Below are 273,540 nucleotides of genomic sequence, written 5' to 3'. Positions count from 1 at the left end.
GTGGAGGGACTTGCCTCCCTACAGTAGGGCAGCAACAACAATAGATGGGAAGTATTCCAGAAGAATCCACCAGGTGGCGCTGCTGCCCCGGCCTAGGAGCCCGGAGTTGTCCTGGTTACTGTAGGTTCCTCACCAGGCCTGTGGTCTCTCCTTCCAGTGGGAGCACTGGTGAAATGCAGATGCCAGGGCCTGGGAATTCTGACGCAGCCGTTCTGAGCCAGGGACAAGGAATTTGCATTAAAGCAGCCCTCGGAGGTGGTTACTAAATCACATTACTTTAGATTCTCAGGCCCTGATTAGATGTAGCCACAGATGTACCCCAAAGAGAGATGGAGTTGGGGGCCTAGGCCAAATAGCGTTGTCTTCAGTGAGGAGGTAGGCAGCACACCTTAGTGACAGCCTAACTCTTGATCTGACCCTAATTAATTTCTTGCAAGAAACTTTCTGTGGCTGAAATCAGGGCCAACTCACTTTCAGGCCTGTGGGAGGCACCAGGCACAGCCTTGGGGGCTGAGGGAGCCTTCAGCTCCATGGTGGCTGTTCTCTGCCACAATCAGGGACCCTCCCTGGAGCTCTTACCATGCAAAGAGGGCTGAGGGCTGCAAGTGACACCATCCGGCTTGTTTTATTTATCACCTGCCTCATTCCACAAAGGAAGTACATACAATCCTATATAATAAAACCCTAACACGCAAATCGACCGAACTGCGGAATGACCAGTTGCTATGATGTGCGCTGACCACCAGGGGGCAGACGCTCAAAGCAGGAGCTGCCCCCTGGTGGTCAGTGCGCTCCCACAGCGGAAGAACCACTCAGCCAGAAGCCGGGCTCACAGCTGGCAAGTGCAGTGGTGGTGGTAGGACAGGTGGTAAGGAGCAAGGGGTCCTGGACTGCAAGCGCTCCGGACTGTGAGAGGGATTTCTGTCTGCCAGCTTAGGCCCTATCCCAGGAGAAGTGGGCCTAAGCCGGCAGGCGGACATCCCCCAAGGGGTCCCAAACTGTGAGAGGGCACAGGCCGGGCTGAAGGATCCCGCCCCCCAGTGCACGATTTTTGTGCACCAGGCCTCTAGTAAAATATAAAACATAACAGAGAAAATGTAAATTTGTGAGGAAGTGTGGACTTGGATGAAATAAACACAGTTGAATTGCCAACTTGGTGATGGCATATGCATGCCTTGCACATAGTGTGCTCTCCACTCCTGTGCTCACAGCAGACATCACTAATTGATCACTGATCTCTTCTTAGTCCAGATGCTCGCAACCATTCTTATGGCTATCATTCGCTGCAGCCTCAGAATCCTTCTCAACTCAGCACTAGCAATCAATCAGGTTGGATTACAAAACGAAAGCAGCCATCATCCTTGAGCTCTAGTTGTTTACTTGAACTATACAGGGTTGGGCAAACCCCATATATAATTTTGCCTCTGAGCTTCCCAGTGGTCAAAGCAAAAAAAGGAACTATTGTCAGTTATACAGCTCTCCTTCCCCAAGGCTTCCTCATGCCTAGCTACTAGGAAGAATGTGGCTGGCTGGAATCTAGAATTCAAACCACCCTCCAACACACAAACCTCAATAGCCCTTCATGACCAAAGCAAAAAGAGCCTACTGTGTGACCTTGTGTTGGTTATTGTCAGTGAGGAAAGGAGTTGTGCCTCTGCCAAGGAGGAACCAGGAAGACCCAGTGGATGCACGAGAAACAGTCAGGTGACGATTTCACATACCCTGGTGCTCAGGTAGCACTCGCTCCATCCTAGTCCCACTGACACATGTTAACTGATTTGCTCACTACAGTCCTATGAGGTGCATGCTCATTGTTATCCCCATTTTAGAGATCAGACAACGAAGACAGGTTAAATAATTTCCTCAAGATCCCATCCTTGGTAGGAGGAGCTGGGAGCCACCCACTAGCCATTTGGTTGCAGACCAGGGGACTCTGGGGCTTCAGCTGGACTTGGGGCTGTGTGGGGTGGGGAGGGCGTTTGATTTCACTCAGGGGTCCCTCTGTGCGCATGCGGCAATTCCACATCACTAGATATTGGGAGGTGTGCAGCCGCCCATCCCTTTGCCCCAAGAAGGCCTGGCTCCTGGCTTGGGCAGACCTGAGTTCCAAGGGAGGCTCTGGTGTCTTGTAGCCACGTGGCCCCTGGCAGAACCCTCTCTTTCCTCATCTGTACTGGGATGTTGACGTGGTTGTGTGAAGCTCAGGTGACATGCAGGCACCTGGCCCCCAGGACCCCTGAACCAGAGTGATCTGACCCTAATTAATTAGGGTGCCTTGGCTTGGCCAACCCCATAGTGCCCCCAGCTGAGCAGGCATCTTTCCGGTCTCTGCCTGAGACCGTGGCTGTGGAGGGCAGTGGGAGCCATACAGAGGGCAAGGGTCTGCAGGAGCCGGGGACTGAGGAGCACAGGGCCCTCTGGGCAGGTGTCAGGAGAGTCTGGGCTGCCAGATGCTGGAGCTTAACTGCCCTTCAGGTGGGAGTCCCCAGCATGACACTGGGGAGAAGCAGGCATGAACCAGGCTTGGGGTTTGCAGACAGGGGGTCTGCCAGGCCATCTCTCAGGGTCCCATCAGGGCCTTTTCCCCCCCATGCTGATTTCACTTTCCGGCCTGGGCAATGGGAAGAAGGGGTGCTGGGATGGTCTGGGAAGCTGAGAGCCCCCTCCCCAAAGAACAGCAGAAGATGGTAGCTGGTCGAGAACGGAGCATGAAATCGGAGTGAGCCCGGGGCTCTGGGGCTTAGGCTGGGCACCTGGAGAAGGCGGGGGGGGGGGGGGGGGGGGGACAAGGGAGACCTGAGTTAATCCTGTCCTGGCCCCCTGCTGACCCCCAACTTAAACGGGACCAGCTGAGAGGGATCAACGGCAGGCCCCTCAGTGGCCTTGGCCACCGCCCTCTCAGGGCACGGAGGGGAGGAGAGAGGCCGGGCCGTGTCATCATGGTGGGGTCCTCCCCTTGCCCCCAGCTTCACCCTCAGGGAGGGCACAGGGGCCTTCTCAGGATGGCTTGTCATAAATGCCATGTCATCAGGAGCCAGGGGACCTGAGTTGCAATCTAGCTCCACCTCTGTCTTCCTGTGCAGCCCTGACTACATAGCGTGGGGTGGGCTCAAAACAATGTTTGCAAAAGACATCAGAGGGGACTGAGAAAAGGCAGCAGTTACTGAGGGGGCGGGCTCAGTCCCCCAGCTGGCCTCCTCTGGCGGGTCCACCCCTGATGGCAAGGCCCAGGCCTCTCCGCCGGCAAGTGCCAGCGCCAGGACCGGAACCACAGGGCCCTGACTCAAGGCACCCTCAGTCCTCCCACTGCCCAGGTGTCCTCGGTTGTGCTGTGCTGTCAGACCACGGCCCTGACTTTTGTGGAATCTGGTCACCAAACACCGACCTGTGGGGCCCCTTCCTCCTTTCTCCTGGGGAGAGCCCTGCGTAGCCTGAAGTTCCACACGGAAGGGACAGTCCAGCTTCCCTAACTCCTGGTGGGCCCTAGAGCCCGCCATCTATCTGGAGACCACCTCCCTCTCTGAGCTGCTGGGTGAGCTGAGCTGCTCTCAGGCCTTCTGTGGGGATAGAAGTCACCCCCAGGCTGCTCTCTCTCCCCCCAGCTGGACATTTCTTTCCAGGCATATGAGCCACACAGTGGCCTGGCTGTTGAACCAGTAGGCAAGGGACCCCTGGGCAGTGCCCACCCACAGCTCCCTGGAGCCAGGCAGGAAACAGATAGGTGCCAGCTTGCTCTCTGGTCCTTTGGGGAGCCAGTGTCGGTGCCCTTGAAGTATCTAGGAAGCTGGACTCAGAGGGTGAATTCTGGCATGGACACTGGCCAATGGGAATGAAAGCCACACTTAAGCTAGAATAGGGGCCTGCTCTGTGGACTGGGGGGAGGTGCAGGGCTGCCTAGGGGTTGGCCTGGGGGCACTGTCAGTCAATCAGTAAAGAAATACTATAATATTTTAGTAATTGGTGTGGCTCTGTGGGTACCACAGAACGTCAGCACACACACACACACACACACACACACACACACACACACACACATGCCCTGAGCCCCCTGAAAGCTCAGTCTATTTCCAGGTGTAAGAGATTAAACTGCAGTGGCCAGTGGTGGGTAGGAAAGGCCAAATGTCTGCCAGCCTAGAATGTTCCAGACCTGCGCTGGGAGAGCACCTGACCACCCATCCCAATCCTGCCTGTGTCCTAGCAGAGGCTCCACCAGCTTCTGCCACAGGGTCTCCAGGTGAACAGGTCCCCAGACTGAGGAGCAGCAGGGTGAAGGGGGACACTCATGACATGGGGGTGTTGGGCACCAGGGCATCTCGGGGGCCAGGATGACCACTGTCTCCTTCCCCTGAAGAGGGTAAGAAACCTAAGTGCCAAGCTGCCTCAGGGCCAATATCTGGCTGCCCCCTGGGGTCTTTGGAATCTGTGGGTTAAGGTTCATTCATTCATTCATCTCGTGGCTACTCAATGGACACCTCCCAGTTGGTGGGATGTGCAGTTAACTTGGCTCAGGGACTCCTCTGCTTGCCGAGCCCCAGGCTGTAGGATGACTTGGGGTACTCCAAAGCCCCACCCTTACCTCCCAGGACTTTCCCCTAATGAGCCCAGCCTGGGGCTCCCCTTCCTGAAGCACCTGGGTTGACAGGAGACAGCAAGTGGGTTTTCATGCCCAGATTCTAGATGCCAAAACTGAGGCTCAGAGAGGGGTAGCAGAGGTCCCTAGCCTTGGCCACCTCCCAGTCAACTCAGCCCAGCTGACAGGAGGCTCCACCAGCTGCCAAGGAGGTGGGGCCACATGATCAGGCAGAAGTAGGCACCTGAACAAGGGGATAGGGGCATGAGCAGCTGGAAGTGGGCACATGAACAGTGGGGTGGGGCTTGTGATCAGCAGGAAGTGGGCACAGTCTCGGGCATCTGAACAGGAGGGCGGGCTTGGGATCAGCTGGAAGTGGGCACAGCTGGAAGTAGGCACACGAACAGGGGGCAGAGGCATGTGATCAGCCGGAAATGGGCACCTGAACAGAGGGGTGAGGCTCCTGATCAGCTGGCAGTAGGCAGGTGACCTTGGGGGCAAGGGCATGTGATCTGCCGGAAGTGGTCACAGCCAAATGTGGGCACGTGAACAGGGGGGCAGGGCTTGTGATCAGCCAGAAGTGGGCACAGCTAGAAATGGGCACTTAAACAGGGGGGTGGGGGCATGTGATTATGCCAGAGATGTTCCGCGAGGATGGAGGAGGGCCCACAGGAAGATTGAAGGGATGTGGCCAGGAGCCCTCAGAAGCTGAAAGGTCAGGAAGGACCCTCCCCTGAAGCCCTTGAAGGGAGCACAGCCCCAGAACCCTGATTTCCGATTCTGGCCCCAGAACGGGGAGAGCATGTGTTCCTGTTTCTTTAAGCCGGTCTGTATTCATGGGAGCAGCAGTCTCAGGTAATATTCACCGACCTGCCCCTCCTTTTGGGGCTTGACCGGGTTCTGGGGATAGCAGGGGCTCACAGGGAGATTCATCCCTGTGTCCGTGTCTCGGTCCTTTCTCCCGCCCCGCCCCCTCCCCCCTCCCCCGTACCTGCCGGGGCTCTTTGGCAGTGACCGTGCAGTGGGCACAGCAGGGCGGGCTGCGCCAGTGTTGCAGACTTCGAGAGCAAAGTGGTGAAGACGCTGTATGGCTGTTGTGCTCTAGTGAATGCGGGGAGTCTTGCACACCCCTCTGGACATACCTGTGCCACCGACGCATGCACACACAGCACACGCATGCACACAGCTGCCAACTCCTGACAGCACGGGCCAAGCTGAGTGTTGCTGAGGGACCCCTGGGGCCCATCCCGGGCCTCTGGCATCCTGTGGAAGGAAGCTGAATAATGAACATTGAGTGGAACAAACAGGATAGAGGGTGGAAGCGCCCATCACTCAGCCGCACACCCCCAGCCACACTGCATACTCGGCCATTCTCACCGTTAACCGTTCCCAGCTGAAATGAAAAAAAATCAAAACGGCGGTTGGTAGAGCGGCATCACCTGTCTTCGTCTCACCTGTGAGATGGGGCTGTAGTTCCTACCTCCAGCGTTACTGTGGGAGCAAGTGAGGGGATGTGCTCCCGGAGCTACTTCCCCGTGCAGCCTGTTCCAGGACCCCTCCCCTGCTCCGTGGGATCCCTCGCTCAGTGCTGCCACCCCCTGGACAAGATGGGGCAGGACAGACAGGTGTGTCTGTGCCTCCAGGACAGGAGCTGCTGGTTGGTCCAGAGGCTGGGCAGGAAGCAATCAGTGCCCAGCCCCCTGCCCGGTGGGGTGAAGCCTCCTGGCTTGTGGGGAAGGTGCAGCCAGGTAGGATGGGCTGCTAGAGGACACTTGACCTGGGGAGCCCACTCCCATCTCCAGCTGACCCCCTGAAGTCATTTCCCCAGCATCTGCCGTCTGGGCTGGAGCAGTGTCAGGTCCAGAGCCAAGCCCGTCACCCCACCCCCCAATGTTACCTGAGATGCTTCTAGCAGCACCCTCTGCGGACAGAAATGGGCTTCCTGCAGGATGCGGGGGTGGCAGGAACAGCTGGACTGCAGAGGGGCCAGAGGGGAGGGCTGGGGAGGATGGGAGGTGGGAACAGCCTCCTAGGAAGCTGGGGGTGTGGGAATGGGAACTGGTGGCAGCTGACCGCGGTGAAGGGGTCTGCCCCTGCCTCACACACCTGGTGAGCCCGGCTTGCGGCATCCAGGGTGACAGCAACCCTGTGATCCCGGCAGCCAATCCTCTTGGTTCTCTTGGACGCACAGAATTGTGAGCTAAATCAATGGTGGTTGTTTAGGCCCCCAAATCTGGGGGTAGTCATTACACGGCAGTAACTAACTGATACAATGATGACCTTAGATCAGGGGTCCTCAAACTTTTTAAACAGGGGGCCAGTTCACTGTCCCTCAGACCGTTGGAGGGCCGGACTATAGTTAAAAAAAAAACTATGAACAAATTCCGATGCACACTGCACATATCTTATTTTGAAGTAAAAAAACAAAACGGGAACAAATACAATATTTGTATTTGCATGTGGCCCGCGGGCCGTAGTTTGAGGACCCCTGCCTTAGATAGTAATGATAGCATCACCTGCAGAGGGCATACTGTACACCAGGCCCAGGCCCACGCTCTCATACGACATAAAGGAACTCATTTCATCCTCCCAGGAGCTCTGAGAATTGGTAGGGGGACCCTCACTTTATAGACAAAAAAACGGAGGCTTGGAGGAGACATGAGCTGCCTGACAGTAAGAGGGAGAGCCAAGGTTAGAACCTAACGTCTGTCTTCTTGGACTCAGTTCCAAATCTCCTTCCCGACAAGCCTCAATGTCAGAGAGAGCTTGAGGGAGTGTAATGTATTCTGCACACAGGGGCTGACGTCATTGAGAATGTTCTCAGCCTTCCCTGCCCCGAGAATTATGCCGTAGCTCACCCTGCTCTTCTCTCGCCCCAGCCTGTGCCGCTAAAGAAAAAAAGACAAAGGCAGCGATGTTGGGACCATTTATTTCTTTTTTATGCTGCCTCCTATTTCATCAGCCAGTATTTATGGCAGGGGTGGGCAAACTTTTTGACTCGAGGGCCACAATGGGTTCTTAAACTGGACCGGAGGGCCAGAACAAAAGCATGGATGGAGTGTTTGTGTGAACTAATATAAATTCAAAGTAAACATCATTACATAAAAGGGTACGGTCTTTTTTTTTTTTTAGTTTTATTCATTTCAAACGGGCCGGATCCGGCCCGCGGGCCGTAGTTTGCCCACGGCTGATTTATGGGGAGGCTGTGCCCCTTTCCACAGTGGTCTTCCTTTTGTGACATTTCCTGGATCCCTGGCATGCCAGGCCCTCACTCAGTGCACGGAATCCTTACTGCCACCCCGAGGTAGTTAGAATTACCCCCTCTTTACAGATGGGGAAACCGAGGCCCCGGAGAGGTGAAGTGACCACTGAGGCCACCTAACTAGTAAGTGGTCGAGATAGAATTCATTCCAGGTTTGGATGAATTTAGGGAGGGCCTCTCCTTACCCTGTCACCACAGCTGTGGCTTTTTAAAAAGGGATTTTGACATTTCCCCCGGTGAAATTTCTCAGGCTGGGAGGCTGAGAGGAGGAAGAAAGGGGAGTGGGGGTGCTGGAAGGCGTCCCCAACTCTAAGAGCTGGTTTGCTCCCTGCTGTGATGATGCCCAGGCCCTGAGTCAGGCTGTGAGCGGCAGCAGGTGAAGGAGGAGGTGGCATGTGTGTGCTGAAGGGGCAGAGAGAGAAGCACAGGCTCCATCCTGCTCCCCAGCGTCCATAGCTGACAAGTCACAGCCATCCTTCATCCCCACCCATCTCCCCGCCCCTCTGCTTAGCTGCTGGACCACAGCCACCTTCCACCAGCAGCCACTGGGCACAGCTCCCTTCATCTCCTGGCTGCACTGTTTTCAAATGGGAATTCAGCGGCAGTCGGCTATCTCTTGCTCCCAGGGCGACCACACCCCTGGGGTGGCGGCATAGCCACAGGCCTCCCAAAAGTTCCCAGAGCCCAGCCCCTGCCAAGGTTGCTTCCTCCAGGCTGGCAGCAGGCCCGGGCCAGGTGCTCTGGCCGGTCAGAATCTAGCTGCCAGGAGCCTTTGTGTGGTCCGGGAGCCCAGCAGATGTTCTGTGAGAGCAGGAAGGTGTCCAGGTGGGAGGCTGGGAGGCCGCGCATCCCACACATGGCTGCCCTCCTCTGGGACAGCCTGCCAAAATCCCTGCCCTGGAGCTGAGAAATCTTACTCACTCTCCATCTCTGGCCCTCCGTCTCCTCATCTTTCAATCGGAGAGAATGCTCAGAGCCACGTACCAGCAGATACTGAAAATGAACTTTCCTGTCAGCACTTTGCACACATTATCTTAATTATTCCCCCAAACAACGCAAAGATCTAAGAATTCTTAGTGTCATCTTCATTCTCACCAATGCGGCTTAGCCTGCCCAGGGTCACACAGCTGGGGAGTGGGTGGCTACAGGGCATGTGAATCTAGCAACCCCCGATCCAACCCTGGGGCTCAGACTCATGGCTGCCGGCCTCCTTGGTGTGTGTGTGTGTGTGTGTGTGTGTGTGTGTGTGTGTGTGTGTGTGTTGGGGAGGGGGAGGAGGAGAGAGAAGATTTACAAATGCCTGGACCACACTTGCCAGACCCATCAGCTGCTGGCCAGGTGGGTCTCCCACACTTGTTTGCCTGGCACCTTAGAGTAAGTAGCCAGCCCCAAACTCCCCTAGTGCTCTGACCTTCTCTCAGAAAGGAGTCCTGCTCTCCGCGCGCCCCCCACCCCCCAATTCTCCCTCTGTTCTCCTGCCCAGCCTAGCTCCCCATTGGATCAACCTTCAGGCGGCTTCCCTGACCACGCCCCCAATGATATCAGGGTTTTGCTATGCCCTCCCATGGTTCCCTCCTTTAGCACTGCCTCCTGTCCACACACACGGGCCATGGGTTCAAATCCAAGCTCTGCCCTCCTGAGCTATGTGACCACCAGCAAGTGAGTTAACCTTTTAGCTCCTCCTCTCAAAAGTGGGCATACTGCTGGTCCCAGCCTCACACGGACTAAATGAGTTGGCAGCTGGGCAGGTTTGGAACTTCTGCCTGAGGGAGCAAGCTCTCCTACCTGGTTCCAGGCACCGTTCTCCCCAGGGGGCTCTCCTGGCAGAAAATTGTAATTTCTGGTTAGGGTTTGGGTCTTCTGGGCTGAACTCTAAGTTCTGGTTTGTTCCTTGCCCTGCCCCCCAGCTTGGAACACTATGCCTGACACACTAAAGCAGGGGTCCTCAAACTACCGCCCGCGGGCCACATGCAAATACAAATATTATATTTGTTCCCATTTTGTTTTTTTTACTTCAAAATAAGATATGTGCAGTGTGCATAGGAATTTGTTCATAGTTTTTTGTTTTTTTTTAACTATAGTCCGGCCCTCCAACGGTCTGAGGGACAGTGAACTGGCCCCCTGTTTAAAAAGTTTGAGGACCCCTGCACTAAAGGCATTTAATACATATTTTTTGGATGGATGGATGGATGGATGGATGGATGGATGGATGGATGAGTGGATGGATGGATGATTGGATGAATGGATGGATGGATGGATGGATGGATGAATGGATGGATGGATGGATGGATGGATGGATGGATGGATGGATGAATATGAAGGATCCCTTTCTTGGTGCCAGAATGAAATAAGGTGATGCAGAAAAGAACTTGGGCTACCGTCCTGCTAGCAGTGCCCCATGCTGGCTGTATGTAACAATCATTGGAGCCTCTTCTTAGAAATCTAGGTTCCTGGGCCCAACCTGGAGAATCTGGCTCCTTGAGGGTGAGGGTCTCTAGGAACCTGTGAAAAATCAACAACATTCCTACATACAGTCGGGAGCCCTACAGTGTAAAGAGCAGGATGAGGGCCGAGGGGCGAGAAGCAAGGACACATGCTGGGTGGAGGAAGGTCTCCCCACTCCGCTCACTGCCTGCAGAGGAGAGCCAGGGCAGGGTACTAACTCTAAGTCAAGTTCACAGTTGTGACTATCACCTGGGACCAGGGGCTTTTCATGGTGAACCGGACTCTGTGTTTGCAACTTAAAGTGACCTAAGCATTTCTGTCACCAAACAGAGGTCAGAACACTGTGGGGCTGCACAGTTCTCACCCAGGCACGGGAAGAGCTTCCTCCTGTGAAAGCGCCAGAAACAGATGTCGGGAGACAAGAATCAAGTTGCTTTCCTCTCCCAGCCCATGAGGCCAGCTCATCCAGGGCACCAGTGCCGGTCAGACACCACAGGTAGGAATCTAGTTCTGGGAGGCAGACCCTGTCCAACCCAGCTTTGTCCCTCCGGCCCCTGGCCCCTGGCCCCTGGAGATGTTCATTTCCTCCCTTGCTTCCACCTGAACCTGGTTGTTCAGAAGGGGCAGCACCAGGCACCTGTGAGAGGTTAGCGAAAGGTCTCACGGAAGTGGGCGGAGATCCGGCCATCCCTGCTGATATCTGCAAGTGTCAGTTATGTAAATCGGACAGTGCAGCAAGCAGTGAGGCAAACAAACGATCAGGCCATCAGACAGTCCGGCATCGATCAAGGGACAGCTGGCCACTAGCCTTGCTAGTTACACAGACAGAGAGACAGACAGACCACGGACAATCACCCACACTCCGTCTGATATGGACACAGCTTTCTAGAGTCCCCTCCCAGGACTCTGAAATTGTCTCCCCTCGACTGGAGGCCCCTCCCCAGGAGGCCGGGTCCCGGGTGCTCCTGGCACAGGGCCCGCTCCTGATCACCGACTTGGCAGCCTCCGAGCTGCCGGCTCCAGCACTGCCCCTCCTCCTCTCCCTCTCCCTCCCAAGGTGGGAGCTTCAGGCTCTGCCAAAGCATTACTAAGAGTGGGGGTGACGTCACCCTCCCTGGTCCCACCCTACCCCAGGCCCCGCTTACCCTTCACCCTTGGCTGCCCCTGAGAATATGACACATCCTGGGTGGGGGAGGGGCGGTCCCCGGGACAGACACTGAGGGTCCTGGGCCCCAGGCTTGCACACTCAGACGCCCCGCCTCCCCCGCCGCAGGCTGCTCTGCCTCACTGAAGCAGCTCTGCTCCCAGAGACCATGCTGGGCAGATCCAAAGGCACACACAGGCCCCTCCACTCCCCAGCTGGGAGGCCCTGGGCAAGGGCCTTCACCTGCCTGGCCTCCTCTCTACAATGAGGACAGGAATCAGGCCTGCCTCAGAGGGCCAGTGGGAGGCTTCAGTGAGGTCATGTCCATCAGCCCCTGCCCAGGGAAGGGCACTCGGGTCCACCTTGATTGCCTGTGGGATGTTCATTCCTGACATACACCTGTATACACCACGACCACCAGAAATAAAATAAGAGTAGGGAGGGTGCACGGTCCACTAAATTTGAGGAATAATGCCAAAAACCTTCCCAACATACTCCCCATCTACCCAACCCCACCTCCGCCTTTCACAATGAACGCTCCAAGTTTTCACTGGTGTTTTTATTATAAAAATAACACATGTCAAAAGCCACCGTGGAGACAAATAGAAAGCTGTAGAGGAAGCTCCTCAGTTCACTTAAAAATGTGAACAAGTAACAAAAGTCCAACAAACTAGATAGATTTGGAAATTGATCAAATACAGCTTCTGGAAAAGAAAAAATACAACCTTTGAAATTGCAGAATTCAAAGCCAAAGAGGAGATTATATAAAGCTGAAGACGTAATTAGTAAAATTTGAGCTAGAGCTGCAGAAATTATTCTGAATGCAGCTCAAAGAGAAAAGAGTTGGAGGATCTAGAGGACAAGTGAAAAGAGATAAGATCATCTATGTTTCATTAGAACACTGGACGGAAAGGAGAGGAAGTGTAGGGAAGAGGAAATGTTTGAGGAGATCATAATAACACTTTCAAGAGTTGTGGAAAGACAGCAAAGCTTACATGCAGAAAACCTGATAATTCTTAAGCGCTAAAAGTTAAAAGAAAGCAACACCTATACAAATTACAGTAAACCAGCAGAACTAGGTGAGAGAGAGAGAGAGAGAATGAAAGCAGTCAGAGACAAAAAGTCACCTCTAATGGAACACATTTAAGCAGATGGCTGACTTCTCAAGAGCAGTGATTCAATCCAGAAGACAGCATGATTCTTTAGTATACTTAAAATTTATATAGCTGAAATAAAATAGTTGTTAACCTAGAATTCTCTAATGAATCTATTTTTCAAGAACAAAAATGTAATAAAAAAGATCGGATTTACCACCAACAGACCTCACTAAAGGACATTACTCCTAAAGTCAAGAGCAAGCCATCTCCTCTCACCACTTCTGTTTAACATGGTGCCAGAAAAGGAAAATAAAGGCATGCAGATTGGAAAAGAAGAAGTACAACTATATATGCAGACGAGCATGTTCTTGCACATAGAAAGCCTAAGGAATCAACTAAAAAACTATTAGAACCAATAAGCAAATTCAGTAAGGGTGCAATACAAGATCAATATATGAAAAATAATTGTATTTCTATATATTAACACGAATAATCAAAAAATGGACCTAAGAAAGTTCCATTTACAATAACATCAAAAAGAATAAAATACCTCAAACTACCTTTAACAAAAGAAGGGCAAATTGTACTCTGAAATTTAAAAAATAAATAAATTAAGGAAGACCTAAATAGGCAGATATCTCCTATTCATTAATTTGAAAACTTAATATTGTTAAGATGGAAATGCACTCCAAATTGATTTACAAATTCAATGAAAACTCTATTAAAACTCTAGCTGGTTGTTTTACATAAATAGCCCTGATCTTAAAATTGAATTGGCCCTAAAATTCATATGGAAATTTAAGGGACCAAGAATAGCTAAGACAAACTTGAAGAACAAAATTGGAGGGCTCACACTTCCTCATTTTAAAACGTACTCCAAACTTACTAAAAGACGCTGTCATACTGGCATAAGGATAGACATACATCAATGGAACAGAATTGAGAACCAGAAATAAACTAGTACATGAATGCAAAAGGGTGCCAAGACAATTCAATGGGGGAAAATAGTCTTTTCAACAAATGGTGCTAGGACAACTGCAGATTCACATGCAAAATAAAGAAGTTGGAACCCCTTCTTTAAAGCACACGTGAAAATTAACTCAAAATGGATCCTAAACCTAGAGTTAGAGCTAAAACTATAAAAATCTTAGTGTTGGGGTCCATCCCCAGCAGGTCCAAGGGTTCCCAAAGGTGTGGACGGAGTCGGCAAAGAAGGAATGACACGGAGGCAGCGTTCAGTTGATCAGCATAGCAAGGTTCTCTAGCCAGGTTTTGTTCTTTATTCTCTTGTTACATCTGTATTTATACCAGTTGATTTTAATCCTATCCATTCTATTCCAAAGGTTAGGGCGTGTTAATCTGCAAATATAGTTGTACTTCTTCCTTTCCAATCTGCATGCCTTTATTTTCCCTTTCTTGCCTAACCGCTCTAGCACCATGTTAATCTAGTTCTGTTGAGTTTAATCCTGTCTAGGTTAATCTCTGTGTTCCATTATAAGGGCTATTCCAAGGTTATTGCTCTACTGATAAGCTACAAGGAAGTGACTGAAGAAGATTATCCTACCCAGTAAAGGTTATGTCCTCCCAGCCTCGCTGCTTGCCTTCCCTGGGACTGCCCTGTGTTGGTGGGTCTCCAGGGGTATAGGTTTTGGTGCTTTCCCTGGTGGGCAGACCCCTGGGGATGTGGGCCCAACAAGTCCCAAATTTATTGCCAACAGCCTTAGTCCTGTTAATCCCTAAGTCCAGGGAAAAATCCTCACCTGGGGAAACAACCTTTCTCGGGGAGGTGGTCCTGTTTAAAACACATAGCGCTAAGACGGGGAGCAAACATATGCCATATACGCCAGGTTCCTTGAAACATAAGCTGTGCAGATGTTTCTTCCCTGCAGTGACTATGTCAAGCAACAAGGGTGGACCGGCTTCTGGCAAATTCCCCCATTTTTATTTTTTAAATGACAGCGTGTGTAAATCAGCGGCCACCTCTTGGATTGGGTTGTTTAAGACTCAGAAGAAGACTTGTTTGTGATTTTGCTAACAGGTCAGTCCAAGGCTTAACCCTATACCGGCTCCCCACATCTTAGAAAGAAATATAGGTGTAAATCTTAGTGGCCTTGGGTTAGGCAGAGCCTTCTTAGATATAACACCAAAAGCACAGCAGCCCACGAAATAATTGGTAAGTTGGACTTCATCAACATTTAAAACTTGTGTGCTTCAAAGGACACCATCAAGACAGTGAACAAACCAATACCGAATGGGAGAATATATTTGAAATCATCTATCTGATAAGAGCTAGAATGTATAAAGAACTATTACAATTCCATATTAAAAAGACAAATAACTTAATTTAAAAATAGGCAAAGGATTTACACATACATTTGTCTAAAGGACATTTATAAATGGCAAATAAGTACAAGAACACATAAGTGTATGCCCTGCATATTTAGCTATCAAAAAAATAAAAATAAAAACTACAATAAGAACCCACTTCACACCCACTAGGGTGGTTATAATAAAAAAACTTTTTTTAAAAAAGGAAAGAATAAAGAAAGAAAATATCAAGTATTGGCAAGGACATGGGGAAGTTGGAACCCTCAGACATTGCTGATAGGAATGTAGTTTGGAAAACAGTTTGGCAGTTCCTCAAAATATTTAACATGGGGTTTCCATATGACCCAGCAATTCTGCTCCTGGATATATACCCAAGAGAAATAAAAGCATCCATCCATATAAAAAATTACATATACATGTTCATAGCTGCATTATTCCTTTAAAAAGTGAGAAAACACCAGATGTCCTTTGGCTGACGAATGGATAAATAAAATGTAGAATATTCATACAAGGGAACATTATTTGGCAAGAAAAAGGAATGAAGTACTAATACATGTACAATTGTGAGGAACCTTGATAGCATTAAGCTAAGTGAAAGAAACCAATCACAAAAAAACCCACATACTGCATGATTCAACTTAGGTGACATGTCTAGAATAGCAAATCTAAAAAGACAGAAAACAAAAGTTAGTGGGTGCCTAGGCCTGGGGGATTTCAGGGGAAATATGAAGTGACTACTAGTGATTACGAGATTTCTTATTGGGGCGATGAAAATGTTGGGAAGCCGATCATGGTGATGGCTGCATAACTCTGTGCCTATACTAAAAACCATCAAATTGTACCATTAAAATGATGAATTATGTGGCATACGAATTATAGCTCAATAAAGCTGCTTTAAAAAAAAGAAAGTACTCTAGGGAGAAGAAAAATACCTCAGAGTTGGAAGGTCTGAGATTCGAGAAAGAATGCTGAGCAAAGATGATGGTAAATGTGTGCTTAAATTCAAAACACAGTGACTGTAATGCATCGGTGATAATGTCTAATTCGGGGGAGTCTGCTACAACAAAAGAGAACTTACTTAGCTTTGCTATGCTAAGTAAGAATGTGAAAATATTAAGGGGAACAACCAGAAGAATAAAGAAAGAAAAGAAAACTGCTTAACTGGTAAAGGGGGAAATGAAACTCAATGCACATAGAAATCTGAACCGTGTCTTATTAGTGTTCACATGAGCTGGTCCCCGAGTAGAGTTCCATGGAGGAGGCAGCTCACCCCAGGCAGACAGCCCTTCCCAGAGCTGGATTTGGGACACGGGCGTTGACTTGTCGTTGGTTTGTTTGCTGCTCTTTTTAAATAGCAGCTCCATTCAGATGTGATTCACATCTCACACAATTTACCAATGTAAAGCGTACCGTGCCAGGTTTTTAGCATGGGCACAGAGTTGTGTAACTGTCAGCATGAGGACAGGTTCACCACTCCCAGAAGGTACTCCATGCCCATGAGCTCTCCCCATTTCCCTCAAACTTCCTCAGTCCTAGGTCCCCCTACTTTCTACATTGCCTCTAGAGTTTTCCCTACTCTGGACATGTCACTGAATGGAGTCACACATATGTGGTGCTTTGTGACTGGCTTCTTTCCCTTTGCAGAATTGTTCCGAGGTTGTAGCATGGCTCGATACTTCATTCTTTTTTTATTGCCAAACGATAGTCCACTGTAAGGAATATTATCTGTCCATTTTATTTGTCCATTCATCAGTGAAAGGACAGTTGGGCTATTTTTTACTTTTTGGCTTTTATGAATAATGCTGCTGTGAATATTCATGTACAGTCACTAGGCGATTTTGCCATTGTGCGAGCATCACAGAGCGCACTTCCACACACCTAGATGGTACAGCCTGCTGCACACCGAGGCTGTGTGGGACAGCTACGGGCCTCTGCAGCACGTTACTGTACAAAACAACTCGAGATTAAATCAAGAGCAAGAGAAAATGGTGCAATCCAGAGACGCAGTTACCACAAGATGTCTGAGGTTGTTGCAGGTACTTATCTCATAGCAAATGTATAAAGAAAGAGCACACTATAGAATAATGACTAAAAGCTTAGTATAGTAAATACATAACCCAGTGACATAGTCATTTATTATCATTATCAAGGCCCAAGTCCTGTCCATAATTTCACGTGTTTACTTTCACATGGCTGGCAGCGCAGTGGGTTTGTTTATACCAGCAGCACCACAAACACGTGAGGAATGCGTTACACTATGATGTTATGATGGTTTCGGCGTCTCAGCTCCATGATAATCTTATGAGATCATTGTCGTATATGCGGTCCATCATCGACTAAAGCGTTGTTAGGCAGTGCATGACTGGACAAGTTTTTGTGTGGGTGTGTTTTATTTTTCATATGTTTTGTGTGAATGTCTGTTTTCTAGGACTGGAATTGCTGAGTCATATGGTAACTCTATGTTTAACCTTTTGAAGAACCAGCAGAGTGGCTGTACCATTTTTTATATTCTCTTTAGCAGTATGTGAGGGTTCTAATTTCTCCACCTCCTCTCCAACACTTGTTATTATCTGACTTTTTATTATGCCATTAAGTTCATAATGCATCATGACCAAGTAGTATTTTATTACAGAACATAAGGGTGGCTTCACATTAAAAAAAAACCAATCACTATAATTCACATTTTAACAAACTAAAAAATAGAGGTCATTTGGTCACCTAATGGAAGCAATAAAAGCATTTGTCAAATTCAACATCCATTCCTGATTTAAAACAAAAACAAAAACAAAAATGCTCCCCGCAATAGAATAGAATAGAAGGGAACTTCCTCAATATGACAAATGGTAACTATAAAAAAACTAAAACTATCGTCATGCTTAACAATGAAAGACTGAATGTTTTCCCTCTGAAATTGGGAGCAAGACAAATATGTGCACTGTCACTCCTTCAGTTCATATTGTACTGGAGGTTTCTGGCCAGTGCATTTAGGCAAAAACAAAACAGACATCCTAATAAGAAAGAAAGAAGTAAAACTGTCTTTATTTTGCAGATGACATGATGATCTATGCAACAAATACTCTGGAATCTACAAAAATGCTATTATAACTAATTAGTGAGTTTAAGAAAGGTGACAAGATATAAGATCAATATACAAAATTTGATACTCCTCACAATAGGGAATTGAAACAAAAATTAGCATTTTCAATCATATCAGAAAATATGAAATACTTAAGGATACATCTGAGAAAAGATGGAAAGCCTGTATGCTAAAACTATAAAACATTGCTGGGAGAAGTTAAAGAGACCTACATAAGTGAAGAGATACACTGTGTTTGTGGACTGGGAGGCTCAATGTTGTTAAGATGTCAGTTCTCCCCAGATGGATCTGCAGATTCAACTCAGTCCCAATCAAAATGTTGGCGTGCTATTTTTTGTAGACATTGACAAGATAATTCCAAAATGTATTTGGGCATGCAGAGAACCTAGGACAGCTAAAACCATTTTGAAAAAGAAGAACGAAGTTGGAGGACTTTCACTACCTCGCTTAGTGTAAAGCTACAGTAATCATATCAGTGTGCTACTAGCATCAAAATAGATGAATAGCTTAATGAAAAAATATGAAGAGTTTACTAGACCCACACATACATGGTTAATTGATTTTGAACAAAGGTACAAAGGCAATTCAGTGGAGAAGGACAGTTCTCAAGAATTCAGCTAAGCTCTTCCATGGCATTGCTACTTTGATGTCCATTTTGTTTGGCCAAGTGTCTTCAAGGGCCTGACACTAGCCCCTCCTGCAAGAGCAGGTCCGAGAGAACAGCCTGTGGAGTCACAACTAAGTTTCGGATGTGACTTCCTCAACAGCCTTTGTGGCCAACAGTCTCCCCCACCTCCTAGGGCCTTCCCCTGCGTGACCCTTAGGTAAGACCCTCGGAGAGTTTACCGAAGTCCTGCTTTTTATATTTGAATTGGTAATCCGGCCTTAGCCCAGGAACTCCAAATCACTCCACCCATGGACCCTAACAAAGGCATGTGCCGCCCACCCCCTCCCCATTTCTATTGCTCTTTATCTACACTCTGCCTTGACCTCCACATGGGGCCCTCTAGGCATGTGGTGTACTTCCTCCAAGACCTGGGAATAATAAACTTCCCCATTTCCATTTCTCTTGTGGTCTGTTATTGAACCTTGACTCACCCTGTGCTCCACTTAACACATGTTAATAAACAAAGTCATAGCAACCGTCTTGTCAATACAAGGTGCTGAAACAATTGGATGTCTGTATTTAAAAAAACAACTTTGATCCATACCTCACACCATACACAAAAAATTAACTCAGGATGAACAATAGACCTAAACGTAAAACATAAAATTATAAAACTGTGGAAGAAAACATAACAGAAGATATGTGTGACACTGGACCACTAAAGAAAAAACTGGAAAACTGGACTTTATCAAAATTAAGAACTTTTGCTCTTTCAAAGACATTGTAAGAGAATAAAAAGACAAATCACAAGCTGGAAGAAGTATGTATGTTTGCCAATTACCTATCTGATGAGGAATTTCTATCCAAATTACATAAAGAACACTTAAAACTCAACAAATAAAAGTTAGAAAAGGGCAAAAAATTGTACAGACACTTCACCAAGAAAGATATACCACACAGATGTCAAATCACACATGAAAAGATACTCAACATCATTAGCCAGATAAGGAAATGCTAATGAAAACCACAAGGAGATACCGCTATCCACCGTTAGAATGTCTAATGTGAAAAAGCCAATCCTACCCAGTGTTGTGAGGATGTGTGAGAACGCTCAGACACAGCTGGGGGGAATGTAAAATGATACAACCACTTTGGAAAAGTTTGGCAGTCTCTTGAAAAGTCAAATATGCACCAATCACACAACCTAGCCATCCCACCTCTATTTACCCAGAAGAAGAAAAAGCATATGTTTCATTCAAAAGTTTGCACACTAATGTTCATGGCAGCTTTATTTATAGTAGTCCAGACTAAAAACAACCCAAATGGCCATGGAAAGGTGAAAAAATAAGCAAATGGTGGTATATCCATGTAATGGAATGTTACTCAGCAATGAAAAGGAATGAACTGTTGATAACACAACAACTTAAATGAGCTTCTAAATAGTTATACCAAGTGAAAGAAGCTAGACAAAGCAGTGTGTGCATTATATGGTCCATTTTTACAAAATTCTAGAAAATGCAAACAAATGTGTAGAGACATACAGCAGATCAGTAGTTACCTGGAGGGAAGGTGAAGGGTGGGGCATGAGGAAACTTTTGAAGGATGATAGATACATTCTGTCTGAAAGCAGTCAGGGTCTCACAGTGTATACATATGTCAAAGTCATCAAAATGTCTGCTTTGCATAAGTAAAGTTAGTTTATGTCAATTATACAGCAATTAAGCTGCTAGAATAATCAGAAGATATTATGAGCTTTCTCCAAATACATATTAAAAATTATGGGACACGCCCTAGCTGAGGCTTGTGGACTCAAGGGTCCCAGGTTCTGTTCTGGTCAAGGGCACATGCCCGGGTTGTGGGCTTGATCTCCAATAGGGGGCATGCAGGAGGCAGTCAATCAATGATTCTCTCTCATCATTGATGTTTCTATCACTCTCTCTCTCTCCCCCTTCCTCTCTGAAATGTATTTAGAAATTATGGGACATAAATAAATTCTTAGAAAAACAAAACTTGAAAATGGGCACCAGAAGAAATACGATGCAAAACAGTGTCCTCTAAAATAGTGCGTGTGGGGGGCCCCAGAATAGTCCCACAAAGGACACTGACTCCAAAGTTTCAGAGTTGAAACCACCAGCCTCAGACAACTTTCCAAACAAGTTCTACCAAACAGTCAGGTTTCAGATCATTCCAGTCGTGCACAAAATACTCCAGAGAGCAAAGCAGAGACGATAACCCCCAGCTCATTTTTATGAGACGAGTAAAACCTCGATGGCCAAGCCAGACTCAACACGATGGGGAAGGAAGCTGCTTCACTCGTGGACATGGAGGCAAAGCTCACGTTAGCAAACAGAATCTGCTCATGAATAAGAATGACCGCACATCATGACGTGTTCCGTTTAGCCCAGGAATGCAGTCAGTTTGACTTTGCAAAATGGATCGGAGTCCTTCACCACATCAGGCAAGTCAAAGGACAGAACGTATGTAATAATCTCAACTGATGCAGAAAGGAGTGCAATACATTTCAACATCCTTTCATGAAAAAAGTCTTAGAAACCTAGGGAGAGAAGAAATGGTGTTAGTCCAATAAGTGGTACCTTTTAGAGCATACACATTATAAAGCTGGAGAAATGATTGAAAACTTTAAAATCGGGCATAAGACAAAATGCCACTTCCAGTCAGCATTGTATTGGGGTCCCAGCCAGCACAGGAAGACAGAAAATAAGATAAAATAAAAATTTTTAAAAGCTTGAAGGATATAAATATTGGAAAGAAATAATAACTACTTGCCCATGATGGTGGGCAACCTAAAGGAACGCACTGATGTAATGTTAGGAATAACAGAAGAGTTTAGCAAAGTTGCTGGATAAAAAAACTGACATAGAAAAATCCATTATGTGTCTGTGCCCCAGTACAAACAATTCAAAAATGAAAACAATAAAAATGATAATGTTTACAATAGTTGCCTCATCTATAAAGTGTACCGGGCGGGGCCTTTCTCCCCGCATTTGTGTGAGGATTATGAGGCAGGTAAGTCCTAGCCAGGGCAAAGTTACTAACTCATTACAGATCAGTTCCTCTGGCTCCTCCCTGAGGCACTGAGTTGGATACCCTCTGGGGACCACATGGCAGGACTCAGCTCACATCCTGACCCCAAGAGCTGCAGGAAGGCAGCCGTGACCCCCACCCAAATGTCCATCATGTAAGGCAACAGAAGACCAGGTACCATGGGGCCAGAGGAGGGAGAGAGATGCTTTCTGTCTGGAAACACTTCGGTAGGGGCCTTGAAAGAGAAGACATAGAAAGGGAGGCCACTGTGGACAATGGCTAGAGGTAGGGATGTGGGGAGAGAGAGGGGGGGGGGTATTGGCTGCAGCCAACACCTGTGGTCCCTCTCCTCCTCCCATGCTCTTTCTTGTGCTTGCCTCTGAGCTCAGCAGGGTCCTCCATTCGATCCCCTGCTCCATGCAGCCCCGGTGGCTCCCGCAGAGCTGGTGGCCCTCTGGCCCCTGAGGTTTAGAGAGGAAATCTCTGCGTGGTGTTTACTGCAGGGCCCCAGGGTGGCCGAGAGCCAGGCCCGAGTGCTGAGCAGGGACTTTGGAAGGAAAAGGGAAGGGGGCCTGGATGTTTGAACAGCTGGGCTGGATCAGCAGCTGCCATCCCCGCTCACCTCTCCCCTCCCCTGCTTCCGGGCTCAGCTCCATGCCCCTTTCTACCTGGGGGTCTGCCTGTGGAACCCTCGTTGCTGAACTTTTGTGGCAGGAGGGCGTTTTCTGCCCTCAGATTGTTGAGGGAAGTGTTTTGTGTGTTCCCCCGAGTGTGTCTGTGGGTAGAAGGTGCAGGCACACAGGTAGAATTGTGCCATGGGTTCCATGGAGGCCTCAGCTGGAGACCCAGCCCTCACCAAACACAATGATACGGAGTCATCAGACGTTACAGCTAACTTCTGAGCAGACACGGGACATACCATGTTTCCTCCAGGAGATAGGCCAGGGAGGGAGGCGCTTGAGCCTGGAACTTGTGGGGAGCCCCCAGCCCCAACCTCCAATCAGATCCCCCAGAAACGCCAGCCTCAATCCCTTGCACAGCTGAACAGCCTTTGACCAGCCACGTCTCCTCAATCCAGCCTCCGCATCCTGGCACATTTCTCCCAGCAGTGCCAGCACCCCCTCGCTTGTCCTTCACAGAGTGTGTCCTGAGGACCAGGCATCCCATGGGTGGCCACTCTGCAGCCACCTGCCAGTGAGCATGCACCCCGAGTTCCCTCCCGTGTGACCAGGCCCAGGAGGCACTGACCCCAGGGCATTTTGTCCAGGCCGTCAGCATTGCCCACACAAACCCTCACTGGGAGGCTCTCCTGCAGGGGCCAGAGTGGCTTTCCGTGACCCACCCCAAATGACATGCTGGGTGGCTCTCCAGGAGCTTTTGGAGATGGTCCAGCAAATGACTCACCCAGACCCTCCTGGGCCAGGAGCAAGCCGCAGGGTCACTTAAGGGTCATGATAGAGAGTAACTTACACCCTCCCCCTCTGGATGGGCAGGTTCTGAAGGAACACACATTGAAGCTCAGACCCCAAGCACCCCACTCCCTAGCTGTATATTCTGACTGAGCCTCAGTTTTCCCATCTGTAAAAGGGAGGCAGTGCCTCCTGCCCACAGGGTTATCGTGAAGATCCACAAGACATGAAGGGCTGGTCACATAAGAGGTTTGCTGAATGTAACTTCCCTTTTGCGCCCCCATCCCGGCTTCCAGCTCAGTGGCGGGTGAGGGGCAGTTTTGGAAATCCCCATGGTGGGCTCTGGCCTGAGGGCTGGGCTTCCCTGCCCCCCAGCGGATGGCATCCCTCACACTATTTTCCCAGGGCTTTCCAGCTCCATAGCGGTGTGCAGCCCCTGGGTGTGTGTGTGTGTGTTGGGGTGGGGGGCTCGGGGGTTGCTGCTGCAGGGCTGGGGGTGGGGGTGGGGGTGGGAGGGAGGATTATGCTGACCTCGCCTTTCTCCTCCCCTGAACCAAAGTGGGAGGAGCCCCATAGGAAGGAAGCCAGCCTCCTCTCCAGCCGGCCCTGCTTTCTCTTTGCACCAGAGACTGAAGAGCCACAGGGTGGAAAACTGCTTGGAGTCTGTGAAATAAGAGAAGCAGGATGGCATTTCCTGTCCAGGTCAAGTTCCTGGGTCCCCAGAAGAAACATAAAGCCGGGTGTCTTCATCCTTCTCCTCCCACCCTCACTCATGCAGACAGCCTGGGGTGGCAATACTCCCGGTGCCCACACTGGGCAGGTCCTGGGCACACGAAGTTGGTTAAGCCTGGGGTTCCTGACTCCACACTGCCCTCTCTGGGAAGGAGGCCACAAAAGCCTGTCACTCTCCTCAAGGAATTCAGAGCTAAAGCCTGTGAGATGATGCCTCCTGCTGGGCACTGGTAGGGGGGAGGGGGGAAGTGCCTTGCTGCACCTTGCCTGGGGGCCTGTGAGGCTCTGGGCTCTCATTTCTCCTGCTTCCTTGGAGCTTCCTTGGAGTGCCCTCCTGGCCAGTGCCCTGGTGCTCAGACCTCGCCCTGTGACTGCCAACCTGTGCTTGTGTGGTGCTGGGCACAGCCATCCACACATCAACACCAGACAGCAAGGGGCCAGGGCGAGGCCACAGCACGGGAGCTGGGCCTCAGCTGGGCCACCATCCGGCTCTACAACTTGGGACAAGTTAGTTAGCGTCTCTGAACCTCAGTTGTCTCATCAGCCAAATAGCCATGAAAATCCTCAGCTGGTGAACTGGGAGCTAAGGGATGGAGTGAGCCTGACCCAGCACAGCACTGAGGGAGCAGGCCCCACTGTCCTTGTCCCAGCGCTCATCCTGGGTGCCCAGGGCCCTCAAGTGCCCGAGAAGTGACGCATTGCGGTTGCCGAGGGCAAGTCTCCTGAGCTGGCTGTGCTGTGGCCCAGGAGACACCAGGCAGACCGCTGTTCACGTGGCTCATCTTCCAGCCAGCGAGGGCCCTTGCAGGTTCCCTCTCACTTGGCCCAGGTGCCTGCCCTGTTGGGCCAGCTCGGTGGAAGAGGAGACCTCAGAAGCCCACCTACTCTCCCACCAACTCCATGCCCAGCCTGGTTCCCCAGGTGTAGTGCAGGGGACAGAGGGACAAGGGGACTGATGTTACTGCATGCCTTCTAAGGACCAGACCAGCACCTTACCACATGCCCTCCCATTAAGCCTGTGATGCAAATATTATCAGATATTTTACAGATAAGAACTGGGGCTCAGAGAGTTAAGTAATGCCTCCTGGTTTCACAGATTGTCTTGCCATGTTGGTGCAAAGCTGGGCTCTCAGCAGAGCTGGCACAGAAGGCCCTGCAGGCACACGGGGGCCTCTTTTCCAAATGGCGTGTACAGGTTCAGCTCCCATCAGTAGGAACAAGCTGGTGCATGAGCATGGAGCCTCAGCTCCAACCTTTCTCCTGTCCTGAAAGGGCCCCACCTACTGCCTATGTGCAGGTTCCCTCTTGGCACCTCCAAAGCCAGGGCACGAGTGTGGGCTGCCTTGACAGCGCTAGGTCCTGGGGGTCTCGCTGCTTGAATTCCAACCCTGGCCATATGCCTACTCTATTCGCTGGGAAGTTTTGGGAAATTGTCTCATCCTCCTGAGCCTCATTTTTCTGCCTGAAAAATAGAGATAACAGTGGTGCTCACCCCTGAGGTTGATTTGGATTAAATGAAATGGTGCATGTCAAGCTCAGCCCCTAGAGCAGGTGTAGCACTTGTTACACATTTGCTCTTATTAATTAACTAGAGGCCTAGTGCACGGATCCATGCACTGGTGGGGTCCCTCGGCCTGGCCTGCGGGGATCAGGCTGAAACTGGCATTCCAACATCCCCCAAGGGGTCCCGGATTGGGAGAGAGCACAGGCCAGGCCAAGGGACCCCACCAGTGCACAAATCTGTGCACCAGGCCTCTAATATGCATATGAGATCTTTGGTTAATCTCTTCCTGCCGTCTCCTCTTCTCCCTTCCCTCTGAGATTCATCAGTCTGTTCCATGTTTCCATGCCTGTGGTTTCCGTTCCTGCGTTGAGCGTCTGCTCCCTCATGGTCAGTGCGCATCATAGCTACCTGCTAGTTGGCTGCTTAGGCTTTTATATATATAGATTGAGTCCCAGGTTCTCCCCCTCCTTCCCAGACTCCTCTGAGGCCTGGTTGGGGCTAGTCTAGGACAGGGAAGGCAAGGGAAGGAGGTGTTGAGTGTGGTCTAATCAAACCTGGGCTCCCCAAGTTCAGTCAGTACCTACCTCACACCAACCTCCCCAGAGACTACACACCTTTTAGTTTCTTTCCCAGGTGGAGGGAGAGAGGGGTTCAGGAGGGGCTGGGCAAATGGTTGAAGCTCTTTGGAAATTATAGAAATTATATCCTATTGGTCCTCAACTTTCCAACAGTAGATGTCCATGCTCTGCTGGTTGACAAATATTTTTTATTTCACCTGGCTTATAAAGCTGGTTGAACTACATTTATTGCTTGTCCACTGTGCATGTGCTGGTGTTAGGTTTTGTGTGTGTGTGTGTGTGTGTGTGTGTGTGTGTGTGTGTGTGTGTGTTGTGGTTGGGGGGGGGGGTGGGCAAGATGGCTCAGATAGCAGGTCCCTAACCTACTTAAGGAGCTCAGAGGGGGGGAGACAGACACACAACTCTTTCACTCAGCATATCTTCAGACAAGGCAGAGAATGTGATATGTGTGAAGGAGGTGTAACAATAGGTTCGTGGGAACAAGGGAAATGATTAACTTGTGGAAGTTCATAGAGGGTGGCAGACTCCTGAGGGAGGCATGTTGGAGATGAGTATTGGCGAGTGGGTAGGATTTCTCCTGGTGGAGAAGGTTGGGGGATTCTGGGCTGAGGGCAGAAGTGGGAGCAAACAAATCAGCCTTGAAGTGTGGCCTGAGATTGGTGGAGTATAGGACTGGCTGGAGGAGGGATATACAGTGAAACCAGAAAAGGCATGACACATTTGATCTCCCAAGTGGAACTGATGGTAAGCCGCGGTGCACTCAGATTTCCCTCCTGGGCCAGGGCCTCTGGGCCCAGCTCCTCAGTCATGAGATGGGGATAAATCCCATCTTCTCAGAGGAAAGAGGAGAGAGGCTCCTGGCTCCCTGTCAGTGCTCATGAAAGTGGGGTCCTGCTAATGCTTCTTTTCTGTTCACCTGCTTCCCAAGTACAGACTCAGTTTCAACTGCAGACTCAGCAGAATTAGTTTGTGGGGGACGTAGCACTCACAGTAGTGTAAGCTCTGGAACTTGGGTGCCATTAGGCCCATTCAACAAACATTTATTGAACCCTAACCGGTTTGGCTCAGTGGATAGAGTGTCAGCCTGTGGACTGAAGGGTCCCAGGTTCGATTCTGGTCAAGGGCATGTACCTTGGTTGTGGGCACATCCCCAGTAGGGGGTGTGCAGGAGGCAGCTGATTGATGTTTCTCTCTCATTGATGTTTCTAACTCTCTGCCGCTCTCCCTTCCTCTCTGTAAAAAATCAATAAAATATATTTAAAAAATCAATGGAAAGATATCCTCGGGTGTGGATTAACAACAACAACAACAAAAACCCACACAACAACAACGAAAAAAACCCCCAAAACATTTATTGAGATATCACAGTGTGCAGCATACTGCCCCCTTGAGGAGACACACTGGTAGTGCCTGGTTCATTGAGAGCTCTCAATAAGAGGATGGAGGGGTGGAGAGATGGATGGATGGATGGATGGATGGATGGATGGATGGATGGATGGAAAGAGGGATGGAGGGGGATGGAGAGAGATGGAGGGAGAGATGGAGAGAGGACTGGTTGACTAGATGAAGGGTGAAGGGGTGGAGGGATGGGAGGAAGGATAAAGAAAGGATGGAAGGATGGAGGAAGAGATAAAGAGATGGGCAGAGAAATGGAGAGATAAATGGATGGATGATGGGATGGATGGAGAGAGGAAAAGGTGAGTGAGTGGCTGGATGAAGGGGTAAAGGAGTGGAGGTTTGGGTGAAGAGAAGGAGAGGAGGATAGGGGAATGAAGACATGGATGGATGAAAATATGGAAGGGTAGAGAGGGCATGGAGGAATGAGGAGATGGAGAGTGAGGGAGGGATAGAGAGGTGGAAAGATGAATGGAGGGAAGGGAAGAGGGAGGGAGGGAAGGGAGAGGGGGAAATGGAAAGGTGGATGTATGGGTGAATAATGGGTGGAGACATGGATGAAAAGATGTAGGTCTGGTGATCCTCTGAGGAGCTCACCTTTACCTGTCCCTGCAGATTCTGGCACGGCATATGCGTCTGATTTCTGTTTGACTTCAGGGTATGCGTATTTGTTTAACTGAAACCAATGCATGTGGACATTCTTTGGAAAGTTCAGGGGCCCAGCAAATGCTAAAACATCCCATTTTAATTCCTCTTTGGTCAGGAGTGGGAGGTCCTTTGAGGAAGACAAAGAGGAGAGAGGCAGGGGGGTCTGCTGGGGGAAGAGGAGGAGGAGCGGCCGGTTCAGCTGTTGGGTATAAACTCCTCATCCTGGTGGCATATGGGGAACATGTGGCCCCCTCGCTCCTGGCACCAGAGAATCCCGATGCCAGGAATGCTGGCAGCCAAGGGCACGGAGCGTTCCCAGAGGGAGCTGCTGGTGATTGGGCAGGAGGCCTGGAGCCTGGCTCTGGGGCGGGCCCCCAGGGACTGTGGAAAGCTGAGAGCAGGTGGGTGCTGTGCTCCTGTCCCCAGGGCTCAGGGAACAGTCACTCCCCCAAGTCCCCAGCAGGAACCCAAGGGACCAGACTCCCAACTGTCCAGGCCCTCAGAGCCCATCTAGCTCCGAGAAGTCAGGGTCGTGGAAGGAGCCCTGGACTCAGAGATCCTTCTGCCACTTATTTACCAAGGGACCTCAAACACGTGACTCCATTCTGGGCCTCAGTTTCCACATTGTTCCAAAAACCATCCTGCCCACTAGAGCTAGTTAGGTGAGGAGATGTTATCACCAAGTAAGAAAAACAAGCATTACCCCCCCCCCCCAACACACACACACACACACACACACACACACACACACACACACACACGGTGCTAATTGTCCGGGTCTTGAAACTTTCAAAAGAAACATCATGGTCAGCCCCAGCCCCAGCGAGACCCGCCAGCCAGCTCAGCAGTTCCGCCCGCCCCGTTCCCCAGCTCCCAGGTCTCTCCCTCCCAGCAGACAGACTGCAGGCAGCTCGGGAGACAGGGGGAGCTGCAGACAGGCAGGGCCCAGCCCGGCTCTCTGGTTTCCTGGATCTGAGAGTTTGCGCTCATTTATTATTTAGCAAATATGTCTTAATCACTGACTAAGGAATGTGTAAAGCACCCCAGAGGGTGGGGTGCGAGCATGTGTGTCTGTCTGTCTGTGTGGGTGGGGAGGGGGTTCTGAGGTGAATCCAGCAGGGCCTCTGTGCTCCGCCCTGGCTCCAGCAGGTGTGTCTGTGGGGGAGGCAGGTGCATTCGCTTCGCAGGAGGGCACGTGGAGGGTGCTGGTAGAAGCTCCTGCTAAGCGTCAGGCTGAGACGTGGCCGCCCTGGCCTTGTTTTTCTCCACAGCACTTGTCAGTATCCGGCGCTCTGTAATTTTTCTTATTTCTATGATCTTCATCCATTAGATGTTCCAGGAGGACAGGGGTTTTTAATTGTTTGGGTTCACGGCAAGTCCCCAGCACCCAGGACGGTGCCTGGCACAGGGGCGATGCTCCATGAAGGTTTGTTGAATGAATGGATAAAGAATGAATGAAAGGATGAATGAGCAAATAAATGAAAATTTCAGCTTTGAACTTGACTACCCCATAGAATCTCTGCCAAGAGCCGTGTCCTGAATGAGGGGGTGAGTGGGAGGGACGGAAGCCAGCCTTGTCCTGGAGAAGGTCAGGGTATGTCTGGTCATGAGGAAGGCCTTCGGCTCCATCAGGGATGGCAGGGACCCACCTGGGCAGAGAAGCTGGGGGAGAGGCTCCCAGACACTCAGGATGTGGCTGCCCTCCAGGCCACTGCCTGGGGGTGAGGATGCCCCGGGTACCCCCTGCCCAGAAGGCTGGGCCCTAAAAAGTGGGACGACCTGGGAAGGTTCTGCCCTGTGTCCGTGGACCTCCTCGTGCTCCCACAGCCCCTGTGAACCTGGCTGCCCAGTGCTTGCCCCAATGCATTACCACAGACTGCCTAGCTGTGGGTCTCCCCATGTTTTTTTTTCTTCCCATGTTTTGAGGGAGGGGCCGGGGCTGATTGGTCTTCACTGGCCCAGCCCCTAGCATGCAGTCCTGTCACAGGGGCGCAGGGCAGGCGGTGGTGGAGGTGTGAGTGAAGAAGACGCAGCCTCCACACCAGCCACCAGCATCTTGGCTACTTACTCACTGGATGGGCAGCCCCCAGGAAGCTCACAAAGTGCGAGCACAGACCCTGCATCTTCTCCCCCTCCCCTTTGCCTCTCCATCCCCAGAATAGCTTCCCTCCCCTCTCCCTTTACCTCCCATTAAAATTAACATGCATTTACAGGAATTTCCTCAGGTTGCCTCCCCCTCCCAGGGCAGCCTCAACCCTGGCTTCCTGCCTCTGGGTTTCCTTTTAATTGTCCTTTTCCTTTTCCTTACTGGGGGGTGGGAGGGGGTGTAGGGGGGTAGGGGGATGGTGGAATACAGCTGGGCTAGTCCAGCTGTTTCCCCAACAGCCTGGAGCTGCTTCAGAAAGGAGGTGACAGCCAGCTCCCCCCAGCTGGGTGAGGATTAAGTTAACAGGCTGCCAAATGTGCCAGGGCAGCCACCCCTGGCGCTGGGCCAGCTTGCTCCCTGCAGCCCGTGGAGCGGGGAGGATGGGAGAAGAGGGCAGTCTGCCCCTGTCAGCGAGGGGCTGACACATTGCAGAGCTGAGATCTTTGGGTTTCCTTTCAGCTGTCCCTCCCCTGTCTCCCCTCTCCCCCCCCCCGCCCCCGACCCCCACTCTTCCCAGCCCTTGATCTTGTTTCTGCTGCAGCTCCGGTCATCAGCACTGCTCTGCTGTGTGACCTGGGCAGACCGTCTAACCTCTCTGGTCTCCCATTGTACCTTCTGCAAGTGGTGAGAAAAAAGGAGGCTGAGCGGTGTTGGACTTCCACCACTGGCAAGGTCCCTTTGGACTCTGGGACCCATCCGTCAGTCCCTGCTTCCAAATTGGTTCATTTAGCAAATGTTTTCTGGGCCACAGAATGTGCCAGGCCAGGTGCTGAGAACACAGGGATGAGCAAAGCACAGGAAGGCACACAGGGAAGAGACAAAGCGAATTCAGTGTGATGGGGCTCCTGACAGAGGGAGGCACAGAGAAGGGAATCTGCTCCTGGTGCTGGGAGGTCAGGGAAGACTGGAATTGGAAAGACACCCTGCAGTAGCCAGTAGGAGAAAGTCCTTCTCAGACCTAAAACTGCCCTACCCCGAGGGCAGAGCTGCTCAGGTGGCTTCTCCCTGGAGGCCGGGCTTTCTCATCCTCATCTTGCCTGATGCTCCCCTGCGACAGCCACTCACCAGCTTCAGGGGTCCAGTGCCCTGGTCCCTTGTAGTAGTCAGGGTTCTCCAGAGAAATAGAACCAATAGGAGATATCTCTGTAAACATAATACCTATGCTTATTAAAAAAATTAATTACAGAATATGGATCTGTATAATGTTAAAAACATCACCTCAAGTCCCATTACCCAGAAGCAACTGTTATTACCATTTGAGTAATACAATTACAGGTGTCACTTTATGTATACACAGAGATAGAAGGATGGATAGACAGAAAAAAATAGAGACGTACTGTAATAATATGGATAATAGGATAACAAGCACCCTATTTTAGAATAAAAAGTACTGCATTTAATTTTACCTGACTTTAACAGTAAAAAAAAAAAAAAAATTCAGTGGGGAAAAAGGAGCTGACCTAAGTGACTTTAAAAAACAGTTTTTGACTGGCTACCTGAAACTAATGAGAAAACACTGCACACAGACACGGTGGTCTCATTTGTTTGTTTCTCAGGGGCTCCAGGTTAGCCACCCTGAAAGCACTTCGTGTATCCAAAGCAGAACAAATAAAGATATATATTCTAGACTATGAGAGCCAGGTTTCTCACTATCTGGGAAAGAAGTTACAAAGATGTAAGGGAGGAGCTAGAATGAATGCTGTGATGCTGAATAAGAGTCACGAGGCCAGTATGAACTCATATTTATTAGAATACTAGAGGCCCGGTGCACAAAATTTGTGCATAGGACGGGGGGGGGGGGGCGTGTGGCTCAGCCCGGCCTGCACCCTCTCACAATCTGGGACCCTTCGGGGGATGTCCAACTGCCGGTTTAGGCCCAATCCATGAGGAATTGGGTCTAAACTGGCAATCGGACATCCCTCTCAAAATTCAGGACTGCTGGCTCCTAACTGCTTGCCTGCCTAATCGCCCCTAACCACTCACCTGACTGCCTGATCGCCTCTAACTGCTCGCCTGCCTGCCTGATTGCCCCTAACTGCCTCTGCCTCGGCCCCTGCCACCGTGGCTTCGTCCGGAAGGACATCCGGAAGGTCATTCGGCTGTCCAGTCTTATTAGCATATTACGCTTTTATTATTATAGATGTACACAGGCAGATACAGAGATGTATAGAGTTCTGTGTGTATGCATGTATTTCTTAGTTCTGTCCACTGAGAAGACCTGGAAACAGTGACACCCCAGTAAGAACAAGCACACCCGGCACCCAGATTTTGGTCTCTAAATACCATCCTCCAATCAAAAAGAAACAGGAGTCCTGGAGAAATGGCTGACTCAAGGGCTGAAACAGAGAAAATGTGAGTCTGGAGCATCTGGTCCCAGGAAGTAAGAAAGTGCTGACAAAAAAAAAAAGATGTGGAAGGAAACAGGATATACAATAGCATAAGCCATTAGGGAACTGAAATTAAAACAATGAGATATCACCACACACCTATTAAAATGGCTAAAAGCTAAAGCACTTACAACACCAAAAGGGGAGGATGTGGGGCCGCAGGAACTCCCATTCATTGCTGGTGGGAATGTGAAGCATCATAACCACTTAGGCAGACAATTTGGCAGTTTCTTACCAAGTTAAACAGTTTTCCAAAACGATCCAGCAGTTATGCTCTTAGGCATTTCCCCAATTTATTTGAAAATTACGTCCACACAGAAAACTGCACACAAGTGTTTAGAGCAGCTTTATTTGTAATTGCCAAAATGTGGAAACAACCAAGGTGTTCCAATAGGTGAAGAGATCAGTGAGTGGATAAACCAACAGTGGCACATCCTTGCAAAGGAATATTGTTCAGCAGTAAGAAGAAATGAACTATCAAGCCTGAAGGGGACATTCAGAAGCTTTACATGCATATTGCTTGGTCAAAGAGGCCGATCGGAAAAGGCTACATGCGATATGATTCCAATGATATGAGCTCCTGGGAAAGGGAAGCAATGTGGACAGGAAAAGCTTCAGTGGTTGCCAGGGCTTAGGGGGAGAAAGGGATGAATAGGTGGAACAGAGGGGACTTTTAGGGCAGTGAAACTATTCTGTATGAAGCGTATATGGACACATGTCATTATACATTTGTCAAAGCCCATGAAATATACAACACAAAGAGTGAACCCTAATGTAAACCATTGCCTTTAGTTCATAATACTGCATCAATATTGACTCATCAGTTGAGACAAATGTACCACACTAATGCAAGATATTAATAATAGAAGAAACTGTGCGAGGGCGTGGGAGGGGTGACAGAGTATATGGGAACCCTCTGTACTCAATTTTTCTGTAAACCTGAAACTGCTTTAAAACGTGAAGTTTATTAAGTTAAAAAGAGAGAGAGAGAGATAGAGATGATAAAGCTGCTCCCAATGGCCAAGGCTAGAATAATTTGAGCAATAAAGTAGATAATGATAGTGTTGATTGTAACCCCCCAAAAATAAAATAAATATTCATGAGTCCATACTGAAATAAAAAAATAATTGACTAAACAAATAAATGGAGGAGGAGGGACAGATCTTCCTTCTAGAGAATTCCAAATAAGAGATGTAAAAGGAATGAGGCCAATACAAAATCACCATGAGAACACAAGAGTGATAATTGTTGCGGCAAGATCCACTGGTGAATGTCCCCAGAGTATCTCTCCTAAAATATTTATTAATTAATTACTGTGGTAGGTTTAATATATGTGCACAAATTCTTTCATACTCTTCCTTCTAGGAGGGGGGATGCGTTCCTCTCCCCTTGAGTAGGGGCTGGACTTAGGGACTTGGTTCTTTCAAATAGAGCAGTGGTTCTCAACCTTCTGGCCCTTTAAATACAGTTCTTCATGTTGTGGCTCAACCATAAAATTATTTTCGTTGCTACTTCATAACTGTAATGTTGCTACTGTTATGAATCATAATGTAAAAATCTGATATGCAGAATGGTCTTAGGCAACCCCTGTGAAAGGGTCACTCGACCGCCAAAGGGGTCTCGACTCACAGGTTGAGAACCGCTGAAATAGAGGATGGAAAGGGGAAATGGTTTCTTTTCACAGAGAAACCTGGCTGACCTCACCTCCACCAAGTGATCAAGGTTAATATCTCCAGTAATAAGTCATGCTGCTATCATATACGTCCTGATATATGAGAATGGCGTTTTTACTCTTTTTATATTTTTCTCCCAAATCTATATGTAGTCTCAGTCTAGTCACGAGAATACATCAGACAAACCCAGATTGAGGGGCAGTCTACAAAATACCTGACCAGGACTCTTTGAAAGTGTCAAGGTCACAAAAGATGAGAAAAGACTGAGAAAGTGTCACCCATCGGAGTGGACTGAGGACACACGACAACTACATGCCATGTGCTGTCCAGGATCGTTCCTGGAACAGAAAACAGAGATTCGTGGGGAAATGTGAAATCCTAATCAAGTTAACAGTATTATGCCAATGTCAGTGTCCTAGTTTAGATCAATGTGGCATGGTTATGTAAGACGTTAACCTTAAAAGACATGAGGGAAAGAGTTTATGGGGAACATTCTGCAACTTTTTTGTAAATCTAAAATTATTTCAACATAAAGAGCTTAAAAAAATAAACTGGTAACTTGAAACAGAAGAAATTTGCTAAATTTTAGATGAAACGTTTTATTTTTACCACATACTTGTCCCTTAAAGTTAAGAAACATAATTTTGTAAAATATTAATTATAAGATTGGAATAATTATTTTTAAAGTGACACTTTTTCAAATGTACCCAAATATCTATTAATATTTTCTGTGAAAAAATGAGAAAATTAATACATTTACACTTCTTGCCACCTTCTTGACTCCATCTCCCAATTCTTATTAGTCTTATTAATATCATTACCTTATTGTTGGTGTTTACAACACTATGCTTCAAATTTGCAGAGATGTCTAGAGAGGTGTCTGCCGCCAGCCTGGTTTCCCCATTCATGCGACTGGAGACTTTTGTCTCGATGCACATGTGATTCTGTCTTTTTCTTTTTTTAAAACTTAAATTCTTTATTGTTCAAAGTATTACATATGTTTCCTTTTCCCCCCATTGACCTCTCCTGGGCTGCTCCAGTGCATGCCCTCAGCCCCCTACTGTCTGTGATTCTGTCTTTATCCTTAAAGTTTTGCCACTGTATTAGAAGGCCACACTTGATGCTGATGGTCCTGAATCTATTTTGTATCTCCACACTCAAGTTTTCATTTTGGGAAGGCCTTTTCCCATTATGTCTAAATGCTTTTCGTCATTGTTCCATTTGTTTTACTTGTCTTTTCAGGAACGCTAAATGGGAAGCTGTTGTATCTCTTTGGTCTGTCCGCCATATCATTTAGTCTTCCCTATAACTATTTGTAATGGGCCCAGAAAGATATAAAAGTCCATACCTCAGAATGTGACCTTATTGGGAAGTAGAGTTGTTGCAGGTGTAATCAGTTACGGTGAGGTCATACGGGTTAGAATGGGCCCTTTATCCTCATAAGAAGAGGAGAGACACAGAAACACAGAGAGAAGAATGGCATGCGAGGCTGAAGACAGAGATTGGAGTGTCACAGCTGCAGGCCAGGGCTGCCCGTCATCATCAGAAGCCAAGAGTGAGCCTGGGGCAGCTTCCCCGCCCCCAGCCCTCAGAAGGAGCCTGTACTGCTAACACCTGGATTTCAGACTTCTAGTCTCCAGAACTGAAAGAGAATAAAATTCTGTTGTGTTAAACCACCCGTTCATGGGACTTGTTACAGCAGTAACAAATACACCATTGTTTATATGTGTGTTTTATGAAAAGAAGGGAAATTTCAACTAAAATTGGAGTTGGTAAGGCCTGTAGAAGGCGCTCTCATGCTCTACCACTGCATGTCAATTACACACACAGGAAGACATTAATACTGACCCCAAAAGGAAGAGGCTCAATAAAAGATCGCCAAAGGAAGAGATGTACATGCCTTGTGCTCCCAAACGGGAAGTGTAGCTATTTACTAGTCTAGCCGAGCGAAGAAAGATTTTTCTCTTGCCCAGCAACAAGCCCAGCCAATGGAAACGCCGCAGCTCAGCCAATGAGAAGCCATGATCATCTGAACACTTACTTTCCTCCAATGAACGCATTTTTCTCTTGCCGATTACTTCCTCGTCCCACGTTTCTTTCTATAACAGCTTTCCATCTTGTATAACTCCTGAGTGGCTCTCTGCTTGCTAGATGGGGTGCTGCCCAATCTGTGAGTGATCTAACAAAGCCAATCAGATCTTCAAATTCACTCAGATAAATTTTATTAAGTTTGTTTCTTTCCATTTATTTTTGTGTGCTTTTCTCCAGGTGTTTGCTATGTACCTTTCTCTGTTTTGTGCCGCGTTTATCCTGAGTTTTTCTTCTTTTCCGTGTGTCTTTCTAATTCCTAAATGGATTTGTTGCTTTCACTTCTTTCCTGAGTGCCGCCAATTCTCTTTCTGTCTGTCCCTTCACAGTCTCTTTAAGGAACCCTTGACATCTCTTAGCTCATTCAGAGAGGTCAGAGCCCTGCAGTCTCTGAGTCCATGGAGAGCTATGTGCTTGAACTCTCCCTCTGTTTTTGTTTTTCAGTAATTCCTCTTGTGATGTAAGCTCTTTTGGCTTTTGCTTATGTTTCTTAGCTTCATTTCCTTTTTTTTCCTGTTCACCCCCCCCCCCCCCCCCCAGTTCCATGATGTTCCTTTGTGATTCATTCATCTTGGAAAAGGCCAGCCATTTCTTGAAAGCTGATGTTGAAAGGAGCAGGTAATGGGGGGGCGAGGGTGTGTGTGTGTGATTAGGTTTGTGCTCACTAAAACAATCTTACTAAATCCTTCATTTTCTTTCCCTGGAGCTCATGGCCTCTGACTCCACACCCCCACCCCACCCCTACCTCCCAACCCTCACAGATTCAGCCCTAAGGCTTTTGAAACTCTCAGCAAAGACCTCTAGGCTGCCAGTCTCCAGAGTTGGATTTTGCAACTTCTTCATCTAGCAGTCTGCCCGCGTTTGGAGGTGTTGGGTGCTGGGCAGGGAGACACAGCATGTCAGCAAGCTCCCTCCCTCCCCCACACTGCCCTGTGACATTGAACTGGGTCTGGATGGGGAAGTGCCCCATGCCTCCGTGGCCTAAACTCAGCCCAGACTCCGTCATCCACCAGGCAGGCCTCTCAGCTGTGCCTTCGGCAGGGATACCCTCTTCCTCCTCAGGTCTCGTGTCTTATTTGAGATCATATTTTAGAGCAATTAGCAGGTATACTTTCTAGTTTAATAAAAGATGGAGGTCTTGCTCTTTTTTTTCCCCTCTCTCTTCCAAATTCATTGTTCTTTTTGGTGGGCTTTGGGTAAATAGGACTTTAAACTGCCATTTTAAACTCCTGCTTTCTTGGCCCCAGCCGGTTTGGCTCAGTGGATAGTGTCGGCCTGCGGACCAAAGGGTCCCGGGTTTGATTCAGGTCACAGGCACATACATTGGTTGCAGGCTTCTCCCCAGCCCGGGCCCTAGTCAGGGCTCATGCAGGAGGCAACCAATCAATGCGGTTCTCTCACATCTGTTTCTCTCTGTCCTTCCCTCTCTCCCACTCTCCCTAAAAATCAGTGGAAAAATACCCTTGGGTGAGGATTAACAACAATAAAAAATAATAAACAAAAAATAAATAAATTCCTGCTTTCTTGGAAAACCTGAAGTAATGCCTTGTTTTCCTCTTTTCTTACAGGTGATCCTGTGGCATCGCTTGCTCCATCTTTCTCTATCAGGCCATACAGTGCAGACAGAATGGAGGTGACTGCCGAAGGCCACACAGACGGTAAGGAGAGGAGCCAGGATTCCAGCCCCAGGCACTGTGGCTCCACCCCTAAGAATGGGAGCTTTGGGGCGCAAGTTAATTTCCACTGGGCACTGCCTCCCCTACAGCTCCCAAGGAACCACTAGGCCAGTGGTGGGCAAACTCATTAGTCAACAGAGCCAAATATCAGCAGTACAACGATTGAAATTTCTTTTCAGAGCCAAATTTTTTAAACTTAAACTATAAAGGTAGGTACATTGTTATTAAATTAATTAGGGTACTCCTAAGGCTTAGGAAGAGCCACACTCAAGGGGCCAAAGAGCCGCATGTGGCTCGAGAGCCGCAGTTTGCCGACCACGGCACTAGGCCATCCTTGCTCACTTCTCAGGTCAGAGTCCCAGGAATAATCGCCAAGGGCTGCGTGTGGAGAGGGGTTTGTCCAGGGGTGGGCAAACTTTTTGACTCGAGGGCCACAATGGGTTCTTAAACTGGACCGGAGGGCCGGAACAAAAGCATGGATGCAGTGTTTGTGTGAACTAATATAAATTCAAAGTAAACATCATTACATAAAAGGGTACGGTCTTTTTTTTCAATAGTTTTATTCATTTCAAACTGGCCGGATCCGGCCCGCGGGCCGTAGTTTGCCCACGGCTGGGCTTGTCCCACTTCCTTCCATCAGCTTCCAGGCCTGGGGGAGGAGGGGTCCGTCAGCTCCCAGGATCCTGGATATTGACTCACCTGGAGTATTACAGGAGTTGCTATGAAAGATATACTGTTTCCCAATGTAAATAAGCCCTTGGCACAGTGTCCCAGCCAGGACCCCACATAGGAGCATTAGGGGGTCCTGACCTTCCTACCTGGTGCCAGTACGCAGCCAAGGAATAGAAAACGGCCTGCGGCATGGCGGGTGGGGACAAACCCCAGAGCCTCGGGTATTAAGCCCGACTCTGCCAGTGATGGCCCGTGGGATGGCCAGACGGATCCCTAAGCCTGTGGGGTCATTAGAATGACATGGTGTCAGAAACAAATGCCCCAGTACTGCCTGGCTGGCATGCTATATTTAGGTGGGGGAATACCAGGTCGTGAAGGTTTATTCATTATTATCCTATTTTATGCTATTGAGTGCATATACAATATGTTTATAGAAAAAATACTGGAGATGATTCTAGACTCTTAGCCATGGAGATTTCTGGGTGTGGAATTTGGGTGGGGGTTTATTTTCCTCTCTGTACTTTCTTTATAATGAGCCTGGTGGGGGAACCTGGGCTGGGAGTCAGCACACCTGGGTTCTGGTCTCCTTTTGGCCCCTGACTTGCTAGGAGACCTTGGGCCAGTCCCTTCCGCCTGTGGCTCTCTGTTCCTCTTACGTAGAATGAGCATTGGCCCAGTGCACTCCAGGATCCCATCTGGACTGGCTGCTCGCAGACTGGGGACTAGAAGTGTGTTCTTGGGGCTCTTTGCATCCTATGAAAATTTTCAAAAAATATCTGCATGCTTTTGTTTTGATGATAAGCTCTCAGAAATGAGCTTATACACATAAAACACTAAGAATTACATCTGGTACATGGTAAACCCCTCCTTCTATGCGAGCTATTTTTATTAAGAAAAAAAATGCTGTTGCCATTTTTCAAGACAATGCCTCTCTCGCTGTGATCATTTATAATGAAAAGACATTTTCCTAGACCAACACTGTGGTTCTTGGGCCAGTGTTTCTCAAGTCAGGGCCTGCGTGCGGACCTCAGAGTTCCCCACGACACACTTTCTCTCATAAAAGGGGGTTACATACAAATCAAGTTGGAATAAAAAAACGTGGGTTTGGGGCCCCTGAAGAGCAGGAAATGTGGGCTCTGGATACCCCTTGTCTCTGCTTTTATGGCTTCCCTTCGGCCGGGGTGACTTGCTTTTTCCCGAGGTTGGCAGAGCCTTTGGAAACACACGTACCTTTCCCAGGAAAATGAGTCCCCGGGGAGGCCTCCGGCCCCAGGCTCACTCCAGCACCTGTGTTCTGTAACGTGGCCCTAATTGAAATCACATTAACATTATGATTCCATTACGGGGAACAAGAGGCTGGCTGCAGGAACGCGCCCCGGGAGCCTAATCAGCTGGACTGGAGCATTTATAAAGGGCTGTGCATCTGCTTGGAGCTCAGTGTTAAGTAAGGCAGACAGGGGCCTATTCATTATTAACAAGGCTTTATGCGTTCGGCCAGGCAGGAGTACAACGCTGGCCGCAAGGGGAGTCTGACAGAGGAGACCCATGAAGGCAAAACTGCAACCCCCCGCCTGCCTCACCCGCTGGTGGACCTTGAGATTCCTTCACCAAAGTCTTGCCTGTGGCAGCCCCTCCTACTGATGGGAGAGTAACTTGCCTGAGGTCCCATAACTAATATGTGATAGAGTCAGAATTTGAACCCAGGCAAGTTGGGTCCAGAGCCTCCATGTTTAGCCAAACTGCTATCCACAGTCCACCCCTTGGCACTTCCTACCTCTGCTGGTCTGTGCCCTTGACCACTCATGATTTCAGCAACTTCAGATCCTTAAGGTTGTGGTGTAAAGGAAACAGCTCTGGAAATCAGAAAAACAAACAGAAAATATGGTTGGAGGTTCAGGTTTTTCCATTCATTTATTTTATTCACTGCTCTAAGTACCAGTCCTGTGCCAGGCACTGTGCTAGGTGCCACATCTACAAAGGTAAATGAGACCCGGTCCTCGCTCCAGAGGAGCTCAGAATTACTTGGGCATTTCCTGGTCTCTGTAGGGACCTTGTGCACTCAGCATGGTGCATACGTGATCTTATTGACTCCTCACCTACAACAAATGAATCCTTAATTATAGTGGAACTAGAGGCCTGGTGCATGAGATTCGTGCACTGCAGGGGGAAGGTCCCTCAGCCTGGCCTGTGCCCTCTCGCAGTCGGAGAGCCCTCGGGGGATGTCCAACTGATGGCTTAGGCCCGGTCCTGCCACTGCCACTGCACTCGCCAGCCATGAGCCCAGCTTCTGGCTGAGCAGGGCACTGACCACCAGGGGGTAGTTCATCTGTGGGCAAACTACAGCCCGTGGGCCAGATCTGGCCCGTTTGAAATGAATAAAACTATTGAAAAAAAAGACCGTACCCTTTTATGTAATGATGTTTACTTTGAATTTATATTAGTTCACACAAACACTCCATCCATGCTTTTGTTCCGGCCCTCCGGTCCAGTTTAAGAACCCATTGTGGCCCTCGAGTCAAAAAGTTTGCCCACCCCTGGGGTAGTTCCTCCATTGAGCGTCCGCCCCCTGGTGGTCAGTGAGTGTCATAGCAATCAGTCGTTCTGCTGTTAGGTCAATTTGCATATTAGTCTTTTATTATATCGGATGTGTAAGAACCATAAATGGGAGATTAATAAACTATAAGTATTCCACTATATGGTATAAATATAAGACTACTAAATTAATGAAATATGATTGGAGGCAATATTATATACTATTTAAGAATGCAGGCTCTGGAATCTGACAAACCTCATTCTAATCCTGGCTTTGCTGCTTAACTGTTATGTTGACCCCTAGGGTGTAATTTCTCTCTCTGCGTCCACCCCTGCCTATTCCTTCTGCTTTGCCCTGTCCTGGGTATGGGGGTGAGGTGAGAGACAAGCAATATGGACATCTTGTATGAGTGGGTGTTGTGGAGTTGGCAAACAGGGCTTGGAGTTGGAAAGAAAGTGCTGGTCAGTAGAGGGTAGTGGTTGAGAGGATGGGCTCTGAAGAATAGCTCTGGTTCCAAGTCACAGTTCTGTTCCAGTGACTATGTAACCCCGGGCCAGTAACTCTATATCAGGACCCTCAGTTTCTACACCTGTAAAATGGGGACACTGGTAGCACTTCCCTTACAACGCTGTTATGAGGATTAAATGAGATGATGGATGTAAAGCACACAGCACATGATCTGAGACACAATAAAGGTTAAAAGCAAAATAAAACACTTCAGCCGCCATTTTAGAGACTATTCAAGGGTGATGGGAGCATACTTAGATCTCTAGCAGCTGTGTGACCTTAGATCAGTCTTCCGGTCCATCCAAGCTGGTAAAATGGAGGTAGTAAAGCCAATCCTATAGAATTGAGAGGTCATAACACATGTGGCTATGTTTTGTAAATGGTGCCACCACACACCATTGTGCAATTCTCCTTACTGAGCACTGATTGTATACCAGTCCAGAACTCAGATATGGGATGGGGGGAGGGAGACGTGGTCTCCGTTCTCCAGGGGTACCCAGTTAGCTGGGGGAGGCATTGTAGCCACTTAGACTGCCCCGCTTGTGTGTGGTATCAACTAGGAAATGCAGGCCTTGGAGCGGAGACAGGGAGCCAACTCCGCCTGCCCACGGCATTTTGGGGACAATGTATTCACTGGGCATGAGCACAACCTCTCGTGTGTCTTTTTTTATCCCACATTTTACTGTGTGTGTGTGTGTGTGTGTGTGTGTGTGTGTGTGTGTGAACATTTAAGTTCTACTCTCAGCAAATTTCGATTATACAATACAGTTTTATCAATTATAGTCATCATGTTTTACATGAGATCCTCTCCCCTTATTCATCTTATAACTGAAAGTTAATAGCCTTTTACCAATCTCTCTATCCTTCTCTCCAAGCCCTGGCAACCACCTTTCTACTCTGTTTCTATGAGTTTTCGATTCTAAATGTAAGTGACACCATGCAGCATTTATTTTTGTCTGGCCCATTTCACCTAGCATAATACCCTCCGGATTTATCCATATTGTCACAAATGACAGGATTTCCTTCCCTTTTATGGCCGAATAATATACCATTGTGTATGTAACATTTTCTTGATCCATTCATCCGTCAGTGGGGCACTTGGATTGTTTCTGTATCTTGGCTGTTGTGAATAATGCTGCAATGAACACGAGAGTCAGGTATCTCTTTGAGATAATGGTTTCATTTCCTTTGCTTGTATACCCTGAAGGGGAATTGCTCGATCTAGTCTTAGTTGCTTGAGAGACCTCCATACTGTTTTCCATAGCGGCTGCACCGATTTACAGCCCCACCAACAGTGCACAAGTGTTCCCTTTCCTTCACATTCTCGCCCGTATCTGTTATGTCTTGTCTTTTGCAGAAAGGGCATCCTAACAGCTGTGAGGTGATAGCTCGTTATGGGTTTGATTTGCATTTCCCTGATGATTAGTGATGTCAAACACGGTTCTTCTCTCCACGTTCAAGTAGGGCAATCTGTTCCCCTTCCCTCTAAGATCCTGCGGACTCTGGTCTTGTCCAAGGAATGTTTTTTTTCTAAAAACCGCCCTTTATTCTGAGCCTGTTCTAATGTAAGGCCCGAAATCCTAACAAGCAACCATAACTGCTATGCTGGGAGGAACCTTAGAGGTGGAAAAACGGAGGCTCAGAGAGGCGAAAGGACTCGTTCCATGGTCCGTAGCTGGAGGCTCCAGCTCTCACTCACCAGGTTGAACTGACCAGCACCCCCTCCCTATCCCAAGGAAACATTTCCTGACCATAAGAGGCATCTCCCCGCGCCTCCCCCACCCCCTCCCGGCATTTCTTACTCCGGTAATCAGAGATGAAGGACCGGGATGGGTAGGGATACAGCCTACAACCTCCGTCCCTGGCTCAGACCTCACCCTGCAGTAGTGACTTTGGGTTATCTAATATTTCTTCCCAATCTTTTCATGAAACAACAACACAACTACCCTCTATCTAGAGCAGTGGTTCTCAACCTTGGCTGCACATGAGAATCGCCTGGGAATCTTTTTAAAATCCTGATTTCTGGGCCTCAATCTCCGAAATTCTGTTTCTTTGTTACTAATGTTGTGGCCTCACCCCATCACACAGAAACAGAATTTCTGGAGGATGAGGCCCAGAAATCAAGATTTTAAAAAGATTCCCAGGCGATTCTCATGTGCAGCCAAGGTTGAGAACCACTGGTCTAGTGCTTACTGTAGGTCTGACACCAGGCGTGTGTCATCTCTCCTCATCTTCATGCTAACCGCCACGGAGGAGGACAGTCAGTGCGCACATCTGACAGGTCAGGAGCCGAGCTCGGAGAGGCTGAGGAGAGCTAGGCTGTGAATCCCGGCAGCCTGCCCCTAGAACAGCGGTTCTCAACCTGTGGGTCACGACCCCTTTGGGGGTCGAACGACCCTTTCACAGGGGTCGCCTAAGACCATCGGAAAACACATATATAATTACATATTGTTTTTGTGATTAATCACTATGCTTTAATTATGTTCAATTTGTACCAATGAAATTGGGGGTCACCACAACACGAGGAACTGTATTAAAGGGTTGCGGCATTAGGAAGGTTGAGAACCACTGGCCTAGAATGTCAGCTCAGCTTCCCTTAACGTTCGCGGAGCACTTCCTCAGCAGGGACTGTGTGTGCTAAGCACTGCACATACACGGGCCCAGCAAATCCTCCAAATGTCCCTGCAAGGGAGGTACTACCGATGAGATTCTGCGAGAGTAAATGATCTGCCCAGAAATGCATCCTTGAAGCGGCAGAGCCGGAGCTTGCACACACCCTTTCTGAGGTCCAAGCCATGCTGTCCACCTCTCCTGCCTGCCTAGGCGGGGCTCCCAGCGACCTTTCTCATGCTGGGGCTGGAGCGGATGAGCAAAAGCTGCTCCGTGGGGAAGACAGAGGCAGAACCTCCTTTCAAAGCAACCCAAAGAGCCAGCGGTCCCCACCGAACTGCCCCTAATTAAAAATAGAGCCGGTGAGCCTGCCTGGCTGCCCAGCAGCTGATCTGAGATCAGAAACCATTTCCAGCAAGCCTGGGTCTTTTAAGTTATTTATCCATCTGCATTTTTCATCATTTGCCATTGATTTGCAAAGGCCCTTCCTGAGAGCCCCCCTGGTGCCCGCCTGGCAGGGTAGCTGGCTCTCTGCCTCCCTCACCCCTGGGGTTCTCCCCTTTTCCTGTAAGGCAGCCCCGCACCAGCTGCCCGCTCAGCGGCTTCCCAACCTGCAGCCTCCGTTACCAGAACTGCCTGGGCCCAGGGACCTTTGTCCCCTTGCTTTCTGATGTAGTGAACCAAGGTGGGGCTAGGGATCTGCATGTACCAGCGCCTCAGACTCACTGAAGTTGGAGACCTACGTAGCCATTGAGATTAAGGGGTGGGTTATGGATCCCTTCAGACCCGGTTTAGATGCTGTGTGACCTCGGGCAGATGGTTTGCCCTCTCTGGTGCCATCTGAGACACAATGGGGACAACAGAGTGTCTCCCTCAGAGGGTCACTGTGAAGCATGAGACCAAGCAGGGAGAGCTGGTGGCCTGATGAGTGTTGGCAGATTTCCTTATTTATTCTCTTTGTTGTTATTAGTAGTATCATAGCTAAGCCCCGCCTGCACTAGGACACTGGGTCGCTTAAGTGAGGCGGGCAGGGGTACCCAGGGCACCTGTACCAACTTTTGGTCCCACATTTTGTCCCCTCCCAGGGCCCCAGATGAGAACTCAGCCCTGTCAGCCTTAGGGCCTGTTAATGTCATTAGCTCTCGGGCCACAACCCCCTCCTGCCACACTCAACACCTCCCCTCCCCAGAGCCCTATTAGGCAGCCTGTCTGCTTCTCCCATCAGTGCTGCCCCACATGCTGCCCCCTTTGGGGTGGGGAGTGGTCAGGCCCACTTGGGGTGATGAGTGGAGAGCTGCCCCAGGCCCCAGGCTCCAGGCTGGGGAGGGGGCCAAGGGAGGGGGCAGGGAGTAGGTGAGTGAGTGGGGGCTCCTGCTTTTGGTGTTGGACCAGCCACTGAGTCCCAGACTCTCATGTGGGTTGTTTGGAGGAAGTTGCCTGAGTGGAGAACAAGGTGGGGGACAAGTCCCCCATAAGCCTCCTCCCTCCTTCCCTTGGCCTGAGGGTGTGGGGTCCCCAATCCAGAAAGCAGATGTCTTGGAGGCTCCACAGCGCAGGCTGAGCCTGCAGAGAGTCACCGCTGTTCTCCCACCTCTGATAGGATTTCCATGGGGAGAAGGATGGCTGAGTTAGTGGTGGCCTGCGGGCCTGCTGCCGGGGCCTGTTCAGCCCCCCTTGGCCTCGGCGTCCTCATCTGTAAAATGGGGCCACACAGCCCCCTTGGCAAATTCCTGTGAAGATGAGTTACAACCCTGGACACTGGCAGACAATAGGCGCTCCATCGTGTGGCACCTCTTCTTCATACCTGCACCGTGCAAGCCATGTTAGCGGAAAACAAAACCTAAATGCATTCGCAGCCCCACTAATGCCCTCCTCTTCCCTGACCCCCCAGTCCTTGTACCCACTCAGATGTAATGCTTACAGACTTGCCATTTAGTTTAGAGCTAGTGTTGCAGTCTGGCTGTTTTTCCCTACTTAACCCCGTAACATAAAATGCGTTCTATCCAACCACAGTATTTAATATATTTCATTCAATTCAGTGAAAACTGAATGCCCCTTGTGCATGAGGCCCTGGCTTAGCATCTTCAAGGATTGTCACTTGTTAAACTTGATAACTTCTTCGGAGGTGAGCACCTTTATTATTCCCATTGTAAGATGAGAAAACCGGGGAGCAAAGGGGTTAAAGGGATTGCCCAAGACTCCCATGGTGGACAGTGGAGGCGGAACTCGAACCCAGATCCTGGGACTGGCTGAAGCCAAAGCCTTGCTCTCAGCCTCCCATTCTGCCTTCCTCAGAGCAGGCGTGGTCCCCCCCCTCATCCCTTAAAGCTTCCTGAGAGCTTTAAAGAGCTCTAAGACTTGGATTTTGAAAAGCTACGTGAATGTTTTCCAGATAGTTTTGACCTCACTATGGCTCTAAGGTAGGTCACAGCTGGTTGACGTTTTTTGCTACCATCATGATTTTAATGATTCTGAACTGCCCCCATGGTCTGGATCTCTTCTCTATCTGGGACAGGCCCTTGGGTTCAGAGTTTCCCCGGCAGGTGAAAGATCAGAGTGAGATGTCGTCTTTGCTCTCACCCTGGCCCAGTCCTATCCCACAAGCCCACTCCTGGGACAGCAGCAAGGAGGGGAGTCAGAACTCTCATGAGTCCACAAGCCACTGTTCCTGCCATGTTGTGAGGAGGAAGACGAGGCAGAGGGCAGGGCTGCTGTTTGGCCCATCTGAGTCTCAGACTCCCAGCCTCCTCCAGGGCAGGGGCAACAACCTGGGCGGAGCCAGACTGTCTGCGTCCAAATCCCAGCTTGGCCACGTGTTAGCTGTGCGACCTTAGGCAAGTCATTTAGCCTGGCCGTGCCATCTGTAGAATAAAGATAACAGCAGGACTTCCCTCGTAAAATTACAGTGAGGGTTGAGGTCATGGCCAGGGAGCCATAGTGCTGTGTGTTTGCCATGATTCATGGCCTGGCCCAGGGACACGGCCAGCTTCTCTCTTCCTCGGACAGAGGCTCTGCAGGTGCAACCGAGAAGAGCGGGTGCGTGTCCCTGTGCTTGGCCTTCTGGAGACCCCGAGCCATCTGGAGGCTGCTCTGGCTTCAGCGACATCTCACCAACAACACGGTTTCTGATTCTGAATCAGACCTTGACCAGAGCCCATGGAGTCCGGCCTCCCACTCTCCCTCCTCAGGGCTCCGGTTTAGTTTCCTGTCATCACCAGCACAGTGTAAAAAGACGCCTGATTTGGACGCAAGTTGTGGCCTCAGAGCAGACTTCCTGTTGGTTCCCTTTCCTCTCCATGGGCTGAGTCTATGCATCCACGACAGAAAGCTTCTCCCAGTCCTGACCCCGTGGGCCTCACTCTCACCCAGTCACAGCCCTCCTCCCACTGCCCTCTCTAGAAAGACCAGACTTCCGCATCTTGCTGTTTCCTGCCTCCATACCCCTCCTCATTCTTGAACTTCCTTCCATTTTCGTGCATTTGAGCAGTGCCTACTTATCCTACCAGACTTGCTTAGCTTAGGCATCACCTCTTTCTGCAAACCTTTCCTCAACCGCACTGTTGGTGGCCAAGTGACAGAAAAATGCAAACCAAACTGGGTGAAGCAATAAAGAGAATCTTTGCTCATGAAAACGGCAGCATGTAGGAAGTGTCAACAGGTAGGGCTTCAGGCACGGTTGGATCCAGGGGTCATAATTATGTTCTTTGCACTCAGATCTGGCCATCTCTCAGTTCTGTTTTCCTATGAGTTGGGGATTCTCACCCCAAAGCCAGAACACAAATCAGTGTAACTGGTTCAGAACACAGACCGGACACCATTGGGTTCCAGTCCCCACTCTGCCACGTACTAGCTGAGTCATCCTGGGACGACAACGCAGCTTTCTCTGCCTCAGTTTCCTCACCTGTAAAATGGGCGTAATGTCAGTTGCTACTTCCTAGGGTTGTTGTGAGGATTAAACAAGTTAACTTCCCTGTGAAGTGCTTTGAACAATACCAGGATATGGTTAAGGGTTTCATAAGTGTTAGCTGTGACCAAAACTGCTGGATATTAACTTTCGCTTTTTACAATCAATCCTAGTTACACTTCTGGGACTGAAATAGAATGTAAGTGCCAATGGACCTTGGCAACATAAAAATAAAATCACCCAGACTGCAAACCTTAGGGAAGGGTCCCTCATTCCCTCACTTTCCATGGAGGGGCACCGGCCGACGTTGCCTAAAACAGACACATGAAGAAACTGGAGTGTATTTTTTAAAAGTTTAGTCCAGTGCTCTAACCAGTTTGGCTCAGTGGATAGAGCATCGGCTGAGGGGTCCCGGGTTCGATTCCAGTCAAGGGCATGTACCTTGGTTGCGGGTACATCCCCAGTAGGGAGTGTGCAGGAGGCAGCTGATTGCTGTTTCTCTCTCATCGATGTTCTAACTCTCTATCCCTCTCCCTTCCTCTCTGTAAAAAAATCGATAAAAAATATATATATTTTTAAAAAAGTTTAGTCCAGAAAAACAAAAAGCAAACTTGGAAACTTTGGGGAAATAGAGGATTATTTTTCTTTTAAAATCATTGTCAACCATATGAATGTATTCCTTCCATGAGGAAAAAAAAGTTTAACAACAAAATCTAAGGCCAAATAAATAAACATAGAGCTACAAAATGAATAGCAGTTGCTCTGTAGGCGCTGCCCTGGAAAGGAGCTCTCAACACATGACTTAGTATAAAACAAATTGCAGAATAATAGGTCCAGTGTGATCTGGGTTTGTAAAGAACAAAGAGTGTGTTGGGTATGCACATGTGGAGAAGGCACATGCTAAGTTATTGACGGTGCCAGCCCACCTCTGGTTAGTGAGAAAGAATAGACAAAGCAGAGAATCCACACTCCTGTACCGGTTGGAGCTCTTTTAACAGTGAGCATGTATGTCCTGTAAAGAGAAAATGCATAAGTAAATAAAGGAACAAATTTGAGGCTAACGCGAGGATATTTATTCCCAGCAGGAAGGAGCGTGACACCCAGAACCACGGGCCCCACCTTTTCCCTCCCTTCTGCCCGGGTCTGGGTGGGAATTCCCTCTCTCACCCTGGGACTGGGGCAAAGGCCCCAGAGGGTGGGACAGTGGCCCCGATCCAGCTCCAGCTGGGCCTTCACATCCAGGTGGCCTCTGCCCAGGGGCTCCAAAAGCAAGGTTACTAGTAAAGTTATCCCGAGCAATTTCCTGGAGCAGCAATGAGCTGGCTGCCAGGATCAAGGAAGCCTTGTGCTTAGCCGGCCCCACAGAAGGTTCTGGAACCGGAAGCAGACAGGGCCAGGCTGGCCCAAACAAGGGGTCTCCTGTGTGTGGTAATATGAAGGGCATATGAGGGTGGTAGTATGAGGGTAACATGAGAGCCTCCTTCCGCAACGGGTCTCCAGTCATTCATTCGTTCACCCGTCCAATGTGTACTGCGCCCCTAACAGTAATGCCTGAACTCCTACAACTCCATCAGTGCTCTGCAGCAGCGGTCCCCCGCCCTCTCACACCTTTTATATTAAACACATGTAATACCCTCTTTAATGCTCTGGAATGAACCCCATGAATGCTGTAACTTGCCCACACACATAACTTTTAAAAATATCCATATAGAATGCCCCAACTGTAATGTAAAGGAGGAATAAAAAGAACCTCGTGTTAAATAAAATCTGTTTGAACCTGTAAGTGCTCAGGCCCAGCTGCTCCCGAAGACACAGTGGAGTCGTCAGGAGCCGTGGCCCCCGCAGAGCCACCGTGAAGGTGGCAGCCACAGACGTGCAAAGACGTGGGGTGCTGAGCGGAGACCAACAGGGTCACCGTCCCAAACTGTGAGCAGCTCTTGACCTGTTCTGAATAAACTAAATATGGGCTTCTCTCGCTTTTGTCTCCAGCGCCACCCCTGGAAAATTCAGTGTACATTCAAACTGTGCAAAAACACTTTATATTTATGTGTAAAGCAGAGCGAAGGTGTAGACCCCTGTAATGATAAACATCTCTTTTTTTTCAAATATATTTTATTGATTTTTCTACAGCGAGGAGGGGAGAGGGATAAAGAGTTAGAAACATTGATGAGAGAGAAACCTCCATCAGCTGCCTCTTGCACGCCCCCCACTGGGGATGTGCCTGCAACCAAGGTACATGCCCTTGACCAGAATCGAACCCGGGACCCTTGAGTCCTCAGGCCGATGCTCTATCCGCTGAGCCAAACCGGTTAGGGCTGATAAACATCTCTTCTTCCCTATGTGATGTCCAGCAGGACACAGGAGAGTCACATGGGTCATGGGACACTTCTCACTGGTCAGGACCGTCCCACCCTCTGCTCATCACCTGCCTTCCCCATCCCACCGTCTCCTACATATAGTGGCACTCCCCACCTGCCCCCAGCTTTGTGACCATCCAAAAGGCCCCCATCCATTTCCAGGACATCCCTGGGGGCAGTGCCACCCAATTAGATGCGTCATCTAATCATCAACAAGTTGTTGTAACAGGTACTCATATGATCCCCATTTTACAGATGAGGAAACTGAAGCGCCCAGGTAGGAGTGGCTGGGCCAGGACCTTCACCTGAGGTTAAGTCCATCCAGTTGGCTGCACTGCCTTCCTCCTGTCCGTCAGTCCTGGGCTGGTACCGAGGACCCAAGTATGAAAAAGGCATCCCTCCTGGGGACAGCAACACCTGGACCCCTCCCTACCCGGCATGGTGAGGAAGTGGACAGAGGAACGTGTGGAGTGCGGTGGACATGCAGCAGAGGACTGCTCACAGACGAAGAGCTCCACGGGTAAGGAGGTGGAGGAACCATGAGGAACGGCATTCTGGGCAGGGGGTGGGGTGGGGAACGGCATGGGTAAAGGCTCAGAGGGCAGGGGAGCGTGAATGCTCCTTGCGAGAGGCTTAGGGTGGTGACGGGGACATAGGCCTGGGCCAGCGACCTGTGATGTCTTTGGGAAGCATCCGGGAGGCCCAGGGAAACGGTGTGGTTGTAATTGAGTAGGCAATGGGGAGCCACGGGAGGCCTTAGAGCAGGGCAGCTACATGACAGTATTGGCTTTAGAACACTCCCAGGGAGCAGGGAAGAGGTTGAACTAGAGGGTGGGACCAGTGAGGAGATGTCTCAACAGCCCAGACCAGGGTTGGAGGTGGGAACGTGATGACAGAACCATTTCAGAGGCGGGATTCTCAGCCCCATGACCGATGGGCTGTGGGGCCCGGTGAGGAGGAGCCTCAAGTGCCCTGGGGAAGCAGGTGATGAATGGCTGGAGGAGAAACAAGTTCGAGCCCAACTGTGGTCTGAATCGGGACACTTTGTTTTTGAACTCGTTCTCCCCACGCGCCTCTCCACCTGCTGCTCCCTCACCTGGAATGGTCTCCGGGATTTCACCGTGGCCTCGGCTGTTAAATGTCTCCTCCCGAGAAAGGCCACTCGGCCACCGTGTCTGGAGCAGCCGCCCTCTGCTTTCCTGTCCTCGCGCTCTGCTGGTTCCCCTGTAACACGCATCCCAGCTGGTAATTGGTACTGCTGTTGACCTGCTTGTCCTCTGTTACCCATAGAGAGCCAGGATCCTCCCTATCTGGGGTCACTTCTGTGTCTCCGGGGCCTAGCAATGCGCCTGGCACATAGCACAGCCTTGACAATGTTTGTTGAATGAATACATGAGAGACCAGAGCAGAGGGCCATCATGGGAGAAATGCCCAGGAACACTCATGCCCCCGCTGCTGCTGGAAAGCCACCATTTGGGCTCTTTGCTTTGATGTCAGCCCTGCCCCCTCCTCATCTTAAGATCCTCTTTAAAGTCACAGAGCGGGAGGGGGATATTGGCTCTTAGCTCTGAGCCACCAGCTAGGAAGGGATGTGTCAGGCTCTTATGGAAGCCTGGGTAGGGGTCTCTGTGGACCTTTCCCCATTTGCTGCAAGAGGGCAGTGGGAGGAGCTCCCTCCATCCCTGCTGTGTGTGTGTGTGTGTGTGTGTGTGTGTGTGTGTGTGTGTGTGTGTGAGAGAGAGGGAGAGGCTGGAGTCAGGAGCCGGGTCTTTCCTGGAAGCCAGAGGCAGGAAGCCAGAGGCAGGCTTTGTTTCCCAAGCAATTCCCAGGCCCAGGGGAGTGAGCCTCAGACCTGAGCTCAGTAGGTCTGAGATGCACCTGCTGTCCAGCCCTGTGCTGCTCACGGTCCTGCTGGCCCAGCCCGAACCCCCCTTTTCCTCGCCACAGAGCTCATGAAGGGGTTGTCTGCCTTGATAATAAAAGTCATGCCGTGCCTTCCTTTGTGCCCCTTAATTCTCACGCTGATGGGCACCGCCACCAGCTCTGTTCCACAGATGGGGACTGTGACATGCATGGGAGGCTGTGACCCCACCAAGGATGAGAGTAGGCAGAGGCAACTCACGTGCTCTTATTCATCAGCAGCATGCCTCGTCATCACCATCCCAGCCCCACGTTCGGGCATCCCCTGCCTAGGCGCGCCATCACTCTGCCAGAGGGAGCTGGTCCAGTGGGGGCCCTTTGTCCCTGCACGGTGCACCCTACCCTGGAGCCCCTGAGAGCTTTGCTCCCATATTACAAGCACTCACAGGAGGGTCTGCCTCTTTCTCCCTATCTCCTTGGGCAGGAAACTCAGCCAGGAGAGAGATAAGGAGAAAAGAAAGGAGGGGGGAGGCCTCTGTGGAGCCAGGGCTACTACCTCCCACACATAAGGCAGAAGAATAGAAGGAAATGGCCAGAGAGAGGCAAATGTCTGTGGTGGAGGGGGCAGGGGGTTATCGGCTATAAATAACCCATCTCCAGGATCCCAGGAGAGGGACAGAAGGGCTTGAGGCCAGAGGTCTGGTCTCTGTGGCTGGGGGTGGGGGCAGTTGTCATTAGGGTTGGCCTGGGTTTCAGATCAAAGGGCCAACAGAGGGTAATGGCATGACGCAGGACCCTCCCCCTGGCCTCCTGCTCGAGGTAGCTGCTCGGGCCTTATAGTTGGCCAAGCAGGTTGTGCATTCTTGCCTCTTCCATGCATTCTTGAAGCCATCCATCTACCCACCCATTCAATCAGTCATCCCTCCAACCGTTCGTTCACTGCCTCCCATCTATCCATCTACCCAGCCTGCCTCCCCCTGCCTTTGAGCTTTTCCATTTGCTGTTCCTTCTCTCCACAATGCTCTTCCTTTCCAATTCTCCTTGCTAACTAGTCCTTTAGGAGCTGATAGCCTCTCTGATTCTCTGGATATTTTCCTTATGGTGGCAAGATAGCTGTCATACTTCCAACCTTACATGGTTGAAAGCAGAAAGGAAGGTGGGGGTTGGGCTTGATTTGGTGAGCCAATCAACAGCGTCTGCCACAAGAGATTAGAAAAATCTGGAATGTCTTCTATTTTTACCCCCCCCCCTTTAAATCATCTACAAGCCACCAAGTCCTGTTCATTTTAATTCCATAAAATCCTTTCAGTTGTTCCTTGCTTGTCATCCCTTTTGTGTGGCCTTTGTCAGGAACAAGCCACGAAATAGCCTCCTAAATGGTCTTTCAGGTGCCTGTCAATCCCCCTTCATCCAGCAAAATCCGCTAAATCCTTGTGCTGTGGCAGGCACTGATCTAGGCACTTGGGATATTTGATGAACAAAACAACAAGTCTTGCTCTCATGGAGCTTATGTTCTCACAGGAGGAGAGCAGTGGTAAACAATAACTGTAACAAATAAGGATGTTTCTAGATGTGGGTGGTGATTATACTATAGATCAGGATCAGGGAGATCAGAGGGGATGGTATGATTTTAAATTTGGTGGCTGTTATGGGTTGAATGGTGTCACCCCCAAAATTTCATTCATTGAAGTCAATATGCCCACCCCCATACCTGAGGATGTGGCCTCATTGTAGTTCCTTTAGTTAAAATAAGGTCATACTGACTAGGGTGGGCCCATACTGGGTCATTATGAATAAAAGGACAATTTGGACATATGTATAGGGAGAATGTCATGTGAAGAAGATGGCAGGAATCTATCAAAGATGCCAGCAAAGCACCAGGAGCTAGCGGGGAGCATGGAACAGACCCTCCTCCCCACAGCCCTCAGAAGGAACCAGCCCTGGCCTCCGGCCTCTAGAACTGAGACCATCACGTTTTGTTGGGTAAGCCATCCGGTTTGCATCACTTTCTTATCGCAGCCTAGGAAACTGGTACAAGAATCAGGTCGGCCTCATCGAGAAGATGGCTCTGAATGAAGGTGTGAAGTGAGGGTATCTGGGGGAAGAGCACACCAGGCAGAGGGAACGCCAGTGTAAAGGCCTTGAGGCAAGCTCTTGCCTGAAGTGTTTGAATTAGAGCCAGGAGGCCAGAGTGTAGTAAGTGTAAGGCACAGAGTTCTAGGAGAGGAAATGAGAGAGGTGATTGGCTGACGGGTAGATCAGGTAGGGACTCAGGCCATTGAAAATAGATTTGGTGGTAGTTTTTTTTTGTTTTGTTTTGTTTTTGTAAATCAGATATGTTCATTTATTTTTATTTTCATTGAGAGAGAGAGAGAGAGAGAGAGAGAGAGAGAGAGAGAGAGAGAGACATCAATGTGATAGAGAAACATTGATCTGTTGCCTCCCATATGTGCCTTGACCAGGGATCCAACCCAAAACCTAGGTATGTGCCCTAACCAGGAATTGAACCCACAGTCTTTTGGTGCATGGGACTCTACTCCCACCAACTGAGCCACCCGGCCAAGGCAAATAGACTTGGGCTTTTACTCAGCATGAGGTGGAGCCATCAGAGAGTTTTGAGCTGGAAAGTGGAATGATCTGGCTTATGGGTTGCTGCACAAGAGACTTGGGGTGGGGGAGGTAATGGGCGAGGAAGCAGAAAGTTAGGGGCTATTACAACAGCCCAGGCAAAAGATGACAATGTCTTGGATGAAGGTGGTGGTGATGGAGATGGGGAGAAGCAGTTGGATCCCAGGCACATTTTGAAAGTTCAGCTAACAGGATTTCCTGACAGATCAGAGTTAGGGGGTGAAAGAGATGAGTCAAGCATGACATCAGGGTTTTTGGCCTGAGCAACTGGAAGGATGGAGTTGCCATCAACCGGAGAGAGGAGGCCACGGCTCTTCCTCCTTCTTGCTGGTTTGGGGGAAGGTGGGGAAGATCAAGAGTTCAGTTCTGGACCTTTACAACAGGGGTGGAGAACGTAAGCGCCAGGCCATAAAGCCCACAGAATCATTTGGTTTGGCCCTGCCAAGGCATTAGGGGTGCTTTAATTAAATGTTGGCCAAATATAGCAGCTAATTTTTAAGTTGATAATTTTGTATGGCCCTTGAATGATGTTATAAATATCCAAATGGCCCTTGGCAGAAAAAGGTTCCCCACCCCTGCTTTACAAGTTCCAACTCCTGTTCATCTTCAAAACAGCTGCCAGAGTGATGATTCTTTAAAAAGCAAACAAACAAATGAATGAAAAAATAAACAAACAGAAACCCTAGCTGGCTAAGGCATGAAGTCCCAACTCTTCAGCAGGGGTGGAGGCGTCTTTAATAAAACCGGCCCAAACACATCTCCGCAACACTTTCCCCTCAACCCCCTCCATTCTTCTTATGCCTCCAGCCCCCCAGTGAGCCCCTTGCAATTCATTTGCTCACTCATTCATTCAATCAATCAGCATTTGTTAAGCATTTACTCTGCCAGACACTGAGTTAGACATCAAGGCTACAGCTCTCCTGGAGCTCACTATTACCTACACTCTCACATTCTCCCATACCCCAGTACCTTTGCACAAGCTGTCATTTGCCTCAAATCACAGTCACTCTCTTTCTCCTACTCCTATTCACCTTCTAAGTCCCAGTCCTCTCCTCTGGGGCACCTTTCTGATGCCCCAGACTCAGGGAGGTTGGCGTTTCAAGCTCCATTACAAATAGACTTTGGCTTTTACTCAGCATGAAATGGAGCCATCATCTGTGGGGGCTTCTCAAAGGCAGGGATCTGTCTTTATTCAGCCCTCTTTCTCCAAATGTTTGAATGAATGAGTACTTGAGTGATTGGATGGATGTCGATAAGGATTCAGCAGCTTCGGTCTAAGTCTGACTCATACTTGGCTAATGGTGTCCTCGTCATGAACGCAGCCGAGATGAGCTGGCCATGGTTCCACTTCTCTTTTCAAAGGAACTACCAGCAATGCCATTTTGATAACTATATGGCCTCTTAGAGAATTGTGGTGGGTTCTCCAGGCTGACCTCCCCTGGAGAGGAGCACAGAGAACTGTTGAGGAGGAGCACAGGGGCCAGAGAGGTGTTCTGGTCCCAGTTAGTCCAAGCCACCAGCGTCAGCCATCCCCTGTGGCCTCTGAGAGTGAGGAAACCATGGCAACCACACACTAGAGCCAGGAGTGGAATGGAGGCAGGCCCACCGAGAGGCCTGCAGGCCAGGCTGGGCTCCAGGGCCACTCTGAGTGGGTCAGGGTAGGGGAAAGGGGGAGGTGAGGGGTAGCCCAGAGACCAGAGGGGACCTGGCTGTGGGAAACGGCATCTGTACGGCATAGATAGATTCCAGGTCCCGAGCTGGTGAGCTGTCCTTGTGCTTCATACAGCAGAGGGTTCTCTGGGCGGGGCCCCTTCTCTGAGAATCAGGAAAGAAAGACAGAGTAAGAGTAAGGAGAAACACACTGATAAAAGAGAGGAGGGATGGGGATCGGGGGGATTCAGATATCTATATAAAGTGCTGACAGAAAGAAAAACAGTGGTGGGTGGAGAGACAAAGGGAAAGAGCTAATAAGAGATGTAGAATGAAAGAAAAAGACAGTAAAAGCGATAGAGGGAGAAATAGATACAAGAAGCAGGGAGGCGGGGATAAACAGGGGCAGAGGTCAGAACCGATGAGAGGGGAGGGAACACAGAGAGCGTATAGGTGAGAGACAGAAGGGAAGGGAAGGGAAGGGAAGGGAAGGGAAGGGAAGGGAAGGGAAGGGAAGGGAAGGGAAGGGAAGGGAAGGGAAGGGAGAAACAAGAATGAGAGAGAGAGAGAGAGAGAGAGAGAGAGAGAGAGAGAGAGAGAGAGAGAAAGAAACAGGAATGGCCAAAAGAAAGATAAAGAAAAAGGAGAAAATGTCAGAAATAGAGATTGTCAGGAAAGCGGGAAGGAGGAAATGATCAGATTGGCGGAGAGGCAGGCCAAGACACAGTGGCGAACCCCAGTCCTGCCTCACGAAGGGCTTTAGACCCCTGCCCTGTGATGGACCCGGAGACAGCCCTGGTCTGCTCCAGGGAAGGTCACCAGGACTCGGTCCCTTTCCTTCCCAGGAGAGCAGCCAGGCAGGGTGTCCCAGGCCCAGCTGTCTCAGCAGCTGCAGGGGCTGCAGTAGCAGAAGCAGGTTGGCTGCTGGGAGGTTTCCTGGTGGTGGCTGCACCCCCAGGGTCCTCCATATGTTAGCAACCTGCCTCCAAACGCAGCTCTGTGTTTACACCCAGGGCGGATGGCATCTATTGTTGGGGAAAGGAAGCTGGCAATGTTTTACATTTCAAGGTGGCGTGGCCATATTTGCAGGTTGGAATTCCCAGGCACCCTGCAGTTCCTGCTCAGTGGAAAAATAAAAGCTACTGTTTTGCCTCCCAGAGATAAATTCTTCACAAGCAGAAATAATGTACTTTATTTCTCCTGAAGACAAATGAGGACCATAGAACCCAATATCTCTTTTTGCTTTGACTGCTGGGAAACTCAGAGCTGAATTTCAATGATTAATGCATTTATAACCAGCTTCTAAAAGGGGTTACTTAACTTGAAGTCCATAGATTCCATAGGCTTTCTAAAGCCCCTGAAATTGTATGCAAATTATTGTCTTAGTCAGCTAGGGCTGCTATAACACGATACCATAGGCATTATTCCTCACAGTTCCGAGGGCTGGAAAGTCCTAGATCAAGGTGCCAGCAGATTCAGTGTCTGGTGAGGGTCCTCTTTCTAGTTTGTAAAAGGCTGCTTTCTTGCTATAGCCTCACATGAGGAAGAGAAGATCTGGAGTCTCTTTCTCTTCTTATAAGGGCACTAATATCATCATGGGGGCTCCACCCTCATGACCTAATCTAAACCTAATCACCCCCCAAAGGCCCCATCTCCTAATCCCATCACCCTGGAAGTTAGGGCTTTACATATGAATTTTGGGGGAACAAAAACATTCAATCCACAACAATTACGTGTATATTTTTCTGGGGAGGGGTGTCTTCAGCTTCCTGAAGGTTCTCAACGATGTTTGTTACATTTATTTATTTATTTATTTATTTACTTATTTATTTATTTATTTAAAATATATGTTTATTGATTTCAGAGAGGAAGGGAGAGGGAGGGAGAGATAGAAACATTAATGATGAGAATCATTGGTCAGCTGCCTCCTGCACACCCCATACTGGGGATCGAGCCCACAACCCCTTGACTGGAATTGAACCCGGGACCCTTTGGTCTGCAGGCCGATGCTCTAACCATTGAGAAAAACTGGCTAGGTTAAAAAAATGGGGGGCAGTCTGGATTAAGCTGACAGTGTTTTGCCTGTTGGGTCAAGCCGCATTCAGTAACCCCCTTTTGCAGAGGCTGTTGGTAGCCCCTCTCCCTCTATAGTAACACAGCTGTAGGCTTGCACACGGCTGCCCAGGTGGACTGTATTTTCCGTCCATCTCTGCACCTAGACATGGCCACTGAGCTGACCAAAAGGCAATGAGTGCAAGGTATGAGGCTCATCCCAGGCCTTGCCTTCAGACCCTGGGTGAACTGGAGTTGGCACCATCTGCTGCACATGACTCAGCCAGTGGTTCCCTAGGAACCTTTCTCTTAAGAGTGAGAGCACATTACTAAGAATTACACAGGATAATCCAGGCAGAAGCAGGTTCCTAAGTGGGGGTGGGGGTGGAATACAGGCCAAGGGGAAGAGAAGACAGAGAAGAGAGGAGTACTAGAAGGGCTGAGCTAAGGGGGGGACGCATGGCTCATGTCATCCAACCCAGAGCACTCAGAAAGGGCAGAGCCAGGCCATCAGCACGTCACCAGCAAAGTTGAAACAAACATTTTGATCTGCTGTCCAGTGTCTCTGAGCTCCGTGGAGTCCTCTGAGGAATTCTTGTTAGTTTGTTTTGGGGGGCAGTGGTTCCAGGGACCAGGCTATGGAAAGTGGGGTACAGATTGTTCAGTGGATTTTTATCCCAATAAAGTGTTGTTGCTCTCCTTGGCTGGGCCCCTTAGGAAGGGTGAGGCGGATCCCACTATTCTTGTAGATGGGCCCTGAGACTAATGCCCTATTTTGGAACATGAGGAGGGGCCGGGTCACCTTTGCATCCACAGGGCTGCCTTCCCTGTGACCTGTAAGTGCCAGGAAAGCAGGGGCCGCATCTGCTGGAGTCACTATTCTTTGCCCAGCGCTCCCCTAGCAGAGCCGCTGGCACACAGGCGCTGCTCTAAAACACTGGCTAGATGAGCGGAACCTCTGGTTTGAGGGATTATGTCCCAGAATGCACACTGTTTCTCTGATAACAGGTGCTCCATGGTGTGGATAATCAGAATAAGATCTTTTTGGCCGGAGAAGATATGCTATTCGATATTTTTCCCTTTAGAGGATTTACTCTCCTAATTCTGTTTTTGCTAAAAGTAATATTTTATTGATCATTCAATTCATTTCTTCATTCACTAGATATTTATTGAGCCCCTACCAGTTGCTAGGTGCTGTGAATTCAACACTGGACAAGGCCGTCCTGCAGTGCCTGGCTCATGTGCACTCAGTCGTGGGCTACTGTGACCTTTTATGTTGCAATCCTCTGAGCGGACCCAAGGTCTCGTAGCAAAGGTCAGCTTCTTAAAAAATGGAGCCACTTAGCTTTGTGGAGCTAAGCTGTTTATGCTGGGGAAGCATTTCTAGAAACTGCACATGGGGCCTTCCGCCCACCTCAGAATCAGCTCTGGCTCCTGTGTAACAGGGGAATAAATCAGGCATAAGCCTGCCTCTAGGTTGATTAGAGGTTTTCGTATTTGGAATACAAAGCCCGGAATCAGGCAGGCAGTCGTAGCGAAGAAAAGCCCGGGAAAAAGAATCGCTGGAAGGAGGGAAGCGGACAGCTGGACTAATGGGCCTTGGCCCGGGTTCCACTGCGGAGCAGCGGGTGAACTTGGCCGCCTCGTCCCCGCTGTGATCTGTAGGCTCCGCACCTGCGAGGAAAGTCGGCTGGGAAAAGCGCTTTTGATAAGTGAACTACGGCCCTCTCCCTCTCTCCTGGGAGGCCTTATTCCCCGTCGTCCTTCGCACATCCTCTTTTGTCAGCATGCCAGACGGAGGTCAGCAGGCGTCTCCATGAAAAACAAGAACCAGTCACGGGAAAGCTGATCGCTGCCCAAGGCTTGTTAACGCAGGAACAAGACACAGTCCATAGTTTTTTGGTGGAAGGCTCTTGAGGGTCAGTTCACATATTGGCACACGAACTGGCTGTTCCCATTAAATGAGTCAGTTGAAATGTGAACATTAATTTGATTAAGTGAATCAGCCTCACTCTGAAAAATAAAAAGATGCCATTAGTCAGTGTGGATGTATAACGCCCCCCCCAAAACACACACAGAGATACACACCACTCACACACACACACACACACACACACGCACAGGCATGTATGCACACAAGTATAGACACACATATATACACATAAACACACACACATACAAGCACTGACATGTACCCTTTCTCACACACACACACAAAAGCATGGGCGTGTACACACACAAGCACAGACACATACACACTCAAGTAGAGGGTTAGCCAATCATCACAGTTCCTTCCGTCTCCAAGGCTTGTGAGCTCCACGATGGGAACTAGGATCCCAGTGCACGTAACAGGGTGTGCGATCGCTAGTTGCTCCCATTTAACAGGTGGGGAAGCGGACACAGTGGGATAGCGCTATGAGAGGCAGCAAGATAAAGTGGTTAAGAGCTCAGGTCCAGGAGCTGATTGCCCGAGTTTGAATCCCAGCTCTGCCACTTAGCTGTGCATTTGTCAAATTACCCAGCCATTCTGTGCCTCAATTTTCCCATCTGTGAAATGGGGATAATGATAGTAGTAAATATTCAGAAAGTTCTTAGCAAAGCACCTGGGACATGGTGAATGCTCTGTAATGTTAATGAAGCAGGAACCCCTTTTCTAAGGAGCAGGAGAGCCCCTGGAGTCCACTGTCTTGTGCACCTGTCCCAGGGACAGCAGGCACAGAGTACACTTGTTGGTGAGAACTTGAGGCAAGTCCTTTCTTTTGAGCCTGGTCACCTTGATGTGCATGTTTGATGTGGAGGCCAAGTCGGGGAGCAAAGAGAGAGAGGGGGTCCTAGGGTCCTAGAGCTGCCATAATAAAGTACCACAGACCAGACGGCTTAAAAGAACAGAACGCGCTGGTCTCACATTTCTGATGCTGGCCGTCTGAAGTTAAGGCAGTGGCAGGGCCACGCTCCTTCTGGGATTCTGGATAGCACCTCCCCTTGCCTCTTGCTAGCTTCTGATGGTGGCCAGCAACCCTCGGCATTCTTGGCCTTGCAGCCGCACGAGTCCAACCTCTGCCTCCATCATCACATGACTTTCTCTTTGTGTGTCTCCACACTGTCTTCCCCTCGGGTCTGTCTGTGTACAGGCTTCCTTTTTTTTTTTTTTTTAAGTAAGGACACCAGTCGTATTGGATTAGAGCCCACCCTAATGATCTCATCTTAACTATATCATCTACAGAGACACTATTTCCAAATAAGGTCACATTCACATTTACTGGGGGTTAGGACTTCAGCAGCCTTTGGGGGAACACAATTCAATCCATAACAGAGGGAGAGGGAAGGGCGGTGGCAGGAGGGAGGAGGAAGAGGTTGAAGAGAGCCAGGGAGTAGAAGCCAGCCTTGCTGCCTCTGTGACAGGAGCAGGGCCTGTTGACTCATGGCCCTGTCATGTCACAGCAGGTGGAGGTCTGCCTTGGAGCCCGGAGATGGCCCAGTGTGGATCCAGGTTCCTTAGTCCCGCTCTCTGCAGCTGACTGGCACCGTAAGACAGACATCAAATTGAATGATCAGGAGGAGGACGAGTCTCCTTGTAACCACGCCCCAAGCGCCCCGGTGGCCTGAGAGCCCTGCTTGACTCCTTGAGGGTGACTTAGTAAGCAGCCCTTCCTGGCTGGAGGGAACCCCAAAGGCCAGTCACCTTTCCTTTGTCTCAAAAGTCATGGGACTGAAGTCAAAACATCTGGAGTTCTTTCTAGCTCTGACCCTGAAGTCACTCCACCTCTCTGAACCTCGCTTTACTCACCCGTAAAATGAGGACAATGGTAAAAACCACGGGGCTATTGGGAAGAATTCACCAAACCGCATGAGTCAAAATAGAGAACCTGGGCTGGAACACAACTGCCTGGGTTTCAATTTCAGCTCTGCCACTCACCAGCCAAGTGATCAAGGACAGGTAACAGTCTGACCCTCAGTTTTCCTTTTTGTAAAATGGGTACAATAATAGAATCTTCCTACTAGCATTCTTGGGAGGAATAAATAGAGGTACAGTATTTAGTGAAATGCTGGAGTTCGGTAAGAGTTCAATAAAGTTCTTGGTTATGGCCTTTGTAGCTTTGCCTCCCTCTAAGCACATAGTAGACTGTCAATGTTTCGTCTATCAATGAGACTTGGTCTGCAAGGGAAGTAGATACCACTGTCCTGAAGGTTTACTGTGTGCCTTCTGTAGGCGCTTTACATGTGTTGTTTCAATTCACCATCTCAAACCCCAAGAGGTAGTTACTACCTCCATTTTGCAGAGGAGGAAACTGGGCTCCAGGAAGATCAAGTGACGCTCAGGGTCCCAATGGGCTGAGGTTTCAACTCACGTCTAATCTGCCCCAGACAAAAGCAACATCCTGCTGTTGCCTGGAAATGGATCTTCATCACCGTTCCCCCCATAGCAACTCAGATGAGAGGTGTCCTCTGCTCCTGGGCAGGAGAGCCCTTGGCCATGACCCCACCCCTGGGGCTTTCTGGAGCAACTCCTGGATGTTGCCCGAGGCCCCTGCTTGACCAGTAATGTGTAATTGCCTTCCCATTTCTTTCTCTTTGGGAGGTGTTTGCAGCAGAGAACAGAGGACATAAGAGGCTCTGGGAGCAGAGGTGTGGGGACTAATAGTTAGCAGAGGAGAGACGTTATCCGGGAGCAACTGAGGATCACAGAGCAGAAAATAAGGCAGAAGGATTGATCAAAAGAACACTTAGGTGGGACGCAGGACCCAATCTCCCCTAAACTCTGAAGGCAACTTGCTGGTGGATCTTCATTAAGTTACCCCTGCCCACTCCCAGCTTAACCTCACTGTTTTCATCTGTAAAATGGGAGAGCTGTGGTACAAGATGAGTCTTAAATTTAAAATTAACTGATGATGTTGATGGTTCAGTTATTCAAATAAAGGCCAGGACCATGCACATTTTTTTTGTCCTTACTCTGGTGTGGGTGTCCAGGTAAGAAGCCGGTTCCTGGCCCACAGTGGTGGCTTCATAAATATTTGTGGCATGACTGAGTTGCACGGGGAACCCCTGGATTCCAAACTTGTAGCTCTACATGGGTGATAAAGGCTATTTAAACAAAGACTTACAGCTGTTACACCCTTTCTGGTTTTCAAAGCCGCTTTGCAGACTTCATCTCTCTCAAAGTTTACAACAGCCCGTGGGGTAGGTGTTAGCATCTCCTTTTACAAAAGAGGAGGGAGGCTCAGAGAAGTTAGGCCACTCCGCCAAGGCCACACAGCCAGAATGTTCAATGCCAGGATGGCCCCAGGACTCCTGACCTCTTCCCTGCTCACCCTTCTCTCCCTTTCTCATGAACATATTGTCCTGGTAGAAGTGAAAATAGAAATGTTTGAATCTCAGTTCTTTATCTGCTGGGTGGCATTAGGCAGGTCTCTCTGAGTTTCTCTCTCTGTGAATAATAGAGTTGTTTGGAGGTTTAAGTGAGCTGTTGCTCTAAAGACCTTATGACGGTGCCTGGCATACAATATCCCTTTCTCACCTTAAGATTAGGAGTCTAAAGCCCAGAGAGGCAAAGTGACTTGCCCAAAGCCACACAGCTGGTGAACAAAGAAGCTAGGCATCTCCTCCCTGGGTTCTGCTTTCTGGAAAGTTAGGCTACAAGTGCCAGCAGAAGCTGGACACTGGGCTCCTCCCAGCACAGCCACCCAGAACCTATCTCTGTTCCTACAGAGGGTTGGGAGGAAGCGAGCACCATCCTTTTTTCCAGCAGCCAGCCAGCAGCATTCCTGGGGGTGGAGGAGGACCTTGGCAGGCGGGCCCTTGGGCCTCATACTGAAAACACTCAGAGAGGCTGGCCATGGCCTGTGGGTATCTTGTTGGGAGAAAAAGAGAGAAGGGGAGGGGGATGCCTGAAACTAGTCCAGGCCTTGAAGGGTCAAGACCGCATGCTTCAACCCCCCAAGGACAGTCTTAGGATTTGCAAATTTATTTCTATGAAAATCACTGCGAAGATAAATAAATTCAATCACTCTCAGTTGTACTTTTAATGAACTGTCATGTTGGGGAAATGATTGCAAATTGCATATAAAAAGAGATTATTCAGAAAAAAAATCAGGGAGGCAATGATTAAATGTTGAAAATGCAGACTGCTTGGAAAAGCTGGGTTATAAGGTCAAGATGCCTGCTGGAGAAAAGGTTGGCCCATTTAGTATCATCCAGCCATCCATTTGTGCATCAGGTTCACCTTGATTGAGCATCTGTTATGTGCCAGGACTGTGCTGAGAGCTCTCTGTGAGACTCTCCCAGCCACCCAGTGCCAGAGGTGTGGTTATGATCCCCACTTTAGAAATGCATCAGCTGAGGCTAGAGTGTTTAAGTGGCTGGATTGAGGTAGCAGCACATTTAGGGAGTAGCCTCCAACTTCCCCTTAAGCCCTGATTTTGTGCCAAGCTCTGGAGACTCAGAGATGAATAAGGCAGGGTCCCACCCTTGAGAAGCTCGAAGTGTAATCAGCCATGTATACAAATAAAAGGGTAATGTGCTAATTAGACCGGATAGACCTGATGTCTTCCTGACATCATTCCGGACAAAGGCACGGTGGCAGGGGCCGAGGCAGAGGCGGTTAGGGGTAATCAGGCAGGCAGGCAGAGTGGTTAGGGGTAATCAGGCAGGCAGGCAGAGGCGGTTAGGGGTGATCAGGCAGGCAGGCAGAGTGGTTAGGGGTAATCAGGCAGGCAGGCAGAGGGGTTAGGGGTGATCAGGCAGGCAGGCAGAGTGGTTAGGGGTAATCAGGCAGGCAGGCAGAGGGGTTAGGGGTGATCAGGCAGGCAGGCAGAGGGGTTAGGGGTAATCAGGCAGGCAGGCAGAGGGGTTAGGGGTAATCAGGCAGGCAGGCAGAGGGGTTAGGGGTGATCAGGCAGGCAGGCAGAGTGGTTAGGGGTGATCAGGCAGGCAGGCAGAGGGGTTAGGGGTAATCAGGCAGGCAGGCAGAGTGGTTAGGGGTAATCAGGCAGGCAGGCAGAGGGGTTAGGGGTAATCAGGCAGGCAGGCAGAGTGGTTAGGGGTAATCAGGCAGGCAGGCAGAGGCGGTTAGGGGTAATCAGGCAGGCAGGCAGAGTGGTTAGGGGTAATCAGGCAGGCAGGCAGAGGGGTTAGGGGTGATCAGGCAGGCAGGCAGAGTGGTTAGGGGTAATCAGGCAGGCAGGCAGAGGGGTTAGGGGTGATCAGGCAGGCAGGCAGAGGGGTTAGGGGTGATCAGGCAGGCAGGCAGAGGGGTTAGGGGTAATCAGGCAGGCAGGCAGAGGGGTTAGGGGTGATCAGGCAGGCAGGCAGAGTGGTTAGGGGTGATCAGGCAGGCAGGCAGAGGGGTTAGGGGTGATCAGGCAGGCAGGCAGAGTGGTTAGGGGTAATCAGGCAGGCAGGCAGAGGGGTTAGGGGTGATCAGGCAGGCAGGCAGAGTGGTTAGGGGTAATCAGGCAGGCAGGCAGAGGGGTTAGGGGTGATCAGGCAGGCAGGCAGAGTGGTTAGGGGTAATCAGGCAGGCAGGCAGAGGGGTTAGGGGTGATCAGGCAGGCAGGCAGAGTGGTTAGGGGTAATCAGGCAGGCAGGCAGAGGGGTTAGGGGTGATCAGGCAGGCAGGCAGAGGGGTTAGGGGTGATCAGGCAGGCAGGCAGAGGGGTTAGGGGTAATCAGGCAGGCAGGCAGAGGGGTTAGGGGTAATCAGGCAGGCAGGCAGAGGGGTTAGGGGTGATCAGGCAGGCAGGCAGAGTGGTTAGGGGTAATCAGGCAGGCAGGCAGAGGGGTTAGGGGTGATCAGGCAGGCAGGCAGAGTGGTTAGGGGCTATCAGGCAGGCAGGCAGGTGAGCGGTTAGGAGCCAGCACTCCCGGATTTCGAGAGGGATGTCCCAGATTAGAGAGGGTGTAGGCCAGGCTGAGGGACCCCACCCCCACCCCTTGTGCGCAAATTTTGTGCACCGGGTCTCTAGTCTATAATAATAAAAGGGTAATATGGTAATTAGACCAGACATCCTTCCGGATGTCATTCCGGATGTCCTTCCTAACAAAGCCAGGGCCAGAGGGAAGCCAGCCCAGGTCCCGGCTGCCTGCCAGTGGCTGGAGGAGGGAAGCAGCCTGGGTCCTGGGTGCTGGAGGGAAGCCAGTGCTGGCAGCTGGGGGAAGGAAGGCCTACTCTTGCACGAATTTTTGTGCATCAGGCCTCTAGTGAATTTATAAATTAGGAGCAAGAGATCATCCCTTCTAGTGATTTTACATTCTTTTTTAAGCCAAGGACACTTTCTCCTTAAAATCACAAGTGAGGCACCATCATACAAAACAGATAAAAAGGTAACCTGCTTCTGGCTAAAGCTGGAAGAGGGATTTCCCTCCTCTCCTGTGGCTGCCAGTGGATACCCTGGAGCAGGAACTGCCAGCCCAACTTGAAACCAACTGTCTCATTTATAGATGGGACCACAGAGGTCCAGAGAGGAAAGGGAATTGTCAAGATCACCAGGACTGGAATTCTGGCTGTGGACTCCTGGTTTGGGGCTCTTTGCTCTGCATTAGTGCCCCTAGGATGTATGTCAGTGTGTGGGTGCTCACTCCAATGACTGGACATAGCTCCTGGGCTGCCCAGCACTGGCCACACCCTGGTGAATTTGGGGCTTTCAGGCCAATTCTTCCAGGTGCCAGAGAAAACAGAGCCTAAGAGGCCCTTGGAGGAAAGGTGAGAATTTTCCAAAGAACCATTTCTACTAGACCCCCAAACACCAGGGGTGCGAGCAGAAAGGGCCATGGCCTGGGAGTCACCAGACCTCAGTCGGATGCCCAGCTCTCTGACCAGGACTAGGATCTAGTCTGTGTTCCTTCCTCAGTTTCCCCATCTGTAAAATGAGGTGGTTGGATTATAATGAACTGTCCAGAATGGGCAAATGGGGAGTCTAGAACATTCTGGGCCATGCCACTCCTGGGTCTGTGACAACCTAGACTCCAATCAGTCGACAGTGGCTGTAACACCACCCCTGTCCCTCCTGAGACTTGCTGACCCTGTTCGTGGCCCCCTCCCATCCTCTCCCTTTCCCAGTCCCTCCCCTCCTCATCCCCTCTTCTCTCAGTTTCCTTTCTTGCTTTTATCAATGAATAGCAAAAGGGATCAGAGAGGCCATTTGTCCAAGCTCCTCGTTGTACAGGTGGAGACACAGGCCAGAGAAGGAAGTGACTTCCCCAAGGTCACCTGTGAGAGAGAGGCCCGCTCTCTGCAGCAGGGATCACTTCTCCCGCCCAGGACTGAACTCTTGTGGCTGGTAACTTCTGACAAATAGGACGTTTGCCTAATACACTTAGAGTCATGTTTCCCAATTGTGGGATAGAAGAGTTCTTCAAGGGGATTTAGCACCAGGCAGCCAGAGATCTTCAGAACCCCACTGACCTCCCCAGGAGTTGGAGGTGGGGAGCCCCTTGCCAGTTCTCTTTCCATCCTTTTGATCACAATGTGGGAGTCCTGGTTTGTTGCTAATATATCTCTAACACCCTTCTAGCCCTCGCTAATCTCCCTTTTCAATAGAGAGTGGGCTCCAGCTCAGCACCTTTCTTAAGCAGTATTATCTTGTGGGAATTTTTTTTTTTTAAATTGTGGTTAAATATACATTGTTAGAATTTAATAACACTTTTATTTTCATTGTATTTATTTTATGGGTGCCTTCTATTTATAGTAATGCGATTCTGGTTTTCCATTTATGGTATCGATATAGCGTTTCTTTGTAAAAACAAGCACATTGAAGTAAAACAATAACAAAGCAAGAGGTGATTTAAAGAAAGCTGTTAAGCAAACAGTTCTAGCTGGTGTGCAGATATGGCCGGAATCTCCTGGTGGCAGGGGAATGGCTGGGGTCTGGGGGACTTGGACTTGGAACTGGAGCTAAATCTTCCCAGCTGGATGTCCGAGTGGTCCAGTGGGCCTGCTGGGTCCTCATCTCCTGCATTCTCTCCCCCCACCTTCCTCCTGCCTGCTTTTGACCAATCCCCCAGACCCTCAGAAACTCACTTCCTCCCTCCCTCCCTCCTTCCCTCCCTCCCTCCCCCCCCTCCCTCCCTCCGACTTTATCTGGGCTCCACCTCCCAGGTCCCAGCACCCTCACCGTAGGCTCATGCTTTTTTCCTCTTTAAATTTATGTGCGCCTTGAGTCCAGAGAGGCCCACACAGATAGCCTCTTCCAACAGCATTCCATAAACGCAGGGCCTGTGGGGTTTCTCAGCTCAAAGGGTCAGCCTCTCTCTCAACCCTGTTTTGGCAGCTGAAAGCCTGAGTGTGGAGCCTGAGACCCTTTAGTGTTTCCCTGTCCTTGTGTTACAGAACTTGAACTATTAGAGATTCCCGCCCCCACTTGGGGAAGCGTAGCTCATTAGGTCCCTTTAAAAATTGCGGATCCCATGTGTTCCCCCCCCTCCCCCCGCCTTTTTTCTCCCAGCCACATCTCTACTCTATTAGCCCCTCCTCAGTTTATCCCGTGACTCCGTGAAATGGCTGAAAGGACCAGACATCCTTGAAGTCCTTAGAGCAGTGGTTTTCAACCTTCTGGCCCTTTAAATACAGTTCCTCAAGTTGTGACCCAACCATAAAATTATTTTCGTTGCTACTTCATAACTGTAATGTTGCTACTGTTATGAATCGTAATGTAAATATCTGATAAGCAGGGTGGTCTTAGGTGACCCCTGTGAAAGGGTTGTTTGACTGCCAAAGGGGTCGCGACCCACAGGTTGAGAACCGCTGCCTTATGAGGGATGTATCCTTTTCCTGGAATGTGGACAAGCAAAGGCAGCAACTTCCTGCCCCTTGAAACTCTGCCCTGTGGCCTGATAGCACCAACATTCATATCCAAGACTGGAGTAGTTGACTCCTATCAGTCACTCACTCTTTAGTGAGAATCAGTTGACCACAGGGCCTCCTACAGAGCTTGTGTGCTTGAATGTTCAGGGCCAGCAAATATGGGTATGGGTGCTTCAGGGAGGGGATTAAAAAAAAAAAAAGCTGCCCAGGGAAGAGGAGTAGAGGAGTGGACAACCTGAACCCTTCTCCTGTGGGGTTTAGCAAACACTTTCACTTGCGCTGTCAGCTTTGATCTGCTTGCTTACCCATTTCATCTGGGGCAAGTGGGTGGGTAGCCGCTTTACAGAGGAGGTTCAGAGGTTCCATGTCTCGGTGAAGTCATGTGTCAGGGGCTGAGGAGGGGGTGTGAGGCCGTGGCAGCAGCACAGAGATGAAAAGACAAGTCCTGAGATTGGAGACACAGATCTGGCCTCTTACAATCAAGTCTTTGCATCTGGTCTAGGGTCAGCCCCTCCCTGCTGCAACCCCTCCAGGGGCCTCTATTATCTGCCACAGCCTAATAGCAACCCAGGAGGGGGACCCCCTGGCTTTCAGCAGGTACTCCCCGGGCATCAGAAGCCTAGGAGCAGGCCCGGATGGAGGGGTCACTCCCCCCAACCCTGCAACTGGATCTCGGTGGGGCAACGTAAAGTTCTCTGGAATAAATACTCCAGGTCTGGCGTGCCACTCTGCCCACTTCCACAACGGAAGTGGGTCCATAAGCAGAGGGGGGGGGGGGGGGCGCGCAGGGGGCGAAGGAAGAAGAGAAGGGCAGAAGTTGGCCCCAGAGTCCCCAGCAAGGCCTGGATGCTGGACTGAAGGCGGAGACCAAGGGAGGGTGGTGGCGAGGGGCAGCCTGCGAAGGAGACGCGTGCTCCTGGCGGCCGCGGAGGCAGCAGTGGCGGCGGCGACTGGAGACTGAAAGGGAGGAGGTTTGGGGAGGGGAGGGAGCGCGGGAGAGAGGGAGGGACGGAGCGGTGGTTGGGAGGTGGGGCCGGCGGGCGGGCGCGCGAGTGTCTGCAGCTGCCGCCGGCATCTCGGGGGCTCCAGGCTGCGGGGCGGACGCAGCGTGGGGCGATCCACAGCGGAGCCACGCGAGGCCGCCCGAGCCCGGCCTCAAGCCCCGCGCCCCCAGCGCCGAGCCCCGAGCCCCGAGTGAGCGAGCGCAGCCTCCGCGGTCGCCGCCGCCTCGCGCCAGCGGGTCCCGGGACTCGCCGCGCCTGGAAGGCAGCCGGCGCCCAGCAAGTTGAGAGCGCGCCTATCCGCCCCGGCAAAGTTTCCCCCGCGGCCGCCGGCGGGAGTTGGCGCGGGGTCCGGCCGCTGCAGCTGGAAGGTAGGGGGCTCCACACCTTCCTTTACTCAGTGCGCCCTGCCGCTGCGCCCTAGGACTTGGAGACTCCCCGCGCGCTCCCCGCGGGAGACTGTTGGGCATGGTGGGTGGGGTAGGGGTGCCATCAGGGGTATCCCAGGACGGTCCGGGGACGCTCTGGAACCAAGTTTTACTTAAACCAGCATGCGGAGGAGGAAAGGGAGACGTGTTCGCCTCTAATTCCTGCTCCGAATCCGCCGAGGGCTGGGGCTTCCCCGCGGACAGGTGCAGCGCCAGTCGGCTCTGGGAGCTCTGGGTGGGTGAGTGGGGGTGCCGGGAGAATGGCGGAGGGTGGCAGGTGTGGTTACAAGGTTGGGGTCTCGGCGAGGGCTGCACCCCGAGGGAGGGTGCGCGCGCCACCCGACTCTGTGGCAGGATAAGGTCTAGGGAAGGGATGAGAAGCGAAGATCCCGGCTAGCAGATCACTGGGCCCAGCAGGGGCACTGAGAGCCTGCCGCCTTCGGGGTCCCTGGCGGCGGGGCGAGGCCGGGGCGCCACCCTTTCCTTCAGGGGCCCCTGGATCCCCTACACGGTGTGTGCGGTTTGGGGAAGCAGAGATTCTGTGTGGTTCTCGGTGGGTCCGAAGCCCAGGTGTGTGCCGATTTAGGGGGTGTAGCTGGAGTCCGCTTGGAGGGCTGGCGGGCTCTGGTGGGTTCACGCCGGCTTTGGGACCTGGCTGGATGGAGGTGAGTTGGCTCCCGCCAGGGGGCGCACTTCCCCGGCCCTTTCACCCATAGGAAGGCCAGTAGGGCTGGTTCCTTCCAGACAAATGTACTGAAATCTAGGACAGACAACCAGAGACCCTCCAACACACCCGGGGCCCCGCCGGGAGGAGCACCCCTCCGCACAGCCGGACTGAGGGAGAGGGTCGAGTGTGAGGCTGGGGTGCTTCATTTGTAACTGCACCGTGTGCTGGGAAGCTGGGCAGTCAGGGTGTATTAGTGAATAAAAAAGTCACCGCCAGGAAAACAAAAAAAAGGAGAGAAACTGTACAGTAACAGCAAATCCGTGTGGAGAAAATGACTGGGAGAATTAACTTTTTGAGGTTTCTCTGGAGTCTGACCCCCCCAATCGCTGAATGCACCCCCCTTTCTGTGAAAGTTGTACCTTTGTTCCCTGGATCTGGCCAGGTCCCTACCTGCTGTGCCTGGGTGAGGTCTCCTGGCATGTCACATCCCCTCCTATCCACACTCTCTCTGGGCACAAATAAGCTGGGAGGCAAGGGTGGGGGTGATGGGGGACCCTTGTCATTTTCTCAGCAGTCAACAAGAGCCCCCGCCCCTCCCATCTGTGGTCCACGGGCCACAGTCATCTGGCCATTTCACACTGATGGGTGGAGACCTGCCCTGTGTGCCCTGTCTGACCTCAGGGACCGTGTGTGTTGAGTCTCTGTCCCTGCAGACGCCTTGGGAAGTAAGGCAGCTGCCGGCATCGGTGAAGAGTGCCTACTCTGTCATGTGTGGGGCTGTTCGACATTGAAGGGACACTGAAGGGACTGCCTCCTCATCGTTCTCTCTAATCCCCTCTCTCCTGCCTCCTCCCTGCACCCGAAGTGAGTACAAATAAGCACATCAAAGACGGTGTGGTGGCCTCACAGTGGAAGTTTTCATCTTTCTCTTGGCTAGAAACTGTGCACACGGGGCGGCCCCCCTCCTGTGTGTCCCCCGAGTCTCCTGCAGAGACGATGGAAGCGGGGAGGGTCCAGAAAGAGAGTTGAGGCTCTTGCTTGCCTCGCAGCCCACCCGTTGTTTTTGCTGGATGCTACCAACCTGCTCTAGGACAGAGCTGCCACAAGGAAAGATCAGCATGATTTTTATTGTGAGTAGAAGAGGAGGAGCAGAGACAGAGGAAAGGGTGGAGGAGCCGCTGTCCCTGGATGCGGCTTCAAGACATTCCATGGGGCCAGAAAACAAAAGGGTTGTTTGGTTTTGTTTTCAGTGACTTGTTTTTCTGAGGAGGGAAGCCTGCCCTGTCCTGTTCCACCCATTCTCCCCGCACTGCCCCCCAGCCCCCACGTGCCCTGAAGAGAAGAGGGAACTGAGACCCCGGGCTGCTGACTCGGAGATCTCTGATTCCGCCCCTTTTCACGTCTTGGTCAGTCTGTGTCCTTGTCACCCCGTCGCCAAATACATTCAAATGCCTGACCCTTGGCGGTATCTTTATGCAGCCCGTGGCTGAAATGCCAGTGCACCCGTGGAAGTTCCAGGGCACCTTCTAGAACAGTGGTTCTCAACCTTCTGGCCCTTTAAATACAGTTCCTCATGTTGTGATCCCACCATAAAATTATTTTCGTTGCTACTTCATAACTGTAATGTTGCTACTGTTATGAATCGTCATGTAAATATCTGATATGCAGGATGGTCTTAGGCGACCCCTGTGAAAGGGTCGTTCGACCGCCAAAGGGGTCGCGACCCACAGGTTGAGAACCGCTGTTCTAGAAGCAGAATTTCATCTGGAGTTGGAGTTAGGGCACCTTGGATTGGTCCAAAAAGTACCCCCTCCCCAATAAAAAAATTCCACGTGAGCTTGGAAATAGCTCCTTGAGTTGCCGAATAAGGTTTTGATGGTGTGAGGGGTGGGCTGGAGGACAGGGTGCTGGGCAGGGGCAGGTGTGCCCGGCAGTATCAAAGCAAGAGCTTGTGGCAGGGATTTGTGGGAGGGGTCGGGAATGGAGCCCAGTCTTCTGGGTCATCAGTGTGGCTTTGGGTGAGTCACTTCCCCTCTTGGACATGCTTTCTCAGCCTGTGACCCAAGGGTGCTGGCCTAGGAGATCTGAGCGGCTTTGCAACGTAAAATCAGAAGAGCCTAACCTCTCAGGGTGCTAGGCAGCCCTGCTCTCTCTGCCTTCGGTCCAGTGGCGGACACCTCCCCCGGCTGTCTTATCCCGCCGTGCCCCACCCTACACAGCACAGTGAGCCAGGCTCCTGGCCTCCCCCAGTTTTCGGGAGGGGGGTAATGTCAGTGCCTGCTGGGAACCCATATCTGTCCGCAGGCTGCTTTTCTCCCGAGGCCTGTCCAGCGTTCACTCTCTCCCCTTCCCTGGGAGGAGCAAATGGTGGTGGCTGGGCCGCCCCTTGTAAGGACCCCTCTTTCCAGAGAGCTGCTCACTGGCCTATTTCATCAGCCGTTGAAAAGAAAATCAGGAACATTTGTTCAGACTCAGCTGGGACACTGCAAAGGGAGGGGCCTTGGAAACCAGCACTTTGCCACCCCCCGGCCCCCCTGCTCCCCGGGAGCAGATGATGGGTTGAGCGGGTAGTTCTGCAACCTGATGCCATTGAGCAAACCTGCCAGCTTGGGCTCCTCCTGCCACACAGGCTGGCACCTTGGACCCGCATCAGCGCTCTGATCGAGGGAGGGGGAGCAGATAATGAAACGCTTATTAAAATAAGAGAGAGGGAGATGGTGAGTCCCGGTGTTCGCAATGGGCCAAGCAGGCCTTTCATCTGGGCACTTCTCATAAGGTGCAACCCTTAGCCCTTGTCTGCACCCCTGACTGCTGCTGTAATTAGTGACTTAAACAACTTGGAGATGAGCAGAAGCATGTTCACTGCTGTGTGCCTGCGTGTACTAGTAAGGACTAAGAGGCAACAGGAGGGAGTGGAATGGTCACTGAACCAGGAGTTAAGGAGATTTGTGTCCTCACCCTGATTCTGTTACAGATGGAGCTGTGTGACCTGGAGTGAGTCACCGCCCCTCTCTGTGCTCCTTTCTCTGCTTCTTTATAGGTAGCATTGCGTGGTGGTTAGGCTGCCTGGGTGGTTTGAATGTTGGCTTTCTCCTAGTTATTAGCTCTGCAACCCTAGGCTGTTCAATCTCTGATGCCTCAGCTTTTTTATGTGTAAAATGGGACTAATAATATCTTATCAGATTGTGGTGAACAGCCAATGAGATGAGGCATATAAAACACTTAGCACAGTGGCCGGAAGTGGCACATGCTCAGTGTCATTGTTATCTTTATACAGTTACTGTGAAGTAGGAAGATCAACTTTGGTCCTTTCCAGCTCTGATCTTCTGGGGCACAGCATGTGTGTGTGTGTGTGAGAGTGAGCGAGTGCGAGTTTTGGGGATAGAAGACAAAAGTACATAAAATAAGCTGCCTTTTTTGTTTTCTTTCTTCCCTTGCTTCATTGAGAGCTCCTAAGTTAAAGTCTTGTGAGTATTCTCACGATAGCCCTATCCCCGTGGCAGGAAGCCCAATGTGACGTCACTGAAAATATCCCGGTCTCTGGCACTTGAGGGATGATATTTCATCAGCTCCTATTGGCCCATCCTTTCTCTTCCACCCTTTGTTTCCCACCCTGAACCGGAGTACGAAGACCATGTGTGCAGATAATGAGTTTAAGCTGATACACAGCCCCCAGATTCACCCAAATAAAAGGACGTCCTCTGGAAGACACTTTCCACTTTAAAGTAAATAATCTGGCTCCTCTGCTGTGTTGCAGTATGTCTGGCTGGCCCTGCTTCTCTCCGCGTCCTGCCCCTGGGTCTGTTGCAGGGATGGGGGCCGGGCCAGGTTTACAGGCTGAGATTCTGGGCTCTATCAACCCTGCTGGCTGGGGCGGTCTCCCCGGGCTATCCCTCTGCTTGGTCCCCTCCAGTAAGGCTGGTGCTCTGAGCCTCCCAGTGATGATCTTATGGTGGCCGACACTTGGAGAGTGCTCACCATCAGCCAGGAGCGAGAACATGCTTTCTCTCACCTCAATGTTGCTTCAGATATTGTTCCCATTTTACAGAGTAGAAAGTAAGGCTCAGAAAGATCAAGAGAGTAAGTAGTGGGACTGGGATGTGCTCCTAGGTTGATCTGATGCCCCCATTCTGTGCTCTAAGCCACTATGTGATCTTTCCTCTTATATTAAAACCTCCTGTGAGCCCCTAAACCCCAGGAAAGATATCCCTGAAATTCATCTAGGGCTCTAGGCTCTCTCTTCCTGCTTTTGATCATCTTCCGGGCTCAGAATGCCTTACAAGAGTCCCTCTTTTCATCCTGCATTGATTGCTGCTCAGCCATTCTGGAGACAATGAGGGGTTGGAGGCGTTATTTTTTTGTTTGTTTCTTTTTGAAAGTCTGTTTCAGAGGGGAATGATCTTATTAAGCAACAAAAGGTTGTCATTTAAAGAGGATGTGTGTTGGAGTCACAGATCTGCATTTGAATCTGGTTTCTGCCACTAAGTGGCTATATGGCTCTGGTTTCCTTATCTGTGAAAATCAGAATAATAGCAGCAATGATACTGTTAAGCCAAGAAACACTAGCTGCCACAACACATGACCCAAAACTAGCAGTGGCTTACACTGCAGGCTTGATTCTCCCTCCCATTGTCTGTCTAACATGGATCTCTGCTCCACATGGTTACTCAGGGACCCAGGCTGACGGCCATCTTTGTAATTGCACCTTCTAGATTCCGTGGCACCTACAGTTACTGCAGAAGGGGAGGAGAGACATGGAAAAGGCATACTTAATTCTCAACTGCTTAGCCAGGAGGCGACACACATCACTTCAGCCCCAGTACATTGGTTAGAACTGTCACCTGGCCCCCAACCAGCTGCAAGGGAGGCTGAGAATGGAAGGATAGTGGCTATTTGCTGAGCACAAACTCCCTGCATTTACATTTCCTGAACAGAGGATTAATTGAGATGATGTGACACACTGAAACCTTCTAGCATACACAGTCCTTAAAACATGGAAGCTTTGCCTGGGGCTAATGTGGCTCAGTGGCTGAGTACCAACCTGTGAACCAGCAGGTCACAGTCAGGGCACATGCCTGGATTGTGGGCTCAGTCCCCAGTGGGGGGCATGCAGGAAGCAGCATTGATGATTCTCATCATTGATGTTTCTATCTCTCTCTCCCTCTCCCTTCCTCTCTCTTAAATCAATAATATATATATATATATATATATATATATATATATATATATATATATTTTTTTTTTTTTTAAGAAAACATGGAAGCTTCCTTTCCCTAATAATCTCTGATGTATATTGCTCTTTATAGATTACAGACTGCGACATGTGAATGATCTTTATGTACATGGGCAGATTATATAGTATTATGATACACTGGTGGGAAGGGCTGCTCAGAGAGAGCAAGAGATGGCAAGTGAATGAATACACAGCAAGGGTCCTTGACCTTCAGCCCATTGTTACCATGGCCTCCTTTGGCTTCCTGAAACTTACTGCTCAGAGGACTTCTTCCAGAATCCTCCAGAACCTTCTTTTGCTCCCATCTTCACCGCCCCTACCCTGATGGTGTGGAGAAAGGCCGGGGAGGGAAGGCTGCAGGAACTGTGCCTGGAAGATGGGATAGAAGTGTGTGTCATGAGGTGAGAGGAATCATAGATTTAATATGCATAGTGAGAGCCACAGGAATTCGGGCCTCACATATACTGCTTTGGGAACTGTTGTGCTTTCAAGCCTTGGGGGGGGGGGTCCCCTCAAATGACACACAAGGTCACCTGTGTTACCTGTCTACCCATGCAGCCCCATGGGACTGGGCAGGGAAGAGAGGGGTCCTGATAAGGCTCTCCAGCCCTGTTTTTCTGTGGACAGTAAGATGGCCAGACCTAGGTTTGAATCTGACTCTTCTACTTAGCACTTGTTCATCCCTCCGAGCCTCAGTGTTCTTCTCTGCAAAATGGGAAGAATATGGGAAAGCTGTAAAGCTAGTCAAGTGCCTGGCACATAGTAGGTGACAACATGTTTGCTTATTTCTCCTCTCCCTCCTGAGTAAGAAGGAAGACACACTTTGGCAAGGACCAGTGCTGAGGGGAGGCTAGAAGCGGCCCAGCACACCCACCCATGATATTGGACAAAGAGGCTCTGGGCTCCCATCCCACATGGCCTCGGGCTGAGCTCTCATGTTGAACTAATAAGGCTCCTATTTGAAATGGGAGAAGAATTTGGAGCTCTGGCCCTTGGATTTAGGCCCATCTTTTCATGTCTAATTACCACTGTGGGCACAGGGCCTCGGGGGGCTTCTGGGAGGCCCCCTCCCGTACTGCAGCTTCCCTGGCTGGGACCGATTGCAGTGTGCTCGCTGGCCAAGTGCACCTCAGCCTCTTGGGGTGCAGCCCCTGCCACCTGGTGCCTGACAGGTAGGGCTCCCTCCAGCAGGGTAGGCCCCAGGAGCTTATCTGCTGCGGGGTCTTAGCCCCCACGAGCATGAGGTGAATGGAGAGGTCTTTGGGAGGTGATGGTTCGAAGGTGACCCATTGCCCCCTGGATATGGTGGACACTTGTCCCTGGAGACACTGCAGAAGGTGACCTTCTGCTGCAGCTGCCAAGACGCTGGGGAGGCACTGCTGACCCTGGCTGCTCTGAGAATCCCTGGCAGGCACGCAGGCCAGCGGGCCTGTGAGTCGGCCACTACGGGGTCCCTGAAACCTCAGTGTCTGCAGTCCTCCCACCTGGAACTCCTGGGGCAGAGCTTAGAACAAGCCAGGAGCCCTTTGGACGAGGCGATGTATTGGTTTCGTAGAGCTACTGTAACGAAGTGCCACACACTGGGGGCTTCGCACAGCAGACATTTATTCTCTCACAGTCTGGAGGCTGGAAGTCCAAAATGAGGTGTTGGCAGGGCTCCAGGGGAGGGTCCTTCCTGCTCCTTCCCAGCTCCGGTGGCTGCTGGCAGCCCTTGGTGTTCCTTGGCTTGTGGGCACACCAGTCTGTTCCTCTGGCATCACATGGCGTTCCCCGTTTCTGTCTTCCCTCCTACGGGGACACCGGTCATATTGGATTAGGACCTAATGACATCATCTTAACTTGAGTCCATCTGCAAAGACCCTGTTTCAAATAAGGTCACATTCACAGGTACCAGGGGTTAGAACATCAACATATCTTTTTGGGGTTCACAACCCAATTCATTACAGGTGAGTGCTATTATTGCCCCATCTTACCACCAAGAAAGCCACCTCAAAGAGGTTAAGTAATTTGCCCAAGTTAACCTGATGATGGGTATATTAATCTCTGTTCATTTCCGCTTTCTTATCCATAACGTAGGGATTTATACCCACCTCGTGGCTTAGTTATCAGCATCAAAGGAGGTAAGTGTCTGCATCCACGTGTCTTGCCCACAGCTGAGCATTTGTCTGATGCTGCTATCTGCTCTCCACCGCCTGGAAAGGTGCTGGGTGTTCAGTCTGGGCTCAGGAAACAGCAACGGATCTGAATTGTAACCAGTTGCAGGCAGAATGTTTTCTAGAAATAATGATTTGTAAGGACTGCCTGACAGGCACCATTTGCATTCTTCCCACATGTCTTTCTGAGTCGCCTGCCATCGCCATCTCCTCTCAAGTTGAGAATTTCTGATTGAGACGAATCGCTCTGGCTTGCCATTTGTCCTGGCTCACCTTTAGCACTGAAATCGCCGGGACGTGTGCAAGTTGGGCTTCTCTCTCCAGGGGCGGCATTTGGGCAGCTCTGCCTAAGGCGGGGGCTGAGGAGGGAAACAGAGAGCTCCCGGCTCCAGAGTCCAGCCCAGGGGGCCCAGGGGGGCTGGGGGGCTCAGAGGTGAGGCTGAGGGCTCAGACATGCAGCCTCGGCCCCACGCCTGACAGTAGAGGAGACACCGTGCCATTGAGGAGGAGGAGGAGTGTGGCTTCTGAACAGAACAGCCTGGGTTCAAATCTCGGGTCAGCCCCGTATCTTGAACTCTGACAAGGTACTTCTCTGTGCCACCATTTGACCTCATCGGGTTTTATGAAGGTAAAATAAGCGTAAAATGCAGAAATGTTTCTCTCAGGATTGAATGTGGCACTTCAAAACTAGTCAACGAATGTTAGAATTATTCTAATTGTTTTATTAGATGGGATGAGGGCAGAGGCCTGTCTGTTTTGTTTCCATGGACCCTGCAGGATGTAGCTCCGTGCCGGGGTGGAACAGATGCTCAGTTCATGTGTGCTGAATGAATGAGTGAATGAATGATTGAATTCTTAGTAATAGCTTCTCTGGGATCACATCCTTCCTTGCAGTTCGGCTCACACACTGCATCAGGGAAAACATCTGTTGTGTAACGTCTCTTCCTCTTGTCTGGCGATACCACCGGAACCAACCCAGTGGGGAGTCCCAGGGCACCGTAGACACTCAGGGAAAGCATTAGGTCTGGGGGTGGGGGCAGCGCAGGCCTCCCCATGGAGTGAAGTACAAGGTGAAGCGTGGAGGGTGAGGAGAAGCTGGGGAAGGGGAGCCTGGAAGGTTGTCACCACAGGAAGTGGCTATGTGGAGGCCCAGTGGGAAGAGCCACACTCACAGTGTGGGGCTTTCCCACGACTTATGGGGGGACAGAAGGACACGGCCAGCAGAAACAGTGCCCCCCACTCTGGCACATGGAAGGGAGGCCGGCCCTTCCCCAGGGTTACTACCTAACAGGTGGATCTCGCTCGAGGCAGCCAGAGCTATAAAATGCCAGCTGGATCAGAGGGTCCTCATTCAATTTGCAGATGGATGAACTCTCAGATTCCCATTGACCCCCACCGCCTTAAAAATAAAATTCGATTTACCGGAGTTCGACTCATGCTGTCAGGGAAAACATCTGTTGTGTAATGTGAGCATGTTAGCCTCCTGGCTGGAAACCCTTACGTGGATTCTCATTTGTGTTCAAAAGGCTTTCCTGAGGCCTCTGCCCCCACCCCATCCAAGCCTGCCCCCCTCAACTCCAGCCCACTTTGCTTCCTTCTCTTGCCCCCACCCGCTCAGGGCCACTCTGTATGCTCTCCCCAACATTCCCTGCAGTGCTTTTGCCTCCCTCTTGAGCTACCTGACTCCTCCTCATCCTTTTGATCCCAGCCCCTTGTATCACCTCCTCTGGGAAGTCCTCCTTGACTCCATAATCCCCTCCTTAATGGGCGGTTGTTGAATATGTGTGTGATTATTTCATGTCCGTCTCCCCCACTCTAGTGTAAGTCCCAGAGGCAGGGACCCTGTCTGTCCTTGCTCGTCCATGGACCCCAGGGACCTGGCAGGTGCTCAGGAGGTGCCCCCTCTGCAGCCCAGTCTCCTCCAGGTTGTTTTGGGTAATGGGCATGGCTAACATGTACTGGTCACTTGCAGTGTGCCAGGCGCTTACAAGTCTGATCTTAACCAGTAGAATGGCTTACAGTCCCAGCTCTCTACCACTCATCAGCTCCACAGCCTCGGGCAAGTCACGCAGCCTCTCTGTGCCTCATGTTCTCATCCATAAAATGGGACTAAAACTAATATCTAATTTATTGAGTTGTGAGGATTAAATAACTTAATTCATGTCAAGTTTATTTTCTCACAGTGTTGGGGGCTGGAAGTGCATGATCAAGGTGCTAGCAGGTGTGGTTTCTTCTGAGGTCTCTCTCCTTGGCTTGCAGAGGGCCGCCTTCTCGTGGTGCCCTCACATGGTCTTTGTTCTGTTCGTGTTCACCCCTGCTGCCTCCTGGGTGTCTAGGTCATCTCTTCTTATAAGGACACTGGTCAGATTCAATCAGGGCCCTTCCTAAAGCCTTATTTTAACTGAATTACCTCTTTAAAGACCCTACCTCTAAATAGTTCTATTTTGGAGGTATTAGGATGAGGGCTTTAATGTATGAATTTTGGGGGAAACACAATTCAGCCTGTAATGCCCTCTAATTTGGTACTAAGACTATCCCCGTTTTATGGTTGAGGAAACTGAGGCACAGAGAGGTTAAGTCACTTGCCTAAGGCCACACAGCTGGTTACCAGAGTTGTAGCAACGCAAACCCAGGTGGTCCGAACCCCGGAGCCCAGTGTCAAGCCCAGTCTGTTCCTTGGGTTGTGCCCGTGGGACACCAGGATCTTCCCATTGGGGCCAGTTTGTGTCTTAACAGCGCGAGTGGCGGGGAAGTCAGCATCCAGAGGTCTCAGAGGCCTCTCGCCGGGCCCTTTTCTCCCTTCCAGCCCTGAATCCCTTGTTCATCGGCAGCTACCAAGCCTTTGAGGGAATGGGGACCGCTTCCTGCATCCGGGCTGAGAGGGAGGCCTCGATGGTGAGGGAAGGAAGTGAGAGGGTCCCAGGGAGTGCGGGAGATGACTGGCTTCAGGGTTTTCTCCCTCTGCAGCGGTCATTTATTTTATTTTCCAGGTCTCAGGAGCTCATGGGAAAGAATCGTGCTTTAGTGGTGAAAGGCTTAGGGAGAAAATAATCAGAAAATATGGACATAGAACAGAAGCATATACAATGGAAACTAACTCTCAGTCTTAACGCAGTCTCCTCGCCCAGAGACAGCCAGCTTCCTGTCTCTCGAATTGTCCTCTGGGTCAACGGGCACATCTGTGTGTGCAGCACCTTCATCTTACAGCTGTTGAGGCTCCACCCTCTGCTCTGCCTCCCGCACGTTTTCCCTTGTTCTACGTTCTACGTTCGCACATCCACGTCTGCCTTGTTTTCGTTGGTTATCTCCAAGAGCAGACTGTGAGCAAGGATTTGGATGCAAATAGTAAATATGAGGTTGGTCCCAGAGAGCTGAGAGGGCAGGGAGGGGAGGAAAGCCAATCAACGGTGCACTAATGATCTGCCTATCTCTGTGGGCAACTGGGGTTCCTTCCCTCCCACGGGGGACCCTCCCAGTGATTGTGTGGAGCTCACCTGAGAGCCGCCCCAGTGGGTGGTCACCAGCGTCCATCTCCCATGAGCCGAGGGCTGCTCCTGGGACATTGGCACCCGGATACTTCCAGCCTGACTTCAGGCCAGTAGACGGAAGGGGGCTTGAATGTGGCTCCCAGAGTGAACGCATGTTTCCTGAGGCTGTGGGGGGCCCCCAGGGTGGACCGTGGGGTGTGGGAGAGCCACAGTTCACGTATCTTGAACGCTGCGCATCCTTTTGTGAGGGGTGCCTGGTGTTCCTGCGTGGAGAACTATGATGCTTTGCCGGATTCCCTAGTGATGGACCGGAAGGCCTTTCTCGCACACACCTGTTTCCTGATGCTCCACAATCTGGGGAGACCACCTGTGTGGACTGGCTTCCTGGGTCAATGGCCATCTCCTCTCTCCCAGTTGCTTGGCCCTGTCCAGCCCCTTTCTGCTCCTGTTCATCCCTGCTTGGTGCTCACAGATGTCACTTTGACCCTTTCACCTCGTGGGACCCAGGTGCCTGGGCCAGGTGGGGTGTGCGAAAGGACCCTGGGACCCTTTGCGGAGAACTTGGGGGCAGGAGGCCAGAGGTCACAACAGAGGGTGATTCCCACCTTCCTCCTGGCCGTCTGTTGGCAGATCAAAGGGTTTTCTGTTGTTGTTTTATTTTCCTTTGCAGTGGCTTCTTGCTGAGGAAGCAGGCTGCGGAGCCAAGGCAAACAGAGACCTCTGAGGCTGCTGCCTGCTTGTTGTGCAAGGCTGAGCGAGCTGGAGGATGGGGCCGTGGTGCTGGAGGGGCTAGAGCTGGGGCCACAGGTGGGAACTTCCCTCCTCTGAGCCCAGAGACCCGATGGGGACCCTGGAGGCCAACCTCAGAGCCTGGTGGGACTCCATGAGGCCTGGGAATGTGGTAAAACCATGAAATTGGGAGGCTGGGGCTGGGGGGTGCCAAGACAGTTGGATCACAGCCTAGATCCATCATCCCATGAATTGCTGTCCCCATTGTTCCTCAACTGGTGAGATTGGGAGAGCACTGGACTGGGAGTCCAGAAAGTCAGAGTTTAGAGCCTAGTTCTTCTTTGGCTCGAACTAGCTCTTGTTTCTGCTGTGGACTTTTGACACCTCGTCTGCCCACTGGGGAGTGGAGGCTGCTTGCTCTCCGGGTCTCCGTCCGCCTCTAGAGTTGCCCCTAGGAATCCTGACCGGGGAGTGTGACCTGAAAGCTCTGAATTCTCAGGAGAAAAGAGCTTAGGACGCTTAGGAAGCCCAGGCAGGGCCGTTGAGGGAAGTGGGGGTGTTGTTTAAATAAATGAAGAGCCAAGGAGGAAAATCCATCAGCATTATTTTCAATAGCTGGGATGATATGCATAACATTTCCTCCCTTTCATTTGATAATGTTTCCTTCTCCAAGTAGTTTGAAGAAAGAAAGTGTCTGAGGATTTGCCACACAATGAGCTCAAATAAAAATATCCTCTTTAAAAAGTGGTTGCTATGTAATTGAATTTAAATAACGGGCAATTTTTGTTTCTAAGTAGCCCAACCAGTATTCGAGCACGATTCTAACTATTGAGAGGTTCGTGTTTGTTGTGTGAGAGTGTAAAGAAAAAAACGGTCTCACTGATAGTCTTTTTGGCAAAACAACGATAATAGTGTATTGAGTAAAGTTCATGTGTGCCTGCTGGTGAGAAATGTCTGGGATTGAAATTAAATGCTCCTCTGGAAGAAAGCCATTTCAAGGCATTTGTGGAGTCCAGTGGCATTTGAACTGAATGTGAGAATTCTGGGGTCTGAGTCCCACAGATCTGAGTTCAGAGTCTGATTCTGTCCCATACTAGCTGCGTGACATTCGGCAGTTTTTAAAATCCTAACTGAGCCTCAGTTTCCCCATCTGGAAAAAAGGAACAGCAAAGGCTGGCTCAGCTATTTAGCCTGGTGCCGGGTGTGGAGTGACCTACCTCGTTGGCTCTCTTCCCTTCCCTTTCTTTCCAGAAGCACAGAGAGTTTTTTCATGGTTGTGCTAGACCCATGGACACTACCTCATCTGATGCCCAACAATCCGACTGGGGTGAGATTTTTTAAAACAAATTTATATTATTATTATTGTTATTGATTTTAGGGAGAGGAGAGGAGATGAGAGAGGGAGAGAGAGAGAGAGAGAGAGAGAGAGAGAGAGAGAGAGAGAGGTGAGAGAAACATTGATCGGTTGCCTCCCACATGTGCTCCAACCAGGGACTGAACCTGGAACCTGGGTATGTGCCTTGACCGGGAATCAAGCCTACTACCTTGTAGCATATGGGATGATACTCCAATCAACTGAGCCACCCGGCCAGGGCTGGGGTGAGATTTTTGGTCCCCATTCTATGGAGGCAAGGGCTTTGCGGATGAGTGATGCGTGAGTTAGCAGCAGCAAGGGTCTCCTGGTCATGCTGGGCTTCAGCCCCGGCTCTGCCTAAACTTACTAACTTGGTGACTTTGGATGAGCTATTCAGTCTCCCTGAGCCTCAGTTTACCCATCTGTAAGATGGGAAGAGTAGCACCCACCTCAAAGGACTGTGTTGGGGTTAGGACAGGACTATTAGAAAGTGCACAGCATGCCTGGTGCTGTCCCCGCATGCCCATTGGGAGGGGAGACTCGGCGGTTACTGCGATGTAGCTCCCTTTGCTGATGTCGGGGTGGGAGACGGGAGTTCTCTGGGGCCCTGGCATTCCTCTGGCCAATCGAGGCCAGGCTCCAGGTGGGGTGGTGACTGCTGGTCATGGCACCAGGCACTCCCGCACAGGTGGGCATCTGCCTTGCCTTGTGGGGCAGCTGACAAGGAACCGGCAGGGGACATGCTGTCTTCACTCCCCACTCCCGGGTCCCTTCCTTCTCCCTTCTGCTCACAGTCAGGTCAGCCCTGTCCCCAGGGCTGGTTCTCAGGCACGTGGTGCTTCCACGGAAGCTTGCTGGCTGGACCTTTGCTGCCTACCAGGCTTCCTTATCCAAGAAACCACGTGGGTGTGGGGACCGAGCACCTTCCCCTGTGCAGCCTCAGTAGCTTCTCTGGAAAGTGGGCATTAATCACACCTGGCCCATCACTGCTGCTCAAGAATCCTAAATATGACTGTGAATATTCCTGTTGCTCTTGTCCTTGGTTCTGAGGAAGCATCTAGGGGGCCGTTTGGGGTTGACTTTGGTGTAAAGGATGTGGTTTGAAATGGCCTCTTTGTCTTCAGAACAAGCTGTTTTGATTTATTCAACTGTGGGAATTTGAAAATGGCCCAATTGTGTTTCCTCCTCTTGTTTTCTCTCTCTTTAGCCTTTGGATTCCCTCTCACTTGCTCCCACTCAAATCCCTCTTGCTCACTCGTCCACCCTCACACTTGTTCACACCCATCTTCTCACTCAGATAAGTGCAGGTGGAACGTCAAATGACTCAAATGCTTCTCTTCAACCTCAGAGGTTCATGATCTCATACGTACACGCGCTCAGACGTGCTTGCAAACTCACACTCAAACTCTCCTCCCTCTTTCCACGCCTCCTCCCCCGCCCCCCTCCTCACACCCTACCCCACCCCAGCAGAGCCTGAGGTCAGGAGACCTGGTTCTCACTCTGTCTCTTTCACCGACCATGGCTGTGTGACACGGGCCAAATCACTCAGCCTCTCTGGGCCTCAGTTTCCTCCCTCCCAACAGAGGCGAAGCTATCCGTTTACATTTAGAGAGATGATGACTTTCTTCCGCAGGATCTCAGGTCCTCAAGCTCAGGTCCCTCCTGCATCGTAAATTCCCTGACTCTGCAAATAGGTGGGTTCAACCTCATTAGGCAGACGGTGTGCCGACCTGAAATTACTTTTCTAGCCTTTTCCTGGTATGAAGAGACATCATTGTATTTTGAGCTAGAAATTAACATGAGGTCAGGAGAAAACAGAAAGCTCAAGAGGACGATTCACCCTTGACTTGAGACAGGATGTCGGTCTCAGTTGGTCTCATTCGTCTGTCCTCCCCACCGAGGTCTGAGGTCCGGGCGGAGGCGGCTAGGGAAACAGGGGCGGTGGTCCATTTGCCGTGGCCAGGTGGGGGAGGGGGGCGGTTCCGCCAGCAGGATCCGTTTCATTTTGTGTCCCTCTCACGCTGCCCCAGGACAGAGAGAGTAGATGTTAATGGGGACACTACAGGTAAGTGCAGCTGCCCTTCCCATTTTAGGGCCGGGGAACTGGAACACCATGGGGCTAGTGTGTCACACAGCATATCGGTGGCAGAGCTGGGGCCGCTGCTGGGTGGTGGCCTGCACGTGAGCTCAGCTTCTGACCTCCAACTCATGCTGCCCGTCCTGAGGGGCATGTCCTGAGGGGCGCAGTGATGCCGAGGTGGAGTGGAAAGAAACAGATTTCAAGATGGGATCTGAGTTTTACCCTGCTCTGCGACAAACTCAAGATGAACCCTGGGCACATCTATTACCCTCTCTGGGCCTCAGTTACTCACTGTAAGATGGAGGCGAGGGACCAGCGATCCCCAAGTCCCTTCCAGCGTGGTCTTCTGGGGTCTTCTGGGTGTTGGATTTTAGGCAGTGATTGAATCAGGCTGCGGGATTAAATCCTGGCTGAGGAGCTGCGTGGCCTTGGGCAGGTTACCCCAGTTCTGTGGTGCTGAGGTTCTCCATCTGCAAAGTGAAGTGGAGATGGACACCTATTGCCCAGAGGACTGAGAGGTAAGAAGCCCGGGACAATGTACGTGCTCCCGGGCCTGCCAGCTCTTCCTGTGGCTTTGTGATCTGTCTGGGAAGACCCTTTCGCTAGGGAGGGGCGCTCGCGACCTGGCATGGAATGCCCTGCTCCAGAGTTAGTGACCTTGTACATAAGTCACCATGAGGCCTTTGGATAAAAACCATTCGGCCGCCAGAATGCCTTGGGTTTCTTAACCAAGGTACCACCGTGGGCATTCCAAAGACTAACGTGAAAAGGACCTGGGATGATTTAGTTCAGTGGCATTCAACTTACTTGCAGCCATAGAAGTCAAAGAAAGTTCAACCTGCAGCAGCCAATAGGAAACACAATGGAGCTGCTGTGTTGAAGCAGGATGGGGGCTGCTCCTCCCACCTCCCCTCCACTTTGGTATCTCCCAGGGAACCCACAGGGAACCCATTCTGAGCATCCCACGAGGTGCCAGTTATAAAACTGAGATTCCTAAAGGGACAGTAACTCACTCAGGAATCAGAAGCAGGCCCGTTTGCTAGAATCATTGTCACTAGAAGGATCATTTTCCGTTTTTATAAGAGGGCCCTCCTGTGCTGCTTTTGGCCATTGGTCTTAATTAATCACCTAGAGACGTGGCTCTCAATATTGACACTCAGCGGCTGACATTTCTGAGTTTTCTCTCCTGCCTCCTCACAGCCATAGACAAAGGCTGGCTGGATATTTATTGTTCAATCAAGGAAAATGGGGCTTTTTATTTAGAAGCTTTTGAAACACAACATTTACCCAAGTAATCCTACCTGAGTCTGAAGGTGTTTGGAGACCTAGGAAAATGTATTTGACCAAAAGAAATCAATACATTTGTGCCCAGGATGAACCCACCGATGGGGTGGTTTGTAGGGGCTCTCAAGAGCCCGATGTAAATGAAGCCTCTCTCCCCACTCCCCACACTCCCCCTCTTGCAGCTACCCCCCCCCCAATTTGGTTTTCTAGATCACATGGTATTCCTCCCTCAAAACCCAATTTCCGCACAGATTTAGCCCGCAGTGACCTGCCACATGAAGAGCTTTAGTGAGAATCAATAGGCGTGGGTCCCTGGTGAGGGCTCCACGCCTGGTGCATATAAAATACGCTCGCTGCATGTAAAAAGCGAGACTGATGCTGGCAAAACATCTGGGGCACCTAGCACCGTGGGTCCTCCTGCCCCCTTTAAAGGCACGGTGCCCCGTCCCAGAGCAACTTGCTGACTTGCCCAAGGTCACACGGTGATTTAGAGGCAGAGCCCTTGGCCTCTAGGGTTCCTAGGCTGCGGCCCTTTCCAACATACAGAACCCGTCTTTGCTGAAGCCAGTCTGCCCTTTGCTTTCTGATCGAGGTGTGAACCCACTCCGTCTGTAGTGCCTGGGCGGGCAAAGGGAGAGATGGAGGGAACTATGGAGTCGAAGCTGGCTTTAGAGTGCATGAAGGTTTAGCTCCCAGAGCAGGTGGAGAGGTGTCCTGAGACATGTGCGCAGCACCTGTTGTGCCTCCATCCAGTGTGATGGGAGCTTTAAGAATGGAGAAGACCTGGTCCCCACCTGCACGTGTGGGAGAGACACATGCGAATTCAGTTCAAGGCCGGCGAGGCCTGTGCCTGGCTTCCCGGCACGCTGTGTGCTCCGGGGGCGTGTGGGAACACAGCCTTCTCCGAGCCTGACCCTGGCAGACCCGCGGATGTGTTTATTTCTTGCTTTTCCACGTGGGAGGCGGGTGTCTGGCCGTGTGGTTAAGCAGGCAGCCTCTGGGCAGTGCTGCTGGGATTCAGATCCCTTCTGACCGCTCAGACCTATGATCTGAGGCCAACGCTTTGTGCTCCTGTTTCTGCATCTGGAGAATGGGGAGAGTGATAGTACCTTTCACATGGGGTGGGGGCGAGACCTTAAACGGGATCATCCACACAAAGCGCTTAGCTCCCCGTCCACGGATGGGATTTGCAGGCAGTTTGCATTAGCTATTAATTTGGGGAGTTTTAGATGGGGGTGTCTCTCTATTTAAAAAATAATATTTATCACTTTTTCCCCTGATTGTAAAAGTCACATATGTATATATGCTGACTACCTAAAGATTCCCATTGGTAACATTTTGCTGTATTTCTTTCCCCCTGTGCAGTGTGTGTGTGTGGGGGGGGGGGGGGGGAGATTGGGCATATGTTGCCAAAGTATAATTTTCAAAAAATTGTAAATTCTATAAAATCTCATATAAATGTAAAATGAACAAGGGTCGGAGATTGAGCTCATTAATGTGGGAGCCAGCAGGATGGCAAAGCTGGTTCTCCGGAGAATTAGAGACGCTGGTTACATAGGCACTGGAGAAAGAATGCTGGAATAGGCGGCTGGATGGGATACAAAGCTGGTTACTGCCCTACAGGGCAATGCAATCTTAACCTTTGGGGTTATCTGTTCTACGAGACCTACAAATTCACGTGGAACTTCACCAGAGCTAAAGTTACATCCCTCCAGAATCCCCTGGATAATTCAGCAGTCCTTGGAGGCCTGCTACTCAGTGTTCCAACATGATGTTGCAAAGACAGTGCTCTCCCGGCCTTATTTCCAGGTTTGGATCACTTTCCTCAACACCATCTATATGCTCTCGCTGAGCATGCGCTACGAAGCACTGTGCGCCTCCCCTTCGACACTTAATATTGCATCACGTACATTTTTCAAAAGCAAGTTTGGAAGCAGGACCAGAATTCCCCAAAGGGTGTAAACCCAGCTTGATCGAGGTCCTCCTCTTCCCTGGGGGTCCCCCGGCAGCCACACTTGCTTCTGTCACCACCATGTTTTGTTTTATTTTTGTAACCGTCAGTTTCCCTGTCTCTCTGTCTAGACTGAGTTTCTTGAAATCAGGGATTTGTTGAGCTGAACTGTCCTCAGATCCTTCTCTCTCAAGCACCTAACACCCAGCCCAGAGCAATTCATTTTGGAGATGCTTGCTGAGCGAGTGACCATGGGTGTTAGGAAGAATGGCCGTTGCCAGTTACTATAGGTGAACCTTGCTGATAGGAGCCAGCAGGCTCCTCTCTGGGCCCAACAGAAGGCTGAGTCAAAGACACTCCCAACCCCCACACGGTGTCACAACCTTTTCACGCCCCTGTCTCCGGTTCTGCCCTTTCATTGTGTTTGGAGAGCTCTACATGTACGCTCAACACAGGAGACCCATCTGTCTCTTCTCTGGAGGACTCTTAAGACTGAGCTCTCCGAGCTCCTGACTTTCTTTCTTAATCAAGGTCTTAAAGGGGTAAAAACGTCTTGGCCTTCAAGCTGGGAAGGGAGAAGTGTAGCTGGGAGGATTAATCTCTTCACTATGAATTTTAAAGCTGTCTTGTTCCACGTGTTGGGAAAACCCATCAAAATGCTAATGCTGCTGCGGTCCAACCTCCTGCAGACCCCTTTCTGCATTAGAATATATTTAAGGGAGCCAGGAAGAATTACTAAGAATTGGGGTGTGGTTTTCCCCAGCCCACCACCTTCCTGTGGGTTGTAAAGTCTGAGTTAATAGCCCCAGGTTGAGGAGGAGGAAGGCTGCGGTAGGCCATGGGGTTGGCCGCTTCCCTCAGCTCAGGTTATGAGTTCTCAGCTTTCGGCTTCCCTGCGAGCTGCAGGGTGGCCAGTTTGGAAACATCTCTATTACTGTCATGTGGCTTTTTCATACAGTCGTGTGTCACTTAACGACAGGGATATGTTCTGAGAAACGCGTTGGTAGGTGATTTTGTCATTGTGTGAACATCATAGAGCGCACTGACACACACCTCGGTGGCCTAGCCTGCTTCACACCCAGGCTACCAGCCTGTTCAGCATGGTCCGGCACTGAATATTGTAGCCACTTATAGCACCATGGTAAGTATTTGTGTATCTAAACATAGACAAGGGACAGTCAAAATACAATATAAAAGGTAGATGCTGCACCTGTATAGGACACTTTGACTGAAGCTTGCGGGACTGAATTGCTCGGGGTGAGTGAGTGGTGAGTGAATGTGAAGGCCAGGACATTCCTGTACACGGCTGTAGACATTGCCAGCACAGTACCCTGAGGCAGCAGTACATTTATAAAACGACACGAGATTAAATCAAGCACAAGAGAAAACGATGCAGCCAAGAGATGTGGTAAATTAACACGGGAGGAACGAGGCTGCTGCCAGCGTGACAAGGCATCGTGTTTCACAGCAAACGCTTTGTTCTTAATAAGCAGGAAGAGGACACTCTAAAATGACAACACAAAGTATAGCAAACACGTAAACCAGTAACGTAGTCGGCGGTTACCGTTATCAAGTGTTATGTCCTGTACATAAGTGTGTGCGTGATACTTGCGTACGACTGGCAGCGCAGTAGGCTAGTTACACCAGCAGCACCACGAACACCTGAGGAATGAGTTACGCTGCGACTTTAGGACAACATGCAGCACCTGGGACGTGACTAGTGGACGGTATGATGGCTGCTACGACCTCACTGGGCGATAGGAGTTTTTCGGCTTCATTATAATCGTATGGGACCAATACTGTATATATAAGGCCTGTTGTTGACTGATAATCGTTAGGCGGTGCGTAACTATACTGCTGCTCTCAGAGGTGGAGGGTCCTGGGGAACGCGTCCCTGTACATTAAGACTGCACAGTGGATCCACGTTGAGCTCAAGAGCTGGAACGTGTGGAGGCAGCATTAGGACCAAAGCCAAGTTCAGCACTAAGACCACCTCGCCTTTCCTGAACCAAGCACTAGAAACAGCGGTTATTCTCGTGCCTTTGAACCCCCGGGTATCTTTGTGCAGACAGCCCAGTGGCCTGAGAACCTCTCAGATGTGTCCTTGGGAGGAGGGACCTATGGGTTGGCCTCGTGCAGGCGGACACAGGTGAGGTGGCTCTGGGGACTTTGGCTGAAAACAAAGTTGTGGGTTCTGGCCCTCAGCCTGATTCAGCTCTGTGATGGCAGGAGCGCTGCTTGGCCTCTTTGAGCCTCAGGTCCCTCCTTCGCTGGAGGGGAGGACACAGTCCACGTGGTAGAAGAGTTATGTCTTCGTGTTTTTCGTGTGGTTTCTCATCCAGATGACACTGTGGAGTAGGGGCGGGCAGGCCAGGTTCCACCTTCAGGGACAGGTCCCTTAACATCAGGCTTCTAGGCCTGCTGGGCACCCCCTCTTTGCGAGAGCGAGGGAGCCTTACTTGGCAGACATGGTGGATAGAATCATATGTGTTTTCTGTTTTCCCTTTTCCACCAACAGTGCACCCATGTTTAGCTACATAAAAATGCTGCTGCTCACTTTCCTCACCTGCAGAATGGGAAGAGCAATGATACCCTCCTGGCAGATGAGTGTTAGCTACAAGTGTGGGAGGCAGAAGATCAAGTGTAAAATGAACTCCAGCAGATGGATGCAATGGGTAGCCGGTGTTCTCACCTCCTGCTAACAGGAAAGCACTTCCAGACAGGGCAGGACAAGAGCAAGTGCAGGGCAGTGCCCTCAGGGGACAGGGGGTCCCAGGCTCCACATTGGCTCCACATTGCCCTTCCTGTTCCGCTGAGCATCCTGGTGAGGTCTGCTCACTACTGGGGAGAGCAGGAGAGACCCTGATTGGCATGTGCTGCCTGCAGCGAAGCCCAGACCTGATGGGAGGTGGGGTAGAGGGGAGATGATTATTAATGACAGTTACATTAAGAATAAACAGTTTCACTTGTTAACTTACGTTGGTACTTCCACCCTCCCCAGGCCAAGAGCTAATGGACTCAGGTTGGGAGTTCCTTACCCACTGGGACCCTTGCTAGCAGTGCCAACGCCCACTGTGCGCTGCCCAATTAAATGAAGGAAGTGGCTCTCCCTTTATGGAGCAAAAATAAATCCCAATCTTTCTGAGAATGTCATGGCTCCCCCTCAGCCCCACAGTGACCCAGGGGCACAATTAGCAGGCCAGTTCGGGGACTCATTATGGGAACAGGGTGAGCGGGCTGAGTGAGTGGGCGGGGCAGGCACTCTCCCAGGGAGACAAGTGCAGGTGGAGAGAAGATGCAGAGGCCGGATGCGGCTTCATTAGGGGCTGCTCTGGGAATAGCTGAGATGCAGGACCCAGCAGGAACTCCTCCTGAACTCGCCTTGGCTCCTCTCCCTCTCCCCCATCCCACACCAACCCCCTGCGTTGCTAATTTAAAACAAAGCAATATAGAACCCCTGCTTCGGCTTCGCTCCGGAGCCTTAAACTGCAGAGATTTTATCTGTCAATAAGCCCTGCATCAGCTGGCAGTGGCTCAGCCTGGATCCTGGGGCTTGGCGCTGGTGTGGGGACAAAGGACCCAGAGCTGAGCCACCTCCAGGCTCTCGCTGAGGACACTACCCCTTGTTGGGACACAGGAACAAGAGTCCTTGCGGTCACAGGGCTCAGAAGGATAGCAGTTCCACCTAGGAGCCAGGAAGAGATATAGAGTGGCTGAAGGAGAGAGAGAGAGAGAGAGAGAGAGAGAGAGAGAGAGAGAGAGAGAGAGAGAGAAGAGAGAGAGAGAGAGAGAGAGAGAGAGAGAGAGAGAGACTGTAGAGGAGCTAGCTGGGAAAAGCCTCATCACTGGGCTCATCACCTCCCTTCATCCTTTCCTTGCTGCCTCTTCCAGGAAGCCTTCCCAGCTCTCCTCTGAAATCCTACTGACTTGGAATCTAGGGTATCAGAAGATTATAAAATAGTGGTTTTCAATGTTATCTGGAAACTTAATAAATAAAATATCAGAAAGTCCAGTTGCTGTGAATTAAGTGTTAGCATATGTCTGGGTGTAGACCCCATCTGTTTTTTGTGTCGACCACTGAGGGATGGAAGCGGGGGAGGGAAGGATCCGAGAAGTATAGCTTGGAACCACTGGTCATGGCTACTACCATTTTTACAGTAAGTAGCAAGCAGATCCTATTTTACACAATCCCTGCCTCCTCTGTTTATGGACTGCTTATTTTTGTGCCAGGTACCTAGGGAACCACTTACAATCTGTTAGCTCATCCAATCCCCAGCTCAGGCCCGCCAGGTGGGACTGTGACTGTCCACATTCTGCAGAGGAGTTCGGTTTGACTGTGGGGTCTGTGTGTATTGTGAGGCCCTGAAGGTGGGCCTGGAAAGATGGGAAACCAGGGGTAAGATGATAAAAGTCCCCGTGTGCAGGCAACGGGAGACCAGGGGACCCACTGAAGCAGGAGGGAGATGCGGTGCTCCACATTGATGGGCCTAGTCCTACAGCAAAAGAGAAGGGAGCCTGTTTGCAGCAAGCAGACAGGCAGTGGTGAGGCTGATCCAGGCAGAAGGGGCAGGGGCGGTGGGGGTGGAGAGTCAGGGATGATCTGAGAGACATGGATGGAAGAGGAGCAAATATTGGGGAAAATTGAGAAGAGTCTTCAATGTGGGTGTCAGTTATGCAGGGGCCTCTGTTCTTGAAAATTCATAGAGTTTGCACTGCTGGGTGTGTGTTCTATTTTAATTTAAAAATAGAGTAGGAACCATCAGAGTGAAAGTAGAGTAGGAAACATCATTAAAGTCTCTCCTCTGGGCGTCATCCAGGACACCAACGTGGCTCTCAGAATTTGCCTTATAACCCGAGAGCTGCTTTTCCGCACACAGTGCACGTTTGCTTTGTTTGGAAGAAGAGGAGGAAAAGGATCTGAGCTTTGAGTGGAACTTTGCAAAATGGGGGGACTTGGCCAATAGTCCTCACATTTACTGCCATTGATTAGGTTCTGGCAATATTTCATGGAGTCTAAGGCACGCTTTGTTTTTTTAATATTTTAATGTCTCTGAAACCAGGATGCATCATATAAAAACTGACATGTCATCATTAATTAGCTGACCGTGTTTTCTTTCTTAGAAACCCATAGAATATAATCCGGAGTCTTGTATTCAAGGAATAGGATAGTGTCTGGCAGGCCCTCTGCTGAGTCTTGTGTACACATTCCTCATGCAATCCTCACAACATCTTATGAGTTATCGGATGTTGTGAGCCCTTTTTCCCAGATAAGGAGTGGAGGTGTGGAGTCAGAAAGTCCTTGCTCGAGGTCACAGAACTGGTTAGGGCTGGACTGGGCATTTCAGCCCATGCCACCTCATATCCGTGGGATCTTAGTACAAAGCAAGACCAAGTCTGTGACCTGGAGGGTGGTGGCCCTTCTTTCCCACAGCCCAGGACAGCCAGGGCGACAGCGAACGCCATCACCCGGCTCACCGTCATGCGATGCTGCCTCTTGTCACCCAGCACCGGTCTCCCCTCTTGGCCTTAAACCCTGGGATTCTTTTCTCCCTCCCAGGAGGGCTCCGGGTCCAACATCTGCAGTGACCTCCCTCCTCCACGGAGAGGAGGGGGCTGAAATGAGATCTCAGGGAAAAGGGGGAAGAAATTCCGAGCCCAGCTGGTTTCCCTCACACAATGAAGATCTGCTTAAATGGGAATTAGGATTAGTGCTGGGATTTGCCTCTCCGGGCAGAATGGTAATAAACTAATCTCCTCTCAGGCTGCAAGAAAGCAGAATTCCTGTGAAGACGGGAGACAGCTTCAGGCTCGGGAGTGCAAAAGCTGGGAAGTAATGTGGTTATTGACAGGCCTACGCGCACTGCCGACATGCAGCCCCCAGCTCCTTCCCCGTGTGGCTGCGGCCTGTAATTTCGTTAATGTGTGACATTCACCCAGGCTGCGTGGCTGACAGGCATGCTTGACATTAATACGTGTTCCTCTGGTCCCCAGAGATCATAAAAGCTCATTATCAGTTCTGAGCCAGTAAATGTAGTTCCCGGCTCAGGTGGGCCCCAGTCTTCAGAAATGCCCCCCGGGCAGTGAAGCAGCGGCCATCTGCGTGAGCCAAGAAATCTCCTCCTCCCTTTGTCCTGGGGACTGAGTCCCAGGCCACTGGGAGGTCACAGGAACAGCCCTTCTGCCCACAGAACCCTGGCTTCCAATTTGCACCCAAGAAAAAGGGCTCCTCTGCCCTGCGATGGGAGGGTGCCCACCCAGAATTATGGGAAGGCTGTTTGTGTGCATCTAGTCAGAGCCTCTGCCCAGCCAACCCGCTTCTAGGCTTTGGAAGTGCACGGACATTTCCACGCAGAGATGTGGGGGTCACTGCAAGGTTGCAATGGCCGGAAACAGAAATACCCCACATATCCATGGGGAGGAGGACACTGTATTGTGGAGCACATGCACTCTGGGGCACTGTGCAGCTGTGAAAACGACTCCGAAGGTCTGTATAGTGTCATAGTCATGGGTAGACATGATATCCCTGATAAGCGGCCTTGTATGTAGAACATCTGTGGCAGGATCCCATTTGTATAAAGTCACACTGTCTGCATGTGGGCTCACATAGAGTGAGGTTTAGAAGGGCACTCAGTACAGAGTCTTTGCAGAGATTCTATCTGTTAATTAGGATGCATGGGGAAGGAAGAACTTTCAGTGTGTAGTTAGAGAATTGTAGTTAGAAAATATATGTCCATGCATGTGTATATGTATCATGAATTCCTCTGATTGTAGCCTTAGTCTGGCCCCTATGCATGAGGTCCCCAGGCTGACAATGTCTGGATGAATGAGGTAGAGGTAGAGGTGGAGGTAATATCCTCCGGCCAAGCCCTGTTCCCCATCAGTTAGCAGGGAGCCCCGAGAATGCCCTCTGTGAGGACGGTGCACTGCAGAGCAGACCTTGCACTCACAGCTCTCCTGCTTGCACCTCTCACTGTGGAGGTGGCACTTGCACCAGGCTTGTCTTCCCAGGGACCCGAGTTCTAGTCCTAGTTCTGCCCCAGTTCAGAGCTATGACTCTGGGCAAGTTATTTAATGCCTCGGAATCCCTGGTCCTCATCCCTGAAGTGCTAATACTTTCTCATAGACTTGGAGAGGGTGTCGGGCTGATTGTCATAATCGTTTGAGGTAGCCTGAAACTCGATCAGGGCTTCCACTGTGCAGCCTGGCCATTGAGGGCAGCCGGAGCGGGGAGGGGGAGAGGGGAGGTCAGGGAACTTGGCTCTGCCCTGTCTGCTATAAGTTTTGCTTTTGTTCCTCAGCTGTGCACATGAATAACCTGGTCCCCTGGGACTGGCCTAAGCCCTGGCAGGCAGGTGTGTGGCCTGGGCACAGTGAATTTGATCCTTCTCCTGTGACCTGGGACTCAGTCATATGGACAGAGGAAGTGGGAGGGGCGGGACTTTGGCCCCTGCACTCTGGGGCTGAGCTGTTTTTTCACCACCAACAGCCCCTCCTCTTATGACTTATCTCTTCATGGATTCCAGACCTTGAAAGGTTTGTTCTGCCCCCAAAGCCTGCTTTCATTAGGCAATGATTAATTCCCTTTCACATTTCCAAAATTACTCAGAGCGCCGTTTTTCCGCCTAAGGAAAATGGAGTTCCCACACCAAGTTGATAAAATTCTAGCTAGAAGCAAAGAAACATGATGCGATGTTGTAATTAGCATCTCTCAAAGTCATCACATGGACGTTGCACAGGCTCTGGGGCTGATGTTAGAAGACGGAAAATATGTCCCAATCCGTAGGCCCTTGGGGACGCCATCCTGGGAACCTGGGTGGGGCTGGGTGCTGAGTTCTGTCTTTCTGGCCAGGGGAACCTGTCTGGCTGCTGCACCTGCAGAGGTGCAAGGAGGGAGCATGCACTCAGAGAGTGGGTGTGTATCTGGACTGAGCTGGCCCCCTGAAGCCCCATGCCCTGCTAACCCACACCTTCTTAAAGCTTACTTCTCTCTCTCCTCCCTCCAGAGTGTCTTCTGAAGCCACCATCAGAGAGAGACGTCAAGAGAATCCTGCCACCCCTGAAAGAAAAGACCAGTTGAAAGAGGTATGATTTTGGCATCATGGTGGAGCGGCATCTCAACTCAGTCACATAAGCGGGTGTAATCTCCTCTCCTCTCCCTGCCCTCCAAGCCCGCCCTCCCTGAGTGAGAGGGCTCTCGACTCCTGCTGGGGAATGCAGGGCAGGTGAAGAGTCGCTTTACTCTTGTCGCCACCCCAAATGTTTGTTCAGGAATGGGGAGCAAGTGTGATGTGTGAGGAGAGAGGCTGATGCTCAAGTGGGGTCTCATGAGGCTGGTTGCGCTGTTGAGGGGACTGCAGGTCAGGGTTGCTCCTGAGTCCACCCAGGAAGTGAGGGCCGAGGGATTGGAGGGAGGGAGCCCTTGGAGGGGGGCTGCACCAGCCGCCTGATGGCATTTGCAGTTTTGGTTGCCTCTGGTGCCCGTGGTAGGGAAGCACTGGGTTACTGTCCTCATCACTCATCTGAGAGTTCCCTGCTCTCCCAGTTCATCCTCTCACTTTCAGACTGTGCTGGCTGGCCAGGATTTTCCCAGCTGCAATCCAAGGCAGGTTGGCCAGCTCCCCGAGGCGGGTAAAGCGGGGCCAGGCTGAGGCCCGAGTGGACAGGCTCAGAGGAATGGTGAGGCCTGGCACCTGTGTGGGCTCTCTCTCCCCCTCAATAGCGCCTGTGCCCTGCAGCACCCCAGCCTGGCCAGCTGTCGGGCCACAATCTTAATTATAAGCCTCCTGCAGCAGATGCCCTATCCTCACAGGAAGCTATTGCCTTATCATAGCGCCTGGATCTTGCATGGCTTTCTTACTCAGGAGAAGGCTCTGAAGTGAGTTGGAAAAGGCTTAACTTCCCCAGGACCTTTCTGCTACGGGTGTTTCTCTAATCAGAGGAAGCTGAGGGCCTGGGTGAACGAAGGGAAAGAATCTCCTTTTTTAAAGTATACTTTTACTGATTCAGAAAGGAAGGGAGAGCGAGAAAGAGATAGAATCATCAATGATGCCCCACACTGAGTATGGAGTCCGAAACCCAGGCATGTACCCTGACAGGAAATCGAATCGTGACCTCCTGGTTCATAGGTCGACGCTCAACCACTGAGCCATGCTAGCCAAGAATTTCTTTAAGTACACGAAAAAGAACCAAGCATGTTATTGTTCCTGGGTTATCTTCAGGGGAGCTGTGCAGGAAGCGGAGTGATTCAGCCTTACCCCTGTTGTTAGCCAGGAAACAGATCAATGTTAGAGTCACAGGAAAAATACAAAGATGACCATATGGCCACAGGCAGACAGGCATGTGCTGTTGTGGGAAATGTTTGCTGGGGTTTGGGAGTCAGACTGGTGGAGGCCGAGTCCCAGCTCCGCCTTCTCAGTAGCTATTTGACTTCAGGCGAGTGATTTGCTCTCCCAGAGCCTCAGTTTTTGGCAAACCACTGAGTGGTTGTGAGGGCGAGGAAACTGCCAGCAAGACATACCTGTTTGCTTTGAGCGATGGCAGTCCCCTGGAGTAATGAGGCCTCCCAAGGTGACCTCTTTGAAGAGGCTCAGGCTCTTGAGATGTGAGAGCTGGGTGTTATGACCAAACAGTGGGGTTACCCTGGAGACACATACCTCTTTCCATGCCTGGTCTAAAAAAGGTCTGAGTATGGGACCTGGGTTGTGTCAGCTCTCCGTTCTGAGAGCTGGGGCCACCTTGGGTATGAACTGTTCTTCCTGAGCCTTTATCCCGTAGTTTACACTTGGCCCTGATGATCTTCACTGGACCCTTTCTGTAGATAATAGCTGATCCCCCCCCACAACCCAAGAAGCAGGTATTAATACAATTTTTATAGGTGAGGACAACTGGTGTTCATAGAAGTAAATTACTCTAGGTTTCACCTCTAAAAAGCAGCAAGTTTATTAGGATCCAAACACAGGGCTCTTGCCCCAATGGTAGCGTGCTTGCTATATCACCCCATAGCACCCACCGTGGCCATGTGGCACCCCTGCACACCTACGGAGCACCCTGTGTGTGCCCAGAGCTGTACCCCACAGCACCACAGTGGCTTCCCATGGTGGCAATGACAGCACCTGCACTGTGGCTCCCCACAGGGCCCATAGAGGCCAGGAAGCACCCACAGGACTCAGCCATCACCCCATAGCACTCATGGTGGTGCCCCTGTGTCCATAAAGCATCCTGCATGCCCACAGTGACACCCCAGGGTGCCCATGGTAGCACTCTTCCCATGTTCTCTACTTGGCTTTGCATGGACTTTGCAAAAAGGGGAGTCCCTGGTGTCTTTATCTCCCAGCCTGACCGCTGCAACGGGCCGAGCTGGCGAGCCAAGGCAATTTCTAGGAGGCATTGGGACCTTCCTCCTGCTGAGATCTGAAAGCAGGATCTTATATTTCGGGCCCTGATTCATTTCGAGTTAACTTTTGTGGTATATGGTGTGAGGTAGGGGTCCAACTTCATTCTTTTGCATGTGGTTATCCAGTTGGCCAGCACCACGTATAGAAGGGGCTATTCTTTCCCCCATTGAATAGTCTTTGCCCCCTCATTGAAAATCAGTTGGCCATAGATGTAGGTGTGTTTGTGGATTTGCAATTCCATTCCATTGGTCAATGTGTAGATACTCATGCCAGCACCAGGCTGTGCTGAGTACTATTGCTTCATGTGTAACTTTGGAGGAGTGTTAGTATATTTTAAAGCTCCCCAGCTGATTCCACAGTTGAGCACTACCGGTTTTCAGAGGAGGATGGGGCACTGTTACGGTGCCCAGTCGGGAGGCTGCTGGGATGACCCAGGGCAGTGCAGGGGGAGAGGATGCAGCCCTGAAGCCAAGCCACAATCATGACAGTGAAGAGGCCACTATCGAGTTGAGAGAGGGGAATGAGGGAGACATCCTGATCCTCCCTGACTCTGGGGCGGCCTCATGGATGACAAAGGTGAGAACAGAGGCCAGTATTTCAGGTGAGCTTGATTAAACTCCAACCCACACCTAATATGGTTTGGAGGAAGACCTGGGTCCCAGTCACAGCTCTGCTCCACTGTGTGACCTTGGGCTAGTTGCTCCACCTCTCTGCGCATCCTCATGGTCTCTGTAGGACCAATATTCTCTGCTATTCATGCAGAGGGTTGGGGGAGGGTCAAATGGGTCACTCTATGAAGGGCTTGCAGTGGTTCTCAACCTTCCTAATGCCGCGACCCTTTAATACAGTTCCTCATGTTGTGGTGACCCCTAATTTCATTGTTACAAATTGAACATAATTAAAGCATAGTGATTAATCACAAAAACAATACGTAATTATATATGTGTTTTCCAGTGGTCTTAGGCGACCCCTGTGAAAGGGTCGCAACTCACAGGTTGAGAACCGCTGGCTTACAGACAACTGAATGCGAGGTAGAATCTCCGCCCCAAAGTTCTTGCCAGGTGGTTGTCAATATCAGCCTCACCGCTTCCAGGGTTTGGGGCTCATGGCCTCCATTGTGGCTTGTGCTGCCTGGGGCTGTCTTGGGCTGTCTCTGATGGTCAGAGTGTCTCCTTGTGCTGAGCTGACATCTATTTACTTATACCCTCCGTCTACTTGCCCCAAATCTGCCTTGTGGGCTGCATCACCCCTTTTCCTCCAGGCTGTTCTCCAGCATCTCTACTTCCCCCTTCTCATCTGCTGGCTGGAAGGTCCTAGTCACCTCTGCCTCCCTCTGAGGATGTCAGAGGGCGAGCATAGCTTTGGCATTAGATGAAGCTCAGAACTATTTTTTTTAGCTAGTTATTAGGTTGGGCAAATGAACTCAGTTTATTCTCCTGTTAGACGAAGAGAGTCATGACAATTGCAGACTCATGATCAAGATTAAATGAGATGAGGGATGTCACACATGTCCACCGCCTAGGAAGGAATCCACATTCCAGAAAACGGTGGCTATAATTGCGGTGGCTGAACACCACCCCTCAGTTTTCCCTAATTCTGACTGGTGGGGTACAAGCCCTGAGTTTAAGCACAGGAAGGGCCGCAGCCCCCAGGCCTCATCTGCCTTCCTGGCTTCCCCCTCATTCTCTGTCTGGGACACGTATGCGAGGGGACAGGATGACAGGTTCTCACCACCCATTTCCTGCTCACTCAGCCCAACATCTGCCAGAGCTTCTGGCCTCAGGCCAGCCTCACGTCCACATGTGACGCGTGGCAGCTCCCGGGTCCTTTTCTCCCTTCTTGGCCCTTTTCCATCCCAAACCTTTCCCTTCTTTTCTTTTTCAAGTTGTTTTACATTTACTCAGGAAGGTTCATCCCAGGGCCACATACCTGTTGGTCCTTCTAGGAGGCCAAGTCATTGGAGTGTCCCCTCGGGGATGCCCCGTCTCCCTGGCATGGGTGGCTGGGAGAGCAAGGCCAGGCAGACCCATCACCATGTGGGGTGACCTCCTTGACATCATGGAGAGATAAGAAGAAGTCTTCCTTTCCGCCATCTGAAGAATGAGCAAATGATTGCTTTTCTGTTTATGCAGCAAAACTTAGCAGAAAGCCCGCCTAAGAGGCTTTTCTTTGTTGTTTTAAAATAATGACTTATATCCACAGTGTGAATCACAGCTGAATTTTCAAACACCCACCAGGTAGGGCAAAGAGGGAGGGAGGGAGGCCCCAGGTACAGATGCCATGTCAGCCTTGGAGGGGCCACACAGCTGTGAATGGCAGGGGAGGGCCTAGTCTGCCAGTCTTCCGACTGGTGGTCACTTGGCCCCTCCCAGCTGCTTCTCTTATTAGTTAAAAGTGTAAAATAATACTTTGATTAATAGTCCTGGAATTCAGGAGCGAGTCCAGATCTGCTGGCAGTGTTGTTAGCCGTGGTAGTTTGTTACCTGCCCAGAGCTGCTGATGGGAGAAGAATGACCCATGCCATTCCCTGGGCTTGGGGACTTGCCAAGGTGTCCCGCTTTCTGGGGCATTCACAATAGCTAAACCGTGAAGCAAGTGTCCGTTGATGATGAATGGATAAGCATCTACCGGTTTGCAGAGGAGGATGGGGCACTGTTACGGTGCCCAGTCGGGAGGCTGCTGGGCAGGGCCGTGTTAGAAAAGGAAGGCACTGTGGGACCGAGGAAGGAGACTGGGCTCTGGACTCAGGCCTTTTTTAAAATAATCAACTTATGCCCTAACCATTTTTGGCTCAGTGGATAGAGCGTCAGCCTGTGGACTGAAAGATCCCAGGTTCGATCCCGGTCAAGGGCATGTACCTTGGTGGCGAGCACATCCCCAGTAGGAGGTGTGCAGGAGGCAGCTGATAGATGTTTCTCTCTCATCGATGTTTCTAACTCTCTATCCCTCTCCCTTCCTCTCTGTAAAAAATCAATAAAATATATATTTTTAAAAATCAACTTATTTTCAAGAGCAATTTTAGGTTCACAGCAACACTGAGGGGAAAGTGCAGAGTCACCATCGTCTTCCCCCCGTACACACACCTAGGGCCTCCCCACTCCTGACATCGCACCACAGTGGGACATATATTGCAATCGGTGAACCTACAGTGACACATCATTACGGCCCAAAGCCCATCCCAGGTTCACTGTTGGTGTTGTGCCTTCAATGGGCTTTGATAAACGTATAATGACATGTACCCACGAACAGAGTGTCATGCAGAATAGTTTCACTGCCCTAAAAACCCTCTGTGCTCCGCCAATCCTTTCTTCCCTCCCTCCTAAGCCCTGGCAATCACTGGTCTTTTTACTGTCTTCATAATTTTGCCTTTTCCAGAATGTCATAGAGTTGGAATAATATAATATGCTGCCTTTTACGATCGGCTTCTTTCACTTAGTAATATATATTTGTTTCCTCCACATCTTTTCATGACCTGATAGCTCTTTTCTTTTTCCATTTTTCTTTATTGTGGTGAAATATATATCACATAAAATTTACTGTCTTAGCCACTTTTAAGAGTACAGTTCAGTAGTATCAAGTGCATTCACATTGTTGTACAACTATCACCACTATTCATCTCTAGAACTCTTTTTATCTTGCAAAACTAACCCTACACCCATTAAATAATAACTCCCTGTCCCCCTCTTTCCCCAGCTCCTGGTAACCACCAATATATTTTCTGTGCCCATGATTTTTGTTACTCTGAGTACCTTATATAGGTGGAACCATATAGTATTTGTTTTGTGTGTGACTGGTTTATTTCACTTAGCATAATGTCCTCAAGTTTCATTCATGTTGTAGCATAGGTCAGAATTTCCTTCCTTTTTTTGTATGTGCTTAACTACATTTTGCTTATCCATTCATCATCAGTGGACACTTTTGCTTCACGGTTTAGCTATTGTGAATCATGCCGCTAAGCTCATTTCTTTTTAAAGCTGAATAATATTCCATTGTCTGGGTGTGCTATGGTTTATTTATCAATTCATGTCCTGAAGGACATCTGGGCTGCTTCCAAGTTTTGGCAATTATGAATAAAGCTGCTATAAATATCTGTGCACAGGTTTTTTGGGGGACATACGTTTTCAACTCATTTGGGTAAATACCAAGAAGCGCGATTGCTGGGTCATATGGTAAAAGTATGTTTAATTTTGAGGGAAACTGCCAATCTATCTTCCCAAGTGGCTGTACCATTTGCATTCTCACCAGCAGTGTATGAGCGTTCCTGCTGCTCCACATCCTCCCAGCATGTAGTGTTGTCAGTGCTTTGGATTTTGGCCATCCTAATCGCTTGTAGTGGTATCGCGTTATTGTTTTAATTTGCAATTTCCTAATGACACATGATGTTGAGCATCTTCTTTCTTACGTGCTCGTTTTCCATCTGTATACCTTTGGTGACTTGTCCGTTCAGGTCTTTTGTCATTTCTTAATCTGTTGTTCATTTACTGATTGCTCAGTTTGAAGAGTTCTTTGCTATTTTGGATAACAGTCCTTTACCTATGTATCTTTTGCAAGTATTTTCTCCAACTCTTTGTCTCCTCTTAACAGTGTCTTTCAAAGAGCATCATTTTAAAAATTTTAATGAAGTTCAGCTTATCGTTTTTTTTTAAATAGATAATACCTTTGGTGTTGTATTTTAAAAAAGTTATTGCCATCCAAAAAGTCATCTAGATTTTTCTTCTGTGTTGTCTTTTAGGAATTTTAGAGTTTTGAGTTTTACATTTAGGTTTGTGATCCATTTTGAGTGCATTTTTGCAAGGATTGTAAGATCGGTGTCTAAATTCACTCTTTTGTATATGGAGGTCTAGTTGTTCCAGCACCATTTGTTGAAAAGACTACTTCTTCTCCTTTGCATTACCTTTGTTCCTTTGTCAAAGATCAGGTGACTATATTTATGTGGGTCTATTTCTGGGCTCTCTGTTCTGGCTCACTGATTTATTTACTATTTCACTACTACCACACTGTCTTGATTAGTGTAGCTTTATAGCAAGTCTTGAAGCCAGGTAGTGTCAATCCTTCAGCTTTGTTCTTCTTCAATATTGTGTTGACTATTCTGGGTCTTTTGCCTCTCCACATAAATTTTAGAATCAGTTTGTCAATATTTACAAACAACTTGCTGAGATTTTGTTTGAGCTTGCATTGAATCTGTAGATCACATTGGAAGAAACTGATATATTGATAATATCGAGTCTTCCTATCCATGACTATGGAATGTCTATCCAATTATTTACTTCTCCTTCAATGTCTTTCATCATAGTTTTGTAGCTTTTCTCATATAGATCTTGTGAATATTTTGTTACATTTATACCTAAATATTTTATTCCTTTTGGTGCTAATGGAAATGGTATTGTGTTTTAAATTCAGATTCTACTTGCTCATTGCTGGTATATAGGAAGCAATTGATTTTTGTATATTAACCTTGTATTCTGCAACCTTGCTTTGCTATAAACGCTTATTAGTTCTAAGAGTTTATTATCACATTTTAAAAAGATTTTCTACACAATCAGGGCATCTGTGAACAAAGACAGTTTTATTTCTTCCTTTCCAATTTGTAAAAAAAAAGACACAAACCTGTTAAAAAAAAAAAAAAGCTTCCTTCTCAATAATCAAAAGAAAACGTTGTCGTATTGTATTAGCCAGGGCTCCCAGTACAATGTTGAAAAGCAGTGGTGAGAGGGGACATCCTTGCCTTGTTCCTGCTCTTAGTGGGAGAGCTCTTGGTTTCTCACCACAAGTATGGTGTTATCGGTATGTTCTTTGCAGATGTTCTTTATCAAGTGGAGGAAATCCCCCTCTATTCTTAGATTGCCAAGTTTTTCAAAAATCATGAATGGATGTTGGATTTTGTCAAATGCTTTTTCTGCATCTACTAATATAATCATGTGATTTTTTCTTCTTTAGCCTGTTGATGTGATGGGTTACTTTAATTGACTTTTGAATGCTAAACCAGCCTTGGATACCTCGGATAAATTCCCTGGCTCTGGTCTATAATTCTCTTTATATATTGCTGGATTTGATTTGCTATTACTTTCTTGAGGATTTTTGTATCCATGTTAATGAGAGATATTGGCCTATAGTTTTCTTTGTCTGGTTTTGGTATTAGGGTAATGCTGGCCTCCTAGAATGAGCTATTAAATACTCTTTCTGTTCATATCTTCTAGAAGAGATTATGGAGAGTTAGTATAATTTCTTACCTAGGTGTTTGGTAGAATTCACCAGTGAACCTAAATGGGCCTGATGCTTTCTGTTTTAAAAGGTTATTAATCATTGATTCAATTTATTTAATAGACACAGGCCTGTTCAGATTGCCTATTTCGTCTTGTGTGAGTTTTGGCAGATTGTGTCTTTCAAGGAATTAATCTATTTTATCTAGGTTAGTAATTTATGGGCATAGAATTAGTCGTAGTATTCTTTTATTATCCTTTTTTATAATTTAAATTCTTTATTGTTTAAAGTATTACATAAGTCTCCTTTTCCCCCCATTGACCGCTCCCCAGCCACTCCCACCCCTCAGCATATACCCTCACCCTCTACTGTCTGTATCCATTGGTTATGCTCATATGTATGCATACAAGTCCTTTGGTTGATCTCTTACCCCCTCCTCCGCCGCCTTCTCTCATAGGTTGGACAGTCTGTTTAATGCTTCTATGTCTGGTTCTATTTTTGTTCATCAGTTTATGTTGTTCATTTTATTTCACAAATGTGTGAGATAATGTGATATTTATCTTTCTCTGACTGGCTTATTTCGCTTAGCCTGATGCTCTCCAGTTCCATCCATGCTGTTGCAAATGGTACGAATTCCTTCTTTTTTACAGCAGCGTAGTATTCCATTGTGTAGATGTACCACAGTTTTCTAATCCACTCATCTGCTGATGGGCACTTTGGCTGTTTCCAAATCTTAGCTATGGTAAATTGTGCAAGGACAGTAATCCAGTTTCTGTTTCCTGTCCTCATAACCACTGTGTATCATGGCTTAGTGCAGATCTACTGTGTAAGTGGGGGAATATCAAGTGGCTTTGGGGCTGGAGATGGGAACTGGCTACAGAGAACTCCAGGGATCCTGTATCCTTATTCTCCACACGGAGATGAATGTGTGTAACAGGATCAGCTCGTGTTGTGTCTGGCTGGATAAGAGGATGTTCTCTGAACTAACTGCCATGTAAGCACCATGTTTATTAAAGATTAAGGTATAACAGTGCTTTCATTTGAAGCTTACATACATATTAAAACTCATCAGCGACTATAGCAATTGTTAAGAACTTAGAGCGACAAAATATATATTTTTTAAGGCAGAGTGTTTTACCACTGACATTGTTTAGAGTTGTCAGCTTCTCATGTTTTGTTTGCTTTTTAATTATCTACAGACAATTCACCCCCTGTGGCCTACAGATTGCTCCCACTGCCCCACCCTTGGCACGCCAATACGGAGGTGTTTACAAGTGGGTTGTTGCTGGGGGTAGGGGAGGGGTGGAAGGTACACAGAAGATCCTGAAAAGGAGACCTGTGGCTGGTCCTGCAGTGTGACCAGGTGGCTTCCAGTGGGAGAGGTATAGAAGGGCTTTGTAGGGGTCTAGTCTAGGCTGAGGTGAAGGCAGCACAGAGCGTGGTGTCCAGGGGACCCTCAGTTGGTAGGTATTTGGCTCCAGTTCCTGATGGCTCCAGTTATGAATGCCGTCTGGGTACAGTGCCTAGCATTACAGAGAGCTGGGCACTGAAAGCTTCACCTTCAGGGTGACAGTGTGCCCTCCTGGGGACACGTCCAGCCTTGCTCAGTGGGATGCCTGCCTCACCTTCTCTCTCCTTCCCTTTCCCTTTCGGCCATGCAGTCCTTGGAGACAGCCATTCTATAAAAACCCTCATAAATACCAGGAGATAAGGATCCAGGGCTTTTGGTTTTTATTTCTGCCCTGACTCCCTGCAGAGCCTTTTCGGTAGGAAATGTCCCTCTGGAGCTGAGATTTGCTCCCAGACCTCAGAGACAAGGCTTCTTGGGAACACGCATCTGTTTAAACTGAACTTGCACCAAGAGGCAGGCATGTCCACAGGAGCGGGCCGGGCAGAGCAGGAGGGTGCAGAATCTGCTCTCTGGCTCGGGGAGCTCCCAGGCCTGTCCCCGCATCCTGCAGTGCGTCCCCTTGCTGGGTGGTGGCTCTCAGTAAGTGCAGAGGACTGGGGAGCAGGGGACCTCAGGACAGAGGCTGGGCTTTGAGCTGCCTGCTGTCCACATACCACCCCGGCCATGACCGCAGGGGCTGCCCCAGCCAGGAGTAGCGAGGAGACTCAGGGTGACAGCAGTTCCTCCAGCCGGGAGGGCCCGTGACCCTCAGAAGTCACTTTCCAGCTGGGATTTCCCAACTCTTGGCATTTGTACCGACTGGTCCTTCTTTACTCTCTTTCTTCACCTCTTCTTTCCCTCTCTCTTCTTTCTTCCTCCCTCCCTCATTTCCTGAGCATCCTTTGGGATACCAAGATTAAACATTCCCAGTCCCCGGCTTCAGCGAGCTCAAGATCTGATAGGAAACCTAATTCACTCAAAGATAAGAAAAGTTGGCGGTGTCCTAACCGGTTTGGCTCAGTGGATAGAGCGTCGGCCTGCGGACTGAAGGGTCCCGGGTTCGGTTCTGGTCAAGGGCATGTACCTTGGTTGCGGGCATATCCCCAGTAGGGGGTGTGCAGGAGGCGGCTGATCGATGTTTCTCTCTCATCGATGTTTCTAACTCTCTATCCCTCTCCCTTCCTCTCTGTGGAAAGTCAATAAAATACATATTAAAAAAAAAAAGTTGGCGGTTTTGTGTGCGTGTGTACGTTGTGACTGTGAAGACAATAGAACAACGTTACAGACAGAGAGCCTGGAACTAGAGGAAGAAGAAGTCATTTGGTCCCTCTCTCCGGACAGGAGGCCCACTCGTTTCCTGCTATTGTTCCCGCTCAGGCGCACATTCAGCAGAGCTGCCCCCAGAAGGTCCGTGCAGTTTGGCTTCCTGCTTTTCTCTGCTCACCGTCCTGCATCGCAGCTGTGCGGGACCTTCCTGGGCAGCGCGGGCCAGGGGACGTGCAGCTTGTCTCCTCTGCTAGATGCGTGCCTCTGGGAGGAGGAGCCAGCTCTAGTCAATTAAACCACAGACACCCCGGTGAAACTTGAACTTCATGTAGACTTTGAGTAATTTTTTAGTTGAAGTCCCATGCAATGTGACTCCCACCCTCGGCACGCCAATACAAATCAAAAATTATTTGTTGTTTATCTGAACTTTAAACTTAACTGAGCATCCTGGACGGCATTTCATCCAACAATTCCATGTCCGGAGAGGGTCTCTTTGCAGGTGTGTACCAATGCTGCTTTGTTTAAGGACAGAGAACGCTATCTGGTTGATGTGTCTTCTTTCTCATTTTGTGGGGAACACCCTCCCTAACTTGAATCTCTCTCCCTTCTCTTGATCATGCCTCTCTGACCACTCCGATTTCCCCTGCTCTGTGGCAGGTCTCGGAGTCTAGCCCCGATGGTCCCCCTAAGCACATCCCTTCCCCGGCCTCTTTCTGCGAGCTTCCAATGACGACAGATGTTGGGCTTGCTCCCTGTGGGAGGTGGATTAGCACTCCCTCTTGGGCCCCTCAGGCTGCTTTCTCCAAAGCAACTTTGGCAGTGATGGATCTAAGCAGATAGTCCTTGGAGTAGAGCGAGCAAAGGTTCGAGGGTGTTGGTCCAGGGGCTGCAAACCCACAGAGGCTTCCCTCCCCCCCACATCTTTATCTTCATCAATGAACTTATTTTTCATTCTAAGGCAGCTTCAGGGTGATAAAAACATGACTCTAACTGGAAGACAGTAAAAAAAAAAAAAAAAGTGATTGGAGACAAGGAAGACAGTGTTGCCTTGTGGTTAAATGGATTTTCTGCTTAACTGAGGGTTAAGTAGCAGACTCGTTTTGATCCAACCTCTGTTGCTGCAAATCTTTCTAAAATGTATTAGCCTGCTCCCTGGTTTTCCTGAGTGCACCATAATGACCATAATTGAATCTCTTTGCTGGCGAGGCGTCCTGTGGGGCGTCGGGCGCACGGTTGGAAATGTCAGTCCTCTGGGTACAGCCGGTTCTCACGCTTGAGAGCCTGTGGCGTAGGCTGTGTGCTTTGCCATGGTCCTTGTTCACTGCCACCTCCTGTCTTCCCAGTTACCCTGGGGTGGGGCTCAAGAAGGGACCACGTTACAGATGTGGAAACTGAGGTCCAGCTAGTGAAGGACCTGCCCCAAGTCACTCTCTGACTGGTGGAGGAGCTTGACCTGAAGCCAGCAGAGGTGGCCCACGGTGGTGAGTTGGCCCAGACTCCGATCCTGGCTCTCACTTGCGAGCTGGAAGAAGACCATGAAGCTATGTGAGCCTCAGCTTCTTCACCCATGAATTGGGCATAATAACCTTTCCTTGACATGCTTTGCTGAGATTAAGTGAGGTAATGATGTGAGTGGGCTGCACATCAGGGTCTTCGTATATTGAAAAGAAAAATGGCGCACACATACTCTCTCCCCTGACAAAATCAAATGTGCCGTGGTCTGGGTCCCTGCATCCATCTTCTTCCCACATTCCTGCCTCCCCTCCTCCGTACACTAGTGGTTTTGCATACAGACCCAGAGCCAGAATGTCTGGGTTTAATCCTGACTCTGTTCTATACTCCCTGTGCAACTACATTCCTGGATCTCGGTTTTCCCCTCTATATGATGGGGATAATAATAGTAACATGCCTCCTAGGGATTCCATGATGATTCAGAGCAAGAGAGCTTGTCTTGGGGCAAGTGTTTTACACTTTTACACTTTTATTTGCCGTTGTCATCCTAGGACAGTGATGGCGAACCTATGACACGCGAACTCATTTTTTTGGTTGATTTTTCTTTGTTAAATGGCATTTAAATATATAAAACAAATATCAAAAATATAAATCTTTGTTTTACGATGGTTGCAAATATCAAAAAATTTCTACATGTGACACGGCACCAGAGTTAAGTTAGGGTTTTTCAAAATGCTGACACGCCGAGCTCAAAAGGTTCGCCATCACTGCCCTAGGACTTGGTTGAGTCCAGGTTAACAAGCTTTCCTGGATGTGTTCCTATCCCCAGCATGTTAGCGGGATTGGGCTCAGGGCCCGAGCTCCCTGTTGGTGCCCCCAGAGTTTGCACGGTCAGTCTGGAGAGGGAGATAGAGACCCCCCTCTCTTGAGTCTGCTTCCTGCCCCTGTCTGGCTGATGTTTGCCCTTCCTGGGGTGCTCAGGGAAGGACACCAAGAGAATCCTGGGTAACTTCTGAGGGGCCCTGGTCACTGAGTGGAAGACCTGCCCTGACAGAGACCCTGCCCAGGGGATGCTGGCTTCACATAGCCCTCTGTACATCATGCGTTTCTAGCGTCTAAGAAGGCATTTGTTTTTCTCCTTATCAAGGGCTCCACTTGGAGCACAGAGGCCTATCTGTGTGTGACCTCTGGACCCTCCAACGGAAAGTTGTGCTGGGGGCAGGGGGGACAGTTTCCAAGCCAAACCCTGGCCAGCGAGGCCACCTGTTCTGGCCTCTGGGATGCTGGGTCAGCTACTCCTGGGGCCTTGCAGGCAAAGCTACTTCAGCTCCTGGGTGACCGGCACTGGCTTCTGCCAAGCCACCCCCTAGCTCTGTAGGTGAGCCACTTCCGGACACCCTCTGGGACTCTTTGGGGGTAGAGGGGCGGTTACAGCTAAATAAATGTAGTCACCCTGGTATTTTAGGACAGAAACAGCGGTCTGTGTGCAAAGCCCCTGGGTAGGCTGGTTTATTTATGCGTTTCTTTTTAATGGGAAGGCTGAGAGAAATTACGTGGTTTGTGAATATTTACAGGCAAATTACTTCAGGGAGGAAATGAATTCATTCTCTCTCCTCTCCCACTGTTAACAGATCACACTGTGGTTCCTGCCGCCTGCCTCCCACATCCCGCTTTTCTTCTTGCAACTCCTTCAAGATGTGTCGGTGTAGGGCTCCGTGCGTTTATTGGGCACCTGCGGTATCCGCGGCCTGGCTCAGGTGCCGGGGATACTGAGGGGAACACCGCGTCTGCTCTCGCGGGTCTCCCGTTGAGGGGTGTGTGCACGAAGAAGAGCATCGCTCTGTGGGAGGAGCCAGCTGCTCTGTCTGAGGCCCCAGGTCCTGCCAAGCCGAGGGAGGAACTGGCCCGGCCACCGTGGGCCTTGTGAGGGCCGCGGGCAGGGGGGCCTGTCCTGGGAACCTGCCCCAGCATTGACCCTGAGCCCTGCTCAGTGGGAGAAGCTTCCATTGTGCTCTCTTTCCTTCTAGCTTTGTGTGTTCCTCCTCTGTTCTCTCCCCTCCCCCAGGGTCCCTGTGGGCTGTGTCCTCAGTTTAAACCCAGGTCATGTGAAGGGAGACCAGCCCTCTGCCCTCGGGATTCTGAAACGGGGCCAGGGAGAGAGTAGACATTTCAAACTGTCTAGACTCGAGCCTCCCCAGGCCTGGCTGCCCTCAGATGCTAATACAAAGCACTGGGCCCTTTCTGTATTCAGTGAGGGCCCCTCTTTGACTTGCTACAGGAAGGACGGAGTGAGGCAGGCCAGCTGGGCAGATCCTGGGGAGGTTTAATGGGGGCGGGGGAACCTTCCTAGGCTGGGAACCTTCGGGGTCAGGGCTATGATTGACAGTTGTCCCCCTGGGAGCAAATGGAGCATGTCACCGTGGCCTTTTTTAGATAGAGCCTGCCTTCAATTGCTCCTAATGAGCACACACACACTTGTTGCACACCAAGCCTTCACATTCTCCCTGCACATGCCTACCCATATGCTTAAGCATACCTGTGCACATGCCTGCACATACCTACTCACACTCCTGCACACTCAACCTGCACCCACTTACCACCCACACATCATTCCCTTTGCAGATTTCCTTTCTCCAAACACACGTCCTGCCTACTCCTCTCCACCCTTCATGTGCCCTCTCCCTCTCTCTCTTTCTCTCTCTCTCTCTCCCCTCTCTCTCGTGCTGCAACCCAACTTTTGGATGATCTTGATTGTTCTGAAGCTCATGGTCTACAGAACTCTGGATTACCTAGGACCCTGTATCCAGATGCTGAGCCCATCAGGGGCTCTGGGGAGAATGGGGAGACTGAGTCAGGGAGTAATCCTGGACCTACTGCAATACCGTCTGAGGCTGGGTGCATTTCCTGACCCCTTTTGTTTCACACGTCTATTCATCCATTCGCTCATTCGTTCCAGCTCATAGCGGTAGCAATGACCCAGCAAAAGCATGGCCTGTACCTTTATGGGGCTTACCTTCTTGCTACAATCTTCATGGTTTGTGGTATGTTAAGGAGAAAATGGCATCGGACCTTATCCTTGTTTTTAGAATCAGAAGCTCTGGAATCCAGTTTCTGCCACTTGCTAGCTATGTGACCTTGCACATGCCATATCATTCCACGGGCCTCAGTTTCCTCATCTGTAAAATGGGGATCGGGGTGCCTCTCCTCCAGGAAGAGCTCTGGGCCCTGGGGACAGCAGCCATGAGCACCAGTTTGGGGACTTCTGCCTATCAACCAAACCCTTCTTAAAGGGGGGATGGGGTGCAGTAAACTGCCTGCAGCTGCCACCTTTCTGGGGCTGGAGTGAGAGGTGGGGACGTTGGCGAATGATGTGTTTCTGAGTACTGCTGTGTCTTTGAGCCTGTCTGTGGAATACCTACTTTTCAGCAGTGGTTTCTTTTTTCTGTCCCTTTAAGAGAAAGCAATTGAGAGAGGACTAGCTTATCACACACATTAAGGAAATATGATGCTCTAGAGGTTTCTGCAAAGGGCAAGAGGAGTAGCCAGAGACGGTGGCTTAGTCATCAAGTGGCTGCACTGGAGGGCACCCGGCCAGTCCTGTCGTCTGCAGAGTAGAGATAGCGAAGCCTGTTGAAGGCTTGGAAAACCTCCCTGGCGTCTGCACGCTGGGCTCTGCTGGAGGGCGTCCCGCAGTCTCCAGATTCCACTGAGAGGCCCCTGTGCTTCTCACCTGGTCCCCAACCCCCGGGGTGGGGGGTGCTGCTTGGGGCAGATCCAGTTGTTGGGGCTGCCAAGGGCCTGGGGACCAAGAGGTGGCTGAGTGTTTTTTGTTTTTTATTTTTTTTAAAATATTATACCAACTTTAATTGGTCATTGGAAAATGTGATGGTTAACTTCTAGAGACGTGACACCCAAACACACAAACGCATACACCCCCCCCCACATACATGAACGCGCGCGCACGCACACACACACACACACACACACACACACATACACACACCCACAACGAGACGACTGTTAAGCTGCTCCTTGATGGATGGGACACTATTTTATTGCTCTAGCAGCGGTTCTCAAACTGTGGGTTGCGAACAATGAAAATACATCCTGCATATCAGATATTTACATTACGATTTATAACAATAGTAAAATTACAGTTATGAAGTAGCAACGAAAATAATTTTATGGTTGGGGGTCACCACAGCATGAGGAACTATATTAAAGGGTCATGGCATTAGGAAGGTTGAGAACCACTAGGCTGTAATAGCACACAGTAGGGTCAACAGATATTTGCTGGATGATGAATGAATGGAACCTTCCAACAGTATGTTCGTGCCTCTGTCCTGCCACGACTCTGGTCATGTTTGGTACATAGGACTGTAGCACCTTTAAAAATATTGAGGTACAAAATACATACAGAGCTCAAGCACATTTTGACTTGTATACACCCATGTAATCCACACTCCCAGCAAGACAGAGAACTTTCCACCAGCCCAGAAAGTTCCCCTGTGCCCCTCCCAGTCAGTCCTTCCTCACTCCCCAGGGCCAACCCCTCATCTGCTTTCTATCACTGTGGGTTAGCTCTGCCTCTTCTAGACCTGCCTGGAGATGGAACCCTATAGTTGCACTCCTGTATCTGATGTCCTTTAATCAGTTTCATGTTTCTGAGATTCAACCATGTCGTTGCCTGTATGGGTAGCTCATCATTTTTCTTTGCTGCATAGCATTCCATCATGTTTATAAAAAACTAGGGGCCCGGTGCACGAAATTCGTGCACTGGGTGTGTGTGTGTGTGGGGGGGAGTGTCCCTCAGCCCAGCCTGCCCCCTCTCACATACTGGGAGCCCTCAGGCGTTGACCCCCATCACCCTCCAATCGCAGGATCGGCCCCTTGCCCAGGCCTGACACCTCTGGCCTAGGCATCCGGCCCGGGCAGCGGGGACCTGCAGTGGCAGCGGGGGGCGCTGCGATCGTGCGGGCCCCGCCCCTGCCCCTGCAGGAAGCCTCTGGCTGAGGCGTCCGGCCTGGGCAGCGGGGACCCACAGCTGCAGCGCCCCGCGATCGTGGGCTTCGCTTTAGGCCCAGGCAAGGGACCCCTAGCTCCCGGGACTGCCAGCTTCGACCGTGCCCAGCTCCCATCGCTGGCTCCACCCCTACTTCCTGCTATCACTGGCCAGGGCGGAAAAGGCACCTGATTCTCCGATCATGGCTGGGGGGCAGGGCAAAGGCAGCCCTGGGGCCGCCTTTGCCCTGCCCCCCAGCTCTTAGCTCCCCCCTGGGTTTCCGATCACTGTCAGTGGCAGGGGGCTTCTTCCTGTTTTCCCTTTCGCCTCCCTGCATTGTGCCTACATATGCAAATTAACCGCCATCTTGTTGGCAGTTAACTGCCAATCTTAGTTGGCAGTTAATTTGCATATAGCCCTGATTAGCCAATGAAAAGGGTAGCTCGTACGCCAATTACCATTTTTCTCTTTTATTAGTGTTGATAATTTGACCATCCATTCACCCTTTGATGGACATTTGGTTGTTTCTAATTTGGGGCTACTATGTGAACATTTGAGTACAGGTATTTGGGTGGACGCACACTATCTCTTCTCTCGGGAAAATACCTAGGGGTAGAATGGATGCCTCAGAGGTTAGGTGTATGTTGACTTTATAAGAAACTGCCAAACTGTTTTCTAAGGTGGTTGTACCACTTCATACCTCCACCTGCTGTGCATGAGGGTTCCAGTTCTTCCACGACCTGGTTAACACTTGGTGTGGTCAGCTTTTTAATTGTACACATTCGATCATTGTGTAATGTTAACTCATTGTGGTTTTAATTTGCACTTGGCTAGTGAAGCAGAGCATGTTTTCTTGGGCTTATTGTCATTTTGAATATCGTCACTTGTGAAATATCCACTCAAGTCTTTTGTCCCCCCTTTTTTTTTAATTGGATTGATTGTCCTTTTAGTATCGAGTTAAAGGATTTTTTAATTTCTGGAAGAAAACCTAGGAGCATATCGTCACAACCGTGTGGGAGGCAAATGTTCTTAGACAGGACATCAAAAATAATAACCATAAAAGGAAAACGTGGAGAATTGGACTTCATCAAAATGTAAAACTTCTGCTCATCAAAGACACTGTTACGAAAATGAGTAGGAAGCCACGGACTGGAATAAGATGATCACAACACATGTATCCAGACGATTCCACAGCTATTTCTGAAGACTTGCCCACTCCAGGCACTTGCCCGACCCTATGAGGCCCTACAGCCAGCAGGCTCTTTACGCAACACCATCTGACACGCTGGCCCCGCTCAGCTCCAGCTCCAGGGTAAACCCTCTTCCATGTGGCTTGGCCCTGACCCCTTGCTGTCTGCCAGCGTGTGGAGCTGCCTTCACCATCCCTCAAGGCTCTGAACTCTTTCCCCTGGAGCTTCCTTCACACAGGCTGTGCCTCTAGAACTTTCTTCTTGGCTGTCATCCACGATCTCTCCTGGCCTTTTAGTGTGCCGCATGAGGCCCAGGCACGAGGGAAACTTCCTTGCATTCCAGAAGCTTCCTCGGATCCCAGAGGCTCTGTGGTGGGAGGAAGAGGCCAGGGCGCAGCCTGCACTGTTGGCTTATGGCAGTGGTTCTCAACCTTCTGGCCCTTTCAATACAGTTCCTCATGTTGTGACCCAACCATAAAATTATTTTCATTGCTACTTCATAACTGTAATGTTGCCACTGTTATGAATCGTAATGTAAATATCTGATATGCAGGATGGTCTTAGGCGACCCCTGTGAAAGGGTCATTCGACCGCCAAAGGGGTCGCGACCCACAGGTTGAGAACCGCTGGCTTAGGGGGAGAGATTGAAGTGCCATTTAGAACCCCACTTTGCTCAAGGGCAAAGTGCAAACTATTGAGGGACACGTCGGTGCTGGTGCTGACCAGCCGGAGTGGACAATGGTCAGAGTGCTGGATCCCAGAGGCCCCTCCTGGGCTAGATGTCCCCCCTTTAGCTCCTGGGTGTGAGGGGGGACGGGCTGGGAGGTGTTGGGAAGACTCTGGAGCCCAGAACAACAGCTAATTACCAACCAGTGCCAACCAGCATCGGGCAGGATCTGTTCTGGTGTGTGTGGTGCGCTCTTGGCCCGATGTCAGCCTTCTGCTCCTGGCTCACGGTCCTGCTTTCCCCCATTTTCTCTAAAGCCTCTTTATTCTCGTCTTTACGACAGTCATGTCAGCCCATTACCTTTCCAACAAGACCACAGAGGATGAGAATGAATCCAGGCATTAATGGCCCAGCTCTGCCCTCAGACCTGTTGAACCCTTGCCATTAGCTCTCTGGGGACCCTGTGCCATCACTTCTCATATGTATCTCCATGTAATGAGGTACTCTTCTATTCTCTGTCCACGATCTGTCTCCGTCCCTGGTCAGCAGACGCTGTGAAGGCCGCTACCACTCCTGCCGTGTCTACTGTCGTGTCCCTGACACCCAGGGCTGTGCCTGACCCCCAGAACTTGCTCAATGAAGACTTGACCAATTGGTGAGGGTTAACGAACAGCCACCCGGCAAGACAGACAGCCCAAGCACATGCTCCCATTTTCCCAATTGGGAGACCGAGGCATCCTGAACATCAATGGCTTTGTTTAGGGTCTCACGGCTGAAAAGGGGCAGAGTCGGGAATGAGCAGCAGATCTTCTGGTTTCTAGCATGTTCTGCTCTGGGACGGCTGCCCTCCTTACTCCTAAGTTTAAACCCAGTAATGTGAGTGGTGAACGCTATAAAAATGCGGAGTGCTATATAAATAAACGGTACCATTAAAAATATCTATGGGGATTTTAATCATCCCTAGCCACGGTAATAAGACAAAGCATTATTCTTAATACGGGCAAGGCTAGTGCTCAAATCCAGATGTTTCCTAAGGGCTTGATGAATTTCACGTGCGAATGCTTCTGTTATACATGGATGAGATGCAAAATATCTTTGTAAAATAAACGTAGGGAGTGAATGATAACAATACATTGAGCACCTGCGTGCCCACCACCTAAACCCAGAAATACCTAACGTCCCGTGTGCCCTGCCTTAGCCTGTCTCTTCCCATCCTAGGTTTACCGTGTATCCTCCTCCTGCTTCTTTTTTTATGGTTTCCCACATCCGTTACTTTAGTATTTCCTCCTCACGCAGATTCATTCAGCAAATGCTTATAGAGCTTTACTGCCACGGGCAGCGTTTCAGAGCTCCCAGCCAGCCCTGTGCCCTTCCCCCGTTCCAAGGGAAGGCAGACCGGTGAGTTTGCTTTCCTCCGCCAAAAATGTTCTCCTGGTGGTACGTGTGCCCCGCCCCCCGCCCCCCGCCGGCCCCCGAAGCCAATCTCCCTCCTCATATTCCTCGTTGGCGTTTTGGCCCCCGCTGCAGCCCACTGTGAGTTTTCTCCGCAGAATATTTGTGGCTTTGGCAGCGTGGCCGATGCCATTAATAGAGTTCCCTTTGTCTGGAGGTTTCCTCCCCTCTGTGCTCTGCTCCGTGTGCATCGTGGCGTTGAGACCTGGCCAAGCGGAACTTTGCTCCAGGGGCCTCTTCCTCTTGCCGCCTGCTGAGCAGGGGTGCCCGGGCAGCTGCGGCCCTTGGATGGCCGTGGTCACAGGGCAGGGGTGGCAGTCGAGGACATGTGGCGGAGGGTGATGAACACTGGCTATTTATTTATTTATTTATTTATTAATATATTTTTATTGATTTCAGAGAGGAAGGGAGAGGGAGAGAGTGAGAGATAGAAATATCAATGATGAGAGAGAATCATCGATCGGCTGCCTCAGCACGCCCGCCACTGGGGATCGAGCCTGCAACCCAGGCATGTGGCCTTGACTGGAATCAAACCTGGAACCCTTCAGTCCTTAGGCCAATGCTTTTATCCATTGAGCCAAACCAGCTAAGGCGAACACTGGCTCTTTAATATCTGCATGACTTGGGCAAGTCACTGTGAACTCCTCCCATTCCCTGTCTGCAAGGCGGGTTCAACAACAGTGCCCACCACTGGCTGCCTGGAGGTTTAGGAGGGGAAGCCCGTGAGGTCCTCAGCACGGTGGGGGGCCCTGTCTCCTTAGCTGCTTTGATCAGGTGAGACCAGAGCACTCAGGGATGCCACCCACAGGCCTTCACAGTGTGTGCCAGTTTGGGGTCTGCAGAGCTTTGCATACCCACCATCCTTTCGTGTTATGTCCCCAGATGACGGATGAGCAGACTGAGGCTCAGGGAGGATGGGCTTTGTTTGTGGTCCCCCACTGGTGAATGGCAGAGTGGATTGGAGCCTCCTTTCTGCTCCATGGGATGCTCACCCCAGCCCTCTTCACGGGGAGGGGCTAGGTGAGCCCCGGGGGCAGGGGCGGTGGGATACGCTGGCAGGGAAAGAGGTTCTTGGTTCTGTGCCTTGAGACCTGGCATTGGGTGGGTTCAGAGTGAATTCCAGTGACATCCTCTAGTCTCTTCCTGCCAGTTCTGTGCCATCTGTTACTCCTGGGGACAATGGTTAGGGGCCTCCTCCCCCAGGTCCCCTGGAGGTAGAAGGTGTGTAGGGATCTGGGATGGTGTCAGGGCTGTGGTCACTTCCCCATTACCTGCACATGGTTTGTCCACTTATATTTTTAACTCTTGCCCTGTTTCCCTCCATCACTGTTCAGGGCAGTCTTAGGAATGCAAACCAGTTTTGCTATTAGCCAGAGTTGGACCTATTTAGGAAGGAGTATCTGCTGCTTAGGAGGGTGGGTTAAGATGGGGAGTACAGCAAAGATAGAATGGGTTCTAAAGCTAAACAAATTGGGGCAAAATTTTCAACTCTTGAAAAGTAATGACATAAGCAACCATTTTTTTAGTGCTTTCTATGTGTTGAGCTAATATTATCTGCACTGACTCACTTAATTCTCACATCAACCTTATGATGTATGTACTTTTAGGATTCCCATTTTATAGATAAGGAAACTGAGGCTCAGAAAGTGGAATTAGCTCTCAGGCAGTTAGTGAGGAACACAGTTGGGATTCAAAGCCATCCCTGTTGGATTCTAGAACCTGGAATGATATTTCCTTTCCTACCTGCAGTTTGGATCTTTCCACAGCCATGGTTGGTGCAGAACTGAAAAAAATCTACCCAGTGGGACCCCTGTGACAATTCTATGTGTCATTTGCTGGCCCCTGGAGGTTGATTCTCATCTTCTTAGCACGGGAAGGCAGCACGAGGGAGGCAGTGTCTTAGAGGGTAGAAGCCAGACTGTCTGGCTTTCTTAGCTTCCCTGTGCCTCAGTTTCCTCATCTGTAAAATGGAAATAATAAGCTGACTTCTTATGAGAGTTAGAGGATGTAAAACATTTAGCACCTGGACAGGTCCTAAGCAAGCACTGACTAGATATTGGCAGGTGTGAATATGACTCTGTACAGACAAAGCCCAGAGCTCAGGCAGACCCACCCTCCAGCTGGTTTGGGATGCTTTTGAGCTGATCACTCATTGCCTATTCTTTGCTTGAGGCTACTCTCTGGAGCTCTCAGAAGTCTTCCAGATTCACCTGACTCATGGTTACCACCGTGTGTCTGCCTTAAAGCCCCTAATTGTAGCACAAGGCAGGCAGTCACACTGAGAGTGTGGACCTACTAGGATCCTGGCCAAGGCCAGCGTCCGTCCATTTCACCTACTCTCTCTGGCTGAGAAGTTCTCTTTAATTATCCTCATTTTTCAGATGAAGAAAAGGGTGAGAAGCCAATGTGCAAACAGGAGCTGGCTGGGTATACCTTTCACACCTCTTCTTTTCTTTACACAGCCGGCAGGTAGACACTCTCAGAGAGCTGGGAGCCGGGGAGCAGCCGCACCCCAGGACGCCTGCTCCCCAGACAGCTGTGGTTGTCAGCATGTCTGTACAAGCTCAGCAGCTCCTGTACCCGTGCCGACCCGGGGAACTTTCTGTGAGGACCCGGCTGCATGCGCTGTCCAGGATGAGAACTGCTTGCCACACTGAACACCTGAAGCATGACTAGTGCGACCGAGGGACTGCCATGTAGTTTTATTTACTCTTTATTGATTTCAGTAGCCACAAGTGACCAGTGGCTGCCCTATTAGAAAGTGTAGGTTGGAGGATGTGTTTTACAAGAGCTGGTGGCACCTCGCTGGTGGGTTTGTTTCTCTTGTATCCAGAGAAGCTGGCCAGGATTCAGGAGGCCACGTGTCTGAGTTGACTTGACACTGATTCCCTGCCCATCGCTACTAGGAGAGGAGAGAGCAAGGGAAAGGAGAAATCCACGCATCTGGCTACCATTGCCTCCCCCAAACAAGGCTGTGCGGGCGCCTGGGCACGGGTGGGGGGCAAACCATGAGGAGCTCCGCAGTCACGCCTGGTGGAGGGTTTTCCTGTTAAAGCCACGCGTGGCCTCCAGAGAGGGAAGAAAGCAAAGGGAGAGAGACGTGCCGATTTCCCCTGTGCGACAACCTTGCAAACCACCCTCATGCCAGTCGCTGGATTTCATTCACCGGGGGAGGAGAGCGTTGCATGACTTCATTAGTGAAGTCTTTTCACAGTTTACGAATGTTTACACAAGCCAGAGCTGGGATCACAGAGAAGCTGAGGTTCTCACTTCTCAGCAGAAATGAGTCACGGGCGGGGACTTAACCAACCAACCAATGCCAAGCCCTGGAGGGCTCTTCCCACCTTTAGCCAAGAGCAGGATTACTGGTAAATTGCCCAATTTGGAGCCTTTGGGAGGAAAGTTGCTCTGGTGGCTTTTATTGCTGCCAAAAGAAAAGCTTTCCATGATTTGTCAGTTCCTTTGTGAACTGCTATGTGGCCCAAGACAAGTTACTTAACCTCTCTGAGCCTCAGCTCCTCATCTGACAATGGTGGGGGTGGGCAGTGATGCCTTGCGGGGGGCTTGTAGGAATTTGGTGAGACAAAATGTGGGACTGGCCTTGGCAAACAGCGAAGCTCCCCTGCCCTTGAGAGTGGCTGTGATATGGCTGAGGGAGGCGTCTCCCCAGAAGGCTTCAAGTTCATGATGCTGATCCAGGAGCAAGCCAGGGGTGGACTGAGTGCCCGAAACCCAGAATTACGGTATTTGTGGGACGGAAAGGAAAGAATACCCCAGACCAGTAGGAAATGAGTCTTTATTTTCATAGTCTGTCAGCAAGACACAGCAAGCATTGGAAAAGGAAAAATAATAATAGTTCACGTTCAAAACTGTAGTCCCGCCTACCTTCTCCCAGCCCTTGTCTGTATGGGACTGTGCAGGGTGCATAGAGCTGAAAGACCCTTCCAGAACCCTTGGCCCACCCCAGCCTCTTGATGAGTGCTTTGAAGACTTGGTTGGGTGGTTGGGGGTGGGAGGACGCGGGGGGGGGGGGTGCTGCTAGGAGGCTAGTACACTGGAGAGCAGCATCTCTCAGTGTTTCCTGGGCTGTCAGAAGGACACCGATCATGTGGGTGTCCTCATTCTGTCGCTAAATCCAAGACTTTAGACATCATGGACTCGTTGGTATCCCTTGGTTGGTGATGCAGGCAGCATCTTTACTACTGGGCTCTCCTGGGCCAGGAAGGAGTCTGGCTGTTGTGTGTGCATATGTTCATGTGCACATTTGCTCTGAGCTGTTGAACAAAAGGGTGATGGGATGCCATATGTCTGAGGAAACCTAGAACCTGGTCAAGCGGAGCTCAGTACCCGAGAAGGGGACATCACGAGGTTTAGAATCCTGTATCTCCCTCTGAGCCTCTACTTCCTCATCTGTACAATGGGACTGCTAATCGCTGACTCACAGGGGAGAGACCAGGCTAGTGAAGACCCAGGCGCACAGTGGATGCCAAAGAAACGGCAGTCAGGACAGGATGACCCCAGGATGGTCCTGAAGTCAGCTTCTGATCGTGGCCCCTTTAGGAAATGGCGTTTTGTGTCTGAGGCAGGAATTTTCATTCTGTCTGGGTCCCCACATTGTTGGGGAGCTTCTAGGCAAAGTCTGTCTCTCATGAGGCCCTGCTCCAGGCCCTCAGAAAATAAGGCTACCCCGGTCTCCATCGAGAGTCCTCGTGCCTCTGTAGTCCCACGCCTGGTGTGAGGGAGCTTTCTCCCTTCCCTGGGTCCCCACTCACTGCTGAACCGTTCAGAAAGGATGGCAGTCAGGGCCTGGCACTCTGCCCATGGGTCTGGGGTGCGAGCAGTGGGACCCATCACATTTGGCCCCTGCTCCTCCCACCTTTGTGGGGATAAAGGAAGTCTGCCTGAAATCCATCTGTAATAATTTCTATTCAAACCTCTGAGCTAATTGGCTTCTATGTTTAATTAATAGTGGACACGTTGGGTCCCCTGAAGAGGTTGGAGTGCTGCCATCTGAACCCCCAGTGTGGGGAGGCTGGAAGCCTTGGCAGTAATTAAGGAGCTGGTGGGGGCATCTTTCTGGTCTGAAAAGTTACTGCCCGTGCTGCCACCAGCCCCTCCTCCTCATGGGCACTGAGAGGTGCTCAGAGGCAGCCCTGTCCCCTCTTCTGTGGACCATCTCCCCTTCTGGTCCCTACTGCATCCCCAGCACAGGAGAGCCAGTCACCAAGGCCCAGGCGTCTGCTCTGGAAAGAGGGGACAGGCTCTGGGAGCAAAGTGCAGGGCATGGTGCTGCTGGATGGGTTCATTGTCATGGCCATCCCTCAGTCCCCGTGGCACAGGGCACCCCTGGTTCTCAGCTGTGCAGCCCTGGGCAAGCCATTTAACCCAGGGAGCTTCATTCCGTCTGTAACAGCACCTAGATCAATGGACTGTTTCCCAGCTGTCAGTGAGGGACAGGCATTTTAGTCACTCATTCGAACATATTTATTGAGCACCTACAATGTGCTGCAGACACTGTTCTGGGTACTGGGGTCATGGTAGTGGACAGAGGATTTCCCCCTGTGGACCTTACACTCAGGGACCAAGGGTTTCCTGGGGTGTGGGACTTTGAGGGCTAAACCCAGGGTGACAGGTCGCCTGGAGCACCCACGGTGTTCACCGCAAGGACCCTACCTCCCTGGGCCTTCGTCCCCTGTTCTGTAAAATGGGGGTAGAAATAGTGCTTGACTATGTGGGGACATAGGTGGGTTCATCACAAATAACGCAAGCAGAGCCCTTGCCTGGCCTTGAAGCCACGTGAAGAATGTTTGTTCTCTAAGCTTCCCCATCACTTGCTGGGCACAAAGGATGAGAGCTGACATTTCTAAAACCAGAGGTTTTCCCGGCTCTTCCTCTCCCACCACACTTCCCTTCCACCCCCTCCCCAGCCATTTGACAACGGCCCGTGGACTGAGGCCCCGAAGAGGAGGGAGCTGTGGCTTTAAGTGTTCCGAACAGCGCTGAAATGTTATGACAGTGCATCTCACAAGGGATGCAGTTTCCACGGCAACCCCACACTCAGATAAGCAAGCCGCCCGTATTTTTTTCTGAAAGGTTCAGGAAGAGGGGCGGGAATTAGGCGACCTGTCAGCGGGTGGGACTTGAAAGCAAGAGCCACGTCCATTAATCCTGGGCTCTGATTGTGTTACCCGGGAATGAACGGGAATGAACGTGCCCCATGAGGGGAGGGAGAAGCAGGGCCTCTTCCCCCTGCACCCCATCTTCTGGACTCATGGCAAGAGGAAGAGAGAGAAAGCGCCATGGTCAAGTTTTGTGTGAGAAATTACAGCCCTCTGGACTCTACCAGTTCCACCTGCATCGAGTGTTTCCTAGTGCCTGGGGAGTTAAAGCCCAAGCAGCCAGGGACACATGCATGTGTGAGTGTATATGTGTGCGTGTGTGTGTGTGTGTGGGGGGGGTGTATGTGTAGCGTGTAGAGCTCAGGACTTGCATTTTGGACTCAGGCTTTACAGTCAGACACTGGTTCCAATCTGGCTCTTCAAATGGCGGGGATATTGGACAAGCTGTTAACCTGTTGGAGCCCCAGTTTCTTCATCTGTAAAATGGGCATAATGGTAGTTCTGCCTCTCTTCATTCATCCAAAATGCTAAGCAGTAGGGTAGTGGCACAGCAGGGGACTGGGTAGAGGCCACTGCAGTAATCCCAGTGGGCAATGGTGGTGGGCTCCTGTGGCACACAGGTGTGAAGGTCAGACATGTACTGAACTTCCAGTAGGTCTACACTGAGTAACGGCCACCCCTCACTCTGCCAGTTTTGGTTGCCTAGGTTCCTGCAGCCCGAGACCCCATTTTCTGCTATAGGAGCAGGGAGAGGGGAGAATTTCTCTCACCAGACTCCCTGGAGGAATCAGGCTTTACCTCTTGGGATCTGATTAGTTCCCAGGCGGTGCGGGGCCTTCGGGTGAATCGCTGTGGGATGCACCTATGTTTTTAGTGGAGACCCATGGGGGCAACTCCATGCCCTGAGCCCACTGCAGACTGGCTCCAGGGCCGGCCTTCTGTGACTCTGGAGGGACATGGCACCTGTCAGAGGCCCTGCTCTCAGGCCTGCTGAGTGTAGAGTCGTCATCCGCAGACACGGCCTGTCCCCTGCATTACCCACCCCAGACCGCAGGCTGTGCCACGGCTGCACATGCACCAGATGTCCTTTGTGTACCCCCTCACTCCCTCAGGCACCCCTCTTGCCCTTTCCGCATCACATCTGCATCTCACTCATCCCTTTGTCTCAGCATCCAGGAGCTCCTTTGCCCATGATCATCAGCTTTTACAGAACAGCGACTGAGAGCTCCCAGGATGTCCAGGAGGAGCAGCAAATAGAGGCTCCTGGTTCTTTGCTAATTTATTTTGACAACTGTAATATCATTTTAATGATTTATGCTCATAATTCAGAGGTCACTGGCAAATGACCCGAGGTGTGATTTTCGTGCCGTGGAGGAAGCATGGAGTAAGAGAGTTGTTTTCAGCTTTTACGGTTGTTTGGCTGATTTGTGGGAAATGAATGTCAGGGTCCTCTGCCCCCACCCCCGCCCCGTGGGTTCCTCCACCATCACCGCAGAAGTGTCCTATTTTCACACACCACTGCGACAGAAAGCAAAGACCCAGCTCAGGGTCATGTGGGCGGACCCAGCCACTGTCCCTGTCTCAGGCTGGGCCTCTCCTCTCTGAATTTTACGGCCAGCCCCTCTGGTGTGTGTTCTGCTTACAGTGCCCACAGAGGAATCCGGAATGCCAGGGAAGGCAGAATGCTGGCCGATCACTCGCCCCCTCCCTGCCTGTGAGCACAAGCGAAATCATGACCAGAGAAGGACAGGGATAGCCTGTCACACAGCAACAAGCAAACCCCAGGCCTGCTGACCCAGGCCCCTGTGCGCCCACCCACCCTCCCCTGTCTGCCCCCTGAGCTCTTGCCCCGGCTGGCAGAGCAAAGCAACAGCCGGGCATTTGTTAACATGCCTATTTCTGGGTCTGTCAGGGCTTTCTCAAGCCAACAGACACTCTTGAGACACTGGCTTGGAGGGTGTGGTCAGGACTGGGCAGGGCTATGGCTGGTGGGCTTCTTAGGTTATTGGCTTAGCATCCTCATCTCATTGCAGGTGTCACTGGACCTGACATTCTACGGCTGCAGGGTCTTTCTTTAGGCATGAGCATTGCCCTCAGCCATCTTTGCAAGCGGGTGTTCCTGGGAGGAGTTGCTCATTCAGGCCACGAGGAAGTGCCTAATAATGACTCCTCATGTCTGTTGAGCACACTGTGCTATCCACTCATCTGATTTCTCACAACCACCCAGGAAAGCAGACAGAGCAAGGCTCACTCGGCCCATTTCACAGATAAGAGCTAGAGGCTCCAAGAAGTTGACTCTTGTGAAGGCACATGGCCAGTACGTTCATAAATCAGACTCTGGAATTTGAGCCTGCGCTATACCCTGAGGAGGGGGGAAGGTGAGGAATAGGAGAGGGAGGGCATGAGGGGCCAGATGAGGGGTGAGAGAGGAAAGGCTCTGGGGGGCCCCAATGGTCACCATTGTTTCCCTCCCCATTTTGGCAGCTTAGAAGATCCAGCCATTCATTCATTGATTCATTCCTCACAGCCTACACTGGTGGGCTGGTTTGGGAGGGAAAGACTTGGTGATCTGCTGTTATGGACTGTGTGACCTGAGCTAAAGTTAGGGGGGTGAAACCAACCTCTCGGGGTTGACATGAGGGTTTTAAAAAGTGCCTCCTGTGTGGAAAAGTGCCGAGCACAGCACTCGGCACAACACCTGGTCTCAGCTACAACTTTCCGAGTGCGGCAGACTCCTGGCTGTTTGCTCCGCCCCTGGAGCCTGGGTCCTTGTCGTTGAGCCCAGGAGTGGTGATGGACAGGAGTATTTTCTCAGTTGGACCAGGACCAGGGGCCATCCTCGGTGGTGTTACAACCCAGTAACTGTCCCCACCACTCTCTACTGAGCATCCTCCTTCACTCATCTGCCCAGCAGATACTCCTGGAATACCTAGTATGGATAGACATTATCCTCGGTACTGAGACGAGAACGATGCATAAGAAACCCCCTGCCCTCATGGAGCTTTTTACCTACTGGCAAGGGCAGAGAAAAGGAATGAGGAAACAAACGAAGCATACAACTTTCAAATGGATGTAGTGCTGTGAAGGAGGCAGGCAGGGAAATGTGGTGGGAGCTGGTTGGGATGGGAGGAGCGACTTTGAATGGGGGGTCAGGGAAGGCCTCGCTGAAGAGGTGGAAGATCGGGCAGTTCCTGATATCTGTGTGAAGCTCCCGGGGAAGAGCATTGCAGGCAGAGGGACCAGCAAGTGCAAAGGCCCAGGGGTGAGATCTGCAAGGGATCCAGCGTGGCTGGAGGATAGCGCGTGGTGAACTGTGGTGCCAGGGGTGGGTGAGGTAGGAATGAGGCGGGAGGGGGCTTTACAAGAAGGATCAAAGTGTTTGTTTTTTATTTGGTGTGAGAAGAAGCAGTTAGTTTTAAGCAAGGGATGGGAATGATCTAATTGTATTTAACTCTGTAGAGAAAACTGGTGGGGCAGGAGTGGAAGCAGGAGATCAGTGAGGAAGGAACTGCAGCATGGAGGCCAGAGACGATGGAGACTGGACCAGTGCAGTAGTAGTTAGAAACGATGAGCAGCAATTGGATTTGGGACATATTTTAGGGATAATGGACAGGAGGGATCGAGAGTGACTAATAGATTTTGGACCTGAATATCCGGGAGAAAAGTCCTCCCATTAACAGAAATGGGTGAGGGGTAGACACACCTGCAATGTTTCCGTGATGAGACTCGAGATTGGTGAGGACTGTTTCTGTGCCAGATTCATCATTTTATTGCCCTGTGCTTCATGCAGGGCCTGAGAGGATGAGGTTCTCAGGAATGGTTTGTGGCGTCGGTAAGCTCATTAGGGGAAAGGGCTCAGGAAGAGATGAAAAGTGTGAATAAATGAAAGGAGGAATTAATAGCACTCCCATGCTTAAGGTGGAATAGCACTCAGCCTTTCCCTAAGTGGGTGACGCACAACACCAATCCTTGGCTCTAAATGACTGTACAGCAGAGAGTTTGGGAACCAAGGTGTATTCTTGCCTCCCTTTCTGGAGACTCAAGATGCACATTGGGTCCCAAAAAGGCTCTCACAAAAGATCTTATGTAGCCCTGGCTGGTGTCGCTCAGTTGGTTAGAGCGTTGGCCCATGCACCAAAAGGTTGTGGGTTCAGTTCCCAGTCAGAGCACACACATAGGTTGAAGGTTTGATCCCTGGTTGGGTTATATACGGAGGCAACCGATCTCTCTCTCTCTCTCTCTCTCTCTCTCTCTCTCTCTTTCTCTCGTCTCTCATAAGTAAAAATATATCCTTGGGTGAGGGTGTTTGTTTTTTTGTAAGATTCTATTTAACTTGGGTTAAGCCAGGATTTCTCAGACTTCACTGGTCACAGACCTTTTTTTTTTTTCTCTGGTGCTCTTATTAACATCTAAACACACTTCAAGAAAGGCTCTTCAGGCCGGCCCTGCTCATATCTGCTCAGTTGCTGGCTGCCTCTGCAGAGGGTCAGAGGGCCAGAGTGCCCTCCCACCCTAGCTCCTGGGAACTCTTCCTCTGTGGTTGAGGATTATGCTGAAGACAGTGCCATAATTAGCATCATAATAATGGCTATCCCTTACTCAGGCCTCACCCTGGGCCAGGCGCGGTTGTGAGCAGTTTCCACGAAGCGTTCATTGAAAGCTCATCGCTGCCCTGTGACATGGGCACTGTCATCGCCATCCTCATTTTACAGATAAGGGAAGCAAGCCTTGGAAGGATTAGGTGGCTTGCCAGCTGGGAAGTAGCAGAACCAGGATGTAGTCACATGAAGGTTACAGAGAACCCCCTCTCCCCACCAGCCTAACCACTACCCTATCCTGCTAGGGGCTGGGGACCCTCCCCCATCTATCCGGGACCCTGGTCCAGCCCCACTGGGGCCCCCAATTTGGTGTCTGCATTGCTAGCTTGAGTGTGGCCTCCCCCAGCACTCCCTCCCCCTGCCCCCAGCCATCCTGGAGCCAGTGCTGAGCATCTCAGAAGCCCCTGGAGTTGGAGACTTTTAAACAGGAAACTGGTATAATTTTGGTCAGAAGCTCAGGCAAGAGGGGGAAGTTCTGCCAGGCACAGCCACATCCAAAAGAAACAGAGAAGGAGGGTTTAGGGTTTCAAGTTTGTGCATTTAAGGGGTATTAAGGCAAATAAAGGACTTTTATTCGGCCCTGTCCAGGCCCAGCCATGTCCTGCTTTTCTAGTCTACCATGACCACCCCCCCCCCCACCTTATTGAATTGAATGGAACTGGGGTCGAGCAGGGGATCCCAGCACAGGGCAGCCCCACCCCCCACCCTCGCCTTTATGCCTTGGTGTACGAGCCCCCTCCACCCCCTCTCCCAGGCTCTGTCCCAGCCAGTGTGTCCCCCTTCTCAGCCTTCCCCTCCCTCGTTTTTTGTTCTCGTTGGGAGCTCCCCAGAGATTGGGCCACTGTCGGGGCAGCCGGTGCAGAGAAGACACAATGGAACCCTTGTGAGGCTGTAGGCCCCCCCTGCCCCCTCCCCAGGGGCCCCGTGGAACATTCCTCATCCTTGCCCAAGACCTCCCTGAACCTTGTCCCCTGGAAAACCAGACTAAACCGGTCTGGTAGGGAGAGGAATTTTCTGGATCCGGGAGCCTGTCCCCACCCCCACCCTACTGCTCCTGCACCCCAACACCCATGGTCCATCCAAGCCACACTGTGCCAGCCCCGGATGATTTAGCGGTTTTATTAGATACCAGTTCATTCTTCCCTCAGGTTCCCCCAACCCGTATTCAATTGCATTTTAATTCCACAAGCATCTATTAGGGTGAGGGGATGAATAAGCAGTGGCTTCTGGGTCGGGAGGGGCACTGTGGTCGGGGAGGCAGAGAGTGGCCACATTGCCAGGCACATCATCAGGAGTAGCATTTATTGAGCGTGGACTATGTGCTGGCTACGATCTATGTGGTCACAACAACCCCATGTGGTAGCTGCTGCTATTCTTGCAGGAGAGGAAACTGAGGCAGGAGGAGTGATGCTCCTTGTTGATGGTTAGAGTCTGCAAGTGGCAGAGTCGGGATTCGAACCCAGGCCGGCTGCTTTTCAGGTCTGCTTTTAGCCATCCACTGCATCGATCAGAATGCTTCATTACCAAGTGTCCGTGAGCCAGGCCCTGTCACCACCACCACAACAGCCTCTCCCCAGGACACATGCCTTAAGATGCACGATGCATGTTTCGATCATGGTTCAGGATGACCACGCAGGTACTGGAAAAACGGAAAGGAATTGCAGGAGGCCCAGAGTTCCTGGGTCCTGCAGAGCTGAGATTGGACCCTCTTCTGGCTCAGCTGAATTTCACGTAAGCCCACAGCTCAGCATCGACAAAATGATGCTGTGAATGAAGGCCAGTTACTGCAGGAGACCAGGATCCGGGGCCAGACAAGCCGCTGTGTCTCTGAGAGCTGGCCACGTGGTCCAGGGATTTTCCTGATGGACCGATGGCTTTGTGTTTGTGCAGCGTTGGGAAGCTTTGCTGGGAGTGCATTTGGGACTGAGCTGCCCGGGATGCCTCTTCCTGGGCTGTCCCGCGGGACGCTGCATGACACCTGTCGGCAGAAGTTTCTGGTCTCCCCACCTGGGCCAGACATATCCAGGCCCCTTGTGACCCCCTCTCTGAGAGGCGGGCTGCCCAGGGTTGGGTGGAGGTGGGCAGGGACTTCTCGGGCAGTTTGTCAGATCATAAATCAGGGCTAATTGCAGAGCTTCCCCCGACGGATGCGCGGTGTCTGCCCGGAAGGCTGTCTCCTGGGAAGGAGACTTCGGGAAGGCCACCGTGGCTGTCTGCCATGCGGGGACCCCTCCCTGGCTACGGGCTGCAGGGCCTGACCTCCAGGCCCAGGCCACACAGCCAGTCTAGGGCGGCGCCAGGACCAAACCTCAGGTCTCCTGACCCCCAGTCTGCCGCTTTTTAAACTCCATGTGCTTATCTCCTGGCATGTGTTTTTAAGCAGCATCAGAGATTGCTGAGGCTCGCGGATGGGTACCTGAGGCTTCACTGTGGAACCCTTGCTGTTTGTGCGCATGTTTGAAGATTTCTGAAATCAACAGTGAAAGCCATACACGAAATGCTACCCTCCCTGAACGAAAAGATTGCGTTCATTCTCCCCTACAGCCCCTTTTGCTTCCTCCACAGGACGGAGGCTAATACGCAAATTTTTTTAAATATATTTTATTGTTTTTTTACAGAGAGGAAGAGAGAGGGATAGAGAGTTAGAAACATCGATCAGCTGCCTCCTGCACACCCCCTACTGGGGATATGCCCCCAACCAAGGTACATGCCCTTGACTGGAATCGAACCTGGGGCCCTTCAGTCCGCAGGCCGACGCTCTATCCACTGAGCCAGACCAGTTAGGGCAAACACGCAATTGTTTTATGAATCTTCTGTTTCTGTCTGTCTCAGTGGAGTGAGCTCTTGCACTGGTGCTGTTGGCTCAGCTCTGTTGCCCGGTGTATCTGTGTCTGCCAGCACAGAGCCACACATACATAAGTACCTGCGGGAGGAATAACATAGTGCGCATGTGGCTTCTGGAGAAACCTCATCAGCTTTGGGGAGTTGCGGGGCATAGTGGGAGAAAATGAAAAATATCTACCGGAGTCAGGGCACCTCAGGGCGTGGTTAAGAGTGGGAGACAGTTGGAAGCCCACCTCCCTGCTTTCCCCCCATCACTTCACCTGTAGAATGGTGACCACGATGGTTCTGGCGTCAGAGCCCACGTCACCCACGCAGGCACGCCTGGCAAAAGCCGACTGCTGTTTCCACGCAGGTGGGCGGTCTTGTTGCTTCATCCAGGTCCCCTAGCTACCCACCCAGCAGCATGGTGGCATCAGTTAACCTCCCTGGACCTTCTCGGCTGCCTCCATGAAGCAGGGCTGTTGGTGCCGTATTTATCTGAAGGAAGGCACTGGCTACCTCCTTGGGTCCTGGGCTTTGGAAAAGCGCTGCTTACTTCTGCACAGAAGGTATTTTTTTTAAAAAAATGTATTTATTGATTTTAGAGGAAGGGAGAGGGAGAGAGAAACATTGATGTGAAAGAGAAATATCCACTGGCTGCCTCCTGCACACCCCATACTGGGGGTTGAGCCTGCAACCCAGGCATGTGCCCTGACCGGGAATTGAACTGGGGACCTTCTGGTGCAGTGGAACAAAACTCAACCAACTGAGCCACACCGGCCAGGCCGCACAGAAGGTTTTTATCTCTGGCTTGGATCTGGCTGCAAAGGGCTCCACTCTGTTTCCCAAAGCCCTGTGTTCTTACCCCCACACCCCTCCATCCCGTCTGCACGAATAAAGGAGACGCTCAGCTGAAGTAGTCCCTGGCCAGGACAGGAAAGAGGTCTGCAGGATGCTGCGTGAGCCTGGGTTCTGAGCAGGGAATGCCTCTCGAAGATGCACTCCAGGGGCCACCAGTGCTGGGGACATCTGCTTGTCCACCACCCCAGGCGCCAGAGTCTAGACTGGGGGCTGGCGAGGTGTCCTACTGCCACGTGACTTGGGGCCACCCCTGTACACCCTGGGAGCTGCTTGTCCCTCTGCAGACCTGATGCGATGTTTCATGGGTGAGAGGGCCAGCTCTGTGCTGGGGGAAGGGGTCTGGGGGTGCCTTTGGACCCGTGCTCTTTCTAAGCTAGAGGGCATGGCCGCTGCAGGCCTGGTCTGGGGACCTTCTCCAGTGGCAGCAGGACTTGCTGAGTGTGCACAGGCTCTTCCTGGGCAGCGTCTCCTTTATGAGGTCATCTTAATGCTCATCAGAGATGAGCTCCCATCTTCATTCCTATTTGCTTTTCTCTTTCCTTCTAGTTGTAGAATTTCCACTCAGCCAGCCTTCCTATGGTTCTGGATGATGTCCGTTTTGTCTTTTAGTTGTATTTTTGAATTTGTTGTGGGAGGCAGCAATATCCGGTGTTAACCTATGCCGCCATCTTGGTTTCTCTCCATTCCTATTTCATACGTGAGGAAACTGAGGCATAGGAAGATGGGGTGACTGCCCAGGTTACATAGCTATGAAGCGGGGAAAGGCATTCGGACTCAGGCCAGGTGGCCGGCTCTAGACTTGAAACGCTTAATGATAATTCATTCTTAGCGCCCAGTCAAGTGGACGAAGGCAGATACCCACCCTCCCTTTTCTACTTCAACTCCCTCAGCGGGTGCCAGAGGCAGTGGAGGGGTGTTTGGGAGCACTGGTGTTGGGGAGATCCCCGGGGTCTTTCCGGGAGAGGGAACAGCAAACACAAAGTCTCAGGTGTGTTCAGGGACCCAGAGAAGCAAAGTTGGCTGTGGCTGGTGGGTAGGGAGAGCCCCGGGGGGCAGTAAGGGGGGAGGGGGGGCTGCAGGCCTTTGAAGAGGTTGGATTTTGTTCTGAGAGCAATGAGAAGCCTTCCAAGGGTTTTAAGCAGAGGAGCTCCGGGTTCTAATTTACATTTTAAGTAAACCTCCAGCTGCTGCATGGAGAATGGATTACAGGAGCCAAAGTAGGAGCCCAGAGAGACCAGAGGGTAGAAATGGAAGTTAGGACTGCCCCCCAGGGAGGGCCTATGGGGGTTAGGACTGCCCCCCAGGGGGGGCCTGTGGGGGTTAGGACTGCCCCTCAGAAGGGCCTGTGGGGTTCGGGCATCACACACACACACACACACACACACACACACACACACACACCTGTCAGAGCTCAAGAACCCAGGGGAGAGAGGTAGCTGGTGTCTGCAGGTGGGGGCTACAGATGATGGGGATCCAGCATGTAGCTGAGCGGTAGGGAACTTCAGTTCATCCAGACTGTCCCCAAAATAGTGGGAGAGAAGAGGAAATGGTGAAAGAAAATGATACCGAAGGCTTTGCCAGAGAAGCCCTCTGAGTCTGCTCAAACTCAGTGATTTTATTATTGTTCATATTATTCTTAATGTTATTATTTAAACATTAATCAAGAATAAGTAAACATTAGTTTAAATGTTATTACTTTAACATTGAGCTGCTATGGTAAACGGTACACCTGCCCCTTGATGGAAGGGGACAGTGGTGGAGACGGGGTGTGGAGCTAATTCTATTGACCGCCCGTCAATGGGATACTTGATGTTTTCCAGGCCCCACCAGGTCTAAGAAAATAAAGGGCGTAAACACAGACTGTAACGCGAAGTAGGGCACAAATGGTGCCAGAAGCAAAATCCACAAGGATAGTGAAGGCTTTTTAGAGGACAAACGCGAGAGACTGGTGGAGAAAGCCTTTACCGAGGGAGCCTTAAAGCACTGGGGTTAGGAGGAAGGCATTCCACGTGGCGGGGCAGACTTTGCCAATGCTTGACGTGGGAAAACATGGGGTATACATTTTCATCAAAGAAAGAATGACAGCCTTTGGTGGTAATTCTGGGAACATGTGGAGGAGTAGTGAAATATTAAATTTGAAGGTAGGTTGGAGCCAGATTCTAGAAGTCCTTGAATGCGGAATTTGAGCTTAATTATTCAGCCTTGGAGAGTCCTTTAAGGTTTTGGGTCAGGCCAGACCACTGGGGTCTTGCTCTGACACCTGTGTAGAGGATGGGCTGAAGCAGTGAGAGACTGGAACAGTTTGTCTACTGCAGAGGTCCGAGCCATAGAAGATGCAGGCCTGATGTGAGCAGGGACATGGGTGGAGATGGGGGCCAAAGGCAAGAGGCAATGGGGAGACTCTCTAGGACTTTGGGACGAATGGATGAGGCAAGAGCAGAAATGATGATGTCTGAGTTTTTGAGCTGAGGTGCCTAAGAGATTATTGGGGCGGCTAAGAAAAAGGATGGGAATTCAGAGGATTTGGAAAGAGCCCGAGGAGGGGCCAGGGTGATGAACCCAGCGTTGGGCGAAGAGGTTATGATTCTTTCTCCCTCGCCCTTTTGTTCATCAGAGTCCCATTCCAGCAGCGTTGCCTCAGCACTGAGGGAGGTCTGACTCGCGTTTATTAAATCTTGAAAATAAGAATAGAATGTTGCCAGCCCAGAGCCTGTCCGCCTGCTCTCTATCAGATTACATGGTTACTCATCTTTACTCTGCTTCCTTGACCCTTTCTGCTTTTAGTTGAATTCACTTAGGGCCACAGGCAGGGGCCATATCAGTTCGTTTTTTTGCTTCTGTGGACCCCAAGTACATTGCAGTGCCTGGCAATAGAAGAGCTCAATACGTTTTGTGTACAGAAGGGAGGAAGCAAGGGAGTGAAGGAGGGAGGGAGCGAGGGAGGGAGCGGAGGCCTTATTCCTCTCAGCTCAGCGCTGAGCCCAGCCCTCGGAAGTCCCTTGACTAATATTTGTGGGCCGGTTTGCGGTGGATGAGTGATTCTTTGCAGACTGAGGTTCCAAAGCTCCCTCTGGTAACTGTCATGCTTGCAGTGGTATGTTTATCTTTAAGGGTTGGATCCGAATGTTTCTTTCAAGTCCAAAGGCATGTACTAACCCCAGCCTAAAATAACAAGTAGATTGCATTTCTAAGGGGGACTGGCGGGCCAGGGAGAAGATAGAGGAGAAGGCAAGCGAACCTCTCCACTCTCACCCCCCGCCCCCCCCTGCCCCGGCCCCCATGATGGAGGTGAGAGCTACTAAAACAGCGTGGGGTGAGCCACAAGCCCAGCTCCAGGGGCGCCTGGGGAAGACTCAGGGGGAGAAATCAGCTTATGGAGAAAGAATAGACCTTCTCCTGCTCGGCTGCGTTTACTAGTAGCAGTGAAACCGCGGCCATCCTGGGGGGTGTGGGGAGTACTCGTCTGATGTCCTAGAAGTGGGAGCGGGTCCGGCTGATGGCAGGCTGAAGCAGCCCGGAGATGCCCACCCGGAAGAAACCATGCTGGTCGCCACTTTTCATAAAGGTTGGTCTTACCGACGCCCAGCTGGGGGCCATGGACGGGTGCCTCTGCCCAGAATGCCAGTGAGAACACAGAGACCTCGCCAATGACAGGTGGCATTTCTGGCCACTTTCACAGCTCTCTGGGAGCAAACATGGCGGGAAAGCTGCTTCCACGGAGGCAAACATCACCGCGGGCTGTTCCTCAGTGTCCAGGTGAAATTAGAGAGGGATGGGGGCTAGGGTCTGGCTGCCCACCTGGTGTTCTGGCTGCTGGTTTCTAGAAAGTGCCTGTTTCTCAGGGTGAGATCAAGACCCAGGCTGGGAGGCCCGAGTTCTAGTCCTGGTTCTGAGAGTCACTGGTGGCGGGACCTCACCTTCGTTGCCTGGTCTCTCCGAGCCTCTGGTATCTGTCTTCTGTATTAGATTCCGAGAGCTGCTGTGACAAATGACCATACACCGAGGTCCTCAAAACACAAGCAATGTAATCACTCACATTTCTGGAAGCTGAAAGTATGAAATCAAGGTGCAGCCAGGGCCGGGCTTACTCTAGGTTTCCAGGCGAGCACCCTACCTGCCTCCTCCAGCTTCTCGGGGTGCTGGCAGGCCTGGCGCCCCCTGCTTCACAGCGGTGTCACCGCCATCTCCGCCTCCGTCCTCACACAGCTGGCTTCCTTCCCCGTGTCTGTCTTTTCATGTGTTCCTTCCTTCTGTGTGTATTTCTTATTTTGTTTTATTTTGTTAATCCTCACCTGAGGATATTGTTTCCATTGCTTTTCAGGGAGAGTGGAAGGGAGGGGGGAGGGGGAAAGAGCGAGACACATCAATGCAAGAGAGACACATAGACTGGCTGCTCCCGCATGCACCCCGATTGGGGTGGGAGCGAACCTGCAACCCAGGTGCGTGCCCTGGACTGGGAATCAAACCCTTGACCCTTCGATCAACGGGCTGATGCTCTAACCACTGAGCAAAGCCAGCTAGGGCCTGTGCGTCTAGCTTTCTGTGTGTCCTATCCTCTTGTAAAGAAACAATCATTTCATTTAGTGTCTTCTCTAAACCAGTATGACCTCATCCTAACTATATCTGCAAATACCCTTTTTCCAAATAAGGCCACATTCTGAAGTTCCGATGAGCATGAACTGGGGGGTGGAGGGGCGCTATGCAATCCATTACACCTTTCTCCTTCCGAGTGAGGTTGTACGTTATGAAGTTCACCATCTGTAGTTCCTAGACAACGATTAAGTGCCTGTTGAGTGCAGCATGTCGGGGAAGGGGGCCCCAAAGGTCAGGAAGACACAGGTTTGGATTTTCCGGCCTCAGTCATCACAAGCCCCCGTCAGCTGCACAGGTGCTAGGCCTGTTCCGGGTGGGGGTCCCAGAAGCCAGGGTTTTCCCCAAGAAATGGAGCTGCCTGACCACCACTCCTGCAGTGTCTGCACTGACTGCGTGGACATCTAAAGGCCATTGTCAGAGGCAGCCCTTTTATGTCACTTGCTCCACTATAAAAGTCTGACTCATCGGGGCTGGGAGACCACTCTGATTCCACAAACGCTCCATCCAACGATGTTTGGAACACTGGCTGAATAATCACAGAAGTCTTTGGCAGATCTAAATCAAACGTGACTTCGGGAGGCCGGTTCCTTTGACACTTCCCGAGCGGGGAGGGAGTGCACCCGAGGTCAGCGGTCAGCGGTCAGCGGTCAGCAGCATGCGGCTGTCTGATGAGTTTTGGTGGAGCTCACGGGAACCAGAACACTTCTCGTTTTAATGGTTATATAGTTATCTGAGTGAATATTTGATAAAAGGTATTTAACAATCAAACACATGGCTTCCTAGATGGTATAACCTAATTCAAGGTTAAGTTTAAAAATTGAGTAGGTTAGAAGCCATTCGAGAGAACAAGATTCAGTGAAGACCAGTATAGGGGGAGAGGGGTCAGGGAATGAGTAGCTGTGGATATTGCAAACAGGGTGAGGGGTTATGGTTTGGGGACATGGTGGCGTGGATGAGAGACTTCGGCTTTTATATCTGGGTTTGAACCTCAGCTGCATCGCCTCCTGGCCTGGGAACCACAGCCAAGTCGGTCAGTGCCTTGGAGCATCAGCTTCCCCATCCGGGAACTGGGTGGGGGAGCCCCTGTGGCACTGAGCGGACCATTCCTATGGGGTGTGGAGCACTGGGCACGGGGGGAGAGTCATATAGGCTGAATGTGGCTGTCAGATTAGAGGCGCCTCCCATGGGGTCTGGAAGACAGACCCAGACTCCAGTTGCCCCAGAGAGGGGGCCACGGGGGCTGGCTGGGTTTCAGGGCTCTGAGCTGGGGAGTCTCCTAGAACATTTCAACTTGGGGAGTGTCCTGGGAAGCAGCGTTCTGCAAATTTGAGGCTGGAACGGGCCTAGGAGGAGATCCGATTTTAGTCATTGAGGAGGCTTTGGTGTTTCAGTTTGTTTGTTTGTTTGTTTGTTTGTTTGTTTTTAGCTCTTACTATGTGCCAGGTGCTTCCCTTGAGTTTTTCTTGCTCCTGCAGCAACCCCATGAAAAAAGTGGTATCATTCCTATTTTACAGATGAGTGCACTAAGGCTCAGAGAAGTAAAGTAACTTGACCAAGGTCTTATAGCTAGAAGAGGTGGATGGAGGACTGGAAGCTCCATCCAGCACCTTGCTGCTACCGCCCGAGGGACTGGTGTCTCTGAACCTGGATCCAGAGAACAGCTGTAATGATAGACAGACCCGATGCAGGAGAGGAGACAGGAAATTGACCAGAAAATCCTGCATCTCTTTATATACAAGGAAGGATCCCCTAGGTAAAGGCATCCCACAGGCTTTTGCTCTTCATTTCACCGGACTTCCTAGAAAGGAGCCACCAGGGCTTACCTCCTGATCTCTGACTTTTACGTTTCTCTGCAGCGTAGGAGCCAGTAATATTGTCCAAAGGCATCGTCCAGAGACCACAGGGGTGGGGGGTGGGAGATGCAATCTCATGGGATTAAAAAGCAATTTGAACATGAAATGACTCCCTGGGGCCTGGCAGCTACACAGGGAGAGGGATGTAATTTGACATTTCTTGGAAATTGGTATTCGCATTTCCCGGTGGACCTGGGTTGTGGACAGTCTCCTGGTTGTGTTTCCCTCACCATGGTAGTGCTGACTGCTGATTGCCCTTATTCATACAGGGCTGGCATTTCCATTTCCACCTGGACTTTCACTTGACAACAGGCCTGAGTTTGTTTAGCATTTGAATCTATTGTGGTTCACTGTGTGTCTTTCTTGAACTTTGTGCCTTAACTTGTTCCCATGCCTGCACACTACACAGACAGAGACCATGCTCCATATAAGAGCTAGTGGTAATCATATAGTGATGACCATGTGTCAGGCCATGTTCTCAGCCCTTCACATGTCCTCAAGTATTTAATCCTCAGCACAGCCCTCATTTTATAAATGAGGAACAGAGAGGTTAGGTGACTTGCACAAGGTCACACAGCTCAGCTAGGACAGAACAGGATTAGAACCAGAGTATGCCTTCCTAACAAGCACTGTGCCACACTGAGTTGCCTGGGAGTTCCTGTGACACACAACCCAGCATACCCTGAACAGACGTCTATCGCTGAGTTTATAATAGTTGAGAGTACTCACTTATTTTCCTATTTATCTCCACTGCGAGTTCTTTGAAGCTGGGGTGTGGGCTTATTTTGTTCTGCTTCCCCAGGACCCAGCATGGCACTTGGCACATGGAGAGTGTTTGATAATGTTGTTTTTGTAACAAAATGATTTGAAGTTCACTTTCAGGGAAATTTACATCAGTGGGTGCCAAGAAACCAGAAGGAAGCCATTTGAGAAGCAAAGAGCCGCTGGTCGGTGAGATGTGGGGCAGAATGACCAGCTCCTTGCTCGATGCTGAACTAATGCAGAGGTGGGTTCGTGAATCCGGATGGGGTTGGTGCTTGGTGTTGATCTAGAGATGTGCTGAGCACAGCTGAGCCAGCTCTCCCGGACCATGGTAACCAGTGTGGCAGTGTGGCCTTCCGGTCAGAGCAGCCTGGGCTTGAAACCGGGCTCTGCCTCTGATTTTCTTTAAACCACAGCTTCCTCTCCTGTAAAGTGGGTTCGTTATGAGGATTAAATGAGATAGACAGTGAAAAGTGCTCAGTGCAGAAACTCGACTCCTAAGCCCTCCATACATGTTAGCTTAATTCAGCTCACATTTTCAGAATCACTTTCCCAAATAGCAGCTGCTGGGCCCCCACAGCTTGGCGAGGCCCCATTCCGTAGAGGAGGAACCCGAAGCAGGGAGAGCACAAGAGTGATTGTGTGCAGGTCCCAGAGTGAGAAAGAGAGAGAGCGAGAGTAGGGCCAGGCTGACTCGGACATCAGTGCTTTACCCACATCACCCCACTGCCTGTGTGCCATTGGAAAAGCTGGGGCTTTCCACCCTTTGTGAACGGTGCTGTTATGAGCATGGGTGCACATTTACTTGTTGGAGGACCTATTTTCCAATTTTGGGGATATGCACCGTTTTCCTTATTTTTTTTTATTTAAAAAAATGTTTTTATTGAAAGAGAGGAAGGGAAAGGGACAGGCGAGATAGAGACTTGAGAGGAACAATGGCTGCCTCCTGCACGCCCCCTCCTGCCTTCGATCTCTTGGTTCCTGGGTCGGTCCTCAACCCCTGAGCCACACCAGCCAGGCACTTTTCTTAAAATTTAAAGGAATAGTCAGATGCGTCATTTCTTAATATTACTAAACCAGCAGGTATTTATAGTTCAAGAATTTGGTTACTATCTGTCTCATCCCCCCAAATAACAGACTTCTGGTTCTACAAATGTAGTTTAAATATCTCCATTTCCCTGGTCAATAATTGGAGATTTAAGTGCACACACACTCACTCTGGCTTGCACACACGTCTGTGCCTTCTCACACTGTAGCCACCGCTTTCCCACTGGTTGCTGTCCAACTAGGAGATTGTGTCTCTGTTTATGTTTATTGACATAATCTGATGTTCCGGCTTTATAACTGCCTCCATTAGGCATTCAGCGCCATTCGAGGGATGTGAGAAAAGAGAGAGAGAGAGAAAGGCTCACTCTACAATTAGCCTTGGGAATAGAATCAGAAATACAAGCACTATTAGTCTTCCAGTGATAAACTCCTAGATGACATGTGCCTTGTTTTATGCCTTTAATTAAACATTTTCTTTAGCTCCAAGTGTAAAATGTGGGGCTCTGCAAATATTTGTCCACTGAGTTCATCGTAGGCCTTTTTTGATGTGCTGACAGCCCCTTACTGAACACGGCTGTTGTGGGTGAAATAAGGAACCCCCAGAAGAAGAATAGAAGGGTTAACTCACTTCCCAGGTTCACAACTGTCACCGTGAACCCCATGAATGAGCAGGGCTGGCAACACCATGTCTTGCATTGGCCTGTTTCTTCGTGCTGCATCTGGTGGAAATCCACTCTCAGTGATTAAGCAAAACAAGCTTCCCGATCTTTGCCAATTGGGCCTTTGGGCTGTGTCATCTTCTGTCATCCCACGGCGGGGCAGGCAGGCCTACCCAGGGCAAAGAGCATATACTGTGCAGATCCACAGGCCTCGGTTCAAGTTCCGACCTGGCCACTTCCTGGCTGTGTGACCTCGGACAAATGATGTAACCTCTCTGGGCTTCGGTTCCTTCATGAGGTTTCAGTAATCATGAAATGAGCTGGAGCTTGTCAGGAGTTTAGCGCGGTGCCTGGCATGCATTAGGGGCTCAGTTCTGTGATTGTTGTTACTGTGTCCTTCCTGTCTTTCTTCCTTCCATCCATCCATCCTCCAGAAGACAGACACTTTCTGTTTCTGATGTAGGATAGAGTGGTGTCTAAACTACAGGGCTTTCATGGAGGGCAGTCCAAGGGGGAGATGATAAACATGAAAATAATCAGAATCCCAGAGGGCGTGCAGACACAGACTGGGAGCACAGTCTGCTGGGGGTGTGGGCCCTTCTGCACAGAGTGACTTCCTAAGCTGCTTCCTAAAGGAGGAAGAGTCATTTGCCTGGCGGAGAAGGTGGGGCTGGCATTCCCAGGGAGGGTCCAGCGTGGGCAAAGGCAGGGAGGCGTTTCAGACAAAGTGAGCAGTGTAGCCTGAGGTTAGGCCGCTCGAGGTCTCCAGGGGTATGTGTGTGTGCGCACAGTTAAGGTGAAATCTGAAAATGCCTCATTACATACTAGAGGCTCTGGAGTCCCTTAGCCTGGCATGCACCCTCTCGCAATCCAGGACCCCTTGGGGGATGTCAGACTGCTGGTTTCGGCCCGATCCCCGCAGGCTAGGGCACAAAGCGGCAGGGCACCGCACAGCTCCAGCTCACCCTGGCCCCACTGCGCCTGCCGCGTGCACACAGGGGAGTGCCCGCGGAGAGACTCGGGAGAGACTCATGCCCTCCCAGCTGTGCTAGCCAATTGTCAGGAGCACACTGACCACCAGGGGGCAGCTCCTGCATTGAGTGTCTGCCCCCTGGTGGTCAATACGCATCATAGCTACTGGCTGGTCGTCTGGTCCCCTAGGCTTTTATATATATAGAAAGCCTAAGGTGAGTTATGGGTTAAGGGAGTAGCGGTTACTTTGACCCTTGTACCCTGTAGAACCAGCCAATTTCAGCTCAAAGAGGGAACTCAAAGAAGGGAGCCCGCAAGAAATGGGCAGCTCAGTGGATGATAGGATGGCTTCTCTAGCTGCCAGGCCATCAACCCCACACCCAAAGGAGGTTGGGCATTGTTATCAAGGCACATGCCAGGTTCATGCAATAGCTTCATTGGCTAGAGGAGGGGCTGGTGGGTTCTCAGCCAGAGGGGTATCTGAGGGAGGGAGAGGGGATGCCAAGGGCAGCCCCCAGGCCAGGGCTGCTGCTGCTGTCAGCACCAGAGGGCCCTGGGGTTCCTGGGAATGTCAGGACCTGGCAGTGCTTCCTTGTGCCTGGTGCGTCCTTCTTCTGCAAGACAGGAGCTCAGCCGAGCTGATTTTAGAGAGATGACCCCAAGCAGAGAAAGGCCAGCTGAAGGGCTGTGGGCCGGGACTTGGGGCCATGACTTGGGGACTGACACAAAGGGAGAAGGTGCACTTACAGCAGATACAGCCCTGATCTCTGTTTGGCCACTTATGACTCCTATGGGATCGTGGGCAACTCACAGAATGTCTCTGAGCCTCAGTTTCCACAGGGGGAAGTGGGGATTATAGCACAAGCTTGCTTTTGTGGGTTGAGATAATGGACTAAAGTGCCTGGCACAGCCCCAGTGCTCAACACCCGGCATTAGTGGGCACAGTGTGAGTAAGTTGGAGACAGGCTGAGTTTCTCAGGTTCGGGACAGGTTGCCAAAAGGCTCTTGAAATGTCCACTTAGCTGCTGGGAGAAAGGCCTCTAAGAACTGGCTTTGCACCTTTCTTTTCGCAAAGAAAAGACACCAAATACGACACTGGGTCTCTCGGAACAAGGCTGAAATGGAGGTGCTACAACCACTCCCACCGGCAGGGTCTCAGATGCATGCATGGCAAATACACGCCAATGGCTATTTTGCTATTTGTGTGTGTGCACAAAACCTGGCTCTGAGAGGCCTGGGAAGGAGTGTGTTTGGTCAGAGGACCGTGGTTACTGGCAGACCATCATGCAGGGTTGGACTGGGCTGGGCAGAGCCCTCCGGGGTCCTCCAGATCCATCAGCCCAGCTCTGAACACCTGGGGGGAAAGCACACCTGGACCTGGAGAAAAGTCTGAGCAACTTGCTGGAGACGGGAAAAGAGACCCTGGGAACGGGCCCTTGGAGATGGAGTCTTCAGAGATCTCAAACTTTATAAAGCTACAAAACCACATTCTCAAAGGAAGCCCCAAATAGGAAACAGACAAAAGCAAAGAAGGAGTCCTCAGGGCATTTTAATTCTTCATTGTGTGGTGGAAAATGCCTCATTGTTTGTGGCATGTCAGCCGCGCTCCAGGGTGGAGGGTCCCAGACTTCATTTCCTTTTCCAATAAAATTAAAAAAAAAAAAAAAGTTAGGACTGACATCTGCTTCTGGTTGTCAACCTCTTCCTGTTGCAGAAGAAGGATGTTAAAATAATAATAATAAAAAAAGACAGCTCCCATCTCCCAGCACCATTACTGCCACGAGGAAAGATTTGTCCCCACCTCGCCCGAATAGAAAGGACGGACCTTCACCAGGCGGATGCTCGGCTTCATGAAAACTTGTGTTTGCTCATTTGCTTATTTGAAACCTGCAGCAACACAGCAGCGGTGGGAACCCCCGCCAGGGGTTTCCGGGCACAGTTTGAAGAGTGTTGACTTCCTCCAGTGCCTCATTTTACAGATGTGGAAACTGAGAGCCTGGAAAGCAGAAGCCCATTCATTGAACAGACACTTCAAAAGTGTCTGTCTGTTCCCGGGCCATGCACCATGCCCATGTTAGTACTGGGGCTTCAGAGAGAAATGCCATTCGGGAGGACTGGATCCCACAGGGAGTCAGCAGTAGAATCATTCATATTCATTCATTCATTCATTCATTCATCAATAGCTTACTGGGCCACTGTAGTAGACCAGCTGGATAGAAACACAAACTATGAACAGGGCCTACAAGATATAGCCTAATGGGGTTCAAATTCTGGCGGGGCAGACAGATAAAAGGAAAACTGAAGAAAGCAAGTACAGTGGGACCTTGACTTACGAGTGTCCCGACTAACGAGTTTTTTGAGATACCAGCTGTCTCTCAGCCAATTTTTTGCATTGAGTTGATAGAGTAATTTGAGTTAATGAGCTCCTTAACGAGCTCGGTCTCAGAAAGAATTAAACTCGTAAGTCAAGGCCCCACTGTAGATAAAATAATTTAGGGAGTGGAAGCGATACAAAGATATGAACCAGGAGGATAACATGAGAGACAATGTCTCTCTGAAGAAGTGATGTTTGTGTGAAGATCTGAACCCTCGGAAGAATCTGGCCATGCAAAGAACCGGCAGCAAAACATTCCAGCCAGAGCAAATGGCCAGAGCCAAGGTCTTGAGGTGGAAATGGGTGTAGTGGGGGAGCTGCAGCAGGAAGGTTCCGGAGTGATTATGGGCCAAGGGGTGAGCCACTTCAGATCGAGTGATCAGGGAAGACTTCCTTCGAAGAGGAGCAGTTGAGAGTCGGGCTTGAGAGCCCACCAGCCCTGGGACATTAGGAGGCAAAGGGGCTAGCAAAGGCACCAAGGTGGGGACAAGACTGCATGTTCCAGGGACATAAGGAAGGCTGGGTGGCTGGAGCAGAGAAGGCTGGGGAGCGGGAAGTGCAGCAGAAGACGGAGGGTCTTACTGAACTGCGTGAGTCAGAGACTAAGGAGACAGGGAGGACCAGCAGTCTGTTCCTTTCCCCAAGTGTATCCAGAAAACAAAATCCACATCAGTGTGAGAAAAGCTGATGAGGCAAAGAAAGCACCAGAATCTAGGGACCTGAGTGACCGCCAGGCCTTCCTGTGTGCGAGTCTACTGCCCGCTCCGGGCCTCTCTGTAAAACAAGACTGTTCGTCTAGACAGGGAGATAAAGAGGCTTTCCCGTTAGTGCCGCTTCAGACCTGGGATAGTGGCTGCCAGTGCCCTGGGCTGGCAGGAGGCCAAGGTCCCTTCTGGGTTGATCAGCAAAGAGTGCTGAGACCGATTAGTGATGTCTGCCACAGTTGCACATATGCCACCCATGTGCCAGCCTTGGATCACTTACGACTAAAATCGGTAGGAGACCACATTGGATATGCGTGTGCTTTACCTAACTTCAGCATCTGTGTATTTTCATCAGAAATGAGTGCAGTGTGTGCCTCTGGCACTGACTAACATAACAGTAGTTACCATGTTACACTGCCTTAGAGTTTATACCAGGCCTTGGTGCTCATAACCCATGAAGTCCTCATGGCCACCATGGGAGTGGGTGTTTAAGTCTTTTCTCCGCACACCAGGTATTGAGGCCCAAGATCTTCTTTCTGGCCATGCAGCCAGCGAGAGGCAGAGCCAGAATTGGAACCCATCTCTGTGAACACCACATTCTCTGCTCTAACAGCTGCCTTCTCAGAGGAGGCGAGGACACTGTCCCTGACAGAGAATCACTTGGGGAATGAGTCAGTGAGAATCGATGCTGACTGCCTGCTTCGCCTGTCCCTCCCTGCTCCCGGGAGCCTGCTGTCTCCAGTGAATGCCGCCTGCGAATCCGAGTGCATGTAGGTTTACTGGAATCATCTGGATCCCAAGCCGCCCACTGTCTGGTGCAGGAGGCAGGCTGGCCCAGCAAGAGCCTGGCAGCCCTCCCTTCCGATTGCTATTTGCTTATCCTCTTCCCGCGTTTCACCTCCGTCTGTCCCTACAAGGAAGCGTGACGCGATAAAGCAGGGTGCCCAGGCCCAGGTGAGGGAGACCTTCAGGGCAGGGGATCCTGTGGCCAGCTGGGCTCTGCTGCCAGCGCTGTGGTTAGTGGCCCGGGCAGTCTGATGGGGCTACCCTAGTGAAGGCCCCAAGTGTGGACCTGAGGCAGGTGTTAGCCTGTTTAGCTCCTGGTGAGCATCGCCCACATTGGCATGCTGGAGAGGGGGCTGAGGGCATGCTCAAGGGGGCTGTCTTGGGTTCCAGCCCTGACTTTGCTGCCTGCCAGCATCATGAGCTTGAGCAGGTCACTTAGCCTCTCTTTCTCATAGTAAAATGGTATTGTCACCAAAATAATGCCACGTAACAAAAGACCCCAAACCTCTGTGGCTTAAAGCAACATTTATCTTCATCTTCAAGGGTGTGGGGTGGACTGCAACTTGGCTGGTCTGCCCTGGACTCCAGGCTGTGGGCTCCAGGTTCCAGCTGCAGGTCGGGGTTGAGTCTGCTCCCTGGGTCTCTCCTCCTTCTTGAACCAGCAGCTGCTGGGGCCTGTGGTCAGCTCTCTGCGTTTATTCTGGGACAGTGGCTATTCTGATTTTCTCTCAGCAGTTGACCAGAGCATGAGGGGGCCCTCATAAGGACATGTAGGGACATCCATGCCTCTGCTCTGATGTCCCATTGGTTAAAGCCAGCTTCATGGTCAGGCCCAAGGTCAAGGGGTGGGCAGTCACTGCCCACATGAGGTTGAAGCAAGAGTATGGATGAGCAGTTCTATTAGGGGGAGGGAAGACTTGGGATCTAACTCAAGTTACCACTGAGATGCAGAAGGACTCATATACCAATCACTGCTCATACTCACGGAGCAATTGCCATGTGCCAGCTGCAATGCAAAGTGCCTCAGGTGTAACACCTGTGAGGTGGCCATTCTACTTCTCCAATGGGGAAGTGAGGCCCCGGAAGCTGAAGTCTTACCAGGCCGGCCTGGGTCTGAACGCTTAGCCACTGTGGTCCAGGCACTTCCCCTAGTGTTTAGCTTACATACAGCCTGAGTATTCCCCAGAGGTACCTGCACTTATTCCTACTTTGTAGATGGGATGTTTGAGGCCAGAGCGGAGAGTACTGTAGCTGAGCTCACCATTCAGGAAGCTGGCAGGTCTGTCCACAGACCTCTGATCCCTTCCGTGCTGAGTACTAAGATCTGTTCCTTTGGCCTTACACGTTTATTAGGCTAGTAGGGCAGGGGGCATCAGCCTGGAAGTCAGGATGTCCACATTTTGCCTCTGTTAGGTGTGTGATGTGGGCAAAACTTCGTTGTTTAACTTGGCCCCTGCAGAACTGACGGTGAATGACAGGAAGGCCCATTTCCTCCGCGAGCCCTGCCAGTGCGGCCCTGCCCTTGCAGGGGACGCTATTTCTATACATCCTCCCTCCTGGGCCCTGACCCTGACCTTCCTCTGCCCCCAGTTCTGAGGCTCGAGAGAGCCTGGGGCTCTGAGGCGAGAGGATTTCCTAGCTCAGCCAACACGCTGGTCAGAGAGGATGCAGCAGGGCCCACCCTCCACTCCTCGCCTGGGTTCTCTGTTTCCAGCGGATCAAGGCGAGCGGGGAGGGTGGCACAGGCTTTGTTGAAGAGTGGCTGGCCCAATGTCCTGTGTTTGTCTCCCTGCTCTCTCCCAAAAAACAAGAGTAGAGGCCAGGGCCCGCTTCACTCCTGGCCCAGCTGAAGCACCCTCATCCCTTTTGCCCTCCCCACTGCCTCATCCCTGCCCCCCACCAGTCCCCTAGGGCTCCAAACATAGCAGCCAATGCCTGCCTTTTATCCTTGCAGGGGAGGGGAGAAGGAAGTGAATTGGTATTTATTGACCTTCTTTCATGTGTCAGACACTATTTGGCAATAATTAATATATTGACATTATATGTATGCAAAATCAAATATATAAGTAAAATCATATATATATGTGTGTATATATATAATATCATATATATTTTATAATATGTCCAAGAATGGCCTATAATATCAATTTCTAGCTCCCTGGCTGGGGCTCAGAGGCCTCAGCCTGAGTCTTGGCCCTGTTACTAAAAGCACATGTCCTGGCTTCCCTGAGCCTCAGTTTCCCCTTTTGCTAAGTGATCTCTTACACCACTCCCAAGCCCGATATTCCAGAGTCCGGCCTCAGAGGCCCCTCTTGAGCAAACACTGTGGGCCTTTGCCTGTCTGAACAGGGAAAATCATCGTAGAGGTTTTATGGATGGTTTAGAATATTCACTGGTATCTAAGCCATTGATGTTTCTGGTTTCTAGATATGAATCTGGTTCTGAGGACGGAGTCAACTTGTTCTGAACCTCCTTCCTCCTACGTCCCCTAAAGACAGGCTCTTGAGTAGTTTGGGCTGGTCTTGCCCGTGGCAGGGTCTGGACAAGATAACCCTCTGCTTCCTTCAGGCTCCTGTTTTGTGCTTTTGTGCAGGAATTTGCACCCGGCAAGCTTCTCAATGCTAATTAGAGACCTGAGAGGAGCAGGTAATTATAAGGATGGCGTTGGGGTATCTTGACTTCTGGGGGTTGGTGGTGGTGGGGACTGCAGAAACTTGCATTTCATGCCGATCACAGGGACCCCAGGGAACCTGACCTTGTGTGTGTGGATGTGTCTTTAAAATTGCTAATTGTCAGGGTGAAAATATTTTCACACACTTGCTCTCCAGGAGAACGTTATTACTGAGCCCACTGGCAGCCTCCTTGAAGTCAACCGGCCACAGTCAACATGGAAATCCTAATTAATAGACGTTCATGCTGCTCTTGGGCACAACAGCGGAAGTAATTATCATGATTTAATTGACTTTTCTCCCCTCTGTTATGCACTCCGCTTTTTCCATTTTCTTGATCTGGGAAGTGGTTTTTTTTTTTTCTTTTTATTAACCTCTTTTCTCTTTTTTTACTGTTTATACAAACTGTCTCTCACACCAGTGCTCTACTTATCAAATCCTATTACGGTAAATATTGTGACAGCACAGAGCTCTATATTACAGAAACATCCAGAGCCTGAGCCAATGGCTTACTTATTGGGAGCATATTGGTTTGTAAAGGTGCAGTCAGACCCAGTGAAGTGTCTGGCAAGGAGGCAGGGAATCGATTTGCTTAGAGGTTCTGGTTTCGGCAAGCTCCTTTGGGGTATAGGGGACAGAGGGCCACTTTCCCTAGTGCCACCGAAAGGCTGGTGCTGTCAAGATACACTCGGGGCTCAAGGACATCCAAGGAACAAAAATGGGGGCGATCTCTGAGCCCCTGGAGCCAGAAGGCCATCAGAAGAAATCTCTCTCTCTGGTCAGGCTCTCTCAGGATGGCTTATTGCTCTCTCTCTGTTGACTAGCATGGTGTGCTCATTTATCTTGACCTTGACCATCATCTGGTGAGTGGACACTGAGCCCTCATAGGTTTCAGTTCAGTTCCCCACAGCCAATTGGCCATGCCCTCTAAGCCTCCCTGTGCAAGCCTGAATGCCTTTTACACTCTAAAGGTCAAGGGGTTGGCTACCCTGGACATAGATGTCCTCCCTGGACCAGTCAGCTGTTGCAAGTAGGTGGGGTCATATGGTCCACTGCCCACTCCCCAGGAGCTATGGGCAAAGCCTTTTGCAAAATATATGAGACTGTGGGAGGTACCAACATAGCACTTCTTGGGTTCAAATCCTGGTTCCACCTACTTGGTGTGCATCCTTGGGCAAATGACTGAAACTTCTGCCTCTTGGTATTCTTATCTATATAATGATAGCACCTACTTCATGGGGCTGTTATGAAAGATAAATGACTTCAATTTTGTGACATACCAGATAAGCACTCAATAAAATGTTAACTTATTAGTAGGGTTAGGTGAACATGCGAGGCCATCTCTGATGTCTGATTAGCAAGTGAGAATATCCTAGAGTTATAAATGTTGAGAACTGCAAGGAGCCCGAGTAGGCATCTAGCTTAACCCTCTCATTGTACACAGGGGAAAGTGAAGCACAGAGAGGAGATGTAACCTTTTTTAAGCTCAAACAGTTTTGATTAAAATGATATTGAACCACTGGGCATGCAGCTAAAGTTAAGACCAAGGCTTTCCTTAGGTCTCATTGGGGATTATTCAGAGCTATTGGCTTTGAATTAGAGCATCACAGATAGTAAAACAAGGTAGAAGAGAAGATGAACACAGGGTTCTCCTCTTTCTTTCTCTCTCTCTCTCTCTCTCTCTCTCTCTCTCTCTCTCTCTCTCTTTCTTTCTTTCTTTTCCTTTTAAAGTACATTGGTTATCTTTTTCAGATGACTCCTGTGTGTTGGGTCAGTGGACAAGATGTCACCAATCAGCTGTTTCCTTCTCAAGGGCAGGGATTGTTTCTTCTTTGCCTCCTCTTCCTCTTCTAGAACGTTGTCTAGCACACTGTAGATGTCCACAGAAATTTCTAGAAATGAGCTGAATGATTCCCTTGAGGTAAAAGTGAGGGTCAGAAGGAGTCAGTTGTATAGATAGTCTGTGGTTGGCTTTGCTTCTGAAAAGTGAGGCTATTAGATACAGGAACTGAGGTTCCAAGAATTTAAGATACTCCAAACTGTGACTGGAATGGAGAAAGGATAACCTTTGCTGGGTCTGTTTCTTAGGATGTTGGGGATGGAGGCCAGGCTGGAGGGGTTGAGAAGTGAATGGAAGCTGTAGAAATGACAACCAGAGGTGTAGACAGCTCCTTTGAGAAGTCTGGATGAGGAAGGCAGGAAAGTGAGAGGGTCACCGCTGTGCTTGCGGGTGACAGTGAAGGGCTGAAGACAGCAGAGAACTTTTCCATGTTGCTGAGATGGGCCAGGGAGAGGAGGTACGCAGTAAATGTTTTCTGAATTAAACGAAATTCTCTCTGAGTCCTCAGGGTTGCCAGGTTCTTTCCTCTCATTCTCAGGAATAGTTGTGGATGAGGTAGTTGGGAATCATTGAGAGCCCAAGACTAGTATATTGGTTAAGGCAGTGCCTGGTGCCATAAGAGGTAAATTCTGGAGCTCAGTGACTAAACATTTATTTCTTAGCAGCAGTTCAATGAAAGTGAGCAGCAGCTTTCCATACCCCTAGTTCCTTCCCTCTTCGATATGTGGCTTCTAAGGTTACCATGGAAGGAGAAAGAAATGGCGGAGAGGGCTCATCTTCTTCCTCCTCATATTGTCCTGGAAAAACTCACATCACTCCCATTCCCATTGGTGAAAACATATCACATGGCCACAAATGTGCAAAGGAGGCTGGGAAATGTAGTTTCTATCTGGATAGCGCCTTCCCATCCACAACTCTTCATTCTGAAAGGGGAGGAAGCATGAGTGCCTGGGGGCAGCCAACATTCTCTGCCCTGGAATGACAGCCCCTTTCAGTTATCTGAGGAGCACTTCCCAGCAGCCTGAGGAGACACAGTCTAACTCTGAAAACACATCCGGCCCCACCTGAAGATGAAGACCCTGCTCCTGGGGACAAAGGAGAGAGAAGTCACTCACCTTGGCCTCAGTTTCCCCAATTGTATAATATTCGGTATTGCCGGACGAGTTTGGGAGATTAAAAGAACAGGGTTGGTACAAGCAGGTGGAGCTGAGTCTGAGGACCTGCTCTGTCACCCACTAGCTGTATGGCATCGGCAGCGTTGTGATCTTTGTGAGTCTTTGTGAAACCCTCCCTGAGTTGCTATGAGGATTAGCAGGACACTCTGGGCATATAGTCGACACTGAGTAAACGCAAGGTGTTGCTAGTAGCATCCAGGGCACCTCTCCCTTCATTACATCATCAGAAATGACTTAGGTTTCAGACCAAGATGAATAGAATTGATATTGCTGGGAGATACTTTTTGTCTTCAGCATTTTACATCACTCTCTGAGACAATTAGACAAGCTCATTTGAGTCAAGTAGCTGGAGGAGGGAGAGGAAGAAGAGAGGGAGAGAGAAGTCGTCCACTTGGGGTTGGGTTTCTCTGTGGCTGTAAATCACTTAAAACACATGGCTTGGTATTGGTCACCCATCCTGACCTCCTGCTTTCTAGGGTCGTCCCTCATTGTTTAGACCTGCCTCACATCACAGTTGGGGGTCTGGAGTTAAGGCCTTTGAGTTTGAGTTCAGCTGAGTTCTAAGAAATCACTTTTGCAGTCTCTCCTTGGTATTTCCTCTCCGCCAGGGCGGGGTGGATCAGCACCTCTCAATCCAGGCTCCTCCTAACTGTCATTATTTAGCTTCTAAGTTACTGGTCCTGGTTACTTATTCAGTGTGGTGATTGTTGCCTTCCCCCACTTTAGCTAATCTGTTGGCCTTTTGGGGGGCCTCTGATCACCAGTCAGCTGGGTTGGGGGCAGGGAAAGAGGATGTGGTGGCCTCGAGTCTCTAAGGAAACCAAGCTGTGAGGGGGAGGGTACCTGGGAAAGATCTGAAAGGAAGGTTTCCCCAGGAGGGGCATGGCCATTCTGCCCTACTTCACATCTCGGGGGCAGTCAGGCTACCCTGTGACCTGCAAACAAAGCTGGACCCTTGGCCTGCGGCTGTGGGAAGCCAGGCAGGACAATGGGAGGAAGGAGAAAGCATGGAGATAAAACCCAGGGCCCAGGCGTCTGGGCCCAGGATTCCTGAGGCCGGCTCCTCAAACCCCAGCGAGCGCGAGGAGGCTTCATGTAAACATGGGCTGGGTTTCCTGCGCGCACAGGGCCCGTGCCGGGGGTTTTATTGTGCTGTTATTGTTGAGATGATTATTCCATTTCAGGAGAAGCCTGAGCAAGGACAGGCATGCCTGATGCCTCCACAGGGACACTGCTATCACTCATTCATTCACGCCACCGACATTTATTGGCTTGGCTTTGCTTGGTGCTGGGAATGTAAAAAACCATCTGCCCAGCCCTCTTCTCAGCCAGCTCTTCTCTGAGCCCGGGTGCAGACACCACACAGATTCTCACAATTCAGTGCGGCCTTGAGAGTGTTCCCAAGGTTCAGGAGTGGAGGTGAGGGTGGAGACATCGACTGCCTTTTGGCGGATGGGCATCAGTCAGGGCCCAGGGCTGGGAGGCCAGGCGTGTTCTAGATGCCCCTGATTATCTAAGGTGGGCAAAGAGTTCCGTGTGTGTGTGTGTGTGTGTGTGTGTGTGTGTGTGAGTGTGTGTGTGTGTGTTTTAAATCTCTACTGAATCTAAAGCAAAGGACTCTTAGGTGCTATCAGGTAGGGGGCTGACATTTATCCAGCACCTTCATGTGCTAGAAGCTGTTGTGGGAGCTTTTACAAATGACCCCGGTGACCCTTTAATCCTCAGGACACCTGTGAGGTAGGGCTGACTTTCGTCCCCATTTTACAGATGAGGGCGGTGAGGCCCATCCCGGTTAAGTAACTGGTCCAGGTCACATCACTAGGAAGTGGGCAGCTGGGAGGGAGCCCACAGGGGGCAGATTCCTGAATTTCTAGAAAACTCCAGGCCCACATCCCCAGTGTCTGGATTTCCCACAGGCTCCTTACTGACTTCACAGCTTCCCTCCCCCATCCACCCAGTTTCCCCTTCTGCAGTCAGATTAGTGAATGGAGCCTCAGTTCACTCACTATTCAAAGCCATTACCAGGGAGTCCTCCTGGACTCTCTCCTTCTTCCCCCAAGAGCCAGCCCATCACCAGGTCCTGTTCATCCTACCTCCTAAATAACTCTTGAATCCACCTCCTTCTCTCCATCACTGCCTCCATAGAAGCCACCCTGATCTCCCACCTGGACAACTGGTCTCCCCATCTCTCAGGCCTCTCCCACTAATCCAGTCTCTCTCTGACAGCCCTGTCATTTTTTAAAGGTATGTTTATGTTTTAATTTATAAACTTTACTTTTTTTGGAGCAGTTTTATGTTTACGATAAATTTGATCAGAAAGCACAGCGGTCCCAATTACTCCAACCCCCCCCCCCCAATTCACACAGTATCCCCTATTACTTACATCTTGTATTATTTGGATATTTGTTATAATTGATGAGCCAATATCGATACATTATTGCTAATTAAAGCCCATAGTTTACATTAGGGTTCACTCTTTGTGTCATACATTCTGTGAGTTTTGACAAATGTATATGCATACTATGTCCATTAATGCTATTTAATACAGAATAGTTCCACTGGCCTAAAATCCCCTGTGCTCTGCTTATTCATGCTTCCCTCACCCTTGGACCCCTGGTAACCATTGCTCTTTTCATGTCTCCATCATTTTGCCTTTTCCAGAATGTTGTATAGTTGGAGTCATACAGTATGTAGCCTTTTCTGACTGGCTTCTTTGACTAAGCAATATGCACTTAGCTTGAGAATTCATTTTTATTTATTTTTTTGCTGACTAATATTCCCTTATATGAATGGAATATTCATTTGTTTATTCTGTTTGTCCTGTTGAAGGGCATCTTGGTTGATTCCAGTTTGGGGTAAGAATGACCAGGAATAAACCGCTGTAAACATTCATGTGCAGGTTTTGGTGAAGACACAAGTTTCTGACTCATTCAGATTAACACCAAGGAGCATGACTGCTGGATCCTCCAGTCAGAGTGTGTTTAGTTTTGTGAGAACTGACCAACTATTTTCCAAAGTGACTGTACCAGTTTGCACTTCTGCCAGCAACGAATGAGAGCCCCCATTGCTCCACATTCTTGCCAGCATTGGGTGTTCCCAGTTTTGGGGGTTTTGAGATGTTTGGATTTTAGTAGATTTGCAGCAGTATCTTGTTGTTTTATAGCACAGACATTTTGAAAAAGGCAGTTTGAATCAACCATAGCTCTCCCAGCGTTCTGTGTTCCCACTGCTCTTAGAAAAAAGTGCCCCCTCCTCTGATGGTCTGTCTCTGCCCCCCTCACCAGGTCACATCCCCCCCTTCCCCTTGCCCACCCACACCGTTCAGTTCCTAGAACAGTGTGAGCCCTTTCTTGCCTTGGAGCTACGCATAGGCTGTTCCCTCTGGTTAGAGTGCTTTTCCAGCCCTCTCTGCACCTGGCAGGTCCCTCTCATTCTTCATTGTTCAGCTCAGATACATCTCCTTGGGGAGCCCTTGCTCTACGCTCTCATTGTACTCTATTGCCTTCATGGCAGATATTTCAAACTGGATTTATAGATTTATTTGCTGGATTATTTATTTAATAACGGGGCAGGGACCATGTTGGTTTGCTCACCATTGCATCCCAGTGTATTGCACTGCCCTTGGCATTGAGGTGTTACTCAATATTTATTTGCCAATTGGAGAATGAATGGTTGTGTTAGTTCAGCCGGACAGGAAAGGGAAGGGGAAATATTTACTGACCATCCATTGGGTACCAGCCATAGTCTGGCCACATTCATGTTCATTATCTCCTTCAATGTTAGGAGGGAAGATCATCTGTGCAGGTGAGAAAACCAAGGCAGGGGGGCTTAGGCCAGAGATCTCTGGCCCTGCAGTGTCTGCAGCCTGTCTCCTTGTTTAGCTGACAGCTCCCACCGGCTGCGGAGACACACTTAGTACAGGAAACCTCCATGGCTTCCCTGTCAGTCTTCACTGCCATTTCTGTGCCTTCTGCCGAGAGGGGCGTGAACAGCCTAAACATGCTTGGGACTTCATTTCCTGACAGTGCCTCTTGGATATCTTCCAAATGGGGCTGCTCACTGACACCACTCTGCACACTCTGTGCCTTCGCCCACACCGTCACCTCCACCTCCTCCCGGAGGCCTGCCTTCCCTGCTCCAACAGAAATACCCTCTCCCAACTTCGAGCTCCTTACTATTCACTTGTGCCTGACTGTCCATGACTCAGGGTCAGGGCAGGGTCCTGGCTGGACATGTGGACCTGGGTTCAAAGCCCAGCTTTCTTTCCTATTGGCTCAGTGAACTTGGGAAAGTAGCTTAAGCTCTCTGAGCCTCTGTCTTTCCTCTATAATGCAGAATAACAAGAAGACCTTGCTCGATTTGTTTGATGTTTAGAGACTAAATACAACCTCCAGCTCCATGCTGGCCCAAGGCAAATGGTGACTGTTAGATAACTACTCTCATTTGACAGTAGATGTCTCAATGCCACGGGTGTTACCTTCCACCTCCTCCAGGAAGCCCTCCCTGACCTTCAGCCTTAGTCCTTCCTTTCTGTTATCACCCACAGCACCTCATTCGTGACCACTTTTCATGCCTTCCAACAGTTATTTGAATGATTTTTTTCTTCTATGCTGGACTAGGCTGAGCTCACCTGCAGTGGCTAAATTCACTGCAGATTATTGTAAACGCAGAAGGGTGGCCAGCCGGGAAGCATAATCGGGGGCAGATAGGCCAACCTGTGGAGCAGAGAAGGTGCTGGCACTTCCGGCCTAAGTGCAGACACTGGGTTAAATACACACCTCACCTGGGCCTTGACTTTTTCCTTTTGAAATTACTGTCTGGTCTTCGGGACCTGGGGACTTGCAGGGGAATAGTTGTACACCGCCCCCCCCCCCATTCCTGATCATCCTCAATTAAGTGCTCACTCCCATGTAGCAGAGGAGGGAGGCCGCTTTGCCCCTAACCCACCCAGAGAGCGCCTCCTGGGCAGGTAAATAACAGGCTGGTGGGCGTGGCTTCCCTTTGCACAGGAATTTATGAAGGCAGCCAGATCATTAATCACTGCTGCCCACCTCTGCCCGGGGATCAGCTCTGTGCCCAAGGCTTACACTCTGAGATTGCCAGGAGCAAAGAGGGGACTTTTCACCATTCTTTTTCTCTCTTTCCCAAGGACACATGGGGAGACAGGGTAACTGGGACACCATCATTTGCTCTTCTCCAGCTCATGCCTCGGGCCCCACTCCTTGGGTTTCTTCTCCGGGAAGGGAAGGAAGGGAAGCAGCAGCCCCAGGGAGACGCCCCACCGTTGGGTTTCAGATCACACTGTGTGTGTCTGAATTGGCAAATGATGAGTCCGTGTTTTGTGTTTTGTCTTGCTTTGATGAAACCCAAGGCCCCACAAGGAGTTTTCACCCATGTCCTTGACTAAATGCATCTCCCCAGCATGCCTCCCTCCATGTTCTTATGTCTCCAAGGGGTTGGGGAGTCACACAGAGAGGGGTCAGGCTTGCAGGCTTGGTGTCAGGCTGACGAGGGCTCAAATCCCACTCAGTTGCTTACTCATCCTATAACTCGGGCATACTGCTAAACGTCTGGCCTCAGTTTTCTCATCTGAAAAATGGGAATGGTCACAGCACTCGCCTCCATCTCTTTCCCTCTCCTGTGTGGCCTTGCGTCTCTCTCTGTCCCCCTGCACATCTGCTCCCCACTCCAAGCCCCTCTGCTCTTCCCCTGTCATCTAGCCTGCTTCCCTCTCTCCACCACCCTCCTCAGTGCCAAGGATCTCTGTTTTTCAGGTGTCAAATCTTCATCACTGCCACCACCCACCTTCTCTCTGCCTCCCTTCATCTTGTCTAATTGCTTCCTGGAGCAAGACTGGCACCACCAGAACTAAGCATGAGGCGTGGGGGGTGACAGAGTGATGGGAGGGGGCAGATGCTCTGGGCCATTTAGGGCTCGGGAGCACTGTGGCCAGCGGGGAGCAGCCGGAGGGCAGAGTGAGCCAGTGGCTGTCTATCTAGCCTAGATGAGCCGCTTTGTTGATTTGGGGGGCTCTCTAGGCAGCATGGTTCCCCTGGAGCCTGGAGCTGCGGCCTGTACCTCCTAGAACACTCCCTGTTCTGTGTGCACACTCCCAGGGGCCAACTCGAGTGGGCGGCTATCCTCAGTGCCTGCAGAGCAGTGACCGGAGCCCACGGCCAGGACTTCTCCGGAGAGCACAGCTGCCTCAGGTCCACCTGGGCTTGGCGCTACAGGAAACAGAGGTGCTATCTTGTCCAAGTCCTCCACAGGGAGAAAGCTTCACCCCCATAGCCAGGGAGCCTGCAGCAAGGTTACTTGAGGCTCAGTTTGCCCATCTATAAAATGGGGCCGATAACGATGCAGAAGTCGCTGCTGAGAGCTTGAGGAGACTGCGTGGAGAGGCATTCCCGCAGTGCCTGGCACACGCGAGGGCTCCGTAAAAGCTCCAGTGTTGTCACCTGGAAGTGAGGGTGGGGAGGCAGACTTGAGTGTCCTTGCCGGGTTCAGCAGGGAGGTGTCTCCCGCTTTAGGGAAAGTTGGTATTGTAATAGCTGGATGTCATAAGACATCAAAAGATGAAACATTTGCACAGTGCTTGGAGGGAATTAATCCCTTTTTGTAGGTGATCTGGCTCAGTGCTCCTATCAGCCCCGGGAGTGAGGGAATGGTTCTTCTCATTTTGCAGAGAAGAAAACTGAAGTTCAAAGGAGTGAAATAACTCACGCACCCGAGGGCACCCAGCTCTGAGCTGGGAGGGAGCAGGATTCCGGCCAGGGCAGGCTGGCTCCAGAGAGCTCTTTCCACTCCTTGGCCGCTTCCCAGGGGGGCAGGCAGTCTCTGCTGGGCAGAGCAACCTCAGGCTCTGTTCCTGTTTCAACATCTTGCCTCTCGGTGGTGTGCAGAGGCACCGCGTTAATTACCCGCTAGATCACGACACAGCTTGCAGTTCGGGCAGGAACCTCAGCCCCACTTCACACATGAGAGCCGCAGAGCCAGAGAGGGAGTCAGGCTGCATGAGCCTCTTTTCACAGGTTGGGTGATGAGACCAGGAGTGGCGGATAGATCAACACCAAATCGGAGAGGGAGATGAGCGGGAGCAGGGGCCTCTCTAGACAAGCCAGATGCCGTGAAAGCGAAGAACACGGCTAAACTGAGCGGAGTCCCCGAATTTCAGCGCTAGAGCCTGAGAATCACTCTCCAGGCTCCGAGAATCATAAGATGGTAGGGCTGGGAGACCTTGGAGATGGTCTGATCGAATCCATGCTCTACTCTAGTAAGTTTTTACAAATCCTGTTTAGGAATAACATATACAGGGCTCCATCTCCAGTGTATAGCTCAGTGATTTTTTTTTTTTTTTTTTAGATACTGAGTAGCCACCATCCAGATCAAAATCTAGACCATTCCCGTCCATCAGCCCAGTCAGTACTCTCCTTTCCCCACCCCCTCCAGCCAGCTGCTGTTCTGGCTTCTGTCAGCATCAAGCCATTGTTCTTGTAGCTTGAGCTCTGTGTAAATGGAATCATGCAGCATGAATTCCTCTAGGTCTGGCTTCTTTAGCTCAACATGATTTTATGAGCCATGCATATTGTTGCATACAGAAGTAGTTTGTTCTTTTTTATTGCTGTGTAATATTCCACAAAATATATAGAGTTTATCCACTCTTCCCTGGCTGGGCATTGAGTTGTTTCCACTTTGGGTGCTTATGCATAAGGCTGCAGCACACATTCTGGGCCACGTCTTTCTGGGGGCATGTGCAGGCATTTCTCTTGGGACTGTTACTGTGAGTGGAAATGCTGAATTGTCACAGGGGCGGCAAAGGGTTAGCTTTAACACACGCTGCCCAATAGAACGGTGTGCCATTGGTCCGTCCTGACAGCCTGTATGAAAGTTCTAGTTGCTCCCAGTCTGTAGTTTACTGTTTCAGTCTTAATTGTGTCCAAGGATAGTTTGTGAGGAAAAGAGAACAAATGTTTATTGAGAGCTTCCTCGTGCCAGGCCTGGTGCTTCTCACATCTGACTACCTCATTGCCTAATGCTCACCACCACCCAGTGAGGGGCGCACCATCCCCTCCACCTCTCCACACGCCCTCACCACCTGACAGTAGACTCACCCAAAATCTCAAAGTTGGCAAGCGGCTGGACTGGATTTCTCTGGTCCCAAAGCTCTCTCTTTCTGCTTTGGGTGTCAGTGGGAGAGGAGGTTCCCAGGCCCTACCTCCTGCCCCTTAGCATGTCTCATCATCAGTAGCCAAACAGAGAGGCCGATCAGGGAAGTCCCTGTCTCTCTGCCTTCCCTGGAGGGAGGGCTCCCTAATTACCCGCCTTGTTTTGTTTGAAGTGGATTTCTTGGCATCGTCAGCTACATTCCACTGCAGATGCAAAAGCTCTTCCAAAAGTCTATTGAAAACGTTGGCAGTATCTGGTGTTTGGGATTTTTCTTAATGCCAATACCTTACATGTATATAATTCCTTTGATTTATAAAGTGCTTCCCTGATGGTTATCTTATTGCATATTCATTAGCTTAAGGCAGTGAAGTAAGCAGGGCAACAGTTATTAGAGAGATCATGTCCTGTCGATTTTTACCAAGGATGGACCCAGTCCTGGGAGGGGGCTGCTGTTGGATGAGTCCTGTGCTTGGGCATTCCAAGTCCAGTGAGTAAGATGTATGCCTGTGGTCAGTGTCCAACGCCAGAGTGCAGTAACAGAGACATTCATCATTCAGGGAGTTTTTACTACATGGCAGGCATGATGCTCGGTGGACATTGCAAAGAACAAACCAGAAAACCAGACACAGTCCTCATGGAACTTGCAGAGATGAAGAAATTGTGATGGGAGCATAGCAGAATAGTGGCCGCCTTTCCCTGGCAGAGGGGAAGCTTCACAAAGGAAGCGACATGTGAATTGGGTCTTGAAGGGTGAGTAGGAGTTCATTCGATGGGGAAAGAAAGGTATGGCGTTCCAAACCAAGAGAACCGCACGGACAGCAGCCCGGATCTGTGACTCACCCAAGGCCACCTGGCCAGGAAGCGGGGGAGTCTTCTGCTTCTCAGCCCTCTGGCCTCCCACCCTCCATGCTGTCTCCTTGACGCTCCCCAGGGCACGCAGTCCACACAGAAGTGAGGACGTGCAGCCTGTGGCATTTCCAAGCCCAGTGGCTAAGATGCCAGACCCAGGGGTAGTTTGCCAGGCAGCACTGGCTGTGTCTTGTCTAAAACCTGGACTTGCTGAGAGGAGTACATTATCAGCTTAGGGATCCTGGCTCTCTCCTAGTGGCCTTCCTGGGCCTCAGTTATTGCATCTGTAAAATAAGAACATTAACAACAACTATAATAGCTGCATGGCTGGAACCTTTACTTTATGCCAGGCACCGTGCTGAGCGCTTTACACACACTATCTCCTTTAATCTCCACAATGGCCCTGTGGTGTATGGGGGCTCTTGTTATCCCATTTTCCAGATGAAGAAACTGAGGCTCAGAGGAGTTACATGACGTGTCCAACATTTCACAGAAAGTAGCAGAATCCAAATCACTCTGAGTGACTCCAGCTCGAAGCGAATAGGCCTTTTGATTCACACCTCTGCCCCCACCCCCAACATACAGCTCAGGTGTTTAACGGTATGTTTCCTGAATGGCAGCTGGGATTTGGGGTAGGTCTGTGGTTTGATGGGGGAAAGCACTTGGCAGGGGCCCATCTCCGAAGAGGCCAGAACTCCTGATTCTTCCTGACCTGGGGAATCTGGCAGTGGAGGTGCCTCGGACAGTAAAACACCAAGACTCAGTTGGGCTGGTCCACGGAGCCTCAGACACTTCACAGACACGGCCGGCTTTGGGGGGGTGTACCGGGAGGAAATGGAGTTGCATTTATTATAAACTGTGAACCAAGACAGGCTTCCTGCCCCGCAGGAAAACAGGTAGAAAAGTGCCCTTCGTCGGGGGAGGTGATCTCCCTTCCGTGCCATAGCAGGAGGCGCTCTGCTGGGCGCAGGGCCTGTGCAGCCACCGTTAGGCCCTGTCTCCGCTTCTTTGGGGTCTATACCTAGGAGTGGAATTGCAGGCTCATGGGGCGATGCTATGTAGAACTTGCTGAGGACACATCACTTCTTTGAACCTCAGTTTCTACATCTGTAGAACGGAGGAGGGGGAGGTGGGAGGGGGAGGTGAGGGGGGACAGCAATAGCTACCTTGTGCGGGGTGGATGGGAAAAGATTTGAAGATTAAGTGAAGTGCAGTTCCCCGTGTAGCCAGTGCTCACGGTACTTCAGGGAGAGGCCAGGTTAAAGAGGCTGATGGTTGTGGGAAGGAAGGCTGAGGGGACAAGGGTCCCCTGTACTGGCTGGCTGGGCTCTGCACCTGAGCTGTGGGCTCTTTCTGTGAGAGGTGGGGCAGTGTGAGCCGGTGGCTGGTGCCCTGAGAACCAGGCCCCCTTCCTGCTTTTTGGCTCCAGGGAGACTGACTCCCCGGCCCCACTGGGCAGCCCTCACCCTCAGGGAAGCGGCTGCTGATGTAGTTGTCCCCCATTTGCTGCTTGCCCCCCTCTCTCCCCTCCTTTCGGAGCCTGCCGGGGAGCTGTTCAGGCTTGGCAAGCAGCAGGGGTTCAGAAATCAAATTAATAGATAAAAATTCCCATTCTCTGCCTGTTACTCACCTGGCTGAGCTGCGAAGTCTGTGACATAACAGGAATCGGGAGTGGGGGAGGGGAGAGAGGAGCCAGCGTCAAGGAGCGTCATTTGAGAGTCTCGGGCTTTTGCTGTGGGGAGAGGCCAGATGGCACCAGGGGAGAAGGTGCAAGTGGAGCCTTTAGCAGCCAGCACAGCTGAAGATGAGGGAGGGGGTGCAGCGTCCAGGAAAGGGGTCAGGGTGCAGCCCCAGAGTGCCCCCAACCCCTTACTTTAGAATCAGGAAGAAAACACCGGCTGTGGTATCTCTGTGCCACTTCCTGGAACCATTGCCCTCCCAGGATCCTTGTTTAGCAGTCCCTCCCTAGTAGGGTCCATGCGAAGATGCATCAGATGCCACGTGGACAGCAGCTCCGTGGGACCTGGCACACAGTAGGCCCTCAGCACCTGTTGGGTGGGTGGAGTCAGGCTTCCTGCTCTCACCGTCCGCATCTGCATGGAGACATCCCAGGATGAGGTCTCTCCGGCCTGGCCTGGCCCGGGTGAGCTCCTTCCCTCCCACAGGCGGGAGATGGGCCGCGTGATCCCTAATAGTCCCTGTCCCAGGGCCGGGAGAGAGGAATGAGAAATACAGCCGGAGCCTTTAGCATTGGGGCCGGCCAAGGCCCGGGATTTCCCCACAGTGTCTGTCCCCAAGAGATTGATTGACTTACTCCGTTGTTATTTAGTAAGGATACATGGATACACGCTGCTTGTAAAAAATGACACTTTTCGGGTGAGATTATAACCCCTGATGCCAGGCTCCTTTCCCTACTGTTTGTCCAGAGGACTGATGTTGTTAAAAAAAAAAAAAATTGCCCTGGCTGGTGTTGCTCAGTGGTTAGAGTGTGGGCCCAGCACACCCAAGGGTCTTTGGTCCAATCCCCGGTCAGGGCACGTACCTGGGTTACAGGTTTGATCCCTGGCCCTGAAAGCAACCAATCCATGTGTCTCTCTCACATCCATGTTTCTCTATTCCTCTCTCTCTCTCTCTCTCTCTCTCTCCCCTTCCCTCTCCCGTTGTTCTCCCCCTCCCTCTTTCCTTTTCCACTATCTCTGGAAAGCAATGGAAAAAATATCCTCAGGTGATTAACAACAACCAAAAAAAAAAAAAATCAACGGAATAAATTTAAAGATCTTCTTCATGAGTTTGGGCGGCATCCATCTAGCAGTTAGAAAGGAACGCCCGGGAGTTATACAACATGGAAGGCTTTTATAGGCAGAAGAGGAAATTTCTAGCAAAGAGTGGGTAGCTCCAGGCTTAGGTCACCCTCCTCTGTGGGATGGAAGGGGTCTTCAGGGATTATCTCATCAGAGCTGACCAGGAAATTCCGCACTGACCAGTTAAGATTACATTCCTGGGGGAGGCTGAAACTGTAATTAGGTTAGGTATTAAGTCTGGTTTGCTGATGTGGCTTAGCACCAGTGACTCCATTTTGGGCCCGTCGTCTCTTTTTTAACAATGTCAACACTTCAGAGCCGTGTCTGAGTGTGGCTGGGTATGGTCAGGAAAGTCCCCCTTCAGGGCTGGGGCTGCCCAGGGTCGGGTGAGGACCAGGATGAAGGTAAACCACTTCCCAGCGTCCCTGCCCACCTGAGGTTAGCACTGAGGGGTGAGTGAGCTGCCTGGCTGGGGTTTCCCCAGGCTGTAAAGGGAGCTATCATTGTAATGCTAATAATGCTAATAATAGCTTCCATTTACTGAGGTTACTAGGGGCAGACCACGCTGGGCAGCTCCCCTGTCTTCTCATTTAACTCCAATGAGAAGTGGCATTGTCCTCATTTTGCAGGTGAGGAAACTGAGGCCCAGAGAGGTTCGCAGAGGTGCCCAAAGTCACATAATGGTGGGCACTTAAATTCAGCCTCACCCACCGATGAGGCCAGGTGCAGCAGACCCTGATTCTCGCCCAGTCGCCTCCAGCTGGCTTTCTCCAGGCATGGGTCATTTCATCGCTGGAACTCCTTGCCTCGCCTGTACCCATCTGTGGGGACTGAGCCCCTCCTTTCACTGGAGGGTTGAAGATTATTGAATACCTGTCTCATTTTCAAGAGGAGAAGGTAGAAGCCCCCAGAGGGCACATGGCCTGCCCAGGGCACACAGCGGAGCTGTGAACAAAGGTGCCCTGCCTCTTGGTCAGCGTTCCCAACCGATTGGCCTTATTGTTTTAATCCAGCACCAGGCTTTGCCGTATGTGCGTGCACACGTGCCTGTGTGTTAAGGGGGGAGGGAGTGTGTGCATGTGTGTGAGGGGGTCAGGGTTAAGTGCAGGTGGAGCCTTTAGCAGCCAGCACTGCTGAGGTTGAGGGAGGAGGGGGTGCAGGGCCCAGAAAAGGGGTCAGGATGCAGCTCCAGCGGACCCCCTAATCCCTTACTTTAGAATCAGGAAGAAAACACCACTGCGGCACCTTATAGCCTAGGTGTGTGAAGCCCTTTTGCCACTTACTGGAACCATGGTCCTCCCAGGGTCTCCATTTAGTGACCCTTGCCCCATGATGCCTCTCCGTGACAGGCCTGCAGGAGGTGGGCTTTATTTCTGGGAAGGACATGCTTTTCCATGCTGGAGAGCTGAGAGGAGAGGGCAGGACGAGTTAGGGTTCACATTAAAACCGACCTGAGTACAGAAGCAGCACCTTGCGGAGGAGGCGGCAGCCTGCCTGGGCTCCCCGTTCTGGGTGGTGGGCATACCAGCCCAGAAGATTAATGAGAGGGCAGGGGAGCGAGAAAAGGAAGGAAGAAAAATTGCTGCCCATTATACCTGTCCTTTGGCAAGGCCGGGTAATTAGCAAACCCTCAGCAGTAAAATATTTCGTTTTGGTGTAATTGCAAAGTAATTATGTGGTATGGGTTGTGTATCAATCGTGTTGATTAATAACACTCAGGTAGTAATTAAACATCTGCTTCATAATCGTGTGCAGGCTGAAGCTCAACATACATGCACTCATGCACGCGTGCAAAGCTCCTTGGTCACCATGGAGAGAGAGAGAGAGAGAGAGAGTGAGAGAGAGAGAGAGAGAGAGAGCACCTGGGTGAGTTAAGACCCCTCCCTTCCCTATCAGACCTTGAGGTCTTTCTGTCCCCATCCTCCCCTGGGACACAGGGAGGAACTGAGCGGGCCCCGGGGCTGTCCCACCCTGAAGCCCTTCTCAGAACAGAACCTTCCCTTCCTCCCGTGTATCTCTTTCCCAGCTGAGCTGCCTGGCCCAGTGGTTGGCATGGGGTTCAAGGGCGCCATACAGGACTGCGTGCTGGAGTGTCTTAGAACTCACTGTGTAATAATCCGTGTTAGACTGTCTGCTTCTAGGCTCCTTTCCTGGGCAGGTTACTTTTCCCCGCAGCCAGCTGCTCTGAGGCTCACCTTTAGGCCTGGATTGAAGGATCTGGTCCCAGAGGCTGCAGGGACCAGAGCAGGACTCGGGGAGGGAGCAGGAGCCCTGTTCTGGCTTGGATCCCACCCACTGGCTCACGTTGGTCAAGTTGCTCTCCTCTTCCCCTCAGGTTCCAGGTCCATCCAACAAAGAAAACTGAGCTTAGCGGCCTCCAAGGGCCTTTCCAGATCTGCGATATGCAGATCCTACTTTGGTTTGTACTAATTAGGAATCGGAGACGATTTAAATTCAATACATCCGGTCCTTAGTGAGTAAACAATCAGAAATAATTCCTTCCTTTATGACTTCTCAAAGACTCACTCATGAGCAATGAGAACCCAAGCTAAAATCAATAGCTTTTATTTCTCAGACAGAGAAACGGCAGAATCCCTGAGCTGCTGGGCATTGCAATTCATTCTTGTATTTTAAATTTTTATGTTTATGTTTATGGACTGCCATTAGGTAATACCGATCTATCCCGAAGGTTGACTTTTTTCATTAACTTAACTCATTTTACTTATTAGTTCACATTTATAGCTTGGGTTTAATAAGCGCATAGTGCAAAAGTCATAAAACAGCCCTTTTTAAAAGCAATATTTTAAAATCGAGTCTCTTCTCTGAGTCATCCCAGTTTTATTTGCTCATAACTTGTTTCTCCTGTGATTTGAGGCCCAGTGGTGCCAATCCCAGCCAGTCATTTGCCTTGAGCTGCAGCACCTCATCTGCAATAGGGAAGGGCACCGCTGATTAATAAAAGCAATAAATGCTTACATTTTAGAAAGTAAGCATCCAACAATCACTCACTGTGTTTCAAGTGCTTCTCATATATCATACTAGAGGCCCAGTGCACAAAATTCGTGCATGGGAGGGGGGTCCCCTCAGCCCAGCCTGCACCCTCTCACAATCCAGGATGGCTGGCTCCTAACCGCTTGCCTGCCTGCCTGATCACCCCTAACCACAATGCCTCGGCCCCCACACCTGGGACCCAGGCTTTCGTCCTCCAGCCAGCTACAGGCAACCAGGACCAGAGCTTTCCTCCCTCTGGCCGCAGGCACTCGGGACCCTGGGTGGCTTCGCCTGGGCCCCAGCTTTGTTAGGAAGGACATCCAGAATGACATCCAGAAGACATTTGGTCTACTTGTCTAATTAGCATATTACCCTTTTATTAGTATAGATTGTCTGGTTGAATCCTACCTCCCTATGAAGTGGCTTTATTATTATTTTTTCACTTTATAGAGAAGGAAACTGAGGCCCAGAGAGGTTAAATGACCTGCCTGAGGCCACACAGTTGATGACAATGGTAGAGCTGGGATGCAAACCCAACATGTCTAAGTCCAGTCACCGTCTTTCCCCTGATATCTGTCTCCCTCTCCCACCCACCCTTTCATCATCTCTTTACTCTCTACCTCTACTACCAGGCCCTTCCCATCCTCCTTTCATTCTCTCATCTGTTTCCACTTGCTTGGGTTCCCTCCTACTTTTTATCTACCTGGAGAATACCTCTGCTCTATGACCTTCAGTGGCTCCCCATTGCCTATGGATGAAGTTTCTCATCCTTAGCCTAGCATCATTCAAGGACCTTACCCCTCCAGCCCCTGCCTTCCCTCCCTGTCTCATTTCCTAGGCAGTCTTGGCTCATGGTCCTGGATACCCACCCCACACGTGGGTACCTCCATGCTTTTGCTCACCCTGGTCCCTTTGCCCATGGTGTCTTCCTCTCCTCTTCATACATTCAAATCTGCCCCCTCTTTCAGAAAGCCTTCCTGGGGCTCAAAAAAGAAGGGGCCCCTCCCTTCTCTGAACTCAGAACCAAGTGAAGAGCCCTCCTCAGCCTCCTTGAACTATGAAAACCAGGGCACTTAACCTTCCCTTCTCCATAACAGTGAGCTCCTTTGGAGGTGGAATTTGTGCCTCACTCATCCCTGGCACCTTCTGAGTACTGGATATACAGCAAGTGTTTAATTAATGCTCACCAACTTGAGTGAATGCTCATGTTGCTTGTGATCTTCAGGAAAATGCCTGTGTCTTCTCTGTGGCATTCAGGGCCAGCCCAGTGCAAGGGAGCACTGTCCACATTTTACCAACGTTCAGTGTAAAGCGCTGATCACAGTACTTTTCCATCTCATTTCCTGCTCTGCCCGAGGCCCCAATCTGGGTATCTCTGTGCCTTTGATCACCCTGGCCCCCCTGCCCACAGCACCCTCTCTCCTCTCCAGATACACACGTCTGCCCTCTACTCCAGGAAGCCCTAATGTGCCTGCTGGAGTCATCAGGACATTGGGGGAGGAGGGGCCTTACTTTGGTATCTCTGCCTATGAGTTGTCAGAGCCCTGGCTTTAGACCTGGCCCCGAGAGACTGCAGGGAACGGTGGCGGGTCCCACACCCCCTCTCACAGGGAGAAGCCAGGGCCCCACGGAGAAGAAGGTGTGCCTGAGTGCTCACATCTGGGGCGGGACCCCAGGACTGCTGCCTGCAGGTCCATGGGGCCTCCTGGGAATGAAGCCCCCCACCCCCCTGGCCATGGGTCTGTTAATGGGGTGAGTGGTCTGCTTCTCCTAATAGGTGTGAGGGAGCATGGACTGGGGTGTAAACGAAAGATGGAGGCTGGAGGTCACCTCAGAAGAGCCACTTCATCAAGGGTATTGGGAGGAGGCCCAGAGAGGCGGACACACACACGCCATCCGGATGGGGCTGGAGCCGGGACCACGGGCGGCCGCAGTGAGCCCGTGAGAACGGCACAGCGGCATAGCACGCTGCTAAGACAGTCTCCGCCGTCACCTCTTTCCTGCAGCCATTCCTTTCTTCCTCTATCAGACCCTCTTGGAAAAAGCGGAGAATGCCACCTCTCCTGGGGATTTGTCCCACCCCACCCGCTCCGCCCCTCTCCAGTTCTCACGCACTGGCTGCCATCTGGTGTGACATTAGCGTTCACCAGCTTGCAGAGCGCTAATGACATTTGCATTTTGCTGGCTGGTGAAATGTGGGCCGGGGCTTGGGGTCCCGTGGGCAGGTGGGGAGTTTGCAGCCCAGAGGGAGAAGCAGATAGGCTGGGTGCGGGCCCGCACTGGTCCCTGGGAGGCAGGGAAGAGGGGTCAGGTGGATCAGAGAGAACAAATAACTGGTGGAATGGACAGGGTTTTGTCTAAAGACGTGCCAAGGACAAAAAGCAACTCCCAGTCCAGTGCCCCACCTCCCCCGCAGGCACTCACTGCACTCTCCTGTGTTGCCTCCCTAACATGTATTGAGCGCTTGCTGTATGCCAAATGCTCTACTGAAGGCTTTACAGACTCATGGAAGCCATTTTTACCCCCTGCAGCTCTTGAAGATAATGCTGCCATTCTCCCTGTTTTACAGACCTGGAGACTCACGCCCTGAGCTGCCTGGGGCCCCACTTCTGGAGAGAGGTTGCCCCAGCATGAGGCGAGATCCACCTGCCTCTGAAGCTTATGCTACTGTGGGCATTGCCTCCCACACCTTGTCCCGGCTTAAGCACAGCTAGGAAACCCTCCTCGGCCCTGGCCTTTCCCAGCATGCACCTGACAGGCAGGCAGCAGACCCTGGCTGTGCGCCCTGGGCTGCTCCAGGGGCTGCAAGGCTGACAACTGCAAAGAAGGGAGCATCCCTGGAGAGAGCACCTAGCCATGAAACCGGAGAGACCCCAGGTTTAGGCCTCACTCTGCCACCAACTTGCTGTGTGACTTTGGACAAGTCACTGCCCCTCTCTGGGTGTCATTCTCCTTGTTGGTAAAACGATGCCGTTGGGCTGGCTCAGTGGAGCATTCCGGGAATGCATTTGCACATGAGCAAGGATCTTTCCTCCAATGCACTTGAACTCTCCCGCAGTTCCCACCCCCTCGCTTGGACGTATAAAATTATGTTTTACATTCAAGCAAGCCATGAACATTTGTCGAGCATCCCCACTCTGCAAAGTGCACTGTGCTAGACGCAGCGAGATGCTTACGTATTTTTTTTCGGGCATACACACAGGCATATGCATATCTTTGCGTCTTAGAATTGTCTGGCTTCCCAGTCCTGATGAGTAACCTCAGACTCCTGCAGTCTTTGCCTCATCACACGGCCTCCTCGGGGCCCAGAGAGCATTTCAAACAAAAACAAGAGACCTCAGGCAGCGTGAGCCAGTAAGCTCTCCCCCAACGAGGCAGTCACAGCCGGCTCTGTTTGTCTCTAACAGGTGGGCATCTCCTGGACAGCACGGAGCTTGCAGTGGCAAGAGCTACTGGCACTGTCGTCAAAGCGACGTGAACCCTTTGAATTTGGCTTCTAGAAACGCGGACACAAGCCTTTTCCAGACGCCAGCCACTGAGGTAAGGGAGTTCAGACTTGTTCCGCACGGGGCGTTATGCTGCTTTCGTTGTTGTTGTTGCTAGTGGTAACCGTCAGCAGGGCACCCTGTCATTCTTTGTCATAGGGCCCTGCTTTAGTCCCTTCTTTAGCAGGAGTGGCTAAGGCTCTAAAGTCCAGCAGACCAGGGTTCAAATCCTGGAGTCACCAGTGTTTAGCTGTGTGGCCTTGAGACCTTTCTGTGTCTCAACCCCCTCCTCAGTCAACCAAGGAAGCAGTAGCACCCACTTTCTGGGTTTGCGGTGAAGATAAAATAAGGTAACACGTGAAAAAGACTGAGAACAGGATGGGCACCCGGTAAGCTCAGGACCCAGTAAGTGTTAGCTGTTACTGTACTAGTCGTGTGCCTGCCCTGTCAGCTTGTCACTAGTTGATTCTCACATGGATGGAGTGGAGTCCACATTCGCACTGGAATGTAGACTCGGTGAGGGCAGGGGCTTGTCTGTCGTAGGTGAATCCCCAGATCCCAGCAGAGCAAATTGGCCGTTGTTTGTTGACTGCAGGGATTCGTGGAGATGCTTTATCTAGATTGTGCACAATCCGCGAAGGTCCTTGCATTAGTTGGGATATGGGTTTGGTTGTGTGTGACAAAACCCCAAAGTCACGGCTCCTTAAACAAAAGAGAGGATGCTTTTTTCTAAGTACCACTGAGCTAAGGGGTTTCTTCTACACAAAAGCATGAGAGGCCGAGTTTCCTTCTGTCCTGTGACTCCTCCATCACTGTCTACGTGATCCGCGATGGCCCACGGTGGTGTCTGTCTCCATTCTGCTCAGCAAGAGGGGCAATCAGAAAAGGAGAGGGCGCCCCATCCTTTAAGGGGGTGCACATGTCACTTGCATTCATGTCCCACTGGCCAGAAGGTAGATATATGACACACCTGGCCACAGGGGAGACGGGAAGTTAGAGTCTTTACTCTGGGTGGTCATCTGCCCAAGTACAATCTTCAGAAAAAGGAGGAAGGAATGTGGGCAGACAAAACAGCGGATGCTCCCTAGAGGGGGGGGGGGGGGATAGGGAGCGGGCAGGAGGGCTGATTTGTCCCAAGCAGGTCCTGCCTGTGACCTCTGACAGGTAGACCTCGGTTTCGTGGATCTGGAATCTGGAAGCCTGATTTACACACACGCACACACACACACACATTCACATACACAGAATCACACACATACACATAGGCAGAATCACACACATTTACATACACACAAACACACACATTTATATACACACACATACACAAAAACACATGCCCACATATATACACAAACACACATACACCCCACCATCTCAGCCACCCTGTATCAGGTTGCCTTGGGTTCCCCTCCACTTGCTCGAAGGACCTTTTTCTTTTTCCCTTTGCCCCATTCCCACTCCACCCCCACCTCCTGGCTGGGTGAAGTTTCTTGAGCTATTTTAGCATTTATTTGCTCTCAGTAGCCCCCAGAAGAGCAGCTATAGCCCCCACCCCACCCCCTGCCCTCAGCCACCACTTCCTGGGGCCTCTGAGAGGGAGGGGAAGAGGGAAGTCACTGACTAAGTGGGAGCCCATCTTCCAGGGCCCCAGGGGCCTGTGTGGGGTTCCAGGGCATAGGCAAGCGGGCCAGCCTCGCAGCCCCAGCTGACATCCACCGTGGCAGCCTCTGTGATGCATTTAGGGTGCGGTGTATGATTTCATTTGAAAAAAAGATTGCTCTGCAGAAAAAAATAGATGGCAAACCACAGCATATGCTTCTGCCTCCCAGGCAACTGGCCGAGTGCTTTTTAAGATCTGTCCTTTGCTTGATTTGGGTCAACCACAAACCTTCTTGGCCTTCATCTCTCTCTCTCTCTCTCTCTCTCTCTCTCTCTCTCTCTCTCTTTTTTTTTCTCCCTCCCCCCCCCCCCCCCCCCCCACAGCCCCTATGGATTCTGCAGCTCTGACTCATCAGGCAGACAGCTCAGTGTTCAGCATCACCCTGCCTTATATGGTGTGCTCCATGCTCCCGGGGCAATGAGTATTCATTCATTCCTTTCTTCAGCCAGTGACTGTTGAGTTCTTATTATGTGCCAGGCACTGTTTCATTTGCTGGGGGTTGAGGGGGAGCAAAGCTGAAAGGCCCCACTCTCAGGGAGTCTGCTGAGGGCAGGACCCCTCCACTGCATGTCTTGCCCCCAGTCCCTTGTCCAGTGTCTCAGTCAACACTGAATTACAGTCGGACTTGGTGGATGTGTGTCAGTTACTTTTCACACTATTATAATCCTCACCCAAGGATATATTTTTTCCATTGAATTTTTTAGAGAGAGTGAAAGGGAGGGGAGGAAGGAGGAGGGAGGGAGGGAGAGAGAGAGAGAGATCCATGTGAGAGAGACACATCAATTGATTGCCTTCCGTATGCTCCCAACCAGGGCCAGGTATCAAATCTGCAACCCAGGTACATGCCCTGGACCAGGAATCGAACTCATGACCCTTTAGTACACGGGCTCCTGGAGCTTTGCATAAGCCCTCCCTTTCCGTGCTGGGGCTGAGGTTACAGGGAAATGCTGGAGAGTCCACCCCAGTGAACCGGCCTGGCCCTGTACCTAGGTGGTTTGAAGGGATGGATTGAATTTCCTGGCTCAGCATTATGCAAACTAAAGTATTTTGGAGAAGATTGGCTCACCACTGGGCATGGATTATAGGGCTATGCTTCATTCTCACCTCCTTTAATGCCTCTGGATCCCAAATTGCAAGGAGTTTGGATATTTCTGAAGGACGCAAAGCCTACAGATTGGAAGGTGCACGGGGTCCAATCCGCCTTGTGCTCACCTGGTCCTTTGCTGGTGGCTGTGAGCCTCTCACCCTCTGTAGTCGCCAGCATCCAGCGCAGAGCTGGGCATGCCGGGGGCTTCCATCAGTGGTTGGTGAAGGGTGGACAGATGGCCGGATTACAGTGGACTCACTGTAATACTTGCTCTCCTAGCCTCAGTCCAAGTGTCCAAGGTGGTTGGAGGCACCGGTAACAGTTTGATTTTGGCTCCTGTGCAACATTAGTAGTTTCCAAGTCATGGAGGGGACGCAAAACAAATGGCTTTTGGGCTTGTCAGTTTCTCATTTCAGTCGTGGGAGGCGGCGTGGCGTGTGCCCTGATGTAAGGATGAGAGCTTGCTCAGACCCCAGCTCCGAGGTGGGGTGGCCTCGGGCATGTTATTTTGTCTCTCTTAAATTCTATTTTCTCATCCTGAAAATGATGGCACTAATAGCAGCCAGCTCCCAGGGCTCTGATGAGCATTAGATTAAATAATGGGTGTTAAGACGAGGCGCAGAGCTCTGAGCACGTGGGGAACGCTCAAGAGAGGATGCTGATGGCCTATTTAATGACCCCCTTAAGCTAGTTGTTGCATATACTTCTTTCTTCCAGACATATTTTTGCAGAATGCTTTGCACTTTTAAGACACACATTATTTTTTTAAAGTTGTTATTTCAGAAGTAAAACATGCTCCTTAAAAATTCAAACGATCCAGAGAGACTTAAATTAAAAAGCAAATGCAGCCCCCACCCCCACCCCCTGCCCTCTCATGGCCAGCTCTCTCATTCCCTTTCCCAGCAATGTTCCAAAGTCAGAGCTTTTCTCCTTTGTTTCTTCCTAAGGACAGCGGACAGGTACGCAGTTAGGAGGGGACAGTGGCCAGTCCAGGCCAGAAGTCCCGAGGCTGGTGCCTCGGTGGTCCTGTTGGACCCAGGCACAGCCTGTCCTCTGGGCAGCCTGGCATCTCTGACTCTTGTTTGCTCTGACCTGGAGGAGCCCCAGTGTCCTGAGGCCAGGGGAGTGGTGTGAGGCGTGCCACATGGGGCCAGGCCTGGAGGGACAGGTGCACTGACACTGTGTCTGGCCACATGCCCGGGCCCCCTCTTCTGTCAGAGCCCCAGGGCCCAGTCCAGTTTCAGATGCCTTGTTCCTGGCAAGGTGATCACTCACTTCCACACCTGTGCCCTCGGCTGCCACTCTCCTTCCCACATCAGGAAGGGGCCAGGGCCTACCCAGCACGCGGCCCAGAGCATCGTCGGTGCTCATGGACTGGGGCAAGTTTGAGTTTTACCAACACGAGGGTGCAAACTGCCCCCTGCCTTTATTTCTCTAGATCTGACTGTTGCTGAGCCCCCCTTGCCCATTTGAAGGACATTCGATCCCAGTCACATTGGGGAGGGAGGACACTGGCCCCCTAGGATTGTGTAGGAAACTTGGGGGCCTTTGCGTGACCCGGAATATTGGGGGGAGGCTGCCTGGCTTCAGCGCACTCAGGACCCCACAGAGAGGCCCATTTGCCAAGCCTCAGGGCCCAGTGAGGGCAAGTGGGTGGCAGCCATTTCCATGCCAATCTAGGCGTGTGGTCTTTGGTTGCACCTGCAGGCCAGGAGTTTGGGTGTTCAGAATCCCAGCCTCTCTCAGGCACCTCAGGGTCCTGTCACTCTTGGGAAGGCTGTTCCGGGATCAGGGCGCTTGAGCCTGTAGCTCTTGGATCCCACAAAATCCACATCTCCTTGTTGACTCCTGCAATGTCCCCCAGCCCTTTCCCCAGCCTCTGCCTCTGCCCCTCCCTCACAGGCTCCGCCCTGTGTTCTACCTCCTGGGGCTCCAGCCTGCCTTCCTAGGCCCAGCGATCGCTGCGCTGGCCTTGGAGACAGCCGTCCCCAGGCGTAGGACCCAGGGATTAACCACCATCTTGGAAAGGGAGGGACACTGCCCACAGCAGAGAGAACAAATCAGAAAGATGGTCTCCGCACGTTCTCCTGCCACCACATTGGCTACAACAGGTGAAACAGCACCTTCCAACTCATTTGTTTATTGAGCAGCAACTATACCAGACTCTTTCAGAGACTGAAGGTGAAATGTCACACAAGGTGGACCTCAAAGAGATAAGGGTTTAACTAGCGGTTCTCAGAGGTGGTCCCCACACCAGCAGCCCCAGCACTGCCTGGGAACTTGTTGGAAATGGAAATGCAGATTTTCGGACTCCCCCTCCCTGACACCTAATGAATCGGAGGCTGGGGTTGAGGTCCAGCAATCTGGGCTTTGCTAAGCCGTCCAGGGGACTCGGAGGCAAGCTCAAGTTGGAACCACTGAGAGCAACAGGCAGGAGGCAGGAGGTTAATATACTGCGAGGCGGTGGCACATTAGAAGGTGTGCTGGGGCCCATGCCGGGGAGAGGGAGGTGCTGGGGAAGGTGCTTGGATTATGAATGACTGAGGTGACAAATAAAACTGTGTGTGACTTAGGAGAGGGGAGGGAATTCCTAGCGGTGGGATCAGCACATGCAAAGTCCCTGGGCATGACAGGGCAGCAGCATTTCAGGAGCTACACAGGTGCCGCTGGGGTGGAGTGACAAGAGGGCGGGGGAAGGCGGGGGTGGTCCATAGGCCTCTTGTGCTCTGAGTTTGGTGGGTCCCCAGAAGTGCTGGGGAGCCTTGAAAGGGTTTATGCAGAGGAGGTGGGAAGATCTGAGCCCTGGGAAGATGGTGGGGAGAGTGGAGGCTGAGGCTGCCTCTGGAGGCAGAGCTGAGCCTGCAATGGATGGGGAGGAGACACAGTGGGGCTGGATACCCTGGGTCCTGGAGAAGCCCTGCCCTGTTGCTAGAACATTCCCTCAGGGGAGCTGAGCCAATTGAGTGCTGGAGCCCAGGGAGCCACTTCTGTCCCTCTGTCTCAGTACCTTAGGAGCATCTGGAAGTGTCCTGCCCTGTAATTAGTGTCTGCAAACCCCTTCCACCCCAAGTTTCCATGTTCTCTCTCTTGTGGGGGAGGAGACCTAGGTACCATCTGCAGGTCTGGGTTCTTGACCTGGAGCTGACGCACAAGAACTGCAAGAGCAAATCTGGACCCCTCTGAGGACGGAGCTAGGTGGGAGAGAGCCGGGGGACGCAGGTGGACGACGGGAGGTGTGGATCAGGGAGGCTCTGTCATTCACCTGGGTCCCTCCTCAAAGCTGGCTTAGGAGCCCCATGAGAGGAGGTGACTGGGGAGGCCCTAGCCCAGACCAGGCCACCCCGCTCCTCAGAGGCCCCGCCTCCTCACTGCCTTCTCAGGGCCAAGCAGGCACATGAAAGACAGTGGGGCCTCTCCCAGGCCTGGGGCTCTCACTTGGGAAGGGGCCTCCTATGAGCTCATCCTGTGGTGAGTCCAGGGCTGAGAGGGGGGAGCTTGCAAACCGCAGCCAGGATGCTGGGACCTCGGGAAGCCCAGCACCGAGGAGAGGGAGGGGGGGCAGGGATGAAACAGGCGCTGCTGCAGGGCCAGGCTGGGCCCCATTGGACTGGCAGCTCCTGCTTCTTGGGCACCCACTCCTGGGGCTGGGTTTAGGCTAAAGTGGAGTTGCTTGGAGCCCTGTGATGGCGCCCGGGCCGGGCCTGTGTGTATTCAGGTATCACTTTAGCCCCAAGCAGCAATCAGTGCTGATTTGTGGTGAGCATTCAGAGCAGCTGTGATTGCCACTGAGGAGGTGCCAGCTGGGCCCTCCCCATGAGTCCCCTCCCTCAGGAGGGCTCAGGCCTTCCTGCTTCACTCAGAGTATAGACTTAACTCTCATGTGAAATAGTCGGCAAGGACTTGTAGCCTCACACACTAACTGGACTGGGAGGGGTTTCAAAGTCATCCGTTTTCACACCTTGAGAGGTCATCATCGAGCTTTTGCTTGCATACCTCTAGTGATGGGGCTCTCACTACCAACTAAGAGCAATGTCCAGATTGCTTTGAAAGTTATTCTTCTGCTTTGCACAGGTCCTGGGTTCAAATCCTACCCCTGCCACCTATTATGTGGCCTCAGGCAAGTGACTGACCTTCCAGAGCTCTGGTTTCCTTTCATCTACAATGGGTTTGATAGATGCCCGCCTTTCACTTGTGGAGAGGTTTAAACCAGGCATCTTTACCACCATGAGCAGTTTAAATCTTTCCCCAGGTCTTCTCTGCTGACCTCTAGGTCTCACAGCCAGTCACATCACCAAGATAAATGTCAGTCCCTCCCTGGCACAGAGTAGCTGCTCAGTTCTAGGTTGGTTTCATTGCTTTACCTCTCAAGCAGACCCACCAATGCCTTCGCGATAAGGCTAGACCAGGCCCATGGCTTTTGCCCTCGCTCAGGGACCCCAGACCACAGGTGGCCTGAGCCGCCACCCAGCCCTGCTCTCCAAGGGCTTCTGGGAGACCAGTTTCCTGCAGGCTCCTCCCTCCTGCTGCACCATCCCTGGCCCCTAACCCTTCTGCTGAACCCCACCTCCTCACAGCGCCTGGACTTTGCTTCCGATGTTTAAAGAGGTCTGTTGGTGGGCCTGTTCCCTTTCCTCGGGTTTTAAATGACAAGAAAGTGCCCACGTGAAACCCCAGAGAAGAAGTCGTGGAGACTGGCAGAGACCTCAAGTCAGCTTGCCGCTGCCACCACAGGGTGCGGCCATCGCCCTCAGCCATGGCCTTGGCCCCTCCGGCCTCTGCTTTGTTGGTGATTGTGCTGTTTTGCTGTTGTTGTTTTTAACAGCTTTATGGAGGTAGAATTTACACACCATAAAATGTGCTCATTTGCAGGATATGAGTCAGGGACTCATAGTAAATTTATAGTTGTGCAACCATCCCTACGATCTAATTTTAGAATATTTCCATCACCCCCAAAAGAAATCTGCTATGCATTGGTCATCGGTTCCCGTCCCCACCCCCAGCCCCAGGCAACCACCAATCTACTCTCTGTATAGATTTTGCCTTTTCTGGACATTTCATATGGATGGATCACACACCATGTGTGTGGGGGGCCGGGGGTAACTGTGTGTACTCAGTGATATACCCATCTTCCCACGGCCAGCCTAGGCCAAGTCGTGTGTGTTTTTAGAGTTGGAAAAACTCAGAGATACTGAGTGCAATCTTTACTTCAGTGCAAGAAGTAAAGTGCGAGATTGTACCCCGTCGCACACTAGGACCCGCCGACATCTGTTTAATACATCCAGGGTCAGGCAGCTCACTGCCCCCAGAGACGGAAGGAAATGCGCATGTCCTGATCCCAGCTAAGTGCCAGGATTGCTGAGGTCACTTGACCTCTGGGCCCATCCTCCGGGATGGCATCATTTGACAGCTGAGGAACTGCAGCTCCAAGAGGTTGAGGCACTCAGCCTGAATCACACAGGCAAGGGTGTGGGGGAAGCCAGGATTTCTCCCGGGGGTCTCTCTGATTCCCATGCATCTTTTAGAACCTGAACCACATTTCCAGTCCTCTCCCGGGTGGGGGCACTCATCTTTGTATGGAGGTGAACTCTGCCTTCCTGTAATTCCCACCCATTGTGTCTAGTTTGGTTGACAAGACCCACATTGACATCCAACCTGGACAAGGGAGGTGGGGAGAGATGGGAGAAAAGGAAACAGCGTGGAAGAGGACTGGACCCGGAGGGGCATTTGCAAGGCTTACGTGGTAGGACAGTTCAGGGAAATGTGGCTGGAAGCCCCTCCCTCCAGGGTCTGGGGAGCCAAGGAGTCTGGACTCCTTAAGATTTATTTCCTTCTGGAAGGCAGAAAATTAGCCACTTGAGGGAGGTCTGCGGGAGCGCTGTCCTGACTTGCAGGCCTGTGACTTGAAGAGGACTGAGCTGTGCCTGTTGCCTGGATACGAAGCACCATTCCTGAGCCCTCTGAGCAGGTGCCTCCCGCAGGGCGGGGGGTTGCTGTTGTCCACGAGGGGGCTGATAGGCCTCACTCACAGGCCTCAGCACCAGCCCCTCCAGGGGCTCGCAGGAGCTGGGCCTGCCCCGGGGCAGAGCTGGTCCATGCCAGCCCCACTGCTCCAGGCCAGCAGGCGACTTGTGTCTGGACCTGGGATCCTACACCTGCAGAATGGGATGGCACTCCCACATCCAATGGGATGCTTCACAGGGGGTTGAGGGGCTCAGTGGGGTGGGGGCGAGCCCTGTATGGAAGCATGAGAACACGTTCTCACTCTACATAGGAGCTGTGCCTTCCTGGGCAAACTCTGTACCACGGAGCCTCTGTCTCCTCTTCTGTGAAAAGGGGATGGGCCTAGCACAGTGGAGGACATCCAGTGGCGTTCCACCCCCAACTCCCACATCCTTAACCAAAGATAGCAGCCTGGTGCCGTGGGCATGGTCCTTAAGAGAAGGGGCCCATCCAGCCCCCTAAAGGTCAATGATCTTTGTGCCTTTAGCTCTGAATGAAACCTCCCTTTCGACCCTGGGAAGAACCAGCATGATAGCCGTCTTGGTCAGGCACCGTGCTAAGAGTTTTACATTTATGATCTCAGTCCGTCGTCCCTACACACTGAGAGAGTACAGTGGCGGTCCCATTTTACAGGTAAGCATACTGAGGCACAGAGAAGGCAACTAAGGCGACCCAGGTCACAGGCCTAGAACAGAGCAAGGATTCATACCCACGTCTCTCTTGATTCCAAAGACTGGACACTGATCACCTCTCTTCACAAGTATCCTCCTGGAAGTTTCCAGAGGCGAAAAAGGAAAATGGTGAGATGGGAACGAGTGGGAGAACTAGTTGGACACTTGGCACCAGGGTGAGGGTACATCGGTTGTCCTTCGGGTCTATGTCTGGCCTGACTGGCACTCCCCAGTGGGCAGCTGGGTGGGGAGGATATGAGAAGGAGAGGGTAGGCAGAGGCTGGGTTCAGCCCAGGCTGGCCCCTTGGGCCATTTGAGGATCCTCAATCCTCAACAGCATGGAACCTGCTGGGACCGGACCCCTCCTCTCTGGTGGCCCTTTTTTTAGAGAAACGGGGGTGGGAGCTAGGGACTGTTGGGGCCATTGGCTGGAACAAGAACCATTCTGCCCACACTTCAAAGGAAGAGGCAGGAGGGAGGGAGACAGCCTGGTAACTGGAAAGGAAGAGGGTCCGGCAGCCACTGACCCATTCTGCTTTCCCTGCCACGCGGGGCTCAGCGTGCAGCAGGAGGGCAGCATGCATTGCACCCCCCCCCCCAGCTAGATTTGCCCTGGGGCAGGGAGAGCAGGCTCTGGGCAGAACTGGGACCCCTGGAACCAGCCCCTGGGCCCAGACCTCCTTCACCCTCATGGGGCTGCCAGCCCAGCCCAGATCCAGTCTCTCGATGCTGCTGCCAAATACCAGACCACTTCTCAGGCTTTTCCAGAGCTGATGTCCCACACAGCTCCCAGCCTGCAATTCGGCAAGTGGCAAAGGGCTGACTGACCTCTCTCTGGCTGTGGGCTTTGTGGTGGGAAAGATGATCTTGGTCTGGATTAAGCTGGAGGGTAAAATAAGATTTACTCTCAAACAATACTCCCTGGCTAGGAGCAAGTCTGGGCCCTGGGACTTCTGGGCTAGGAGCTGCCAGGGGTCTGCCAACTCCTGCCTGGTCCTCACCCAGGAAGCCTCGCCTCCCCACTGACCTTCAGCCTGGCTGACTCCACAGTTCAGTTCGCCGCAGTGCTTATTCTCATGAAATGAGAATGAGAAGCACAAGGTTCAGTGTGTTATTGTCCGTGGAGCACTTGGCCTGGGCGATGAGCTCATCCAGTCTGTATAGCTGTCTTGGGAGACGAGCTTATGGCCCCAAATGGGTTCAGACTCAAGTTCCAAAGCAGTCGCTTCTGGCTCTAGACCTTGGGGAAGTGGTTTCATGTCCTGTGAGCCTCAGTTTTTCACCTGTGAAATGTGAGGGAGGATAGCTGCCTCAGGTGTGTCATGAAGATGAGCCATAAGAAAAAAGAAAAAGAAAAAAAGAAAAAAGGTGAGCCATGCGCACATACAACACCCAACCAGCACCCGGGCTGCTAGCAGTGCCTCGGAATGGTAGCTTCTTTTAGGAAAGATAAGGCTCAGATCTACGAAACAACAGCTGCTCAGTGGCAACGTTGGGATTCAGTCCCAGAGCAGTGTGGCCCTGCGTGAGCCAGGCCTCCAACTTACCAGCCAGGGAGGGGCCCAGGACGCGAGCTGGGTGGGCAGGGAGGCCTGCCTGGCCCTCATGGGATGGCCATTCAGACACAGCCTTGAGCTCCAGGGAGGGAGGGAAGGCCCCTGTGCCTCCATCCCTACTCCCCTTTGTGGAAAAACAACAAGGCCATTCTCTCCTGCTTAACTCATACCACAGTGATGTGTGCCCCTGGAGGCTGGGAGAAGAGTACCCTGGGGAAAACAAAGACGGAGGTCAGGCCAGGCTCTGGCTATGGGGAAGGAAGGGGGAGTTGAGGGTCAAGTGGAGTATGTACCGCATCCCCACCCCAGGCCCCTCCATGCTGTAAAGGAAGCCTTCTGGGTTCTAGTGCAGACTTCATCACCCGTGACCGTGCCGTGAGGCCTGGGGAGGCCCTGCCCCTCCCTGGGCCTTGTCTCCTCATCTCCAAAATAAGGGCATTGGAACTCATGAGAAGGGACCACTGCCTAGGCTGGAGAAATCAGGGAAGGCTTCATGGCGGAGGAGACGTCAGGCTGGGCTGTGAAGGGTGAAAAGAAGTTCTCCGGGCAGACCGAGGGAGACAAGGTATTGCAGGCCCTGGTTGTAGCATCTGAGAAGACCTGGCAGCTTCAGAGTGTGGGGCTTACATGGACCTTTCACAGTTTGCTTTAATTAAATTAACGATACATGTTCTTTGTAAGAACAAAAGAAATCACAAAGAAAAAAAGAAAGTGTAAAGAATAAAAGAAAGTCACCCACAGTCAGATAGTTAGTATTTGGTACCATATTAGCCCTTTTTAATCTGATTGAGGAAGTGGCCTTTAAGCTGCCACTAATATACGGAGGATCTCAGCTTCTGGGCAGACAGGGAGGAACAAAGAACTGTCTTCTGGCAGCGGAGCCAGGCCCCACGCCCTAGACAGACGGACAGCATTTCCTGGGGGTGGGGGCAGATGCACAGCAGACACTGGGGGAAGGGGACTCACTGGCATGTTGGGGCTGCAGGGCCGGGGAGGGAAGGCTGAAGGGAGGGTCTGTGTGCTTGAATGAGCTTCTGGGAAGCCGCGCGCCTGTCATCTGGCAGAAGTGGCCGTCCTGCCGCCACGCAGCCGAGGGGTCCCTGTAATGGCTTCACTGTGGTTTCCTAAGACGTCTGGCTGCAGGGTACGGCAGGCTGGGGAAGGGGCCTAATGACTGTGAAGTCACTGCTGTGATCTTGGCAGCTCTTTGGCGCCGCCTTTAAAATATGGTTCATCTTAATGGACAGGGCCTAAGAGGGAGGGCGGGCAGGGGCAGGGTGGGCAGCCCAGGTCACGTGGCTTGAGCTGGCTGCAGTGGGTCAACGTCAGTACAGGGGACTGTCCACTCCTCCAAGGCCCACATGGGGGTCTTTTTCTGAGGTCAGTCCGCATCCTCCTTTGGCTCCTGCCTCCCTTCTCCCGGCCCCTAACACCAGCAGGTTTTCCCCACAGGCCGCGCCCCAGCCTCCTCACCTTAAGGAGGCAGTGAGAGCCTCAGTACCCCCCGTACCCCCCTCTGCCCACCTCATTAGACTGCCATCCTGGTCACCTGGGATCCCTGCGGGGGTGGGGGGGGGGGAGGGAATGCCAGTGCTTGGAGGGTTGGAGGAGTGGGAAGGTCACAGTGACCACCTGAGCCATCGTCACCTTGGCCATGAAAACAGGATGGGGTGTTCCATTTCCTTCCTGGCCCCTGCGAAGTCTGTTAGCCGTAATTACGAAGTTATGGGGAATTCCCAGTCTTCCTAATTAGTGTTAATAGGGGCTGGGTGAGTTAGTCAGGGGGAAAATAGATGCCTTTGTTTGCTTGCTCCAAATTAGACCACTGTGTGCTGCCTTTAGATGGGATAAAGCAGTGTTCTCATCTCGCCCGCCCCCGTGGGCCTATAGCCCTGCACTGTGCACATGCCCACTGGCCCTGCTGGTCCCGCACTCGAACACACACACACACACACACACACACACACACGAACACACACAGAGCAGCAGCACAACAGATTTCAAGTCTTTGCAAAGCAAGCACCAAAACCAAACGGCTTTTCAGCCACAGTCCCAGTTCCCTTTGGCCATATTATTAGCGGCCCTCCTCCACCCACGCCACACCCCACCCCAGAGACCCCGTGCACCCGCCTTCCCAAATGAGATCGTATTAACAACCATTACGTGTGCCAGTTAGCGTGGTGAGTGAACCTGGCTGGGTGAGCAGGGCACTACCGCCCTCCTCTTCCTGCGAACAGGCTGGGGCATCCCCCAGGAGGGAGGGAGGGAGCCAAGCCCGCTCCCCCCTCTCTCTCTGGTGGAATAATGAGATCTGGCATCTCCACCACGCCTGTGGAGGCTCCCGCCATCTGGGTCTGGGGCCATCCTGGAGGAGGTTTCCTTCGAAGCCAGCAGGAGGGAGGGGGGGAGGGAGACGCACATGTATTGTGCAGTATTGGTTCTTGGGCCTGTGCTCTGATCTTTTGCCTAGGATGGTGCTTTGTCAACTGAATCCTGGGTACCCATAGGGCCCGGGGGCTCCTGCCTGAACCATGGGGTACACAGAGTCTCAGGATGTGTTCTAATAGATCATCAGTCCTTAAGGATTTGGAAGGCATTACCCTGTTTTTATATTAAAACAACTGTAGACTATTTTGAAGTAAAATACAAGGAAAAAATATATAGATGCAGGAGATTCACAGGCAGGTTTGCTCTCCCACTGTCTTCTTCTGGGCTGGGTCCCCAGATGTGCAGGGGGTAATAGGATGCAGGAACTGAGGAGGGAGAGTTTGTGAGGTTCTAAGCCATAGCATAATGCTGTGTGATGTTGGACAAGCCACTATACCTCTGATTCTCGGATCCCTGAATGGCACAATGGTAATGGTGATAACACCTCTCTAGAGCCAGCTTCACAGCTATGCAACTGGGCTGTCACACAGGGCCCTGCACTTAGAAGTACCCCCCCCCCCCCCACTTGGTTTAATTCTCGGCTGTTGCTGGCTTGAAATTCTTAATAACTTTTGAGTAAGAGCTTCCCTCATTTGTACTGGGCCCTACAAATTAAGGAGATGGTCCTGTATCTCCCAGTGAAGTTTTAGCAAGTTTTAAATCGAATATGCGTGAAAGAGGCCCACTCAGATACTCAGCCCTGAGACCCCCATCTCCTCATCTGTAAATGGGGATATTATTAGTGATGCCGTGAGGATTAAATGAGGGCACAGAAGCACCTAGAACATCTCCAAAATATTCACTTCCTGAGGCCTCTTGGGTGCAGGGGCCCAGCCTGGGTGTCCCTGAGCCACAGGACTGGCCACAGAGTACCTGAGAAGGGAGCTGCAGAGAGAGGGAAACAGAATCTTAGGATTGCCCCAGCCCATGGTGCTGACGACCTCAGCACATGCACGGTGACTGTGGGTGGGTCCTGGGACCCATCATCTATGTAATGAAGGGGACGGGCTCAAGGACCTCAAGCTTTGCCATCCTCCAAGATGGAAAAGCAATGGATTCCTCCGTGAGAGCCCACCCAGCAGGACAGCACCTTCCACTCTGGGTGGGGGCAGCACACTGCGGGCCCCATCTTCACCGTGGGGCTCTAGAGGGCTCCCCAGAAAAGGGACTAGCTTGCAGGCCTGGGACTCCTGCTGTCACAGATGGGTGAGGGGCAGTGCTGGGCAATTGTGAGGAGCCCAGACTGCCTGGGTTCAAACCCCAGCCCTGCCACTGTCTAGCTGAGTGACCTTGGGCAAGTGACTTAACTTCTCTGAGCCTCAGTTTTCACAATTAAAAACGAGGTCATTACAGCATCCAGCACACAGAGTTGCGGGCGTCAGTGAAGGCTGAGTCTGGCACATGCAACTCTGTAGACGTGCACCACATTCTTGTTGTTGAGTCTCTCCTGGTGAGCTGCCCCCCCCCCCCCGCTCCCTCCTAGGCCCTGGCTCCCCCACATCCCCTGCCACCCTCTGAACCTCTGCCCCGAAGGCCAGTCTGCCCAGTGCTCTCTGGGGGCAGCTGGGCAGCTGTAACCTGGTGATAAGAACAAGGCATTCTGGGAAGGAAGGATTTCTTTGAGCATCACTGATGAAGCTGAGCAAAGGGTCCTTACATCCATATTTCAGAGGGAAACGTGACCTTCAACTGGGGGGAGGCAACTGGAAGCGGCCGAGAGCCAGGGGAAAGCTGGGGCTTCAGAATTCCCACAGGCCAGCTCACTCCTGGCTCCACCGCTCCCAGGTCCTTCCCGGCCTCACTCCTCGTCTCCTCGTCTGCGAACCAAGGATGTTAGTACCTCTCGAGGCTGCAGGAAAGCTTCAATGAGATATGTGTGAAAATGTGTGTCCCACCACCAGAGCCCGGCAACGCAAGCAGATGTTCACTGAGCCTGCGTTCTAAGCCACTGTTTTCCACTCAGCCCTACTGAGCAGGGAGCATTGCCTGCCCCAGAGCACACAGCCAGGGGGGGCTGACCCCGCCCCTGATACCTCCGGTCAGTTAGGTGGTGGATCCAGGTTCTCTTTCAGGTTCATCTCTTATTGGAAAGTCCAATTTGATGCCACTTTTCTGACTCGTTTCCCATAGAATCTCTTCTCCAACAGTATTTGCTATTCAGAATCACACCCTGGAAGAGGCAGGCCATGAGAAAATGGTCTCAGGCAAAACCCAGAATCATCTTCCCAACATTCACTTAGCCCTGCGGCTCAGGTGTGCCTGGACGTGACACAGAGCCGCCCACATGCTCAGGGCCCTGGTGGCTCTGAAGTCATCTTACAGGGGCTCAGCGGTGCATGCTCAAGGTCACACAGCACCAAGGGATGGGGTCTGACTGGAGCCAGGACCGCCATGGTCTAAAGCCCGCTCCATACACCCCCTCCCCACCCCATGTTCCTGGGAATCCCAGCCTTGCCCCATGAACTTGCTGAGTCTTTCTCTTAATTAATGACGGGGCAGCCAGAGGGAAATGAAACACCTGCCCCGCTCTTCCTTTTCCCAGCGAGGAGGCGCCCCAGGACCCCTGTTCTCAGCAGGCCCCGGCAGTCCTGACGTTGTCTGGGCCAGCCAGCTTTGTGCAATGGCTCAGACATGCAGAGCCTCTAAATTAAATGTGGCCACCGCCTGCTGGGGGTCACAGCCCAGGGCCGGGATTTATGTCCCAGCCTCTGAATGAGGTGTGCTTTAAAGAAGTGTTCCAGCTGACGTAAGCAGGTAGCCTTCCACCTCTCCAGGAAGAGCGTGTGTGTGTTTGTGTGTGTGTGTGTGTGTGTGTGTGTGTGTGTGTGTGTGTACACGTATGTACACATGCACATGTGGGCATTCAGAGAGGGGGAAGAGAACAGACAGAGGCAGAGAGATGAGACTTTGAAATGGAGAGGCAGAGGGACAGTCTGGCACACACAATTGGTTAGTAGCAGAGCAAGGACTAGACCTCAAGCCCCCCAGTTCCCACTGAGAGATGGGAACCTGGCTCTACCCCAGAGCTAGCTGGCTGACTGTGTAACCTAAACTTGAACCCAGATCCCCAGACCCAAGGGCAGTACCTTCTGTCTTTACTTCCCCTGGAAATGAGGAAAGGTACCAGTTTTCCTGATTAGAGCCTGGCCTGAAACCCCCTTCCACAGCCCTCTTCGTAACACCCCCAACTGGCCGAAAGGGACACACAAGTGACTGTGCTCTGCGGGGCAGCTTGAGTGTTTGGGAGTGGGCGCGAGGCCTCCACTACTGAGCTCAGACACAGCCCACACACCCTGCAATCAGTGTGCATAGGGGCCACCTTCCTCCACTCCCAGAGTTCCCAGAGTGTCAGCAGGGCCTCCTTACCCTCACCCCTTTATTTCACTGACATTTCTTAGCTCTGGATGCTACAGACTGGGCTGCATTTACATTTTTAAATGGTGAGGTCTGCTTATTGAATATTCAGACCACCATGTCCATTTCTAAAAGGACAATAGCAGAATTCTTTCCACCCACGAATGGAGCCAGTGACACCCAGGTGCTTGCTCAGCACTGGCCTGGGGAGCCACAGAGCTGTGGACCATGGCTCAGGGCCTAGGGTGGGCCAGAGGTGTGGCTTCCAAATGAAGGAGGATAACAGCTTCTAGAGCGCTTTCCCTCGTCTCAGGCGCTGTGGCTCATGGCATGTTCACACAACTATGAGGTCAGAAGGTCGAGGCCGCACAGGTAGCCAGTGGGGAAGGGGTCCCGCCTGGATACGCTGGTGCCTCTGGTCGCTCTGCTTGCTGCCTCACCAGAGAAGCCTGGGGAGGGTGAGGAACTTGCCTGGCACTACCTGGCTGGCTAGTGGCAGAACAAGGATTCCAGTAATGGCGAACCTTTTGAGCTCGGCGTGTCAGCATTTTGAAAAACCCTAACTTAACTCTGGTGCCGTTGTCACATATAGAAATTTTTTGATATTTGCAACCATAGTAAAACAAAGACTTATATTTTTGATATTTATTTTATATATTTAAATGCCATTTAACAAAGAAAAATCAATCAAAAAAATGAGTTCACGTGTCACCTCTGACACATGTGTCATAGGTTCGCCATCACTGGACTAGACCCTGAGCCCCCGATTCCCACTGCAACACTTTCCTAGTGGTTTCCCCAATTCTGGAGAGATCGGAGGTTTGACCTACCAGCTCTGGGACATCCTCAAAGCCCTCTGAGTTCAGATGCTGGGACTAACTTACTAGGTTCAAATGCAGCCTCATAGCTGTGTGACTGGGCACATTACTTTGCTTCCCTGTGCCTGGTTTTCCTTGTCTGTAAAATGGGCACAATGATTGTACCCACTTCATAGATTGTTGTGGAAATTAAGTGAATGAATAGTCGCACAGTGTTTAGTGCATGGCACGTAGTAAGCATCCTGTTAACTCTTATCATTGCCACCGTCACCATTCTCCTCCCCTCCCAGAACCTGCCATGTGGTCACAGCCTCCCTGCCCCTTGTAATTGGTACTGGACCTCAGCAGAACAGAGAAGATGCCTTCCCATGCACCACGGGTTAATCAAAGGGCGCATCTTTGGCTTGTAATTTGCTCTGCATCAGTCATCTGTCATCTGTGAGAGCCTCAGAGAGGGGACCAAGCCTGCAGCAGGCAGGCCAAGAAGTGCTGCCCAGACATGTTGCTGTGCGCCAGACCGGGCAGTGGCCATGGCCGAAGGGTCCGGCTTCTCCGGCCCCCCAGTAACCCTTGTGCAGTACAGCCCTCCTCCCAAGAGTTCTCGGCAAAGGATACAATCCAGGAGGGTTTTCCCTGGGTTCCTACAGGGCAGCGGGGTCAGGCCCTGGCCCCAGAGGGTGACAGCTCCAGTTCCTCTGGTTCATTCAGCCCCTTCTGATGGGACAGCTCCCCTCCCCGTGCTGTTCAGACCGGTGCGTGCCCCACTTGGAGCTCTTAGGCCTCACCAGCTCTCCTGCTTCCCACGGTCTGAGTTAGTCTTTCGCCCAGTATTTTCTGATTGCTGAGGGTACGGCCCATCATCCACGAGGGCCTCCTTTGACCCTCATGACATCCCTCTTCCGTCTTTATCCCTGTGTCCACAGTGAAGCTGGTGAGGCTCAGAGAGGTGCCGGGACTTGGCTAAGCTGCACAGCCTGAACACAGGGCTGGAACCAGCCGTCCACCTACCCAGTTCTGTAGCCTCTCTCATTACTCACACCACACATTACTAGGGGAAACACATCCACTTCTAATCCTCTGCTTTAGCCCAAGGCGAGTCCCTAAATATTCCTTAGGGTCAGGGATCCACAAACTACTCTCTGTGGGCTAAGCCTTTCCCATATTTTTTGTAAATAAAGTTGTATTGGCTCACAGCCCTGTCCATTCATTTATATGCAGTCTGTGGCTGCTTTCTCGAACAAAGCAGGATTGAGTCATTGTGACAGAAATAATATAGCTGCAAAGCCTGAAATATTTACTGTCTAGCTCTTTATGGCAAAAGAAAAAATTCCCAACCCTAGTGTAGATGGGTGCTTGGCACATCCTCTCGTGTCCCCTGCAAGTTCATGTCTTTCCCTTGGCTCCTCCCCACCGACCCACCACCCAGTGGAACACGTGCGGGGGTGGGGATTTCTGTCCCATTCTACAGATGGAGAAACCAAGACCTGGAGAAGTTTTATTTCTTCATATTATTATTTATTATTATTTACTATTATTTTGTCCAAAGGAAGTAGAAATCGTCTGGAGCTCAGTGAGACCGACACTTGCTCATCCCCGAGGCTCCTGGCGGGGTTGCCAGCATCCTTCCTGGCTGCAAAAATGCTGTCTGGTGGAATTGGTGCGCCGGCTCCTTGGAGAGGTGCAGCAGCTCCTTGATCCCCATTGTCTGAGACCCAGACCTGTCTCCATCCCAGCCCAGCCTCTTCCCTGCCCCCAGCCCTGGCCTGCTTCTTCAGGGCTCCCAAGAGCAGCTGGGATGATGCTTTTTTTAAATTTATTAAATTGATTGGGGTGACATTGGTCAACATGAACATACAGGTTTCAGGTGTGGGTTTGTATGTTACAAGACCTGTATATTGCCCGCCACCCAAAGTCAGATCTTCTCCTGTCACCTTCTATTAGGACCCCCCTCTCCCCCCACCCCTGGGATGATGTTTCATGGGGAGGAAGGAAAACGGCTCTCTGACTCCTGCCTGCCCGTGTCTCAAGCCCCGGCCCCAGCTTTTCCCTTTGACGCATCTTCTCCAGGCTTTTCTCAAGCCGCGTGGAGCACTCGGTCACGGTCTCTCTGTTTTCGGTGGTTTGCTCGTCAGAACGTGAACTTTAAATACCTGTAGTCATTCCTCCCTAATTCAGACCAGGTGACTAGAATCCATTGCAGTTGCCCTGGGAAGACCCCGCGTCTCTAATATTTATTGCCCAGCAAATGTAACCGTGGACTCAGGCTGTGGGGGTGGGGGGTACCTGCTCCGTGAGAGTTGCTGGGCCCTGGGATTCGGGGGGAAGCCTTGCCAGTCTGCCCTCAGAGAGGAAACCTACTCAGGTGGGGAAGCTTCAGGACAAGCCCGGGATCCCCCAGCCCTGAGAGCCCGCCCTCCACGCTGCACACAGGCAGGAGGGAGGTGAGCCAGGACCAGGGAAGTCCCCTCACTAAACACTGACAGGCTGAGGTCCAAGGAAGTTCCTTGCAGAGGAGCAAAGTGAAATTGACAGCAACCTGGTGTCACCGAGGACGCCTTGAAATCTGCTCAAAAACCAGGCACAACAGCTGGTGAGAGCCCGCCTCAGACAGAGGCTGTTTCAACTCGGGCAAGCTCCTCACTTCCCCGGGCCCCGCTCCCACAACTACAGTCACCCCTGCCCTGCTCGCCTCAGTGGATGGCTTTGCGGATCGAGCAAGAGCATAAACATAGAAGGGCTTTGGGAGCTGTAACAGGGTATTGATGGAAAGAGTTGCGTTGTGAGGAATGTAACATAGGAGGGAATTTGGTTAGATGCCAGGAGGAACTTCCCTACTTAAGGAGTACACATCAGAATGAGGTTGTACCTGTGTGCGTGGCTCTCTGTCTGTGTGTCTATGTATATATCTGTCCTTTGTCTATGTGCATGCATCTCTTTGTCTGTGTGTCTGTGTGTTTGTGTCTATGTCTGTGTCTGTGTCTGTGTCTGTGTGTCTGTGTGTCTGTGTGGCTCTGTCTGTATTGCATGAGTTTGTGGGAATGTGTCTTGTGCGTAGAGCAAGTCACTGAAGCCAGACCTTGAGCTGACTCATCTTTATTGCTAAGTGCTGGGCGAATTTCCTCTTGCTGTCCTATCCAACTTGAGAGGACTTGGACATAGCAGCAGGGTGAAAGGGGATTTTAAAGTAGATTGATTGATTGATTGGTTTGTCATTGTTGTTAACACCTTTCTAAAAGAAGAGTTAGATGAAGTGGGGACTGCTGAGGCCTGAATCCCAGCGCCCCTGCTTACCTTCCTCTCTCTGGGCCTCAGTTTTCATATCTGTAACATGGGGGTAACAGAGCCTGCCTCACAAGGTGATTGTGAGGGTTCAGTGGGTTAGCCCTCAGCTCCGTGTCCGGCCTGTAGAAAGGAATTCATGCATGCTAGCCATTACTGTTATCAGCTATCAGCAGTGTTTCTGGCCCTGACCCCTGAGAGATGGAACAGAAAGAGCACTGACTTTGGAGCCACAACCCCTCAGGTGTAAGTTTGCCAGTCAGTGGCTGTGTGACCTTGGGCAAGTCATTTCATGTCTCTGATCGTAGTTATCTCAGCTGTAAATTGGAAATAGTAATAGGCCTGCCTCAGGATTATAGAGGTTCTAAGGAATTCATATGAGAACTGCACACAGCAGGCACTTAAGAAGAAAGTAGGTTTTCTTTGTCTACCTGCAAAAGAGAAATTCCCCTGGGACACACCTCCCATTACCCCCAACAGTGGAATTCTGTATCTCACCCACTCCCTGGGCTCCAGTCAGGATCTGTTTCCCCTTGTGTGATCTGATCTGACAGGGTAAGTACAGCAACAGGCCAGGAGCCTTGGCACCCTTCTCTGCAGGATGGGCATGGTGGAAGGGGGCTGCCCTGGCCCCCTCATCCCTGCTCAGACCTGTGCCCTTTCCCACCTAGTTCCCAGACCCCCTTCATGCCCGTGAAGCCATTAAATGTTTAAATGCAGGCTGTGTAGCAGCCAGGTTGCTCTAGCAACAGCCCTGTATATTTCGGGCTGGATTACCAAGTTTTTCAAAGGGTCTCTTGCCGCTCCAGGCCCTGAGGGGGGATGCAGTGTGGGCTGGGAGACCATGCTTGCTTGCTAGGAGGGGAGGCTGAGGTTCATGCTCTTCATTCGAGGCATAGAGATGCGGTTGTCCATGGGACACAGCCACAGGACTCGAAGGTCAGAGAGAGGGCAGGCTTTGTCCAGTTTTCAGAATCTGGACTCGAACCCAGGACTTGTGTCACCCAGTCCCCTCTCTTTTCCACTTGTTTTTGCTGTGAGCATGTTGTCTGTTAGCCCATCCACCACCAGCAGGGTTCCTAGCACTTAGCAGCAGTGTGCCCCCTGGGGTCTGACTCCCAGTCCTGCCCCTTCCCAGCTGGGCCAGCATGGGGCGCTCACTCACGTCCTCTGAGCCTCAGTGACTCGAGGATAATTCGCCCTGTGTAGATGATTCTGGAACCCTGCTCAGCGTGGTTCCTGCCACACGTGAAGCAGGGGCAGCTATTATATTGCTAATGTTCCGTCCAGTACCCCCTTGTGTCCTGAGGGGACTCAGGGGAAGTGGGAGCACTGTGCCGGCCATGGAAGGCTTCTGTCTGGTAGGGAAGGTCTGACAGCAATGACACACTCAGAGGGCACACTCCTGCCCTTTCCGTCCTGGGAGTCTGAGCTGGCCTCCTTTCCCGTTTCCTCGCTGCCCATGCCATCACCCAGAACCCAAGTGTGCCCGCACAGCCCAGCGGGACTTCCCAGGTGTGCCCGACTGCACCTGTCCTCCCTGGGCCCTGGGAATGTCTGCTTGTGTCTTCTTACACCTGCCTTTCTCCAGGTCACCAGGTTGGCAGTCGGGGAAACTTCCCTGGAGGGCTCAGCAGGGGCGAAGGACAGGGCAGGATCTGCCTCAGGAGGCGGGTGTCCTCCCTCCTCCCTCCTCCCTCCTCCCTCCTCCCTCCGCCTTCCTTTGTCCCTCCCAGTCCTGCAACTCAGTCCCTCATGCTGCCTCAGCTACATTTCGCTGGTGGGCACCACCCTGAACGTGGACTCATGTTCTGAGGCCAAATCCTGCTCCCGACACACAGAGTGCCCTCCACCGCTCTTGCTCATGACCAAGTTCAGGTTGGCCAGGTTGCCTTCCCTTCAGCGCCTGGACCATGGCAAGTAAAAGTCTCTGCAAGAGGAAGCAGAACCTTCGTTCCCAGAGGCCTTTGCAATAGGGCCGTCTCCATTCAAAGGCAGGAACTCAGACTCACTGCCTGGGTCTGGGATGAGCACTCCCTGTGGCTTGAGTCCGGCCCAGGTCCATGTGGGTGGGTGGGAGCCCTGGACCGTGGTCACTCTGGGGATCAGCAGGCCCAAGTCCCGGAGGCCACACCTTTGGAGGACAGCCAGGGAAGGATGAGGAATCCTGCTTTGTCCCAGCAATTTCTCCAGCTTCCTGTGATACTCTGGGCCAGTGATTTCGCACCTCTGAGCCTCAGTTTCCTCACTTGTAAAGCAGGCGTGCCCATCTCCTGGGGTAGTTGGGGCAATTCAGTGAGGTAATATAGGTAAAGCGCTCTGATAGTCACGATAAAGTAAGATGTCAGTCTTAGGTGGCTGGCTGCGTCGGGGGAAAGCAGCAGGCTTAGAGTCAGCAGCTCCCGGTTCCAGCCCTGCTGTGTGACTTCAGGCAAGACCCTGCCCCTCTCTGGGCCGCGGCATCCCCAGTATGAAAAGCCAGCTTTCGAGTTACCCCTCACTAAGGCGCTTTCTTCTTTGGAGATTCTCTGATGGAAACAGCTTGCGCGAGTCTGGGTGGGACAGAGGAAAGGGCTTGTGGCAAGGACTGAGCGCCCAAGTACTGCCTCAGCTCCTAGACCAGAGACATGTCCTTCCCAGATGCCCTGGACGCTCTATGCTTTGCCCCCTGGACATTCACGATTCAGTGGGTCTGGGGGAGCTGTCATTTAGGATCCCATTGCATCCAAGGCAGATTGCCTGGTACCATTAACCCTCAAGGCACCACTCCCAGGAGCCTAATTAGATTTTCTCCCCCACTCAGCTGTGTCCATGTCCCCATGTCCGTGCCATTGCCAGGCACTCCAGGATTTCGGGCCAATTGCTTGTTTATCAGACCGTCTGTCTCCGGGATGAGGCCCAGCAGGCGCAGCCAGAGCGCAAATAAGTCCTCCCCACTCAGCTTTGAACCTGACGGCTAGCATCATTGTTATTCCGACCAGCCTCCTCCATCCGGATGAAGGAAAGCGTGGCTCTTAAAACCTGGTGTCGGTTCTGGCTCTGAGACTTTTCTGGCCTGTTGGAGAGTTTCTCCCCTTCTCTGTAAAAGGGAATGATGATAATATCTATTTTTCAGTTTTTTTCAAGTAAGATAGTTGTTGGTAATGGTCCCTGGCACACAGTATACTCTCATTGAGCCCAATGAATGTTGGTCCTCCCTGTCCTCCCCACACACGGGCCTCCCCAGCTTCTAGGACCCCCTCCAGCCCTTTCTCTCTCCTGCTGGGCATGCCCAGAGCACTAGGCTGGTGGCTGTAAACACTCCTCCCCAAGTACCCGGTTTATTGCTTCTCACTAGACTTGAGCAAGTCCTTGGTCTCTGTGCCTTGGATCCAGCCAGGGCTGGCATTAGGTGTCTGGCACACACAGGAAGGAAGGAACTGGATGTGCAGCCGCTAAAGTGCTTTCACCATCATCTCCTTCACTTCTCTCAAGGACCCTGGGAGTTAGACTGAGAAACCCCATGGCACAGATGAGGAAACAGGCTCAAGGTGTTGAGGAGGGTGGCCCAGGTCTCAGCTTGTCAGGGCAGAGACCCTGCTGGTTGGAACCCAGGGTTTGGGGGTGGGGCCGCTCCTGCACCACAGCGCCCTCACCTGGCAGGGGCGCGTACAGGACGTTTCTCACGCCCCAGCAGCGCAGACTTACATTTGCTTCCTCTGGTGGGGGCTTCTCCATCGCCGATGTCCACTTGCCTTCTTTTCTCCCTCTCCAGAGAGCATGCCTGGGGGCTGGGGGCAGTGAAAGTAAAAGGAGTGATTTATGAACTGAGCTGTCCTTCTCAATCAGAGAACCCCGCTCTGTGCAGATGGGACTGAGGCGCCATCTGGGGCAGTGGGAGGGGCAACATTAATAAAGCTGTCTGGCCTTGGCAGGGGCTGCAGAGGAGACCCCTGAGGCGCTGCGTGACCTCGCCCCACCTCTGCCCCTCTCTGGGCCTCAGGGCCCCCATCTGTCAAGGGATGGCAGTTTCGGGTTACCCCCCAGAGGCCTCTAGCTGGCACAGGAGGGATGCTAGCTGGTCCCTAGGATGCTGCCTTGTTGCCTGATTCGGGGCAGAGCAGCACTGGGTTGGAGACTTGGGGACCGAGGCTTAGCGCTTGCTCTTCCTGGTGTCCTCTCCCTGGTACCAGGTCCATGGACTGGTGTTTTGTCAGGAGCTCTGGTCTGGAGTCCAGCACACTTGGGCCCGAATCATGGCCACGTCTTGCTAACCACGTGAATAAAGTCAGGCCAGTTAATTACATTCTCTGAGCCTCAGTTTCCGCATCTGTAAATGACATAATGCACCCTCGTCCTCGGTGAGGATGAAACAAGAGAAGAAGGAGAAATGCCTAGCATGGTCTGGTACATGGTAACTGCTCAACACTATTAGTTATTACTAGGTTCAGTTATCACAACACTGTAAACATTAATTTGAATTTGGGGCCTTTAGGGGAAAGGTGTTTTTACCCATCCTGAGTCAGCCATATGTCCATGGTCCTCTCCCGCGCTCACCTCCATGGGTAACTGGTGGATGTGGTTCGAGCATCCACTTATCTCCCATCTGTGACGATGCTGCCCCCGGCAACTGTGCTTTCCTGGTTTCCAAGTGTTTTCATATTACATCGGTTCATTTTATGTCTCATACCATGAATTCCTACAACCACCTTTGGCTTCAAAATGGAGAATATCCGTGTTTAGAGGAGAATTTAACAACTCCAGGAGGGAAGTGACTTTGTAAAGGCCTCAGGGAGCTGGCCCAGGCAGGTGCTGCCCAGGCAGGTGTGCCCAGCGAGGTGTGCCAGGCTGTGCAGAAGAAGTGGTGGTGGAGTGAGCATGGACCGGCCTGAATGGGAAGAAGGAATCTGAACGGGCACTTGAGACCCAGAAATCCTCCCTGTCTCCCTTGTCCTCCCTGTGGGGAGGCACGGCAGCCGAAGCTCCCGGGCCTCAGATCTCCCCTGAAACTTGTCCTCTAGCCCAGTGTCTGAGCAGGACCCGGCTGTGGAATTCCCCACGAGTCTGGTAGAACTGGACTTGCCACCTGGGCACATTGACTGCTGAAACCAGACCTTCATTTCACTGCCGGGAGCTGACTCTCTGAAGGACCCTTCCGGCATGTCCTTATGCAAAGCCACGGAACCCTTTCCAACACCAGATTTCTCTCTCAGGGGAGATGGGGAACCTGGGGAGGGGCTTTGATGAACAGGGCCCCGCTGGCACTCTCTACTGAGGTATCTTTGCAGATGCCCAGGTAGCAGCCAGGTGGCAGCCAGGTGCATGGGCCACCCATGCCCATTGTCTCCTCCCAGCTCGTCAGCCACATGCAGGGTGGCAGCGTAGATGAAGCCGTGCCAGAAATTGCAAGTCTTTTGAAGATGTTCCCCACGCAGCCCCGGCAGGGGCACCAAGAGCTGCCATCTGGGCAGAAGGCGGGCATCCCTGCTGGCCTCTGCAGCTGGAGGGGCCCAGGTGCTGAGGGCTTTTCATTAGCCCTAATGGGCCTAGATGAGCGAGGCACTTGCCTGAGTGTGTGTCCGGAGGGCGGGTTTTCATAAACGGCTTCTTGAACATGGCTGTGCCTTAATGACTTCCTATAGTAATGGAATATTTTCTCTTATAGGACAAGCCGGGCCAATAACAGAATTATACAGCAGCCCCTCTGACCAGGAGACTCTGTCCTGCTGACGCCGAAAGCACTGCCCAGGTGACAAGTCAGCAACTGCCTCCTCTTCACTCTGTGCCTCTCTACCCCCCCCCCCCATTCTTTCTGTCCGTCTGTCTCTTCCTCTATCACTTCTTGCTCTCTCGCTCTTTCTCCGTCTTTCTCCATCTTTCTCTCTCTTTCTGACACGTCTTTATCTGTTTCTCTGATTTGCTGGCCATTGTCCTCTATCTGTTTTCTCTTCCCACCATTCATTCATTCATTCAGACATATTAATTGGGGACCTGCCATGTGCCAGGCGCTGCTCGAGGCACTAGGAAGGTGGGGGTAAACAGGTCCATGCCTTTAGGAAGTGTACATTCTAACAGCGGGAGATGTGTGCTACCAGGATCAATGAGTAAAACTTCGATAAGTGTATCCGTGGGCGTTTCAGATCCTCCACTAGTTGGTTTTGGAACTTGGCCAAACCCCCTTTCCCTTTCTCAGCCTCAGTTTTCTCATTTCCAACGTGAGGGTGTTGGAACAGATCAGCGCTGCCCTGGCTTTTTATGACCAAGAACTTCTTTCACCGAAATGCTGGTGACACAAGTTATACGAGGGCTAAGCTCAAGCCAGCACTTACACAAACAGCGGTGTCAAAGGAAAGCTTCCCTTAAATCCCCTCAATGCTCTTAAACACCTGGTTTTGTTATACAAGAAACAATCGGCTGCATCCGGGGAAAGAACACACATCTGTAAGCCCGGAACCCTCACTCGGCCAGGTGCCGGGACACGGTGGCAGGCACAGGTGCCTTGAGATCATGAGACCCAAGGCAGCAGGCCCAGGACTCTCCCTGGTGCTCCCCGTGTGGCAGATGCCCCAGAACTCAGCAACTAAGCTGCTCTCCTGCTCGCTTTCCCAGTGCACGTGGGACATTGAATTCACACGAAGTCAAGTTCGCCTGTGATGCTGACTCCCACATTTCATCCCTCTGAGCCCCAAGACTTCAAGGATTTTATCTACCAAACAGGGTTGCCGTCACTAGGTCATTGGCTAAGTACATGTTAAAGTTCCACCTTCGTGTTTGGACTGCAAAGTCATACATACCTAGTGGCCAGAGCTTCTGAATAACCCAAGAAACAGGGTCCTCCACCCTGGTGTGGTTTACTTGCTCTAAAACCCAAGACACGTGCCTGGCTAGTGGTGAGGGGTTGATTTCTGAAATGTTATTGGATGTCTTGAAAATAGCTTTAAGATATGGTTAGTGGCAGGGAACCCAGTTTGAGAACCACTGCACACACTCATCTCCCTGCTTGGAAATTCTCCACGTCAAGAGTCCTTACCTCTCCTGACAGGGAACAACCGCGAATGCAGCCGGTTGGGGTCTGGAAGGGCAGGTAGATGAGCCGCCTGGTGGCTGGGCAGCGGCAGGAAGGAAGGGACAGGGCCGCCAGGGGGAGGCCTGAGGAGCCTTGCTGTTTTGCAGGTGGAGCCATGGAAGGTGACTGTCTGAGCTGCATGAAGTACCTGATGTTTGTTTTCAATTTCTTCATATTTGTAAGTATTCCTGGAGCGTGCCTGGGGTTGCCCTAGGTCTCAGCCGAGTGGGCACAACCGACTGCTGCTGGAAATAGTCACAATGGGCTGAGTCCCAGGGCGGGCACAGGGGCCAGGATTTCCTGGATGGGAGGCCCCAGCGGTGCCCACCCCAATCCAAACAGCCCGCTATTCTAGGAGGGACATTTTTCCTGGGCCCGGGATGGTCCAGCTCCTCCGACAAAGAGTGAGGGCCTCAGTCCTGGCCACTGTCTTGGGATCTGACCTCGGGTGGGTTTGGGGAAAGGAGGAGATGGGGTGATCAAAGGGAGCCCCACCTAGCCCCGACCCCCAGAGCCTTACAGATGCCAGCTGGAGGGGAACCCGATGGCATTAGAAACCTCTCTAGAACTGGGAGACCTAGATTCAAAGCCAAGCCTAGCATCTTATCAGCTATGCGATTTGAAACACACTTCACCTCTCTGAACCTCAGTATCTTCATCCCTTCATTACCTACCTCAACAGGTCTTTTAAAAAAATTAAGCAAGATGAGGAAGTGCCTGCCTTGCATCAGCACTCAGTAGCTGAGCCCCAGCCCCTCCCACCTATGATGGACAGAGCCCAGAGTGCTCAGGTGGCCGGCAGCACTGCCCACCTGCTGGCAGCCACCAAGGCTCTGCTCAGGCCCGTGGCCTTGCCCAGGAGAGAGCCACGCTCCTGGTGTCCTGAGCCCCTGCAGGCTTTCCTGACCCACCTGAACCTTTGATCTTAGTGCAGCCAAGACCTGGATGATTTAACGTCCACCAGTGTCCTCCAGGGGAGGGCCACTATGAAAAAGAGGCCCCTTTCTGGTAAGGCTGACTGTGTCTGTCTCTCCATCCATTTTTTACTCATCTCAGCAACTGTCCTGGACTCCCGCCCCTGCCCCATAATTCTGAAGAGCAGGAAGCCCGACAGACTTGAATTCTAGACCCAGTTTCTAAGCTGGGTGACCCCCGGCCAGCCCCAGTGTCTCCAGCTGAAGTGGGCGGAGTCACCTGGGCAGCTCAGTCTGCGCAAGCCCTCCTTGCAGCGGACCTCCCCACACAGGTGGCAGACCCCAACCCTCCACCAGCCATGAGGAGGGACGCAGGTCATACTGGAGGCTGGTCAGCACCAATGACAGAGGCAAAATTGTCGGTGTTCCCTTCCTCTCTCTTCCCGCTGCCGGGTGCCTCCAGCCCCTCCACCCCACTCCTGCCCTAACTGTACCTAAAATATCATCTCTTGCCCCAAACTGTGCAGCGCTTCCCCACAGCTTGCAGACCCTGCTCAGCCAAGCCAGAGCTCGGCAGTTTGCTCCTCCCACCATCTGTCATTCATTCTTCAGGCCCCCGCACCACACAGGGATTTCAGACACTTTACAGCCTTTAAAATCCAACAATGCCAAACTGGCTCTCCTGCAACTGATCTGTTTCCAATACTCTGTGCCCAGGACAAATGGAATGGATATTTATTGAAACCTGCTAAGTACATTCACATCCATTCTGTCCTTTCTTCCTTGGGAGATGGGAATTACTATCTTTTTTTTTTAACCCATGAGGAAGCTGAAGTTCAGAGAGGTTAAGCCACTTACCCAAGGTCACACAGCTAAGAAGTACCACAGCCCTTTCTCTGATCTATGCTGCCTCTCTCCAAAGATGAGTAAGGCATGGAGAGATGGACCATGCAGATGAAGACATAGACACGAAGGCTTTCCAGGTGCAGATTTGAGAGTGGGGAGCCCAGCCTGAGCTTCTGTTGGGGACAGAAGGGATGGCTTCTGTCTGTGTTTTCCTGTCCCTGGCAGGGTGCAGGCACAGTGTAGGTGTCAGTGCATGTTCCGGGAGTTTGGTGAGTGTCCTTGGGGCTGGAGTCAGGGAGGCCAGGGTCCTGCCTCGAAATTGTGTGTGACCTTCAGCAAGTCGTTGGCCCCCTCTGGGGCTCAGTGTGGAATCTGAGGGTTGGACTAGGTGACCTCCTCACCGGGCAGCTCTGACATTTAAGGGGAATTTAAAAGTAGCAAATAAACTCCACATACATGGTTCTCAGCAGCCGAGGGGGGGCTGGGGCAGAGGTTGGGTTGAGACCAGGTCAGAGTAAGTAGGAAGACTCGGAGCAGTGACCAGCGGTGCTGGGACTCCGGCTCCTGCAGCAAATGGAGTTCCCGCCCGGCTCACCAGGGCCCACCGCCTCCGCCGGGCCTCGCTCGGGAAGGTGTGGGGGGGGTATCTAATACCTAACTCCATTCTTCTGTTTCTTCCCCTCCCTCCTGACTGGCCCACGAGCAGCTGGGCGGGGCCTGTCTGCTGGGCATCGGCATCTGGGTCATGGTGGATCCCACTGGCTTCCGAGAGATCGTGGCTGCCAACCCCTTGCTCATCACGGGCGTCTACATCCTCCTGGCCATGGGGGGCCTGCTTTTCCTGCTGGGCTTCCTGGGCTGCTGCGGGGCCATCCGGGAGAACAAGTGTCTGCTGCTGTTTGTGAGTACTGCCATCCCCGCCCCACCACGGGGCTGGTGCCGACCCTGCAGGGACTCGCACTGAGGTCTGGGCCAAGCAGGCCATCCTCCTGGGGTGGGGGGGCCACCAGCCTTTCCCATGGGGACTTGCAGCCCCAGCTTCCAGAGCCTCCAGGCCCAAACAGTGCTCCTCCATGGCATTGCCAATGGAGAATGTTGGCCACGATGCTTATGTACTTGCTTGCTTTTAAGAACTTCATAGATAATTCCTTCCTTGGTACAAAGGGCTAAGACAGCCATTGGATAAGTCGCTGTTTGCATTTCCAGTTCTAAAATAGAAATGATAGGATCTCTGAAGGTACTTTTCTTATCAAATAAATAGTCCTTGGATGGCTCCTATGGGCCACGTAGTTCACTAGGTGCTGACGATCCATCGGGGCCCAGAGTGGCTGTCCCTCCCTCATGGACACGGGGCAGCGTGGATCCCATAAGGACGGGCTGGGCAGCAGGCAGACCTCGCTGGAGTGTGCGCCCTGCTCTGTCCCCTAACTAATGATGTGACTCTCGTCTAGTTTCTTAACCTCTCTGAGTCTCAGTGACTTTGCTTGTTAAGTAAGCAAGGAGCCGACCAGCTCAGCTGTCAGTGGGAGCCAAACGAGAGAAGGGGTAGGTGTTGTTTCTCTGTCTGTGGGAGTCCCGTGAGCTGTGGTTCTTTGGGCTTCTGCTCACCTTCCTGGCCTTGGCGGGTGGGTCCTCTCCCCCTGCCGGGTCCTGTGAGCCCCCAGGGCGAGGAGAACTTGTGAGTCGAGCCCAGCCCTGCTATGGGTTCAGTTAAAAGCAGCCCTGCGTTGAGAAGTGTGTGTGTGTGTGTGTGTGTGTGTGTGTGTATGGCGAGTGGGTGGTGCGAGTGAAGCCATAGGAAGGTCTGGGCTGGTCATCAGGAGGACGTCCTTGCAAGGCTCTGGCTGCTCCTGCCGGCGCTCTGAGGGGCAGAGACCTGGCCCAGTGCCTCCTCCCCAGGTTAGGACACACTCTACGGCCCCCACTGTCCCAGTGAGATGCCCCATATCTCAGAGACCAAGTGAAATCGCTGTGAAATGCGTGACACGAAGCCTCGGGTCCCTTTGGCCTTCAGTCACATACACACTGCAAACTTTTCGCTGGGAGAGAAGCAAAGAAGCCCGTGGGCGCCCCCTGGTGGGAAACCCTCGGCAGTGTCAGGTGGTGCAGGGGAAATCTGGGCTTGGGGAGCCCCCAGGACTTTAAAGGGAGCTGGGCATGGGTCCCGGGACACAGTGAACCGCCCCTCCAGTCGCCCTACACCTCGGCCCCCAGGGCACATCTCTGAAGCCAAGCCAGGAAGGGGCTGGGGCTCCGGGCTGGGGAGGCAGCGAGCTAAGTGGCTCCCTCTGAGCCTGCCGTCTGGACCGGCCTCACCTCAGTGCTTAGGAGACCGAGGCCCAGGAGGAGGTTTGCTCCGAGAGAGAATGAAGTCCTGGCGTGTCTGGGTCCAGCCCACCCACCCTCACATAGCCCCTTCCCACGCCTTTCTTTACTGCCTTCATTCCTCCCTTTTGTCTCTCTTCAGTCTCATCTCTGCTGCTCCTTTCTTTGCTCGCTCTCTCTCCACCTCTCTCTCTCTCTCTCTCTCTCTCTCTCTCTCTCTCTCTCTCTGCCTCTGCCTTTCTCTTCATCTCTTGGTTTCTGTTCCTGCTGCCTTTCCTATCCCTCTCCTGAGCGCTCCTCGCCTCCGTCCTGTCTCCCTCCCACTTCCTTACCTCCCTCCTCTCTCCCCCTCCCACCCCCTCTTCTGCTTGCCCCCTCTGATGCCCAGCGCACACAAGCTGGGGGTCACAGTGCAGGTCAAAGGGGGGGACCCTTGGGCCCAGGTCTCCTCCCCTCAGACCAGGGCTGAGGGGCTCCTACCTTGGCATGGACTCAAGTGGTTAAAAACTCACCTGCAATTATGTGTAAAATATTATGTCAGGGCCTGCGTGTGTGTACCTGTGCATGTGTGCTGTGTATGTGTGTGTGTGTGTGTGTGTGGTGTGCACATGCATGTTCTGGGGAGAAACACCACAGCTTCTAGAAGGTTTTCAAAAAGACTCATGATCTAAAAATTAAGAAGGACCACTTCCTCTTTTAACCTGGACCTGTCCATGTGGGGGTCCACCCCTTAGGGAAGGAAGCCTGAGACCCCCCCCTCAGGCTGCTGGGAGGCTCCTCCGGAACCCAGGCTCAAAGGCCTGCAGGAAAAGGGACTGGGGGGTGCGGCTTCGCTGAGCATCCCGCCCTGCTCTGAGGCTGGAACACAGGGTCCCAGGGACCCTGAGCCCAGGGCCAAGGCGCCCAGTGACCACATCACTAATGGTCAGTTTTTCTAAAGGTACAGTTTGCAGACACTCCTGCTGATCAGTCTTACAGCATCTTCACATACAGTGGGCCAGCTTCAGCCTGTTCTTGTGGCACCCCTTTTCCCTGGTTGCTTACCTCTGAATAGTTTCAAGGAATTTTTTTGGCCCATTTATTTGATGCAGACTTTTTTAAAAAAAAACAACAACAAAAACCTTTTATAACAAAGTCATGCTAAATGGGAAGAGAGAACAGCAAAAAGAGATGCGTGTGTTTGACAGAGATAAATGAGCTGAGTGGCACATGAAGTGCATAAATTTGGTAAATATTTATTAGAAGTGGGAACGGAAAGCAGATGAGCCTGTAGGCAGATGGGCTAGAAGAGTCTGGAAATGCTCCCCAGGAGGCAGAATAGCAGCTCCCACCTCTTTGTTAGTTTTCCCCTCCTGGGCAAAGTGTTGTGAATCTGATGCTGGGAATTGCTGGCAAATGTGTCTGTGGGCAGGTGGGCTGAGGTTAGGTGAACCCACGGCGAACAAACCCTGGAAAGGCCCCGATTAGGGGAAGCCCCAGGAAGCATCAGGATCAGCCCTGTGGCTGGGCCAAGGGGGGTCCCCTCCAAGCGACCAGTGGTGACCGTGTCACGCAGGAGGAAAGGGCCTCAGGCTGGAGGAGGCGAGCCGCAGAGCGGCCTTGTTACAATGTCGGCACAGCCGGGCACTTTCCTTCAGGTGACCCGCACTCCCACACACTCAAGGCACCCCGCGGTCCCCATGCTCGGGGAACCCTGCTCCAGGCGGGAGAATGGCAGGCAGGCCTGCAGACCCCCTTCCCTGGGGAGGCCCACTGTCCCTGTCAATGACTTAACCAGGTTCATTCTTTCATTTCGTCTCATGAACTTCATTTCTTGAACGAGGAAACTGGGCTCAATGTAAACTCCATCAGGATGAGGACTGTATCTGCCTTGGATGTGTTCGTTTGCCAGCACCTAGCACAGCGCCCGCCCAGCATAAACAGCGCTGGAGTGAAGGAGCAGAGAGAAGGCTGGGCCAGGGGTGTGCTAACAGCCTGGCTCTGATCCCTGCTCTGCCACTTCCTGTTTGGGGGACCTGAGCTGGTTACCGAACCTCTCTGAACCTCGGATTTCTTCTACATAAAATGAAGATAGGAACACCTCCTCCCCATCCCTTGCTTTGCTCTGTTCCTGGCACATGTAAACACGTGATAAATGGGAAGCTAAGGGACTGGTGCTGATCCACGAGGGACCCTGCAGGCCGTGGGAAAGTCTTAAGCCCTGGAGGCTCTCCTGGGTTCCCGGATGACTTGGTGTTAAGAGGCCGTGTTCAGGAATCAGAAACCCACGTTTACCCCAGGTGTGCGGCCCACCTGCTGGGCCCGCTGCCCTCTCGGGGTCCCGGTTTCCCCGTCAGTACAATGGGCTGTTGATGATAACAGCAGCGGCCTCTCCTGGCTGCCCAGAGGGTTCAGTGACGTGACCACATGCGATCCCCAGGGCCTAGGGAGTAAGCGCTCGGCAGGCAGTAGCTGGCATTGCCTTTCCGGAGATCACCGTGCCGGCACCCGCCTTCAGGCAGGCCACGCTTCCTCTCGGTGCAGAGCCACCAGCTGAGCAGCTCTCCCATCGCACCCGCCCTGTGCACGGGCTTCGCCTGCCTCATCGCTGCAGCTGTGCAAAGTCATCCTGGTCAGCACACGCTCCGGAGCGAGGCGCTCTCGGAGGGCGAGGCTGGAGCTCGGTCTCATTCATAGTTTATAGCCGTCTAAGCCGCGACGATCGATCGCTAGCGAGAGCCAGCTGAGTCACCGAGGATGGAGGCCACTCTGAGGCCACACTTTGCCAGCCTGCGGACTGCCAGCAACTCCACCGAGAGGGCACGGGCAGGGAGGGGCTCCCCTGGAGGCCGCGGGAAACCACCGGATGACCATCCATCACCAGCGAAATGGAAGTGCCAGGAGCCCTGCCAGCGGCCTCCCTCACTGTCGGGGGAGGAGAGGCCACAGAAGCGGAGAACACATCACTTCGCTCAGCCCGAGGGCCAGCCAGTGCGTGGGGGCGGGGCGGGGGTGCTGGAATGGACTGCAGGTGCTGTGGCCAGGGGCACAGGAGGCCCTCTGTCCCAGGCCCCTGTGGTGGGGGATCTCTGCCCAGCCCTCAGCTCGGCCCAGGGTCACCCGCAGAGCTGACCCCAGCGAGGCTGACCTGTGGGAAGCAGACCCCCAGGGCTCAGCAGCGAGGCGAGGTAGCGTGGCACTGGAAACGAGCCGGGTTAAGACGAGGGATTTGCTCTGAAATGTTTGAGCTGCTCACCTCGGGAGCAGTCATTCCCTTCCCTGGCTTGTTTTCTCCACTGGAGAAGCAGGGGGCTAACCAGGAAAGAGAAGGGGTAGAGCCCGGGCTGGAGGCAGCTTAAACCTGGCGAGACTCCTGCCGCCAAAGACAGCGGTGTGGGAGCAGCTTTGTGCTGCTGGTCCGTTCGAGCCAGGGCTGCTTCCGGAGTGTGGACATTGAAGAGACCAAACCAAGCCGTCTGACGGGTCGAGGGGATGTGTTCACGGCACGTCCTCAGTAAGTCGTTTTGAAATCCATCCCAGTGGCTCCCCAAAGGTGGTGTGAAGCCCAAGCCATTTGGAGGAGCCTCAGGACCTCCATGGGGCAGCCTGTCCAAGCTGAAAAGCCAGGGAGGGGACGTGACGGGTCTTCCCGGGCTGAGGGTACGGTGGCAGGAAGCTGCTTCTGTCCAAAGGAACACGATCCAGGAGAGAGACACTGAGGGCGTCCCAGTGGCCCATGCGAGTGTCGGAGGAAAGAAGTGCTGAGCGCCCCCGGAGCTGGGTGCCCCTGGAGCTGGGTGCCCCCGGAACTGGGTGCCCCCGGAGCTGGATGCCCCCGGAGCTGGGTGCCCCCGGAGCTGTGTGCCCCTGGAGCTGGGTGCCCCCGGAGCTGGATGCCCCCGGAGCTGGGTGCCCCCGGAGCTGGATACCCCCAGAGCTGGGTGCCCCTGGAGCTGGATGCCCCCGGAGCTGGGTGCCCCCGGAGCTGGGCACTGGGGCTTGTGGGCAGCTTCCCTCCGCTCCTGTGAGAGCCTGGGCAACAAGCTTGGCTCTGCCTCTCTTATGACATAACAACACTTCACGTCCATCACTTCGTTCCCAGGTGAGCCCCAAAGTGGGTGTCACACCCTCATTTCACTGACAAGGAAGCTGAGGCTGGAAGGGTTTGAGTGATTGTCCCAAGTCACACAAAGCACGCAGGGCGGGCAGAGGCGTCCGGACACTAAGCCCAGGACCCTTTGCATCCTTCCAGCCTGGGCACATCCAGTGTGGCCTGGCGGCTCGGGGACCCTGACCCACGGGAGTAGGTCTCGGGGCAGCTGGCTGTGCACCGGGGACTCAGTCCTCCACTGGTGGCCGCAGGTGGGGTGACAACTCTGGGATGGTCACAGACCACGTATGCCAACAGCACCAGTGCTAGGTGATGAAGGCCCACCATGTCCTTTCTTCTGCTAACAGCTCTCAGCCCAAAACACTGCCCAGGATGGCCAGGGCCTGAGAGGCGGTGGACAGCGAGGTCATGATGGCGTGTCGGTCACTCCTGGCTTCATTCCTTCATCTGATAGCCACGAACCGGTGTCTGTGCTGTCCGGGCCTGGGGAGAGCGTGCTGAGCTACAGCCTCTGCGCTTAATTGGGGGCCCAGTGGGGACACAGCGGCTGCCATGGGGACATCTCTGTGGGGCACTGTGATGGGTGGGGGAGCCGCAGGAGAGCGCCTGGGCTGCACCTGGGCTGGAAAACGAGGAGCTGGTGACTGAGGGAGGACGTGCCTTCCTGGCAGAGGGGACCCCGAGACAGAGGCCTCCTGGTTGACTTGGGGAGCATCAAGGAATACAGTGGGTGGAGTGGGTTCTGTTAGTTTTCAAACTTCTGGCTCGTGGGAATGAGGCTGGGGCTGGGGGTGGGGACGCCAGGGTTCCCTGAGCCTGGGACTCAGCTTCCGCTTCCTGCCAGGGCTGCCAGGCAGGTTGTCCAGACTGACCCCTGGGCAGGGGCCTCGTCTCGGGGGGCCGTGTGCACCAAAGGCTTGTCTGTCTGTGTATTTTTTCCATATTTGCATTACAGCCTTGTTGACTCCAAAGGGCGGTGTTTATTATGAAAAATGTCTGCTTAATGGCAGTGAAGTTCCTTGTTTTACAGAATCGGTGCATTGCACCAGCTGTGGAGCAGGTGGAAGGGGGCTTCGGTGGGCGGGGTCCCCGGGCCGCCCGCCCTCAGGGTTCACGAGCCTCCCCTTCTCGTTGCAGTTCTTCTTGTTCATCCTGATCATCTTCCTGGCAGAGCTCTCGGCGGCCATCCTGGCCTTTATCTTCAGGGAAAATGTACGTACCGGGCCCCACGCCCTGGCTCCCTGCCACCAGCCAGGGGTCGGAGGCCCTCACGGCCAGCCTGTCCCGTCCTGAGGGACACACAGAGACATCAGCCTCTCACCCAGCACTTTCAGCCCAAATGGTGACCCGCCAGCCTCTTCCTTACGAGGGCTTTTCCAGAAGGTTAGCGTCAGGGGCCCTTAAGAGTCTCGCTCTTCCGAAAACATCTAGTGCAATCACACACCTGATTCTGGAATCTTCCATCCACACCTTGCCAGGTGATGGCACAGCAGTAGTCATGTGACAGTCAGGGAGGCTGTCCCCTGAGCCTGGGAATGTGTGATGCACAGAAGGGGCCGAGCACCATCAGGTGAGGCCCTGGCCGGTCCCCAGTTTGGGCCACCTGCCCCACAGGCCATCTTATTGCAGGGGCTCCAGCACCCAGGCACCAGCTCCCTCCCGAGTCTACAAGAGCCAGGCCCCACCCACAGGTGGCCTGGAAGCAAAGAGAAGAGGGGAGGAGAGGAGGGGGAGGGGAGGGGGCCGGAGACCCGAGCTGGCCCTGGGTGGTGAGCAGGTGAGCTGTCCCCAGAGGGGAGGAGGCAGCAGCCTGTCCCCAGAACAGTGCCCAGCGGGCCTCCCTCTCGGTTAGACTCTGGAGAGTCTTCCGAGGGAAGGAGCGACTTCCAAGGCCATCTCTGGAAACTAGATGTGCAAAGGCTCCCTGCTCCACACTGTGGTTTCTTCAGGGCCTGGGCCCAGGGCATCCGCTTAGCTCTGAGGAACAGCTCAGGGTGGAGGGTGGGTGAGGCAAGCCCCCTCTGAGAAGAGCTGCAGGGCAGAGTGAGGTCCCCGGGTGCCCTGGCCTCGGGGTCGCCGAGGGATGTGTGTAGACTTTTCATGTGAGTGATCCCATGATGGCTGGAGGCCACGGGCCTTGAGGTGGGGGTTAAGGGACTTGTCCCAAGCTTAGGAGAATGCCAGGAGCCTGGCACCAGGGCCCTGGCTTCCCTCCCTTCCCCCAAAGCTGACAGATGGAGAGGCCGGGAGGGGTGTGGCAGCACCAAGCTACCAGGTGGGGTCTCAGCCCACCCCCTCCCTCTGCCTCCAGCTCACCCGGGAATTCTTCACCAAGGAGCTCACCAAGCATTATCAGGGCAACAACGACACAGACGTCTTCTCTGCCACCTGGAACTCGGTCATGATCACAGTGAGTGACCGCCCCCCTACACACCCAGGGGCGCTATGAGCTTTCAGAGCCCCAGTGCCCAGTGTTGCAAATGTCTGGCCACCAGAGATCCCATTGCTCGTGCCAATGGGCAACCAGGGCACTGCCTCGCCAATCCTACCAAGACCCACCTCGGAGTTGGTCGACATGGCATTCCCAGCAACCACTCCCTCGATCACAGTCCACACTCTGAGTGAGACCTGTTTGCCATCTCTGAGTGGAATCCCCAAGCAGCTGTCATTGTCATCAACGATAGTAATCACAGCGACTGTTTATTGAGCGCTGACTAGGCGCCTGGTGAGGTGGGGGTGGTTACCACCTCCCCCCCATTTACAGATGGGGACACTGGAGGCTCAGAGAGGCTGAGGGACATTCCCAAGTCCCCCAGGCGGAGCGGGTGGAGCCAGCCGCTTCCTCACTGGCCTTTGGAGAGGCTGTCTGTCCCCCTCGGCCCCGCAGGCCCGCTCCCGCCCACAGACCCTTCCTGTGCTCTCCTCCTAGTTTGGTTGCTGCGGGGTCAACGGGCCTGAAGACTTCAAGTTGGCATCCATTTTCCGACTCCTGACTTTGGACAGCGACGAGGTGCCCGAGGCCTGCTGCCGGAGAGAACCGCAGACCCGGGACGGGGTCCTGCTGAGCAGGGAGGACTGCCTCCTGGGAAGGGACTTGTTCCTGAACAAGCAGGTACAGGCCCTGCTCCCCAGGCAGGGGGGCGTGGGTGGCCAGAGCTGGCGGGTGGCGGTCATCCCAGAGGCTCTGAGGGCACTCCAGGATCCCATGGACTGTTGACGAGATATGGGACCGAATGGAGGCTAAGGAAGCTCCATCCAGGCTCCTGGCATCCAAGCAAAGGGGTAAAGGATGAAGGCGGCCGATGGCTCAGTGACGGCACAGGCCTGAGGAGTGGGCATTTTGGCTGGGGTTGAAGGGTGAGTAGGAGTGTTCCAGGGTTCCAGGCAGAACACTCCTTGAGCTTCTTATAATGTAGGTTGGGAGCCAGAACTAGAATCAACAGTGGGGGCCCCTCCTTGGTCATGTACTCTGTTTGGGGGAAGCTCACATTGGCCACATGGGGGCACCTCCTGGCTCCAAGGGAGCAAGATCAGGGAAGCTCCTAGACTTCTTGCAACCCTAGAACTTCATCTCAGTTACAGAAGAATCCCTTCCCCTTCCTGTGACACAAGGTTCCCCAATGACCAGCCCCTGACCCCTCAGTGTGTATGTGAGACCAGAGAGACAGGACAGAATGAGGGTGGACTCATGCCTCTTATTGGATTAGCCCTTTAATGCAAATTTCATGGGAGAGTTCCAGATGCACGGGACCTCCAGGGGACGGGAGACAGGCCCCTCCCTGCTCCTGTGGGGCTCATGGCTTAGTTAGAGGATGCAGATGATAAACAAGAAGCAAATAAACCAAAAGTGATCATTTCACGAGGCAACAATGACTAAAAAGGAAGTAAAACCAGATGATGGGCTAGAAGGGACCGGAGAGAGGGCTCAAGGCAGGCCTCTTAGAGTCCCAGGGGAGGGGACAGTTGAGCTGAGGCCTGACTCTGACCATCTGGTGAGTCTCTTTCCAGCCTCAGCCTCCTCTCACCAGCTCAGCACTATCATCCCCTGCACCTGCCCATGTCATGTCAAAGGGTACACAAGGCCCCAAAAGCAAGTTCCTCTGCCCCCACAGTCCTGCCCTCCTGCACTGAGGGAGAGAGATAGCAAGAAAGAGACGAGGGCTCTGGGATCAGGTCGCTGCTGAACTGGGGAGGGTGGGCCACCCAGGGGTTGGGTCTCTGCCGTGAGGACAGACTGCAGGACATGGGGGCAGTTTCAGGCTGTGCTGTCAGCTGGCCCGGGCTGTTGACCCCTATGTCACCTTGGCCAGGACACACTCTCTGGACCTCAGGTCCCCTATACAGTGGCAGAGACAGCTAGCTGCCCCCACATTCCATTCACCCCTTCCTCTTTGGAAAGAGGGGCTTTATAAGACCCCATGACCACCAGGTAAAGGCTGCCCTTCCCAGCCTCCCTTGCAGCTAGGCCATGTGACCAACTTCTAGCCAAAGGGAGGTAAGCAGATGCGATTTGTGCAACTGGGTAACATCCTTAAAGGAAAGCACTGTGCCTGCCTCCCCCCCGCGCACCCCCCCCCCAACCCCCTGGCTGGAATGCAGCTGTGGTGACAGACATCTCTGACTTGATGTCTGGATGTCAGAGTATCAAGGGAGGAGCCCGGGCTGCTGACAACTCCATAGAAAGCCGCCACCACTCAGGATTTAATAAGAAAGACAAACAAACGTCTCAGTCAGGAATGTCTGGTGCACGTGGCCAAACCTCTAATCTGAGGCCACTTGTGAGTTGTTCTGGGAAGACTTTCATGGGCCCTGGTCCTTGAGGGCTTCATCCTGACATGCTTCCCATTTCTGATTCGCACTCTGATGATGCCTCCGTCCGTCTCCTGGGCGTGGCTTTGCTGTCGGAGGCTCAACAGAGGGCCCCGGGCGGCTGTCTTGTTCTTCAGGGCATCTTCCTCTGGTCTGAGTGACTGGGACTGACTCCTGGGACTCCTTCCCCGGGACACTCACGTCCCTCCCGAGCCTCCTCCCCTCTGAAAAGCCTCTGCCGTGGGACCGTCTGTTTGTTTTTCCTCCCGAACCCACTCCCCTAAGGCCCAGGGTGCATTTCTGACGGCCTGGTGTCCCATCGTAGGCAGCGGCAGCATGTTCTATTGCAAGTAATGAAATCCCAACTGAAGGGGCTGAGCCAATCCCTTTCCACGCGTGGAAACGATTCTAGGAGACGGTGGCTTCTCACGCTGTACCAGTGGCCCTGCCATGTCAGCCAAGGCTGGTCTCTGATTTCTGTGGCCTTTTCTTGTGTTCACCACTTCATGATGGCAAAGTGGCTGCTGTGGCTCCAGACATCCACCCATGTTCAAGGTGGGAGAAGGGGAAAGGGTGGCGCCAGCTTCCTTCCCAGAAACTTCCAGGCAACTTCTGCTTAGGACTTGGTCACATGGCCACCAGGAGCCAGGGCAGAGGGCACGCGCCTATGGGTGTTGAGTTAGTCCGCCAGCCCTGTTCACCGTTGAATTCCAATGAAATCAGAAAATCTCAAAAAAGGTAACCCAGGATGAATACTTGGGCCCCCCCATGGATATGATTCGAACCCCTGTGACAGCTTCTCCAGCTCATTCCTCAGCTGTCCCTGGGTCAAGACAGTCACCCAAGAGTCAGGAGTGAGTTCTGCTGGAAACAACTCAGAGGGTCTCCCAATAGATGGTGACCTTGCTAGACCTTTGTTCCGGGCCAGTGTGGTGACCACCGAAAGGAAACCATCCATATTCCCCATTTGTCCAGGTGACCGTCGGTCTTCTCTCCCCTCAGCATCGCTGTTTCCCTGCCTTATCCCCACTGTCCCCATCTGCTTTGTGGTGGGTTGTGAGTGTGGGCGCTCTGTGACCTTGAAACAAAGCGCTACCCCTTATCCTTCTGGAAAGGGAAAAGCAATGTAGCCAGAGAGCAAGAGCAGCAGCACGTGCAGAGGCCCTGGGGTGGGAGGGAGCATGGTGTGTTCCCGGACCCAAGAGAAGGCCTATAGGGCTGGAGCACAGTGAATAAGGCAAGACTAGCTCAAGGTGAGGGCTCAGGAGGGCCACACGATGCAGGGCCAGCAGGTTCATGCTGAGGATGCTGGAAGAGCAATGGAAACCCACACCCAGTTCTCCCTGGGGAATGGGGGCCATGAGGGCGTTCCGGCTGCTCAGTATCGGGGGCCTCTATTGGCCGGCCCAGTTGGTTCAGTCCAGGGACCCAAAGGGCCTTGGTGCCGAGCCAGATGGAGGGGAGATGAGCAGTGAAGGCCCCAGGTGCACCGCCCACAGCAGCGGGGGGCAGGATGTCTTCTCTCTGCTGGACAAGGTCCCCTGGGTGAGCCTGTCGAAGTCAGCTTCATGCACAGGAAGGACTTACTGCTTCTGTCCCTTGGGGGGGGGGGGGCGAGGGTGTGGAGAGACGGGGGGGAAGGATTGTCTTGCAATGACACCCAGAGACGCAGGGGATAACCCCCTGCCCCCTCCCCCCCACAACTCTGCGCTCAGACCCTTTCCACCAGCTGGGATGTGCAGAGGGAGGGAGGGCAGCCTTCAGGGATGGAAGCCTTGCTCCATGAGCTTGGGGGCCACACGCCAGTTTCCCGGCTTCACAGCCCTGGTCCCTGACCCCTGACCCCCGACCCCTGACTATCCCTCGGGCTGTGGATTCACCTCTGGTCCGTTCCCCCAGGGCTGTTACACAGTGATCCTCAACGCCTTCGAAACCTACGTCTACCTGGCCGGAGCCCTCGCCATAGGGGTGCTGGCCATCGAGGTAAGTGAAGGCCCACTTCTGTGGCTCCTCCCCAGAAGCAAGGCACACTGGGGGTTTGGGGCAGACCCCCCATGGGTTAGTGTTAGCCCCTTCCCCTCAGGCTGGGCGGCCCCGTGGGAGGCCGGGGCCCGGCCTAACTAGCCAACTCCTACTTTCCGTGCAGCTTTTCGCCATGATCTTCGCCATGTGCCTCTTCCGGGGCATCCAGTAGAGGGCGTGGCCTGGAGCCTGAGGAGTCGCCCTGCCCACCACTGCCCAGTCAGTACCCAGGCCCTCCTCCCCCCGGCACCTCTGCTCCTGGGTCCAGGGGTAGGAGGTGAGGCCATTGTGAGTGGCCAGGAGAAGGGCCAGGGGAAAATAGCTATTTTTTTAACAAAACAAAATGACGGAAATATGGACTGATGTGCCCCGCCTGGATTCCGGGGTGGGGCCGTGGGCTCTGCACCCAGGCTGCCGTCTGCACTAGAGACCAAAGGAACACCGTGCCCGGCCCCCTCCTCGGCCCCACCGGACTCCCGCAGCCCTGGGCTGGGCCCTCTCCTCACGGCCTCGGGATCTGGTGCCAAGAAAGTGAGGATTTAGGCAACAAGGAGGCAGAAGCAAATCTGGGGGAGAGGTGGGCAGAGCCCAGGGGCCCACGGACTCTGGGTCACCACGTCCTTGAGAACCTGGCACCTCCTCGCAGCCCCTCGTCCGGTCGATGGAGCTGTCCCTGCTCCTGCTCCGGCCAACAGTGGGCTGCGGACACTGGACCCGAGAACGGCCCAGCTGGCGGGGTCCTCGCTCTCCCCAGCTGTTGGACCGAGTATCTGGGAGGCCCAGAGTATCATCACCCACGGTCACACCGCACAGGCGTGACATTCTGAACAAGAACTGGGTGGTCTCCGGGGCTGTCGGTCCAGCAGAGCTGCTCACCTCCCTCCCGGGCCCCGGCATCATAGTTTCCCCAGAAGAGACAGGGCAGCTGGCCAGGAACTGCCTCTTCCCAGTTCCACTGCTAAGATGATTCTAGACTCTCCCTGCCCCACTCCCCATCCCCACTGTTTGCCTTCCCAACTCCCCACCTTCTAAGCCCCCAGGAACACACACACACACACACACACACACACACACACACACACACACGTACACACACCAGAGTCCCTTTTCCACGCTGCCTGTCTCTGCTCACAAGCCTATCACTTCCCTGTTCTCCACCAACTCCCTGGCTCCCAGCACTGGAAGGAGCCCCCAAGATCACCCGGTTCTTCTCTCCCCACCCAGAACTGTAGCTTGGATATCTTCTGCAAGATCTCTGCCAGACATCTCCACCCTCTTCTTGCACACCTCCAGGGACGGGGACCTCACTACCTCCCAGGACAGCATTCTGCCTTTCGACGGCTGACTTCAGACTTCCCTTTTTCTGTGGTTCTGCCCAAGGCTCTCTCACCTTTCCAGAGTGTTAAGGCCGCACACTGTCTCCCCCTGCACCCCGTTATCACCAGGCTAAAGAATTCTAAGGCATCTCATCATTTCTGTTGTGACCGTTTCCTACCCCCTCACCGTCCACAGCACATTTCTGAGTGCTCCCTCCAGGCTCAGGCAGGAAGAGGTCTTCCCACAGACTCACTGACACTCACACAGCTCCCACAGATCAGCCCCTCAGAACACAGACCTCAGGTTCTAGACCAGTGCTGGCAACTGGATTACAAGATGCCTCAGCCCTGCTGAGTCAGGAGTGGCTGGTGGAGGCTGTGCAGAGGATCTGAGGTTTGGCCTGGGCTTGGTGGGAGAGGGCAGTATAATCCCGATTATATAATCCTGATTGGTGATGTCGGTCCCAGGCGTGGGAATGGGAAGGGTAGCATGATGCCTGCCTTCCCCTCCTCTCCACTGTCCCTTCGGGGGCTGGGACAAGCCCTGTCGGTCTCCCAGGCCCTGTGCCAGCTTCCAGCCTCCCCTGCTTCCCAACGACTGGGGGGGAGAGCTGCGGCCAGGCGCCCCGTGCTCCCCTGCCCTGCCCCGTGCTCCCCTGCCCCCTTCTGAGCTACACCAGAGCTCTGTGCCTGCTGTAGCGATTTGGTTAGACCTTTCTCCCAACTCTCCCTTCCCCCTCCCACCCGTCCTCTCCGCCTGGGTCTTCCCCTGTACCAACCTGCCCTGGCAATCCCATGATGCCACGAGCTCCCTAGCAACTGGGCATCCCAGGATCCAGGGGCCCCACAGCTGGTACCCCAGCCCAGCCTGACAAGGGCCTGGGGCCTGCCCCTCCAGATCCACCTACCACTCATACACAGCCTCCTGGAAAAGGCAGGTGTCTGGTCTGAGGTTGACAAAAAAAAAAAAAAGAGAGAAACTCCAGGCTGGGTAGGCAGGACTGGAGGTCAAATCGGGCAGCTGTGGCTCCAGTGCAGGGCGGCCCAGGGGAATCTGGGGCCTCGAAGGTAAGAAGTGCCCATACCCATGTGAGAGGCAGGTCACGCAGGACCATTGGCTGAGGCAGGGGGGTGAGACTCCCGCCAAGGACTTTCCAGAACGGTGCCAAGGAACCCGAATCTGACCCTGCTGACCTCCCAGGCACCGGCCACCCAGGCTGGAAGGGAACCCGGGATCTGCTCGGGCTGGTAGCTGTTTGCAAGGCTGCCTGTGGCTGTCGGAGGGCAGGGGCTTGGGGCTTGGAAGAAAGCAAGCCCTGCCCCAATATGAGGAGCCTCCTGGGCTCGGCTGTGGCGGTTACAGTATAGCCCATACGGTTACAGTATAGCCCATACGTAACAGGTGCTGGTGGCAGCTGCCGGCTGCGGGGGGGGGGGGGGGGGGGGCAGCAGGTAGGAGTACCTCTGCAGGTCAGGGAAGACCTTACACGGGAGCCCAGCACCCTCCCTGCTCCCCAACTACTGCCTCGGGGAGAAGAGACACTGCTTGGGGGCTGGGGCCCAACCTCGGCCTCCCTTGCCCCCCCTCTCCTGTCCTTGCCTGCGGGGCCTGCCGGGACACCCCCAAGCGAGCTGAGGCCCCAGCACCCATGTCTGCAGAAGCCCCCTTCCCCCCCCCCCTCGTGGGTCCCGTCGAAAGTCTATTTTGAAAATGGAAAATGTTCCTCGCAGTAGAGAGCAGAGCTAATTTATCATGTTTATTCCCGGGACCCCTTTTATATTATATATCAAGAGTTTTGTAATATAAAACAACACCCACACTGATGGTTTTGCACTGGTTTTTGTGACCGTTTCTTACAAAAAGAAAAAGGAATGAAGAATAAATAGTGACCGTGAAGAAAGGTGGCCTTGATTTGGGGGTGGGCTGGGGTGGGGCAAAGGGGACCTGGGGGGCTGGGCAGGGGCATTCTGGGTCTCCCCAAGTCTTCAGGATGGGAGCTGGGCCTTCCTCACTAGACTTGTGGGTCCCCTTGTCCCTCCCCCCTTTGTCACCGTCTCCTCCCCAAGGACTCCCCCTCACTCTCGCCCTGCGCGCCCCTGCCCCCCAAGGCCATGTCTGCCTGCCAGAGCCCCTCCCTCCAGGCCTCACTGGAATGTTCAAGCAGCAGGAAGTGCACGGACACTGCCCTCCGGTGGGCCCTCACCACACCCCGTGCCCTGCACCCCGCACCCAGCTGAGAGTGAAGTAGGGTGGCCAGTCAGCCCCAGCAGATGCCGAACACAGAGCCCGGCTCCAGAGCCCATGCCTGCCTCCGGAGGGGTCTACCTGTCGGGCCCAGCGGTTATTCGGACAAACCACCACCTGCAGGAGAACTAGCCGGGCCTTCAAAGGCATGGGCCAGATGGAGGGCCTGGCCTTGGTCTGGGGCACACCCACCAGTTACCAACAGCACCTCCCAAAGTGGGCAGTGGGCAGCCTGCCTAGGGCTCTCCCTGGGGACAGGCACGCACGTCAGTGGCAGGAGATGGACGCCAGGAAAGAGCTGGCCCTTTCTTAGGTCTGCCGTCCCTTCGGCTTGGCCGTGGTCACCAGCAGCGTAGCCTTAGGCCCCTGACCCGCCAGGCCTCGCTCCTCAGCTGTGCTGGACACTAGGTACGTGGCTGCAGGGACAGCAGCCTGGGGCCCAGTGTGGGCAGGTTCCCAGGCACAGGCCCACCCGGCAGTAGACAGAGCTGGGCTTCACTAAAGACCACCCATCTCGCCCCCAAACACTCTCTGTTCCAGACAGAAAGCGAGACTGGGCCTGGGCTACTGCTCTCCACACCGTCCCCAGGACACAGGGCTGGAGAGGACAGTGCTGGGAGGGAGGGAGGGAGTACTGGGGGACACACAGGCCGGGGGACGGGGGGGTCTGCAGGGCTGTTCATTCTGAGGGAGCCAGGTGTCCGCCTTCTCCATTTGCGGGGCGGGGGTGGGGGGCTGGGGGCGTGGAGGGACATGAGAGGAGGTGTCCCGCTGAAATATTTCTATATCTTTCCCCAGCTGAGCTCGAAGGGCACCCAGTCCTATCCTGCTAGACCCTGGGGGCAGCCCAGGCTGGAGGTCCAGAGGGCAGCACCCTGGGGAGGGGAGGAGGGGAGGGGCTAAGCCGGGTGAGCATCAGACCCTGGAGAACATGCCAAGTTCAAGGCTTTTCTTCTCATCTCCAAGCCCCATCACTTACAGGAGGATCTGTGTGTCCACGTCAGGCCAGCCTGTGGTGAGGCCTCTGGCAGCCTCTGCACCCAGGCAGGTTGGGTGAGGGAGGCTCCTAGGAGGCCCCAGGAGCTGGGGTGGAGGCAGAGCAGCCTGGATCGAGGCCCCGGAGAGCCTGTGGTGGCCGGGACAGGGCTCTGCTGCTGTGGCCTTCCTGTGAGGTCGGCAAATGCCAGCTCAAAGACAGCCACCCCCACCTGTCGGCCTGCGGCTGGGCTGTGGGGAGATTAGGTGCCTGTGTTTAGGGGTGGAGAGGGGCCCCCACATGTGGGAGGGCCCACAAGGAGTAGGGGCACAAGGTCAAGTTCTTGGGTTTTCCAGCTGCCTGGGCACTCGATTGGCTGGGGGTGAAGGAGAAGGACAAGGAGGCAGCCCACAGCCTCTCTCAAAAGAAAGAAGAGCGTCCGGCAGAAGGGGCAGGACCTCGCCTCAGCCCGATACCCCGTGATGCAGGCTCTTCAGTCCGTGTCTGTCCAGGGGATCCGAGACCAAGAGGCTCAAGAAAAGAGGCGTCGTTGTGTGGGGCAAAGAGCAGGGTGCAGAGGCCCTGTCCCTCCTCAAACCTGAGAGCCCTGATCACAGCATTCGGGGAGAGCCCGGGAGGAGGAAGGGGGCCGCTCCTGTCTGCCTGGGGCAGGGCAGGGTCCTTCCTGCCTTCCATGAACCAAAGGGAAACTGAGGCCTCGGGCCTCCTTGCCCAAGAAGGGCCCCGGTCATTTAGACTTTCTTGGGTTTTCGGCCGACTTGGTAATAGTAGTAAACGCTGATGGCGACAAAAAGGAGGCGGCTGGCCAGGAGCAGCAGAATCCCCAGGGACATGAGGCCGGTCTCGGCTAGCGTGGCAGTGACCACTGTGGGAGAAAGGCCGGGAAGGAACAGAGGTCAGAGGGCTGTGCCCTCACCCCACCACAGGACAGCAGGCTGATCCCTGAGCTGGGGGTCCTGCCAGCTGGCTGACCCCACAGACACGTCTGTTCTGATGTCCCCCACGCGGCAGCGGCAGGAACTGAGGTTTGCATGCGGGCAAAGCCCGTGTGTGCTGTCACCCCAGTGCCGGGGTGCGGGAGGCTGTGGAGATGCCCGAGTGTGTATTCAGAAGACACAGGTAGGTGTCCGTTGCGTGAGCACAGGTGTGCAGGCACACAGGTAAACACAGCTGCAGGGGGGCCTCCTCCTTAGCCAGGTTTCCATCACTTCCTAGAAACCTCAGTGGCAAGAGCTGGGAGGTGGGGGCAAAGCTGCCCTGCCCACCCTGCCGTCAGCCAGCCTCCCCTCCCTGCCCACCTCAGGACTCACCCAAGAACTGGACCCCGAAGTAGCAGGCTTCGGTGAGCAGAGTCCAGCGAATGATAACTTTCTCGGCCGTGTAGAGAGCATTCCACATGATCAGAGAGATACCTGGGCAGGGGCAAAGAGGGGTTGGGGGCAGGCCAGCCCGACCCACCCACCCATTTGGGGCAGGGGCAAGGGGCCTGTTCCTTGTCCCTTTGGCCCTACATGGCAAGGGAGCCCGCCCGGATCCTGTACATCCACATCTCCTACCCTCACGCATTTCCTCAAATTAAAACTCATCACACCGTGGGACACGGGGCAAGTCACATCTCCTCGCTGGGACTCAGTCTCTTCATCTGTAAAATGGGAGACCTGAGCTCTAGGTACCCTGCCCTTTCAGGTTCTGTTATGATTCTGGGTTGATGGGCTACCTGGTCCTACAGTCACATTTTCTTTTCAAATCGACTGCTGGAGACAGAAAACCTGAGTCCATGAAGGTCTCTCTCTAAGGAATTCCCAGGGCTGGGGGGGGCGGGGGGGGGGAGGCAGACCATATTCCCAGGAAGAACCACCTACTCAGCCTCTACCAGGCCAAGCTTACAGTGTTTATTTTGCCTGCTTCCCTAGGCTGTGAGGCCCTGGAGGGCAGGGCCCTGGCCTCATGCATCTCTGCACCCCAGTGCCCAGGTGGTGCACTACCAGCAAGTGCTCAGTAAATGCTGGTCCCGAAGATGGCAGAGCCCCAAACCACTGGGTGCATTTTCTATCAGTGGCCACAAGATGGCAGCATACACCCAGCAGAGACAGACAGCAGCTGAAGCGGGGCTCTGGGAAGGGAAGCCTCTGTACAGAGGAAGACTCCCCACGTTTCCCTCCATCCCAGTTGGGGCCCCAGCTTCCCATCACCTCCCCCAGAGTCCTCCCCAGCAATACTCACTGAGGAGCGCACCCCCATAGAGGCGGATGGGGGTCTTGCTGGTCACCTGAGCTCCATCAAAGACGGCGTCATAGAGCTGGTCGGGGAAGGCCAGGGCCTGGGGACAGCAGTTGGGAGGCTCAGGGGGAGGGGGACATTGTGAAAACTCCCTGGACATCTTCCCCCAGGAAGTGGGCCAGGGTCCCTGGGACAGTCTGGGGCCAGGACCTTAACTGCCCCCCAACCCCTTCATGCCAGGACAGAAGGCCCTGGAGTTGCCAGGGGCAAGGGGTTGCCAGGAACAAGGTGTTGGGACCATGGCCACGGATCCAGGATTCTGCGGGGCAGGCAGGCACAGGCGGATGTGTCAGGAGCCAGGACATGGGGGCAGCCAGCGAGCCTTGACAGATGGGGCCTCACGAAGGCCATGGGGTGAGGAGAGGCAGCAGGGTCCCCGGGCAGGGAGGAGCCCCTCGCAGAGGCCCAGGTTTCCGGGGTGGGGCGGGGGCTCACCATGACGGCAATGCCAGAGAAGAGCACAGCAGAAACAAACTGCCAGACCCTGGGGAGGCACCAATAGGAAGGTCACAGCCAACCCCTGGCCCCCACCGCAGGCCCCAGGGGATGCCCCTCTCCAGCCAAGGTGCCCAGGGATGGCTGGTCTGGGGGGAGGGAATGAGCTGGGATGAAATCCAGGGCAAGACCAGAGGGGCAAGGCTGATGAGACGGGGTCTTACTCAGCTCCCCCCTATAACACACACGGATGCTCACCTCAGTCCCAAAGGCTCCCGAACAGCAAACTTGATTTCATTGCCCAAGACCTGGCTGATCTGTGATCACAGAGGGGAGGGGTCAGAGGCAACCAGGGGGAAGGCATGCCCAAGCCACTCAACCCCCCAGGCCCCCTCCCCTGGCCTGCTCAGGAGCCCACCTGGCACCTATACTTAGCCAAATGGCCACCCGGGCTGGAAGGTCCCACTAAGGCCACCCCCTCACTGCCCCCCTGACACCAGAGATTAAGGGAAGCTGAAAAGACAGAGGCGGAGAAGGAGCGCTCGGGGGTCTGCCAGACGTGGGCCTGAAGCCCGGCTCCTCTGCCACTTCCTGGTGCGGCCTTGGACAAATCACTAACCTCTCTGAGCCTCAGTTTCCTCATCTATACAATGGGCTGATGCCTGTATCTGCAGCTTCCAGGACTAGCAGGATGACATAATGCTTCTAAAACAGCGGTATACTAACAGGCATATAATAAGCACTCAAGCCTAATTATCAGTTTTGTTATTATTCCCCTGGCATCTCCATTAAGTCTCTAGAAAAACGAGCTAAGTCTCAGGGCTCCTGCAGCTCTGTGGGTCTCGGCTACTCTTCTTGCAAAGTGGTGGCCAGACCCGCCCCCACCGGGTCCTCAGAGGCAGACCCCACCTTGGAGCGGTGCACCTCCCCGTCGTCATCCTCGCCGCCCACACCGAGGATCTTGCGGGTCTTCAGGCGGCTCACGAGGTCCGTCTGGCTGTGCTTCTTCATGAGAGGCGGGGGCTGCTTGGCCGCCATCTTGTCCTGGAGCCCGGCCTCTGCGGAAGGGCTGCAGGGGGACACGGGCCTCAGGCCCTGGGTCCCAGCTGCCAGACCGCAGGGGGCAGCCCGACCCAGCCCAGGGCCTGCGGAGGCTGGGCCCAGGATCCCCAGTGAACTCCTGCCCAGACAATTCCTGCTGCCCAGCAAGCCCTCCCCGCCGCATACCCCCTGGACTGAAGGCAGGGGAAGGAGCTGGCACAGGACCCGGCTGAGCCAGAGGAAGGATGGCCGCGGAATGGGCAGGGCTTCAGACAGTCCAGGCCTCTCCCCTCCCTGCCATCAGCACCCACCACCAGCCTCCCCCGTGCCCCCCGCCCCGCCGCGTCTGCCCATGACTTCCCCCAGGCCCCAGGCCCCGGCCAGCTCCCAGCTCCACCTTGGGCCAGGTCTTAAGCACCTACTGTGTGCCAGGCACCGTGCTGGGCAAGGGAGACGCAGAGATGAGTTGAGTGCCCGTTCTCGCCTTCTGTCAGCACAACACCTACACAAAAGAGACAGGAGTGAAAACCACAGTGAAGCAAAGGCTTCCAGAAGCTGGCCCTGGGGTGGCACGAGGCTCCTCTAAACAGAGCCACTCTGCCCTGCAAGATGGGTGCTGTTTACACACCCCTTTCTCAAATGAGAAAACCCAAGTTCAATGAAGTTCAACCAAGTTCAATGAGGTTCGACAGAGACCAGCAGTGGGTGCCGCCCGTATTCCAACATCTCATTCCCACCCACGGCCACCCTCTGGGAAGGCAGGAACATCACCCCGTTCACAGACAAGGCTCAGCCGGGAACCTGGGCTCGACTGGCCGGCCTCCCCAACCGGGCCTCCGACCCAGGTCTCAGTGCTGGGTGGCCCCAGGCGAGCCTCGCTGTCCAGGGCCGCCAAAGGCAGAGGGCAGAGATGTCCCTAGGTCCCCTCCAGTTTCCCAGCCCCCCCTCCCCACCTCCCTGTGTCTTAAAGCAAAATGACGCACCCAGCAAATAAACATCAGATCGGAGAATCAGACTGTGGGGCGTTCGGATAATGAGGCTATAGGCTTAGATACACTGGGCAGGATGCACCAGCTAGAGTTTGGAAAGGAGGGCAGAATCCGGCTGGGAGGTCTCCAGTGAGTGCGATGTCCGTGGCGATGGCCCGCCTAAGCTCCCCAGCCCCACCCTCATCTGTCAACTGGGGGCAGGTATGCCTTCCCCTCCCCCACACACACCTGGGGGCACCAGAAGGCAGCGCAGTGCCCCATGCCTGTAGGCGGGAGGCAGCCAGTCCCACTGGGGGAGCCAGGGCTTAATCACACTGCTCCTCGAGGACCCAGGAGCTGTCACAACACCTCAGCCACTTGCCACCACCTCCCCATGAATCCAGATAGAAGCTGTAATCAGCTTGGCATCCCTCCCGCTGCCAGGCGGGCCTGAGAGCCACCGCACAGTAGTATTTATTCCATGGGATGGATGTACCAGTGTCATTATCGTCACTCACCAAGGAACAACTGGGTTGATTCCAGAGTTTGATGACTGTGAACAAAGCTGCTATAAACATCCACATACAGGCTTAGTGCAACCATAAGTTTTCATTTCTCTAAGGTAAATACTGAGTTATACGGTACCTCTCCATTTTGCTCTAGGAGAACGCGCCAAACTGCGTCCACAGCGGCGGCCCATTTGCATCCCCCACAATGCATGAGCATTCCGGTTTCTCTCCCCATCCTGCCAGCACCAGGCATGGTCAGTCTTGCAACCGGTCCCCCTGTCTTTTAACCCTCTCTCCCAGGCTGGCCATGCTGCCTGACTCAGTCTTTACTGGTTGTGTGACTTGGGCAAGTCTCCTCACTTCTCTGAGCCTCAGTTTTCCCCATCTGTGAAATGGAGCTATACTACTTCCCACCTCCTAAAGATTTAGCAGCAAAAAGAGAAGCTTGGTCAGAGCACACAGTGCAGCCCCTGCACACTTAAATGAAGAAACTGCAGTCAGTGAGGATGTGCTGTGAGGCAGGTATAGGATGGTGGCCCAGGACCCCTGCCTGAGTGGGGGGGGGGGGGCGGGGGCTGATCTGTCAGCCATCAGTCAGAGCAAGTTACTTCTCTGAGCCCCGATGTTCTCATCTGTGAAATGGAAACCCTTACCTTTCCCCTAGGGCTGGGCTAAGGAGAAACAGCATGATGGACAGGAAGCGCTTCAGGAAGGGCCAGCTTGCTGCAGAAGGCCTAACGGTTAAGAGCTTAACTGCTGAAGTCATACCTGAGTTCAAATCCTGTCCGGCACTTCTTAGCCATGTGCCTGTGGGCAAGTCACTTAATCTCTCTGTGCCTCAGCGCGCCCCCGCCTCCCACCTGTACTTGGGGAAATAAAGGGTCCTACCTTCAAGGGATGTTGTGAGAACACAGGCTATCGTTGTGAAGTACCTAGGGCAGTGTGTCTGGCCCCTGGAAAGTGCCCGATGGAGCTGGGCACTTGGACACTCCGGCCCCGCCCTGGCTCCCCATGCAGCAGTGGCTCTGGGACGGAGGCCAGGGAAAATCAGAAGGGCCTCACTAGCATTTGCTAACATCTCCCTCCGTTGGGCAAAGCCCCCAGACCTCAGTCCCATGACGCGAGGCTGACTCTCGAGCCCCAGCCCCCAGGCCTGGGCTGTGTCAGTGACTCCAGCTCCTCTGCCCATTGTCCTCTCCCCAGCAACACACAAAGTCCCGTCTGCCACACAGGCCGGAGCCATAAATCAAAGACGGTGAGGCGTGGCAGGGCCAGCCTGCTGGGGCTGGGTGTAAAGGGGCTCCGTCTGACACTGGCATCACTCATAGGTGGGACCAGCTTTATCCACAGGCACTGCCACCGGGGACCTGGGCGGGTGGGACCCACTGCAGCCACCCGTCCCAGAGCCCAGCCCCAGCACGGAGCTCACCACCAACAAAGAAAGGGCCCTGGCACCTCCCAGGGAGAGTGAGAGCTTGAACTTGATCTCCAGGGAGTGGCCCCTGCACCTGCCTCGAGTTAACTTCTCGAGCACTGAGTTCCGTCCCATCTTCACCTGCAGGACCGGGCGCTGCCTGGGGAGGTAGGTAGGTGAGCAGCTGCACCACTCCTGTATACCCATCAGCCTTAGGCATGCCCACTCCCAAGGCAACCCTTGAACTTCCCTCCCCATTAGAGGCCATTCTATGTGTTCATTTTAGGCCTGGCCCCACTTTAACCTAAGAGAGGACAGAGGGCACCTCCTTCCGATCCTCTGCCTCCACTCGGGCTGGACACTGGCTTGGGGCAGCCAGACCTGGCTTTGAATCCCGGGTCTGCTCTCCTACAGGCGCAGGGCTTTGGGCAAGTCGTGCAGCCTCAGTGTCGACCCTGAGCAATGGGGGTAATGGGAAGGCCCACCCTGCAGAAGTGCTGGTGGACACAGGGCGTGCTGTGCGGGCAGTGCCTGCAGCAAGGCACCCTGCCCGCGACAGACAGGCCCACACTCCTGACTTCCCTCTCCCTTCACTCGGCCGCACACGATGGAAAAAGCCTGCCTGGCAGGGCTGTCACGCTTCCTTTCCCAGATCCAGTCTGAAGGGCCCCAGGGCTCCCCCGGATGCCAGGCTTCCCCAGCACCAGAGGAAGGTGGGGAGGAGGGCTGCCCCTCCATCTACACGCTCACTTGGGGGGACCTGCTAAGCAAGAAGGGAGACTGTGGCTTGCAGGCCCCAGCCCTGAGTTCATGACCCTCTGCATTCTGCCCTTGGCCAGCTGCTTTGACCTCGATTCCCAATAAAGCTGGGAAGTCGCTCCTTTTAATAGCTGTTTCCACTTCTGAACCACTGCTCAGCCAGGAGGCCCCTTCCTGCCCTCCAACCCCCCTCCCACCCCATCTTCCTTGTTCCTCCTCCCAGGGCCCTGCCCTTCCTCCTCTGGGCTCATGGGTCCATACTCCCAGTCATGTCACGGGCAGTTGGCCTCCTGAGATTTAACGAGCTGAAGGCAGGGCTGGTATTGTGCCCATCTGAGAGTGTCCCCGCTGTGCCTTGGCACGCAGTAGGCACTTTGTCAGCACAGACAAACGAGACAGGCTAAGAGAAGCGGATCTCACTGCCCACCCAGGACACTCAGGATCACACAGGGCCCAAGGGGGGGCTCAGCTCCAAACACACAGGGCAGAAAGCTGAGGCAGAGGGGACGGGACCTGCCCCAGGCCACACATGAGCCGGTGGCAGAGGAGGGCAGGAAGGGGGCTTTGCAGTCAGGCAGGGCTGGGCTTCAATTTGCTACTGGGCAGGTGGCCTTGGGCAAGGGCTCCCTAGGGTGCTGAGGACCCCAGGAGAGGGTGCAAACACCGGAGGACCTGGCAGCTGGGTGCCAGGACGTGGTGGGGTCAGAGGACTGGGTGAGAAAGCTGCCTCAGAAAGCTGCAGCCGGCACTGGGAGGGGACTGCCAAGGGGCGGGGTGTCAACAGGGCCTGGGACAGTTCCGGGCACATAGGCTCAGCATCTATTTGTGGTAAGTTAGTGAGTTGGGAGCGGGGTTGAGAGGCCCCTGCTGGCCAAGGTCTGAGTGGTAGCACCCCATCCCCACCCCCCTGCCTCCTGTGCTTGACATCTGAGGCCAGGGGAGAACATCCCCAAAATGCTCCCCGTGGCAGCAAGACAGAGGGGCCAGGGCTGGGCAGAGGCCAGGCAAAGCCCCCAGAGGCGGAACCAGCAGGAAGGGAGGGCGCAGCGGTGGTAAAGGTGTCAGAGGCGGATGACAGAGTGGGGTGGGGAGGGGCATCTACTTCACGACTGGTAAACTTGGGTTCAAACCTCAATGCTTTATCTCAATTAGGCAGTAACCTCAGGAAAGTTTCTTAACCTCTCTGAGCCTCTATTTCCTCCTCGAGAAACCACACTGCTCCTTCTCAGCTCGCAGGGCTGTGACGAGGCACACGGAGCAGGCAGTGGAGGGCCTGGCACGGGCTATGTGCCAAGTGAAGGACAGCAATTAGTAAGGCTACCGGGCGGCTGCCCAGGCCCTGCTCCTGCCGCAGAGCAGATGGGCTGGGGCATCGCTCTGCCAGTCCTAGAGGACCTCTCCCAACCCCCGTCCCCGGAAGCTGGGTTTCCATAGAAACGGCTGGACTACGGAGCTGTCCCCATCCTGGAACCTGACTGGCAGGGGGAGGGGAAGGAGAGGAAGGGGCCTGGGCCTCAGAACACCCACCACCTGTGATTCAAAGGGGAGTCCATGCTGCCAGTCTGCCAAGAACCACTTCCCTGCAAACAAGAGCCCCTGCTGGCGGCGGGACGCACCTGTCCTCCCATCTGGTAAGGAGAACGGCCCCCTGGGCATCCACCCTGGGGCCAGAGGGAGTGAAAGTACTTCCAGACCAGGAACTCCCTGTGACCCCCACCACGCCCTCTGAGACTGGGGTACTATCACCCCCATTTCACAGGAATGAAGGCCAAAGTGTCTCCTGGGGTAAGTGGCAGAGTTGAAATTCAAACCAAATTAACTGGCCATCCTGAGAGGGGTTGGGGAGCACGTCTGTGGGAGTGGGAGCCTGACCTCCAAAAAGCACTAAGCTCTAAGCTATCATCCCATCTCCCCCTGAAAGTCCCTGGCCCGTCGCCAGCATCTGCACGCCTCCCTGGGGTCCAGCCTCCCTGCGTTTGTGAAGCCCTGGGACTCCAGCAGGACCTGGGAAGGGCTCCTGGGAGACCCATTGTTCTGTTATCACATCGTGCAAAATAGCTGGAAATGGGGTCTGGGACTGGCAGCATCAGGCGGTTCGAGAGATGCAGGCCCTGGCCAGAGAGAAAGGGAGGCACAGAGCCCAAGCCAGGGGGCCAGAGCCACACCATCCACCCTGTGGTCCCTGTCTGGGGCAGCCCGTCACTCCTTTGGGCAAGATGGGGTTTAAAGACCCCCAGCCCAGAACCCATGACCTGGGCCCTCAGGCAGTGAATCTTGTGGGGTGGGGGTGGGGGGCAAAGGGATCTGTGTTCATATCCTGGCTGGGCATTTGAACCTCTCCATTCCTTAATTCTAAATGGGGGTGACAATGCCCGACTTACTAGGTGGGTTAGAGCTAAACTAGGAAGTTGCAGGACACAAGGGAGGCCGGATGGACACAGCTGCATAACCGACATCATCACAGTGGTCTCTGGGTGCAGGTTGTTGCCGGGGGGGGGGGGGGCAGGTCTCAGGGCCCACTGGCTAAGGGAGGAAGCCGAGGCCAGGCTGGCATGAGGCAGGGCTCCCTTGCTGCATGTCCCCCGGAAAGCGTACTTATTCTAAACTTTAGAATCTAAAGGCTGGGCCAGCCTTAGTCAGCCTGGTCCCTCAAGGAGCCGGTGAGCCAAGCTGCATCATCCATCTCTGTCACCGTCACCGTCACCACGGGCTCAGCTCAGGGTCCACGCTGCTGCAAAGGGCGAGGATGACAGAGTAGAACTGGCAGGGAGAGGAGGGAGCATGATGCGAATCCTGCTGTGGCAACAAGCCCGGTTCCCACGACAAAGCTCCGTAGTCAAGAGAGGGATCCCACGCTCCATTTCCACGAGCCTCCAGGAGCGCGAGCTGGCAGCAGAGGGCTCCCACTGAAGCTGGAAGGCTGGTGGGGGAGCCCGAGCCACTGGGCTGAGACAAGTCAGCTGAGGCCACCGGCCGATTCTGCCACAGGGCCAGACTCTGGGACTCGGTTTCCTCATCTGAAAATATGGGAGTGTGGTCCCTAGGGCCCCCCCGGCTGTGACATTCAGGATCTGGCTTCCAAACCCTGCCATCCACTAGCCACACTCCAGCTGCCGGCCTCCAGGTCCCGCCACTAGTTCTCTTGTTTTGAAGGTGCCTCATCTCCAGGAAGGCAGAGGAAAGCCCGAGCTCCCATCACAAACAAGTATCTGCAAAGCTTCAGGGACAGAAAGTAAACATCGCCTGCTGAGCTGCAGAGGGGAGAGGGCGGGCAGGGCAGAGGGCCCAGAGGATACATCCCTGGGGGCCTTGACCTGGGGTCTGAAGCTGCTGCTGTGTGCAGGGGGGCGGGGTCTCGCTGTCTGTCACCACTCAGAAGTCACTAAGAGGGTTTTTCCCTGGCCCTGCTGTCACTCACAAAGGGCAGACAGGGCACATGGAGAATTCCTGTCCTTTCCAGGGACCATGTCAGGACCCTCAGAGGCAGCTGGTGCTTCTGATCCCACGGGGCCGAGGTCATTGGGAGAGCCTGGTTCCCGGATTCCCTGCAGCCAGAGCTCCTGAGAAGGCAGTGGACACATCCTTCTCGCCTCCCCCCCCCCACCCCCCCCCCACCCCCCTAGCTACTCAGGAACTCAGAGAGGGAGGAGGGGAGGAGGGAAGTTTCCTTGAAGGGAGGCTGCACCATTTGAGTGAACTTTTTCAGAAGCAAATGCCTTCTGGGGAGTTGGAGGAGGCAGGCAGAAGGGTCCCTATACTTTTCCCAGGATGCTGATGGGCCAGAACCACGGTCCAGGACTGACATCTCCCCCGGGGTTTGGGGCCCTGGCTTAGTAATTAAAAGAGGAGGTCATGCCCAAACCGGTTTGGCTCAGTGGATAGAGCGTCGGCCTGCGGACTGAGGGGTCCCAGGTTCGATTCCGGTCGAGGGCATGTACCTGGGTTGTAGGCACATCCCCAGTGGGAGATGTGCAGGAGGCAGCTGATCAATGTTTCTAACTCTCTATCTCTCTCCCTTCCTCTCTGTAAGAAAATCAATAAAATATATTTTCAAAAAAAAAAAGAGGAGGTCACAACTAAAAAGGTCTGTGCTTATCACTTACTAGAGTCCCGGTGCACGAATTCGTGCATGGGTGGGGTCCGGCCCGCCCACCCCAATTGAGGCCATCGGGGGGAGCGGCTGCAGGAGGTTGGCCGGTCACCCCTGCCCCTGATCAGGCCGGTTGGCCAGCCACAGTGTGCGTCATAGCGACTGTCGTTCCCGTCATTCCAGTTGTTCAGGTCGCTTGGCTTTTACATATATAGATTAGCTGCATGGCCTTGGGCCAGGGACACCACCTCTCTGGGCCTCAGTTTCTCATCTGTTAAGCAGGTGTGATAATGACACCTGTGAAAAAACACACACGAAACACCTAGAAAAGCACAGTACCTGTTTCGTAGTGAACGCTCAATAGTAATGTTGCTGTTGTTATTCTCAGACTAGGAGACTCAGTCCCTTGCTTCAGATTTCCCCTTGACCTTACCATAAGCTTCAGGACAGGCACCCTCCAGGGACTCCATCATCATTAACCACGGAATGGGGCACTTACAAGGGGGTGGCCATGGGAAGGAAATGGGAAGAGAGAACCCTGGGTCAGCAGGAAGATGCTGCCCTGAGTGCACTGACAACAGGTGGACAGGGAACTGACAACAGGTTGCAGAGATATGGAGCCCCTTGGGTATAAGCCTGGGTGGCTCCCCTCCAGGTCCCTGGCACTTGGCCAGCTCTGGCCCTGGGAGGGGCACAACCAGGGCTGCGGATGAATGGTTGAGGTGCAGAGTGAAGGGAAAGTATTGTGGCCCAGAGTCAGAATATCAGGCACCCCCCCCTCCCCCCAGCTGCCGCTCCATGCTGTTTCGGGACATCACTTCCCTCCTCTGTGAAATGGGTAGGCTCCATCCCTTCTCAGCCAGCCTTGCCTCCTGTCTCGTCCCCACTGGCTCCTCAAATACAGCAGGCACATTCCAGCCTCGGAATCTCGGCACAGGCTGCTCTCTGCAGGATCTCTCCTTCCCAAAGATATCCCCACAGCTCACTCCCTCAAAGCCTGACCTCAAAAGTCACCTCCTCAGGGGGGCCTCCCTGACCACCCTATTTAAATGAACAATCCCATCGCTGGCCCAACACTCAGCTTTTCCCCTTCACCTCCCAATACACTATTGGTTTTGTTAGTTATTTGCCCCGTAAGTGTCAGTTCCCAGAAGGCAAGAACCTTTATTTTGTTCCCAGCTGTCTCCCAGCGGGGCGCTTTGTTCATTAAACCATTGTTGGTGTACCGCTCACGTTTTCCTCAGTGAGTGAAAGCACAGAACCGTCCAGGGACGTGTGGGATATAATGGCACTGGGAGGATGTGGGGATTGCTATCGTGAGATCTTGGGGGAGAGGAAGCAGCTGAGCCTGGGCTGGGAGAAGCTGCAGGGGGCCTGAGAGCAGGGGGGAGAGGGGGCTCCTGCAGAGAACAGACTTGAGCAGTGGGCCCCAGCTGGTGTTGACATCCAGATCCGGGTGAAGGGCTTTGGGCCTCAGCCCTTTGCTCTGAATTTGGGAGGACTGATTAAGGGGACAGCATGTGGTCTGAAAAGGAGAAGCCAGGGCAGCTGGCTTCCAGGATATTGGGGGCAGAGGGTACCTCGGGGACCCATTTCTCAGAGGGGATCACAGAGGCCTGGAGAAGACCCAGTACCTTATCTCCTAACAACCCCACAAGAAAAACCTTTCCTCCTCCTGGTCTGAGTGCGGAGCTTCGGCTAAGGTATGGCTAGGGCTTCCTCCTGTCTCTCCAACAACCACCCACCCCACCCGCAGTGTCCCTGGGATTTGAAGGCTGCTGGATGAGAGGGTTGTGGACCCCCCCTCCTCCACAGGCCTCCAGGGGCGAAGGTCCAAGAGGCCACAGAGTTGGGGTGAGCATTCCTGCAGCCCCGGGGCCTTCATCCCGCTAGACAGCCCCATCAGGAAAAGTTTGTCTGAAGGAAATCAACCAGGAAGTGCGCAGCGGTGGGGCTGGGGCGGTGGAGCCAGGAGGCAGCCTTGGCTCCGGAGGAACCTCGGACTTAAGGGCCTCCGCCACGCTCCTGCTCCTGCCCCGCCCCCAGCGCTCCGATCCAACCGAGAAATACGCTCCCCTAGGGAGGCAAGGAGGCAGGCGTGGAACCGGCACTCGCTGGGGGCGTGGAGAGTGGAGCGAGGGGACCCAAAGCGAAAGCCAGGCTCCGCTAGGCGCGCTGGGGATGGGCGCGGCGTCCCAGGCGGTTCCTCTACAGACGCGCAGCATAGGTGCGAGCTTTTCGCCGACAGCCGGGGACCCATCCACCCAGCGCCAAGCCCAAGGCCCCACACTGCCCCCTTCCAGCTCAGCGCGCCACGCGGAGGCGGGTGGGGGAGGCGCGCTGGTCTCCACCTGTGCCTGCCCCACCCCGCCCCCAATAACTGGGGCTGAGGCAGGGGTTCCGTTTCTGCCAGCTCCCCCCCACCCCGACCCCCAACCCCAGTCTGGACACCGAGATCCTTTACAGCCTTGCTCCTCGCCCCCTCCAAGGTGTCCTTTATCTCCCAGCTCCAGCCAGTCACCCACTTTGCAAGACGCCAGGCGGGGAGCTCCGGGCTATGGGCGCCTCCGGGTCCCCTGGCCCAGGATCCCCGCTCCCACGGCCCCCTGAACCAGTAGAGCCAGACCTGTGGGCTGCGGGAACTCTGCCATCTCCTTCCGGGGCCCTGCCCAGGCGAAGAGGGGAGGAGGGGGATTCGCAAGTTTTTGCCGCGCGCTGCCCGGACCCGGGAACAATGGCAGATTGGGGATGGGGGCAGAGGGGGAGGGGGAGGAGACAGAGACCTGCGCGCGGGGGCAGAGTCTGACTCCTGCGAGAAGAAAACTGCTCTTCGCTCCGTTCATCTCTGGCTCCGAAGCAAGAGCGAGAGCCCGGGACGGGAGGCTGAGGGCGAAATAAACAGTCCAGGAGAGAAAAGAGCGGAGGGACCAAGCTGAGGAGAGGGAAGCCGATCGGAGGGAAGGGCAGCGAGCCGAGAGCGCAGAGGAAAGGAGCAGAAGGGCTGCGGGGTGGCGCCTGGAAGAGCCAGGGAGAGGATCCCCGGGTCCCGGCCGAATCCGCCGGTGCCTAGAGGTCCCGGGGCGCCCCGCTCACTGCCCCCAGCGGTCCCCGCGGCCGCAGGAGCACCGCGGAGCTGCGCAGGCACCGGCCGGCGGGCGGCGAGAGGGGCAAAGTGCGAGGCTCCGGAGCTGCGGTGGGGAGCAGAACTTACGTTCCCAGCGCGTGCCGGGGCCGGCTTCGCGAAACGGGCGTGCAGGGGGCCCTCGGGCGCTCACATCACGCCGCCGCGCCGGGCAGGGCAGGGCAGGGCCGGGCTGGACTGCGAGCGGCACCCGCGCGGCTGGGGTTTGCCTGAGTCTGGAGGCCCGCGCTGGTCCCTCCTCTCGGTGCCGCGCTGAAGCCAATGGCGCGCCGTCCCCTCCCACGCACCGGGCTGCCGCGCCCCCAGGGTGGCCGCCGGGGCGGGCGGGAGGACGAGGTTGGGGGGACTGGGTTCCGGGCTCCCCAGCCGAGGCTTTCCTGGAAAACGCCGCCCGGGGGCGCGCTCACGCCCGAGGAGAAGACGCTTGGGAATCAAAATCCAGACCCCGCGCCGCTTGGCCGGGATGACTTTCTTGGCAAGTTATGAAGACTGCGCCCTTTTTGGGAGACCATCAACCACCCCACAGGTCGGCAAACCACACTGTCTTAGATATCCTTGGGGTGCTCCCTGGAGCCTAGGCCGGTGTCTACAATGGGAAGGAGTGCTTGGCTGGTAGACACCGAGTGTGCAGTAAGTAGCGCAGTTATAATGGTCACTGTCTGCCAGCGCATCAGGGCCACGCACTGAGCCCAAGGTGTTATGGGCATCAACTCATTTGATTCTCACAGCCACCTGTGAGGTCCGGGCGTTCAGTCCCATTTTACAGATGGCTGTCATTAATGTTTGATTTCATTTAGCCTTCTGGCTTCCAGCCTAGGCCCAGTCTTCTCTCCCGCCGCCCCCACCCCCTCCCCTTGGTGTGACTTTATCAAATAACATGATCACACACACACACACACACACACACACACACACACACACACACTGTCATGACTAAGATCTTATCTTGGGGCTCCCAGACATGTGGAGCGGGTAAGGATGCTCAGTTGTCAGACTAAAGAGGGGGTGAAATGGGGCTTGGGGGCTCTGGAGGCTCTTTGGGAGCCTTCCAGCCTAAAGAACCAGGCTCCTATAAGCAACACCCTTCCCCCCAGATTCTGGACTCATTTTGACCCTCGGTGACCAGTCATGTGCTCACCCCAACTTCCAAGACCCTGCCTGCACCCTCCTCCTTAGAAAACAGCCCGCCTCTCTTCATCTTGTCTGATGGTCACAAATGTGTGGGAGGGAGGGAAGGGGGGTGAGGGGGGAGGGCGGAGGAAGGCAAGGTTGATGACATGCTCCATTTCACAAGACAAGTCAACGGGGCAGAGAGAGGTGAGCGGTGGTGCCCCAGGCGTCTAGCTAGCTGGGCATTTGGACTGCAGGTCTGAGTTCTTTCTGCACTAGTTCCTTAAAGGTTAATCACGTGCGCTCTGGAACCAGACTGCCAGGTTCAAATCCAGGCCCAGCCTCTTGGTGACTGGCCTTAGGCACACAGAGACAGTAGTAAATGACACAGCTCACAATTACACAGGCAAAGTGTAATTGGAGGGCCGGAGTAGAAGGAAGAGACTATTCATTACCACCACCACCACCCCCGCTGCCCCCCTCCCGCACCCCCCCCCCAGCATCCACTTTCCCTAAAGCTCCCATAGAAGCTCTTGTTCTCTTCCTTCCCACACTTGTCTAAAGTGATGTGCATCTAGTTCGGGAACATTCCTTAGACTGCCATTCTGCCCTTAACTTTCCCGAGTTACCTCATCTCTACCTTGAGCATTAAAAAGTTCACCTCGCTGGGCTATTGTGTGGATTAAAACTGGCATTCATAACGCGCAGCCAAATCTAAGCAAGAATAGGTTCTCAGTGCCTGGTAACAATGAGCTGTCATTATGATGCACGAGAAGGAACTGAGGGTGTGAGAAGGGAGTTAGGGCCCTGGCTCTGCTCCTAACTGGCGGTGGGGCCCTCTGCTGCACTTGCAACATGGAAATATAAAAGCACCTGCCTCTCAGAGCCTGGGAGAGTCAAGTGAGGCAATTAGATGAAAAAGGTTTGTAAGCTGGGAAGGCTGATTCCTGTGATTATCATTATTATTGTGATTCTCATTATTATGAAGTCTTTCCCTCAAAAGAGAGATAAAAGAGGGATGGAGCCAGGAAGGCCAGCTGGGGGAGGGTCACTTTCCTCCACCCGGGAGCAGCTGGGCTTCCCTCTGCCCTGCAGGGGCAGGAGCGGCCGCACCTTGGCGCCTGGGTGTGAGTGAGTGAGTCTGTGTGTCTGTGTGGGCCTGTGCAGGTGGGTGCTGGCGATGGCATGGGCACAAGGAATGTCATTGTCTGCACCAGAAATCACTTGTGGATTGTGAATTGCCCCAGGAAGAATACAAATGCAATTGGATTTTAAAGATGCTGGTTTGCCCAGCTGGTGTGGCTCAGTGGTTAGGCATCGACCAGGAGGTCATGGTTGGATTCTGGTCAGAGCCCATGCCCAGGTTGTGGGCTCGATCCCCAGTGTGGGGCATGCAGGAGGTAGCCAAACATTGATTCTCTCTCATCATTGACGTTTCTATTTCTCTCCCTCTCCCTTCCTCTCTGAAATCAATAAAAATATATTTAAAAAATAAAAAGATGCAGGCTTTGGGCCTAGTTTCAGAACCTGGGCAGTGGAGGAGAGAGGCGAGGGTGAGGGGTTGAGCCTGGTCGTAGGGATAGAGCCTGGAGAGAGGTCTCAGCAGCCATCCCCTCCATGGGGATGTGGGGGTGGGAGGTGGGGGAGGAGGAGCACATCCTGGAAGAGGATGTTGGCAGAGGTCCTTGTGATTGAGTCCAGAGGTTTTGGAGCTGATGGACCTGGGTTCAAATCCTAGTTATGGGACCATGGGTCGGTGCTTTCATTTCTCTGAGCCTCAGTTTCCTGCTCTGTGAAATGGAGATATCAGTAGTGCCTACCTCCTGGGCTTATTGGGAGTTTAACAGCGTGGATGCCTGTAAAGCAAGGAGCGGGCACGTAGTAAATGATTGTTGCTGGTCTTATTAACAGGCAGCCAGAGGAGGAGGGAGGGAGAGGGCCGCAGGGGTGCTGGTGCTTTGTAAACTGTGAAAGGTGGCTCTGGGGTTGTCAGGCCAGGGTGGGTGAAGCTGCCACAAGGAGCATCATTTTGGCCCAGGACAAAAAGGCCACTGTCCCAAGGAATGAGGCAGAGGGGCTGGGCACTCATCCTTCCCACCGGTTTCTCTCCCTGGTTCCCCTCACTTCCTCTAGAGCTTCCTTCCCTGGTAAGACCTCTGGGGCTTTCCTCCCCACCCCGGTGGTCCCAGGCTGAACAGAGCCTTGGCGCCTGGGAGAAGCAGCTGGGAGCTCAGGAACTCTGAGACAGGCCTCCCCTCCACCCTCTTCCGCCAGGCCACTCCCCCTCCTGGGAATCCTTCTCCTGCTGCTGCTGTGGAATGCCAAGCAGCTCCTCACCTGCGGGGACAGACAGCAGGATGGAGGCCAGCCTTTCCCAAAGGAAGGATGTGACAGCTCTGGAGCCAGAGGGCCACCGTGAGCCCTTTTCTGCATCCAGCAGAGTGAAACTTAAGGGGACAGGTGAGAGCAGGACTTGGGAGTCAGACCTTCTGGGGTTTAGGGCCACGGGCCTAGTCCTCCCCAACTTCCTCTCTGGCCTCAGGCAAGTTTCTCGGCCTCTCTGAGCCTCCGTTTCTTCATCTGTCAAATGGAAAGAGGGAAACTGTGATGACTCACAGGGTACTTGGAGGATTAAGTGAGACTCTACATTAAGTCCTGAGCTCAGGGCCTGGCTCACCAGAAAGGCTCAGTAATTGTTCATTGACTCAGTGAATGAACGTGGAGTGGAAGTGGAGGGGAGTGCATGTGGCTTCCTGCAGGAACACCATCCTCCACCAGCCGCGGGTGGGGGACACGTCTGAGGACCTTGAACCCTAGGCCCAGGACACCTGTGGCTCTGTGCTATGAAGGGGGAAGCTTCCAGGACTCAGGCAGGATGGAGTATGGATTATTCCTGGTGGGCACGTTGACACTTCTGCCAAAGCAACAGGAGCCTCGGGCTGGGTCCAGATTCAAAGTGCTGAGCGTCCCCTGTGCCAACAGATTCTAATTCATAAAATCGCCTTGGAGCAGCGGTTCTCATCGTGTGATCACAGGGCATGTGTTAGAAAGGCAACGTCTCAGTCCCGCTTCACACCACGGAATGGGAACCCGCAGGGACAGGGAGGGGCTGGGCAGCAGCCTGCGTTTCCCCAGCCCCCGGAGATTCCCAGAGGAGCTGAGGTTTGAGAACCATGTGGAGTTCGTGAAGCAGATTCCTAGTTGTGAAAGGACACTGGACACTTGGTTTTGCCCATTCGCCCGGGCAGGGTAATGAGTGTCCCTGGGGACTGTGCCCTGGCTGGTGTAGGGATGACACTCCGACCAACTGAGCTGCAAGGGCAGGAGTATTTTTGTTTGCGATCTCAAGATCAGACTGTGGACCGGGTCGGGATGAGGGGGGCTCCGTGCTGAGGGGCCGGCTCCATTCCTCCCTCCCGGGAGAGGAGGCCCGTGTGTCTGTTTATGATTCCCTCAGAGGTACCCCAATCCAAATCTACATAAATAAAGCCTAGCCTGGCACCGTGAGTGATTGGTGTATTAATACTCGAGGGCTGCTGCTGCCTAGGCAGATTGCAATAACAAAGGCGGCTCCGCAGCCACGCACCCAGGCTTCATTATGTAATTGCTCAGAGGAGCAGCGGAGGGCCCTGGCAAGCGCCAGAGGCCCTGAGGGCACTTGGCCTGGATCTGAGGGTGGGCTGGGAACTCCTCCTGGGCGCTGGGGCTCCGGGCACGGGGCTGCACCTGCCCAGGACTCCTCACTCCCTTCAGAGGCCCTCAGAGGCAGCTGGCCCTGGGGGCTCCAGAGGCAGAGCCAGAGCTCCCCCCACTCCACTCACCACCTCCCCTCCTTGCCGGACCCTCACTCTGATTTGGGGGAGAGTGAAAGAAAAAGACCAACATGTTGGGCAACTCCTGGCTGCAGGACAGGTGGCTTGTGCATCCAACTCCTGGCAGCCTCAGTGAGGTGGCCCACTTTACAGGCAGGGACGTGAGGCCCAGAAGGGTCTGGGTCCACACGCTAAGCATTCCAGTCCCTGAAATTGTTGGGTTCAAAGCCCATGCTTTTTACCTCGTGCCCCCCAGAGGGTTTTATAGCCACCATGGATCAGTTGCTGCCTGTTTCCCCATTGGGGCGCAGAGTGACAGGATGGAAGTACTGTGCACATCTAGGGGCCTGGGGGAGGGTCTGGCACAGGGGGCTCTGCAGCCGGAACACTGGTGTCCACTGAGCAGATGGTGTCAAAGAACAGCCATGGCTGTTTGTGTTGGGGGTGGGGAGTGTGGGGGGTCAGCACACCAGGCCCTGCCCCACACTCCCCACCATGCCCAGGCTCTGAGAACCAGCCCCTGCGTACCCCAAACACTCCAGTACACCAGCCCTCCGGGCCTTGGCCCAGGAATGCCCTGTGTCGGGAATGCCCTCCTCCCATCCACAGGCTGTCTCATCTCTGTGATGTCTTTCCAGCATCACCTCCCCCCCCCCATACATACACACCAGAAAGCCTTCAAATCTGTCTCCTCCAGTCCTGGGAGGCCTGGTGACAGCACCTGACACACTGCATTAGGGGAGCTAGTGTTATGTCTGCCTCCATTAGGTGGCTCTGGGTCTGACTCATCTTCACGGAGCTGTCCCACCGCTTAGCACAGGGCCTGGCACACAGTAGGCCTCTTCTAGCACTGGGTGGAACCCTCCGATAGCTTTAATGCTTGGTGACAAGCTTCAGACCCTGACTTCTGAACGCCACAGAGCTGCCAATGGCTCTGCCAACTCCTAGCTCTGTGGCCTTGTTAATTTTTTAAAAATATATATGTATATATATATTTTTTATTTCAGAGAGGAAGGGAAAGGGAGCGATAGAAGCATCAATGATGAGAGTGACTCATTGATTGGCTGCCTCCTACAGGCCCCACACTGGGGATCAAGCCTGCAACCCGGGCACGTGCCCTGACCAGGAATCAAACCGTGATCTCCTGGTTCATAGGTCAATACTCAACCACTGAGCCACGCCGGCCGGGCCACGATTATTTTGACAATCAGGTGAGAAGCAGTTAAGGATACATGGAAGGCTCCCAGGACAGCTCTCCTTTTGCCTTCAAGCCTCCCCAGACCCCACAGACCCCGGGGCATTCTGGGAGCCCTTCTGTGGAGGTGGGGCTGAAGGAAGGGGTTGCAGGAAGTGTTCTGGTTGCTGAGTGTACATTATTATTTCATATCCTTATAGTGAAGGAAGGGCACAGCGTGCACTTGCCAATCCAAGCACGTGGAGCTGCAGCTCCCCTGCATTTTTCTGATTGCAAAAATTGCCAATAAACGAAGCGCACTCTGCCTGGCTGCTCCCACGGGGTCCTGGAGCCAGGCCTACGGAAAGAGCAGGTGTCGGCAGGGTTGCTGCGGCAGGGAGAGAGCTCCTGTGAGTCTCCTCCGGGCTCTGCGGACCTCAGAGGACTCCTCACCTCTCTCAGCCTCAGTGTACACAGCTGAAAATGGGCCCATAGCCAGTGTCCTGTCCATTTCACAAAGGGAGGAAAGTGGCTGTAAAGGCGCTTTGTCCTCATGAACATTATTACTGTTGTTAATCTGGAGCAGGAAGAGGACCCAGTTCCGTCTTGCCCTCTGTGCCTCTTCACCTCAGCTGCCACTGTCTCCCCTCACACGCTCCCTGGTGCTCAGCCAAGCCACCGTCCTCTCTCGTGGACCTGCTGTCTTCCCTCCTAAATGGTCCCCTAGCTCATAACTTTGCCTCCTCCAGGTCACTCTCCTGGAGTCCAAGAGAGCTTTGAAAAGGCTGATCAGAGATTACGAAATATGCCTTTCCCTGCGACTTAGAATAAAATCTAGAATAAAAAGTCACCCTTGCCCGGCCGGCATGGTTCAGTGGTTGGGCCTCAACCTATGAACCAGGAGGTCACGGTTTGATTCCCCGTCAGGGCACACGTCAGAGTGGTGAGCTTGATACCCAGTGGGGGAGGGGAGGTGCATGCAGGAGGCGGCCAATCGATGATTCTCTCTCATCATCGATGTTTCTCTCTCTCCCTCTCCCTTCCCTTCTGAACTCAATATAAACATATATATATTTTAACGTTACTGTAGCCAGCAAAGCCCTGCATTCTCTGGCTCCTGCCTCTTAGTCCTTTCTTTCCAGCCACACCACGTCCGCCTTCCTAGTTCCAGCCACCGAACTTGTTTTCACCTTGGGCCCTTGGCACATGCTGTTTCCTCTGCCTGGAATGCTCTCCCTCAGGCCTTCCCTGCCTCTCTCCAGCTGCTGATGTCAACTGAAAGGTCACCCCGGAGCGCCTTCCCAGACCGCACGTCACAGGAGACCCCTGTCACTGCCCTGCCTCACTGCCCTTACACAGCTTGTGTCACCATCTAAGGTTTCCTTTGCTGGGACATGTTTAAATTTTCCTGTTTATTGTATCTGCCTCTTCTGGAATATACCCTTCTTGAAGGTACAAACCTCATTTATCTCACTCACCGTTGTATCCCCAGCAACTTACTCTACACGTATCACAGGGGGAGAGGGCGATAATTACTACTAGTGGATGACAGGGTAGAGCAGCGCCCCGGACTCACTGTGGGAGGATGGGCACAGGATGTGGCCTGTGCGGCAGCAACCACAGCCCCAGGGTAAAGGCCCTCACAGCTCTTGCACTTCATTCGTCAAGATTGTTATGTCGTTCCAGCTCAGACGAATGAAGGAATGAAAGCCGCCTGCACACGTGTATGTACGCATAGGAAACGAGTGACGGCTGGAACCCACTGTTGCATCAGAGGAGCTGACGGAGACACACATCTAGCAGGTGCTACTCCCAGGTGCCCTCCAGAGCATCCCTCCGCCCCGCGCCTGGGCCATCCTGGGTGCTGTTCCCTCCGCTGGGGCCCTGCCACGGCCTTCGGCTGCCAGCATGGACTCATGCTCCTCTGATCTCAGCTCACTCACGCTGGACGCCTTTCCCGACCCCCACCTGCACCCCTCATACCTTAGCCCCATGGTCAGCAAACTGCGGCTCGCGAGCCACATGCGGCGCTTTGGCCCCTTGAGTGTGGCTCTTCCTAAGCCTTAGGCGTACCCTAATTAAGTTAATAACAATGTACCTACCTATATAGTTTAAGTTTAAAAAATGTGGCTCTCAAAAGAAATTTCAATCGTTGTACTGTTGATATTTGCCTCTGTTGACTAATGAGTTTGCCGACCACTGGTCTAGCCCAAGAGTGGGTGCCACAGACCCCCAAGCGACCCCAGCAGCTCAGTTGTGGATTTGACAGCTCGATTCTGAGTCTGCTCCCTGCTGTACCTTGTGCCTAGCACAGTCCGGGCACCTGGTAGGTGTCTGAAAAGTGTGGGGATGCGGGGACACTGTGAGAGCTGCCCCCTCCTACACACACAGCTCCCGGCCCAAGCATACGAAGCCTACTCAGAGCCTCCCACGGGTGCATCTACCCTCGGACTCCCCCACTCACCTTCTGTCACCTCTGCCCCCACTCCTACTCCCCCTCCCCCAGCCTCCAGCCCCCACCAAGGTCCGTGGCAGCCCCAGAGACCGTGAGAAACCCCAGCCATCCTGGCCCCTCTCCTTTGCCCAGCCCTCCCACCCCTCTCCTCTTCTTCCTTCTCCTTCGGCTTTGTTTTACACTCAGTCCCTTCCCCCAGCCCGGTGAATGCAAACTGAAAAGCGAAAGGAGAAAAAAGAGGCCCACACAGCAGAGTCAACAGTGAAAAATAACCAATTTAAGGAGTAACCACGGCCGTCCTGATTGTCGACGCGCTGAGTCACTGCAGAAATCAGGCTGGGCCCTGGCACTCCCAGGCTCCCCGAGTTGTGTCGCAGGGGGTGCTTCATGCCCAGGCCCTCGGTGTCTTTGTCTGTAAAATGGAGGGAATAATACCAGCCCAAGGGAGCTGACAAAGTGTCACCTTAACCCCCTGGTTCTCCCCGGGGCTGCCATCAGAGGCTAAGGAAGCATGCACGGCGCACAGCCTGGGACATGTTTTTCCTGCGGGGGTCAGTGGGGGGAATGGAGTGGGGGCGGTGGGGGTTGCCCAGAGCGGCTCGCAGCTTAGGGATCTTGGGAAAGGCTTCCTAGAAATGGTGACATTTAACTGCTTGGGGGGAGGGTCAATGGGAGCTATGGAAAGCGAGGGAGGGAGGGAGGGAAAGGCAGCCTTGGAAGGAGCTAGAGAAGTCACCTGGTCCCACACTCCTGTTTTACAGATGGGGAAACTGAGGCCAAAGAGAGTTGGGGGAATTGCTCAAAACCACCCACCCATCAGTGGCAGAGCCCAATGAGAACGCAGGTGGCCCGGGCGACTTCCGTTCCCGGGCTCTTTCTTCTGATGTCAAACTAGTTCATAGTGACAGTAAGGACAGTGTCTCTATGCTAAACGCTGTGTGTGTGTGTGTGTGTGTGCATGTGCTGTTTCCTTTCAACTGTGGATAATGCTGTTGGGCCAGATTAGAATGTTGGCCCTGTTTTACCTTGGTGAGGTTCAGAGAGGTTAAATGACCTACTCAAGGGCACACAGCACAGCTTTCTTAGCCCTGAAGTCCCTCCTAGCTTCTCCATTCTCCAGTACCATCTCGCACCAGTGGGCCACGTGGAGAGAGCAGCTCTGGGCTGCGTCCTGGGTGGGCTGCCCTTCTCTGGGGTCTCTTTCCTCTCTAAAGAGGTTAGTGGGGGGCACTTCCTCCAAGGCATGTAGCGGGGGGTGGGGGGGTGGAGCCTGGCCTTGCCCACAGCCCCCGCAGGAAGGGGAGCAGATGGTCAGGCAGACAGAGGCATGCGTTTCAAGTGCCCAGCAACCAAAGTCTGCCTGCCAGGGCCCTCTGAGATGCCAGGCACCCCTGGCGGGGGCATCCCAGCTGCTAGGGAAGAAAACTGGGTGGAAATGAGGGAGTTGAGGAGGGACCAGGTCAGGGATGAGAGGGCAGCTCTCCTTGGGCAGCCAGTCCCTCACCCAGACCCCACACTGGCTGGGGCACCTGAGACAGTGAACTTGAGGAAGTGGGGGTATTGCTCAGGCACCACATAGCAGGCCACCTCCCCACCCCAAAAAAGAAAGGAGGTGGTCATAAGGAATTTAATGTAAAAAACCTCATCAAAGTGCTATTGCCATCCTGGGGTTTCCTTACACTCATTTTAGAGTTTAGTGCTGCTTGTTTAGGAGTGCGCTGGGGTGAGTGGAGACCCCATCTTCTTTGCAGGCCTTGGGGCCTCGGGGTGTTTAAACCAGGAGGGGGAAGGGGGAAGAGGGAGGGGGAAGAGGAAGGGCGGTGGGGGTGTGTGGGCCCCCCTGATCTCCCCCAGGACCTGGCAGAGGACTGTTGCCCCAAAGCCATTCACTAGGAAGCCAGAAGCGCCCAGGCCCGGCTGGGGCAGGACTTGGCTGTGTGACATCCGCGCTGTGACACTGTGCCTTTTGGGAGTTCAGTATCTTCACTCTTGAAATGGGGATGATGGCTCCGGTCCTGCCCCTGTCACAGGTGTTCCACTGCCTTTCGGGCCGGAAAGAAACAGACCACAGGCAGGGTGGCAGTGCCTATGAGACCTTCCGGAAATCACCTGCGAGTTTAGCAAGAACGCAGACTAATAGGGCCCCTTGCAGGCCTCAGGCCTCCTGGGTCAGACTCTGCGGGGCCGGGGCCCAGGGAGTGGCATTCCTACCCTCCCACCCCCAGTGACCCTGATGCTCCGCGGTCTGAGAGGCAGTGAACTCTCGGAGACTCTGTCCCAGGCTGGCTGACCCTGAGGAGCTGTGTGGCCTTAGGCAGACGGCTGGTGCCTCCTGTGCGGACCCAGGGGGCAGGCCTGGTGGTATCTGAGGTTGAGGCCAGCAGGGGTGGGGCTGCGGGGAGGTAGGGAGGGCCCCAGGCCTGGCAACAGAGGCCCAGTGAGGCAGGGGTCCAGGGCCTGGAATCGGGGGCTGAGCACTCTGCCAGAGAAGGGCAGACCCCACCGCCCCCAAGTGCAGCTGGGCCTCAGGGCTCCTGAGATCTGGAGGGGGGGTGGGGCGGGAGGTGGCGGGTGGGCCATCTGCTCAGGCCTGGGCCTGGAAGGGGGGCACACACAGGCACAGCGCTGAATGGCCTCTCTGCTGGGATCCAGCCTGAAGAACAGATGGCCTGGGGGCCGCTGGCGGGTGACGGGGCAGGCAGAGGCCAGGCCTGCCTCCTTCCCCTGCCAGGTTACAAAGTCCTCTCTTCCTGGGAGAGGAGGCCCCACGAGCCCCTCATGGCAACAGTAGTCAGGCAGCCGCGGGGTGAAGGGGGATTAGCAGGCCCAGCAGCAAGCTGCCAGCGGCCTGAGAATCCGCGTGGCACCTCTGTCCTCCGCGAGAGCAAGGAGGTGGCCCAGTGGGGCAGGGGCGGCTCTCCCACACATCAGGCCCCGGGGAGCTCAGAGGTTATTGGTCTAACCCTCTCCTACCAGGTTCACTGATGGGGAAACTGTGGCCTGGGAAGGGGCCACATCACGCAACAAGTCAGCGGCACAGCTGGGACTGGAACCCAGGTGTCCTGCTGCATGGTTTGAGGCTCTATCTACCACACCCACTTCCCTCCAACAGCCTTCTTCCTCCTCGCGCCTCCCGCCCCTGCAGCCAGGCCCCAGGCTGCCCCCACCTTCTGGGAACCTTCCAGCCCATCCTGGGAGCCTACCATCCGTCCCCTCGTCCACCGTTCGTTCGCTTTGGGTTGTCAAGGCCAATCCTTTCACATAGCCGAGACTCAAAGAGGGAAGGACGTTTAGAAATGGTCCCCAGCACTTCCTACCCCAGTCATTCCCCTGTGCTTCTGTTTTCTTTTAAAAAGCTATTAAAAGAGCTTCGTTTCAAAGAAAACGAAATAAAAAGGTTCATTTCACTGAGACTGTCAAGGAATCTGGTAGAACAAGGGTCCCTTTGGGTCCCTCTCTTGAAAGGAGATGTTTTCTCCTGCTTTCTCTCCAGGGTTTCCCAGAGGATCGGCTTGCATTTCCCTCCAGAGGCAGGCAGTGAGCAAAAGCCCGTCAGTGGTTGGTGCCGGGGAGCAGCCTCACCTGTTGACACCAGCGTGAGGCTGGTGGCTGTCCCTCCCCTGGGCATCAGCTTATCACGGGTGATCAAGGTCTGCAAATTGCCTCACAGCTGTTGCTGGGCCTGACCGGAAAGGGGGTAGGGGGGAGCAGTTTCCCATATCCAGTAGCTTCCAGCTGTGGCCAAGAGACAAGCCCCATCCAGGAAAACATTTGTAGATGCTCTAAAACCTGACTCATTCATTTCATTATTCGTTTATTTATTGGGAACCTGTATATCCCCAAAACATCTGGATTCTGGCATACCGCAGTGAAAGAAGAGGCGTGCCTGCTCCCCGGTGGTCCCCAAGCTTACCATCTGATGGAGGAGCCAGCAGAGTCCATAGATTTATACAAAGACCACATGTGATTCTTGCCTTAAAGGTCATAAAGGAGCCCTGAGAGAAAGAGAATGGGGGGGGAGGGGTAGTAATATTCTATAGATAAGAGGCTGACCCTGGCCTCTCTAAGGCATGACATTAGAACTGGAACCTGAAGGATGAGAGGGAGCCGGCCACAGGTCCTACCGGGTGGAGGTATGAGACTGGGCCAAGGAGCTCCAAGAGGCCCTCATGGCGGGTACAGTGTGGGGCAGGAGGAGGGAGGGTTCAGGCACAGAGGAAGTTTGAGAAGCAGCAAGACCTGGGAAGAAGTTTTACTTTTTCCCAAGGGAGGGGCAGTGACTTGATCATATCTACATTTTTTCCCCACAAGCTCCTGCTGCTACTGTTTGCAATAGAGATACGTCAGGAGGCGATGGGGAAGGTGACGTGCTTGATACGGGTCTCCTCAGTGGGGATAGTTCTCTGCCCCTGTGTCCCCTCTAAAAAGAAGAAGAAGTAAATGTTACTAGTATCTACAGGTGGACACCGAGGTCCCCATTTGGTCTTTATGTGGGTCGTCACTCGGGGAAGGGTGGACGTGGGCCACACAGAGAAGCTGGCAGCAGGCTCTCTTCCTTGCTGTTAGCATTTTGAAGAATTTTTCTTTTCGTGTGAGATTGGTCCAGCAGATTTGTAGATGAGAACACCCTTCAACTGATTTTTCACCCGATGGACAAAGGACATAAAAAGAGAGGAGGAAAACAAGGAAAAGACAACGAACGTAACACAAGCCTCGAATCCAGAGCTGGGCACGGTGTGGGCCTTCCCTCCTGCTCAGCCCCAGGGAGGAAAAGGTAATAACAACATAATTGGCTCTAACAAGAAAGTGGTCCCCAAATTTCAAACGTACGTGAGAAGGCAATTTGCAATGAGTTTATATCCACTATTAATACTAATGAGCCCAAAAGTCAGTATAGATTTTTGCTTCGAGATGTTAGCTAACGATGCCAAAAAGCCATTCACCATTATTAAAACCTTTGAAAAGGCGGTTTTATTGTAATCTAATTTAATTTTCCATTAATTTCTGTGCATGTTCCATAACGTTCATAATGTGTGAGTGCAGCGGCACACCATTTCTGTTTATAAAGGAATGCAAGTGCTGAATATGTGCGATCCACCTTTCTGCTGGGGTAAGGGCATGAGCAGACTTGGTGGAGCACCCCAGGCTGTGCTGTGAGGAGCCCAGGATTGTGCCACCTGGGCTGCTGGCTTCCTGCCGGAGGTGGCCGTCCAGGTGGTGCCAAGGCCCTGGTGTCCGCCTACGGGGGATGAGGGGCCCCTCTCCTGGGAATCCCCAGGTTCCTGCCAGCACCACGCCATCCGTCCAGCTCATTCCATGACGACGACTAGGAGAAACACTTCTCCCAGCCCAGGCTCTTGTCTGGGAGGCTTTTTTTTTTTTTTTTTAACTCCCCAAGTTCATGCCCTTAAAGGGTAAACGGCAGATCCTGGCAAGGCTTTCCGATTATTTATTCACCGGCCAGTAATAGAAGAGAACACACATCCTCACTGGAGAGGCGCATTTCTGTGCCTGCACACGGAGCCTGGAGGCCTGGCGGCCTGAGCCTGCCCCCGCCAGGTTTCCTGCCAGCCACTTCCACGGAGGCCCGCTTTTCTGGCCTGTCCTTATTGGGCACATCGCTCCTGGGCATCTCTCTACAGCATCCTGGACAGGGGCTGCAATGCTAGCTGTGCACACGGAGGTCCGCTGTGTGCCAGGCTCGGGCCCTGCACTTCCCTCCCGCACAGCCCAGCACCTGGCCCAGATGCCGCCCTGCCTTCCTCCTTGCTTTGGGGTTAAGATCCTCAGCAGGCGCTGTACTGCTGCCAGCGACCTCCCTGCTCCATGCGTGTACGCAGGGTCCAGCCGCCCCTGGGGGAAGATGTGACTATGGGACCGCATGCTGCTGAGCCGAGCGAGGCCTCCAGCCCAAGCAGCTCAAAGTCCTCTGGCTGAAGGGTCAGGGCACCAGGCTTTTCCCATCCGGTTCCTCCCAACTCTCCTTTTCCCATAAAGGTCTCCACAGACCCAGAGGTCCTTGGATGCCCCAGGATGCCCTAAATTGGACCATCCGGCTGCCCGCCTCCCTCCCGCCATAGAGCCCGTTGCTACGATCCAGCCAGAGAACTCCCCAGAGCATGTTCGCACTCCTGTTCCCAGGCAGCAGTTTCCATGAGTTGGCACCACTGCGCATTTATTAATAAAATGAGCAAAGTAACCAAATGCTTCGGCAGCTCCTGACGTTTGCCAGAGGCTCTCTGTGTGCCCAGTGGCACCAGAGGGCCCTGGAGAGGAAGTCTGTGGGAGCCAATGGGGAATGTGTCCCTGACATTGGTGAGACCACCCAGAAACCACAAGGGCTGATGGGTCCCATGCCCCCAGCCGTCTTGGCTCAGGGTGGCTTTGAGGAAAGGAAGCCAGCAGGGCCCCCAGCACTCTGCATGGACAGAGGGCCAGGCCAGAACCCCCTAGGCCGAGAGAGCAATAGAGAGGGGGTCAGTGACCACCCCCCGGGGAAGTGCTCTTTGTGTTATTAATGCTGGTTTAGGTTCCTACCTCAACATTCAAACCCTGCTCCTGCCCCTTACTGGCTGAGAGGCCTTTGCAAATCACCTGCATCAGCTCCCCACTTCACCCAGACTGCTGCACCCTCTACAAACGCATCAGCGGGCCCATCCTAGAAGAGGACAATTGTTCCTACCTTTCAGGGTCATTGTGAAGGTCAAATTGACGAATACATATAAATAATGCTGAAATCTGGCCAGCATTCACTAAGATTGCTACTGTGTTAACTCATTTAATCCTCATTTAACCCTATGAGCCAGGCACATGATTAAACCCATTTCACAGGTGAGGAGACAAGCTCGGAGGGTTAACTAATTTTCCCAAGGCTGTGCAAGTGGTCGTGGCTGGGATCCGTGTAACCTGCTTGGCACAATGCCTGGAACAGAACTACTCATTCCTTGGTGGTTTGTTTAAAAGAAAAAAAAAAGTGTGGGTGGGGCTCAGGTCTGTTGCTCAGTCTTTGGAAGAGGAATGCTGTCCCTGCCCTGCCACCCAGAACATTCTGGCCTATTCTTGGTCAACCAGACCAAAGGGTCTCCTTGACAAAGTGCTCCACGGCCCAGCTCTGCAGCCAGAGCCGGCTGCCTCTGCCCCGTGCCCTGCACCCCAGGGAGGAGAACTCAGAAGCTGAATCCAGCCTGATCCCTTGCAAGGACCCCCGCCCAGCCCTGGACCAGTTTACTCTGAAGCCTTGGTGCTCGCTCTGGCGGGAGAGGGAAAACGCGTTATGCTTTCTCAGCTCACGCCTGTGCATTCAAGTTCACAAGTGGTGCTTTTCTTAGACCAGTGCGTCATTTGTGTCAGAAGCGCAAATTTGACACGAGGGAGAATTGCAAAGGGGTGGGATGGGGGGAAGGAATGTGTGTCTTAAGCCAGGCACTGGGATGGGACTTGGGCGTGCTGTCGTTTAGTCTTTCCAGATGGCCTGTTCAGGATTCCTCCTTCTCCTGTGACCCCTTCCAGCCATGCCCGAGTCCTGGCCCTGAGTTTCTTGTTTGTGGGGAGGCTTTGCTCTCAACCAGAAGCCCCAGAGCTCCATGTCCCGCAGCCTCCAGCCCAGAGTCACACACACACACACACACACACACACACACACACACACACACACACATACCAGCTCTGCCACTCCAGGGTGACATCTGCAGGCAGCTTCCCCTTTCAGTGCCTCAGTTTCTCAGTCTGTAAAGCAGCGGTTCTCAACCTGTGGGTCGCGACCCCTTTGGGGGTCGAACGACCCTTTCACAGGGGTCGCCTAAATACATCCTGCATATCAGATATTTATATTATGATTCATAACAGTAGCAAAATTACAGTTATGAAGTAGCAACAAAAATAATTTTATGGTTGGGGGGTCACCACAACATGAGGAACTGTATTAAAGGGTCGCAGCATTAGGAAGGTTGAGAACCACTGCTGTAAAGGAAGGATGATAATGGCATCTGCCTCATAGTGCTGTGAACATTAAATGAAAAAAACAAAAATGTCTAAAGGGCTATGCCCAGTGCGTAGAATATAGGAAGCCCTCAGTAAGGGCTCAATAATGATAACGATAAGGATGCAAATATCATTAACTCCATTGACGGGACAAAGCTTTAGCTGATGACTTACAGATTGCTGGAGGCCTAGAACCAGTTGCACATTTTAAAAATGTTCTCTGTGGGCAATTGGCCAGAGTGGGATGAGGAGAGGAGAAGGTAGGAGGTGGATGCAGAGGTAGGTCCCTGCCTACGGCCACTTCCAGGGAGGTCTTCTGCACAGCCTATGCGCCAAAGACCCTTCTATCTGCAGCAACCTCCCCCCGCACCCCCACTTCCGGGAGGGGGAGTGCGGGATTGTACCGCATACTGCACCCTAGCTGTGGGTGATTAGACTCAGGCTGGACACATGACCCAGTGTGGGCCAATCAGTTCTCTCTCCCAAACAGCAGGATTTGGGAAGGAAAGGAGAGGAAAGGACAGCCCAGTTGGACTGTCCGCGTGGCTGGGCTGAAGCCAGAAGAGTGGCCACAGTTACTCAGGGTAGCCATGGCCTCCGAGGAATGGAAGGCTCTGCTTGGCAAGGAGAGAGAGGAAGGAAGCCAGCTGGCCGAGGGGAGCCTAGATGAGGAGCGAGAGACGGCCCTGACGGCTCCCAGCTCAGCCCAGTCTCTCCAGGCCTGGCCCTTCCTGCCCGTTCAGGGTGAACATCTGGAAGACACCATCGGCCTCATGAAGAATCCTCCCTCTCTGCTGAACCCGGCTGGAGTGGGTGTCTAGGACTCAAACCCAGGGCCCAAGCACTACAGCCTTACTTCCATCCAGGCCAGAACCTCCCAGCACCCCCTCCCCGGCCCTGTGTGGGGGACCCCTACCCTACAGGGCTCATACATCAAAGAGGAGGGGCTGAGCCCTAACCGGTTTGGCTCAGTGGATAGAGCATCGGCCTGCGGACTGAAGGGTCCCAGGTTCGATTCCGATCAAGTGCATGTACCTTGGTTGCGGGCACATATCCAGTAGGGGGTGTGCAGGAGGCAGCTGATCGATGTTTCTCTCATCGATGTTTCTGACTCTCTATCCCTCTCCCTTCCTCTCTGTAAAAAATCAATAAAATATATTTTTTTAAAAAAAGAGGAGGGGCTGAGACCGGAGTGGTTGGTCCCCATGCTCTGTAACCCGGGGTCTGCGGACGTGAGGACCGCTCTGAGTGTGGGGCGGAGGCCAGAGCATATGCTTGCTCTGAGCTGTGCTGTCTTGAGCCATTTCTGAAAACCTGCTTCCAAGACCGAGCCCTCATTACAGCTGCTATGATGACCTCACCACCATCCATGTTGGTTCTGCTCTTTTGGTTGCCTGGTCAGCACCCCGGGGAGCTTACCTGGGTCTTCCCACCAGGCCAAACTGGTGTCCTCTGAACCTTGGACATCCTTCTGCTGAGCCTGTCACAGTCTCAAAACAACCAGGCGCAGGGGGCGGGGATGCGGGTGCCGTCCCAGCCCTACCACCTGTTTCCACTTGTGATCTTGTGATCCTGCGGGTCTGCAGAGCTCAGAACAAGCCTGGCACTTAGCGAGACATCAAAGGGTGGCTTTATCACTGATCGTTTGGATTAGAACCAGGTCTAGCTGAGCCCAAGCCTGAGCCGAGTCCCCTCGTCACCAAGTTGTGATTCTACTCGGGACTCGATTCATCCCATGCTCATTTGACACGAGATGAGTTGCAGGGCCTGGGGTTCTGCTCGAGGACACACACGAACCCCTCAGTCGCCGGGGTTTCTCAGCCAGGCCCTGAGCCTGAGCAGGGGACAGGTGGGATGGTGAGCATGACATGGTGGCCTTTCCTGGAGGCAGCCCCTGCCCGACCTGGCCAGTGAGTGCTTTGCTGAGTTATAGGAGCTCAATGCTCAAAGTTTCAGTGGAGTCTGGGTCTCCCAGATCCTCAGAATCATCTATCAAAGTGTCACCATCTCAGGGACCCATTCTGTCCCCGGCCGGGCTCTGACTTTGCCCAGGAGAGCTGTGCATTCAGGCTCCTCCGCAGCCCTGCCGCCCCCAGTTCCATCCTGCACCTGGATCCCAGCACGCGGTACCGTTCGGCTGCGGGAGGAGAGAGTTCTTTCTTTGTGTAAAGCTTCTGAATCAGTGAACGGAAGCCAGGCAACCCCATGATCCTTACAATGATCATGGCCCCAAATCCTTCAGATGCTAGAGGTTCCACGTAACCCCAAGCTCCCCCTTCGACCCACGTGTCATCCCAGCATACCACAGGTGACAGGCAATAACTGGGAGGCTCAGCAGGCCAGAGGCGGCCAGAGGAGGTCCTTGCTGCATCTCGCCAAGTGGCCCAGCTCCATCTGCCACCCTGTAATGTTGCTCTCAGGGCTGGTCTAGTGCCAACCATCTTAGCCAGGGTCCCCTCAAAGCAGAACCATTGCAATAACGTGTGCAGGGAGATTATTTCTGGGGTGATCCTAGGGAGCAAAAATTAGGGACTAATACCAGCGTGGTGGGGTGTGGGGGGGGGGGGAGCAAAAAAGCCAACAGTGCATCGTCAGGTCACTGCTGTGTGTGTCGGGTCACTCCTGAGCTGTGTATAGAAGGACCCTCGGGCCCTGGCCGGTTTTGCTCAGTGGATAGAGCAGCAGACTGAAGGGTCCTGGGGTCGATTCCGGTCAAGGGCATGTACCTTAATTGTGGGCACATCCCCAGTCAGGGGCCTGCAGGAGGCAGCTGATCGATGTTTCTCTTTCATTGATGTTTCTAACTCTCTATCCCTCTCTCTTCCTCTCTGTAAAAAAGTCAATAAAATATATTTTTTTAAAAAGAAAGACCCTCGGACTTGGCAGTCAGATGGCAGACTGGCAGGAACATTCCCCAATCGGTTCCCATGCCCCACTGGCTGAGGTTGGCCCAACTTCCCTCCACATGTCCTCACACAGAGCATGCCCCCGCCAGCAGCCCGTGCTGGGCACCACACAAGCCCGAGGCAGGGAGGGAAAACGCCCCGTGCTCACATGAGGCGAGATGCTGTCAGTGCATCATGAGAGGAAGCCGTGGGGAACGGCTTGTCACAGCGTGGCTGGAAATAGAGGTGCCGAGGAGCGCCTGCGAGGCTGTGAACACAGACTCTCCTCTCGAGCCAGGCAGTCTGGGTTCCGATCCTTTGTGATGCCTCACTTTCCTCCGCTAATAAAAGGGAGAGTAGTACGAGGAAATACTTGGTTGGGTTGCTACGAGGTAAATGAGCAATCCACATGCCTGGCTCAGGCAGCCTTTCATAAGAGCGACTTCTATTACCCCCATGTTACGGTTGAGGACATCGAGATGTAGTTTCTAAGGGATGGAGGGCGAGGGGAGGAAGACACAGGGAGAGACTTCATTTAGAATCAGCCCAAACCTCCAGAGAAGCGTCAGTTTGCAACTCACATGCAACTCTGGCATTTCCAAGCAGAGTCCCTCGCCCCCTCCAAGTTTCTACGCCCACTTTCCCCACCACATGGGCCTCCAGAGGGGAAGCAGATGCCTTTCTTCCCCTGAAAGTGCTTTCTTGCTCCTGCTGAAGGGTCTGGAGCTTCCTCGTGATGTCACAGCTGGTTGCTATGGAGACCAGGTTGCTGTGAATGTCAGTCTGGGTCCATGAGGAGCACAGTGATTAGCATCGCAGCTGGGCTCAGGGAGGGGGGAAATGAGGCACCCCGGGAGGTCTCATAAACACCTCTCCCCAGGCCCCAAACACACACACACACACACACACACACACACCCCACACCCATCCCCTGACCCACCCTGCTGGGCTGAGATCTGACAACATATGTTGGGGGCAAACAACCCGGCCAGCCAGGAGCAGGGTGACCGTAGTCAACATCAGCCACGCTCCCCTTCCACTCCCTCTGGGGTAAAGGTGCTGCTGACAGGTGGCGGTGGCAGGCTGAGCGTCTCCATGGCAACACTGAGGTCAGGCCTCACCCAGGTGACCTCACTCTGGAGCCACTGGACTCAGACTGGGCTGTCATCACCCTCAAAAGGGATGGAAAAGCTGTGAGGAATCTCTCCAGAGAAAACAGATCTGCCCTCTTAGGGCAAGGGCTCTCGGGGCAACCAGCCCAGGCTTCCTCTGGCTTAAAGGAAGGAGAAGGCTGTGGTCCGGGGCTTGGTTTTTCACTTGGTTTTTCACAGTTGGAGCCACAGGAAGTGGCTTTCTGGCCTCTGAAGACAGCAGGCGGCCTGTCTGGAAAGGGCTCTGTCACCCGCTGGGCGTAAGTCCTGGGCAGGTTGCTCTGACCCTGGGACTGGGGCATGTCTTCTGGAGAAATGGGCAGAGGCAGGGGGAGCACCCTCCCCCCTGTCCTTCTTGGAGCCCAGAGGGGGTCCTCCCTTGAGTCCTGGCTGGGCCCAGACCCCTCCCAGGACAGAGCCCGACTCAAGGCTGCATCTGGCTGCCCCAGCTGCGGGTTCACCCATCTGCCTGCCTGGCCCGTGCTAGGCCAGGCCCCTCTTCCCACAGCTCAGGGGCTGGCTGGAAACCTGCCTATTGGGATGACTCTTCTGGAGGGACTCTGACCTTTCTCTGCTAGACCCTCTCAGGAAATAGTTACTCTTGACCTTGACCCCATAGCTGGGGCCCTTCATTGGGCTGATGGGCCACCTGGGAAGGGGGTAGAGAAATCACAAGTTGCCATGGATGCAAAGCCCATCACCCTGCTTTCTAGAAGCGTGGTCTTGTCGCACCCCCTCTCTGAGACTCCTGTTTTCTCGGGTGGATTAGATGGCCCCATAATTGTTCACATCTTTCTTCCCCTGCCGGACCCCCAGATGCCACCGCCTGCCTCAGAGGCCCTGTACCTATGCTCGGCACACTGGTGTGTCACCTGTTGCTTCACCTGGTCCCCCAATGCTGGCAGATTTTCTACACCTTACTCTCGCTGGCTCAGTGAATGTGTCTGTCAGTTCCGACCCCTTCCACCTGTCCCTTCCTGCGAGGAAACCCACCAACAGCCTGTGGCCTGCTCTGCATAAGGATCGGTGGTGGCCACTTCACACCCATTATTTATGGAATTCGTACCTCACACCTGTCAGAGAAGCATCACGAGTCCCATTTCGGGGGGTGGGGGGTGGGGTGGGAGGGGGGGGGACTTACAGAAGTAAAATGATGTAGCCAAGGTCACACAGTAACCACAACTACCATTTACTAAGCCTTTCCCTTTGTTGAATTTTATACCAAAATGCTTTTCACACATTATCTCAGTATAGAGTAGACGTTAAAGCATGAAAGCTAGGGCCAGCCTTCCTAGGTTTGCTTCCTGCCTCTGCCTCTTAAAAGCTGTGTGTAACACAATGTTCTATGTTAATTTTATTTCAATTTTCAAAATGCTGTCTGACTTTGGGCAAGTTACTTAACCTCTCTGTGCCTCAGAGTCCACATCTGGAAAATAAAATAGTTGTAGTGCCTCCCTCATTGGGTTGTTATGAGGCTTAAATTAGGAATAAAAGTTTAAAACAGTGCCGGGAACAGTAAGTATTACGTAAATAATGTTCACTGAAAATTTAAAAAGGGGGGTGGGCTGGGGTTGGGGGTGAAGAAAGCCTCACATCATTTTTGGGTCGAGTACTACTGTTGGTTGCACCTTAGGAGGCAAACAAGCGCAGAGAGGTGAGTGAATGCACCTGAGGTTGTGCACGGCAGGGGTTGTGCATGGCAGGGGTTGTGCATGGCAGGCGTTGTGCATGGCAGGGGTTGTGCATGGCAGGGGTTGTGCATGGCAGGGGTTGTGCATGGCAGGCGTTGTGTGTGGCAGGGGTTTTGTGTGGCAGGGGTTGTGCATGGCAGGGGTTGTGTGTGGCAGGGGTTTTGTGTGGCAGGGGTTGTGCATGGCAGGGGTTGTGCATGGCAGGCGTTGTGTGTGGCAGGGGTTGTGCATGGCAGGGGTTGTGCATGGCAGGGGTTGTGCATGGCAGGCGTTGTGTGTGGCAGGGGTTTTGTGTGGCAGGGGTTGTGCATGGCAGGGGTTGTGTGTGGCAGGGGTTGTGCATGGCAGGGGTTGTGCATGGCAGGCGTTGTGTGTGGCAGGGGTTTTGTGTGGCAGGGGTTGTGCATGGCAGGGGTTGTGCATGGCAGGGGTTGTGCATGGCAGGGGTTGTGTGTGGCAGGGGTTGTGCATGGCAGGGGTTGTGCATGGCAGGGGTTGTGCATGGCAGGCGTTGTGTGTGGCAGGGGTTTTGTGTGGCAGGGGTTGTGCATGGCAGGGGTTGTGTGTGGCAGGGCTGGGATTTAAACCCAGGTTCCTGGCACCCGAGGCAGGGGGAGCACCCTGGTTCCACCCTGCCAGTCCCGCTGCTGGAGAGGACAGCAGAGGTCCTACCAACTTTTAGACCAAAATGCCTTCCACACATTATCTCAGGATAGAGTAGAAAGTTAAAGCATGAACTGGAGGCTCGAAAAAGTAAGGTCCATGGGGACTCAGAAGTGACCCAGAATCTGGCTGGGGCGGGAGGACTCAGGGGTTGATGGAGAGTAAGAGAGCCCGGCAGAGGCTTCCCAGGACCCCAGCACCCCAAATGCCTGCTCCCACTGAGTCCAAGAGAAAGAACTATTACGAGTCGATGGCTGCCGGCAGAGCTGGGCTCTGGGCCACCTACCAAAGCCGGCACTTCCTGCCCAGATTAAACTTGAGCCCTTGCAAATCCTGCATTAACTGTCGTTACCGGGACAAAGCTCTGAGAAAGTTAAGAGCTGCTCATTTCCTCCTCAGGACAGCCTGGGAGAAGTGAGGGATGCAGCTGCACTCAGCACCCTCTGACCACAGGCTCTGAGCTGCCTCCTATCAGCTGCTGACCTTGGACAAATCACTTCCTCGCTCTGAGCTTCAGTTTCCTCATCTGTGAAATGGGGCAACAATAGCACCTAACGCTTTACTGCTGTTTCAGGAGGCTCTAGTGCTGTCACATATATAATGTGGAGTAACTTCCACCTGACAGAGAATGTCCCATCAATGGAGCTATTATTTCCAACTCTGTGACCTTAGATGAGGAACTTGATGTATCTGGGCCTGTGCCACGGCGGGGAGGGGGGGCCAGGGAGGGCATTGTTAGTAGATGGAAGACCCACTTCTCCCTGCTCAATGGCCAGGACCACAGTTGACCCTTAGTCAGTAGAGAGTGTGCAGAAGAGCGCTCGAGTGCCAGGATCGGCAGGTGTCTTTGTGACTGATTATCTCAGGATGGAGAATCAGAGGCTGAAATGTCTTTGCTGCTTCCTCGGAGTCTCTTGAAACCAGAAACCAGGCCTTCAGCGATAATTCTGGGGCATACAGCCAGCACAAATATGATCAGGTTTTCACCTTGTTCTTCCTGCCAAATCATCCTGGAAAATGACAGTTGGTCTCCACACAGTTGGGGAGAACTAAAGGAAAGGGGCTCAGGCCAAGCCAGAAGGGACTGTGACCGCCTGAGGCCAGCATGGTGGTGGCAGCAAGACAGAGCAGCTAAGTGTGACCCCAAGGGAGAGAAGAGACTCAGCAGGAGGTTGTGGGAGCATTCCTATAACACGCCTCCCTATGCTCACCCGTCAGTCATATGCATGCACGTGCACACATACCCCTTCACACGCATGCCGGGGCCCCTCACACACACTGCAAGCCTTCTTGGCCTTCCTCTCCAAGGTGCTTGACAACCAAGGAGAGCAAAGATCTCCCCGGGGTGGTCTAACGCAGCCTCCATCAGCACAGTCTCCCCGAGTGCGAAACATGGGCCAGGCTTCACCCACTTGGTCTCATTTAATCTCGTGGGCAGGAAATGCCTTTGCAGCCTTGAGTTTGAACTTCGACATTCACCAACATTTTAGCCCTTGGTAAAGCTGAGCTTCTTTTAATTTGAAACAAGACTGAGATATTTTCAGTCATTGGAGTTCCCTTCAGGGACCGCGCTTAGAGGGGTCTCTTGGTTGGGGGGAGGAGGGGGATGGTGGTGGTGGTGACAGAGGGGACATTCAAGCAACAGGAGGTGATCCAGGAGGCATGTGGCGTGTGTGAGGAGTGGGGAACCAGGGCGGTCTAGGGGAGAGCAGATTGAAGCAAGTGAGGCTGGGGGCTGCTTCCAGGAGGAGGAGGGGAGGGGGAGAGAGAAGGGCCTGCACGTGAGAGAAGGAGCCGGCAAAAGCCGCAGCGTCAGAGGGGTTGGTGGAGGGAAAAGAGACACGTACACTGTGATGTGTTCCTCCCTGCAGGAGCCTTGGAAATCTGCAGAGAACTTCACTGTGTCTGCGCACCTGGGCATTGGGTCCCCTGGGCACAGCGCCTGGAGCCTCCATGGGCTGTGATGGGAGGGAATGTGGGCCTTCATCCCTGAGCCCAGCCACAGCCCAGAGCCAGAACCCGTCAGCATCGTCAACATGGCTGGCACTCCACCAACAACTTGTGCTTGGCTGAGCTCTGTGTGGGTGGATTTGGAGGTTGTTACTCTTTGTTTTCTAGGTTGGTTTTATTTAACAAAGGAGGTGGTTCAGGTTCAAACCCAAGCCTCACCAGTTAGGTGAAAATGACCCCAGCCATTTCCAACTTGGGTTGGCCGGTGCCAGCTGAGGTCCTGGGAGCACCGGAGGTGATGGGGGCTTCTGGCCTGGCCGCTGAATTGCCTGCCAGGACGGAGGCCAGGCTTACTGTTGAGCAGGCCGAGGGCCATGGGGGGCCCCCTTCTCCTGGCAGTCTGACCAGCTCTGATGCCCTGTGTGTCCCAGGCATTTGGGCTCAGAAAGGGAGGGAAATGGAGGTAACATCTAGGCCTCAGTTGTTTTTCAGCTTCAGGCCCAGAAAAGCAGCAAAACCAGACAAGCGACATCAAGGCTGCCCTCAGGATCAGCTGCCCTGGCACCCATCAATCAATCAGTGGAGACCTAGACCCTGAAAGGACACACCTGAAAACCTTCTGAATAATCTATTAAGATCTTCCCCGGGACCTCCCCTAAAATCTCCACCCTTAAAACCCTTAGGACAGAGGACCCAACGCGTGATCCCTCCTGGGAGCACACCTCCCCTCACTCCCCCAGGCTCATTACATTAGCTCCCTCACTCTTCCTTTACCACTATAACTTGGTTCCACAGCCCATTTCTCCCACAGATTACTCCTGCTACCTCCGTGATTTTATAAATAAGTGTTCTCTGACAGTTTGAGTCTTGGCTCTGAATTCTTTCCTAGCCAGAACTCACGCACTGAGGTTGCTGAGCCCAGGTGCGGTCTGACCCCATGGGCCTAACACCTGGAGCCTCTCCTGCCGCCTACAACATTTCCGGTACCGGAGGCGCCAGACTGAGCTTCTGGAAGCTGCTTTTTCCCACTGGGGCAGGGATGCACCAAAGCAAACACGCAGAGTCATGGCCGCAGGAGAGGTGTTTGCAGGACAACACGGGGAGCCTCCTCCCGCCTGCACGGGCTGCCACATTACACTGTTCTTTGGAGAGAAGAGGCAAGTAGCAACCCGAGGGTCCCAAGAGGTTGGCGAACTTTCAGAGATAGCAGACGATGTGCCCTCGGGAGCTGTGGGAAGGTAAATGCCTCCGGGGAGTACGGCAGAACCCACGGCAGCATTGGCCCCGCTCTGTGGTGAGTCACCGGATTAGCTAATGGCAGGGAATAGGAGGGAGGGGGGAGGCGGGAAGGCTGGGCCCTTGGGTAGGGAGAGAAATAAATGGAAAGGCTTGTTTGGGGTGAGAGCTGGAGGCATGAAAAGTCCCCTAGAAAGGCAGTCGCCAACTTTTCCGACCTCATGGACCACCAGTGGTCTGAGGACCAACGGTTGGCGACCGCTGCCCTAGAAGGTGGAGAGGGTATGCAGGGTCCCTGCTCCTCATAAATTCAACTTTCTATCCAACTGGCCTGAGCCCGGTAACCAACCCAGCGGGGCTCTGGGAGGTTGGGGTGGAAGCCATGGGGCTGCGGAGATGTGTGGAGGTGACCTTCCTCACTGTAAGGGCCAGGAAACTCCAATAATAAAGTAGCTGTTGTTTGCTGAGCACTAACAATGTCCCAGCTGCTGGCCAAGCCCTTAGCATACGTGATAACAACAGCACTGACTATGTGCTGGGCCCTCTTCTGAGCAACTCACTCACGTGCACTCATGCAGTCCTCACAACCAGGGGCGGCACAGAGAGGTTAAGTGACTAATGCAAAGTCACCCAGGATTGGGACTCCAGAAGCTAAACCCCTGCCCCCCAGTGCAGCCCCTCGGGATGCTGAGTCATTCTTCATGATCCCTGTGTGGCAGACACAGCAGCCCCCTTACCTGGGGAATACATTCTTCCTAGGCCCCTGTGGCTGCCTGAAACCGAGGGTAGTATGGAACCCTATATATACAGTGGGGGCTTGACTTACGAGTGTCCCGACTAACGAGTTTTTTGAGATACCAACTGTCTCTCAGCCGATTTTTTGCATTGAGTTGATAGAGTAATTTGAGTTAACGAGCTCCTTAACGAGCTCGGTCTCAGATCGTAAGTCAAGGCCCCACTGTACTCTGCTTTTTCCTATGCACACTCACCTATGATAAAGTTGAAATTATAAATGGGGCAATTTCACAGGTAGATTTGTTCTTGCTGCAGATCTTAGCAGCCTCAGCACAATTTTTCCCCCTTTCCTTATTAAGTTGAGAATGTTTACCTTTTCACTTTAAGGAAGCACTTTACAGCTTCTCTTTGGCGTTTTGTCAGCATCTTTACTCTTGCACTTTCGGGCTGTAATTAAGTAAAATAACAGTTACCTGACCCCAAGCACAGCTACACCTGGACGGTCGCTCTGAGGAATGAGATGGCTACTCAGTGACTAATGCGCAGGGAGCGAGAGCAGCGTGGAGACACTGGACAAAGGGATGATTCAGACCCGGCAGGACGGAGTGGGATGGTGAGAGATTTAATCACACTTCTCAGGACGGGGCACGCAATTGAAAACTTATGAATTATTTCTGGAATTTCCCATTTAATAATTTCAGACCGTGATTGACTGCAGGTAACTGATACTGCAGAAAGCAAAACCACGGGAAAGTGGGGACTATTGTTTGATTTCCTCCCTTTTACAGAGGAAACTGCGGCTCAGAGAGATTGAGCACAGAACAAGACTCCATCAGGCCAGGCTCCATCCTGGCCACGTTCCCACCTGTAACTCCTCTGTCCTCCCCCTCCCCCCGCCGCCCCGGCCAGGTGAGCTGGATGATGTTATCCTCCCCTCACAGAGGAGAGGGCGAGGTGGGAGAGAGGTAAATCATTAGCCAGGATTGGACCTGAGTCAATACAAAGCCTGTGCAGTTTTCAATAGTTTTCCTGGCCCCAGGGAGCCACGACCTCAGCAACCACATTCAGGGCCACCCTCCACCCCAGTCCATTCTGGGGACCCAGGCGGGGCCAGAAGGGGAGATGGGCAGCCGCTCTCCTGCACCAGCTCATTGCATGCAAGCACTCCCTGCCCGCAGGAAAAGAGATGATTACTCTGTTTCCCAAGGGCTGGGGGAGCCCCAGGAAGAGGACCTTGAGAGGTGGTGGAGCCCACGGATTAAAAGCACCATCTCCTGCCTGGCCAGCATGGCTCAGTGGTTGAGCATTGACCTATGAACCAGGGGGTCATGGTTTGATTCCCAGTCAGGGGTTATGAGCTTGATCCCTGGTAGAGGGTGTGCAGGAGGCAACCAACCAATGATTCTCATCACTGATATTTCTATCACCCTCCCCCTTCCTCTCTGAAATCAATAAAAATATATGTAATAAATAAATAATTAATAAAAGCACGGTCTCCGGTGTCCGGATGTAGACCCTGGTTTAACCCCTGGTGGCCCTGCGCTGGGCCGAGTCTGTGAAATGAGAACCATCCTTCCTTCCTGCCCCGGGGCATGATTGTGAGGACAGGATAGAGCTGCTCGTAGCACAGTGCTCCTGAGACAAGGACTCCTGTGCATGCACTGGGTCATTAAGGACATGTTCCCAAGGGAACTGGGGGTCCTGGGGAGGGCAGGGCCGGGCAGGGGAGGGGAGGATCGAGCCAGGGTGTCACACCCAGCTGCTCTCCTTGTAGGTTTCACCCAGGAGTTGGTCAGACTTGAGGTGAGGCGCCCAGTCACTGGCAGAGGGTCACCCTGGCTTCTAACTCTCTCCAGCTGAGGCCAAAGAGGCTCCGGGCCTGACGGCTGTTAGAAGCACAGAAGCTGAGGGTGAGGTGGGACATTCAGGATTGGTAAGAGGCGTCCGGGGGACCAGGGGACCTGTGTGACACAGGGAAGGTTCTCAGTAAGCAGGAGCAGCGATTGCTCACACCACAGGTTGGGACCTGGGCCCTTGAGCCTGGGCACGTCATGTGGCCACTGAGCCTTGGCAGCTGTATGAGTTTCTTACTGCTGCTCTAACAAATAACCCCTCACCTAGCGGCTTGAAACGCACAAATGTATTCTCGTTCAGTTCTAGAGGCCAGGCGTCAAAAACCAAGGTGTCAGCAGTGCTGAGTTCCCTCTGGAGGCTTTGGGAAAGATCACTTTCCTGGCCTTGGCAGCATCAGAGAGCCACACGGCACTCCTTGGCTCGTGGCCCCTTCCTTGCACCACTCCAGCCTCTTGCCCCCATCGCCACCTCTCCTGCTACTGACTCCCACCCTCCTGCTTTCCCTTACAAGGACCCTGTGACCACACCGGCCTTCTCAGCCAACCAAGACCAACCTCTCTGTCTCAAAACCCTTAACACAAAGTCCTTTTTACCTGGAAGGTAACATCCAGCAGGTTCAGGGGATGAGGATGTGGGCATCTTTGGGGACCAGTATTCACATGCCCACAGCAGGGGAAGGATGGGGACATGTACCTCCCCCAGGACAGGTACAAACGTCGTGCCTTTGTCTCAGGGTAACAACTCCATGGTGCGCTCCACACTCCAAAGCTCCCTGCCCAGACCAGACCTCAGCGGAACCCAGTGCTTTGCCTGGTTCTCCCAGAGCCTCGCCTGTTTCCTTCCCCCCCCCCCCCCCCCCGGAAGGTTCCTCCCACTGAGTCACTTGCACGAGAATCCTTGTCTCAGGCTCTGCTTCCAGAAAATCTGACCCAAGTCAATGGTCCCCACTATGCCCATTTTACAGATGAGGAAACTGGGGCACAGAGAGGATGACTGTAATGTGCTCACGGTCACACAGTGAGCCAACGGGAGAGCTGGACTGCACCCTGGCCTCTCAATTCCCAGTTCTGGGCCAGCACCCTCACTGCTGGAGGGACTTAAGGGCCTTTGAGGGGGTTCTATGGAAGATCAGAGAGCCCGGGGCTCTAATTGCCTCTTCATATAGCTCACCTTTCTCTGGGGTCTGTCATATCAGCCAAGGAGCCGCCCCCCTGCTGGCCAGCGCCTATTTGTCCTACCTCCTCTCAGTCCTTTGTCTGAGATGGGCTTTGAAGAGCCTGCTGGCTGTTTCTCTTTGAACTTTCCAGGCAGCTCTTTTGCCCCAATTCCTGACAGCGTGGCTTGGGGAGTTTGCAGGGATGGAGTGGGAGGGCTCTGCTTTTCCTGGACCCGGGGCAGGGAGGCCGGACAGAGGCAGGCAGCATCAGGCCCTGGGCTCTCTTCAGAAGACCAGGCCTCAAACTCAGTGACAGCTGAGCCGGGCATACTGGAGTCCTGTGCTGCTTATTTATCGAATTTACTTCAATACAACTGGTGCCAAACTGTGACTGCCTCTTGAACCCCAGGCCAGGTAAGAGTGAAGAGTGTACATCTGCGCACGTGTGGGTGGGTGTGCACGTGCAATGGGAAATGCCTACTCGCCCATCAGCTGGATGGAAGATGGAGACGGCGGACAGTAGGAGATGAGAAAATTTTCACTCGTGTTTCGTCCTGGCTCAGCCTTGTCTATGGTGGACTTCCTGCAGGCCTGCCCTTCCTGTTTGCTTCCTCCAGTCCCATCTCTTTATGCTAACTCCTCACCTGCCCACTTAGCTGCCTTTTCTGCCACTTCCTTCCACCCTCAACGTCTCGCCTTCGCTTTACCCACTGCCCATTTAGTGACTCTGAGCCTTTGCCTGTTGGCGCTGTGCCTTCCACCTCACATGCCTCCATCAAGTCCATAGTAGTCCCTCTCTCCCCTCCCCACAGTGCCCTCCTCCTCCCTGGGAAGAATTAATTACTGGGCTGGGGGCCGCTGTTTCATGTCTGTGTCCCCACCCCCTCCTCCAATACAGGAAGGGCTGGTGTCTAATCTGTCCTCATATCCAGAACAGGCTCCTGACAGTGTGGCCTCGCCCGCTCACTTAACCTCTCTGAGGCTCAGTTTCCTCTTCAGAACCCTCCGGGTGGAAATGGTTCTGCTAGTCCCACTGTCAGCCCAGTAGCTCAGAGTCATCCAAGGCATATAGACCCAACTCTCTGCTCCTGGCTGGCTTCTTTATCGCCAAGATGTGAGGACAGGCCTCTTCCTTGAAGCAACTTCAGGGAAAGCGCCACAGAAGGGAAGTAAAGACCACTTCCTACTCTCGACCCTAGCTGCCTCCTGCAGCCCTAGCGAGGATGGGAAGTGCCGGGGAAATGTGCGGCCATCTGGTCCCCAAGCCCTCGGCCACCATTGTTACTCAATAGCCACACTCAGATACAGACTCAGAATCCTTCTCAATGCAGCTCTCTGAGCCGCTACGCCAGTCCATGGGAACTGGCATGTAAGATGGTACCCTTTGCCATCCCTGCTGCTTCCAATGAGGCAGCCCTGCAGATGAGAGTTGTTCTAAGCCCATCTACCCACATGCAACGTTTCCATTCCAACCAAATTAAAGGCCCCTCTTAACCCTCAAGCCAACTCAGCAATTGCGCCCTGTTCTGTGTCCAACCACCCCCCTGTGTGAGCCCCTACCCAGCCATTGCACCCCTTTCCCAAATGCCATGCTGCCCTCCAATCTCCAAGATTATGTTCAGCCTTTCCCCAAAGCCTGGAATGCCCTCCCTGGCCTTGTCTGTGGCTCCAAATCTTCTCAATTCTCGGAGAGCCCCTCAATCGCCACCTGCCCCAGGAACCCTTCCCCAGCAACCCTTCCCTGGCTGCTCCTGACACTGAGGAAACCCTCCTCTCAGCCCTGGATGGACATTGGGATCACGCGGGCACTTCAAAAGCTGCTGTCGCCGGGGTGCACCCTCAGATACCCTGGTTATTTCATCGGTTTGGGGGACACACTGGGCCCCTGGATGAGTCTCAGGTGCAGCCGAGGTTGAGCTACCGCTGGGTGAGCTTTCCACACACCCTTTCCGTTAATGCCGAGGCCGACCCTCCCTCAAAGTGCATGGATGGAGTTGTTTATTTGGTGTCCACACTTACCAGGAGCTGAAAGGCTAAGTCAGAGCCTTTACCAGGGGCCCGGCACCATGCTGAGAGCGCTACTCACTTCGCCTCATTAAATCTTCATGGCACTCCCGAGAAGCAGGTACTCGCTTTATAATCCTGATTTCCAGGGAATCACGGCTCAAAGTGCGAAGGGCTTATCATGTTTGCACAGCTGGTCAGCGATACCCTCGGGATGGGAATCCCAGCCTGCCCCCGGAGCCTGCTTTCCACCTTCTCTCCCCTCCTCTGCTCTGCTGAAGCCCCATGGATCTCACAGCTCTGCCTCAGAGCACTTGGCACCGCCGCCATTTCCATTCATTTGTGTCATGTTTGTGTCATTATTCAGTGAGTTCCTGTCTGTTTATGCAGCCCCTCACCTCCAGCCATAAGCTCCATGGGGGAGGGGGAGGATGTGTCTGCTTTTACTGCATTTCTTGGGCTTACTTAGCACAGTGTCCAGCACATATTTATCAGACGGATAGATGGATGGATGGAAGAAGCCAGATTCCAAATGCAGATGCCAGCTTCCCAGCTAGTCAGCCACATCTGTAGAGACAAGAGACCTGCTTTCTACTTCTCTGAGGGACAGTGGCCAGCCACAGCGGCCACTTCTGCTTCCTGGCTGTGTGACCTTGGGGAAATGCTCCACCTCTCTGGGCCCCATCTATACAATGGAGACGGCAGTGCTAATTCACAAGGTGGTAATGAGGATTCAACGAGACCATTAGCAGGCAAGTCCTGTAAACAGCAAAGAACTGGTTAACAAGGATGGACTCAGCAGTAGCCAGCTCTCCCTGCCCTGCCCGCCCCTCCCATTGTGTGACATTGGCCTTGGCAGTGGGGGCAAGGCATCTCTGCAAACCCAGGGAGACGAACTCTGGGAGTGGGCTCAGGAGTGGACTTGCCCCTGGAGTCCATTCTCCTGAAACGTGCTGAAAGGCTGCTGAGACTATGGTGAGAAGACAGTAGAGGAAGCAGCGTGGCACATGGGTGTGAGCACCAGTTTATTTGGTGTCCACACTTACCAGGAGCTGAAAGGCTAAGTCAGAGCCTTTACTAGGGGCCAGGCACCATGCTGAGAGGGGACAGTCAAAGGCAAAGGGCCTCGGGAAAGTTTTGTCTCCATCCAAAGCCGCAGTGTCACCCAGCCGTCAGCCACCAAGCCCTGCTCCCGAGCCTCAGACTCCTGTAAAGAGCGCTCCGCTGATGTCCATGGATTTGAATGGGGGGAAAATGCATCTTTATTCCTTGAAAGATAGCATTTCCTTCAAGTGTGTGTAGGCAACAAACCACAGTGATTAGCACACCTGTGACTTTGTCACCAACAGCTCTCCCAGCTATTTGCACGTCACATTCTAGTTGCGGCATCTTGAAGTGCCATTTGTGCTCTTGGGGACTTTGAAACCACGTTATTAAGCCTCCCTCTAGATCTTGCTCTTCAGTGAATCAGTAACAAGCCCATATGTGACTATATTGAATGTTTGTTTTACTTTGATAATCATGTTTTAACATAATTGGCTTCCATGCATTTTATTTTATGATTAAACAATTCTGTGAGAAAGGGTCTGTAGGCTTCACCAAGCAGCCAGCAGGGTCCATGGCACAGACAAGGTTATGACCTCCTGTTGGAACCTGCTTCTCTTCTAAGTGGACATGTCACTTACTCTTCCTGGCCCTCAGCCGGTCACAGGGGCCAGGCAGTGTCCCTGTGCTAAGTTAAAAGGCAGCTTTGGGACCCTGAGTTCGTTTGGGGGGTCCACCTCAGCCTGTAGCGACAAATGGGTGAAGGATGGTGCCCCCATGCAGGGGTCCTGGACCTTCCTCTGAGTCAGAATCATCCCTCCTGCCTCGCCATCATCCAGGGACAGGTAGCTTTGTTGTGGGTCCTCCCAGCAGCTTTCCTGAGCTCTGGTTTCCTTGGTGGTTAAACAGGGATGATAAGGTCCAGCTTGCAGGCAGACACTCGCTCCAATGAGGCTGCTTGGAAAGAGGGTGTGTGATGAACAGTGAACTGCCATCCATCTGGGCTGGTGACAGAGCCACCTCACATCCTCCCTGGTACTCTGGCCACCCACGAGCCAGCATCTGTGAAGCAGCAAGACTAGGGGCTTTGCTGTTATGCTGGCCACCAGGGCCCCTCGATTCCTGTGCTGCCAACACCTCAGCAAACACTGAGAAGCCAGCTGCTGTTTAAAGGTCAACCCTGTCATCTCGCTGGAGCTTGGGAGTCATTGCAAACAGGGACCCTCATCAGCCAGGAGACAGCGGGCCCAGAAGGTCATACCTGACCCGGCACAACCTTCCGTTCTGACTCCTTCATCTGCTGGGGACAGCTTCTGGCTGACGCCTAACCACTCATTGGACAAATCACCGGATGGTGGCAGACAGACAGTCTATAGGAAGGGACGCTCATCACACCCATTACACGGCTGGCAAAACAGGCGCAGGAAAGGGAAGTCATTCAGGATCGGAGCCGAGCAGCCCTGGCTCGGGGCTGGTCCCCCTGACGCTGCTCTAAGCCAGGGGACTGCACACCTGAGTGTGCATCAGAATCACCTGTTTAAACACCTGCTGCTGGACCCCCACCCAGAGCTTTCGAGTCCACGGGGCTGAGAAACACAGCACTGGGTGGGACCCAGCTGCTCAATGCATGGGGATCAGTCACGTCAGCATGGCCCGCACTGGTTAGAAGTGCGGACTCTCATCAAGGTTTCCTGGTGACTCATGAGCACACGGCAGTGTACAGAGCTCTGCTCTGAGCCACCCGGGCACAAGGACTTCACTCCGGAGCTTAGACACCAGTGGGAGGGAGACAGAAACAAACAATCAAATAAAAATAAATACAATGAGACCGTCTCAGACAGCAACGTGTTCCCTGAAGGAAATAAGACAGGGGAATGAGAAGTGAGCCATTTTGGGGAGGGCAGCCAGGGAGGACCTCTCTGAGCAGGTGGCATTGGAGTTGAGACCTGAAGGAGGAGGAGGGGCCAGCCCTTTCCCAATCAGGGGAGGGGCACTTGCAGCAGGGGCCTCTGGTTTTCAGGCCCAGCTCGTGCACCCCAGCAAGGTCCTCCCTGGCAAGCTGGCAAGATGTGCGTGCTTAAGGAAGGCACAAAGGCTCACTGAGGGTGGGAGGGTGTGGGGGCCCTGGGTCAGTGGAGCTCAGACACGGGGAGAGCTAGGCCTGGCCTCCAGGAGCTCAAAGACAGGCGGGAGATGGCCATGAGCAGCAGAATGGTGCAATGAAGTAGAAAAGGCCAAGTCAAACAGTGGCCGAGATGAAGGGCTGTGGAAAGGAAGTGCTCCCTGAACTCGGTGCCTGGTCCTATGCTGTGGGCTTTGTCGTACACACACAGGCACTCACAGGCACACACACATACACACGCTACCATGCGGTGGCCGAGAGCAGGGAGCTGCTCCTTCGTTTCCCTGTGCCTTGGTTCTGTCTTCATGGACTGGGAATAATAGGGCACGTTTGTAAAGCACGTCAAACGGGTGGCAGAGGCTGTCATGATTTTATCCTCTGAGCCTGATTCTCTGAGGTAGTGGGGCTGGCATCCCACTTTTCAGACGGCAACACTGAGGCTCAGAGAGGTCCACCAACACAGCCAATCAGAGTCCCTCTGTCTGACATGGAGTTCAGGGGAAGCATGGTCACTCCTAGCGGGGTGGGCAGATAGGCTTGATGGAGAAGACATCTGAACTGGGGTAGGTGGGGTGGGGAAAATGTGGTCATGTAGGAAAAGGATGGGGGTCCGAGTGAGAGGGAGATAGAGTTCGTGGTGGGAGGAATGGAGTGAGCAAAGTCACAGAGGGAGTGAGTTTTGGATGCAAATGCAAAACAGGGAATAACACCATTTGGTCTTGACCATGAAGACTGCTCAGGGCGAAATGTGGCTGGACCGGATGGGGGAGGGCAGAGGCTGGGAGCTTCAGGATTGGTTTTATACGTTGAGCCATAGAAGATTCCACCCCAACCACCATATTCTGAGCATATTCTGGGCGTCTGTAAACAAATGTGACCTCTTGTCAACAGCCGCACTCATTCCCACTTTAGAAGGCCTGGCTCTGGCCTCGGTCCTCAGCCGGGCCTGAAGCCACATGCCCTGGAGCTGGGTTACATCCGGTAGCCAGACCTCACTTTTCAGGGCAGAGCCTTCAGGAAGGGAAGCAGGGCTCAGCCTCAGGGCAAACCGGGGGCCTGGCAGTGCCGGCTGGGTGGCAACAGCTGTGGGGCTCAAGGTCCTCAGCCTGGCTGCCTCGGGCTCCGCAGAAGCCCTGCCAAGGGCAGCGTTTTGCTCCCTGGCTGGCCATCGAGGAAAGCCAGAGAGCGCTCTCCTCCGCCCCCCGCCAGCTGGAACGGGCCCTGCCAAGGAAGCCGCCCGGCCTGGAGGACAGCTGGCCCTCTGGGCCCAGAAGAACCACGTGTACAGGAGAGAGAAAGTCAGGAGGTTGCCCCCAGGCTCCAGGTGCAAAAAGAAGGCTACCTTGACCTTGTGCAAGTCACTTCCCCATCCTGGGTCTTAATTTCTCCTCTGTACACTGGAAGTGATGGTCCTTCACACATTTTCTGATCTTTTATTTACTTGTAAATGTTTTAATTAATTTCTGTATTGTTTACTTCCTGGGTTCACACTGGGCTGCGCTGTGTGAAGACAAGAAATGTGTCTCCTGCCACCTGGCACATGGGAGGTGTTCGGCACATGGTCGCTGACTGACTGCCACTGGGAAATCAGATGAGACAGCGCATGTAAAGTGCTTGCAAAGTACAAAATGCAAGCGCCACGTACAGCAGTATTGGCTTTGACCTCGCCCGCCACAGCCCCAGTCTCGGCATGTGACAGAATTGCGCCAGGTGGCCGAATGGACAAGGAAACACAATAGGAACCATAACACTGAAAATGAAGGCAAACGTGATAATAATTTGCTGATGATTTGATTCTCTACCTTGAAAAATCCCAACAAATGTGCTTGGGGACGAAAGTTCGGTAAAAGAACTAGATAGAAGAATTAGGTAAAAATTACTTGTTTCCCCATCTAGTCACTATACTGAATTCCGGAGTGTTATTCAAGAAAGGATCTTGCTCATCATGGCAACAAAAAGCCGAAAACCCTCTTAGCAATTTGCTCAAGAAGCATTGCAAGGGCTCTAGGAGGAAATCTATTAACACTTTACTGCATGGGGACAAAAGAATATCTGACTAAACGGAGACACATCGGATTTTTAGGGAGGAAATCCCAAATGCAACGACATCAATTGCCTTTTATATAATTAATAAACATAATGAAATTCCAGGGAAAAGAGCAGTGGGAATGTGAAGTTCATTTGGAACAGTAATAGCTTGAGATTAGCCAAGAAAATTTTGGACAGGAATAGTAATAAAATAATGACGAGGAGATGTTACTTTACTTAAGAACTATAAAGTGACAAAAATTGCAACAGTGTGGGTTTTGCAGGGGCAACCCCGGTTCCATTCTTCCCCCTCCCCGCTCCTAGCTGGAGGACCCCGGCTCACCTGCTTATCTCCTCTAAGTTCATTTCAGTAAGATGGGGATAATCATGTTCCCAGGGTTCATGAGGGGATTAAATGAGCTGAGCCATAAGTGGTACTTAGCACGGTGCCTGGAGTAAACTCTCAATGGATGATATTATTTTAGTCACTAAAAACAATATTGAGTAAGTAGATTGTTAATTGGCTTACGAGCCAAGGGGAAAAAAAGCCAGGTGCGGTTCTGCATTAGTGGTTGCTGGGATCTTGGTGCACTTTCCCAGTTTGCGCCCGTGCTGGGCAAGCTCTGAGCAGATGGGAGGTGGAACCATCTGCCCTCGGCTTACCTTCCCAGTGTTCTCTGGTGTCGCTGTGCTTGTTTTTCCTGAGGGTGGCTCACAAGGCCAACCCCCCACCACCTTCTCAGGTCAGATGGGCTCAGGCAGACAGGAACTGCCCAAACTTCATCCTGTGGGGGCAGGGCCCCTGCCCTTGGCCTTTCTGTGTTCAGGACGTACCTTCCCACCCCCCACCCCACGCCCCCCGCCCCTGCTACACCCCACACGGTAGGGCTGAGTTCAGTACAGAGTGGAAACCCCTTCCTCACCCCTCCCCATCCACCCGGCCTTCAGCACCTGCTGGCTCCCAGCTGGGAGAGAACAATATTTTCCCAAATATAATCTGTATGTGATCTGGGTTGAAGCTACAGGGGGTGACCTTGTGACCGTTTGCAAGGAATGAAGCCAAGAGAGCGAGAGCGTGGTGAAACCCTCGGGATCCTATGTGCACTGTCAGTATCACACAGGACCCCGGGGGCTGTCATCACAGCTGTCTCCTCTGGTGGGGAGAGGGGGCACCTGGGGAATGGGCTGTCCTGGGCGGAGGGAGGACTGTCCTGAAGGGGATATGGAAGGAGTAGGAAGAGCACTGGATAGGGAGTCACAGGCCCGTGTTTGAGCCATTCAGCCTCTTCTAAGGGGAGGTTACTGCATGGGTGGGCCTTTCCCAGCTGTCCCTCCTGAAGGGTAAGACCAGGGTCCTGTCTGTGGTCCCAGGGCCTGCAGAGGGCGTGGCTCCCCAGAAGTCTTAGAGGAGCCCCTTGCATTGGGAATGCGGGGGTCCACATGGGCCTAAGAAGAGTCAAGCCCAGTGACAGCTGACCTTCCAGAGGGACAGAGGGCCATTGAATGGGCCTCCCAGCCCCCACCCCCTCTAGCTGACTCTCATCTGTGGGACCTTGGGCACTAAAGGCACAATCACGGACATCGGCAGACAGGATTTAGAGCGTGGCCAGGGTTAGGGTCATTCCAACTAGGGTCAGTGCCCTCTGTGATCTAGCGAGGCAGTTTGTGGGCTTTCACTGCTTGAATTGGTTTGCTCCCTTCCAGGTAACCTGCTCCAACCCCCATTTTTCCCGTCTCTGTAAATGCACCACATCCCCCGTTCCCCAGACTACAAACGTAGAAGCCATCCTGGTTTCTCTCCTTTCCCTCACCACCCACATCAATCCATGAGCAAACCTTGTCAGCTCCATCACCAGTTAGGCTCTGAGTCACACTCTCTCTCCATCTCAGCACTGAGACTGGAGCCAAGCCGCCCTGGGGCGGGAGGGGCACAGAACTCCTGCCTAATTCCATGACACTTGTTTGCCCAGGGAGATAAGCTACATTTTCCATCATCTGCTTTATTGGTAATAATGATATTTGTTTTATCTTATTTCTCCATTGTTTCAGAACTCAGAGTGGGAAGAAGGGAAATATTTATCAATCCCCCTCAAAAATATCAACATGAACACCTCAAGGTCACTTTCTAGGTCAAAGGATATTCCTATTTATAACTTCCTGGATCCCTCAGTTCTATACAACATAGAGGTTATTCTTATTGTTCCTACTTTACTAATTAAAAAAATAAGACTCAAAAGTGTAAAGTGACCGCCTGGCCCGCATGGCTCAGTGATTGAGCATTGACCTATGAACAAGGAGGTCATGGTTTGATTCCCAGTCAGGGCACATGCCAGGGTTTTGGGCTAGATCCCCAGTGGGGGGGGGGGGTGCAGGAGGCAGCCGTGCAATGATTCTCTCTCGTCACTGATGTTTCTCTCTCTCTCTCTCCCTTCCTCTCCAAAATCAATAAAAAAATTTTTTTTAAATCATAAAGTGACTTGCCCAAGGTCATACAGAGAAGCCTAGAATCCAGGTTTTGCAAACTTTCATTATCAGAGCTTTTGGCTTAAGCTTTGAATTCTCACTCAAATGCAGTTCTTTTACTATGTAGCTCCGATATAGTTAGTATACCAATTTTGTACTAGTAAGTCCTTGTGAATCTAAAGATAAAGGAAGAAAGGTGTTTGGTGGGGTTCATGGGACCCTCCCCACAGAAAGAGCGAAGGGAGCAGGTGACCTGGGGCTGGCGTGGAATGGTGTGAAACCCAGGGGCAGTTGCCCGACCTGGGACTGTCAGGAGCAGAAGGAAATGGAGCAGAAGGAAGAGCAGCCTTCTACCTGGGCAGGTGGCTCTCAGCAGTAGAGTTTTCATAGCGCTGTCATAATAATGTATACCCAGGAATTCTCCAGCCCACTGCCAGCTTCCAGAGAACCAAGAACCACTGAGGCATGAGAAACCTTGAAGGCTTGCATGGGGATTTGTCTGTCCTCCATCCATCCATCCATCCATCCATCCATCCATCCATCCAATAATATATTGTGCCCACTATGTCCCAGGCATAACATAGGCTGGCCCCTCAGAGGTAAACAGAGGTAAAAACAGAATTTGACCTCAAGGTGCTTATGTTCTGTGTCTAGACACAAACAAGAACACAGTGCAATGTGACACAGGGGAGGCTGGGCATGCTGGATGAACACGGGAGGAACACTTAATCCCCATACCTGGAGACTCAAGGCAGGCTTCCTAGAGGAGCAACATTTAACTGGACACCTGAAGGAGGAGCTGAAACTCGCCAGATGTGGTGGAGATGGCTGGCTGTCCCTGCATAGTGTAGACTTGTCATTGAAGGGGCTACATCTTCCAGCCTGCCCTCTTCTTGCTGGTGTGGCCTTGTGATGAGATCTCACCAGTAGAACATGAATGGACGTTGTATGTGCCATTCTCTGGCTAAGGCTTTTAAGAAGCAGGTGTGTCTTCTCCGGTATCTCCTTCCCCCATCT

General features: G+C 52.7%; 2 protein-coding genes across 5 annotated transcripts; one reads left to right on the top strand and one right to left on the bottom strand.

The window, feature by feature from the left end:
• Window positions 1-70,508: 70,508 nt before the first annotated feature.
• TSPAN18 (tetraspanin 18) lies at window positions 70,509-216,110 on the top strand. Its single transcript, XM_059709588.1, has 11 exons — window positions 70,509-70,774; window positions 97,774-97,852; window positions 170,834-170,966; window positions 197,408-197,491; window positions 198,916-198,986; window positions 201,275-201,469; window positions 208,121-208,195; window positions 209,295-209,393; window positions 209,913-210,095; window positions 213,692-213,775; window positions 213,939-216,110. Exons 5-11 carry the CDS (start codon window positions 198,924-198,926, stop codon window positions 213,984-213,986), a joined length of 747 nt encoding a protein of 248 aa, XP_059565571.1. The 5' UTR covers window positions 70,509-70,774; window positions 97,774-97,852; window positions 170,834-170,966; window positions 197,408-197,491; window positions 198,916-198,923; the 3' UTR covers window positions 213,987-216,110.
• Window positions 216,111-216,874: 764 nt separating this feature from the next.
• TP53I11 (tumor protein p53 inducible protein 11) lies at window positions 216,875-233,277 on the bottom strand. 4 transcript variants are annotated; one of them, XM_059709591.1, is made up of 8 exons: window positions 233,080-233,277; window positions 222,547-222,630; window positions 221,997-222,156; window positions 221,346-221,404; window positions 221,088-221,136; window positions 220,596-220,692; window positions 219,683-219,784; window positions 216,875-219,237 (listed from the first exon to the last, which is right to left on the bottom strand). In XM_059709591.1, exons 3-8 carry the CDS (start codon window positions 222,123-222,125, stop codon window positions 219,104-219,106), a joined length of 570 nt encoding a protein of 189 aa, XP_059565574.1. In that variant the 5' UTR covers window positions 222,126-222,156; window positions 222,547-222,630; window positions 233,080-233,277; the 3' UTR covers window positions 216,875-219,103. The 4 variants fall into 4 exon arrangements, with proteins under 4 accessions (XP_059565574.1, XP_059565573.1, XP_059565575.1 ...); XM_059709590.1 differs by having other exon boundaries at window positions 222,551-222,630; window positions 233,080-233,276; XM_059709592.1 differs by lacking the exon at window positions 233,080-233,277 and adding an exon at window positions 224,494-224,513 and having other exon boundaries at window positions 222,551-222,630.
• Window positions 233,278-273,540: the final 40,263 nt, after the last annotated feature.

Source organism: Myotis daubentonii, chromosome 9, assembly GCF_963259705.1.
Source record: "Myotis daubentonii chromosome 9, mMyoDau2.1, whole genome shotgun sequence".
NCBI classification, from domain to species: Eukaryota; Metazoa; Chordata; class Mammalia; order Chiroptera; family Vespertilionidae; genus Myotis; species Myotis daubentonii.
Note: the sequence above shows the minus strand (reverse complement) of the source record. Positions and strands in the feature narration are given on the sequence as shown.

Excerpts from the sequence above, each read along its gene's own strand:
- TSPAN18 (XM_059709588.1), top strand. The coding sequence starts at position 198,924 with ATGGAAGGTGACTGTCTGAGCTGCATGAAGTACCTGATGTTTGTTTTC. Across the intron at positions 201,470-208,120 it reads ACAAGTGTCTGCTGCTGTTT|TTCTTCTTGTTCATCCTGAT; the intron begins GTGAGTACTGCC and ends TTCTCGTTGCAG. Across the intron at positions 208,196-209,294 it reads CCTTTATCTTCAGGGAAAAT|CTCACCCGGGAATTCTTCAC; the intron begins GTACGTACCGGG and ends CTCTGCCTCCAG.
- TP53I11 (XM_059709591.1), bottom strand. The coding sequence starts at position 222,125 with ATGGCGGCCAAGCAGCCCCCGCCTCTCATGAAGAAGCACAGCCAGACG. Across the intron at positions 221,405-221,996 it reads GGGAGGTGCACCGCTCCAAG|ATCAGCCAGGTCTTGGGCAA; the intron begins GTGGGGTCTGCC and ends CTGTGATCACAG. Across the intron at positions 219,785-220,595 it reads CTATGGGGGTGCGCTCCTCA|GTATCTCTCTGATCATGTGG; the intron begins GTGAGTATTGCT and ends GCCCCTGCCCAG.